The 288,358-nt window shown below is 39.2% G+C and overlaps 16 protein-coding genes across 25 annotated transcripts in view; 7 read left to right on the plus strand and 9 right to left on the minus strand.

The window, feature by feature from the left end:
* Window positions 1-320: 320 nt before the first annotated feature.
* Window positions 321-24,600, minus strand: LOC137274494 (testis-expressed protein 26-like). Of its 4 annotated transcripts, none has more exons than XM_067807708.1 (8): window positions 12,487-12,593; window positions 12,234-12,405; window positions 11,533-11,629; window positions 6,864-7,026; window positions 6,023-6,173; window positions 5,437-5,613; window positions 3,279-3,440; window positions 321-2,410 (listed from the first exon to the last, which is right to left on the minus strand). In XM_067807708.1, the coding sequence occupies exons 1-8, from the start codon at window positions 12,550-12,552 to the stop codon at window positions 2,223-2,225; spliced, it is 1,176 nt and encodes a 391-aa protein (XP_067663809.1). In that variant the 5' UTR covers window positions 12,553-12,593; the 3' UTR covers window positions 321-2,222. The 4 variants fall into 4 exon arrangements, with proteins under 4 accessions (XP_067663809.1, XP_067663811.1, XP_067663812.1 ...); XM_067807710.1 differs by having other exon boundaries at window positions 322-1,394; window positions 12,487-12,616; XM_067807711.1 differs by lacking the exon at window positions 12,487-12,593 and adding an exon at window positions 24,544-24,600 and having other exon boundaries at window positions 325-2,410.
* A 1,260-nt stretch (window positions 24,601-25,860) lies between these two features.
* Window positions 25,861-49,731, minus strand: LOC137274495 (PGAP2-interacting protein-like). Its single transcript, XM_067807712.1, has 15 exons — window positions 49,594-49,731; window positions 41,374-41,686; window positions 40,846-41,000; window positions 40,285-40,471; window positions 38,579-38,718; window positions 38,002-38,235; window positions 37,675-37,752; window positions 36,125-36,204; window positions 35,647-35,752; window positions 33,908-34,043; window positions 33,446-33,510; window positions 32,902-33,043; window positions 32,139-32,288; window positions 30,864-31,019; window positions 25,861-30,130 (listed from the first exon to the last, which is right to left on the minus strand). The coding sequence occupies exons 1-15, from the start codon at window positions 49,700-49,702 to the stop codon at window positions 30,049-30,051; spliced, it is 2,133 nt and encodes a 710-aa protein (XP_067663813.1). The 5' UTR covers window positions 49,703-49,731; the 3' UTR covers window positions 25,861-30,048.
* A 3,437-nt stretch (window positions 49,732-53,168) lies between these two features.
* On the plus strand, window positions 53,169-78,599 carry LOC137274500 (trafficking protein particle complex subunit 11-like). 2 transcript variants are annotated; one of them, XM_067807720.1, is made up of 31 exons: window positions 53,169-53,320; window positions 54,021-54,238; window positions 54,333-54,502; window positions 54,758-54,828; window positions 55,488-55,602; window positions 55,990-56,089; window positions 56,423-56,496; window positions 58,492-58,588; window positions 58,969-59,102; window positions 59,467-59,608; window positions 60,142-60,232; window positions 60,559-60,638; window positions 61,370-61,448; window positions 62,653-62,707; window positions 63,279-63,424; window positions 63,790-63,851; window positions 66,498-66,624; window positions 67,441-67,513; window positions 68,275-68,332; window positions 68,655-68,813; window positions 69,232-69,413; window positions 70,008-70,133; window positions 71,007-71,059; window positions 73,514-73,605; window positions 73,761-73,820; window positions 75,244-75,369; window positions 75,658-75,765; window positions 76,086-76,137; window positions 76,657-76,994; window positions 77,135-77,302; window positions 77,802-78,599. In XM_067807720.1, the coding sequence occupies exons 2-31, from the start codon at window positions 54,038-54,040 to the stop codon at window positions 77,832-77,834; spliced, it is 3,372 nt and encodes a 1,123-aa protein (XP_067663821.1). In that variant the 5' UTR covers window positions 53,169-53,320; window positions 54,021-54,037; the 3' UTR covers window positions 77,835-78,599. The 2 variants fall into 2 exon arrangements, with proteins under 2 accessions (XP_067663821.1, XP_067663820.1); XM_067807719.1 differs by having other exon boundaries at window positions 53,199-53,320; window positions 71,007-71,095.
* A 1-nt stretch (window position 78,600) lies between these two features.
* On the minus strand, window positions 78,601-88,570 carry LOC137272065 (uncharacterized). Its single transcript, XM_067804433.1, has 8 exons — window positions 88,565-88,570; window positions 87,858-88,098; window positions 86,341-86,507; window positions 85,738-85,833; window positions 85,095-85,293; window positions 84,495-84,504; window positions 83,587-84,077; window positions 78,601-80,663 (listed from the first exon to the last, which is right to left on the minus strand). The coding sequence occupies exons 1-8, from the start codon at window positions 88,568-88,570 to the stop codon at window positions 80,329-80,331; spliced, it is 1,545 nt and encodes a 514-aa protein (XP_067660534.1). The 3' UTR covers window positions 78,601-80,328.
* Window positions 88,571-99,012: 10,442 nt separating this feature from the next.
* LOC137272948 (neuromedin-U receptor 2-like) lies at window positions 99,013-101,044 on the minus strand. The gene has a single exon (XM_067805374.1). It carries the CDS (start codon window positions 100,542-100,544, stop codon window positions 99,483-99,485), a length of 1,062 nt encoding a protein of 353 aa, XP_067661475.1. The 5' UTR covers window positions 100,545-101,044; the 3' UTR covers window positions 99,013-99,482.
* A 5,232-nt stretch (window positions 101,045-106,276) lies between these two features.
* Window positions 106,277-126,643, plus strand: LOC137274497 (uncharacterized). The gene is made up of 15 exons (XM_067807713.1): window positions 106,277-106,428; window positions 108,326-108,413; window positions 110,383-110,505; window positions 113,114-113,370; window positions 114,478-116,495; window positions 117,310-117,546; window positions 118,194-118,696; window positions 119,062-119,153; window positions 119,746-119,867; window positions 120,170-120,306; window positions 120,966-121,139; window positions 122,019-122,211; window positions 122,660-122,779; window positions 123,735-124,868; window positions 125,162-126,643. Exons 2-15 carry the CDS (start codon window positions 108,391-108,393, stop codon window positions 125,255-125,257), a joined length of 5,229 nt encoding a protein of 1,742 aa, XP_067663814.1. The 5' UTR covers window positions 106,277-106,428; window positions 108,326-108,390; the 3' UTR covers window positions 125,258-126,643.
* A 3,300-nt stretch (window positions 126,644-129,943) lies between these two features.
* On the minus strand, window positions 129,944-141,385 carry LOC137274498 (GTP-binding protein 8-like). Of its 3 annotated transcripts, none has more exons than XM_067807714.1 (7): window positions 141,324-141,385; window positions 138,237-138,603; window positions 132,997-133,095; window positions 132,231-132,361; window positions 131,602-131,701; window positions 130,885-131,006; window positions 129,944-130,747 (listed from the first exon to the last, which is right to left on the minus strand). In XM_067807714.1, the coding sequence occupies exons 2-7, from the start codon at window positions 138,594-138,596 to the stop codon at window positions 130,666-130,668; spliced, it is 894 nt and encodes a 297-aa protein (XP_067663815.1). In that variant the 5' UTR covers window positions 138,597-138,603; window positions 141,324-141,385; the 3' UTR covers window positions 129,944-130,665. The 3 variants fall into 3 exon arrangements, with proteins under 3 accessions (XP_067663815.1, XP_067663816.1, XP_067663817.1); XM_067807715.1 differs by having other exon boundaries at window positions 141,328-141,372; XM_067807716.1 differs by having other exon boundaries at window positions 129,947-130,747; window positions 141,296-141,344.
* Window positions 141,386-143,108: 1,723 nt separating this feature from the next.
* On the minus strand, window positions 143,109-153,924 carry LOC137274499 (uncharacterized). Its single transcript, XM_067807718.1, has 4 exons — window positions 153,808-153,924; window positions 151,636-151,809; window positions 150,809-150,932; window positions 143,109-148,588 (listed from the first exon to the last, which is right to left on the minus strand). Exons 2-4 carry the CDS (start codon window positions 151,751-151,753, stop codon window positions 147,634-147,636), a joined length of 1,197 nt encoding a protein of 398 aa, XP_067663819.1. The 5' UTR covers window positions 151,754-151,809; window positions 153,808-153,924; the 3' UTR covers window positions 143,109-147,633.
* Window positions 153,925-164,327: 10,403 nt separating this feature from the next.
* LOC137272949 (uncharacterized) lies at window positions 164,328-167,595 on the plus strand. The gene has a single exon (XM_067805375.1). It carries the CDS (start codon window positions 164,328-164,330, stop codon window positions 165,051-165,053), a length of 726 nt encoding a protein of 241 aa, XP_067661476.1. The 3' UTR covers window positions 165,054-167,595.
* Window positions 167,596-172,458: 4,863 nt separating this feature from the next.
* Window positions 172,459-174,738, plus strand: LOC137272066 (mucin-21-like). The gene has a single exon (XM_067804434.1). The coding sequence runs from the start codon at window positions 172,459-172,461 to the stop codon at window positions 174,736-174,738; it is 2,280 nt and encodes a 759-aa protein (XP_067660535.1).
* A 7,476-nt stretch (window positions 174,739-182,214) lies between these two features.
* Window positions 182,215-194,617, plus strand: LOC137274501 (nucleoporin p54-like). The gene is made up of 11 exons (XM_067807721.1): window positions 182,215-182,570; window positions 184,969-185,016; window positions 185,634-185,816; window positions 186,059-186,276; window positions 187,648-187,835; window positions 188,602-188,801; window positions 189,354-189,502; window positions 190,881-190,988; window positions 191,717-191,836; window positions 192,375-192,485; window positions 193,344-194,617. The coding sequence occupies exons 1-11, from the start codon at window positions 182,291-182,293 to the stop codon at window positions 193,458-193,460; spliced, it is 1,722 nt and encodes a 573-aa protein (XP_067663822.1). The 5' UTR covers window positions 182,215-182,290; the 3' UTR covers window positions 193,461-194,617.
* Window positions 194,618-202,942: 8,325 nt separating this feature from the next.
* On the plus strand, window positions 202,943-208,664 carry LOC137272067 (neuronal acetylcholine receptor subunit beta-3-like). Its single transcript, XM_067804435.1, has 6 exons — window positions 202,943-203,009; window positions 204,713-204,852; window positions 205,064-205,108; window positions 205,731-205,840; window positions 206,462-207,006; window positions 208,024-208,664. The coding sequence occupies exons 1-6, from the start codon at window positions 202,943-202,945 to the stop codon at window positions 208,662-208,664; spliced, it is 1,548 nt and encodes a 515-aa protein (XP_067660536.1).
* A 772-nt stretch (window positions 208,665-209,436) lies between these two features.
* On the minus strand, window positions 209,437-210,884 carry LOC137274502 (uncharacterized). Its single transcript, XM_067807722.1, has one exon. The coding sequence runs from the start codon at window positions 210,800-210,802 to the stop codon at window positions 209,615-209,617; it is 1,188 nt and encodes a 395-aa protein (XP_067663823.1). The 5' UTR covers window positions 210,803-210,884; the 3' UTR covers window positions 209,437-209,614.
* Window positions 210,885-219,228: 8,344 nt separating this feature from the next.
* Window positions 219,229-227,017, minus strand: LOC137274503 (peptidyl-prolyl cis-trans isomerase D-like). Its single transcript, XM_067807723.1, has 11 exons — window positions 226,927-227,017; window positions 225,405-225,545; window positions 224,592-224,698; window positions 223,858-224,046; window positions 223,578-223,700; window positions 223,299-223,414; window positions 223,008-223,100; window positions 222,578-222,635; window positions 220,737-220,823; window positions 220,063-220,105; window positions 219,229-219,618 (listed from the first exon to the last, which is right to left on the minus strand). Exons 1-11 carry the CDS (start codon window positions 226,985-226,987, stop codon window positions 219,527-219,529), a joined length of 1,110 nt encoding a protein of 369 aa, XP_067663824.1. The 5' UTR covers window positions 226,988-227,017; the 3' UTR covers window positions 219,229-219,526.
* LOC137274504 (AN1-type zinc finger protein 2A-like) lies at window positions 226,999-240,191 on the plus strand. Of its 2 annotated transcripts, none has more exons than XM_067807724.1 (11): window positions 226,999-227,151; window positions 230,085-230,127; window positions 230,552-230,603; window positions 232,433-232,564; window positions 234,410-234,454; window positions 234,701-234,816; window positions 235,335-235,457; window positions 236,858-236,933; window positions 237,559-237,647; window positions 238,202-238,289; window positions 238,989-240,191. In XM_067807724.1, exons 1-11 carry the CDS (start codon window positions 227,097-227,099, stop codon window positions 239,028-239,030), a joined length of 861 nt encoding a protein of 286 aa, XP_067663825.1. In that variant the 5' UTR covers window positions 226,999-227,096; the 3' UTR covers window positions 239,031-240,191. The 2 variants fall into 2 exon arrangements, with proteins under 2 accessions (XP_067663825.1, XP_067663826.1); XM_067807725.1 differs by having other exon boundaries at window positions 227,008-227,151; window positions 238,913-240,191.
* Window positions 240,192-246,808: 6,617 nt separating this feature from the next.
* The window catches only part of LOC137274507 (TBC1 domain family member 1-like), a 153,095-nt gene continuing 111,545 nt past the window's right edge, over window positions 246,809-288,358 (minus strand). For 2 of the 3 annotated variants that reach the window (XM_067807728.1, XM_067807727.1), the window contains exons 4-18: window positions 287,750-287,918; window positions 287,402-287,493; window positions 286,894-287,019; window positions 284,271-284,369; window positions 275,375-275,458; window positions 265,869-266,122; window positions 265,151-265,323; window positions 264,120-264,248; window positions 256,478-256,639; window positions 255,146-255,307; window positions 254,277-254,428; window positions 253,778-253,870; window positions 252,689-252,848; window positions 251,798-251,967; window positions 246,810-250,903 (exon numbers count right to left, since the gene is read on the minus strand). In XM_067807728.1, coding sequence (XP_067663829.1) covers window positions 250,361-250,903; window positions 251,798-251,967; window positions 252,689-252,848; window positions 253,778-253,870; window positions 254,277-254,428; window positions 255,146-255,307; window positions 256,478-256,639; window positions 264,120-264,248; window positions 265,151-265,323; window positions 265,869-266,122; window positions 275,375-275,458; window positions 284,271-284,369; window positions 286,894-287,019; window positions 287,402-287,493; window positions 287,750-287,918 — 2,568 coding nt within the window. In that variant the 3' untranslated portion in view covers window positions 246,810-250,360. Of the gene's footprint in view, window positions 250,904-251,797; window positions 251,968-252,688; window positions 252,849-253,777; window positions 253,871-254,276; window positions 254,429-255,145; window positions 255,308-256,477; window positions 256,640-264,119; window positions 264,249-265,150; window positions 265,324-265,868; window positions 266,123-275,374; window positions 275,459-284,270; window positions 284,370-286,893; window positions 287,020-287,401; window positions 287,494-287,749; window positions 287,919-288,358 lie in introns of all 3 variants that reach the window. The other variant, XM_067807726.1, reaches the window with a different exon arrangement.

Raw genomic sequence — 288,358 nt, forward strand, 5'->3', positions numbered from 1 at the left:
TAGACGAACAACAGTCTGTATGTTTTGGAAGGAGAAGCTGGAAGGTGTTTAGCCTATCAAGGAAGGAGAATATTTAATCTGCCATACAGAGGATTCGTTGGGGTAGTCTAGTGGTTAGAGCGTTCGCTTGTCATGGGTTAGATACCCATGTTTGGTATCTATTGCCGTAATGAGGCTGGAATATTGCTAAAAGCAGTGAAAAACCATACTCACTTGCGCACTTTCCAGGAAAAGGCCTGTTAGGCCTTTATGGCCTACAAGTAGTGAACAAACAGGTCCATCCTTCACTGGTATATGTCGGTGAAAGAAGACAGTAGACACTAATTTCAATACTGGTTTATTAAGGCAGCGACAGTGGATCCCACCCCTATTAGCCAGGTTGAACTAACAGAGGATATAGCAAAATATACAATCTGTTTCAGCAGTGGAGGGGTTAACAAGATGCCATTAAATACAACCATATACACATATGTACACCAAGAACATGAATTATACAACATGAATAAGGCTTCTCTTTGTAAATATCGAAAATAAACCCACAGACTGCACATGTATACATGTTTCAGGGCCATGATGCTGATGCGGAAACTGTACGGATAATATTAACCCGATCAGATACAATTTGCATTGTGGGATTAATGCGAATGCAACGAAACTATAAAGAGAATACACAGTCAAATAAAACAGACAAAACTTCATAATTATAAGAAATTACAGATCGTTTGTAGCATTCCGTATCGTGATCATTTACCTCCCTCTCCGACACAGAGAATCCGAAGATGACTCAACCCTTGCGCCGCCCCATCTATCATTAATTGCTTCATGGATTTTAGACTCGAAATTGAAATAGAAATATTGGAAGTGAAATATCATTATAAAATTTGTTATTGTCTTCTTTTCGTGCCCCTCCAAATTGGCTTGCACTCATTAAATTAAAGTACAGCGTTAATTGTAATTAGGACTCATTTGTGAATATTATCATTAAATCTCGTGAGGGACTTTAATAATTGTAAACAGCATGTGTAGGTTTCAAGCTTCTGTCCGAAAAACATCTCCATGAACGTATAATATCCGTAGTAATGCCATATATTTCCTCTTTTAGTTAAGAAACGGTTGGTTGAAAACTAAAGGCTGACAATAATTCTCACAATTTATCACCCTAAGATTACAAATTGGCATGTGTCTGAAAACAGGTTAAAAATTTGCGTTGATCCGTATTACAACAGATTATACGCATGCCTAAATATTACGCATGCGCTAATGTCACCATGGAGACAGCGGTCCTGGCCAGTCGGATACTCTGGTGAGATCCGGTTTAGGGATAGTTTCAAGCGGGGACAACCTTCCTGACCGCATCGGCATGGCAGACATAGCTCTTCCGGTTTGCTGCAGCTCTGAACAAAATGCATAGTAATGAAAATAATTTTCTAACAAATTCTATTTTGCGTTGTATATGTTTAGGGAATAAAATCATTGGACACGAAACACATAATATTTTCGTAAATACATAACATTATTTTTAATATTAAAGGCCATTGAGTCCTGATGAAGTACTATGATACGAAAAAGAAATGGTGATGAAAACAATTGTTTTAAATAATTTTTGATTACATGATCATTTAACTTCTATAACCGCCCACTATATCCATTAACTGATAAATAAATCCATGTGCAGTAAAAATATCACATACATAATTCGCCTAAGACATATATATCTAAGGATAATAAAAGTTGTTCAAATGGCTTATGTAAGTTTCTATCTTTTGAGTTATACTATTTTGTTGTTTAGAACAAAGATATGAAAGTGTGAGTTTCCTGTTTAACTACTGCGCACTGACTGCCTGATAACTGCCGCTGATACTAATTCTGAGTAAAGTTCTTTGTTGAAACTTGAAACAAAGTTTCTTTCTCTCTCAACACGTTAATTCTTGTAATTTAGAAATTTGAAAAAAAACATGGTTATCAGTAATCACATTTAAAATATAGATCATACTGCCAACCCGGCCTTCTAGTTTTGTTACTTCACACACACTAACATAATTTAACTGTGAAACGATCAGATTCCATGATTCAACGAACACCCTGTAAGGTACATGAGCACCGGACAACAACAAACACATCAACAATGAGAGACACATCCATATAAGATGGTAACGTGTCTATAAACACAACAAAAGCATACAGATGCAACAATCAGAAACACGTGTAACACGGCCATGTGATTACGAAGACAACACGTGAGGCGCGGGTGCTCCCAGGGGTGGTGTTGGCATTGGTGCTGTGCAGAAATTTGTGACTGAAGTGCTGGCCGGAACGACTGGCCGTGAGCATGCGCGTGATGATGGTTTCGGTGGCCTGTGATTGGTTGGTTCCTGGTAGGCATCAATCAACCTACCAACCAGTTCCCTGTCTGAAATATAACCAGGTAGGAACATCGGCATCAGTCCTATTTTGACCCAAGTTTTTAACTGTAACCTCGCCATCTTGAGTTAACATTCATACAACGTTTGATTATTTGGTGTTTAATTCAGCACTCAACAATATTCCAGCTGTGAGTCGGCGGTCTGGACCAGACAATCCAATGGATCAACAGCATGAGTATCGAGCTACGATCTGAGGTAGCATGGCATGTGTCAACCGAGTCAGATAACCTGATCACCCGATCCCGCTAGTCGTCTCTTACGACAAGCACGGTTTGCTGACGATCAATTGTAAGCCGGAAAATTAATTCTTCGTGGACTTTCGCCTGTAACTGATTACCGGCATGTTTACAAAAGGTAACCTCCAGGAACATCGGTCCGTTCTGAAAGCACTTACATGATATAACCAAGTAAATGGATTGTGTGCACTCGAATCTCATTCTCAACTCCGGAGGATAGTATTTGCACATACATTTTATTGTAAAAATATTACATACCCAGATATCAAAGATCTTAAAACGTGTTATGAAACTGTTGCAATAATGTGTGAGATAAATGGGCACTAATTTAAGGGCCTAAGTTTTAAGAATCTCCATACTTTGTTCTTTGAATTTAAAATGTTCCCACCATCTTACTTCATTTTCAGTACATTCAAATCCGAATACAAAACATGTCTGTACATGATCTAGCAAATCATCAAGCCATAGCTAGTACTTTAAAGCTTACAACATCCAAAGTGCTGTAGACGTAAACGTGCTCAAGGCAAACTTCAATTTCACACAAAAATAAAGCACTGCAGTGAGGAGAGTGACCTCCCTTGGTGAAACAAAATACAACACGGTTATCTTCCTTACTCACCTTCACCTGAAGATCTCTCGTAATATTTTCGGAGCGTCTCTGCGCCCAACTTCTTGCCGATGTCTCGGATCTGGCGAACGACCGTACCGGCGTTCTCGTTGTAGTGGCGGTCGTACGTAGTTCTCGACTTGATGCTGTTCAAGTACTGGTTTGCTGTTGGAACTGAGGTCACACGGGTATGTGTCACAACATATGTTAGGAGTAAACACTGATCTAGGGTATGGGTTTGTTGTGGGAATATAGGAAATACACAACATGTAAGGGTATCTCTCGATGACAAAAAAAAATAGTCCCGTCAATAAACATGACACGTAGCTTTAGTAACCTCTGTGCTGCTCCCAGTATGCGGGTTTAGTTTCAAGTCTAATTCAAAAATGTTTTAAGGGAGGGGCAAAGAGACGCGCTAACCGTATCTACATTACACTACCTTCAGATAAAGATAAATGATATGCTTGTACAGCAAAGATGGAGTGTATTTGTGCACTTTAATTCATTAGAATTAAAGGAACTAAAGTTTTGAATTCAATGTTATAAACGAAAATACTGTGTTGCCTAACTAGTGCTAGGATAACTGCCCATCTTGAGTTGCCTTTTCTTAGTAGAAAACTCGCAAAATTGTATTTCGTTCACATGAGCCCTCTCTTGTCATTCATGTCGTACTGAAATGAATAATTGACTAAAGATATATGTATCATAAACAAATAATTAACTCAAATATACTCAGTCACACAGTTGTGGATTTCTGGTTCTTCTCACAGAACAGTATCACTTAAACATTTATGTTATAGCGTCAATTGCGGGTTTTTTTGGTGTTTTTTCTAAATAGTTCATAGCTTGATCCGATTTCTAGACTGGTACGAATATTTTCATACATGATAATTCTTAATACTTCCACAAAACGGCTCTTTAAAATAGAGTACGGTTTAATATTTACTGCCGCTTCGAACGATAACTTCCCCAACACTCCCTCCCTACACGAAAAAATGTCGGGGTCATTATGTCATTTATCATGACGTAATTCTGACAGAAACAGGACTGCACTGAGGACAAATCCGACATATCCTGGTGAAAGGCGATTTGCCATCGGCTTATTGAGGCATAATCAGAGAAGTATATGACGTCACAGCTATACGCAATTCAATCACGACATTGGAGCTGAATTCTTTACGACAGCGATACGAATCGGATTACGGCAGATTGAGAAAGTGGCAATACAAAAGAGGTAATCAAGTTAATAAATGCCGCGATTTAACTGCCATTGTATAGGAGATGTTTGGATTAGGATATCGATTCATGAAAGTCAGCTAATCTGATATGACCCCAAATCGGTCTTACGGGTCTCCGTGGCAAGGGCTGGGGTAATGCGCTGAGTCAGTTTAACAGGTGAGAGAGGCAGGCTTAAATAAAGGATAAACAGGTTACGACACAATGCTGCTAATGCACTGCAGACAATCCCTCGTCCAACGAGTTAAGTTATCTTGACTTACATGGCTTATTTCATGAAGTGTTATCTTCAAGATACGGATGTAGAAACGAAGTTGATGTTTCGCTTTACCAAGGGACTGTGATTTATGACAGGGGAGGGTGGCTGAGGGGTATTGAATGTATTATTATACTGAAAATACCACCACCACAACCACACACACCCATTCCCTTGATGCTTGCAAGCTTTTACAATTACCCCTTCCTGCAATGTCCTTCTACAGTCCGTGGTCGTTCCGAAGCATGAAAGTCTTATTTATAAACACCCAGACCAAGCGATTGCCATTTTATCAAACTACCGTCCCTTGATTCCTACAAAACATGGGCTGCTTAAGACCAGTTCTATCTCGAATCTTTGCGAGTGTCCGGTAATGAGTGAATGGTAACTTACACGTTTGTAGATCCATTGACAAGTATTGGTAGGAAACACGGTACATATGGCCAATATTTAAGGTAATCTTGACACAGGGTGATGAGTGATGTTTTCGGGACATATTCACTCACGAACACTGAATATGTCCCCTTTTTTCGTGGGATTGGAGAGGGAGGGAAAGTGGACACAAGCAACCAACCCGTTTACCCTTTTGTAGCATTAAACCATTGACGAATGAACACTTTGACCACTAAGCCTCCCAAAAGCGCGATTGGGGATTTTGACAAGCTAACAATCACTTACTCCCGCCGTTGGCTGCGAGCTGCTTCTTTTTGTTACTTCCGTATCTCGTTGTTGGAACTCGGAGCTCATTCTGCGGGGCAGCGCCTTGGTAGGAGTACCGCTGTACGGAGTCTAGTGTGTATGGTATATTTTCCCGCCAATCTCCCGGAAGGTTGTATGCGCTTCGTACCTGAAAACCTGTCGGATAACAGAAAGTAGATGAGCGTGGCAAAATTCCATCAATATCGATGGACATCAAGTAGTGTTCCAAGGTATCTTATCAACGTTGGGGAACACGTGTTTTCCGCTAGATCATAGAACGGCTCAGCGACTGCGCCATCCACCACCCACCTTACATAACATTTACGAAAATACCTTTTAAAACGTCCCTGCCGTTGTATTATTTTGAGTGAGGGGGTACCAGAAATGGGCATCACACATTGAAACCACGTGGGGTATTGAACCTATCGAACATTTCAGCCACTAGGGTATACCCCTATTATTTGGAAAGAGACAGGGTTTTTATATATTGAATATTCGCTTAGCAGCGGGAGTACGTTATACCCTACCTAAGGATCGCACAGATGGATATTATTGATCTCCCTACCTTGCGGTATACCGAGGTAGTCGGTCTGGTATGTGGAGGAACAAAGTCTCTTGTGAACCTGGTTCAGCTTCTCGTTCGTCACTTCCTCTGCCCATGGCGTCACATCCGGCACTGGATTTTTGTTAGAAGGGAACCTCCAGACCATGAACGCCTTCATAGAAAGTGTGATAAATCAAATATCAAGTCCTTTAAACTGTCATAAAAACGTATATGTTATAGCACTAACAATACATTTATCAGATTTCCCATGTGCAGAATGCGTCCATTTACATACCCAGTATTACGACACTGAACAAAGGGTGTTTAATTCAGTTATAAGGTAAAGTGATGGATGAGGGGTTGACACACACCACATCCCCCAACCAAAAGAACACATACCCTACTGTCAGTGAAATATTCGTGTATATTGTCGCTTGAACACACAAACGCATGTACACACATAATGTGATGGTTAAATGGTTTCACTTCCTGCTCTGTAGGAGTCTTTATCCCTGAACAAATGGTATGTCGAGAAGCTGATTTATAAACTGTCCTTATTTAAGAAAGGAGGCTATGTTCTGTTGACAACTTGTGTCAAACTGAGAGTGAAACATTTCTTTTCTCAACTGCTAGAAAACTAGGGTAAATTCTCAGTCTATGAGCACAGGAAGAGATTTCGACCAGGGAGTAGTCTCCCTTGAAATCCTAACACATAGAATTGCGACAGGCTACGCAATACCTGGAAGTTCTACAAGAAGACTTAGTTAAAACTCGATAATGTAACACCCGGCAATTTGAAGACTGTCTACCTTTGAATGGGTTTGTTCTAGGATTCGTGTTCAGAACCCAAGCACAAACTCACATTTGAAGGGTGTGGGTTGTTTTTCCGATTCCCGGAAGCCGACCCGCTTCTAACAGGCTCTTGCTGCTGCTCTGACTTGACGCTGTACTCCATGTGGTAGGTGGTGTTGCCCACGGGGCCGCTAAGGCTGTAGGCGTTGGTGTAAGCCTGGGACGTCATGGGTCTGTGGAGACGTTAGCATTAGTTGGTGGGTGTTTGAATAAGGGACATCCACACTATCAAATGTGAAGGTGCAGTGAGTGAGTGAGTGAGTGAGTGAGTGAGTGAGTGAGTGGACGTATGTCCTTCAAAGTGTGACCGAGTCTGTCCCAAACAAACCATGTAAGAAGGGATCGAATTATGATGGCACAATTACTCAGGCCGTGGATTAGATACAGATGTTATAGATCACTATCGTCTAATTGTTTATTCATATAAACGAGACAAGGTAGCACGGTGGTTAAGGCGGGGAACGAGTGCTCGAAGATGAGCCGACCCCGTGAAGGCCCGGGATAGAATAGAACAACCCATGCTTGCCATAAAAGGCTTGCCATAAAAGGCGACTCAGCTTGTCGTAAGAGGCGACTAACGGGTGGTCAGGCTCGCTGACTTGGTTGACACATGACATCGGTTTCCAGTTGCGCAGATCGATGCTCACGTTGTCGATCACTGGATTTTCCAGACTCGATTATTTACAGACCGCCGTCATATGGCTGGAATATTGCTGAGTGCGGCTTAAAACTCAACTCACTCACTCACTCGAAGATCAGCGTTTCGAAAAAATGGATCGAAATATAGCACGGTATTGTAAGACGATGAAGGTACAAAATAGGACTGAGTATTAGCAAAAAAAACTGTATGGCAATGTACTGCGACACAGGTACCCGTATTGGGAGCTACAATATTTGACAGTGAGTGACATTAAATGTACATGCAGAGCCTATTTTCTACATATTCAAACTCAAAAAATATCTGTTCTGTTCTGAAAACAGCAATGTTTTGAGTAATTAGGGATTCCCTATTCATGTGTATATAATTACGATATAAAAATTACAATTTACAATAACGACATTTACAAGCTTGAAAAGCTACACTTTTTTGAAGTGCAGTCTAGTTTTTGTTCATATTTGTATGCAACATGTATGTTTGTGTCTTTAAAACAATTCTCTGTTCCGGTACCTGTGATGTCCATACTCTATTGTCTCGCACTTTTCATGTTAAGTTGCCATTAATTTTATAAAATAGAGTGTAAATTCAAAATCATTTCACGACTTAAACGTTTTGCTCAGTGACCTTGACACTGGAACATACGACAATCGCGAGATTATCACTTGATACCGTATAGTTTGAATGCCGCCGTTTATGAGCGTATCATTTAGTACCTTAGTGTTATCTGAACGCCGGATCTTGTGTATTATTAGCACGTTATAGGGGTCTGAAGCCGATAATCGGTTGTCGTTCTGTAATTAACGCCTTCACATCCCGTACGTGACCTTGTTTTCACGATAAGGTGAGAATACTTTCACATACTTCTAAGTTTACGTTGGGTCGTTCTGTTCTACTTATCACTATGGTAACTAACAGTATTCTGGCATCGGTTCCTGCAGTGCGCAAACACTGATGATCAACGTTAAGGCATATTTGGAGAATTGGGATCTGGAATATTTCCGAAAAAAATCTGTCAGACTGAGGAAAAATATGCATTTTTTGTTTGTTTGTTTGTTTGTTTGTTTGTTAATGTTTATGTATGCATCAATTGTCACATGAAGAGATTCTCAAAACTGTCAGTATGGTAATTATCCATAAAATAATCGGATATAATTGATGTTATTTTTCAGTATTATTTCATAACTTTATATTGATTAAGAAAAATTGATTTCTCCATTTCCTACATCCTCGCCCCAAACCCTTCCGCAATACATACCTGTAGTTAATCATTCTCATTATGTTACGTTTTGACGTTCACATCCTCCGTCACCAATATTGAATGTTTAGATTAAAAACATCGTTGCCTCAATTAGATCATGTGCTAAGATTATCGTTCTTTGGACCTGCGTTTCGACAGCATCCACATGTATTCTATCATGAAATATTCATTCGAAAAAGCAATGAAGCGAGGGGCATATAATACCGTCTACCTTATCAGCATGTTGAAGCCATTTCAACATTCAGAGGAACCAGTTGTTTATTTCAGACGGAGCGTGAGTACGGTTACCAATGAGAGTTATGAGTCAATAGAGGTTATTGAACTGCTCGAGGGGCTATGATTTTTACATAGATCAATAGCTGATCTGATGACAGGCCAGACACGGATCGATACAGAGATCGATATATACAACTGCATTGACACGTTCTGCTCAACCACGGCACACACCACAACATGGCCTCACGAAGAGTCGGCAAGTAATATGGCTGTGTCAAAAGCTCCTTGCAGTTTTTGTTTGAAGTGGTCCCTGTACAATAATGGTTACAATGCAATTCATGTCAGTTTCCCAAGCAAATATCACACGGCGTATAGCGTAGCAATAAACACATTCATACTGACGAATTGTAACAATTTATCAAAATTCACAACATATTGTCTATACAGCCCCTAAACAATAGAGGTGGTACAACTACATGCACATATGTGTTGACGGTTTAGAATTTTTCTTTCTTTTCTTTTTCATTGTTTTATGAACAGTTTCATCGTAAAAAACAGCAAAACCCAATATTGAGGTGAGTGGAAAAGGACAATACTAGTACAAACAAATAAAGTATTAGATAGTACTGAAGACAAAAACCGCCTCTGTAAGTCGTATTACTGCCCATACCGCCCAGCCAACGGTAAGTTGTCAGTGCATTCAGCACCATACGCTGAGGTCGTTGCACAATGCACAACAGCATACCAGGGGCCCTGAGAGGGTTTTATGTTAGAGTAACTACTCCTGACAAGGGTTTATGAGCCAGTAGCGGGGGAACGGCTATATGTCAAGTGCGTCCAAGCAATAAACTCCAAATTATATCTTTCATAATCCAATTACTTGAAGTAGCTATGGACAATGAAAGTACATCGTGGAAATACCATCTCAAGTTCGTTCGTTCGTTCGGTTAGGTGCTTTTAAGGTCGCCTTCGCCGGTTGGCATGTCGGGGACCCGTCTTTGTAGATGATTGGCGAGAGAGAGGTCGTTGAACGTTTGTTTGTAATACAATCATTTCGTCATTTCATTGAAGAGTGTCATATAAATAAAAAGGTTGGTGAAAACTGAACTGTATTTAATACTCCTAATGAACATGTTTCAAAACTCCTAAGGAATACTCCTATAATACTTCAATACGCCTAAGGTACATGCATGCTACAATCCAAATGTGAACTTTCTTTGGCGACCTTATGACGTGAATGTAAACAAACCATCTGAAAAATATTTATATTGGTATAAAACGTAACTGGTTTTTTGTATTATTGTAAACCAAAAGTCACTGTGTTCTGTAATCTGATTGGTTGAAAACACGATCAAATGGGATTTGGTTCCCGGAAATTGCAAGACTATTCGCTGCGTATTGACACGTAGAAACATTGCAAATAATTGTTTTGTTGCGTCATCCACAGTGTATTCCCAGGCTTAAAATACTCAATAACACCCTGAAATTGGCCAACACATGATGTTTATCTCCTAAGAAACACACCTCAGACGATGTACTATAGGACCTTTAGCTTTATGAGTACCGTAAACAAACATATTGATTTAATGCTGACAATTTGAATACTGATTGTGACAAAAATTCCGATTTGTAAAGTTCACATTAATCATTTAGTTCAGTGTTATCTGTTAAGAGTTGGCTTCCATTTGTTCGTTGCCAATCACACATAAACACCAGTTAACCTTTGGCTTCCAGTGCTTGACCTGCATCGTATTCTTACTCGTACATATATATGTTCTCTGACTCATTTCATTCATTCACCCGATGAAGGAGTAATGATATACTCCGAAATGTTGTGTTCCTCATAATAAATAAGTTGATATCCAAAAAACTCTCCTCCTTTAGTGCATCACCCCTAAGTGCCATTCAAAGACCGTTCAGGTCAAAACCGGAAATGACAAACTGTAAAGCACATGCCCACACGCACAAATGCACGTTCAGTATTTACTTTAGATAACACGGCAATTAAAGCCATCAATAGTTTATGTTCACATTTATCGTTTTATTCAAAACCGGTAATAACAAACTAGCAATGTACATACACAGATATTTATCTTCAATAGCCTAACACAGGTCGATTATATACTTCATAATATATATATGTTTGGGTCCACTTGGGATTAAGTAAACAAACGATATACCGTTGCCAAGATCTGCGGCACAACATGCACGTTTAACAAACTATACTGAATTAGCAGGATTATAGTAAACGTAGCGAAAAATCAAAACTCAGAAACAAAAGCTAAATCGATTAAGTCCTTCCTCTGTTTGTCGTCACTTCAGAAAAGGTGGTCTAGTTCGATTCCACACTAACGTAATATTTTCACTGCTAATACTGATAATATATAACGCAATCGTTTTCTTCATATAGCTGGTGTGTATATTATCTTCTATTGCCCTGTGTATATTAAAAATATTAACGTTTGTGTCGCCCTACGGATTTAAAATGATGTATCTTAATAGATCGACGCGAATATTGTATCTATAGGGGACAGGTGAGTTACTCACCTGAGTGCTCGGACCTCCGGGTCCCTTCGTTTGATGTACTCCCGCTTGTAGGTAGTTTTGTAAGGACTTAGTATGTCCCCCATACCTTCGGGTCCCCCTGTATGGAAAAAGTGAGCATTTATTCAACAATGCATGTTTCAGCGTTCATTGATAATTTTGTTTTTAAAGAAAGAAACAAAATCATTTCATACCAAACAGTTTTCATTCTGCAACAGTCTGTCTCTAGTCGCATGTGTTTGATTTCCACCGAAAAAAATACTGAAAACATCAAAGTCGAGACAAAACTGTGTCCAAACCTTTTATTTATTTATTTATTTATTTATTTATTTATTTATTTATTTATTTATTTATTTATTTATTTATTTATTTATTTATTTATTTATTTATTTATTTATTTATTTATTTATTTATTTATTTATTTATTTATTTATTTGGTTAAACGGAATTTTAATGTATTTGAAAGGGACAGTCTGTATCGTTCCCGAAACAAACTAGAATGTCGGCTCAAACTAAATCTAAAAAATGGCATTCGACATTGGGTAGCATACGGAACAAATACCAATGTATATGTAACTATTTACATTTTTATAAAATTCATTACTTTGTGATTTTCAAAGTTTCTTATTACTCAAAGACGAATAATGCTTCTTTTAATTAAGAATATAACTTGTATATGTTTTTATGCATCATTTTATGTGTACCTAAAGCAGGCATTGCTGTTTTGGGTCGGCGAACTTGTGACCTCTTCACCTCTTCTCCAAGTTTGATAGAAGTGATCAGCTCTAAACACCTGGCTTTATCGGCGACAGGTGCCCGGTCGTAATAGTGTTCCAAGTGCTTGACAAACGCTGGTGACAGGGTCTCTTCTCCCAACTGAAACGGTATTTCAAAACATGTATTTTGAAACAAAACACACGCTTGACACAAATGTCTATCTAACCATGTGTAACTTACCCGAGTGTCGATGTTTACAAGTCCCGTGTAGGGACTTTGTAATCGAGACATAACGTCGGTCGCCATTTTACCCAACAGCTAAATCCTATTAAGCAGTAAGTGTGCTACTGCTATTTCCCTACAACTAGTTATATTCTGTACACGGCGTCGGGTGGCTATTGTTTTGCACAGCGGGTAAAATATTGATTTTGGTGATATCGAATTACTTTACTAGCCATAACTGATAAGATAGCTGATTAACATTTCATAAACGAAATGTGTGGATCAGCTCAGCATTTTCAGCAATCTTCAGTTATCACTCAGTTAAGCAATAGACACACATGGCATCATGACATTTTAATAATTGGGTCAATATTTCACACATCTCCCCTAAAGTATTGCAGGAAATAAATAGTCCGTTAGATATATTGAATTGACAATGAATTAACTTTTCTTTTGTTTTTTTTCCGGGGTTTTATTTTTGTTGTTGTTGTTTGGTTGGTTTGGTTTGGTTGTTGTTGTTTGTTTGTTTATTGTTTGTTTGTTGTTTTGTTTTTGTTTTGTATTTATTTTTGGTTTGTTTGTTTGTTGTGGTTTTTTTTTGTTTTTTGGGGGGTGGGGTGGGGTGGGGTGGAATTCTTTTGTTATTGTATTTGTAATTCAAACTCTATTAGCTCTATTAACTCAATTAAATGAATTGAGCTGAAATTCCTTTGTCTCTTTTTTGATAAAATAGCAGTTGATTGCCATAACCATACGTGTAATCGTGAGAGAAAAGGTACTGGCTCTGTATCCACTAAAACACCTACCCAACCCCAAATCAGCCCAAACCAAAAACAACACCCAACCCCCCATAACTGCTATGACCGTATTGTGAAAGGTGTATTTTATCAACACCTATGTACTTGCTTGGTATAAGCAACGCATATGCTAATTGCACAAATTATTATCATTTATACATTCTGCTGAGAGAAGACAACAAACACATAAATATTCCATTATCTCACTGGAAGTCATTTGTTGGCTTTGCACGTAATTGGCTGAACGACTTCAGAATGAGATGAACAAAAAGCAACGTTTAATCAAAGTGTTTCCAGTCAGTCGCTTCTCATGCAATATTTACACACACGAATATAATCAGATCACACTCTCACGGAAATATCATCAAAGATTGATAGTCGTAAAGCAAATAGCACGCATGTTTCACGCAATTGATCGCAGATTGGCTTGAGCGAGAGCCAATCTGTGACGTCACAATCGTGTTGTCACAGGACGCTTTCTTGTCGTTAGGGGGCGGAGCATCTGGTCGCGATCGGTGACAAAAAGTAAACACTTGTGATATTTGGTGACAGTTTCATTTCCTCTCGTCCACGTTAAGCCACCTACATGGACGGTAGATATAATATAAAATACAGCAATAACTTACGATGTGTAACTAGCTTAGATATCCACTAACTTTCATCACGATATGTTGATTTATATTATATAACCGCAGGATCACAGTGAATGTACAATGGGTATATATCGGCTGTGACAGATGTTTGTATGAAACTACAGGTATGTGCGTGTTTCTAAGCGTGGTACTGGGATACACAAAAGTAGCTCTCTTCATTTATACTATGAAACTTTCAATACACAGACTATCATTTACAACTTGTATACTTACCAAGATAACAACGAATCTAGAGATGAACGCTGTCAGTATAAATACATAAATGCACGCAGTGAGACCAGTAACTGTGTGGCCGTGCATTCATTATAAACCTTTCTACTATTAATGTGTCCATTATACTTTATTTACAATATTTTATCTATGTGTCGATGTATGATTATTAGCACTGCCTCACTATTTCAAACATTAACTGGTGGGGTAGTTTAGTGGTTAAATCGTTCGTTCGTCACGCCGAAGACACGAGTTTGATGCCTCACACGGGTACAGTGTGTTCACGCCATTTTTTGTGTCCCCCGCTGTGGTATTGCTGGAATACTGATAAAAGTGGCGTAAAACTAAACTCAGCCTCTCAAACTGTTGTAAATAATTCGTCTACATGGCGCTTAAAACAGCTATAGTTAAAACATGTTTCATGGGATCACACTCTTTGAATTGGCAGTTGATGCTGTGAACTCTTCATAATATAAAACGACAACACGTGTGGGCTTTTCAAATCTCCGCGTAAAGGGCAAAACAATTGAAGAACCCCTGATACCAAGAAACGTAATACTTTTGCGTCTGCATTTTTTATTTAAAATTATTCAATCTGAAACACATGTGATTAGAACTACATTACCAGAATCATATCAGTCATACCAGACACTATAAAGTCAAACAGGCCCTCAAACACCCCCTCACCTCATTGTAGATGTATTGAAGCTGAGCTGACGTCATGTTGTCGGCGTTTGTCTGTCCGACCGTCGTCCGTCAGGGCCCGTGTTATACAATCCCGTTATATTAAGCAATGTTCCACCAGTGATGTTTAAGATATGTAGGCAGGTTGATATTTGTACTATTTGAAACTACGTGTGTTGATACTCTACCAGGCAACAAGATGGAGCGCAGATTAAATACCGTAGTTAACCCACTGCACGTTAATACTAAAGACATCAATCGATATAGGAATGTAATGTCAACCATGAAACTATTACAGGAAATTGTTGAAAAAATATTGAAATAGAAACGGTAAATATTTGTATCACGATCCCAAGAGAAATACATTTGGCAAAAATGTGTGTATTCATTTTCTAAGGAAAATTATAGAAATATTATATTTTAAATGGAAATATATCTAGTAAGTGGTCCTCAGCCAGCTGAACGTTGCATATATCGTTATTAGCCCACCCTGGTTAAAGTATTCGATCCTCACACTGTAGGTCTGCGTTCGATTCCCCATGTTGATGTCTGACGTTCCTCTACGTGATTATCCTTAAGTACAACTAGGGATAATCTACAACCTGTATATAGTCTCCCTGGTACAACTGATCTGAGCTGCGTAGAACCTCATTCACACTGTCGTTATATTCTTGCACGTGTAGCAACAACTGCCGTAACCAACACTAACAGCAAGGCACCCCACACACAATGAATATGCCTGAATATAAATGTCGCGAACCTTAAGTCACGAACACTTGACAAACCCGGGTAATATAAATCTGCATAAGCAGAAAAAGACCCTTCATCTCGTGATTGTCTTGCTCCCGCAAACACCGGATACAAATAACGTCGCACTTAAGGCCCCAGGACCCCAAGAGACTAGTTTGTCCAAACACTAAAAAACGATGTCAATCAATGATTAATCAGGCGTTAACAACTAAATATTATGAATATTTCCATTTCCATAAATCGTAATTCAATTGAACACTTGCTGTTTCTAGATTCGTTGATCAACTACGGTATACTTCGTCATTTGATTTATCGACTGTAATCTCAATCTTTGCGGTGTGTTATTGTTTATTATTGACGCATACGATATCGATCGAAAAGCATATCCCAGCAGTGCTGTTTTCCTATCGACTAATCATGCCGATGAAAGGCACCGAGTAAAGGGCAGAGAGAAACATATTTGTCTCGAAGCCCGAGTAGAGCAAACCGTCTGGATACTTTCTTCATACGGTTGATCACGCGTCAGAACTGGTAAAAAAAGCGATCTTTCAATCAAGCCTTTTATAACATTACCGCCTTTAAATCAGACCACTACCAACATACCGCCTTTCAGTCAAACCACTGGCAACATCCCACTTTTCAGTCAAACCACTGGCAACATACCGCCTTTCAGTCAAACCACTGGCAACATACCGCCTTTCAGTCCAACCACTGGCAACATACCGGCTTTAAATCAGACCACTGGGAACACGCCGACTTTCAGTCAAACCACTGTCAACAAAATGTCTTTCAATCAAAGTACTCTCAACGTACTGCCTTTCAGTCAAACCAGTGGAAACATGCTGCCTTCCAAACAAACCACTGAGAACATACCGCTTTTCAGTCAAACCATTGGGAACATACCGCCTTTCAGTCAAGCCACTGGTAACATACCACCTTTCAGTCAAACCACTGTCAACAAAATGTCTTCCAGTCAAAGTACCGTCAACGTACTGCCTTTCAGTCAAACCACTGGTAACATACTTCTTTTCAGTCAAACCACTGGGAACATACCGCCTTTCAGTCAAACCATTGGGAACATACCGCTTTTCAGTCAAACCACTGGTAACGTACCGCCTTTCAGTCAAACCACTGGTAACATACTTCTTTAAAGTCAAACCACTGGGAACATACCGCCTTTCAGTCAAACCACTGGTAACGTACTGCGTTTCAGTCAAACCACTGGTAACATACTTCTTTCCAGTCAAACCACTGGCAACATACTACCTTTCAGTCAAACTACTGGTAACGTACTGCCTTTCAGTCAAACCACTGGGAACATACTTCTTTAAAGTCAAACCACTGGGAACATACCACCTTTCAGTCAAACCACTGGTAACATACTTCTTTCCAGTCAAACCACTGGTAACATACTTCTTTCCAGTCAAACCACTGGGAACATACTTCTTTCCAGTCAAACCACTGGGAACATACCACTGTGGAACAAACCAGTGATGAATCCATAGCCAGTCGCCGACATTATATACTGCTCAACATTTGACAGAGTTACTGCGAGAGTTCATATTATTGTAGGGGCCCAAGTGGCCAATTCATCTGAGAATTTATTTCGCAGATGTAGGTGCAGTATCATGTGTGTCCGAAAGGTATGGTCGTGGGTTCGAATCTTATTCGACAAGGTTATGTTTCTGTTTGTCACACCCTGCATCGATGTAGCTATACGTAAGTGAAATCATGTTTAACGCGACAAACTCCACCTCTCTAGTAATTCGAGGATGGTACAGACAAACCATGCAGCGACTAAGAGCATGACCATCGATCCGATACAATGATGGGTAACCAAGTCACCGAGTCAAACAACCGAAAAGAATGGCTTCGGATGATACTGAAGGGCAGTATATATTCAAATCGGACAACTTTAAATGAGCTGCAAATCGGATAACTTTAATTAAGCTTCAGTACTGCTGGTACGACATTAAACAACACTCTCTCAACGAACATTTACTAAAAACCTCAACCATCTCTCGACCACTCAGTCTCACTCACTCACTCAGGCAGATATGTGAAAATGACGAGGCCAAAGTCGACTCATATCATAACCCTCCTGTTTCCCTATATCATTATGTATGGTATGTACCATGGTAGCATATTTACACGGCACCATTCAACGTTGACGTTAATAGCATATAAATTAGCGAGAGTAAACATGTGTGATATAGTTCATTATCACATACCTTTCGGCCCCAGAGCACTGGTATAGCGCTGACAAGTCAATTATCAACAGTGGCATAATCGGAAACCAGAACATAATCGCTCCTGTTTCTCCAACTTTAATTGAAAAATACCCTGTACCGCATGTACTGTTCGGAACTAACGCCTGCCGTGCAGTGCTAGTCCAATAAGTTACTATGTATCAGTTTATTGTGGATATTCAACGGTTCATTGTCAGAGGAACCAAACACTGACTTTCCGTTTCCTGGTCAAACCTCTCCTTTAGGTCTGTCCACCCAAAGGCGTATATTGAACGCACCCTTTGGTCCGCCTTACCAGTGAGAGTTCCAAAAGGTGTTAGAAGCATGTGATTAAAATTAATTTATTACAAATGTTATTATAAATTTATTATCAATGTTTCGTTTGTCCGCACATCTGCTGATTAGGACGTTTTAATTGATAATAGCACCATTCGGACAAATGAGGTTTCACTATACTGTACATAGGGCGACAAATCTAATCACAAATGATTTTACACCACGGAACTCTACTTGTTAACCCCAACTTGGCATGCGCATATGCATTGATATTTGCAACTATGTAAGCAGTGTGAATATCAATAGCGTATGCACCCATTGTGTATCTTTCTCTCTCTCTACATTAAAATATTGATGTATCCAGTCTCACATAGAACGATCACAAACAACACGTCTTTGTCAGTTCACAGCACATCCACGCTGTCATCTTGTACAATGTTACAAGAATTGCTGAATGGTAATAATACAGCTGGCACGATCAATGCTGTTACCAAGGTGGCCAGATTTGAAAAAAAAAGCAATTTAGTAAACAGTATTGCTAGAAGCTTTACTATAAAAGATGTAAGGAATGCTGAATTTCGACATGTAGAAATGCGTCCCTTAATCCTACTAGACACTTCGTGGTCGTGGTTCCTATCCCAGATTGACATGACTAAGGTTGTAGGTTTGTCAGCATCATTCCTATGCTTCCGGGCTTCATGAGCGTAGTGGACGGCTGGTGCCGTAGCATTTCCTTCCCACTCTAAGTTTACATACCATAACAGAAAATGTATAAAGGTGACATTATTTACTTAAAGAAGTATTTTTAGCATTTTTAGTCTGATTCATGGACCCGGAACCCTCATCTTTTCTCTTTTTCCATGCCTTTAATGTACTCCTATAGAACAAAATCTCAATCGGGTTCCTTTTCAATTCAATTGGGATACTTTCTTTCAATCAGAAATACGTAGAAAGAATGATCGTTAGTGTACACTGTTTGCACCACATATGTAACCTGAAAACCCCGACACTTGACGGATATTCATGTCCAAGAAATAATAAGCTAACAGGAAGTGATAGTTAAAAGAAACTGTACGTGAGTGAGTCAGTGCTAGCCGTGGTGCAGTGAAGGTTGCCTGTAGCAGACGCCATGTCGCTACTACGACGATACATGACATTGTTAAAAACGACCTTCAAGAAGTGAATCTATAGGTTAACGATCGGGAGTCATGATAACTGAGTATAGCGTGTATCTCTCTGAACGTCCTTTTTTAGGAGCTAGTCCAGTCCTTCACCTCAAAAGACTTTGAGGTTTCAGAAGGACTCACTGTCAGAAAGGTTTGACGGATAACAAAGGGTTACAACACATAGAAGACAAATTTCCATTCCATAACAGACAGTCCTTTGGATCGGTCTGGTACATTTAGTTGTTGTCATTTGTCACTGTGTGCTTTACACACACTGACACCGCTGTCTTGGAGTGAGTGCATTTGATTTACGCCTACCGCCTCCGTGGTGTAGACGTTAGAGCGTCCGAAGGTTGCTGGTTCGATCCCCGGACGCGCATACCAAAAAAACCCCAACCCCCCCCCCCCCCCCTTTATAATATGGTACTTGTTGGTCCCTGTCTGGCATGAATGGGAACAACAAGGACTGGTCGTCACGAAGTCAGTATAATGTGTCTGAGTGGGGTATTCATGGTATCTCAGTGAACTAGCACTACAAAACCAGTTTTAGTCAGGGCTAGTACAAGCAGACACACACACGCACACACACGCACGCACGAGCGCGCGCATGTACGTCGTGATATGAGCGAAATGTTCTTAGGCAGGGCTTACATTACGTCCTTTTTTGAACGTATGCGCTATGCATTGCGTTTTTGCTCTTACACTATATGCGTTAATGTGCGTTTTGAACATGCGTTATAAGTAAAGATGGCGGCCATAGCTGTGATGAGTATGGTGTTGGAGGAAGAGGAGGAATTCGAAGAAGAGGAGGAATTAATCACAACAACAGCAGTTTTGTGTGAATAGTATTATATGGTATATTACTTAATATTTATGAAAGTCATATACAAACAGATTATGCATTCTGGAGTGATAAACCATCCAATTACGAGGATTGCATGTTACATTCGCCTGTTTCGTTCAAGAAATTACAAAAACAACTCACCGGAAGTACTCACATGTTGGCAAAATACCTTGTTAAAATGTCGTCATCAAGGGAATTCCCTTTGCGTTTCAATCTGCGTTGCGTCAAAAACACAGCAAGACCTATTTTCAACGCAACGCAGCGCAGCGCAACGCATCCAAAAAAACGGACGTAGTGTAAGGTATAAATGATAAAACTACTGACTTGCGTACTTTACGCACGACGCAACGCAAGAAAAAGCGGACGTAATGTAAGCCCTGCCTTACGTACGATGTCAATCCTGATTTCACCTCGTCTATTATAACAATATTCCAGCAGTTAAGCACTGGGCACCCGAAACTGGCATCGCGCATTGAACCCATGTTGTCAATCAAACCATCACCAGCGAATTCGTTAAAAATGGGTTACTCGCCTTGGTGACATTGCAGGAAGCTGGAACATATTTCTTGGCAAATGTTTCAGGTGATCGGGCGCAGCGCCAGACGTGGAACTGGTAATGGAACAATATTCTCTTTCTTAATGTCTGGCATTGTCGCTTTGCTGTAACAAAGTTATCCTTATTCTCTAACAATAAACAATCGAGTCTTCAACATCGACCCGGGGCTGATACCGGAAATATTGTCCCATTGAATGAGTTAACAAGTGGCAGTATACGGTTTCGCCTTGAAAAGTCGTCAAGATATGAAACAGTCATACAGGAATTAACTACATAAGCAACTCAAATAGATTCCAATAGATATTCCAGACACTCTTTGGTAATAGATTAATCCGGGATTATGGGTTCCGCGACCTAGGTCGTTGCGTGGCAGTGCCACGGACAGCGTGGGCGTCTTGTTTTGACTAAACTGACCTACAAAAGAAAGTTCACACCTTTTGTTAGTCAGTTTAGATACAGTTACATATGCATGTTCGTTTGAGCGCCAAACTCGGCCATATTTCGGCTACATGACGACGGTGTATACATAACCAATACTGGACCAGACAATGCAATGATTGGTGCAATAAGCATTGATCCAGGCACCTGGGATACAGTGACCTGCATCAAACAAGTCAGCCAGCATGATCACCCGATCCCGTTATCCCGACCACCTGATCCCGTTATCCCGACCACCCGATCCCGTTATCCCGACCACCTGATCCCGTTATCCCGACCACCCGATCCCGTTATCCCGACCACCCTATCCCGTTATCGCTTGTGATGACAAGTATTGATTCCTTAAAACCAGTTCTCGCGTCAACAATTGCGTAGCCGTGATGATGTGTTTTAGACTGTTACACTCTACCCGACATTCGAACATTCCCTGTCAACACTAAGTGACCGTAGCCCTAGTCTCGTGACTTGCACATTATTCAACACAGACTTGCGACTGCCGTAGGGTGAGTACGGGGATGCATCGTGTTGACAAACCTGTGACAGACTGCACGAGCTGTCAAAGTCGCGCTACTCCTTATTGTACTCATTCACTGGCTGGTTTTAGTAATTTATGAATAATTTGAACAGCACGCTGTTGAATTTGGTTTCCTGTTAGTTTGCTTTATTCGAACATGAAAAGTGACGAAGCTACTTGAAACTTCTACATTGATAATACACTGAGTTTATCTCACTCACTCACACATTCACTCAGTGATGGCAGTGTATCTGTTCTTACTGTCTCCCGTATAGTGTTCAACCTTACACACAACCAAACCCATAACTTTTCTCGTGCCAGCACCGATCTTTGTGCACAAGGCATACAGTAACCAAAACAGATGGAAACACCACACGCTTAGTTTTGAATCAGTACCGCTGCCGCCCATACTCCACAGGGAAATGGCCTCCATGGTCGACATATACCATATAAATAATGTATTGTAGGGTACCTTGAAGTATATTTTCACTTATTACATGGCGCATCAACTAATTGCACGGGCGTGCCAGGAGTATAGGATTTCGAATCAACGATCGGTGGGTCATTGTATTGCCAAGGGCGTAAGTCTGTAGCTTGCACTGCAGCTTCAAAGATAACTGTCCCTATCGGAGCAACATCCATGAATTGAAGCACATGTATATAAAATTACTTCACAGACAAAGTTCAGTTGATGGTACGTTCGCCGCTTTCATATACATATACAACTGCAAACAAGCACTAAGTTCGACTTAGAAGAAGTTAGAGTGAGTTGGGTTTTACGCCGCTTTTAGCAATATTCCAGCAATATCGCGGCGTGGAACACCAGAAATGGGCTTCACACATACTGCCCATGCAGGGAATCGAACCCGGGCCTTCGGAATGACGAGCAAACACTTTAACCACTAGGCTACCCCGCAGCCCAAGAAACAGTTAGAACTGACTTATATAAAGTCAAGAAAGTCTGTGTCGAGGATAGTGCATTATCATGCCAGGGAACACCAAACATAGGCACAGTGTACCCATATGACTAGCCTGTAAAGTGTGCTGTCATCGACCATTGTTCAGCGAATTCGGCACTGTCACTCAAAGCCGTTAGTACTCTATTTCGTAATATGACGAGATTCCTTACTAAACCCCTCCTAACTTATTAGGTGATTCGTGTTGTCTCTGTTGATATCATTTCTCTATAATTTGTTAGGAAATGCAATTTATCAAAGGTGCTGTTAAATCCACATCCATAAAATGAAATAGCACACATGTATACGCGTGTTCTGGGGTTAGGAAATCGAGTCACATCCTGTTTTCAAACGACATTCGCCATGTTGGTGAACCAGCGCCAGAAACATTGGGACAAATCAAGGATCAAGCATTGGTTGCTGCACCCCGGGTGTGAACGGGTCTAATGGCTTAACTGAAGTGATAAGCTGTCTATGCATGTGCATACCCATATAATGATCGTGACATATATGAACATACGATTTTATATCGTAATTACAAAATGTAAGTGATTATTACTGTAGGTCTGTAGATTCCTCGGAATGCATACTGCATTGAAAACGGAGGCCAGAATGGAGGAAATGTGTGAAGCGGCCATACACTACCCCAATCACATGATGACATAGGAACCAAGGATTCATTCAAACATTACTCAGTTCCGAAAATAAAGTCATATCGACTAATCTTTAATGTGTTTCCAATTCATGAACTTGATGAATTGTAAAATATGTTTAGACTGTAAATATACAAAAGACATTTAAGCATGTAAGCAGAACATGACTAAAGTGTGAAATTGCTTAGAATGTACGATTTTAGACTCTAAAGACCTTTAGCTGCTGAACATAATCCTTAACATGTTTAGATCCTAAACGCGTCAAAGCAAAACTGCGTTTTCTTGTGTGTCTAGGGTCTAAAGCAATCATTTACAGCGTATGTATCTAGCAAAGTTATTCAGATTTGAAAAGGGAAAATTAAACTGGTACCCTAAACATCCCTGTTGACTACCGAGTTGTTTGGTGATATATGAATATCTGAATTCTGGCCTATTCCAACGCTTGTTTGTCACAGAGGCCGCCACTGGTTTACGGCCACAGCCCAACACAGGGTTTATTTCAAGTATTGAACCTCAATGGATATAAAACATCCAGACCTTGATTTATTTCTTATGCGACGCCACTTGTGGATCACCATGCATGATTCTAAATGGAATGAAAATTGAACTCATGTTTAACTGCTAAGCGTTTTATAAGCCCGTTTGGGATTGGGACCCTTAGTTACCACATGGCCCATTTTACAAGAGGCATTTAACATATAGTATTCCACATAGCGTGTAACGACTAGGTCTTACACAAATACAGAGATAACACCGTAACATCCATCGACCGAAGAAAGGCACTTTTATACATGGCTCGACATACATGAGTGAGTATTGGGATCGATGAGGAATCGCGTAGCTTGGATACGACGGGAATACAGTCAACTATGTCACTGAATACTACAGTCAAATATTTGTCAGTCCACGCTGTATCAATAATCTAGTGGAATAGAATAAGAAAAGCTCATAACTACAGCTCGCATGAGAAACTGATTTTGTGACCGATACGATATAAGAAATGACATTTCCCTTTATCTTTTTATGGGGTTCCGGCGCGAAGATGTATGCATAAATATTGCTCATGATGAAATAAAAACGGAATATAATAGAATTTAAATTTGTAAATAGGTAAGTACACTCTTTGAGCAGAAAACGCTTTTTACATGGGAAAAAACTTTCTTAAAAACCCAAATTATGCCACTCGTGAGAAGATTTACCTCCCGAAACTAAACGTATGTACTTAAGATCCACCATTAGAACGAATCGCCCTTTCATACACAGCGTGTAAGGAGACTATTGACACAAAAGTACAATCAACAATCTAAAAATGTTTCTAAACACACCTACCTTTGCCTGTTCCGTTCTGTTAATGAACAGACACTACTTGGACGAAGATGCGTCTATGACGTCACAATTGCGGAACGTCCCGCCCTGCCATTGGTCGCGTGACTCGGCGCTCTGTTGGGGGTCTTCCGGATACTAAACGTTGTCATGGCAGTCGCGCAGCTTTGACTCGGAGCAAATAGAGCTAACTAACCTTTGTCTACATTGTTAATTATTGATTGTCAGATCGTGTAAGGGTGTATTGTCAGGCTCGGAAATCGTTGCATTGTCCACAGGTTTTGTCTCTTTAAGAAAGGAAATCGAAAGACCACACCAAGGTTAGCTAGCACCCGCGGGGAAGCTTGCTGCTGGACAAATGGTCAATAACTCCAAAATATTATTGTATCGAGGGTCGATGCCATGGGAAGGGTTGTAGGTATTAGGCTGCATAAAAATAATTAAATGTTTCTCTGACACATTTTTTCAAAAGTGACGAGGGCGGTAGGACTTTGTTTTTCAGTTTTTGATAGAAAGGAGGGAAGAGCACATGTTTATGTTTTTTTTCTCTATCAGAAATACAGCTTGGGAAGTTTTGCACGTGTTAATGAGTTGTAGATTCAGTGGCACTCGTTCTTACAGACACTCATTCATATAGTGCACAAATGAATGATCGGGACGCGGCAAAGTCAAAATTATTTTTTTAATAAAAATTGTTATGCTCACAATTAAAGTGATGCACCGATGCCCGAGAAACATTTCACATTTTTATTTAGCCTCAGTTACATCATTACTCTTTTGTGCATTCATGGATCAATTCCTAAACCGGGTTCTCTGCCAGTATTCTTCAATCTTATCTTCAACTTACTTGTCATCAAGTGCAGCAAGAATCGTCAGTCAAAATTTGCGCGTTTGTATAATACACTGTAGTATAATTGCCATGCGGTTGTATAGTCGTTCTCTGCATTCACGTATTCTCTCTGGATTTAGGTCAAGACAGTTCGTCGGTACCTACCAATATTTACTCAAGGTGCTTTTACTGAATTCCTATTTAGCATTTTCCTGAATCTCGAGGATTAACTGTGTTTTCAGTTTCATGCCGCACTAAGCAATATTCCAGCTACATGGCGTTTCGAGGATTAACTGCGTCAGCGAGCAAATGTAGTTCGCGACTTAGTATATATTCCAGCATGGTCATTGGATGGACTACTTACAATAGGTCTCACATATAGTAACAGGGAACAGAACCTGAACTCTCAGTTTGACAAGCAAACGCTTGAACAACTGGGCTACATTCTATATTCCAGATAGGTTTGAATACGAAAAGAAGAGAAAAAAATTCTCAGAAGCAACATGTTTATTTTACTGAATGTCACTCAGTGTACAATGTTACATGTGGTACATAAAGAGTAATAAATACCAACACCATTTAAAGCCGGAGGAAAGACATCCACCCGTACTCCATTCTTTTACGTAGTAAATCTGCTCTAGTGGTGAGTCCTTGATTGTTTTTCAAACCTGTTAAAGTTTCTTGAATGAAATTTAGGGTGAGGTATGCATGTCAGATTGTAATTTTGGTTTTGTTAGGGGGTAGGGTACAGACGGAAGTTTTACCAAGCTGGCATAATGAAGAGTGCGACGTTAACAAACACCTGACAAGGATCATTTCCACCAATCATTCTGACCACTACTGTCTATAAGTACACTGCACCATGAAGTGAATAATTCTCATAAATAAGTCACATGGCATCCTATAAGGCCTAAGCCTAAACCTTGAAACATATATTACAATCGTAACGTACAAATGTTTATCATGAATGGGCTGGACTCGACGACACAAAGTTGACCCAGGAAGGGGAAGGCTTGGAACCTTATGTCATTGATTAAGGATCAGGTCACAACTGTGACGTCATGTCGACTGCTACTCAGTGTGCATTCCAACATCATAACAGAGACCTACGGAACAGAACTAAAGCCCGAATACTTTGTCTAAGGCTACTGTCCGAGTGAATTGGTCTTCAGTAACCCATGCTTGAAAAGTGACCAAAAACAAGATCAGGTGGTCAGGCTCGCTGACTTCGTTGACACAGGCCATCGTCTCCAAATTGCGTAGATCGATGCTCTTACTGTTGGTTTCTGGATTGTTTGGTCCAGGCTCGTTTAGACAGCCGTCATATAGCAGGAGTGTAGCGGCTAAACAACAGACCAACAAGGCCCTTTACATAAAACATACTCTCAAAGAATAATACTTAACCCCAGTCTTTTCTCTTAGAAAATCAACAATATGTTCCGTCACGGTAGACTGGACATACACATAGAGTGTATTTAATGTACTACAGGGTTATCTGTGGATTTAACTGGCCTAATTTTACCCCCACATTGTGCCTTTGGTTCAAAATTCCACCCAAGGCAGCTGTACTGAGGTTTTATGTCCTGATTTTTCACATGAACCTAATGGCTAAGGTGCTCCTGTACAAGCACTGAAATATTTGAGTGGGGAAATATTTGCGTGGGCGGGTGAGTTTTATGCTCCTTTTATGATTATTCCAGTAATATCACAGCTGGGGACATCAGAAAATGGCATCTTACATTGTATACATGTGGGGATGTGAACCTAGGCTTCCAAGTGGCTACCACACCAGTATTGAAGTAAGTTAGAGGTTAGAAATAGAGGTACAAGGTACTGTAGCTCGATGCCTTTTAATGCTGTTTCAACATATCATGGTGACTAACATATAATCTGTGTTTTAGACAAATTGGTGTGATATAAGAAATGTGAAAACCATAAAGTCTAATTCAAGAGGCTGTGAAGAAACATGAATTTCTTTATTGTCAATACCATGAGGGACAGTGAGTTGGAAAAATGTCCATTCAACATTCACACATGTAACTAAGAATAACATGATGTACAATGCACCAGATTTACACACAATTTGGCTTTACATACATGTCTTTAAGAATGTTCATTATCAAATACCAAACATTTCATATGTCAATAACTGAATTGAAACGTTTTCATGAAATTACAACCAACAAGAAAACTATCATGACAATAAGTATATAAGTGATGTATTGAACAATGTCCTATTTCGCTCTCCTCAGCAAAAAACAATGAAAAATGAACAGCTCAAGAATTGCAGGGTGCATTATCAAGATTTATCTTATGTCTGGGAATAACACTGACTTCACACACAAGGGGCCCACACCTTCTGTTTCATTATATATTGTCAGTATATGCTTCAGTGTTTTCAGGACCCATGAAGATCTGAGACTGAGGTTGGCTCTTGGAACTGCTGCTTGTTGTGGTTGATGAAGACATCTTTGCTTTGTCAACTCCCTGACCGGTAAACATGTTTGGTTATCAGGACAAGGCATCTGGCCCTGGATCTGTAGGTACATGGTTGGTATTCCAGTACAGGACACAAAATTTAATGGCTTCTACAGGTCATTGTAACCAAATTGCTTGGATTGATGCTCATGATGTCAATCACCATTCTGTCCAGCCAGACTAGTAATAGTAATTTACCTGAAATACTGGTGAGTTCAGTGATTAACAACATACAAGCCACAGTGCTGAGACGGAGTATGATCAAACCTGTATCTTTGTTGTAACAGCTCACAGTTTCTCTTCAAAGCTCCATCTCAGTATTAAGAAGCTAACTTTCTCAAATGGCTCCATGTTCATCTCAACATTTGCCTTAACCTTACATTGAAGATGCCATACTGAACACAATGTTTATCATGTGAGAAAAGCAATCACGAGATCCAGTATATTACTGTCCAAGTAAATGAAGTACTCTAGTGCCAACCGCCGCCATATAGCTGGAGTATTGCTGAGTGCGGCGTAAAATTCAACTCACTCACTCACTCTAGTGCCAAACTCATTCGTAACTACTCGTCTCTTTCCGTGACCTACAAGAAGACTCGTACCCCTCGCCATCACTGCCAAGAATTGTGGCAAACCAATCAAATCGCGCTTAGCAAAATGCATTTCAAACCATGAAAATGGCGGTACCGTTGAACTTTGAAAGTTCGCTAACTATACCAAGCACAATTTAAACATAAACTTTGAGCTTAAGGATGAACAACACTAAAACATAAAATATATATGTAAAAGTAATGACCGTATTGCTGTTTTGTCCACGGGATGTTGGAAAGAGTTATCTTTCCTTGAAATAGTACTAGACAATTTTTATATCCTTGCCCGTTTGCGCTTAGACAGGACCCAGTCATAAACATGGCCACAAGAGGGGTACAAGATGCCATCCGGCTTGCCGGGATGACGCGAGTAGTCACGAATGGTGCCAAACTATGTCCAGATTTTGATTATCTTTCACAATGTAACAATGTTCAACAAAAACCTCTGTATAAACAAACAACAAAAGTTCTATATTTGTCTCCTTGAAACAGCAACAAATGAATTCTGACAATTTACATAATATGTGCACAGTTCCACAAATAATAGATTCATTAAAGTAAAGGAAACAGTTACCCTGGTTACAGGTAGTTTCACATATTCTGATTTTGCTGAAGTGACGGATATTACTTCACAACAAGAGAATGATTGTCTGTTGTTAGATAGCAGTATCAGGTGTCATGTCTGGGAGATACAAGGCAACATACATCTGTGCACCATCTGCTGGTGAATAATAGAGAAAAGAGATAGCGTAAGAAATCATCATTACATACTCCTCAACTTTTGATAAGAGATAGTGACTAACATGTCAGTGTGCTTGATGCAAACTACTCTGCTAGGAGATACATAGAGGATACTTAACAACCATCCATGTAATAAAACTATGTAATACTAAACGAGATGATGATTTGGTATAAAATGAGTGAAGGTGCGTTTGATACTAAACATTTCATGAGTTTGATAAAAATGGCATTTCATGGAAATGAGTTTAGTATTCTGTTTATTACACTCCCACAAAAATTGAGTGAAACTGCAGTGTCATGACTCTCAGCTTTCAGTGAGTCAAGCAAGGTCTGACGCCACTGTGAATGGGGTATCAGCATTTAGACATCATAACTGTAAATCATTATCATGTCTTGCGTGTAGTGGTATTACACTAGTGTAATGTTGCTGTAAAATATTAAACTGCAGTATCTTGCATGGACAAGTACTGATAACTAAGATTTTACTATGCATTATACTACCAGACTACCAGAGAACTAGTTCTAGGTGTAAAATCATCAGCTAAGAGATCCTATAGACAAATGACCATTACCTGTCTAAGACTCAGAAACTATTGATATCTGTTAAATCATCATCTAAGAGATACTCTCTTCCTAACAACTGTGCAGTAAATTTAAGATTAAAATACTATGGCTAGGTGTAAACTCATCACACAATAATACTTCACCCAATGGTTCACAACACTAATTAGTCATAATGCATGTGTTAGCAGTGAAACCCTTCTCAAAATATCCCTCCTACAATGTACTTCATAGTGGGCCATCCTATAGGGCATAACAAGAGTTCATGGTGGGCCATACTTCAAGATGGGCATAATTTAGGTGGGACATTATTCAAGGCAGGAAATACTTGGGAGTGCTCATGTGGAAACCATGTCCTTTGAAATAGCCATGACCAACATGATAAGAGCCAAACCTGGAACAGAAGAAATCACAAGGTGAGGTGAGGTGAGGTGAGGTGAGTAGTCGCCTCTTATGACAACCATGGGTTACTGAAAATCAGTTCTAACCAGGACATTCAAGGGTCAAATGAAGTGAAGGTGTAAACTGGCATTAAATAAAATATGTGAACAATATTGCAGCTTTAGGAGGCTGCCTGTTCAAAATCAAGTCTGAATCCCTAACACTAATGGTTGATAGTGAGAGGATAATGTCATAAAAAACTGGTTCAAGCCCCATGAAGATTCTGGCTAGAACTGATCTCGTGAACTATGCCTGTTTGAACAGATGACTCTAGGGATTCACTGGCCAGTGCCACTGTCATGGTCCATGCATGTCACTGTATACTGACTGTGATGAGTGGGTGAGTGAGTCGGATTTTACGCCACTTTTAGCAACAATCCCTTAGTATCACAATGGGGACACCAGAAATGAGCTTCACACATTGTACTAAGGTGGGAAATCCACCCATGTCTTTGGCATAACAACTGAACGTTTGAACAACTGGACTACAGTATTGATTAAAACCCCTGATTTTACTGCATTAAAGAATAATCACTGACAGTCGGACAGTAACTTAGGGTATTTAGGAATGATTCTCAGGATTCTCAATGAGGAATATTCCACTCTGCATATTGAAATCTTAATGATATGGCATATCACACAACTATGACTCATATTATCTTCCTGTAAAGTAGCCGAGTCCTTACTTGGAATTAAACCGTATCCTCTTGTCCACCTTACTACCATCGATGGATGTCTTGGAATGGTCTGAGTATTTTTCTGGGTCATCGGGGATGCGGAACCTTGCTACCTGTACCTCTGTATCACTGAGACCGCCATGTGTGATCCGAGCGTATCCCAGTCTACAATCATCAAATTATAAGTGATTCAGTCATTCAGATCATCAGTCCATATCAGCAATCTTACTAACCCCTTACATGTATTTTGATCATTGCTGATCAGCCACCTTATCTACCCTTTATACATGATGTACTTAGGATACCTGTCTGGTTCAGTTATCATATTAAACTTCATATGTGATGTGTTCACACCAACAGTCCAGATCAGCCATCTTACAATAACCTATCAACTCCTTCCAAAGGCCTCTAAAAGAAGTCACCACATGTACTCTGTATACATTTATATGAAGGATAAAACACAAGGTTATGGTTGGGAAAGTAAGACCCTAGACTGGAGCTATGCACTCTCGGTCATACTTCTCCCACCCTCCGGTCTGGGGTCTTACTTCTCCCACCCTCTGGTCTGGGGTCTTACTTTCTCAACCACTACTGAAGACTTCGTTGAGAGACATATAGAAGTTGAAGCAGTAAGTAAGGATGACAATATATGGATGGACAACTTCTTTGTTGCTATGAGAGCAACGTTTCGGTGTAGGTTCTAACACCGTTGTTTGATAACACCGAAACATCACTCCCATAGCAATAAAGAAATTATTGTTCATCCATATATTGTCATCCTTCCATAACTGAAGAGGAGAGCTATTTTTTATACGTATAAACCATCAGTGATGGACAATTAGATGATCATGTAATGAAGCTTCATATTAGTCACTGAAGCGCTAGTAAAATCATAGTAATGACCTTAGTCCTAACTATGAATAGATAACTCAACCCTGGAATCTTTGTTGGCCCAGTGACCTCGTTATAAAGTGTCCACTTAATAACCTGATAGATGTATTTCAATTCCTTCTAAGCAAAACATCTGCACATCTTAAAATGATCTCTGACAATATTTTTTAAATTCATTTCAAACACTCACATATCATCTGAATTTGAATGTTGATGTCAATATAGAGTGAGGTAAAAATAAAACCGGTGAAGAGGTCTCACTTACCAAAAGTAAAACCTGGGAGAAAACAAAAAACAAACGCGTCTTTTCAGGGAAAAGAAGCCATGTCTAATATAAAGTGAAGAGCACCCTTTGGGTTTATATGTCTTCACACCACAGCTCTGATCAATCACCTTATTAACCCTTTATACATAATGTATTCACACCACCGGTCTTGATCAGTCTCATCAATGTCCTTGACCTGTCCATGGTTGATGAACTGCATGTAATCTCGACTTCTAGGCTGAGACGTCACATATCCCAGGAACACGGCAGGATTCTCACTGGATAATAACACAGGATATTTTTTAAGCAGAAATCCGAGATGAACAAACTCACTTCGGTTCGTACAACAAAGTAGCTGTCGCTCCTCCTATGATTGACACTCGTATCGTAGTGCAATGTGGAACAGGAATTTAGTTATTGCGTTTTTGTACATTATCAGCAATACATCAGCAATACATCAGCAATACATCAGCAAGATTCAGTTGGCCATAGTCACTGGTGAATGTTTCTGAAATCGTACTGAAGAAAAAATCTCAATATGGCATAGGAAGTTAAGGAATGCATCTTATTGTTGGCTTCAGCAATATTCCTGCGATTTAATAGGGAATAGCAAGAATGTAGTTTGTTAGGAATTGAACAAGGATTTTCCCCACTTCATATACATAGCCACCCCATCAAACTTAGCCTCCAGGTAACATTGTATTACATTAGACACAGAAAATGAATTTACATCTACTTTTTAAAATCAAATGATTCCAAGTGATATTTTGTGTCCATATAGTTTTATGTAAATAGCATTTGACCAAGCAATTTGGAGTTTATTTCAAACTATGTGTAGTTTAGCGAACACTTCAAAACTATGTTTGCTGAACTGTACAACAGCATACATACGCATTCCGCAGTTCATCTGAAAGGAACTTTGCCTGAAGCTCTCTATCCAGCACATCGCGGTCGTTGCCCATGTGTGTTACAACAAAGTCAACAAGTTTACCAGTGTAGTTGACTGTGGCTGTGATGGCTGGAGCAAGCTCACCTGCACAAGTTACAATCCAAATGAAATGCTATTAAAATGAAAATATCTATCCATTGCATATCTGTTCAGATGGACTATGTTTGGGTGAATGTTTTTTTTTATGCCATAGTGCGAAGCATTACAACTAAACTACAGCAGCTTGTAATGAATGGTATGCCAGTCAATGGAAGCATTATTCTTAATCAACACACCAGGGAGACATCCTATTTCTCGTCATGTCAGGACGACTGTAATCGAAGCATACACACTGACAGTGTGGGTTCGAATCCTGGATGGGACTCAACCCAACAAAAGTACCAGAATCTGTACTTTGGAAAGGCAGTGTAATCCCAAATATAACATGTCACATTTAACCTCTTTATAAATGGTATTGTGTTCATAATATTTCCAGTCAATACTAACCATGCGGGGACGGAAGGAGATGATGGGTTGACTTTACAATAGGATACTTCGACAGAATCAAATTCCTGCAGAGCAGAAAAACAAACTTGGTTTACAAGACTACCAAAATCGATGAAACTACAAGCCTGTGGGTTGAATAATACATAACAACAACAAATACCTCATAAAACACTGAATCACTGATAGTCATTTTTTGTTGAACATTGGTCTAACTATATTTCAGTTATAATATGGGATGCTGCAGGAAAGCAAAAAACAGAAGAAGGTCCGAAGGATAACAACCTGGTGATAACTTACTGCATGAGCACAGTGCAAACTAACCACAAGATCCCATGATAAACTGTGCACAATGAATTAAATTTGCACAGACTCCCCTCTTCCATCTGACCTGAATAATGTATGGCGCTATTAAAAACTGAAATATATCTAATGACAACAGCACAAGAAAGTAAATGTTCTCACCCCCACGTGTGGTCTTTAGTGGACACTCCAAAGTCAACATACATTCCCAGCCTCTCTCCCAGCCACATCCCTAGGTCATTGTTGCCTAGGAATGGCTTAGATGCATCACTCTCCAGCAATGTGATGAAGTCTGCGTCTGAAACGTGTGGAATGTCACATATACAGTTGAACCCTGTTTATCCAGATGTTTTGGTTTCACTCAAAATCATCCTGACAGCAAGATTTCTGCTTGACTTGTTTGAGTGGCACTTTAGAAGTTGAGATGTACAAATAGGACAAATTGTTATGGATAACAACTTCTTTATTGTGTGAGTGCGACGTTTCAATACATCACTCCTGCTTGAAACCAGTACAAGAATCTGTATTGAAACGTCTCACTCACTCAATAAAGAAGTTGCTATCCATAACAATTTGTCCTATAAGATGTCTGGTTAACTGGATCAAACAAGCAAGACATAAAAATTCAGTGAAAGTATGTAGTGAAATTTAACTCATGTATGTATATCAATAAACAACAGTCAATCGTAATAACAGTGAATCATCATAACATATAAGTGTACCAACAATAGACTGAAGGCAGAACACAGGTTACAAGTTGTCAGGTTGCCTAGGATGTAATCATGTGGCGCTTGAAGCTTCAGGTGGTAAAAAAATGTAAATCCATGACAAACAGTCACTCTTTTCCCAACTGCATACTCATTTTTCATTCTAAAGATACATTTCTAGCCCTGAAAACATCTGACATTATGTTGAAGTTATGCCATCTTCAGAAAATAAACTTCCAGGAGGGATCACATGACTTATGATCATGTGGCAGGCTATTTTTAACTTGCAATGTGATAGATAGTAGATGTTGATTTATAAGTGTTATATACAGTATAATTACAGTGTAGTTTACCATAATCTTACTAAACATGTGTTTTTGTTCCAGATGAGATGTTCTCACACACCCCAAATCCGAATAACAACCTAATTAACACATGTCCCTAGTGTTGTGATGGGTAATTAATCAATTCATATCAAATGCCTTCGGTGTGCACTGATCTTTCCATCCTGATAACAGGATCATTTTTCAATGGAAATCAATGGCATATTTGCCGTCTGTCTGGGTCTGGAAGCGTGGGGTCTGGTTTAGCAAGTACAATTACTGAAGGTAAGTTTCATTTCTCATAAAAATCATCAAGAAGGTGGGATATCTGGTCCTAGGAAATGCAGTTCGACTGCCCTGACAAACAGGCATACATGAGACTGGTGCAGAGAATGTGTTTACAAGAAGTAGGCAGTGCACAGCAAGAACAAACCCATTTGGTTTGTGAAAGTGAGAGCAGATAAAGGCTAGTGCAGTGCATGACGATGAAATTGATTCTGCGCGTAGCTGAACACGTCTTGCTCATAAGACTCTCACATGATCACACTTGATTGAGGACAACCTGGGGCTCCTTCGTTCACTATGGCAAGTGCCAGTGGGCAGCACTCACTCATGCTAACGGGTCAACTGTCAGGTCTGTGATCAACTTATCCTTGTTTGCCAGTAGTTGCACAAGTGAAACTGATCGTAAAAGATCTGTCTACTATCTCATCCAGATCTGAATATTTTTGGTTTTGTTTGTTTGTTGTTTAATTAAAATCACTTCTTACTTTTGAGCATGAATTGAGAAATTTTGTAATTCTAGACTTGAGAATAATTGTCAGTCATTTGCTGTGATCTTGGGACCTAATATTGGCCTCTGAGGTGTTACCTGTATCACTGAGTAATTGGGCTCCTCTCTCCAGGCTGGGCCAGCCCTTGTTATCATACCCAAAGTGGTACGTCCAAATGGCAGCCGTAAATTCATGAGGGACAGTCTACAGCACACACAAGATTATGGATTAAAAAACACATGCAAATACCCTAATGTAATTAAAACCTTTATATATTCATATGAACAGGACTTGAGGTCAGTTAATTTTTGAGAAAATACTGACTAACCATCATCAAAACTGTCCTGAAAAACTTTCATGATTTGGTAATAGAATTCACAACATGTCCGATACAGATGACACCATGAAAATGTTTCATTGCCAATCAAGATGTTTCAAAATTTGAACAATACATTGATGTCCATCCACTGTTCAAATGGGTTTACAAGACCTGTATTTCAGGTGTCACAGCTCAACTGGAATCAGGCATCCAATAATACAAAGATCTGGAATTACCTCCCATCAAAGAATGCTCACCTTGGGTGCATGGTCGAACTGATGAGGGTTATATCTTGCACCAAAGCCTCCCAGGCCCGACAACACTAGAAGAATTATCACTGAAATATACAAAAACAAACAATTATGTAACAAGCATTGTCATTAAGGTGACATAATCCCACGCCGCAAATTATCCAATCAAAACTTCAAAATTAATGAAAGTGAAGGTCATAATTTAGGATGAAGTCAAAAGTCAACAAAAACATGACCAGTCAAACTCCCTTGATATCTTGCTCTGTAGTTGTTGAAATGCACAGATATATTCCAAAATCACCTTGACCTTGCCATAAATACCTTAGTGTATGAAAAATGTAAAAACAGGAATAAAGAAATCACTTATTGAACAACATTCAAAGGAAGTCTTGAAAGTCTGTGAAGAAATTCCAGTGAACTGTTCCTGAGATATTTTGCTGACAATATTAACACGCAGTCTTTACATGCTGGTTAACATTCTGAAATCTTGACTTTGAAACTTAGGTTAGGTCACTAAAATTGTGTGGGTCCTGGGCCTTCCCTAGATAAAGCTTGGTGTCGAATATGAAGAAAATCCAGTGAAGAGTTCTTGAGGTATCTCACAAACTAGAGTAAAACATTTAAGTCCACTTGTGATCTTGAAATAAAGATCAAGGTTACCAAACCTTACTGGGATCTTTCTTATACTGTGGTGAACCTAGGTACCAAATATCAAAAGAATCCAGTTTTGAGCCTGTAGCCAGTGACGTGAATTGATTGTGACATCATCTTAGCATACGACATCTCGACAATATGTCCTCATGAAGTATATTTGGAATGTTAATTTAGTGTATCAATGATAATACTAAGTCAGCATATGCATATTAAATCGGAGGTGTTTACCTCAACACTGATTCTCTCAAAGTTTGTATGCAAACATGAAGTATAAAGGAGGGATGGAAGGGAAACAACTCTGGACAAAAATATTTCAAGCAACCCACTATTTGAATAAGTGTCTCTTAGATTATTGATAACTATTGTTCTTACTGCTAACATTTGCACTAAGTAAACTAACATGGATCCAGGGCCTTAACTGCAAGAATGAATACAAAACTCTAATTCTTGACTACTTTCAGATAGTGACCAGGAACATCAACGTCAAAAGTTTCAATTCTTTGGCTAAAATAGTTTTTGAGAAAAACTGTCACCATTGAGAAGTAAAGGTACAGAAGCAGAGACAAGGCTGATGCATGAACTAGTTCCAGTATCTCCTGGCCATTTTGTGGTGGGGCATAATGATATGGATTACCATCTAAATTGTTCCTGAAAAGCGAGAAAGGCTTTTTATTTCATCATATTTTCTTTTTTTCAGAAAAGACCATGACGTCTAACGAAATCCAATCATGAAAAAAGCAGTCATAGAGATGGGCAACTAATAAAAAAACAGCAGATTTTAATTCGTGATAAGATCACTGCAACATCAAAATCACTTACAGTTTCATCATATAACTAAATATTTGGAAATAAATCCTTCTGCCAGATACTGAATCATGTATTATGTGTGAAAATGTCCTTACAGACACTGTGTGATGTAGATGGCATCTTTGTTTTGTTGATGGTGACAAAGGCAGCTCTGCTTTCCATTATTTTACCACCTGAAGGACAACACAAACATCATAACTTAACACAGGTGTCACAACCCTGGATTTACAGTGACTTCAAATGCTTAACACTGATTTCTTCGCTATGTACACAAATATAACTAATCATATAACTTCGGCACTGACAAAATCCAGTCACTGTTAAAAAGTTGTGTAACAAAACAGCAAGATGTATCACGACAACATGTTCACTATACAATAAGTTTATTTACAAACCTTCTTTCACAATGAATCAAGACGTACCTGAATGTAGTCCAAAGAGGATCATCACCATAACAAATCCAATCAGCCAATCAGTGTGCTCCCTGGTGTACACCCCCCCAGGTACAAAGTTGTAAGCCACAGTCCACACACCAAATAATACTTCAGCAACATAGACAATCATAGCAAGTGTGAGGCTCGCTGCGGGGCAGCCAGACATCTGGTCAAATATTTTTGGCCAGACAGACATTACATACATCGCCAAGACCAGGCCACCTGAAAATATGCACATGCACATATGGACATATACTGAGCAAAACAAATTAGGGATCATAAAAAGTGTTTTATACAATGAAAATATTTACAGAAACTCAACCTTAACTAGAGAAATATCTAACAAAATATTCATGACACCTTCCATATAAAGTGAGTGAGTGAGTTAGTGTTTATTAGCAATATTCCACCAGAAACAAGCTTCACACATTGTATCCATGTGGGGAATTGAACCCAGGTCTTTGGTGTTATGAGTAGACACATCCTCCCCGCCAATTTGGATGTCTCCACATTAAAGTACCTACAGATCAAGGTTGATCTTCAACAGTAAAGTTCACTTTCTCACCTCCAAAACCCATCCACCTGGGAAGGAAGTACATCGCAAAGGAGCTGAGGAGGCCACATGCCCACCACCAGGTGGCGTTGGAGACATGGTGACACTGTGACATGTAGGTGCCGAAGGCAAGACTCAGCAGTACAAGGCCCCTGAAAACAGACAAGAACAAAACCTAAACAAGGATATTTGTATGGGTAAGACATAGTCTGAAAAACTAACGTCGAACTAGTTTCTCCATTCCTTGGTGCCAAGTTCTCTCTATCTGCAAAATAGCACATACAGTTGTTTCCTCAATTGTCGAAAAACATACTTTTTCATCTAAAAGATCATGTTCAGAGTGGGAGTAAGTGGACCAGACAATCTGGTGATCAACAGCATGACCATCGATCTGTGCAATTGGGAACTGAAACATGAGTCAACCAAGTCAGCAAGCTTAACCACCTGATCCCATTAGTCACCTCTTACAAACATAGTCGTCTTTGTACTTAGGTTTACTTCCCTCAAAACAAAGCACCTGGGAGACCGGACCCAGTCAGTGCAGGTGGGTGTCCGCTCAAGTATAAGAAAGACTTATCATTGGTTGGTTGATCTGCTAATATGCTGAGGGCATATTGTGTGTATTTAGAGATGATGTGTTTGATAGGCATTTTAGAAGTATAATGAATAATAAGTAAGTAAGATTGATTATGGATAACAACTTCTTTTATTGTATATGATGCAAGGCTTCATACGGATTCATATACCGCTGTCAAGCAAGAGTGACAACGGTATAAGAATCTGTACCGAAACATCACATCATATACAAAAGAACAAGTGAGTGAGTGAGTGAGTGAGTGAGTGAGTTGACTTTTACGCCGCACTCAGCAATATTCCAGCTGTATGGCGGTGGTCTGTAAATAATCAAGTCTGGACCAGACAATCCAGTGATCAACAACATGAGCATCGATCTGCGTAATTGGGAACCGAAGACATGTGTCAACCAAGTCAGCGAGTCTCTTACGACAAACAGAGTCACCTTTTATGGCAAGCATGGTAAAAGAGCAAGTTGTTATCCATAAAGAATGTATATAGAGATGTTGGATTTTGTAAATACATGCTCTCTGCTCTTGTGTTCGATCCAATCAACAAATACTGAGATGGTGAACTACTGCATGGCTGGAAACAGTCGTACATCAAAGTACAAAGCAGAACTTGACACTGACAATGTGAGTTTGCACCAGTTTCCGCCTGATCCAGTCATTGAAGAATAACTGATGCAGTTTGTTTGTATCACACCTGCCTGTCTGTGTAATTACATAATGTGACAGAGACAGAACTCGTTTGCATGAGTTCAGTGTATTTTGTTAATGGTGTATAGCCTGATAGGTGTTAATGCATGTGGTCAATGACTGAAGTACACATAGGTGTCATCAAACAAACAATAATGTACAAAAACAATGAGATGCATACCATTAGAATCCTAAGAAAGCCCATGCATAAGTTCAGTGAATTCCACAAAGAGTATTTTGTGGAAAAGTGGATAGAGTACATTCCCTGTTTTTCGTATGCACTGACACAGAGGGTAACCTACATAATACTATATGATGGGGGTATAAAAATGCTGAGAAATGATATTATATAATATGTTTATATAAAATATATAATATAAAACAGTAAATCAAACAGTGTAACCCTGGCGACCATGGTTACCATTGTTACAGTTGCACAACACTCACCCCCATGGGTAAGGCATAGGACCAGGGTCAGGGTAGCCTTTGACCACCCATCTGAGTATCAGTGACACCTCCCCAAAACAGGCGTGTGTCACATACAACAGACTGCCAAAAGCAAGGGATGCTGGAATCCAATACGGCCGGTCAGCTCTGGATAAGCGTTTTGAGCCATTTTCGATTTTGTCATCACCTAAAAACAAGAATCCTATGGTTAAAGATCAGTCTGAGATGCCAACAATTTCCAGTCAAATATGGTATACACTGGTAAGTTGTTTATGCCTGGATTGAATACTTCTTGAGAAGCTGAGAATAAAACCACCAAGTGCAATTAACTGCATTAAAAATACCGTAGCATCACGGCCAATGTACTCTAGTGCATTATTACATTTTTATACTAAACATTTGTACATGCATAAATGAACTTATTACTATTGAAAACAACACCAGTTAAATGCTCTTGTACACTGTCCCTGCTGTATAGGTCAGCACCACATTGATGACCAATATTTATTTACTATTTTCTGCTTTTTATTCTTTGCAGGTGTTTTCATTTCTCACAATTACCCGACACAATCTGATCAAGTGCGGCAATAGCACCAAGAGAGATAACTGCCGTGTTTGTTGAATTTGACCACCAGGTTGGGACAAATGATGTCAGCCATATCCGACTGGATAGGAAGGCAAACATTCCTAACATCAAGCTCCAGTAGAACTGGGACCTGAAAAACACATACACAAAAAAAATCTTAGATAATGAGTTTGAGCACATGGACTACAAATTATCAATCTCATCAGATTAACTTTCGAAAAAACATCTGTAGTGTTTAATGAATTCTAAGCAGCAAATCACCCAAACAATTACTACAGGACGAGATAAATTTGATAACAAAGAGAAAAGGGTGATGGTTTATTGGTAATTATAAATTGTTGAGTCAACAAGGTTCAAAATTTGAGGATTACAGCTTAAGGAAAAAATGTTTTTGTAGCAAGCTAACTGAAACCTTCGTTAACCAATCACTGACCAGTGAAGTGATATCACACTTCATTTCCCCCATCTCCCATCGGGGATCTAGTGAATATCAGCTCATATACCTGATCCTTGTACTTGGGCTGAACAGCAGGGCTGCCATCACCAGTGTGGCTGTTCCTGATCCGACAGCTAGCACCACCAACCGCGACAGAGTTGTTGGCATCTGAAAGGATGCCAGGCATCCTACACACACAAGCCGCAGCAGACCAAGGACCCATCGGTTCTGTATCAGGCACAGGAAACCGGGAATGACGCAGAATATGGGACAGAACCACACGGCAGCGAAGGCTTCATATCCTGATATCTCCAGCTCATTAAGAGGGTAGAACCAGATCATAGGAGCTAGTCCCTGGAACAAGCTCCAGAACACAAAGCCTGGAAACAATAACAAACTATATTTAGTCTTTTAAGAAATACCGGTGTAACAAGTAGAGGCGAGAAAGAAACGAGGTGCCTTGTGTCACATGAATTTTGTGTTCTCATGTTTGAATTCTGGGACCATCTGTATCATAATTCTCACCATTGAGATCTAGTCTGTCTCATGGGTCCTGAACTTCCTTATTTTCCCTTCTGCCTAGCCCTCCCTAAAGTGACACAGTCCAAAATGAGGCAAATCTAGATATCCTCAGGTTCAGGACCCCCCTACTCACTATAGCTAGTTTTCTATTTGAAAGGGATTATTTGTTTCCATCCAAATTGTACATACATAAAGACTAAGCATTAGTCTACCTTATGATAATGACACTAGTTCAATTACATTACCCTAAAACTGCATGATTAATTTCATCCCTAGACAAAACTTAATCACTCAATAAATGTAATTTTGATAATAACAAATAAACCCATTTAAACTGAAAAGGATCCCCAGTGATATTGAAATCTAGGCTTGCTTATTTAAGCATGTGTTAAGTCTTTAGCATTGCAGGGAGGGCTAGGGAGCAATGAAAATAATGTAGTTCAGGGACTCTGAGCCAGACTATTTCACCCCATGAATAACTACATATCTGCTCATATGAAATAAGCATAGTTACCACAGTTACCATAATGAATATTCAATTGTTACACCTAAAAGTAGAAAATAAAACCAGTATTTTGTATTAGTGACAGGTAAATGGAATCATTTGAGCGAGCATGCCAACATTCAGTTTCAACAAGTATAGTTAGTATCAAGCTGAAGGTAGCTGAAGGTAGGAGATTCAACCATAACAAACCGCACATGACAAGTCTAGTAATATGATATGACATATCAGCAATTGTCTTGCGCCCCACTGCACCGAGTGCACGCCCTGACTGGGCAGACCTTAGTCTCACAGTCCCTGAGTTGTCACTTCCACTCAGCCAACTGACATTGCTTCAGCTCTGCATGAAGCAAGTCAGGATAAACAGAGTTTCTTTTCAAACAGGTGTTGCAAATTCTGTCAAAATTATGTTTGTCCTTGAAAAAGAATTTGACCAGAAAAACATGCATAGGATAGTGTGCAGTTTTCTTTACAGGGATTTGGAATGGATTTTAGAAAAAATAATTACTTTGTGCAAAGGCTATATTATTTCAACATTTTCTTAAATTTGTTGATAATTTAACATATTTAACATTGAATTCAGTTGAATAATTGTTGAATCTGTTTCCTATTCCACCAACGTCAAGATATTGTTGGAGAAATTTAAGTCTCTGAAAAGCAAAGACATGATTAATAACCTCTTGATCTGGGTGAAAAATTGTATCATCTGACTTGGGACTGTTTATGAGCATTTGCTATGGAATCAAATATCAGATATTAAGAACACTTTGATAATCACTGACAAATAAGAACCAGGGCAGGAATGTGCATACTCATCTATCTGAACTTTTGAAGTGTATACAGTCTAAGTAAACTTATCCTCAGTTCTTTTCGTTACACTCCACTACTGAGTCTAACTAAACCTTATGGGAGGTCGCGTCAGGTAACCTTTGAGACTGACCAATCAGAACACAGCTTACCAAATCGCGAAAGTGGACATTCGCACATACCTTCTGAACTTTTTCTCTCGAAACCCAAACGATTCTGAATGCTATTTAGCGTACGCTTGCTTCCAGGTGATGCACACGGCCTACGTACAACCTTGACAACAGAGAGTTAACAGTCGCTGAAAATAGTTTTTGGGCAATATTCAAGGATGTTATCTTGCGGAAATATTAGCTAATGGTAACCATGTCAACAGAAACCCCAACGCGTATATACTGCAGGTCAAATAACAGTGTTATATGTGGATTTTTGTTTGTGGAGAGATCTGTGTCAGTGGCCTGAATATTTTGAAAGTCCCTCCGATCCCTAAATAGTAGCCGTTGTCTGATTGGTTAAATCTATTTAACCGTCTCGCGTTTGGATGGCCATTTGTCGATCAAAGGCTACCTGACGCGACCTTCTACTAGGTTTTGTTAGACTCAGTGGTGGGATGTAACGAAATACACTGAGACTAAGTTTACTTAGACAGAAGTGTATAAAGTTTGTAATTGCCTACACAATAATGACAAAATGTTTAGGAGCATTAAGAATCTTACAAATAAATAAGTTTAGTCTGTTATACTTGAAAGAAACAACAAACGAGCCACTCAAACCGTCAGTTATAGTCCAAAGGACAAAAGATAAACTTTTTTCACTAGTTCTCATAGCTTGTATCTAATACTGTTTGGGGCAGACAAATATGTTTACTTTTTGACGCTTTTGGTTTTATGAAATTCCACTCCATATCAAAACTAAGAACAGGTTCACAAGCACATCCCCAAGCATGCTAAAATACTACATATCAATGAGGACTACCATTACTGGAGTATCACTTGTCCCTTGTACAAACTAGCTGTACAAGTTGGTAGGACTAGTGTTAATTTCAAAGGCTGGTTGGATGTAAAAACGACCATTGAGAATTTTACACTATTTCCAGCAAACAAATGTTTTAAACCTTTTCAATTATCTTTATTGATCTGGTGAATCACCAGCTAGATTGTTCAGTTTGTTCCGTATAATGTGTTTGAAACATACAACTTATAATAACACACACGTAAACTTTGGATGGCAATACAGGGGTGCAATACAGATGATGGGGTCAAATGCCGTATTGCATCCCAGATTCTGTATTGTATCCCTGCCGGTTCTACTTTCTTGAAAGCTCATTAAAACAGATAAGAGGGTATATAATAAATATAGAATGTCATACTTAGTTATTAGTGCATTTGGATATTTGGTACTGAACGAGAAGACGTCATGGGAGCAGAGAAACAACTTCTCCTTCAAACATCTTCTCGTTCAACACAACATCCAAATGCACTAGTATAACGTTCACAAGCAAATTCAAATGATACTCATTGGATAGTAGCCAATCTACAGTGGGGACTGTCCATACATTTGAGAAGTTATTTATTAAGTCAACAAGTCCTTGATTTGGCAAGTCTGTATTGCCACACCTGAAAACACAGTAATGTCCGGGACTTATTAGTCAACAGAGTGATGATACAGGTGGAGACATACATTTCCGAGATGCCAACACCAAAGTGTTGCAAATAGTAGTTTCAGCTTTCAAAATTAGTAGTTTGACCATAATATTAGAAGTTAACTAAATAAACAAAATCATGATGGATTCTGACAATAAAAATGAATGATATTATCAGCTTTGCTAACATTAAGCTTGCTACTTGCAATCATTCCATTCGAAATATGTCATTAAATAAGATGAATGGACAGTACGTAAGTCCGAAAATGCATTTCATCATTGAAAATATATGTTTTTGTCTATATATCCGAATTTTAATGCATTTTGTTCAAATTTCGTAGGATTTCTAGTGGAATCGTACTGGCGTAGTTTGAAGTTAAATTTCATAGTGACTACGATAAAATCATAGAGGTTGGCATCTCTGACATTTGTATTTCATCTTCAGCAAATAGCTGCACACAGCCTGCTGAGGTTATACTTGTTGAGTTTTGTCAGCTGAAGGCACCTAAAGCACTTCGTGTAAAGTCTGCCACAGATGAGACTCTTGCACCATAAGGTTTGGACTGCAGTAAAAAAATGTCACACAAGGCATCGTATATACTGGTGTAATGTAGATTGATTTAAGTGTTGGAGCCACGTAACAGAAATTATTGATATGAGTCAGCTTGCCTAGATCAAGCATGAAAAGCATCAATAAAAATGTTTCCAAGTGTGTCTGGAAACATTTTACATATGGAAATCACTCCATCTTGAAAAGGAACTAAGAATATTTGAAAAATATATACTGTAAATCAATAAAATAATGCAAGATACTTTTTATGCAAAAAAACCAGCTATATCTGACGTGCATTAATAAATCTCGCATATATATTGTCTCTTGCACTTGATATTGTCATTACTAGAACTAGTTTACATTGTTTGAACTCACTGGACCGCGTTTAGCAGACCTGACAACTGCCATCCCCGTAAGAATATGCAATGATTTCTTGCTTACTACCCAGCGAGAATGAACAGGTTTCATGAAGCTAATCATCAAATCAACGCTTTGTTATTATCGTCTTTTGAGTTTGAAATGTCACAAACTGAGCTCACAAACAAACATGGCACTTTTGCCCTGTTACTTGCGTGATGGTGTCTATTGACTGTTGAACAATCGTCTGTACATCCCAAAGTTTGAATGTTACATTTTGCCCGACAACATCCGATGAGATCGTCCTCTCTACTTTTAATTACTAGTACTAACAGTTGAAAGGTAAACCACCTTTGATCCAATCGCCCATGTGTTCATGGGAATTAAGATGTTTATACTAGAGTCGGATTAATCATATATCCCAAACTGGTGAGTGTAGTCTTTAGTGTAACATGTCATAATTGGGATTTCACTTTAAGGTACATATTCTAGTACCTTTTTGGTTGAGACCCATCCAGGATTAGAACCTGTACCCTCAGTGCCAGGCACCTAATCGCCAGCACACACAGTTAGCCACCGTGACTTCCACAACCCTTACCTTGTTTCCAATTTCCAGATTTGTTTTCAACATTATAGAATATGTTTGCCACCTTATTTTGTGATAACACAATGCCATTCAGAGAGTGGTCAAATGTAACATGCGTTGTACTTGGAATTACACTTTCTTATTAAAGTACAAATTCTAGCACTTTTTGGTTGAGTCCCATACAGCCACACACTTGGAAGTCACAGTGGCCGAGCGGGTTAGGCAGCTGCTTTTGTGTGCTGACGATTAGGTGCCTGACTCTGAGGGTGTGGGTTCAAATTCCATATGGGACTCAACCAAAAAAGTACCAGAATTTGTACTTTACTGAGAAAGCGTAATTCCTAATTATGACATGTTACCTTACTTTGTGACTGTTTTACCATGTTTACCGATAAACTTTTCCTCCAAAACTTAGGGTTTGGTTAGGTTTTTGGGGTAGAGTTTTAGAGTTAGGGTTAGGTTTGGGTTAGAGTATGGGTTTGGGTTAACCTGTCTTTCTTTTCCTGCCTGGGTGGTGAACATACCCTAAAGAGGGCTCCATATTGCTGGCTTAAAGGGTCACTGATGCAAGGCTAATAATGTTTCTTGCCAAAGGTCTAATTACGAAACCAAGCTGCAAATTGGTCAGCACCCGCTCCCTTGACCATGAAGGGCAAAGGGTACTGGGCTCCTGTCCAGATTGGCAGAATTTCTTCACCTTAAACAGTCAGGAGGTCGGATGCCCATCACATGCCAATATCTAAAAATATCCATGGTATTCCTTGCCTGATTATAACAAAATATCCCAGCAGTGTAGTTTTGTTTTCTGATATCTGGATGGTATAGTGACTGATCCAATTTGATCCTATTTCTGTGTTTTTACCTTGGTATCAAATCATGTCATGTGAAAGTATGATGTCTACAGGCACGTAGTAAGTCATTTGTTTCATATAAGTCCGAAAGAATGTAAAGCTTTATATTTAGATAGTTTTGAGGGTTGGCCCAGCTGTCATAGCAAAAATCATACGTAAATTTTGGTAGCTATGGTAGCTATCCTGGTTTATCATCCATGATAATAAAACCACACAGTTGATTTATTTGAATTCGTAAACTAAAAACTGCGACTTTGCCATTGGTAGAGACATCTGAAAATTTTCTTATGTAAAAGAACTGATTACACCTATTTACCCAAGTACACAGCAAATGCATGCATGTATTTCTTAAGTAACAATGAAGTTCCGCTAATATCCTCAAAAAAGTTTCCGCCCATAAGTGTTTTCAGACTGCATGAGACACACAGAGATTACATCTTCCTTGCTGTAACTAACATTTGATGGCATAAACCTACACATGTTATTTGTCATCATTCACTTGATGATCAGTTAATGAATTTATAACAGGATTAATTAGTGGTGACACCACTCAGGTTCCCTTTCAACAAAGGTTCCCATTTGGCATTTCACCTGTGTGGAGTAAATAATCAACATTATTAATTAAGGTCTGATGTGGCAAATGTATTACATGTTATGTAATATGTGCATGTAAGGGTCAAAGGATTAACCGATAACACACTGATTGATTAATTACTTTTATCTTCTACAGCAGATCTGTCAAAAGGCAGTGTGTGTAGATGTACTAATTAATACTGAATACACCCTGTCATAAAGTGCGAGTGTAAAAACAACATCCTCCCTTCAAAGAATTAACCACCATTGCGTTGATTGATTGATTGCTCATTATTGGTTAACTAAATTACTTAGAATGGCGGACATCATACAATTAGTTGCCAGTTGTGCTATCTTGGGTGACCAATGAGAGGATTATCAGGTTTTCAGCAAATTAGACTGTTGAAAGACACACGGCATAGAGCATGATTATTTACCAGGTGCAAATGAATGGAATACGATTTCCCTTATGTAGATATTGATGATACATTCCTGAACAAGGCACTAGCCTGACATTGTTGCTATAACATTGGCCTGTCTTAAATTCACTATTTGCATTTTGTTTTAATTTATTTGTTGTAGCATTCAGCAGAATCTATCTGACAGAAAACACACACTAGATCGCTCATAGGGCATGTGTGAAATAGGATCCACATTGGCAGTCTATACAATGTTTAAATGTTACAGTCATGTTAGAATTTTACTATGAGTATAAGCAAACCGTGTGTTCTTTTATTAATTTTCAAAATCATACAAATATGACAATAAACTAGTTAAGGCTATGAGACAAAATATAAAGAGGTACATTGGCTTCGTTATTTTTCCATCCTAATACTTTTTTACCATTTCTACCACTGGCAGATGATTAACCTTCAAAGTGTTTCATTTGTTTTCATAATAAATTTGTAATGAAGTAAAAATGACTTCACCTTAGTTGATCTGTCTATAATTAAACTCTCAATTATACATACGGGTGTACAACAGAGGTCACTAACCAGTCACAAATTCTGGGATATCATTCGGGTACTCACAGGAGAAAAACAATAGCAAAAGGAACAACCAGTCCATGGAAATTGCTCCGCATCAGTACCCCTTTAACTGTATTCATCTACCAAAGATAACTGTATCTGTGGAAAGAGTTCCTTTTGTTCACCCATATTCTTTCGTCCTCAGATTAAGAGAGGCAACACTACGTGGTTCAACAAGATATATATTGTACTTGATTTGTGGGCTTTCAGTTATTTGTTTTGAGTCCTCTAGTAATTGTTGTATTAGGTTTTGGAGGAACTCTTCCCCTATCAGTCACTGAAGTCATATTTGTTGATGTTGAACCAGAGACCTTATAGATGTTGAACCAGAGACCTTATAGATCTAATAGATAATCTATTATATGGTCTCTGCTTGAACAAATTCGATAATGCCTGAAATATTGACATTTCTGTAATGAACCGCTGGGTTGAAAACATAGGTTTCATCACTAAATATGTGTCTTCAGCTGGAAATGAACAATAGCTAGCTCGGCACTGCTGTAGATTTATCGTGTAGTGATCAACTACACGAGGTCACCAGCTACTTTCAATAGCTCGGAACAGCGGTTCTCAGCGGTTGACGGCACGACTCTGAATCCATCGCACCGGCTACTCGACCCTTTGTAACACCATCAATGCGATAACACCAGTTATATGACTGTCAGTCGGAATACCAAAATGCTAAAGACATAAAAGATACAATCCCCTGTCTGCTAAAGACTCCATCCCCCACTGACTGAAACAGCCACGAGCAGAGTTACCTGCCTTTGCCGTTCGTCCAACTTCCTCGTTTCAGTGATGTTTCATCTATTCGTGGCTCGTTTACGGAGGATGTCATTTAGAAATTATTCCTATTCCGAAAATCATACCGTTAATAGTGTCCCTTATAAGTGTCTTCGCACTTGTTGTCTGCAGATCCACCATTTTTGCACGTTCGTCTTTGCCGCTTGTCTTCTTTCGCGGAGCTCCCTCCGCCATGCTTGTCTCTATCGTTGTTCGATTTGCTTTGCAGAACCAGTCCAGCGACGCGAGGGGCCCTCTTTGGGTTGTCGGGACAATGAGTATTAAGATAAAAATAATTTGAGGTAATGGTTGATGACTAGCATTTTTCTTCAGGGAACAGGTCAAAATGGCCACACGACAAAATGGCCACACTAACCCTAGTCAAAATGGACATAACAAAAGGTCAAACTGGCCAGAAAAAAGGTCAAAATGGCCATACATTATTTTATTATATTTCAATACTCATGACATTTGTATTATTTGATATCAAAGTGTAAAAGTGAGAAAAGGAGTTATCAGTGTATCAGACAATACTCGATATTCATTGCACATACACAACTCATGTTAAAACAAATAACAAATATATATGTATGTTCTTTATTCGTGTACAAGCACCTATTCACTGTTTACTTTTACTGTTTATCAGTTACTTCAAGTCAGAATCTTGATCTTCTAATAGTCCAGTCAGCTGTTCCGTTTAGTCAAACATTTGATCATTCCAATAGTCCTCCTGAAGCTTGGCCATGGCTGCCTCCTTCGCCTGAAAAGTATAAGTACGATAACAAGTTACAAGTTAATTGTTCATCATATTGATTTTTCCGTAACATGTGTTTGTAAAGGCGCAATTATACCCTGAGAAACGGCCAGGATAAAGACAAATCCTATGTCTCTGAATCAGGGAGGCTTGATTATCCCTGATGAATCTATAATTTTGGTTTTTGTTTGTTTTTATGGTAACAAACAAACCCGTTTTAATTTGAAAAAGAGCAACAGGGAGATCAGAAATTCAGATCCAGCATTGCTTCATTTAGGGCTTTAGCATTGCAGAAAGAGTTTGGCAAAAGGGCAAATAATGTGGTTCAGGGACTGACGGTGAGACGGACTACCTAGGATGTGTTAATACTTGATGATGTTACGTCTGGATTAATTGGACACAGGAGTGAAAAGACTTGCACATTGTACATGATATAGTAAGTAAATCGATAGGCTTCTATCTCTTTCTCACTTTGAGTAAACACGTCCCGGCGGAATCAAATGGAAAAAAGTTCATTTCAACATGAGTGAAATGTTGTGGCACGTAAAGAAGAGTTGTTGTCGGGACAATGGTTTACTTTTTCCCCGGTGCACTCGATCATACAAACGCATTTCCAGTACACACTTGTAACACCCGTGCGTTTCTACAATTGTAGCGTACGTCTGTGGTGCCCTTACGTCTCCCCGGTATGTGCGATCAGCTTCCAGAAGCGGATCCTGCACAACCACTGACAATTCACTATGCCAGCAGTACCAAAGAAACATGTCTAATGCCAGTTTCATGCTACAGTCTATGTAGTGACTGTTTATACGATGTACACCTACTGAAAATGCACACTGTGGTGAGTGAGTGAGTTCATTTGTCCACTAAAAGAATGAGCGTCTGTAGGAATGAGTATGTCCACAACTCATTAACACGTGCTAAACTTCCCAAGCTGTATTTCTGAGAAAAACATGTGTTCCTCCCTCGCAATTTTTGTTTTTTAATCAAGTCCTGACGCCCTCGACACTGTTGATAAAAACGTGCCCGAGAAACATTTAATGTTTTTTGCAGCTTATGAATGTCAGCTTCTGCAGTGAGCGAGTTAAGTTTTATGCAGCCTTTAGCAATATTCCAGCTATATCGAGGCGGGGGACACCAGAAATGAGCTTCACACATTGTTCCCAAGTGAGGAATAGAACCCGGGTCTTCGGCGTGACGAGTGAACGCCATAACCACTGGGCTATCAAACCGCCCAGTATGACGAACACGACGTTTCAGAGTATATTCTTACCCCTTCACCAAGTCAGCTGAAACTCGGGAACAGATACCTACATACCTACACACCTACATACCTACAAATACACTTGAAAACAGTGATAACATTACAAAGGTGAACACTTGAAGTTAAGTCAGAAATTAAAACATTGTTATTGGCAGTACAGAAATGGAGGCCAAGAGTAAATCCAGACGTGAATAGTACTGACAGGTGTTGAAGTTTGTTTCTTGTTTTATGCTGTACTCAGCAATATTTCAGCAATATTTCATCGGTCTGTGAATAATCCAGTTTGAGTCAGATTATCCAGTGATCAACAGCATGAGCATCGATCTACGCAATTGGAATACGCTAACTTGTGTACACTATGTCAGCGATCGTGGCCCGCCGATCCCGTTGGTCGCCTCTGACGACAACCACGGGTTGATGAACACCAATTCTTACCCGAACCTTCACGGATGGATGGCTATTAAATGGGAACAGGTCAAAAAGGACAAAGGACAAAAGGGTCAAAACTGAAAAAGTGAAAGGTCCAAAGGAAAGTCCAAAATACCACGGACGTGAATAAAGGCAAACTAACATCTAGAAAAAAGTAAGGTTAGAAGAAAACCTCAGAGTGTGTTTGTAGCGGCCATAAAATTTCCGATTCTCCTGATGGGACTGGGACGACGAACCTTCTAACCCGAGGAAGGACGCCTTTTCCACGTGACCAAAGATGTATATGTCAGCATGCTGACAAGGTAAGGATGTCATCTGTGGGATGACTCCACGCCCTGCTACATATTTGTGATGTTTATTTAAATGAGTGAGTGACTGAGTTTAGTTTTACGCCACACTCAGCAATATTCCAGCTATATGGCGGCGGTCTGTAAATAATCGAGTCTGGACCAGACAGTCCAGTGATCAACAACATGAGCATCGATCTGCGCAATTGGGAACCGATGACATATGTCAAGCACGTTAACGAGTCTGACCACCCGATCCCGTTAGTCGCCTCTTACGACAAGCATTGTCGCCTTTTATGGCATGCATGGGTTGCTGAAGTCCTATTCTACCCCGGGACCTTCACGGGTCTATTCATCTAAAACATATGAGTGGTTAAGAGTTTATTTTATTATCTTATGAGTAGTCAACCATAAAACTGTTTATGTAATGATTACAATATTTTTAAACAGTCTTGATTGGTGTGTGGATAATGTCTTAGTGAACTTTAATGATACGTTTATTGTGAACATTTGAACTACTTATGAATATGTGATCACATATCAATACATGGATGAAAGATGATCACACCATGTACTTTTACTATTATTACTACACATCGATACAAATATAGAAAAACGTAAAATGATATATTAGTTTGTATGTTCTTTTTACATTTGATCTTTGGCCCTTTTGACTTTCCTTTGTCTATTTTGACTTTTCTCTGGACCAGTTTGGCCTTTTGGCTAAAAACCGCACTGATTGATAACTGACCAATAGGAGAATAAGGAAGAATATACAAGAAGTGTCTAACAAAACTATCAGCAAGACTGGGATGATTAAGCAAAATAAATCCTTTATCAAATCAAAATTGCTGTTGCCTCCGTATTGCTTAATGTTGTCATATTTCGTTTTACTACAATTCCTTCGTTTGACAAGAACTTCTACGCGCGGTGTACACTTCCGGTTATGTTAAACGCGAGTGAACAAAATGACGGATTCTCACGAATAATCATAAGAGAGGCGTCAAACAAAACATTTATCGGTAGAAGTATTTCAGTGAAACGCATGCGTTGGAATCTGTTTACTCCCAGCTAATAAGGTAACAATTTATATTGTGAATCCATGCACTGGGCTTTATATGAATTGTTAAATCGATGATATTTTGCTTGATACTTGTCCCTCCCCCAAAGTGTTATTATCAGGAGACGCTATTGTTGTCATAGCTGAGAACATACATTGTTGTCACTTAGATATTTATTTTGGCCAAAAAATAGTATAGGAGCAAACAAAATATGGTCTCTGGATTTCATATCTTTGTGAGCGGAAAATGGGTACTTGGCAACTATACTTGGTAGGAAGAATTGATGGTCAGTGATCGTTTAACTTGTGATTAGCACCTCATTTAGGTACACAAAGTAATATAATTCAGACATGTACATGTGCGGTAGTCACTTTGAGGTATGTTTAGTGTTATATTCCACTTTCAGCGTTATTCCGGCTGTATGCCAACAGTCTAGAATTAATTCTGTTCCGAACAGTGCAGTGATTGACATGACAAACATAAGCGTGATCAGTCTACCCAACAGGAATATGATGACATGTCAACCAAATCAGCAAGACTGACCACCTGATCCCATTAGTGAACTCTTGCAATAAGCATGGATTTTTTAAAACAAATTCTAGCCTGTATATTCATAGCTTACAAATGTTTTTTCCTGATTATGATTGATCATGTCTGTATTTTTAAACAGACTGCAAATGACCTATTTGATAAACAGGTTTTTTTTTCATTTTTTCAGTGAGGCATATCCAAGCAATGTCTTGGTCAAGTGAACTCCCGCAAGAGCTTCTTTGTCGACCAACTGGCTTGGTTGTTCTTACTGGACTTGATGTCACATACAATGCTGTTCATAAGCTCATCTGGGACTCTTTTTGTAACAACCGTCGTCCAGACAGGGTTCCCCTGCAATTCCGAGTCCGAGAAGGGGACTATGAGTATCCTAAGTGCAAATCTAAGGTGGGTTTAATATACACAGAGATCATTAGCCATGTGTACAGCCATATGACAAGCCTGGCATATCAGTTAAAAATGGCAAAATTATGTTTTACAGAGAACGTCATACGAGTGGTACATCCCAAAAGGTGTACTGAAAACGTCCTGGATGAACAAGCACCTGAATGAGGTGCCAGCTGTGGTGGTGATCTTCTTCGACCTGGACTGGGATGAGACCATGTGGAAAGAGAGACAAATGGAGTGTGCAACACGAGTTGAGATTGTCAGGTGGAGAGTAGTGTTAGGAGTCCATGAGGAATCATCAGTCATTTTCACAGCTTTAGCAAACTTGAAAAGGAATTGATATTAGCTCTGTTCAACATGTAAATGCTTGAAAACGTAGGATTACTTGAAAAAGTAGCACCCTTAATCAGAGTACCAGTCAGTCATACACATGCCACATGTCATCTAGAAGTAAATAAGCTATGCATTTGATGAGATTGATAAGCAGCTGAACTAAACATGTTTCTTGTTTGTTTGCAGGAATAGCCTGCATGGCCGGGGCACGAAGGTGGCAGTCGTCCTCATACAGAGAAATACACCTCTTCCACCAGGTGGGTCATGTGTACGCTCCATTGGTGCAAGACATGGATGTTTTAATATCAGTTCATAGGCAAACTGCCATGAGTGGGGAAGTATGTCTTGTGGTGATGTGGCTATTTCTCTTATCAAGTGGAGAGAAGTCAGTGGGTTGACTTCTTGAGTATGTGGTACCATGAGATGTTTAAAGATTTTGTTGACATCCTGTCTGTCACTGGAAAATAGACATGGCATACCATTAGATCTTAAAAAATAGTATTTATTGATATCCGGTCAGGCGATAAGACTACAAAAAGGCCAGACTGGTCGACTGGGTGTCTATATTATGTTTGTGAATATAATATCCATGTTAAACCATGGCATGGTATCTCATTATTTGGATAGCCCTATAAAATAAAGATAAGTTCAGACTAGTACAAACAGCCACACACACATGCATGCATGTCACAACATAGGGCCAATAATCTTGAATCACCAGTCACCACTATAAGGTGAATGGCACATCAATGATATGCCAGGTTGTACTACAAAAAATGTGGTACATTCTGTATGTGAGAACTGTAAATGTAGAAAGGCTGCTCTAACTGGTAACATTCTGTTATGAAAGATGCATCCCTGGAAGCAGTAGCAAGGTCTGTCCATCAGAAGTTTGTAACTGATGTGTGTGTTGCAGGAGAGGATGTTGTTGCAGCGGAGAGAGCTGCCTCTATATGCAGCATGTGTGACATATCAGCAAAGTCTTTGTATGTTCTGCCACATACTGACCATCTAATTGGCTACACCATCAGGTACTGTGGGTCATCGCTGTATGAATAATATGCGTCAGTACTCAGATGTTTACAGAAAAAGAACCATTTGGCAAAATATTGAACATTTATTCACTTGGACCTTTTATCAGGTGTACTAAGAGTTTAGTGTGTTCATGTTAATGTCAATTTGCATTATATCAGCCAAATGTGTGAATAAAGGCTGAAGTTAGACAGGTGTCTGACATTTACCACTTAGTGAAACCTACAAGTATGGTACTTGGAAAATGATCGGGGCAAACTTAAGGTTGGATCCATGATCATGTGATTCTGGCATGTCCAGAATGTTCTTATGTGTAAGATTAATGCAGTGATTAGAGCAGGACCATCTCAAATCTCAAATACACCTGGACTTTTGTGACCTTTCAGACTTGAGAATGCCTTCTATGAGTTGGCCCAAGGCTACTACCATACCGAGGCCAGGAAGGTGAAGTCTCATAAGGATTTCCTGAACAAGACCACTCACCAGGTGAGAGAAGGGACCAGTCATCTCTTCATGCTCTGATGTGTATTCACTGGGGCTTTAATTGTCTTAAGTGCTGTAATTAGGTACCAGTTCCACGGTGGTTATGTTACTAGTTTTGTGAACACCATACCTATTTTCTTTTATTGTTTTGTTTCATCAAAGTTGTTTCTCTCCGTGTGAAATGGGCATGCCATAATGAAACTCACTCACTCACTCACTCACTCACTCACTCACTCACTCACTCACTCACTCACTCACTCACTCACTCACTCACTCACTCACTCACTCACTCACTCACTCACTCACTCACTCACTCACATTTTCCTTATGTTTCAGTTGCTGTTTGTCCGTCACCAGTTCAAGATTGCCTTCTTCAATGAGCTGAAACAGGACACCCACACTGCCCTCAAGTATGTGATTTGTCAACAGCACCAAGTTCATTTTAAGACACAAACCTAATCAATCCTAATGTTGCCTTAACTTACTCTAAAACTTGGTTACCTTAAAATAGTTTTTCTCAAAAACATTTTTCTCTGAAAGATAACTCAAGCTCATAGCTACAAGTTACATGTAATTTATGAATGTCAACACTGGTATTCCGCATGTTTGTGTTCACCCTTATAGGCGGTGGGGTAGCCTGGTTGTTACAGTGTTTGCTCATTGGTGTAAAACTGAACTTACTCTTAAGTTATGATTTGTTTTGAAAGGATATCCTCCTTGGCGTAATTTTATGCGTGAACTTCGTACCTCAATTTTCATGCTGTCGTGATTGTGTCAAGACGCACGTATGGTTTCGTGAATAATCTTCCAAAATGACAAAGAAGCAAAAACTGTTTGTATGGTACTTTTCTTCTTTGCATGGGCGATAGGTTGAATTGTAATTTGTGTGTTGCTTTATTTCGTTTATAAATATGGAGCTACTTGCCGGCGTCATCTTCATCTTCATGCCATGTGGCTTGTAAATGGCAAGTCTTCTTAGCACTCATATATTTTCAGTGCTGTTATATAGCTGTTCTGTAGGGCCAGCTTTCTGTTATGGTACAGTAGATGGTACTTTCATCTTTCCATTATGGTGCCTCATGTCTTATTTTTTCATCGAATAGGTGAGTCATGTTTGTTGAATGATTAGCTCTAGTACACATGTTAGTGTTATTTATAGCTAGTGTTATACTTGGTATTCAAGCATTTGTTGTATTGTGGGACTTGTCAATCATTCTCACTTTTATGATCTAATGTCTCTTTCTCTCCAGCTCTTAAGTTGGAAGGCAGCTATTCTTGTGGCATTAATGTCTGGCAGGAGGGTCAGCTTTCACTTGCCAGACTCGTACTGTCTTGAGATTGCCTTTTCCTTTCACATAATGGTGCCTTTTGAACTGCCTGCTTTCCTTCTGCCTCCATCGCCTGGTACCTCTCTTCAATGTAGTCAGGTCTGAAATGTCGGTAAGACTCTAAAGACGTTTATAAAATGAACAGCGTCTATGCATAAGGATAAACAGCTGTTCTGCTGTTATGTCTTTGGCAAGGCTGGCCTTCTGACAAACATGCAGACCGTTTCTAGGTTACTTGTCTGTGCCATTTGCCATTGGGCTATGTTCATGAATTATTAACTCCCCAAAAAGGTTTGAAAGCTCACTCAGTTGGGGCAGTAGCCACATCTAAAGCTCAAGCGGTGACCCTGGCCAATGAGGACATCTGTTCAACAGCTATTTGGAGCTGTCTGAATACATTTGTTCATCATTACTAGTTTGATAATCACTCCAGCTTTTGTCCCTCACCCTAACCATGCCCTTGCCTGATTGACAGCATTGGTGAGGTGACAGGGTGTGTTTTTACACTCTCAACTGGGAAATTCCACTTCGCAGGGGTATTGTATATCAGAGAGAATACCACTTCCAACTCGGTGTCTGTGCCTGTCTGTCTTATGCTTTTAAGTACCCGAAGGAGGATATCTTTTGAAAAAGAACTGACCAAACCTGTAGAGAATTCTTAGTCTTTGAAAAGAGCTAATCTTGGGCTAGAACTGCCCATCTCCTCTCATTCTGTCTGTGTTAGTTCAGCTTAGAAAGTGAGGTATAAGGTTCATGCTTAGAGTTAGCTTCTCTTTGCTGTTGGGGCTCAAGGGTCCTGTAGGGGTGGTTTCACAAGACAAAAATGAGATTTTTGTTTTCTAGATATTTTATTGAAAAATGTTGTTACAACTGTGATAGGAATGTATATTGGGCATTTTTATACTTAAGTATCCCAAGGACTCTTCACAGATTCAGAAAGCTGTACAGGTTTATTCGAATTTAACTCAAAAGCATTTGTTCAAGGCATATTGTTACATGTTGTCTGCAGGTATTTACTGTGTTGTTGAAGGATTTTGACTGTAGACAGTAAACATGCACCGCCATGTTGTCTTGCAGACACTACAAACAAGCCTACGGTCATATACTTGACCTGCGCATGTATGACACCAACATGATGGAGATCAAGACCATTGCAGGATTTGTTAATTACAAGGTAAACAGGAAGAAACAAGACTCTCTTCCAGTGTGTGATATATGATAATATTATGGCTCAATGTTTTTGATGGATTTTAATTTTATAGACACAGTAAGGATTGTCTGACATGCGTGAGTGCAGTGGGTAAGGTGGACTGGGTTTAATTCTCTATGGACCTGTTATAGGTTTCATCTTCTGTGATATTACTAATGTTGCTTTAATAGTTGCTTAAAGCAATGTAAATCTATTCTCTCTGACTTTTCTCTTCAGTAATGTTAATCCAATGATTGTACAACAGACACTTCAGTTATTACAAGCACAGATGTGTAGCCTGATGTTAGTGATAGAGAGAAAGCTTGTCATTTAGGTTTTGTTTATTGTCACACATCTTCTTCCAGATCTGTCGGCTGTCATTCCAGCACAATGCTCCTCTTGATGCCATTGCTCAGTTTAGGAAACATATTGACTTCTTCAAGAGCAAACCAAGCACAGCAGAACTATCATTTGAACACAGTGCTTGGATGTCTAAACAGTGAGTCGCTAAAAATCCTGAATATTTGATGTTTGATGTTTTGAATATTACTGTAGTGTTCATCATAAGGTTTTCAAACACTTTCAGTCAACCTATTTTTTAATCACTTAACATGGATTACAGATGTGTAACCAAAAAGCATTACAGTAGAACTATTGTAGAGTCAATGTTTATGTCACTAGAAACAACTTCTTACTTTGAAACCAGAACTCAACATCCTCAAAATTCTTGCAGACATTTCTCCCACGTGAATTTACACAAGTGTAACCGAGTGACAGCTGTTCTGGGATTTCTTTACTGTCACTATAGTAGTGTCAGCAGTGTGTGCAATCAGATGCGTGATGTACTTGTGTGCAATGTGTAGATTCCAGGTGTTCGGAGACCTGTTTGATGAGGCAATCAAGTTGGGACTGACAGCCATCCAAACTCAGCACCCAGGATTCTACTACCAACAGGCTGCCAACCACGCCATTGCCCGGAAACACCTCTGTCAGGAACTGTGCAAGGTATGCATCATGTGTAGAATATGGGGATTCTTAAGTATAACTACAGTGTCCTTAGGAAATCATGGGCAGAATAGTTGTCATGATAGCATGACATGTCATGGTGGCTCACCATGAGTGCAAGTCAAATATGCAACTCTTGGTTTGTTGCTTGTTGTTTATGCCTTACTCAGCAAATTTCAAAGTGTGAGTGTTTAAATATTCATATCTGGACCAGACAATCCAATGACTTCATTGTCATAGGTCTGGTTGCTTGGGATTCAATGACGTGTCCACCTAGTTAGATGCCTAACACCCGAGTCCCAATAGTCACCTCTTGTGTCGTGGGTCATGGGCTGCTGGACACCAAGTCTCACATAGAACTTCACAGGAACTATGCATAAATAAGGAATCGTTCTCACATAGTTTTTAATGTGTGTGACCTTGCTGATTAGGTGTTGACGACCTTGAGCGGTGGCATGATACATGTTATGGCCTCAATCAATCAGTGATGAGTGGAACATGTTCTAGTGATACATTACCCTTATGTATTTCAGCCGAACAGTGAGACACCTCCAGCAGATCCTTTCCAGAATGTGGCACGGCTGGAATACTATGGCCAGCGACCCTGGAGACAAGGCCATCAGAGTAAGAACTGTTGTGTCACGTTGTGTTACATTTGTCATAAAACGGAAATTACAAAAGGCATTTTTATCTTAAGAATAAGACATCATCTACTTATTTACAGTGCTACTGCGATTCATCGTTTAAATTCAAGTGATCACTTCCCTATAAAAAACTGTATAATGTCTGAAAACAATATATGAAGGAAACAAGTTTGCAGGATAACAGCAAATCATTGGTCATACTTTGCTTGCATTTACTTCTTGCAAAACTGTGTAAGGAATTAGACTATTTACAACAGTACTGTGTGTGAAGTGTAACAGTATTGAGATGTGTGACTGACTTGTTAGGTATCGATCCCCCTGATGCTCAGAAGGAGAAGGAAGGGATTAGTGGCTTGCAGTATCTGGAGAACCAAGTTGACCACTCCGTGAGTACATTAAACATCTGAACACATGTTCACATACCCTTGCAATAGCAGACGTAAAGGAGTGCAAAAGTGACAGTACTATACAAAAGGGGAAGGGGATGGATCAGGTGGGTAGAATAGTAGTAAAAGTATCCACAAACCATGGGTACAAATCTGAATATCTCTAATGTCCCCAACATGATATTGTTGGAATATCCTGAAAGCACCACCAACCCAACTGACTCACCTATTCGTTGCTGATCTTGTGAGGAGTGGAATGTACAGAATCATATTTCCTGTAACTGCATGCATCTTTTTTCTTGTGGATTCCAATTTTGTTTTGACGATGTTAGGCCTTCAGCATCCCATGCATGCCATAAAAGGCGACTATGCTCGTCGTAAAAGGCGACTAACGGGATCGGATGGTCAGGCTCACTACTTGGTTGACACATGTCATTGGTTCCCAATTGTGCAGATCAATGCTCATGTTGTTGGTCACTGGATTGTCTGGTACAGACTCAATTATTTACAGACCGCCGCCATATGGCTGGAATACTGCCAAGTGCAGCGTAAAACTAAACTCAGTCACTTACTCACTTGACGATGTTGGAATCAAAAGAGGTCTTTTCTGATTCTGGTAGTGTAATACTGGATAAAATGAGCTGCACTGGGTACCAGGGTTTGTAACAGATCTGAGTTTGAGTTGTGTGAACTGACAGTTGTTTTACATTTAAACTAAATGAACATTTCAGTGGCTGATAATACCCCTCCTGAGCAGTGCTGTCAGTCAGTTCAAGAAGTACAAGTCTCCCAGGCTCAAGAGGAGTCTCAGTAAGTACATGAATCCTTTCTGACAGTATGCCTGTGTAGGAATCCACTCTGAATGCCAGTTTAGGAAGCCCCTCTGAATCCCAGTGTAGGAAGCCGCTCTGAGAACCAGTGTAGGAAGCCACTCTTAATGCTGTCGTAGGAAAGCACTCTGTATGCCAGCATTGGCAGCCATTCTGTATGTCTGTATAGGAAGCCTCTTTGAATGCAAGCATAAGAAGCCATTCTGAATGCCAGCGTTGGCACTCTTAACACTAGTGGAGGAAGCCTTTTTGAATGCCAGTGTAGGAAGCTGCTCTGAATGCCTTTGAAGGAAACCACTCTGAATGCCAGAGTAGGAAGCTGCTCTGTACCAGTGTTGGAGGCTGGTCTGATTGCCAGTGTTGAAATCCACTTTGCCACTTTGCAAGTGTATCAAGCCACTCTGAATGCCAGTGCTGGAAGCCACGCTGAATGCCTGTGTAGGAAGCTGCTATGAATGCATGTGTAGGAACCTGCTCTGAATGCCAGTGTTGCAGTGACTCTGCCACTTTGTCAGTGTGGGAAGCTACTCTCAATGCCAGTGTTGGAGTGACTCTGCCACTTTGTCAGTGTGGGAAGCTACTCTCAATGCCATTGTTGGAAGTGACTCTGCCACTTTGTCAGTGTGGATAGTTACTCTCAAAGCCAATGCAAGAAACCACTGAGTGCCTGCATAGGAAGCCACTCTATATGACAGTGTAGGAAGCCACTTTGAGTGCCAGTGTGGAAGCCACTCTTTATGACAGTGTAGGAAGCCACTTTGAGTGCCAGTGTAGGAAGTAATTCTGACTGAGTGTACGCATTAATTCTGAATGACAGCATAGGAAGTAATTTTTAATGTAGGAAGTAATTCTGAATGGCAGTGTCGGCAGTAATTCTGAATGGAAGTGTAGGAAGTAATTCTCAATGGCAGTGTCGGCAGTAATTCTGAATGGCAGTGCAGGCAGTAATTCTGAATGGCAGTGTAGGACAGGAAACCGCTCGGAGTAACAGTGTAGGAAGCTACATGTCTTTTAGATAGTTTATGGACTTGTTTTCATTCCTGGACCTAGATTCCTTCACAGTGGTTTCGTCTTTGTTTCATCTCACCAAAGACCTTGGATTAATTCTCCACAGTGGGAGAATATGTGAAGCCCAGCTATGGTATTTCTTTAGAAATGTGCTCATCATCACAATCATTTTCCAGTGGTCCAGATGGGAGAGGAGTATTTCCATGCTAAAGACTACAGTAAAGGACTGATGTGAGTATTTCCTAGATAACAACTATGCTCATATTTATTTAGGCATAAGCCCGGATGTAAGAACTGAGTTTATGGTGTGCTATCGGGTATAAGCCCAGGTGTGAGAACCAAGTTTGTGGTGTTCTGTCAGGTATAAGCCCAGGTGTCAGTAACTGAGTGTACGGTGTTTATCAGTGATGAGCCCATGTGTAAATACTGAGCATATGTTGTGTCAGGTATAAGCCCAGGTTTCAGCAACTGAGTGTATGGTCTTTATCAGTGATAGGGGCATGTGTAAGTACTGAGCATATGTTGTTGTGTCAGGTATAAGCCCAGGTTTCAGTAGTAATAAGCCCACGTATTGAGCATATGTGTCAGGTGTAAGGGTCAGTAACTGAGAGTGTGGTGTAGTATCAGCTATAAGCCCATCTGGAAGAACCAAGTGTAGGTTTCTGTATCAGGTATAAACCCAACTATAAAAACCATGTGAAGGGTGTTGTATCAGGTATAATCGCATAAGTCAGAACTAAGTGTCCTGTGCTTATTTGATTTGACATTCATCTGCTGTCTATACTGTGTGATGTGTATCCAGGCTGCTGAACAAGGTGATGTGGGACTACCGAGTTGAGCGATGGTGGATTCTGCTGACCTCCATCTTGTCGCTGTCTCTCAAGTGTGCCTACCTCACTGCAAGGCTCCAAGAATATGTCTCCAACTGTATCGAGCTCATTGGACAATGTATCCTTCCTACTGTGGCAAAAAATACATTTTCAGAATCAAAAGATAAATTTACAAAGCAGTCTTTGTGCTGAGGTCACTACAATTCCCAAAGCATAACATATGCTTACAACCAGTGTTAGCACTCAAGTTGTACATTAATAAATGCAAGTTGTAGGGATGTATCTGGACCAGCTTAGAGACTGATAATCACCCCCATGTCTGCCGACAATGTCTAATAATAATTCCCCTTACATTGTTTAGGATGATGATGGAAGATACAAATGTTTACTGAGCTAATGTTTGGACTAGAAGTTCAAGTAACAGACTCTTTCATTCTGTATAGCTTTGTTCAAGACTAATGCTGACATCTTTAACAAGGACAGATTGTCTGTGTAGTCCTGAGGAGAAAACTCGAATACAGATGAACCTGATCAGAGTCATGTCTGTAAGTCTTTGTTTTTTTTGTTTGATATGCCAGTGACGAGAGGTTAGCCTGGTGGTTACAGTGTTTGCTTGTCATGCCAAAAATAACAAAACTGTGTACAATGTTTGAAGCCCATTTCTTGTGTGGGTCATAGTGGTGGGTTGATGAAGGCCTTAATTCAAGTGGTATGCTGGATGCCTAGAGGTTATTTTTAATCATAATTCATTCCATAGGGATTGGACAATGGATTTCTTTTTCAGAAGAAGTCCTCCTTGGGGTACATATGAGCATTTTTATGTGCATTTTAAATCCCATGACAGTTGTATTACTTGTAACTAACTATACTTTGCAATTAGATATTTACAAAAAAAACCTTCATTTTGTCTTGTAAGACCACCTTACACAGCCCTGCTTGCCTTATTCCTTTTGTGCTATATCTGCTCTATATATTGTGTGCATTATATAAACACTGCTAGCTTGCTTTTTGCTCCACTTTGTACCTTGTACTTTGCTTAGCTTTTTATCAGCAGTTTTCCCCCGTGCGTTTTCTCTCTGCTATATGCTTCTGTTTCTGTATGCGTGTTGTGGTATGCGTGTCTGAGGATGTGACCAGTTAAGCAGGCTTTAGCTCAAATGTGGTCTCACTTGGAGAGTTATGAGACAATTATAATGACTCCAGAGTGGTTGATTCCTTACTTACGGTGGTGGACTGACACTGGGAATCTATCCCAGGCTTTTGGAGACCCTTTTGCCAATGCTCACAATTCAGACAGACGCTTCCCTTACAGGGTGGGGGTAGAGGGGAGACCTGACAGTTTCCCTGCCTTGGTCCACGAACGAGGTGTCTTTGCACATCTGTGTGCTGAAATTGAGAGCATTCTGGACGGTATTTAAACGCTTTGTGGACTAGGTTCGGAACCATGTGGTTCATCTAGAGATAGACAATCAAACATCAATGACCTACAGTCTGAAGCAGGGTGGCACGGTGTCTCCATCAGTCCTTCAGGAGGTGTGGCAGTTTCTACTATGGTGCGATCAGTTCAACAAACAGGTTTTACCTGTTTTTCTCCCAGGGGTAGACAACGTTCGTGCAGGCGCGTTCTCACGTCGTGTGCTTGCACCCCACGATTGATTACTCAACCAGGAGATATTTGGGGTTATCTACCAGTTGTACGGGTTGTTCCAGGTGGATCTATTTGCCTTTGGGGTAATGAATCAGATTCTAGTGTTTTGTTCATGGATCCTGGATACGAGAGCCATCGCCAGTGATGCCTTGCAGCTCTATTGGACGGAGAGGGTTCAGTGGGCGTTCACACCAATACTACTGATCTCCAGGGTCCTTTCACAGCTAGCCACCCAACCAGCATGGCTACTTGTGGTGCTAGCGCCTGTAGTCGTCTCAACCCTATTATCATCTCAGCGACCGAACCTGCTATCCCAGATCAGTCAGCCTCACCTGAATCCCAGGATTCAATGGGTGGCTTGGCCACTGTCCCTTTTCTTCAACTGTAGTCAAGGTATTAGAGTTTTTACAGTCTTGGTTAGAAGCTAGCCTAGCCTTGTCTTCTTCAGCTGTCTTCATTCCCATTGAGGGTGTTCTTGTAGCAGGCATGGACAGATTGTGTCATCCGTCATACGTGTCCTCAGTGGAACTTGTCACTTGTATTAGATTGGATGTCTAATCATCTTTTACGACTTGGCTAATTTGTCACTTCGAGTTGGAGGATGTCATTTTTGGTTGCGGTCACATCTGGTAGACGGGTTGGGGATATACGAGCTATGTCTGCGGTCCCGGAGCTTACCATTTTTCATGAAGATTGGGTCGGCATTCGCTGTCTGATTCCTATCATCGGAAGATTAGTCATGCATTTCACGTGACTTTGCCTATTATTCTCCCCGCCCTCAGGGTTCCTGCATCCGGTAGCCAGGTGCAGTACACACACTGGACATGTGTAGAACTCATAAAGCATATATTAAGAGGACTGTGAATATCAGTAAGTATAAACCACTGTTTTTGCTGTTATGGCAGGGGTAAGACTGGTCACCCGGCCAATACACAAACCGTCTCTTGTAGCTTGGTGTGTTTACGATTAGCCCCATCACAATTTACGCTTCACAGTATGGGTCTTCACCTTAGTCATGCCCAACGCCTTGATTGAAATCGGTCAGGTGACTTGGTAAGTGTCATTTTCTATCTCGGTAAGGTCGTAGATTGCCACTTTGAATGTTTCCTATGTCAGACAGAATACCACTCCTCGGCTTTCAAGTCTTTGGGAGTCTGTCTTATGCTTATATGCACCCCAAAGAGGACTTCTTCTGAAAAAGAATTATACAAACCTGTAGAGGTTATGAATTCTTTGAGGGAAGTCCTCCTTGGGATATGGCCACCCACCACTCCTCATTCTGTCTCATATGTTCAGCATGAAAAGTTGACGGCTAGAGTTACCTGCTCTTGGCTGCAGGGCTGTAAATATTTTGATTGCAAAATATAGTTATAGTGGGGGCAATTTTTAATGAACATAAAAATGCTTCTATGTACCCCAAGGAGGACTTCCTTCAAAGAATTCATAACCACTACAGGTTCGTAAATATTTTTGCAGAGAGAAATCACAAGACATACTTCCATTTTTTGTGTAATTTCTTTCCTTTTTATAAATTTTTATTTAGAATGACATTCCAGAGCCAGAATCAGTTGTAGAGAGTGAAGGGTTAGAGGCTGCCCACAAGGAGTGGACACAGGCCATGTCGGAGCCCACAGTCTTCACAGTGGAGATGCAGAGTCTCGTGCCATTCGGTCAGTTTACAGACCTATTCTAGTGTCACATGTTGTCAGTAGTAGAGTGCTGTATTAATGTCTTGTGATTCTTTGCTGAAAAGGCGCCCATGAGATATGGGTTAGATTTGATTTTCAGCAACCCAGGCTTGTTGTAAGAGGCGACTAGCCTCTCATTGTATCAGTTGCGTAGCTTGATGATAATGATGTTGATCTCTGGACTGTCTGTTCCAGTCATGATTGTTTACAGACTGTCGCAGTATAGCTGAAATATTGCTGAGTGTGGCATTAAAAAAAACTCAAACAAGCCAAATCTACTGATGTGTATATTTCACATCTATACTATGTATATACCATGTGCATACAGTGGAAGCTGTCTAAACTGGGACTGAAGACATAATCTGGCTTAGACTATGTGCCAGATTGTAGAGCTGGTAATAAACATACAAGACGCGGACAGGTCTTAGATTTTATGCCAGTGTTGACAACTTGCCACATTGGACACATGTTGGTTTTGACAGCTTCCACTGTATTTCACATCTATACTATGTGTATACCATGTGCCTATTTCACATCTATACTGTGTTTATACCATGTGTTTGTTTCACGTCTGTACTGTATCCATACCATGTGTATATTTCACATCTATACTATGTTTATACCATGTGTATATTTTGCACCAATACTGTGTTTATACCATGTGTATATTTCACGTCTGCACTGTATTTATACCATGTGTATATTTCACATCCATACTATGCTTATACCACATGTATATTTCGCACCAATACTGTGTTTATACCATGTATATATTTCATGTCAGTACTGTGTTTCTAGTGGAGTGCAAGGCCCGATTTCTTGGGGAGACAGTGTCTGCTGACAGTGAGATCATCCTGGAGGTCTGTCTCAGGTGAGGTGCCCTGATATTAGTATCATACTATGAGGTCAGGCCCAAATACAAACTGATATGCATATTCATAAATATGACATGCAAAATGCTATGAGATATTTGTCTCATACTATCATCTTCAAAGATATACATGAGGATTCAGACCAGTTTATTTCATTCCAAACTATATGTTGTGTTCAATCTCCTTTAAGATGGAATATATGTCCAAGTGTTTTAACTGAATTTATTATATATGTGACCTTTATTATGGAAAGAGACCTGTATCATATGCAAAACAGCTATCTGTTCTTCCAGAACATGTATACATAATCTGTAACTGCACATAATGATAGGAGCTGTGGGGAAGCCCAGTGGTTTGCTCATCATGCCATGAACCAAGGTTTAATTCCCCACACAGGTACAATGTGTGAAGCCCATTTTTGGTGCCCACCACCATGGTATTGCTGGAATATTGTTAAACGTAGTGAAAAATTGAACTCACTCACTCACTCACTCACTCACTCACTCACTCACTCACATAATGATCAAGAACAGTTGTACAGAACTGAGTTCAGTTAACAAATACAAGCGTATGATGTAAATGTACATGTTGTTAACATGCCTAGAGCCTGCACTGTGTGCTATCAATATACAACAGTATCAATATACGGTGATATTACAACGAAGAGTACTGTTACTGAATTAGGAATGTAGCTAGCCATATCTGAATGTGATATGTCAACAAAGTTTCGTAAATGGAAGTGATGTTGTTTGGTTTTCAGGGTCAGTTGTCCTTTCCCAGTTCGCTTCTCCAAACTGTCGATTCACTTCAACAACCAGGTAAGTACATCGACACTACTTCTTGTGTGTGTGTGTGTGTGTGAGGGGTTGGGTTTGTGGGGCAGTGTTGTTTAGGGCCCACATGGGTTGTTGCATTCGTTGGACATTGTGATTGTAATTGTTAATTCAACTCCCGGATTCACCTGAGGTATGATGTATCGTCCTTTATCAGAATGACACTTGTACATGTAGGAGACACCTGAGGTATGATGTATCGTCCTTTTTCAGGATGACACTTGTACATGTAGGAGACACCTGAGTTGTACATTTGATTTACCAGCAATACTGTTCAAAGTAACATTAGACCCATCTCTCTCTACAGGCATATAACGATCACTGTGAGATGACAGACAAACAGGGGATGAACACTGCAGCAGAGGGAGAGAGTGAAAGTGGTGATCTCTATCTGGTGCCAGGCAAACTCAGGGTCTACAGGTTCACCTTTCTGCCTTTGAAAGAAGATGTCGGGAACCAAGTCGAGGTAAACATCATGGCTGTTTATTGTGTTTCTGGTGTTGAGTAGCTTCTGATGATGCAATCTCTAAGACTTGCTGTCAGGTCCTCATGGACCTTCTAGGCTATTGCAGGAGCTAACTCAATATCATTAAAGTTAATCTCTTAAAATATACATAGGGATTGGATGACACCACTTGATGTGCAGACTCTAGAGTCAATCAGATGCCTGCTTTCACAGTAAATATGTCCCATATCTTTTCTGCCTTGAGACATGTATCACGGATATAACCTCCCATAGTACACTCATTTTGGTGTTGGTGCCTGAAATGGTGAGATATATAAAATATCCAAAACAGTGTCTTAGTAATTGATGCATTTGTATTTCCTTGAATTCAGAATTTCCCCTGTCTTCATTTTTGAAATTATTAAATTTTTTCCGGTAGATATCATCAGTTGCTGTGGAGATGGGATCAGAAAGAGGCTGCTGTGCGGTGTTACGGTGGCTAGGTGGAGGTGGTGATGTCATCTCTACTCCACTGTGTGCCCAGGCCAACATGTCCCGGCGCCAACACCCCGTCAGCGGCAAGGTCATGTGGGAGGACTTCTCCGTCAGTCATGTCATCAGGTGATCTCATCTGTTTTTACTTGTGTCTTGTTCTGTGTCACTCATAGCGTACACATTCATTTGAACTCAGATGTCCTAGACCAGTGAAGATAAGGGTTAGAGTTGGTCTTCATCAACCCATGCTTGTCATGAGAGGCAACTAACAGTACCAGATGGCCAGACTCAATGACTTGGTCCAAAGTTCATCATATAATCATCATATATCAATTGTGTAGATTGATGCTCATGCTCTTGATCACTGGATTGTCTGGTCCAGACCCGATTATTTGCAGAATGCCTCCATATAACAGGAAGATTGCTTAGTGTGGAGTAAAACGACAGTCACTCACTCACTCACCCACAGGAATCAGATAAGGAAAATTAAAGTTAATCAAGAAATCAGGCTGGAGAAAAATGTATTGAGAAACTGTTCAGTGTTTGGATGCTTAAATGTTTCTTATTTATTAGTATTAATAAATAAGTAATGTAACAACTTATTGGTATTGCAGATTCACTCAGGAAGATAGTTTGAACAATATTATGTAGCGTAATCTTGTCAATGCATGACGACTAACCATACTGTATATGTAACAATCTGCCATATGTCTCCCTCAGAGTGGTACCCAGAGAGGCCAAGCTGGATCTACAGGTGGAGCACAAGCCTCCAAGTCTCCTCAATGAGTTCTACGAGTTCAGTGTTACCATTACAAACAATGAAGCTGAGACTATCTCTGACGTCAGGTAATGTGATACTTAAATACTGTGTGTCTGTGTTGCAGTGTGTCTCTCAGACACGTGCAAGTTGATATAGTGTTATCTTCATTCCACTCAAAATGATTCTGAACTTGAACCATCTCAGTTTCTCATCTCATCTGAGACACAATATTTAGACATGACACAGAAACAGTAAAGACATCTTTATATTTTAACTGCTTTGTTTATATTATGTTTTAATTGACATTTATTATCAAACAGACCACATTTATCCTGATGTAAAAGGTTAAACCAAGAACAAAATAAAATGTCACAGGGGTAGGAATAGACTTGGCTGTTCCCATCCCTGGTAGATCTCCTGAATGCATTCATGTACATGTGACAGTGAGCCCAAAGCTAATTAAATATTCTGTGGCCTAAAATTAGTTAGGAATATGTATTAAGACAAGTGAGCATGGCTTTGTTCAAGGCCTACACATGGGTATGAACTAGCCAGGGAAATGTTTCAGCCTGTTGTACAGATTCTCAATGCACCTACAGATACTGAATGTGAACAGTTCCTTGATAACATGGTGTATCCTTGATAACATGATGTATCTATATAAAAAACAGTTGCATCATTGCAATAAAGATGTTGTCAATCCATAAAAAAATCTCTTCATCATACCAGCTTCTAAGTGCCGTTTAAAGAGATTATGTGAAATACCAGTTGAAATGTTAAAAAAAAAGTTCAACAGCTTCTGCTCTTCATCCCCTTGTTCATGTTGAAGGCCCTTCTCTGTGTCAGATTATCAACTTATAAATGCCACTTTCAGCAATTATTTAAAATACCAGTTGAAATTTCAAATATCAGTTCGGTCAGCTTCTACTCTTTATCACCTTGTTCATGTTCTTTTTCAGATTATCAGCAGGCGTGCATGAGGCACAAGAAAGTGCACAGCACGAGAAAACAAGTAAGCTTGAAACTAAACCCGAACTTCCAACAACAGGTATGGTTACTGTACGTGTGTAGCACAGTCTGCATGCCTGGCGTATCCTAGAGTAGCAGTTGTACATCTGTGTCGACAGCACCTCACTGTGGGGATATGGCATCCAGGCATAAGAGGAAGATGTGTGTTAGATACTGGGCTAGGAGAGATATAACAAGGTCTATGTGAGATACAGATGTATGTCTTTGAGCATGGGAAACAAACCAGGCTTCCTGTTACAAAGCAACCTTTACTAAGGTTAACCATAAGTCCCATTCTTTAACACCTTAGTGTTTTGTGAAAGGAGGCCCTGATCATTTGGTGATTTCTTTCATTCAGTATTGTGGTTCTTGTTCCACGAGTGTGTGTATGTGAGTATATGCCCACTCATTTGCTCACATGATCAACCTGAAGGAGTGCAATGTAAATTTAGCTGAAACATGCAGTTTGCAATATTTATGCTGCTTGTAATCATCATGAAAAGATGACGAAATCATTAGACTGTACATATAGTTTACTTTCTTTGTCTCATCACAAATAGAGTCTGTGACAGTATAGTTGTATTCTAACCTTAGGCTGACTATACAGTATATAGTTCCAATTCCAATTTATGAATTAACACCCACGCGCACGCCCACGCCCACGCCCACGCCCACGCCCACGCCCACGCCCACACCCTCCTATTTTCGGACATTGTTAATTGTACCATTTCTTTTGTTGTAATTTTGTTGTATGTCTGTTTAGATTTGTAACACCTGACTATTTTATCAAGAGATTTATAGTGAAGTTGTAGATTGTTATCTTTATGTTATCACATTACTTCTCTTGATTCCTAAATATACGCCAGTGAGCAACTAGACAGATGGATACCAGGCGCTATACAAGTGAATTAATATTACTCTGGAGACGTTCATAAATTTTCTTCATTCTTTTCATCACAGATTTTTGGTAGTGGTACATAGGGTAATAATGATTATAGGAACAACAAAAATAATAATAGTCATAATAATAGAAGAAAGTAAACGCATTGCCATGTTTTAATCATTGTCAATATGCTGATGAGGCAGAATTAACATAGCAGCTGGTCCTAACATGTATGTGTTTGGCTTACAAATCTGCTGACTTAGAAAATAAAAAAGATATAAAATCAGAAATGAAATCTTTATAGAATCACAATGTCTTATTTTTTTGAGCCAGGTAAAGGTAAAAATGATTTTGACTTTGAAAGTCATGTAGGGGATTTTAATGGGACTAAAACAAAATATTTTCCATCATCTGATGTCAGATTTTAGATTTATAATATTTATTAGGAACTGTGCCAAGCCATGATGTACTGGCATCATATACTGATGAAATCGAAATTTAATATGAACAAAAGAAATGTCCATTTTATTTTGTAATTTCTTTTTACCATCCCAATATATGTAACTGTCAAAATCTATAAACCAAATACAAAAGAATGTCTGGACAAATGTAAATGGCCAAATTCCTGTTGAGAGTATTATGAGAATGAATGAGAGTGAAAAGATACAGCTTGTTGTAGCATCAAAGACACATGTAATGCCTGCTGTGATGACATGCATACTATGTACTAACATGCACCTACGGATGGCAGTCACAGCTGACTGAAATCATGACTGACCAGATCACAAGCCTGCACATAGTGTAGATTCCATAGAGCTTTATGCACATTACTAAACCTTACTCTTCAAGGTTAAAGACTGATGTTACTTGCCATGTTGTTGATGTGTTGTTACATTGTCACCTTCTAACCCATGTTCCCAGGAAACACTAAAGGTAGTTGATTTGTTCAGGTCCTGATGGCTGGAGTGTAGATACATGTATATATAGTGGGAATATTATGATGAAACCCTGTAAACATCTCAAATGATGTGATACATCAGGTTGCTATGGTTACTGATATTTGAGTGAATGACGTAAGAGAGAATTAGTTTACAATGTTACTTAGTTCATGGGGATTCATATGACCCAGTCGCCAATAATAAGAAAAATTAGCTCTTCATAGTCATGCCCCTTAAGCACACAAGAATCCTATGATGATTGGTTAAAATATAAAAATTGCCCTGATTATGTTTCTAACTATTGTCAGCATACCTGTGTATATCAGTTCCACCTAAGCAGCTTATACTTGACACCTGCGTCACTTCAAAGATTCCTTCAGCATTAAACTTTATACCTGGAAGAGTTATCTAGAGTATGTCTAACGCATTCCCTAACTAACTACTTTATGTGTATTTTTATGTTGTAGTGCTGTTGCTCTACTGAATCTTGCCACAGCAAAATACTACTTTAAGATAGAAACTTTCATCTACATTCTACGGCAAATTCTGAAAGGATATTCATTGCTTCAACATAAATTAGAAAGAGGTTCAAAATGATTTTTAAAAGTATTGTAAGACAGCACCATGTTTCCTTCAGCTCACATCAGTTTTGATCAGCCAGAGTTTGATGGCCGAGTGATGTCGGAGAAGATGGACATCGACCTAGGGACTATGGAACCTGGACAACAGGTATGTGCATCACATGCAGACAAACAAGTTCACAAAACTGTATCTCAAAACAAAGCTGATTTTTTTTCTGCCCTGCAATGCCCTGCCCCGCCCTGCCTTGCCCTGCCCTGTCCTGCCCTGCCCTGAAATATTTCAGGTGTTGGTTCATGTTTCAGATTCTGAGGACATTCTACTTGAAAAGTTTGCAGTCAGGTAACAGGACAGTATTTACTAAGGTGAGATTTTTCTGCACTCCACTGTTTCTCACATTCACTTCAATGACGGTGTTTTGGATAATACACACAATCTGTACATGGCAAATACAGCCTGGATTTGAACTTTTGTCCAGCTGAATACTAGAGTGTCTGACTGAGCTACATGTTTCACTGTAGAGTCTGACAGACTGTATAACATCTGTGACTGAGTGTATTGTGTCTGTGACTGACTGTGTGATTGTAGTGTCTGTGACTGTGACTGTGGAGAGGCTATGACTGTGACTGTAGTGTCTGTTTCTGTGATTGTAGTGTCTGTGAATGTGACTCTAGTGTCTGTGACTGTGGTGTCTGTGACTATGTGACTAGTGTCTGTGACTGTGTGATTGTAGTGTCTGTGACTGTGACTTTAGTGTCTGTAACTATGTGACTGTCTTGTCTGACTGTATTGTCTGTAAACTATGCAACTCTAGTGTCTAACTTTGTGACTGTAGTGTCTGTGACTGTGTGACTGTAGTGTCTGTGCCTGTGTGACTGTAGTGTCTGTGACTGTGTGACTGTAGTGCCGGTGACTGTGTGAATCTAGTGTCTGTGACTGTGTGACTGTAGTGCCTGTGACTGTAGTGTCTGTGACTATGTGACTGTAGTGTCTGTAACTATGTGACTGTAGTGTCCGTAACTATGTGACTGTAGTGTCTGTGACTGTAGTGTCTGTGACTGTGTGACTGTAGTGTCTGTAGCTGTGTGACTGTAGTGTCTGACTATGTGACTGTAGCATCTGTGACTGTAGTGTCTGTAATTGTGTGACTGTAGTGTCTGTAACTGTGTGACTGTAGTGTCTGTGACTATGTGACTAGTCTCTGTGACTCTGACTCTATTGTTTGTGACTGTGACAGTAGTGTCTATGACAGTGTGACTGTAGTGTCTGTAACTATGTGACTGTAGTGTCTGTGACTGTAGTGTCTGTGACTGTAGTGTCTGTGACTGTGTTGCTGTAGTGTCTGTAACTATGCAACTCTAGTGTCTGTGACTGTGTGACTGTAGTGTCTGTGACTATGTGACTGTAATGTCTGTGACTGTGTTACTGTAGTGTCTGTAACTGTAGTGTAGTGTTTGTGACTGTGTGACTATGTGACTTTGGAGTCTGTGACAGTGTGACTAGTGTCTGTGACTATATAGTGTCTGTGACTGTGACTGCAGTGTCTGTGACTGTAGTATCTGTAACTATGTGACTAGTGTCTGTGTGACTGTTTTGTCTGTAACTATGTGACTACAGAGTGACCGTAGAGTGCCTGTGTTACTGTAGTGTCTGTAACTGTGTGACTGTAGTGTATGTGACTGTGACTATAGAGTGACCATAGAGTCTGTGACTACATGACTGTAGTGTCTGTGACTGTGTGCCTGTAGAATCTGTAACTTTGTCACTATAGAGTGACTTATGCTTCAGGTGAGGTACAACATCGAGGTGGAACACAAGAATGACAGAATCAGCTGTGTGTGTGACAAGGAGGAGACCATCACTCTGTCCATCATCTCACCCTTTGAAGTTTCTATCAAACTCGAGTCCATGAAGGTAAAGCAGAACATTGACTTAATACCACCATCAATGAAAGGAGTAAAGCATTCATGTTAATTCTGTTCAAAGATAAGAAATTGATGTAAATGACAGACCTAAATTACTGATTTTTAGTAATATTGTGTTAAGATTATGAAAACATGAAAAAGTACAATTAAAGTGATTAAATCAAGGTGAAATATGTAATAACCAGTATGACTAGTGCACGTAGCTGTTGTTTTACCAAAAGAAAATAATGTGAAAATTCCTCCTACATCTGTTATAGAGCATGATTCTTGATTCTAGTTTGAGCCAGTTGATGTGGTGCAAGCAGAGGAGCCGTTCCTGTTGATGCCTGAGATCCGATGTACGTCAGCATGGCCAATTGAGATACAGACCAGTGAAGTACAGTTGGTGAGTGTCGGCAAATGTCTTGTCATGTGATGTCTGAGATACTATGCACATTGGTGTGGCAGAGACAAGTAAAGTACAGCTAGTGAGTGTTGGTCATGTGTCATGTGATGCCCAAAGTACCACGTATGTCAGCATGGCCAATTGACCCAGTGAAGCAAAGATGTAGTTGTTGTGAATGGTTTCAGTGAGGACCTGTTTTCTTAATTTTTGTGACATCCAGGGCACCTATCAGGTAGATACTCAACACACGTCAGTATTCCAGCTACTGCAAGTATCTGCAGGATCCAGATGATACCTCAGTGAACATTTGTCCATTTCAGACTGAGTACATCAAGACAGCCAGTGACAAGTTTGTGTCACAGATTGAAGGAGGTGAGACGATTTTTACACTACCACAGGTGTTGCGTCCTTCTTACACTGATGCAAGTGTAAAGCCTTCTAAGAGGGGAGCACATATTTACATGGGTTCTTGAAAAGGGATGATTATGCGCAGGGTTTTTTATGCTTGAAGAGTGAAAAGCAGGTTTTTTGGTGTTCGTAATGCTTTTGTATGCCATATTTGAACTTGTGATTCCCTTATACATGTTTAATGTGTCAACAAGACCTGTAGAACTTCAATATTTCCTTCCTCATCAAACTTAAGGTTTAGAATTGACTAAAATGAAAAGCTGCGTTAGACCTCAGATCACCCACCTATTCACTTCTTCCAGGAAATGAGTGAGTGAATATGGTTTTGCTCGGCTTTTAGCAATATTCCATCAATTTTCCGGTGAGGAAGAAATGGGCTTCACACATTGTTCCTGTGAGTGAACATTTTAACCATTAGGCTACCTTCAAGAAAGTGTTAACTTCTAATGTTTTGAATTGAAAGACTAAAATACTGTGTTTCAGTTGGTTTAAAGAAGAATGAGTGTGCGGCGGAGTGTCTGTGCCTGCTAGCTGAAGCATCTGTCCATCTGTCTGTCACTCTTGGAACCTACACTGTCCACTGGCGGAGGAAGGCTGACGGAGACACTACCAACATCCCGTATGTCACCACCTCCTTCCCTCTGCCTACCGTCAACATCGAACACATCCCCATCTCCGTAAGGCTGCAGTTGCCGGCATTTGGCTGTGTGAAGACGCTGCTGCCACTCTGCTACATCATCAAGAATCGGACGCCATACCTTCAGGAGATGGAAGTCTCCATGGATGCTAGTGACAGCTTCATGTTTGCTGGGAATAAACTGGTAAAGATGTCAGAGATATGTTCAATATTTTCACATTTTAGTCCAGTCAAATGGAAGCTTAGCATTCGATGTTAACCATATTTCCTCTGTCTGTATGTTGGTGACAGCTGACATTCAGTTATATCCCCTTCTTGTTCCAGATTCATTTCCGTGTCCTTCCCCACAGTGAGTACCACCTCATGTACAACCTCTTCCCGCTCATCGCTGGTCACGTGACCCTTCCCAAGCTTCATGTCAACATGCTGCGATATCCAGGCACCATGGATGAGATCGTGCAGAAAATGCTGCCTACGTCCATTTTTATCAAGGTATGTGCATCATGGTAAATCAGCTCCTTTATCAGACTCAGTCCTGAGGAAGTGTTGTCTGCCAAAGGTGTGTTTGTTTCAACATGACTTGTTTACAGGTATAAAAGATGTAGTATCTCAACTCTAAAGCTCCTCAGGCATACAAACCTATCATGGCTGGGAGACTGGTGTGATGAAAGTGTGATATTACTGATACAGCACGGACATAAATGTGATATTGCTGTTATTCTAATATGACTGATGTTGCCATTGTATTGTGATGTGGTCAGTATTTGATCGTGATGTTATATTGTCGTTATATAATTGTGGTTTGACTATTGTTATATATTTGTGATGTGACTATTGCTGTTATATAATTGATATGAAAAATATTCCTGTTACGTATAATTGGGGTATAACATCAATATTGCTTTAATTAATAAGTGATATAACTGATATTGTTGAGAGTGGAGTAACAAAGATGGTTGAATCTAAAATCCTATATTTACTGTTGTTGCAGCCAACAGGGAAATCCTTGGTGATGCCTGCATGAAGTCATTGTTGGAGTGGCTATCCTTAAACTGTCAGCTTACCCATGAGTTTCTGTTCATTAATTTGTGACATCAAACATTATATTAATATATATAGATATGTATGTATTGCATCTTTGAAAGCACTTAAAAAAGGGCTTTGTTGCAACCGTTTATAGGACAACTGTGACCTGTGATTATTGCATCATGTATATCTTGTATAGAATTATATTTATTCTATTCTATTCACTTTGGCGAATTGCATAAATCAGTCTTGAGTGGGACATGAAGATATGCATCTTGACTGACAAATTCATGTGAAATATGAATTCACTGTGGTTGAATGCACTGAGTAGTGTGGTTGGATGGATAGAGTAATGGATGGGTTATGGTCCGATAGCTTGGTTTCTGATTGGTTATCAAGTTAACCAATCAGATGTGCTGTGTGTGACTGAACATTTTGAGTGTATGAATCTTATACATGTATTAATATCGCTAAATTTGTGTTTCTTGTGTTGGAGAGTTTGTAACTCAAGAGGTGTATACATCAGCTTGTTCATGTCTGTACATATTCTCTGAGATGCACATTAAATGTTACTGTTTGTCTATTTTAATGTAAGGCCTCTTATACACCTTTCAGTCAGCAAAGTGTCCCAACATACATAAACACTGCTTTGTAACAATGCATCAACTTACAGTTTCTAAAGGCCACCTGGCAACACCATTCCTCTAGTCAATGTAAGAGACTCGTCAGCCTATGTATAGAGTACATTAAACTAAGAATAACAGTGTTGCATTTTTATTTGTTCATATTTTATTGATGAGCAGTAAATGCCATGGAATAACAGAGTACCTGATTATGATTAGCTGTGTGGGTATATCCATGGTATAAAAGAGATAACAAAGATGATATTCCAAAGATGATGATTTGTGATACTTTATATACAAGTATATAAGTATAAGGACTCTGTATAGGTACCACCCAATCATGTTTGAAGTTTTTCCTGTTGATTCAGCAGGACAAGAATCAAGGACCTGGACTGTTAACAGTGGGAAACCGTTTCAGCTGCAGCTTTTCTCTGCTCGACAAAGATATTCTTTCTTCAGTATGTGCTAGAGCTCACACAATGGTCACTGCTATTAATCCTAACATACAGAGAGATAATGTGTTCTGCCTAAACACACTGGCACTAACTCGGATGTTATTTTCTGTGTAGCAAATACAGGACCTATCTGATTTCATGAATTGGTAGGTGCTGCCACATTCTGGCTGCTTATACATTATCAACTCGAGTCAACACAATCAAGTGAGTGAGTTTAGTTTTACGCAACACCCAGCAATATTCCAGCTGTATAGCATTTGTGTGTAAATAATTGAGTCTGGACCAGACAATCCAGTGATCAACAACATGAGCACCAACATATGTAGTTGGGCACTGATGACACATGTCAACCAAGTCAGCAAACCTGACCATCTGATCATGCTAGTCACCTCTTACGACAAACATGGATTACTGATGATCAGTTCTAACCTGGATGTTCATGAGTTGACAATCATGTGATCTGACATCATTTGCACCATTTCAAACAATAGGATACAATAACATGCTTCAACCAAGTCAGCCTGTTTTTCCTATCAAGTTAGCTTCCTCACAAGACAAGTAAAGGTTGCTGAAGACCTAAGGTATCAGTTCTGGTTGCAATCAAATACACTATAATACATATATATACAATACACATATAATATACACTGTAACATTTCATGTATTATTGAATTTAGATATAACATAAATATTTAACAATAACATTACGATGAGCGTGAGCAAATAAACAGATATGCAATATGCACATCATGGAGATTTGAAATCCCTGGGAGTTGTCTGGTACTGCTACCTGAGTGCTGCTCAAAAGAAACGTTTGGTTTCTTCATCTAAACCTTTGTAAAATCCTGAATCAAAACCCTTTCTGTGTTGCTGATCCTGTTATTCAGTGAAATACAGGTTAACTGTAAATAGCTGAAACCTTTCATATTTTCGAACTAATTTCACAATATTTACTGTTGGGACTCCTTACTGTCTCTCGCTGTCCATTTGTGGGAAAATCCTAACTTCTGAGAATGTCTTGATAATGTAACTTATGTGCATAGTTGTTGAAGCTGACTTTTAGAAGAACCAATTCATGTATTGTGACATATTATTAGTTACTGTTGGTTTACCATCTGAAAACAATTAAATATCAGAAATTATAACTGCTTATATAATTACCAACAAAATTCCTGTAATATATTATTAGGAATATGATATTTTGAAAACAACTCACAATGGTTGTATGAAAAGTTGTAAAATACATGAAAAATTCTTAATTCTAACCAAAATACTAATCCAGTAACTTTCAGTATGTTTCTAGCAGTCATACTTCAATGATCTATGCGTTTGCAGCTGTATAGTTCTGTATTATCATGATTATGCCTAGAAACTGAAAGTTCTGAGTGTCCCATACACAGATGTCCAAAGTAAACTATAACAAACACAGTTCAGGTTTGGTGGCAGAGGTTCGACAGTACAGATGTTCTGTAGGAGAACTTTCTCCAAACTCATTGCTGGCTGTCACTGATATCTTGTACCTTGTTTCAGGGTCAAGGTCGTGGAGCGTGGCACGACCAACACTTTGACCAAAGTCTGTCACCACAACACTTGTCCTGTCACTACATAGGCCATGGGTGAATATTGCAGTCTCGTAATACACTGTGAAGTACCCTATGTTATCACTAGGGTCGTACATCCATGTGAGAGACACGGACTGCTGGTCCACCGCACACTCTTGGGACAGGAGCTTGGGAGAGCAGGGCTTGCCTGTGTCAACAGAAGATACAACAGAATCTTGTAGGTTAAAACTACATTTTATGAACAACTTCCAGACCTATAGGAAGCATAAATTATTTATTCCAATATTGAATGATTACTGACAATGTGGTGAGAGAGTGAGGGTAGTATTACACTTCCAAAGCGACATTCCAGGAACATTAAGCACAGGACAACAATACTGGGTTTCCCACATTGTTTTCATTTGGTGAATCGAATCCAAGCCTTTGCTATGAGGAGCAAACCCTTATCCACTTAATACCCAACTGCCTTCATTGAGCATAGTTTCACTGTACATTTAGAATGACATCGATTACAAACAAGTCAACACACTCTTCCCACTCTGTCCCCTTATTGGGAATCGAAGGTGTGATGTGAACTTCTGTATGACACACAAATCACTGGTCCACCCCACCCCCAACAAAGACTACTGAAGTCGGCACTGTGAAACAAGACAGAGGAAAACACCACTTTAATTGCCAGAATAGCATATATTACAAATGACAATTTGGGTTATATATTCAGCTCATCAGCACCAAATGCTCGGTCCCAGATTGCACTGAGACGTTGCCTCAATGTCTGAATGCTACCTGGGGTGTTTCCCAAGATCACATTTAACCTCAGTGTGTGTGGAACGATTATAAGATAGCTACACAATGTATCAGATCCGTTGACCCCTCACTCGTCCCGCCAGCGGCTCGGCTAAAATGTGTATTCATCAGCGGTCATTTTTACCAGCATACGGACTGGAGAAGTCGACATCACACACGTTACAATGGACAAGAGAATCTCCTCCCTTTGAAGCAGCAAGACACGGCCAGATCTCATGGTATGAATCCTTGAAAGGTTGTGTTGATTTAATATTCAGTTTTAACAGTTTAGTCTTAGTTGACATTGGCTGATCAATGTTATCAGCCTTCCGCTTGGCCATTTCCAAGGTCTGCTGTCAATACATCGCTACAGGTATTTCCGGGTTTATTCACAAAACGGTCCCTATTGAAAAAACAGCACCGTACAAAATGTCACTTAGCGGAAACAGCATTAATAATAGACGAAAACGGAAGATCGTTGAGCCAAAACGGCCACAGAGAGCATAGTGCACACACGTACATGCCCCTCCAGCGACCATATAAAGTCTGTGGTCGCTTTAATAGTTCCATGAAGCTTGTTCTTGTGTGATATATCAATCTTAAAAAGAAATGAAGTTGAAGTCTATGATAGTGTGTTGTTGTTTTTTCCCTCGCGGTCATAAATACGCGATCTGCGTCAGAGAAATTATTTGTTATATGACGAGAGTATATAAATTATATTCCTTATTAGGTCCTTTTATGGATATTTTACGGGGACTCAAATAAAGGTAACACAACGACGCTTGATTAGCAAGTTAGGTACATAGTATAGATTCTCATTATTCCATTTCAATGGAATCTAACATTATATTTGGTGATATTTACACGAGCCAACAGACGATTAATCATTGTCTCAACGACAATTAGTGTTATTTTGTTCAAGACTCATAATTTAGCTACTGTCTCAGTGATAATTAGTTTTATTTTTGTCTAGAAATAGTTTTTGTGTTATGTGGAAAATGACGACGTCATGAGATGTATAGACAAAAAAATGATGGCGGTCGGAAATAAAGGGACGATGATCGAGATCTGTTTTTATTCTGAGGAGGAGGTAGCTATACAACGATTCCAGTACCCACGCACGCAGTGTCTGTAATTCCTTATATGTTATTAAGAGGAGTCAGAAGAAAATGCAGAAAATTTGTTCCCTTCCTTTCCTATACGATTTGGATCTTCATCAAAAAAGCTACATCGGAAGTAGTTCATATGAATAAACTCGTCTAGTTATATGCTGGACTACATCGGAAGCTGTCATCTAGTACGTCACGGAGGAGGAGTTAGTCTGTAGCTATCAAGTTCTTTGGAGTCCTTAATAGATGTATTTCCGACAGGACCTCCATTTTGTCTCGGTGCAGGCATTACACCAGGGAGTCGTTGTACAGGGTGATCGTGGCGCTAATGTGACTGTAACCCCCATGCCTTAAAATAGACTTACGTTAGTCCTTGCGCTAAGTTTTATTTGTACAACGGCACACAGGACTTCCCAACTCCAGCCAAGATTCAAAGCCATAGATATACCATCACTTCGTCAAAGGAATGTTCAGGCCACGTTCGCTAAGCTCAGGAACCACAGAGGGCAGTCTTGCAGGACGCTGTTGTTACTCTATGCCAGGACTAACTCAACAGGACCAAGCCATTCAAAACAAACACGAGAACGCGATACCAGAAGGGAATGGAACATTACGACAGAAGCAGATGTAACGGATCTTGCTCTTCACCACAAGTAGTTATACAGTTTCACAACTGATGTGAATGTTTTGGGGGTAGTATTGTAAGATTTAGTGTCATGGATAATTTGCCATCAGTCCCAATTTTGGAAATGTATTTGTGAAAGGTTAAATGTGCATCTTCACGCCGGAATGAAGTATTTCGCTCCACATTAGAAGTTATGTTAATTTATCATTTAAGAACTTGAAACTTTTCTTTCTATATTATTTCATATTCGAGCGCAGGCCGTGTTTGTTTATCAGTTCTAAATGACTAGAAACTCACGAAGAAATGTAGAAGCAGTTAAACAGATTTGAGTATGGATGTCATTGTTCAGAAATATACTTTGTTATACTCTGGACTTCATTTGCAGAAGGATCGTAACTCTAAGTCTAAGAAGGATTGTCAAGGAGCTGTGATTGTTTTGTAGGGTCTGTTTCCTGAATACGAATTCATGAGGGCAACGAAAAAAAGTTAGTCCAAATTTGGTGATAATCTTTCCAGATTATTTATTGGGCATTAAAAAATATACTTGTTCCAGAAATGTCCCCCAAACAAAAAAATGATAAGAAACTGACCTTGCAGAGGCAAGAAGCACTTGGTGACATCTCCTGCCACCTGTGCCAATTCGGTGTTCTGGTGATTGATGTCAACGATGGGCTGGTCCATGGTGGGGGGAGGACCGTCGAGCGGACACAAGATGGGAGGATGGGTATTCGGTTGATCCATGATGGAAGGAGGGGTGTTCGATTGATCAATGATGATAGGAGGAGTGTCGAGTGGGTTCAAGATGGGAGGGGTATTGTATGCATCCATGATCGGTGGAGGGGTGTTGGGTGGGTATAAGATGGGAGGAGGGGTGTTAAGTACATCCATGATGGGTGGTGGGGAATCATCTTGATCCGCGATGGGAGTTGGGGAATCGAGGGGATCCAAAACAGGAGGGGAATCAGCTGGGTCTGTGATGGGAGGAGGGGAATCGGGTGGATCCACGATCGGAGGAGGGGCGTCTGGTGGGTCCATGAAAAGAGGATGGGGATCCGGTAAATGGTCCAGGCTCTCAAGGAGGCTGTACATGGAACAAGTTGAGAATATATGTGCATCAGTACAAGATATAGAACGGGGTCTAGATTTTCGCAGGTCTCTTAGTCGTAAGTGCCATTTATTATGATTAACTTACGACTATCATAGCGTCAAGAGAGCTTAAAAATGTAGGCCCAGAATAGATGTGCGTTAGTGCAAGATACCACAACATACATGTCGTGCCCATGTTGGTGACTGGGGGCACAGTGGATCAGACAGCTATGTTCGAAGTTTTACTGTTTGCAGTTATTCGGTTTTATCATAGAATTCGTCTCCAAATATGTGGATTATTCCTGTGTACGGCCCTAAACAAACAAATCATAGGCAAACTTGGGAACTCTTTTCATTTATATTGAAAATGGAGTATTACCACAAAGGTCTTCGTTATACACTCAGAACTTACTGGCGGAATTCTGAAACGAACCATAAATGTAATCTTTATGAACAATTATATATACTTACTCATATGTAATCCGTAGTCGAGCGAATTTCTAGTTAACCTTGGACTAGCAAACGTACGTTTATTTATATGAAACACAAGGGTAGAACAATGGTGGAATGAACGGTTGGACTTCCGGTTCCAGGTAAAGTGCTGAATCACCGCTGACCTTGTGACTGGTTACTTAGAACGTGGGACACTAGTATGACTGGTTCTCGCGTTTCCCGTCGGTTACAAAATATGGTATTGCCAAACTGACTTTATCCATCTAGTTCTCATAAGACTGTAACACTTAATCGTCTTCTCGATCCCTATGTCCGATCTAAGTTTTGCCTTTGTAGTGAACCCGGAACGAGTGAGTTAAGTGTCCTTATTGCTGCTTTGAGAAGTATTATATTGAAAAGTTATATCATTTTAGGTCAGTTGATCATTTTGGTAAAACCAAAATCAAATCTAATGTAATTTCCTTGTGGTGATTTAAGTTTTATTCTACATATTTTACGCGAATAGCAGCTAATCTGTAGCTCTGAATATGACATAGACAAATTCCTACCGCCCACAAACTGCCTCCTTCCGATGATGATGTTGTCATTTCCTGACATCGGCGCAGCAGACGATCGTACTGAATGAGTCGGTCAGTGACTTGGTGGGACTGATCTCCAATACCTCTAAAGTGACCACAGCAGCCCCCGAGCGGCGATCTGCTTGCTTGAGAACCTTGCGGATGGTTTCTGGTTGTCTCTGTGTTTGTTTCTTCCTCATTCTGTAATCAAGCGTGAAGCTAAGGCGCCAAGCCAAGGAATGACACTCCTTGTGCTAAAGCTTTGGAAAATTCTCAGAAGCGCCATGTTGATGAAGCGAAGTAAGTTAGGTGTGTGGTATTTTTCTAAGTATTCAAGCCGTGTTTCGATATTGCTGGAATGTTAAACTTAGTAAACCCCAACGCTCTTACTAACTCCAGCAACGCTTCGGCTGCATGTCAAAAGGTAACACCCCTAGTTCCCTCGTGTTGAATCAAACCCAGCCCTCGGCAATGCGAGTCAACGCTTAAGTCACAAGGCTGCTACGGAAAATACAGATTCATGTATGTGCGAAAGCAAGCATGCAGATATTGAACAACAGTCCGGGTGTCATGGACTGCTCACCGAGTACAAGAACTAAAATATTAACTCAACGTGAATAAAGAAGCTGTGTTATTTCTTCTCACCTGTAATTTCTCTTCCGCTGCTATCAGTTTCTCGAGGTAATTATATTCCTCCGTCCTCCGTGACGTCAGATACCCCTCCGCCACCGACAGCAGCCCCTACAACACAATAGGTTACCCACTGGCTTCCACAGATTAGATAATTTGGTTTTGCTTGTTGTCGCGCTCACCATTATTCCATATACATGTCGACCATCTGTAGTTAGTCGAATCAAGAAAAGACAAACCTGTGGATGATATTACGAGCAAAGATTCAGGCTCTTTGAGAGAAGATGACCAATATTTGTCCGCTGAACAAAAATCTGAGGCCACGTCAGAAAGACATTTGGCGAATGTGAACCGACAAGTGCATTGACCAACAGAACAAAATCGGTATTAGCCAATACGAATACAACTTTCTCGAGTTTAAGTAACCAGTGTATAAATTCATATACTTCTATTCCTGGCTTGGCTTTGAAAAACATCGATTTCAAAAACTGAATGAGAAGACTGATTGCATGACAGTACTTTTAGGTCTCTTCTCTCTTCCGTTTTATGTTTGTTCCTATGATTTGGCTGGAATGCCTGACTCTTGCTGGGGACCTATTCTTCTGACCGATCACCGACCTGTATGTAATCCGTCGTCTGATCTAGAGGGATGACTTGATGTTCCCTGTGTCTCGCATCACGACCACGATCTCGTCTGCTGAGGCAACATTTGACGCACACCGGGACATAGCACTGGGTACAGAACAGATTCACTCTCTCGTCCAGGTGGTCGGGGCACAGCGGGTCTACAGCACAGATTCATAAGCATCATGAGACTCGCGGGTTGCTATTACTATATTACATGTATAACGAAAAGAAGCAAATGCCAAATGAAGGTGCACCAGACAGACTCGTCGCAAGCCTTTTGTTTAGATAGTATTGGGGGCGTTTTGGGCAACCTGTATGTGTAAGCCCGGGCTTCTTTTATAATGGTAACTACGCCAATGCAAGACCCGAAGAAGATGTAACTGTCCATACTTTGTGCATGTGAAGAGTGGAGCAGATGGTCGTAACTGGATACAGGGCACTGAGAGCCTCTGTCAGACAGCGACAAGTAACTGAATTTGTGACCAACATGGAGCTTCCATCTTCTTTAATTCTTCAAAGGCATTTAGAAGATGGCATAGTAATACAGGACAAATTTTATGGACAATGAGGGGTCTAGGATAAGCCCCGAAACGTCGTGAAAATAAACTCAGGAAGTTGCTATCCATCACATTTGTCTTGTATTCCATCTTCTTTACCAAGCATTTATTCAAATACACAAAAACACCTTGACATATCTCACGATTAATGAGCCGCGATCTTTAGGACAGGATTTTTCGTCTCTTGCAACAAAGGTATCCTCCAGTACAGAATCTGCCGAGCTGGAAGCTGCTTTACACTACTGATATAGTAGACTGGCCCTTCAGAGGGTCAGGAGGTTGGCATGTTGAGGCGAGTGACCGCTGTCATACCTCCACAAGGAGGTTACACTCAAGATTGGCCTTGAATCGTGTAAGACTCGCAAAATGACATTTTGAAAATTCAGATTCACTAATAAATTCAAACATTCCAGGGCCATGCTTGTACACACATGATTTCATATGACAATCAGTTGGTTTTATTTGTAAATGAGTAATCATCATCATAAACTCAACATGGATTCCAATCATTTTGTCGGGTTTTTTTTATGAGTCAAAGAATCATACGGGTCAGAAAAAGTCGTGCTTTTCCATCGTGGTCACCATGAGAAGTTTTATGGACGTATTGAAAACCTGTCACTGCCAAAATACAGGTGGGGTTTAGTTAAGTTCTTTGTGTATATTAAAGTGATCATGGGAGCACACGGTACAGCAACGTTTACCGGAGGTAGCCATATACAAGAGGTAATGTAGAACGATGGCTTTACCATCAAACAACTCCGCCAATGCTCTCATCATATATCTGACTGAAAGCACCTTGCACGACCAGGCGGGGCTCAGGTTCAGAACATGAACTGTTTGTGTGAAGAGTGTCAACGGCTTCTTATCATTGATTCTTGCCTACTCTTGAAGATGGAGTATCTGAAGATCCATCGTATGTTCAGACATTAGTATGACCCCCCTCTTTCTCACCTGAGTTAGGACTGTCATCAATCACCTCCTCCAGAGCATAGTTCTTGGGTAGACCTTTCACCCCTCCTGGCGCCAAATGAACCTTTCTGCACGTGGGGCATGTGATCCGGCCCTTCCTGACGAGTCCCTTGGTGCAAGTGGTCCGACAGAAGCTGTGGCCGCATGGGAGGACCACGGGGTCATTGAAAGGATCTAGACATATGGGGCAGCTCATGACACGGTGTCTCGTGTCTAGGCTTGCCTGAAAAACAAGCATGGTATACATATTTCAATTAGGCTCTGAGGTTGAGGCTTTCAGCTTCCTGTACTTGAAAATAGATCTGGAAGACCTTGCACAAATCTGCGTTTTTCATGTTTAAGACTAGTCTATGTATGCTATGCAATAGCTGCTATTTGCCTATTTGTTTTTTTCCAAATACAGCGTTAATACGGAAGTCAATGGAGAAAAAACAAACAAACAAAAAAACAAAAAAAACAACAAAACAAACAACCCAAACAAAAAACAAAACAACCCAACCCCCCCCCCCCCCCCCCCCCCCCCCCCCAAAAAAAAAAAAAAAAAAAAAAAACCATTTGTTTTAGTTAACCCAACGTCCTCGGTCAGTCCCATGGGGCAAGACGGACGCTCCGGTCGGCGATAGACCTAAGACAAGGTGTCAAGGTGATCGTACCTCCCATACTTTAACATTGGATTAACATAGACTTACAGCCATCGTAGCGCTTTGATCATTTTGTGGAAGCGGCCATGCTTGGTCCCCAGCAAACTATGCATGTCGTCAGAGACGACTAATGGAATCGGGTCCTAAACCTGGCTGATGCATGTCATCATATCCAGAGTTGGTAGATCGATACTCATGATGTAAATCATTGGATAGTGTCGATTATTTGTAAACCGCCGTCATATTGTCGGACAATTGCTGTTTTGAGCGTTAAAAAACAACAACAACAACAACAGCAGCAACAACAAAGACGTTAGATAATGCCACACCCACGCTCATTATATCGGAGAAATCATAATAGTTCACGTCTGTTAGCTGTCGAAACATCAGTGTCAGCAGAGAGCATGTGGTGTATGGTCAAGAATACAGAGCACCTGTCAGGTCGGCTGATAGTCAGTTGTTCGGTCCGGCTTCATCGTTAAGAAAGGTACTTCTGATTATTCTGTGTGGCGCTCGGGATAAAAAATCCCAGAACTGGACTGGAATCGATATGGCAGGTCTGAGAGTGGTACCCTGTGTTGAGTGCATGCATAGTATCTAACTGGATATAACATCGGCATTCGGCATTAAGTACAGAAGCAGTGAGAAAGTGTGGTGTTATGCGGCTTTTCACAATACTCAAGCAAAATCACAGCTAGGGACAACAGAAATGGGTTTCACACATTGTACCCATGCTGGTAATACAGCCGGGGTATTTAACCACTAGGCTACCCAACTGCCCCCGAATAGACGCAGTCACACGCGCTCAAAGTGAGACGCTGGCCACATACCTATAAACACGGGCATACAAGCATAGAAACATTACCACGACACACAGGTGATTCGAGCCTACAGGTTCCTGGTAAACCCACGAGACCTAACCCTGCTCGGCCAATTACGACGTCATCCGCGTCGTCTTTCATGTTGTGGGTGTTATCCATGACAGCTGCGCGTTGATGCAGTGCGACATATCGAGCCCTGTGTGTACAGGCATCAAGTTGCAAATATATAGACAATGGCTTCAAACGGTGCTGCAATTAATGTTTTGTTTAACATTAAATACAAGCAAGGGTGTAATGTGTGTAATAGCCATCCGCATCAGATTTCTAATTAATGTGAAAAATAGATTCACTTCCGGACTCGCTGTAGAACGGCTTGCTCTATACCATCACTCAACACTGCTGTAAACACCATTTCAAGTGTACGTGTAAGTGGAGCCAACAGCCAAATATATTTTTGAAAAATAAAGTTTTGGACTTTCTTTGTAATTAAGTATGTTTTAACTGGTAACAACCCATGGAACATGGTGTAGAGAAATCAAGAATAGTGAACACTCCCTTGGTCCGTCTTGTGACAATACAGGCATCTTTTTTGTTTTGTAATCTATTTGATTTCTGTGGCAAATAGAATAACACAGATTAAGGAAACATGAATGTAATTACAGTAATATTGATATTCCATTTTAAGAAGTACAAAATCTCTCTCCATCAAAATCAATGACATTTGGTGGAATACATTTGATGGAATCTGAAAGAGGTAACGCTGAAAACTGAAATCATGCAACCTACGTTACCACCACATGTAATCTACCTTACTATTACGTTTCAATGATTTTAATGTTACGTGAAACAAATTTGGAATAAAATTTTGCCTTGTACAAAATTTCATCCACTATTAACCAGAAATCAATGTAATATCCTTGCTTGGAAAGGGCATCAGATGAGGAAACTGAAGACCTACGAAAAAACCCTCACTGTATGTTAGCTCTGTAGCCATGGATGCCATGGAAAAGTAACGAAGTATAGCAGTATTAGAGGGTGTCCGATAATGTTAAGAATGGTCACTTTAGTGTAATTATGTTACCAAGCTCAAATGTTTTAGAAACAACCTAGCAAATGCATTGATGTAACATTAGCTGGATTTTGTATAGTAAGTCTTGTATTGTTAATAGGTGTTATCACGTATATTACATCACAGAGATTACATTTACGTGTACTGAGTATCACAGATTGTCTCTGTACTTCATCTGTGACATATTACTGCAATTTGCTGCATCTCATTGAAGCACTTGCCTCGCTATTATCGGTTATTTCCAGCATTTATGTTGTACATTGATATATGTAGGTCACGTAGATAACATCCCTAAAAAGCCCAAAACGATATAAACTCTAATTATGCTTTTAAAGGCATCTGGAGTAATCGGCTGTTTAGCTTTATCACATGTTCTTAATTACTTCTTCACCCTTTTCATATCATTTTAACTTAGATTACGCATATACTGGAGACAATATGAAAATGATCATCTAGGATATGTGTGTGTGTGTGTGTGTGTGTGTGTGTGTGTGTGTGTGTGTGTGTGTGTGTGCGCGCGCGTGTATAGACACACATACATATATATATATATATTTAAACGCTATTTTTCATTTTCTCTTGAACGAACAACATTATAGAATGTTTATTAATGCTTTTTCAAAAACGTTTTCAGGATTCTCTGTCGTGGGTTACATTGTACAGATATCCCGTCTGGAGACAAGAGTTTTTGTAATAAAATCAATCATCTGTGGATAGTCAGATAAGCATGAAGGTGTGCCATTTAACTTTGTTTGCGATGCCTCTGGGTTGATATTTAATAGCAAACATATTTTCAAAAACACATCCTGAGGCTACGTTTTAAGTGCGACAGCAACATTAATAAAATGACCCAACTTTACCGAGAATTGGTGAACATACAATCAATTTTGGTAGACCTCGTTATACCATTGATCGACACTGCTGTAAAAATATTCTTTGGTTCATCCCCCGTTTTACCGTCAGACAACACACCTGCTGATCCCCGTTGTACCATCAGTCAACACTGAATGGAGATAAAGCGTTCTCCAACTCGGCTTACAACGTGGGTCAAACCGCCACTTTGGCTAAGTGATTCGAGCGTTTGCCCGGCGATTCGAAGGTTGGTGGTTCGATATCTTTGCCGCGACACATCGAAAAAGATGCCAGTGGTTGCTCTGTCTAGCGCTCGACCAAAGGGGATACGCCTGGGACTAGTAGGCTGGTGACAATCTAATGTGTCCGGGGAGGGTGATATGTTACATTATAATAGGCTATCCCATATGGATAGCACTTTAAAACCGATTTACGTCCGAACAAATACAAGCAGCCACGCACGCACAGGAAGGTGCACGTTCGCTGTGTATGTGAAATATATACTACTTTAAGCAACGTTAAACCCCAACAACCTGACCTTAAACCATTATTAGCGCTTGTAGTTGTTGTCTGAGAATATCTGCGTCTTGTAATGGTAACATTCGTGAAGCTATAACTCGTATTTATTCCACCGCCAGCATGCAATACGCCATGACAAGAAATACGTATAGTTGCAAAGTCTTTAAAATCCGACCCTCAAGATCAAACATCCCCTCCCTACTACATGTAACATGTATGTAATATGTATGGTATTGTGTTCATTTAGGTTTACACTCACCTTGTGCAGAAAAGATTGCCTTTGTGTGTGTCTTCTCTGTCCCTCCGAGGTTTGTAATCTGTGTTAGTGTAGCTGTCGAGGTTTAACATTTCAGTACCACATGGCTATGTTCAATAAATGTTCATTGCAGGAAAATCAACAAGGGAGATATACATCTGTTGCCACGAGAACAGTGCGAATCGTTGGTGTGACTGACAGAACATTTCCTGGTCGATATACAGATTATAGTACGTTTGTGCACACTTTGCATGATAGGTGCGTGTTAATGAAAATGCCGTAATGGAGATTTTCATACAAGTCAACAGTAACAATTACTGTATCGATAGTACATCCGGAGAAACATTCAGGAATGTTTTCAGACTATATCATCCACACTGGAGACAGCTGAGTCTTTACACATCTCTGGCCATCCGCGGTGTAGCATTTCTCTAAGGTGTACATATCGATGCATAAATATCTGCCCCCTCATGAATGAACGTTTACATGCTGGTTTGCCAAAAAGAAAGCATGGTCAGCATATTATGTTCTCAAATGGTTGAGTTGTTGCTTACTCATATCAATCAATGTCAGTCAATGATTGTCGGTCAGATTAATGCCTGAATGCATGTTTGATGCACGTGCATCCCGATTTCAATGTTGTTTTGTGCAAACTCTTCCCTTTTCATAAACAAAACCATTTTTAATCTCATGCTATACTTTATTGAGCAAAACAGGCCATACGGTCACGATTCATGTTTTCCTTAAACCTCACTTCCAGTGTATGTTTGAAGAACAAATACAGTGGAAGCTGTCAAAACCGGCACCTGACCAATCTGGCAAGTTGTCAACACCGGTATATAATCTCAGCCCCATTCTTGGCTTGTACATTTACCATCAGCTCTACAATCCAACACTTTGTCTAAACCGGATTTTTCTTCAGTCCCAGTGAGAGCCGGTTTAGACAACTTCCACTGTAGGTTCAAATTCGCCGTAGATTATTAAATATCATTTCCAATATTACGACGTTTCTTTTGCCTTTCAGTGCAAATGAGTTGTCAGTTAGCAATATCTAGCAGAATTGACACAGCATACCAAAACTTTCTGTTGTGCATAATTTCCACTTAATCATGTTGATCATGTTAACGGAAACCTTCTGATGCCGTCTCCATAATGCATATACTACAATTACTGATTACTTGGTTTGATCCGTGAAGATTAGAATAGAATAGTCTTCAGCAACCCATGCTTGCCACAATAGGCGACTATGCTTGTCGTAAGAGGCGACTAACGGGATCGGGTGGTCCGACTCGCTGACGTGTCATCGGTTCCCAGTTGCGCAGATCACAGGCAAAGTGTAGCGCAAAATGGGTTGCGCAGCAGAACGAAACTGACCAGTCTTCGTATATGCGAGCGAAGCGAGCAAAGGTTGGCATCAAACTTCCCTCGCTTCGGTCCGAAAAATATTTTTCATGTCAAAATAAAATATCGCCACCATCAAATATAGACACGCATTTACTCAGCAATATGGCAGTTTTTTGTAAATAATCGAGTCTGGACCAAGCAATCCAGTGATCAATATCATGAGCATCGATCTGCGCACAGGCAAAGTGTAGCGCAAAATGGGTTGCGCAGCAGAACGAAACTGACCAGTCTTCGTATATGCGAGCGAAGCGAGCAAAGGTTGGCAACAAACTTCCCTCGCTTCGGTCCGAAAAATATTTTTCATGTCAAAATAAAATATCGCCACCATCAAATATAGACACACATTTACTCACAGGGTGGTGCTCTCAGATTTCCAACCTCATACTTAACGATTACTCAGGTGAAATATATTTTAATCAACGTTTTAAGCGCCGCTGGTGCTCTCACAGAGCGTTCTTCGCCTCCATTACCCCTGCCAGCTTCCGGTTCAGCGGAATGAAGGAACAGGTTAGGTAACTCTGAAAACACTTGTCGAGTCGCATGTCCTCCGCAAAGTTCGCAGATGACAGTCGTCGTGCATATTAACCATGAATGAGGAGCAAAGGAACTGCATTGCTGTTGCTGAGGCAGGCCACAATCTCCTTATAACAGGACAATGCGGGACAGGAAAGACATTTACTTTGAGGTATGGATGTTTTGTTTTTAAATTTCAAGTCATCAAGTGGATTTGTCGTGAGGTGTCACGGTTTTCGTTTACAGTGAAAACGATCTTTTGCTTTGTAATAGAACTATTTTGTATTGATAAGAATTGATCAAGAAATGAAAAGAATAGCTTTTCGTCAAATCGGTACTTAGATCACATGGAACACTTTTTCTTAACAAGAAAAGAAATAAGTTTAATTTTACTTCATATTACGTACCAGCTGACGGCATCTGTCCCAGCGTATGGTCACATTTTACTGTGTTTGTATTTCCCTCAAAAATAACTACTTGCGCAATTACCTCCCTTGCATTCATCCACTCGCTACGTCAGGAGTGAGCCTTTTTAGAATAACTGTTACTAAAATTCTAACAATAACCACAATATATCAGATAAATAATCTGGAACAGTTTAATGAGAAATTTGGGCAATATGACGTGTCCTCTTAATTTCTGCTTATTCTTGTTCCTTCATTCCGCTGAACCGGAAGCTGGCAGGGGTAATGGAGGCGAAGAACGCTCTGTGAGAGCACCAGCGGCGCTTAAAACGTTGATTAAAATATATTTCACGTGAGTAATTGTTAAGTATGAGGTTGGAAATCTGAGAGCACCACCCTGTGAGTAAATGTGTGTCTATATTTGATGGTGGCGATATTTTATTTTGACATGAAAAATATTTTTCGGACCGAAGCGAGGGAAGTTTGTTGCCAACCTTTGCTCGCTTCGCTCGCATATACGAAGACTGGTCAGTTTCGTTCTGCTGCGCAACCCATTTTGCGCTACACTTTGCCTGTGCGCAGATCGATGCTCATGATATTGATCACTGGATTGCCTGGTCCAGACTCGATTATTTAAAAAAAACTGCCATATTGCTGGAACATTGCTGTGTGCGACCTATACTAAACTCACTATTACTTGGTTTGATGATACTAATCAGAAGAGAGGTTGTCGGCTTGCAATAATCTGATATTGGAAGATGTGGAGAACCTGGAGGAACAAGAGAGACGATCGACAGGATTACAGGAAGGAATGGAGAACACGGGGATGATAAACTGAACCCCAGTCTAACGTTGGTATTAAGTCTGTGTTTAGAGACCTTTACAAACATGTGATTATATGCTGTCATCCCCAATCATGTCATGAAACTGAATGATAACAATTACAGAAACATCTTCAGTTTGGGATACCATACTCTAAACCAGACGTTTATAGTTTGGTCAAAGCATACATCTTCAGTTTTCATGACATACAAACACACTCAGGCGAATCAAACTGCTATAAACGGAGGCTTGTTTCTCAAAACAGTCGTAGCGCGAAGTTGATTGTTACTCCGAGTATACTTCAGTATAGACAGTCATAGCACTACGATCGCTTAGAGAACGGCACTTGGGTATTCGATTGTACGACAAAAATGTCCTCGAAAAAATAGCTATCGTTTTAAAAGTACCGGAAAAGGTCCTGTCGTAATATACACCTGTTGAATCATCAACTTTGAGGTCAAAGATTTTAGAAAAACATTGATAACTCACGCGTAAGGGTCATTAAATGGATTAAACTATCTTCCATCTTTTAATGAGACTAGGATAAACATGAAGTACTCACATACTCAGTTTATTAAAACTTACTAAATGTTTAGATCTTTTAAACGACATTTAGAAACATGAAGTACACACATTTGTGTGTTTTCAAATGCATGAGTTGTAAATTTGTCTTCCATTTACTGCCATTGCCCAAGACGCATCAGCCAATGCGGATATGAGCCGGGAAACCAAGAGCAAATGACTAGCGACTAGTTATCGCCACGTACCTGTTATCTCCAACACCTGCCTGTAGCCCTTGCACAGACAGCTTGATTTTAACTCTCGCAGCCAATCGTTTTTGTGATGTGTCAGTGTGTGAAATACTTTGGTAGTACAAGTCAAGCTGTCTGGGCAGTTTTGCATTCGCTACAGTCAGGTGTTGGCGATAACAGGTACGTGGCGATAACTGGTCGCTTGAGAGTATATATGTCCGGATGCAGAAACGTGGCGGCAGGAAGGAAATCAATCCCCGAGTCCCTGCATGGTGAACAGTAGAATGTGTAAGTCTCAACAGACGTTCCAGACCCATGTAGTATACGAGAAGGAATACGACCCAGTATACATAATTATTCATCAATATTTGCCTCTGTGATGCATACAGGATCTGTTCATTTTTGTCTGTTACATTTTTGTTTAACTATGCCTATAAACGTTATGAAAAATATGACATGTGTTTTTATTCTTTTGTGAAACATCTCCTTTTTCAAAATAGGACTTATTTCTGGAGGACCTTTTTCTTAGGTAAATTTAGTGCTTTCGTCCGGTACATTTTCCGCACACTGGGTCCTCAAAGAAAGGTTCATGGATTGTAAACTGAAATCATTGTTCATTGTTACAAATGATTTGACCCGTGAAAGTCCGGGCTAAAATAAGCCTTCAGCAACTCATGCTTGCCATAACAGGCTACTATGCTTGTCGTAAGAGGCGACTAACGGGATCGGGTGGTCAGGCTCGCTGACTTGGTTGACACATGTCATCGGTTCCCATTTGTGCAGATTGATGCTCATGCTGTTAATCACTGGATTGCCTGGTCCAGATTCAATTATTTACAGACCATATAGCTGGTATGTTGCTGAGCACGGCGTAAAATTAATGTCACTCCCTCACTCCCTCACTACATGTCATTTGATTCATTCAGAATGCTGGACACCTAACCATACAGTAATTGGTGGCTTCTGAACAGGAACTTCAAATGTAACACTGTGGCGATTACGGTTGTACCAAACTGATGAAAATATGCATTAATATGTCATTAACTTTAATTTATCAAGGTTATGATATATTTATCTGATTTACATTTTTGTAGAACAAATTACATTTGACAAGAACAAGGCATTTTGATGACTTTTCAGATGCATTCCCATCTTCACCATCAGTCTGTTCAGTCCTTTGGTGAAATCTCATCGAGCGTCCAGTATCCCTGTAACATCTGGTCTGACAAACAAATAAGCTAAGCGTTTGAGATATGTCATCTGCAAACAGAACGTGAGCCACTAAGAAAGTCACAACGACATTCATTGGTTGAATTATCTCGAGCATCGTTTAGCGCTTAGTGCAACAGCCCGCTTGATGATTCTCAACCCAGAACATCTGACCTCAAATACAAGCACAAAGGTCCTATCATAAGGGCTATTCCTTGACTCAAGCACGGCAACACATTCCAAGTATAGAACCCAACTGCCCTTCCTGTACCTGCCATTCACAAACAGCTCCTCTACATTCCCCAAATATCTGCAGAATTACATTCCATCCAGATCTCTCCGTGCAGGTCCCAGCACCTGGTTGTTTTTTTCCCCAAAATGACACATTGTACCCATGGACACATTTGCCTCTCCTTCGCTGTGACAAGCCAACGGAACGGTCTTCCTTTCTAACTCGGAACTTCTAAACCAACCTGTTCGGCCTTAATTGCTTTTATGACCGGTCTCTTCCATCAAGCTGTGGAGTGAACTATTCTGCTCTGGCACATAGAAAATCGACCCCTAAAACTGTCTATTACCATCACCGATAATGTGTACTACACCCTTAACACGAAGAAACTATATATATATATATATATATATATATGTATATATATGTATATGTATATGACACAAATTCCAAGCATGTCTCTGTGTGATACTGATGATACTAGTTCAGTTCAAACAATACCTTATACGATTGTCGCACGTATCAGTAAACACAAATAGTTCGGCTTGAAACTGATAAATCTCTACTGGACAGCATTCACTCAGCCTTTATTAACTTGTCGTGTTGTTCACAACAAGCAGGGCGTGTATATTCCCCATTCGACTGCATTGTTTTCCTGACACAGACGTCACACGTGTTCCATTACCTACACGTTGCCAGTTAAACGACGACATTATCATTCTCTATTTGTCTGCTATGTACAATGTATTGCATTACAGAAGAGCAAAACGACCAGAGGACAATCACCACCTGCCTAGGCCTTGAGAGGATGTGTCAGTGGACATTTTATTAAATGTCGGCTGGGTTTATTACAGCTTTTTGAAAATGAAGGAGAAAAACTTTCCGAAACGAATTTCTCAATAACGTGATATCAAAACAGAAAATGAATTGTCCATTTCAATCTGTCCATTTCATAATGACGCCCGAAAGAAAAATATTAAAGATCATTGGATAGTGACGCCGTCATTGAAAGCTTCCGTATATATTTTAATGACTAAGTCCGAATCTCATATATTAAACCATTCACTATATATTAAACATTCAGTAGTCGAAGAAATAAAGTGTTTAAAAAAACGTGATGCTTCCTGTTTGAAACAGTATCACATGTTCATACTCTCTTGTATACGAGGCAGATGCCTTTCGCATAATACACCTTTTGACTTGACTTTGATGTGAGATGTTCATTCAACGGACTGTTGTTTTGGTCGGCTGAGTCCGGATTATAAAGCACCGTTCTCATAGCAAGTGGATTGTTGAGAGAGTCCGGATTATAAAGCACCGTTCTCATAGCAAGTGGATTGTCGAGAGAGTCCGGATTATAAAGCACCGTTCTCATAGCAAGTGGATTGTTGAGAGAGTCCGGATTTTAAAGCACCGTTCTCATAGCAAGTAGGTTGTTGAGAGAGTCCGGATTAAAAAGAAGGTTTTAATGATAAATTAAGAACAAGTTTACCGGAAGTCAACGAGTAGTCCGAATTATAGAGAAAATCGGATCACACAGTGTCCGGACGTGACATAGGTTTAGCCGTAGAAGTAAACCACATGTCCCTGAAGTTCTGCAAATCTACTGCGAGTGGAACAGTCATAACCTTACGTATATGAGACGGGAGAACACACCTGAATTTGCAGTTTTTAGATATATTTCATACGCATTGCACCTGAGGGTTGTTAGAAGATATGTGACAGATAATACTCACTCAATGAAATCATCCAAGCTGACCAAGCTATTGAAGAAACCGTTATGATGCATGCGACAACTCCATCGGCAACGTATTACATGTAGGGGCTTAAAATCAAAACAGATCACGAACAAAGATGATCATTTGCCATAGTTACATTCTTTCTAAGACATTGGGGCGAAAAGCAATATGGCCGGACTATGCATCCAGTCCACAGACACTGAGTCGTCATCGGCTTATCACACATCTCATTGCCTCACCGTCACATTACCACAGTATAACGTCCAATGATAGTCCACAGAAGGGTGAGGGTATGATAATACGGTTAATATCAATTGCAGTCCAAGAGACTCGACTTCCAACGCCATATTCCAAGTGCCACTCGCGTACGTCAATCCTTAGTGCAGAGATGAGTCGGCGGAAGTGCTCTTTGTCGTCATAGTGTAAATTGTGGGTCTAGGAACAATGGCTTTCTTACAGAACATCCCCTTGAGCTCATGTCGAAATCTAGAGCCCGTCACCGAGTACATGATGAAGTTAATGGTGTTGTTAAGGTACTGAAGCATGTTGACGAGCGACCATAACAGACTTCTCGTAGCTTTTGTCTCGAGAGACAAACCCTCTGAGTGGATGTTTGAGTAGATGGCGTATACACAAAACGGGGTTGTGCAAATTACGTACGCCGCACTAACCGCAACCAGAGTCATCGTCATTGATGACGTCTTGTTTTTCCTTGCCGTGACGTTTCCACAGTAGCCTTTCACGTCGTTGGCCTTCGTGTCGCTGCTGTAGACGGTTCTGATGATGCAGAAGTTGGAGATGATGAGGATGGATGACGGAAGGAATGAGTAGAAACAGAAGTCCACCCAAGGCCATATCGTCGTCTCGAAGCGGTAGTAGTCATCTGTAATGCCGTCGCAAGGAATAAGCAGCGTCTCATTTCCCTCTTGGTAGTAATAATCGCCAATACCATAGAGGTAGTGGGCGTTCAGTAGCAGAAAGAAAACTAGGATGCTTCCAATGATAGCATATGCTGCCTTCCTGGTACATTTCATCTTAACTGTGTGTGGAAACATCACCGACAGCACCCGTTCCAACGTCACGCCCACGAGGAGCCAAGCCGATGAATGTACAACCGCATAAACGATCCAAGTGTGAATTTTGCATCCTGGCTCAGTCATCCGGCGGATATCTAGGTTCAGAAGATACCTTAGCCATTGCCGTAATAACCCAGTATACAACACGACGATGTCAACAACAGCAAGGACGCGGAGGTACAGCGACGTCGTCGAGAACTTCATTGACGTCTTCGACAACACAAGGATGCATAAAATATTACCTATTGAGCCCATGACAATGAGTATTGGTGGAATGTATGTCCATATTGCCACGGCCACCTTATGCTGAGTGAAATCCTCCAGCTCGGGGACACCGCCTGTCTCGATCGTGCTGTTATTCATCCTGGATGGTCAGACTTTGAGCATGGGGCGGTTGACCTGTTTGTCAGTTCAAACAATACCTTATACAATTATCACACGTATCAGTAAACACAAGTTATTTCGGCTTGAAACTGTTAAAATCTCTACTGGGCTGCATTCACTCAGCCTTAACTTGTCGTGTTGTTCACAACAAGCAGGGCGTATATATTCCCCATTCGGCTGCACTGTTTTCCTGACACAGACGTCACACGTGTTCCATCACCTTCACCTCGCCCGTCTAAAGAGGTAATTACCCCTATCTGTCTGCTCTGTACTGTGTACTGTACTGTACAGGGTATTGTACTCTGTACGGGATATTGTACATAGAGAAGCAGAACGACCAGAGGACAATCACCAAATGCTAGGGCCCTGAAAGGATGTGTCCCAAGGTGTTGTGTCACACCGTTATTGCCAGACTTATGTTCTTGTAGTGCCCTGTTTTCTTCTGTGACCTACTGTGATAATCTGTCGCTTTTTCTGAACATCTCTCTCTTTAAACATCTTCTGTTTTCACTGTAAATCTGTTGTTCAGTCTGAAACGATAGTACAATGGCGTATGTGATTCTCGGGTGTACGTGGCTTACAAACATGAGTGGAATCGCGTAAAAAGGTATTCACATTTCTTGCCATATATACGTGAACAAAATTGATGTACATAAAGATTTACAAGCATAAAGGTATAATTTACAGTAAAATCACCATCAAAATTAAAGAATAGCGTCTGACACAGGCGGTTAAGTAATGTTATACAATAGGAATGTTATACAGTAGAGTCATGTAATGGGTTATCCGTCCTTTGTGACGGTGTAGATCAAGATTGTTGACCGATGACCTACGGTACATGAACTGGACTTGTACTGGACATGTCGAGAGTTGCACCGATCTTTTAAGTGAAGTTATTGTCAGTCAGTGAAATCAAGTTCCATGTTTTGATTATCAGGGTTCCAGTCAGTAATGTTGCAGCTCTTAGCCGACAGTTTTGACACCATTGCCATGTCTAACGTTGTTCTTGCACATGTATATGAATACATGATGGCAGTTGACTGATTAAGGCTGGAGACTCCCGACCCCCATCATACTACGTTGTCGGTGCCAAAGAGTGTCAACGGAGCTTTATCATCAGTACAACGGTTACACGATGTTTGATCAGTGTGTGTCAGTGCCACCACCGCTGTACGATTACCTACATGTCAGTGGGTGTAGTTAGAAAGGTCTCGCCAAACCCTGTAATGAACCGTATCAAATAATTTAAAACACATTTATGATGTCAGAACACCAGCGGGATAAACTCTTTCCATACATCATTGTCTTCTAAACAGAGGCATGCAGTGTATTTACTTGTACTATACATATAAACAAGCAGAAATGCTAATTCACACTTCGTGATAATTTAATGAGTTTCATGTCTCAATTTTTTTTAGAGATCTCACTGAAAAAAATTCGTTATATACGCCTTACCTCAAAACCTGCCTGCGCGGTTGTCAACAAGTGCCGCCGCGCTGTTGTCAACAAGTGCCGCCCCAGCGGTCCTGAATACTCACTCTGTCACATTCTCCCACCGGCTAAAGTACTGACGCTCGACAACTGACCAATCAGAAATGCTCTTTCGCGACTCCCAACAGGTAGCTATTACACTGCCAAATGACTGTATCAAAAACATACCGCACTTTACCCATTTGCAATTCAACCCACGCGTCAATTTATTTGTTATCTCATTCCGCCTGACTTCCGGCAATAGTAAATGAACATATCATTTTATCAGTTTACCGATCTGTATTGAAACTATTGATTGTTTTAAGTACATTTAGCAATAAAACAAACCAGAAACCATTATCTTGTCCATGATACTATATCCATTAAAAGATAATCGCGACGAAAGCTGATATTTGTACTGATGGAACATCCGTATTTAGTGATACAGTGGTATAAATACCCTCGCATATAAACCTCTACCAAAACGCATGGCACACATATGTGCGCACAACGTACGTATATGCATAAACAAGAACTACTACACCACAGAACTGTACACTTATAAACCGACTGACGGCACAACAAACCAGAGAACATATGTAAACGCTATAACAAGTGAAGAATGTACACTTGACAAAGGTAAGGGTAAGAGTAAGGGGTTGGTGGTTGGGGTATAATTAGAGGCCACAATGTGAAATTGATCAGTCATAATGGCAGGGGCAGGTAACTCTTATGATTATGTAACCTGAAAGAACGTAAAATCTCCCTGTGAAATAAATATGTGCCCTGGAAATTAAGTGCCTCACCTTTTATTGCAAATGGAGGACAAAGCTTGGAGCGCTTTTTCAGCTTTGGAACACTGACTCATTTTCTGATTGAGTTTTGATAAAAAAATCATTCTTATGAAATAATATTTTACACTTGTTATTCCTGGTTTATTGTATAAATGTTATGATCTGAGGATAACTATATATTGTGACGAGATCCAGATTGATCTGAGATGCAGAGAGTGCATCTTCCCAGATAAATTACAGTATACAGTACGTCATTGAACGTTTTGTAACATATGTTGCGTGTTAATCAAAATACCGACGTAATGGAGATTTTTATAAGAGTCGAGAGTAAAGTCAGTTATTTTGAGAACTCTCTCCATTTTTTTCATCCCCAACGCGTCTGTTAACTCATTGCAGTAACGACAACCTCAAAGCAGGTAACTATTTTCTCAAATTATTCAGAAACTACCAAGACGCCTTTGTAACTCTTACAGATACATAAATACGTTTATATGATGTTGAGTGAGTGAGTGGGTCTAATTTTATGTCGCACTCAGCAATATTCCAGCTAAATGACGGCGGGGATCTGTAAATAATCGGGTCTGGACCAGACAATCCAGTCATCAACCGCATGAAGGTCGATCTGAGCGATAAGGAACCGATCACATGTGCCAACCATGTCAGCGAGCCAGACCCGTTAGTCGCCTCTTACGATAAGCATGGTTTATCGAAGATCAAATCTAACCCGGATGTTCATGGGTCGCGTATGGTCTTGAGGTTGCACATGTATTCAGAGGACCTTCACAATATATAGCTAAAATAAAATATATATTTCAGAAAGACTGTTACACAAATGCAATTCCCATTATGTGCGAAAATAGATGTACGAAGATGCTATAGGTGTACATAGGTGTTGACACGGTATTAGCATAATATATTACTATTTCATAATGGCTCTGTATACATAGTCAAATAAAATACAATCAAGACATGAAAAGCGGTTCTCAAACCGTCCAGAGTGAAAAGGCACATTCAGGCTACATGACGTTTATGCAATAATGTATATAGCTACAGTTAATCCACCAGGTGTACAGATGCTCTGGTATTCGTTTTCTTCTGGGATGTAAACTGACATACAAAAGAAAGTACACATGTACAACTTTATCATTACTTAAATATAAAAGCACAAGGTATATATGTTCAAAAGCCTTTTGATTGTCACTCCCAAGCACTAGGCGTGTACTTTCCTGTGTACCTCATTTTATATACTGTGCACTAACGGTCCTCTGGTGAGTCACTTTTAGAATACGTGCTAAGCTGCCTGTACGCTTGTAGGAAGACGGGGCGTAAATGATCCAATGTTCAGTCAGACCCGTGGAGATCCGGGTTAAAACTGGCCTTCAGCAATCCATGCCTGACGTAAGAGACTAACCGGATCGTGTGGTCACACTCTCTGGCCTGGCTATGCATGTCATCATATCCCTACAGAGTAGATTGATAGAGCCATGCTTGTCGGAAGGATCGGCTTATGGAATCGGGTGGTGAAGCTCGCTGACTTGGTTGACACATATCATCAAAGGTCATGCTCTTGAGCACCGGACTCGATTATTTACCGACAGACGTAATATTGCTGAATGCGACGTTTATCAACAAACCAACCAACCGACTAAATAACCACATGCCAACGACTAATCTTTGTTAGAGTTGTAATGCTGAATTACAAGATGTTTTATATGAAAGAGAAATACATGTGGAGTGGGCCATACTGTGTCACGCTACGCAAATGTAAATTTCTGGTCACATTTACTCGGTGGGGTGCAGTATCATACTTTTCATATTACTGTAGGTGTAGCACTGCACCCTTATCAGCGTCGTCTTGACGCTATGACACAGAACGATGTCTCATGGTCTATAAGAGTTGATCGGCGGTGGCTCCATCACAAGAGTACATGGGGTTAATACCGGGTTAGCACTGGTCCGGAATATCTTATACTTGATGTACGTGTCTCCTGAATTCATTTGAAGTCAAGACCGATGACTTGGTCGACTGTGTTACTGTACCTCGACTTGAGTAGTTGCTCATAATATCAATCATTGGTTTATCTGATCCAGATTTGATTTCTCTGGCCGCTGTAATACACCTCGAATGGCGCCATGTGCCGTGTACAACGGTCAGACAGAGCTGCTGCGCTGATATAAGATGGACTGTCATAATCAGGATACAAACACAATACAAGCATTTACATTTGTGCTTTGGTCCTTACATTGGTACTGTTTCGGTGGCTGCTTTCACCCTAGAAAAGGTTTTTGAGAACATATAAAGTTTTGGGTTCAAATCTAATCTTCAGGTGTATACTTTCTTTGCCCGCCAGCTCAGACTGAGCATTTCTGATGCATGCATTGATGCAATAATTCTAATGCTATAACAATCTTTTACTTTAGTATATTTTTCTATTGAGAACTGGGTCGGTGGGATAGCCTAGCGGTTTAACCTTCTCTCGTTGCACCGAAGGCCCGGGTTCGATTCCTCACATAGATACAATATGTGAAGCCTATTTCTCGTTATCCCTCCCCGTGATATTGCTAAAAGTGGCATGAAACTAAACTCACTCACTCCAATCAGTACCTTTCCCACAATATATGATGTACGAATGTGCAGACAACGCCGTTGCCTTCCCCACCCACTACGCACCGAACACCCACACCCCGAACTCCCCATCTGACACACCACTGTTTCCACAGCGGCAGTCCAATGAATCTGCCCCAACTTAGTCGGCAGGAGAAATCAATGGAAAGCTGGATTGTCTCTTTGCATTAATTATAAGTAACATTTGAAACAAGGCGCTTTGGTGTTAATCAGTTCGAGCAGTGTGGCAGATGCTGCGAGATACTGCAGGTGATTACAGGTGGGGTACAGGTGATAATGCACAGGTGTGTCAGGTTTACAGTGAAATAGCAAAAATGTAGCTTAGGGGCGTTAAGATAAACGTGGCATGTCTTGAGTTGTTGTTTTAGGCTGATTTGTATCTAGTCTTCATGTCAGAAAAATGCTCGCTCAATATCCAAGTAATTGTTGGTTTTCACCGTTGTTTGTTTGCGTGTATAAATGAATAGACATGCAGTGGTTAACTGCAACATGTGTAAAATATTTAAAATATGACTCTACTTAAATCATATTCCTTCGGTCTGAGTCGCATTAGTGCAGCTTTGACGAATGTTCTTTTTGTTACGTATTCAGAACCATTCAAAGAGATCCCGTTACAGGTTGGCCTGCTTGTGAAATGGTGTTCATTGCCTCTTCAGAAATAGTTTTAACGATTCAGATATTTTGATTTCATTCCAATATTTGTATATAGATACATCGGAAATTACCATCATTTTTTAATTTTAAGATGGGATGAGAAATTGCAGAAATTCTGCTTGTAAGATTTGTTTAGTGGTGTGCTACAGACACGTTATTGGGTTACGTCCCTTTCAATATACCTGTTGTGTACATTGGAAACATTCTTCGGATGCGAAATAACGGGAGCATCTAGTTTGACATCATTGCCTCAATATTAGGTTCACGTAAAGTGTGGTTGAAGGGACATACTGTGTGTTCGTTGGTAAATATCAACAAGGTAGGTGAAATAGCACCATGGAGTGATATGTGTGGACTGAACATAGCGAGACGTCAAGTCAATACTTGTCAACGACTGAACCAGTCCGACTTGGCAGTTGAGGCTGATAACCTTTCACACATTGTTGTACTATTGCAAGCTTTTATGCCATGTGCAAGAAATTATGGAAAATATATACAGCTGCTGCTAATATGTATGACATAGTTTACGTATGAATTATATGCCATGCCCGTTATTAGACGTTAAGCGTGTACTGTCAGTGAAGCTTTGTTTCCTCAGATACATACATACCGATAGAGCATGATGTATAAATAATATTAGGTATATATGGTATTTCTTGTCTAAATAGTTTAATCTGTGACTAGGAAATATATATCTCACATATTTTGATCCTATTTGATCCCAAAATATGCCAATTTTCAAAGTTTAATGTTGATTTTAATAATGTTAAGCACGGGATATTGATTTTGGCTGAAGATAGTTGATACTTGACAGGAGTTATCAGATTACAGAGGAAATGAGACTCATGCTGCTGATCACCAATGTCAGGCTATGTTCTTCCCATGAAAAATGCCCCACATGTTGGTGCATACTGGTGCAGGAGTCCAGTATGATGTTTATCAGTTGTTTCGTTGCCTTGGTTGACACATGTTGTTGTACCCAAAAGTGTGGAGTCCCTAAATATTTTTGTTTTTGTAATATCTGTAATTGACATGGTTATAAAATTATATTATACTAACAGATGTTCCTTTTGCATAGCATGGTTAGCTTGAGGTAAACATGTTCCCGAGCAGTTATATAGCAAGCAGGTGAACCGAACACATACCAAGAAGCCTTTCTCCTTACACCTGTATCATGTCGTTATTATGAAGAACCCAACTATCTTGTTTCCGGCTGTATGGTAGAGGTGTGTAAATTCTGGCGTACGGAACCTTGCCCACAGGAACTCTGCCTATCACAGGGATAGAATTTTGTCCACAGTATTAATATTTTGTCCACCACCCTAATTCAACATTATATGAAAAAGTATACATTATTAAATATGTAGGCCAAAATTTATATTGTGGGCAAAAGCCCTCCCGTGTGAAAACTGTGGTTGGCAGTTCATAGTGGGCTGAGTTCCCGGATTTGTAAAAAGTTATGAAGGGACAAACACAACCATTAGTTCATTAGTCTAAGACATACCTATCTTTTTCTCCCTTATTCTAATTGTTTTCCTAAAATATTTATCTGAAAAAAGCCACAGACTAGTTGGATAGTTGACAAGCAGTGCCTAACACAGTAATAGACGCTGGATCAGACAAGTGAGTGATTGACATTGAGCATTAATCCCTGTAATTGAGGTATTACCACCCAACTCACTGATTCTGAACACCCAAACCAATACTTCAAGGGACCTTTCTTCTTACCCAGTGCCCTTGAAGATCCGGATTAGAACTGGCCTTCAGCTACCCTTGCTTGTATCAAGAGGCAACTAATGAGATTAGATGGTCAGGCTTGCTGACTTGGTTGACACGTCATTGTACCCAATTGTGTGGATTGATACTCATGCTGTTGATCACTGGAATGTCTGGTCCAGATTCAGTTATTTATGAGGATTTACAGACCACCACCATATAGCTGGATTATTGCTGAGAAAACAATTTTCTTAACCAGGTCTTTAGCACCTTTAGTAGTAATGCTGTACGAAGTACTGGTTACACAGTTACCTACACTATTGGTTCATGCACAAGATGTTTCCTCTCACACTGAGTGGATATTTCTGTGATATAACTGTAGTACTGCCCTCAGCAGCATTAAGCCAACTAACTCATTCACTGTGTTCTGCAGACTGATCTATTTTATAATTCTGTTGCAGAAACTAAGTGACATCCAATTACATATTTTTCATTCACAGATCACCAGTGGTTAAACATATTTGAATATAACCATGGCAACCAACCTGTCCTGATGTAAGGAACAATGTCTAAGAAGACTGATAAGAGGTAATTATTTTCTTAGCATGAAAAAACGTTCACAATGCTCAGTACTTATCAGTACTTGATTATAACTTTTCAAATAAAGTTAAGAAGACTCAACTTATCTTTTCTTCATATCACAAAGCGACAAAATATTGATAATTCTGGGTTTCGATCGGTTAATATAAGTCCTTCAGGGGTATATAATCACATTATATACCTCTAATTGTCCAACACAGTGTGGATTGTTTAAAAATCTTAACAATGCGGTTATGGTAGAATAGAACATGGTTTTGGTAGAATGGAGGCAAACATACTGGTATGTGTATGTGATCAATCTAGAGCTATTATAATGTTGTTATGTACCTCTGATTTTCCTACACAGGATGTTTTTCTTTTAAATATGAGTCCATTGTTGGGTTAAATTTCATTAAAATTACATGGTTTACTCTGATTCCATACCTCTCTGCATGAAGATACTGCAAATTCTCCAAGTGAGGCAATATTGCAGAAATATACTTAGGGAGAAAAATAAGTTATCACATGAAAGCACAAGTGTTCCCTTAGCTTTGTATCACATAGCTTGTGAAGAAATCTGGAAAAAAGTGATCCCTTATTTTTTACCTCAGTATATACTACCGACAAGAAATAAGGGAACTAATGAAATAATAGCGAATTTGAAACTGCTTTAAATATCCACGAAATCAATTTTAGGCGTCAAGTTCAATATCTGGTGTGTCCACCATGTTGGGCAACACATTCACGGCACCTTGATGGCATGCTGTTAATCAATTTCCGGATGGTTGCCCGTGGTATTGCCCGCCATTCCTCTTGGAGAGCTGCACCAAGCTAGGCCAGGTTGTTCAATTTGGGACAGGTCTGGAGACTTAGAGGGCCAGTCCAATGTCTGGATACCTTCTTGTCGGAGATAAGCGGAGACAATTTGGGCCCGATGTGGTCTGGCATTATCATCTTGGAATACAAAATTTCGGCCGATAACGCTAGCCAATGGAGCCACAACAGGACGCAATATTTGGTCAACGTATCGCTGACCAGTCATGGCTCCGTTAATGATGACCAAATCTGATCGTCTGTCATGTGTAATCCCACCCCACACCATGACACTCGTATCACCACCCATATCGATCATGGTCAAGAATTGCTGCTCTGGCATATTGCTCCCCGCTCCGACGTCAACAATGTTTTCTGCCATCTGTGAATCGTAGGCAAAACCTTGACTCATCAGAGAACATGGTGTAACGCCAGTGGCGCATAGCTCATCCCTGATGCTGCCTAGCCCATGCCAATCTTTGGCGCTTATGGTGAGCTGAAAAGGTGACACCCTTAAAAGGCTGTCTTGCTTTCAGACGAGCTTGATAGAGTCGGTTTTTAATGGTTGAGGTTGAAATGCGTCTTCCAGTGAGTGTGTGGAATTCTCTATTGATGGCAGGGGCCGATTTAAACCTATCGCGTAGAGCAATTAACGTAATGAGACGATCCTGTCGTGGTGTCGTTGATTTTGGTCTACCACGCCCAGGTCTCGTTGTAACCCCACCCGTTTGACGGTACTTATCCCACAGGCGTGAAATTACACTTTTTGATTTACCCATCTACAGGGCAACTTCACATAATGATGTCCCCCCCCTCTATTATCCCCACAATTCTCCATTTTGTTTCTTCACTGAGGCATTTCTGTCAGTAAGTGTCAATCTCTATTGCATTAGTGATTGCGACTTCTCCAGTACATTTACAGGAGTTAACTTCTGTATGCACGTGTAGCACATGCTGGGCATGCATTATGCGAAATTCCATTGTCATTGGATGTTGTGTTTGGGAGATACGCCATGATAACGGACCCTGTCACAGTCAAAGTCATCTACATTCAATTTCTTGGTTCCCTTATTTTCTGTCGGTAGTATATTACAAAACTGTCATAAGGCCTATGTGATACGCACTGGAACTCACTGTTGCCATGTGATGCAACTTCTGTCCACAGACGAACTGGCCTCCAATGTGAGAACAAGAAGCTGGAGCGCGAGATTGAGGAGCTGGAAGATGCGCTGCTCCTACACAAACACATCCATAACTCGGACCAGGCCAGTCTCCGGACCACCCTCAGGTGGGTTCACTGAACATGTCTGTTTAGATCTCCAACATGATGCTTAAAAACAGTTTAACATCCTTAGGTTCCTGGGGTCGACAGATGTGGAGGTTTTCTAGAGTCAATAAATAGAGGCTGTAATTACATTATGTCTGAATATTAATATTTTAAGTATCATATGCGATGTGGGAAACATTATCAGGTTCATGTCAGTTCAGTCATATTTTGGGATGTACTGGTGTTAATGCTGCTTCACGTCTTCATTAGTAAAACATTATTTGACAATATTCAGTAATGACAATATCTGACCACAAGTTTGTAGCAGTTGTTTTCACGTTGGAATGTAACACTAATTTTATACAATACAGTAATGATCAAAGGTAAGCTGTACCTATTACTACAATAGTTGTCTTTTGACAAAGTTAGGAGAATCATTTTGGATGAGTCTTACCCTCACAGCATTTGATAGCAAATATGTTTCCACAGTTGCCAATAAAAAACCCCATGGCAAGATGGAAGTTTTAACCCCTCCCAACTCGTTTATCCGTTTATAGGAACACTTGTGTTTTTATTGAAATTGTCCGAATAAGCAAATTTTCGGATATCTGAACCACGGGCCATATGTACAAAGAAATGAACATAGTAGGCATCAGACTTCATCTTTATTGATTACACATAAACAAATATCAGTGCGTACATAAAATGTCTCATACCTGTTCATGCAGTTATAGTGACCCACAAATTGACACGCCTCAAAATTAACTCAGTGTCACCTTGCTACTCAGAGGTAGTTCATCTTCTCATGCCGACTTCTTTCATGTTATGGCACGTGAGGTCCTCGGTAATCGCGTGTGTAAACATACATGTGCTCAGCCATCCAGATATACAAGACAAAAATGCACATAATTTAGTGTTTTGTATGTGAAAATCACTATAAGGTTACGGAAACCGTATTTCCGGATAGGTGACTAACATTGTGAATTCGTTTTAAGGAATTTTCGTTTGGAAGGTGAGTTGACCGGATATCTGAGGTTCGGATAAGTGGAGCATGACTGTATTTGATATCAGGAGACTCACTTGTGAGATTCTCCATATAAACCTGAAGTGTGCTTCTCACTATATATAAGGTTATCTCTAGTTTTCCCAGAATAACTGCATATGAGGTTTTTGTTTTGTAGGGACAGGTTTTTGCTTTCCACTAGTAAGACCTGTTCCCAGGTTTTACTTTTCGTTAGAAAGACTTCTTCCCAGGTTTTACTTAAATTCGTTGATAAGATCTCTTCCCAGGTTTTACTTTTTGTTAGTAAGACCTCTACCCAGGTTTTGCTTTTCGTTAGTAAGACGTCTTCTTGGAACATATGTCATATTTGGGATTTCACTTTCTTAGTAAAGTACAAATTCTAGTACTTTTTTCGGTTGAGTCCCATCCGGGATTTGAACCCGCACCCTCAGAGTCAGGCACCTAATCGCCAGCACACAAAGTCAGCCGCCTAGCCCGCTCAGCCACCGCGACTTCCACGACATATGACATATGTTGCATTTGACCACTTTCTAAATGGCATCGTGTAATCACGTCTTCTTGGGTTGTACTTTCTGCAATCATCTTTTCCTAACTATATGAACATCAACATTCAAATGATATATATGTGATTGAAATCAATTGAAAAATATTCTTCAAGATTAAGCTCAAAGTGCAAATGTTTTCCTTAGCAACACTGGAACTGCAACTCTCAGTTTTGTAAGCACATGCTCTACCCCATGTCCACCTGGTTGTCGAAGGAGGTGGGGTTGAATTATCTATTCATAGTTACTGTCATTAAATTGATTTTATGTGCGCTTCAGTTATTGTTATGTAGCTTCATTAAATGATCATCAACATTGTAATTATCCATTATGGAGGGTATATACTAGTGTCTTAGAGATAATGTATATACTAGTGTCTTAGAGATAATGTATATACTAGTGTCTTAGAGATAATGTATATACTAGTGTCTTAGAGATAATGTATATACTAGTGTCTTAGAGATAATGTATATACTAGTGTCTTAGAGATAATGTATATACTAGTGTCTTAGAGATAATGTATATACTAGTGTCTTAGAGATAATGTATATACTAGTGTCTTAGAGATAATGTATATACTAGTGTCTTAGAGACAATGTATATACTAGTGTCTTAGAGACAATGTATATACTAGTGTCTTAGAGATAATGTATATACTAGTGTCTTAGAGACAATGTATATACTAGTGTCTTAGAGACAATGTATATACTAGTGTCTTAGAGACAATGTATATACTAGTGTCTTAGAGATAATGTATATACTAGTGTCTTAGAGATAATGTATATACTAGTGTCTTAGAGATAATGTATATACTAGTGTCTTAGAGATAATGTATATACTAGTGTCTTAGAGATAATGTATATACTAGTGTCTTAGAGATAAAACTTCTCCTCGTTTTTGGTAGACAATGTAAAATCATCGGGGTTGGGAAATCCCTCTTATTCCGGTTTTACATTGTCTACCAAAACCTTGGAGCCATGTTTTCTCTTTTACATATCAACTGTAGGCGATATGTTTGATATCCAATAACTCTGGGATGATATTCTCTACATTGTCCCTACAGGAAGGAGGTGGGTGGGTCAAGGTGGGAGCATGGTGGACAGGGCAGGCTGAGGACTTATAAGTCCAGCAAAGACCTGGAGGAGAGGTACAGTCTGGAGGATGTGTCAGTGGTGCAAGGGGATGTGTCATTTGGGGGAGTTGGCAGGCAAGGAACTCCAGGTAAACATGAGGAAAAGGATCCACAGTTGGTTAAAGTTGGAAGTGTTCATCAAATAAGGTCATCAGCCAGACTAAAGAGGAATAACCGAAGACAGAAGGGTAAGTCATGAGACAGGAAGCAAACTATATCCAAAAATAAACTATTCAAATGAAACTAAGGCCCAGTTGATTCTTTCATATTACCATATTTAACCAGTTATGTCTGACAGATCATTTATTGTTATATGAGAGGAATGGATGGACTGCTTTACTTGTTTTGAACATTATGCTTGTAATTTAAAAACAAATTTGAAAATGTCTGAGTAATACTGGCTAGCACACAGTCATCACCATATTTTAGTATTATTTACAACATTGCTCAGCCTTTTTTTTTAAATTAATGAAACAAACTTAATTATGATACTTAATTAGCTATTCACCGATGTGTCCAGCTTTTTCACTGCTGCCGATCTTGTTTTAATATAATGTGGGAAGGAAATCATGGCAGTATAAATAAATGTTTTCTCACAACTATAGTCTGTTTGGCTCAAAAGCAGACCAGTGAATTGCAGTCTAGCTTGAAAACTAATAAACATAACACATTCAGTGAAATGCTGATCATAATCAAAACATCCTAGCAAGTCTGTGAGGTTTTTGCAGAATATTTGTCAAAAAAAAGTTATTTAACAAACTATCATTTAAATCTTCACACAGTTCACTGTTTGTTAAGGGGGAGGAGTGCAGAAAAAGGGGCAGCTAGGTGTTCAAGAAGCATGTGCACAGGTGCCGAGAAAGTTATTTATTCTCTAACCTGTGCAGTGCCATCTCCATCCTTCCTCATAGATAAAACATAGAAGGCACATTAACCGATGAGGCCAGTGAACAACATATTTATCTTACCGAACACCTCAACGTTAATTTTGAATTGTTTGAGGCATGAGTATAAAACTTTTTCTAGTCTTTGATATATATTACAGATGACAAAAAAAAACAGATTTAGAGTTATCACCCTTCTATTGATTTGCAGTCACAAAACGTTGGTAATTCCTGTACATCCGACATGATTCAGTGTTATTCATGATAAGGAATTACTACAATGAAGTACCAGATGTTACATCGAAAATATTAGAGCAGTGATCAGCCAATCAGAAAGGGACATATATCTGTGAGGTAAGATAAGACATATTGGCACTTTGTAATATTCAGATATATCCATCCTACTTTCAGAGCAACAAAAGACTTCTTTGAGACCTGTATCAGGGAAAATGTCATCTAGTCATCTGCCAGCCAGGGGAAACTCTTCAAAAGAGTCTGTCTCTTCTGTTGATACAAAACAGCCCACCATGTCCAGAGCAAAGGATACTATCTTGGAAGGGAAGCTGACTCAGGAAGGTTCTGCAAATGTAGAGGGTGAACTGTTTCCTACTGATCCTCTGAAGATCGACAGTCTCAAACATAAAGTTCTTCAGAAAGTCAGTGCTAGTGTCATCCACAGGCCTCCCCCTCCAGACCCTCATGATGATGTCATGGTAGAGCAGGTGCTTGTTGACCACCTGTCGTCTCAGACCCCTTGTAAACAGGAGATGATGACTGGATCTAAAGCTCATGCATCCGAAAAAAGTGTGGTGAATCCTTCAGGACAGGCCAGTAGACGTGCTAGAGATTCCAGACAGGCTGCTCAAGCTCCTTTGGAGGATTATATCAATATGGTTGCAGGCAGTAATTCAAAGACTTATGAGACCCCTGTTAAGAAGACGAAAAGTGCACAGGATAGAAATAATACAGACCACAAAGAGATGAAGAAGAACAAACAAAACTTAAAGTATGGTGTGGGTGGTAAAACAGAAGAGGCAAAAGGAACAAAGGATGTGAATAAGTCTAAATGTGATGAAGTAAAGCTTACTGTAAATGAAGTGGAGAGGGTGAATATGAAGGATACTTCTGTGTCCACCAATCCAAAATCAAGGGACGTCCTGACAAGTGATTACAGTTCAGATCTTGAGACCACTCCCGACCGATGGGATGATTTTCAGTTTGGGGGAGCATGTTTTGAGAGGGACACATGGTTGGCCTCACTTCACAATGCAGGTGATGCTGGAGGAGGACCTCACTGTCCTTTACCATCAGACGACATCTCAGACACTCCTGTTCTAGGAGGAATGATGGACTTGAAGAATAGAGGCATAAGTGTTTCTTTTAACGCACCAAATGGATCTATAGACTCTTCAACAGGGAACAAGATAGTATGTGACCAGGATGTTATGGCCTGGATACAAGATCTGGGACTCAGGGAGTGTAGTCGGTACATCAAGGTTTTTGCTGAGAATGAGATTGATATGGAGACACTGAAGGATTTAACAGCTGAACAGTTGAACCAGATGGGTATCACAGCTGTTGGACCTGTTAACAAGATCCTTCGAGCTGTGTCAGCCCTCAAGTCATCTCCTCCTTCAGCTAACATGACAGTGGATGAATTGCTAGCGGCTGTAGGGTTGAGCCTGAAACAGAACCCCACAGAGATGATTGATGAAAGAAGAGGGAGATTACAGAAGAAGGTGGGAAAGGATGAATTTGATTTTTCTGTATTTGCTGGGGAGGAAGGAAAGGATGAGATAAAGAAAAAACTCAGGGAACAGAATGTGAAGATTTTGTCTATGGAACAGTCAGAAAGGGAAGTATTCATAGCATCAGAAAAGAAAAGAACTGATCCTGTTGTTGAGAAACATGACTTGGACAGGAAACCACCAGTGGACAGAAAAAATTATCTTGAGTCACAGAAAGAAACAAAACTGTCATCAGTAAATGAATCAAAAGGAGTGACTCGTAAACAAAGGATGCCACTTCAGAGAAGCTCTTCTGCGTCGCGTGTACAGTATGACAGGGAAAGGAGTTTAAGTAGTGATGGTTCAACCAGGGGTAGACAACTCATACGCCAAAAGTCTGTGCAGTCTGTGCCTAAGAAGTTACCTAGTGGTAAGCAGACGACTGCTGGAGAGGACAGTACGGATGGCAGAGCGAAAGTCAGCAGGGCAAAGTCTAGTAAGGGAAGACCTTTAGATGTTTTAAAGAAACAAGCAGAAGCAGGGATTTCTGCTGCAGCTCAGAAGCGGGAAGACATTCAGACCAAAACAAAGAAGGAAACATTGCAGCAACAGCGATTGGAAGAGAGCAGACGTAAGAGGAGAGACAAGATGGCCGCCAAGCACACTGGGAGAGGAAAACTGGACAGCAAGGGATCGATGCAGGTGAATATCCAGTTAATCCTGTATTCAAATGGAAGAAAGATTAAGATACATAAATGTATTCTCATTCCATGAAATAGTACTCACAAAGTTGATTTGAGAACAGAAGATGTTGTGGTAAAGTTTCACTTTGTATTGAATAACGAAGTGATTATCATGACCTGTGTTAAAGTAGGATATATCAGAAATATTAAATGTCTTCAGAAATCATTTGCAACAGTGTAATGTATAAGCTTGTGTTAGTGAGTGAGTATTGTTTTATGCTGCCTTTAGCAATATTCCAGCAGTATCCCAGTGTGACACACTAGAAATGGGCTTGAGATAGGCATGGTGATGCATCTTGATTACCTGTATTAGTACACAGTAACCAGGTAGCATGGTCTTCAACAATCCATGCTTTTTGTAAGAAGGGGATTGGGAGTTTAGTTGATAAACATCATAAAGATTTAGTCATTTGATGCTGATGATGTCACTCACTGGATTGTCTTGTCTACACATGATTTTGCTTTTAATTTTGGTATTTTTCATGATTTCGTTTAATTACAGCTTTCATTAATTTACATGCATGAATCTTATGATGACCATGTAATTTTGGCATCTATTAAAACTATTCTCATTCAGACACAGTTTGATGCCATACATTACATAATATACGACTACCATGATATACATCTGAAATATTGCATTAAACAGTACACAAACTGGGACCAATCATCTTAATCATGTCACCTGTTCCGTTTTAGCCTTGTTTATTATTGTGCCCGGGCCCAGTAATCAAGTGTGTATTATATTGTGTCAAATACCTTTCCAATTCCAGTTATCAACCAGGCGTCTGGAAGCAGACCAGGACCCCCTTGAGTTCTTCTCCTTGCCGCCTGATCCAGGCAAGAAGGAGACCAATCAAATCTCACCCCATGACACCATCAACGATAACTTCCCAATCAGAGTGGAAGCAAGACCAATTCCTACTTCGGTTTCTCCCAGGAAGGGAGACAACTCTACACCTGAAACGCCTCTTAGTGCTAGAGAGAAAATTAGAAACGTCGACTTAATGGTGAGGAGTGTAATCATCTCACATTCAATCCTCTTGTTCTATTATTGATAAAAATGTGTACGCACACTTCATGATGTTCGTAATGCTGATGCTGGTTCATCCATAAGCAAATTTGACATTGTTTTGGATGATCAGTTTAGTTGTCATGAGCTTCTGTCAGTGTTGGCATCATCTGTCATCTGTACTTCGCTGCTGTTCGTACTGGATGATGAAATTTTGGATGACATGTCCAGGCCCCACCATTGATGCTGCTATGATTCTGTGCCATTTTGTATTCACTGTATGAAACTGCAACTCTGGGGCTCCTTTCATGAAGCAACATTTATAGGTTAACCTTCACTCCCATTCTTTAGCATTGCACTGGGGCTAGCTTAGTGACTTACGATCACCATAGTGCTATGTGTAAAGAGCTCCTGGACAGCTTTTGAAAGACCTTTTGTAGTGACAAATTGGTTACAAAACAGTGGTCATAATATCAACATTCCAATACTAATAATGTTTTTTTAATACCGTTAAGAAAATATTTGTTTTTCAGAGACAAGATAGCAGGTTGTGTTAGTCATGATAATGGATAGATGGGTCTTTCTGGTGCTTGATTATATCCTTGAACTTGTCAATTTTTTATTTGATGTATTTGTTTCTTTCAGATAAGGGATCTGCAAAGAAAATCTGTGGATAAACAAAAACTTACCCTTGACATTGTACGTGACCTTCAAAAGCAGTTGGAGGAGATTGAAAAGGGTTTAGCTTCCCGAACTAATGATGAGTTGCAGCAGGTTCCGGAAGAGGTTTCTAGTCCAAAATCTGACACTGAATCACATAGACTTGTAACACTGCCAGAACGATCTAGTCCCAGAGACAATCCTGCTTCAGACAGAAGTGCCAAACAAATGAAAACGACTTCGGTAAAGAAGTCTGCAGTAATAGAACCTTCTGGTGATGCCTTACATGACCTTGTGAAAGACCTAGTGCCTGTAAAATGTAAAGGGAAAGAAGATCCTGTGCATGTATCGACAAGTGCTAGTGTCAGTAAGCAAGGTCAGAGTTCAAGGTCAAAAGTGCCATCTGGAGTTGCATCCTTGTCAATGAGCAAGAGGGAGTTGTTAGATGAGATCAGGAAAGAAAAGGATGATCACAGGAAGCAGATTAGGTGAGATGTGGACAGATATCGAACAGTCATAGTATACTGCCAGTAAAAAATAAGAGTTTTGCAGTTATTCACTACATAGACCGCTCCAGTATGGAATAATGTGTGTCACTACACTCTTGTCACCTAGTGTGTCTCACAGTCCCTGAAACATATTATTTTCCCTACTGCCAAACCTTCTTCACAATGCTGAAGCCTTAAATGAAGCAACTGGAGATTTCCTCAGGTTCTGAATCTCTGGTCTGCCTGGGTCTCCTTCTCAGTTTATACGTGTAGTTTGTTAGTAACAAAATTATATATATTCTGTGACTAGGCTTTAATCTATCCTGTCATCCATCCGTTTATGCTGTTGCTATTTCTCCACCTAGGCACCTCCAGTCAGAACTGACCCGTCTGCAGCACAATGACCCCGTCCGAAAGTCGGAACTGGACTACAAAGACCTTCAGTACCAGGAAGAAGGTAAGAGAAGACTTGTTGCCATTGTTTTCCTTGATTAGGGGAAATAAGTTATTCAGCCCCAGCCTTGGCCCAATTGCATTCGGTAGGCAAGGAAATTAATAAGTTATGGAAATCAAGTTTCAACCCTTGATGGTTAACTAGATTGGAGTTCCTAAGTTACACTGTGGCTGGCCCAGTGAGTCTGTACATTGCCTACCTAAACAATTGAGTATTTTGCAGACTAAGATCACTTGCGGGATTAGCAAAACATGCATACTTAAGCATGGATAGATATTTTCCATATGTTTATATATTTTTAATGAAGGTGCTTATGTGATCTGATGCACCTCACTAGGTAGGGCGTGTAATAAATAGACGGGTCTTGTGACTGGGTGCACCAGTTTGTTTGAAGCAAATGCAATTGATATGAGAGGTGGGATCTAATTGGACAGTCATAGAAGGTACATTAAATTTGTAATGGCAGCTGGCCTTACTTAACTTGAGCCTTTAAACTCTAGTTGAGCAAGACAAGGGGAACCTGGACATGCATTATTACCTGCCTCGTCTCAGGAAGATGTGACCCAATTGATCTTAATGAAATTTGTTTTCCCAGATCTGATAGGTGAAGGAACATTCTCCCGAGTCTACCGAGCCCGTTATCAGGGAGCTGACGTGGCAGTCAAACGTCTTAGAGTGCCACTGTCATCTCAAGACAAGAACTATTTTGCTGCAGAGGTAACATGACATTTGAAAATGTCCCTTATATGAGGTGTCTACATACCATGATTAAAGTAGGTGGCTACTTCAAGCTGCTCTTTTTTTATGTTAGTGATTGACCACTTCTGTTTTCAAATTCAACACATAACTAGAGATATCTGTTAAGTGATAGAGAAAATCTTCTGAGTGAGCTGTCAGCAATAGCCCAGCTATAGGGCAGTAACCTGAAATGAATCAAACAGGCAAAAAACAGTGACTTAAATAACCTGAGCTACAATCAGCACTTCACAAATATTTTGACTTATGGGGTTTATTTTAAGGTGAGCCTACTGCGTGATCTTCGACATCCACGGGTCGTCATGCTGATCGGGGTGTCTACGTCACGACGCCTGCCAATCATGGTACTGGAGTACATGTCTAAAGGAAACCTCTTTGCTTTGTTGCACAATCCTAACAGGTACATACTGCTCTGTCTCAGTATATGACAGACTGATTCACATAGCGTTCAAATTCTTCAAGGGGTCTTTTTCTTGCCTTTGCAATATCCTCTTAACCTCTATATTGTATCCTTTAGATAGCTGTGTGTGGCCAAACTGTATGTTGTCTTCTCAACATTGATATATCTGTACAGATGTACATTTGTCAACTTGACAATGTCACTTCCTCACAAAATCTACAGTTTGACCTTTTGAAGTTGCACTTTCTGCCAGATCATGTGATCTTAACCTTCTTGTATCCTGCCAAATTCGATATAGTTACCATGAAATTCTCACAGTTTGTGACCTTAACATTGCCATAAACACCTTGAAATTACAATGTCTTTTATATCTGTTAGCATTAAACTTCTAAATGAATGTTAGACCTTGCCACAATCTTAAATGCATCTGTCTACAAGTCTCTTACAGTATACATTGGTTTAATCCTTATATTCTCCTTTGTTTGTGTGTTTAAGGTGATGGTGTTTCTTGCTTAAATGTTTTTAGACCATGCTGCATGCCTCACTGTTCCAAGAAGAATTCCATTGTCAGACAAAAATAAAGTATTATTAAAAATTATTAAATTCATCATTAATATGTCTAACCAGTTAGGTCCTGTGACCTTGACCTCCATTTTCAGAGAGTCTCTGGATCACGCTGAGTACTATCAGATAGCCCGAGACATCGCAGCAGGCATGGTGTATCTTCACAACCATCGCCCCTCAGTGCTCCACCTTGATCTCAAGTCCATGAACGTCCTCATTGGGACTGGAGACCGAGCCAAGATTGCTGATTTTGGCTTCTCAAAGCTCAAGTATGTTATCTTCTTCATAAGCAAAATATGTTCTTAAACTCTTTTCAAAGATGACTCAACTTTTATATTCCCTTACAAAACTTTTAAATTTCATAACTGCTTTGAAATCTGCTATCATCCAGCCTCATGGGGAATTCATCTGAGAGGTGTGACTAGACTTGGTAATTAGGTGCATGCCTCACTATGAGCATCCTCAGTATCTCCAGGATATACTTTCTGATAAATCTACAGTCTATAAACTGGATGCATCTGTGGCTGCCTTTGGCTGGCTCCATGGTCTCACAGTAGCCAATCAGCTAAGCCGCCATTTACAACTGACCTCGGCAGTGTCAACAAAGATAGCAGTCACAGCTGTGAAGGTTTGTTTGCAGTGCGAGTCAGATTTGGGGTAAATCATGGAGACAAACTGTCAGGTCCGAAACTTATATGCAGCAACTCCATTTACCGCACCTCAGAGTTATGTCTACATGATTTGTTTGGGCAGTGGGATAATTTAAAAAGCAAAAGTGAGTTATGATTGGGATGCTCAACTCCCCAGCATCTGATTGGATAAAAAGCAAGCCAAGGGAGGTAACAAAATTATTGAGCTGAGCCATAGATACATCCAGAGTACAGTGGAGATTTACTGGAATGTCAATACCCAGGAGATATAGGGGATGCACTATGAGGGATTGGTGTGGAATCTGTAGTAGCATCTATGTCTTACTGAGAAAGTGTAATCAGAAATATGAACACTGTTGGGGCAAATTAACAACAACAGCATGGAGTGGGTAACAGACTGCAGTGAAACACACTGATCTTAGGTGAAGGTGCCATGGTGGAGAAACAATGCTCAACAGCACTCTCCTACTCACGCACTCACTCTCTGTACTTACTCAGACATGAAGCTGATCAGAATGCTGCCAAGGCCAGCAAGATGAAAGAGCAGATTCAAGGGTCACCAGCTTGGATGGCCCCAGAACTACTGCAGGCAGGGGAGGTAACTCCCAAAGCAGATGTGTACAGTTTTGGGATCATTCTTTGGGAGATGCTGACCAGGGAGATTCCCTATGATGGGAGCTCCATGTTCCAGGTGGGTTCCATGCAGTGCTGCAGACAGTATGCCAAGTGAATCAATTACAGATATTCATCTACATATTTCTGGAATCTGATACATTTGTCTGTCAGAGCATCTTGGGACAATTTATCTAGCAACAGATTCACATACGTAGTCATCAAATAAAGTATAGTGGAAACACATGGTGATTTCTTTAGGAACAGGTACTTGGTGTAAAAACATCTACTGATTGTAGCTGGTCATTATGTGAAAGGACTTAACTGGTTTAGCCCAGTGGTTGAAAGGTTAACTTAACACACCAAGCAACAGGTTTTGTTCCATGCAGGTACAATTTTCATAACTTTTGGTGCTCCTTCCTGGTGTCTGCTGTTGTAATGCTTCTGAAATACTGAATAAACCAGGATTATATACCTATGATGAAATAGGTAGCAGGATGATTTAACTTTGGATTATTTATTGGTAGATTTTGGAGAAAGTGAGACTGAACAAACGTCCAGATATTCCAGCAGAATGTCCTGTGGAGCTAGCAGGGTTCATAGCCAGGTGCTGGGACAACAACCCAGCCCGAAGGCCAGTCTTCAAGGTTGGTGGGCACTTGGGGTACTGTTTGTGATGCCAATTAGAAATCATCCAAGAAAAGACTATTTGGCATGATCAGACATTGTGATATAAATGTTAACTACTTAACACCTGTAAATTTGTTGTTTTGGATAGGACAACAACAAACAAGTGTGACTGACCACAGAATAAATGGTGATGAATTGATCTTAAAGAGGAAAGCTCTCCTGCTCAAACGGATCATGAAAAGGAACGTTTTGTCAAATATAGTATACAAGTATACATAAAGACAAGTCAAAGTATAATATACACAATACTTGAAAGTTTATGAATATGTAGTAGTGTGTTGCCTGAGAATGAAAAAAATGAATAATGATTAAGGTGAAATCAAGACATAATCATGCACCAGGTTTAACTATAGATTTTCCAGTTAGTTTGAATCAGTTGAACAGCTTGTAACAATCCTGAAATTTCAAAATCAGTTACTGTGTCTTAATTAAACCACATCAACCCATATGCTATCTTAGGGACCGTTCATAATTTATCACTAGGAGGCTGCGATGAGGATTTTTATATTTTTTCTGTACAAATCTGGTAGCCCTCCTTTCAATACTTGGGACAAAACAAGTACACCCACCCCCCACCCCCCCACCCCACTGTGAATCAAGGGTGATATCAACAGCTTTTGTCCATGTGCAAAATAGCTGACCCCCCCCCCCCCCTAAAATATCTGTACAAAACAGCTGACCCCCCCTATATTCTGTGGACAAAATGAATGACTCCCCCTGAAAAATTTCATCGCCCTCCCTAGTGATAAATTATGTATGGTCCCTCAAAACATACCAAATCGGTTATCATATTAACATGAATGTTGTTCAGTTGTGTGTCATGTATCCTTTGTTCATTCTTGCTTTTTTACAGGTCACTATATTACAGTGTCTCTCTGAAAAGTTAATAATATATTGTTCTTGTTGTTCCAGGAGGTGTTGTCAACACTGGAGAGCCTTTCCTTCCCCCCTGACTGGAGAGCTCTGTTCCAGCAAGCAGGGGTTCCCCAGGAAGCCCTAGAAGACGTTCAGTCAACACGCAACATCATCTCCCTTGTGACATCAACTCTGGAGTCAACCAAGCTAGCCAGCCTCTTGGATGTTACAACTCAAGCCCAAGGTCAAGGAGAATTGAGTGATGTATCAGAATCTGAATCATCCGAGATTGAGGAAGACCTTGATGAGTCGTCTGATATGAGTGATGATAGTTTGGAGAGTGAAGAGAAAGACAACTCAGATGATAACACACCTGTGTGTTCCCGGGTGACATCTGCTCGTTCCAACCAGGAGCACAAACGGGATATATTGTTGTCTGGTCAAGATGTGGCTTCTTTCTCAAGTTCTAGTTTGACAAAGAAAATTGAGAAACTCAGTTTAGAAAGTGTTGAAGATGAAACTGATGTGAAAGATAGTGATCATGATAAGACACCAGTTTCACCCCAGGTTAAGCCTTGCCAGATTGATATAAAAACAGCTTTGTTGCAAGAAATATCTAAGACATCAACAACAGATTCCCCAAGGCAGAGAAGAAGAGTCAAAGATCAGGTTGGGTCAAGGAGAAAGAGACAATCATCCTCCCCAGAAAGTGCTGTGTCCAAATTTTCTGAGTTACCCACCCCTAGGAAGAGTCGAGAGGCATGGAGTTTCGAGAACATTCCAGCATCTCCTACTTCTCCAGACTTCCCCCATGACCACATCCCCCCTCCGCCTGCACCTCCACCTCCGCCACCCCTCCCACCTCCATCAAATCCAGTCAAGATCAAATCAAGAAAGGAAGATCAACAGCGTAACAAACTTCAAAATGTTGTTCTTACTCCTCAAATACTGGAAGCTCGAACTCAAAAACTTAAACCTTTAAAGAGAGAGAGGGATCAAAAGAAGGGGTCAGTCAGACCTAGAATCACCCCAAAGCCTGTGAGGAGTGCTATGTTTGTTGTGGGTGCATCAGATCTACAGAAACAAAGAGGCAGACTCAAGTCAACACAACAGCCCCACCCGAACCAGCTGGAGGATCTGGCCCAAGTCAATGGCAAGACCCTGTCCTCCATAGCCGAGATACTCAGAGATGTAAGTGCACTTAACGTCTTTGTTTGTAAACATGGATTTGTCCCTCCTGAACATTCCAGGGTCCTGATCATCAAAGCAATAGTAGCACAACAACAGTCATAAGTCTGAGTTACATTCATCTTAGTGCTATGATCACTTTGTGCAGGTTACATGGCCAAAGGTATTACATCTCCTTTAAAATTTGATAAATTCCCAGGTTCCATCATCCACTGGAAGATATGTTGACATTCTTACAAAGATCATGGGTAAATTGTTTAGTTTGTTAACTCAGTTATTCTTTTTTATGATTGCAGGCCATGTCAGAACGAAGGTTTGCAATGGGGGAGGATCTCTCAGCAAGTTGTGACCATGCCCATTCTGACTTAAGCTGGTCCACTCAAGATGATTGAGGTAACCAGAGCAACACACCACCTCGAATCCTTGGACTATTGTCATAATGTGCCATTAATACAAGTGTCAGCACCAATCAGCACACATCACAACCGGACAAGCCTTGCCTTATCAGTGTATCAACTGCATCAGCAGCTGTAGAAATAAAGCTGGCAGTGTTGTTTTTTTTCTATTCCATATTCACTGAATGCAAGCACAAAGCTATGTCATTTCTGTATAACTCTCCACTATACTACAACGCTGAATCAGTGCACTACTGTTCCGGATTCACAATGTGAAGATGATTCATACAAGTTGAAACATAATGGATGTTTAGTTGGACCATGGATAGCTTTGTCACACGCCATATCCAAAACCATGTGTGATTCCTAATCCCATCCTTGTCTATTAAACAAAAGCCTAAACATGACAACTTGCAAACGGGATGCACAGTTGTTGAAAGCATGAAAAATCATGAGACCAACACTGCACTCATGATTCAGTTGGCTAACCCTGTTCCACATAATACGGTTTGGTTACATATGAAACAACCAATTCTTGTGTTTTAGTTACTACACAGAACACCAGTTATTGTACTCCTAATTAATTATCACAGGACTGGTTCTACTGGTACACTTTTGGATACGTATTGTTACCATGGGTACTAGCTGGTGCATAATTTATCCTGCCTTAACTCGGGGATGTTTCTATGGCCACATGATTTTGTATCATATTTTATCTGATTTGAGCTATACTAGGCCATGATCACATTTCTCACAGTGACTTGAAAGAATCTCCAGTGTGACTTATGTTGTAAGAATCTGTTGGTGGCTAGATGGTTTATGAAGCGCTTTTCTTGCCAGAATTGCATTGCTTTTCACAAGGGATTAAGTCTCATGATTCTGTTATAAGAAGATGCAAATCTGTGTGAAATTGTTGTTACTTCTTTGGACCATATTTATGTCATTGCTTATAGCTCATAACTGATTAGTACACAAATTCTTGCTGATAAACTACACACAAACATTGAATAAGAAATTTGTGTTGCATTATACATATCAGCCATGAGAATTTAACTACAGTTATGTGAAAACTGATCAGGTGTTCATTGACTTTGTTATGTATGCTGTAAATGAGTAGCTACTCACTTCCTGTTGAGGTTGACGTAAAACTGTTTCAATATTTACATTCACTTTGGAAAACTCAAATTGTTCATGTGGTTGTTTCCTTAATTAGAGCCCAAGTCTTCCATCATGACTGTCATCGATTCGGTATTGTGAATAGTGTGTGTGAAGTTTACACCAGATTTAGGTTGATAATATTTGTATTCATCGAATTGAAAATAGTATTCTCTTTTGAATGTTATATAAAGTTATGTCGCTTGTTAGATAAAAACTTTTATTATATAATAATGGCCTATATTTTCTATGTTGTACACGTCTTGAACATCAGTGTCCAGATATAAAGTCCCAAACCATCGAGTATGTACTTTCATTCTGTCACTGACAGTGGGTAGTGATAAGTTTCTGCAAGTGTATACTACTAGTATACAGCAAGTATTCAATATACCTTAGCCCTCATTGGTTCCTCTCTTTGATTATGTCCACTGATGAGTGCAGTGTTTTGTATTTCAAGTAATATCTGTTTATAATATTTGCTAAGTTATCAATCCCTTGAGTCACATGACCTTACAGGAGTGATATGGCCGATAACTAACAAATAATGGGGAATGACAGATTTTCTGATCCAAGTTTGTAAGTCTCAAGCCTTTGTGAGTTTTGTAATATCTATATTCCCCACTCATCAAATATCAACAAATGGGGCTGAAAAAATTGTTACACTCACCATAATATACAATAGGTGAGAGGTTGCACACCTTTCACTGAAGTGAACTTCACATATGTACATGAAGCCTGCTTTCAGTCAGATTGTGTAATTATTTCACAAATAGCTTACCAGATTTACCACATCCTCTAGATGCATTTTTGTACTACGCAAATTATTGGGTTTGTAGCGATAAAGGGTGTGTAGATTATGCAAATAGTTAGCTTATCTGGAGCTTTAGAACATTCTGAAAAGCAAAATAGGCATGAATTGTCCTGAATATTTAAGAATGTGTATTCTTTTTCTAATGAAGACTGATCAGACATTTAGTAAAAACATCCACAGAAATATTCATGATCCTATCCAGTTTAGGTTGTTATATCAGATGGGAGATGAAACTGAATATTTCCTCATTGGAATCCCCAGTTTATCATATGCATTTTATATTTGTTGTGTGGTCTTCTGTTTAGACTGTTGTAACTGTATTTATTAGGTTGTTTTAACCAAACTCTAGTCTTATACTATTTATATTTTATAGTTAATCAGTATACAGAATCACTTGTTAACTCTTTGACAGTGCACAATTGTGCTTGTTTAGTCTATCATTCAGTGTCCTTGGTGCCTCCAGTTTTGGATGTTTCTGCATCATGAACTTGCATGTTTTCAATGTGTACTTTTTAGTTCCTTTTAAAAAAATATGTTTTAAAATTTAAAATAGTTTCAGTGGCTCTTTGTGATGCAACATACATGTATTCTGAAACACACAAAACGCAAAACAAGTTTTAACTCCTGATCAGAAAAAGGTGTTGTTTTGTATCAAGTTCATGCCATTCCAATGTTGCTGGAATCCCAGTTTGTTTGGAAATGAACTTGATCAAAAAACACCTGTTATGATCAGGGCTAAAAATTGTTTGCATTTTCATTTTGTTTCAATATGTTTATAGTATTTATTGCCCAGTTTCTTTCAGATGTTTTTATGGCCAACATTTATGTATTTTAAAACAATTCATCTAATCGGAAATGGTAGCATGTCATGTCGGTGTACTTCAGTTAGTCATAGGTCTTTCCATACTAAATACCATGTGGATGATTCTTCTGTAGATCTGGTGACATCAGGTGACATCAGGTGACTTCTACATCTGAGATTCAGTCTCACCTTAGGATAAATAGTTGATAGCAATTAAACAGGTTAAAGGCACCAAATCAGACTTCCCATATTTGTCATAATACATACCCCAGACTAATGAGAGCAATAGGAGAGCAAAATTGAGAGCAATAGGTACTTATTGAACTGATACCCATGCATTTAATTTTGTACTCTGAGTTTGAGTAATTCACAGTGTTTTCCATGTGTCAAAAACCAAAATCCTTTTACCAACAGTTCCCAGATGATCATACACTCCTGCACACACGATCTCCACAATATGGGTAATATTCACAAGTCGAAGTGGATGGTCAAGTTACTTGTGGTATTGTGCAAGGGGCACTTAGAAAGATTACTATGGGTTTTCAAATTGAAGTAGCCTGTTTATTTTTTAAGATTTTTAAATATTGCATATGCTTTATTCCTTGTTAAACGCAGTTATTGCTGCATACCACTGATTGGACATGACATCCCTGTAAAGACAGAAAAGCTTTTAACTCATCTATACTGCTCTGTAATAATTCTCTTTCAAATTCTTTTTTCAAGAATCTCCAGAGTTTTCTGGTGATGTTGCTGAAATCTTCCAAACAGCAACAAAAAAACACTCACTCAAAGCCTGTTGAGAGTAAATGGCATGACGACACATAAGCAAGTTCTCATACTAATGGCAAATATATCACCATATTCCGTCCCATGTTTTATATTCAAGATGTTAAATGGCATTTTACTATGTTAACTTTATTGTGACCATAAATATACACAGCTTCTGTATTAATTACTCAAGCATTCATCAGACACATTGTTCAAAATCCTTTCTCGATTGCTGAAACTGTCTCTCTCAGAGCGTGCCTGTTGAAAGCTGAGAGTCTGAAAGCTTAACATTATGTATAAAAAATGTGTATTTATTTGAACTGCTCTGTGGGATAAACACAACAGGATATACACTGGCATCAATCTAGTTTTGTTTTACAGATGTCAGAGTGAACTCACCTGTGTAAAACCAATGCTTACCCACTTATCTTCAATATCTGTCAAAAGACATACAGCTTCTTGTCATGTCTCAAAGTTTTAATGAACAAAAAAACAGTGAAGTACATTGTTGTTGTGTTTGCTATTTGAATTTTTTTAACGCCAAATAACAAAAACAGAAACTGAACGCCTCAGATCACTGTTATCATGGTTACAACAGTAAACAATGATCTTGATCATTCAAGATGGATGGCACGGTTACCTGTGTTTGTCGTTTTTTAGTCATATTCAGAGCTTTGGTTCCTCCTCAATAATGAAGCATGTTACATGTTGTGTCACTCTATGTGATGTCTTGAAATTATGCTTCTGAGCCGAATGGTAATATAACTGTTAACACGCTGACTGCCTCACAAGAGTATACTCGTATCAATTCTTGCCAATTTTGACAGGAGTTATCTCGAAGCTGCATCAGTGACATTTTAAAACAAGTTTCAGATGCTGGCAGACTGGCACAAGAAACATGTGTCTCCTGGTGTTCTTTGTTTCCACCAGGAGATGACTTTTTCTTGTGCCGTTTTGCCAACATGTGAAACTTGTTTTAAGATAAAGCTGATGAAGCTACGAAATAATACTCAGTGGCAAACTGGGCCAGACTTTGACACTATGAGTATTCTTGTGGTGGCAGTCACATTGTTAACTTTCTGGCACCTTAATTGCAGGTCAGATTGTTTATGTTCCTCATAGTTCAGACTGAAAATACTGACTGCCATTGACCACGGTGAAATATTTATTGTGCAAGTTTTATCATGTCATTTTACATTTATATTATTTATTTGTATGCCCAAATGCAGTTTTATCATGTTATTTTATATTTATATTATTTATTTGTATGCCCAATTGCAGCTCACATTGCATAACACACTCAAAATGGCCATACTGTAGCCATGGGAAGACCATGACATGGACAAACGGTGTATCGTCTCTAAGTCACTTACATAATGTCTTGTCTCCATGCAAATGTTGCAGCAATAACCAGAGAGGGAATGACTTTTCATAATATTTGGTTTGGATGTTATCCAATGTCTGTGGTCACATTGTGAGTGTCCATACATTAGCACAGTAGTATCCATCAGCAGGAGTATCAGTTATTCATCACAAGCCCACAACATGGATATTTCCTTTGGACATTATTTTCATCATATCATGTCATCAGCACATTTGGTATACATGTACATCTTTTGGGGAACCAGGTACATATCACAAGCCGTGGACATGTTTTTTCATTCTTTGATGCTATTTGTAGTGAATGTATGCACGGCATCTTTGTCCACACATCAGGATTGAAGCATACATCTGCGAGGGAACTAGTTTCACATCACAAGCCCTAAATGTGGATTTGTATCCTTGATGCCACATTTAGTGACTGTACACACAATGTCTGGTCCTCACACCATCACTGCAGTATACATCTGCAGGGGAAACAAGTACACATCACAAGCCCTCAACATGGATACAGCCTGTGATATATGCTATAAATGTTTGTAGAATGGCAAGACCTTCTCCGCTCTTGGAACTGAAACAGACAATGAAGAGACATAGCACCAACAAAACATGAAATGAAACACCCACATTATTGTACTTATCATAAAGACTTGACGTCATGGAGTCTTGATCAATGTATGATGGAAACTTTCCAGAACTTTCCGTTACCTTACAAGAAATGGCTGTGGGAAGCAGCAGTGACCAGTACTGTTTTTTCTGACTTCAAGGAAGGAGAGCAAGTTTGACACTAAAGTGTGACGTCCAGCCTTGTCAATTTTTGTCATCACCACCTGGAATGTGAGAGAATCAATGTCATGCCTATCAGGACATACAGAGCCTTGAACTTTTCAACTTGAAATAACGATACATTGATAACATCTAGAGTCCTCCTACCACATGCTACTGACATTATAGTACCTCCTACCTGTCACTGACACCTATAGCACTTCCCTCCTGCTTTTTACATTTACACCACTACAATGAGACCAACACACATATATATTATTTTGATAGAAACAAACAATTCCTTTTATATAGAAAAACATCCCTGGTGAAATGGGAGACTATGAACCTGAGGAAATATAAACATGCTTCATTTTGGGCTGTAACATTGCCGGAAAGGCTAGTCTGAAGGGAAAATAATGTAGTTTATGGACTGTGAGACATACTATTGTGCATCATGCATAGCACCATCAAATGTTACCACACCTACTTGTCATAGGATGTAGCTACAAACACTTTTTGTCAATATATGTGGCCCAACCCAAACTAGCATCAAATAGGCCACACCCACATGTTAACAGATATGGCCACACCTATCAGTCAATAGATATGGGTCAACACACCCACTGGTGATGAGGTTAGGTCACAGTGTCCAGAACTCACCACATATGGAATCTTGAATTCTTCCATCATCTTCAGCCCCACTTCATCAGCTTTAGTCAGGCCCACCTGACCATCAATCAGGATAAATGTACGACACAATCTAAAACAACATAAAATAGCATATATCAAAACTATTATTATTATCTTCATGCTTCTCGACTGAGATGATAAACAGAGATTATCAGACTGTCTGCTTGTTTGTTTGTTGTTCATGTATCTCTCAGCAGTACTGAACAATCAAGTCAGCATCCAGTGAGTGACAACATGAGCATCAGTCTGTGCTACTGAGATTTAAATGAATGCTCCAACATAGTCACTGAGCCTCAGCGTACGATCCAGTTACTGTGTTAGCTGCCTTCTAAAACAAGTAGGGGTTGTAGATGGCCATTTCTATCACTGATATTCATGAGAGAATAACTGAAGATCAAGTAAGTAGATGAAGGAGTGAATATTATTTAAACAACTGAACTTGCCCATGCAAACCAGTGACTGATTCCATGAGCAACGATCCACTGTTGGGTGATGATGATATTCACCTGCCAAGCCAAAGATCATGAGACATAAAACAGAAGTTCCTAATGATCAAACCTGACCCGAAATTCTCACAGATGAGAGGTAACAGTATATACCTGCGTCTGGTTTGAAGATATTTCTCCACTGACTCCTGGAAGTGTTCAGGCATGTTGAAGCCATAACCTGGCATATCCACCAAAGAAAAAGACTTCCCGACTTGGAAGAAGTTCAGTGTTTTAGTGTGTCCCTGTAGGAAGTATATCATAATGTCAATATATTGTGTTGTCACTGTCACTGACACCTGTAGCACTTCACAATATATATTTTGTAAAGGACGTCATGATATGCATTTCTGCATTTGGTTTCATTTGATGGTTATTCCAGCTACACAACTGCAACCTGTCAAAAGAATCTAGCCAGGAAAACATAACTCTGTAATGAATATGACCAGAAGCATGCCTCCACACAACTGGGATACGATAACATGCCATACACCAGATCAGCAAGTATGTCCACTGATGACAAGCACTTGTTAGCTGTATCTAAAAAACTAATCTTTTTAAATAATTGTAGAGTAACCATTGTTTTCATATATCTAGCCCTTCATGAACCAGGAATTTGTTGGCTATATAGAAGAATGAAATAGCAATAGTGAGAATGAAATCTTGTGAGAATTGTTTACACATTTTTTTTAAAAAATACTTTTTGATAAACTATGGCACCATGATCCACCAACACGAACAGAGCTGAGGTAAATCATTCAAGGGCCAATGTTGGTCATGTCTGATTGATCCGATATCTTTCACAGATTAACCTTCGTGTAATAGTGGTTTCAGAGTGACAATATGAAGGAATGTCATTCAAATCATTATGCAGACTTACTGGTTTCCTTGACACCCTGACTTCAACATTTGGTACTTCTGAAAACATTGCTTGTATGAGAGAGCTCTTGCCTACGTTACTTCTCCCGAGAAATGCAACCTGTACAAACAATATCTGCTTGATAGTATCATTCATGAAAAGGAAAACAATCAGTAAAAAGTGAGTGACGACTCAATACAAAAGCTTTACTTTGTTCAAATTTAGCATTCGAAAATATAGTTGGCATTAAAGAGTTATCCCCTTGAGTGATTCTTCATCACTCAAGTTATCATTGTCTAGAGCCTCAAAAGAATATCAGTGAGTGAGTGAGTGAGTTTAGTTTTACGTCGCACTTAGCAATATTCCAGCTATATGGCGACGGTCTGTAAATAATCGAGTCTGGACCAGACAATCCAGTGATCAACAACATGAGCATCGATCTGCGCAATGGGGAACCGATGACATGTGTCAACCAAGTCAGCTAGTCTGACCACCCGATCCCGTTAGTCGCTCAAAAGAATATCAAATGAAAGTATAAATACAGTATCAGGATATGAATTATATCACACCTGTAGTAGTGAGATATGAATTATATTGTGATCACAATATATGGTTGCACATCTAAGTCAATGCAACATTCAAGCAACAATTTCACACTGTTTCACAGTGAAGAAATTTAGGTGACAAAGCAGTGACTTCTTTGAATGGCATTATACAACTTGGAAAGTACATGGACAACCTTTATTTAGTGCTACATTTTGGTAGACACTCTTGAACCATTCCAAGCAAGAATCCTTGCTTTGCAACAGTACAAGATTCTGTTCCAACATCACAGTCATGTAATACAACAGTACAAGATTCTGTACCAACATCACACTCATGTAATACAACAGTACAAGATTCTGTACAAACATCACACTCATGTAATACAACAGTACAAGATTCTGTTCCAACATCACACTCATGTAATACAACAGTACAAGATTCTGTACCAACATCACAGTCATGTAATACAACAGTACAAGATTCTGTTCCAACATCACACTCATGTAATACAACAGTACAAGATTCTGTTCCAACATCACACTCATGTAATACAACAGTACAAGATTCTGTACCAACATCACACTCATGTAATACAACAGTACAAGATTCTGTACCAACATCACACTCATGTAATACAACAGTACAAGATTCTGTTCCAACATCACACTCATGTAATACAACAGTACAAGATTCTGTACCAACATCACAGTCATGTAATACAACATAAGAATGAAGATTTTTATGGATATCAACTTCTTTATGAGAGAACACAACGTTTCGGAGTTAATGCTTACTCCTTCATCAGGTGATTGAGAAAGGGATACAGAGGTGTATTTATATGTACAGGTAAAACAATAACAAAGTAACAAGTGGAATGAGTTAACGAAAGCTAGTATAAACAAGCACTGATAGGAAGCCGATAGTTAAGATAACAATGATGGAAGCCAATGGTAATGCATTACAGTTGATTGGATATGTTTACATAACATGGTTGGGGATAAGGATGGAAGCCAATGGTGATACATTACGCATGATAGGATGATGTACATAACACACGATAGGGGGTGAGCATGTTTACATGAGGGTTGGTGATGTACAAACACAAGTATGTACTCGGGTAGATAGGCTATACATGAATTACATAGATAGAATGTACACAGGTAGATGAGATTAATTTATCAATAAGTCCCAGGCACTTGGTAGGTACACTCCTTGGTCGCGGTTGATGGCTGGTTTCTGTCTCCGGATCTCGATGGCCTCTTGCAGTTTCCTTTGGCGCCGGTTGTTGTTGTTGGTAGATAGTATCCTAGTGTCCTCCCATCGAATTGAGTGTTCAGGGTTCTTGAGAATGTGTTCAGAGATGGCCGATTTCTGGTCGAGTTTCCTGACTGAGGTCTGATGTTCCTTCATTCTGGTGTTGATTGGTCTCAGCGTTTCTCCAATGTATAGGTCGCCACAGTTGCAAGGGATCTGGTAGATGCATCCTCTCGGGTTAGGGTGTTCACAGCTGGGTCCTTTACCGTTGGCTTTTAGGTAGGTTTTGATGGTCTTGCCACCGGAGAAGGTGACATCGATGCTGGCTTTGGTCTTGATGAGGCGTGATATTTGATGACTGATGGGGCCAAGGTAGGGTATGGTTACTCTGATGGGTGATGGAGAAGGTTTGGGGCGGGGTTCTCGGTCCTTAAGGGTCTTGTTGATGGTGGCTGTGACGAGCTGGGGAGGGTAACCGTTGAGTGTGGTGAATGTCTTTCTGAGGTGGTCCAGTTCATTGTTTAGGGCATCGGGGTGGCAGAGGGCTTTGGCACGTCTGGTAAGGGTGGCGATGATAGCTTGCTTGATCTGAGGGTGGTGGCAGGAGTTACCAGACGTGCCAAAGCCCTCTGCCACCCCGATGCCCTAAACAATGAACTGGACCACCTCAGAAAGACATTCACCACACTCAACGGTTACCCTCCCCAGCTCGTCACAGCCACCATCAACAAGACCCTTAAGGACCGAGAACCCCGCCCCAAACCTTCTCCATCACCCATCAGAGTAACCATACCCTACCTTGGCCCCATCAGTCATCAAATATCACGCCTCATCAAGACCAAAGCCAGCATCGATGTCACCTTCTCCGGTGGCAAGACCATCAAGACCTACCTAAAAGCCAACGGTAAAGGACCCAGCTGTGAACACCCTAACCCGAGAGGATGCATCTACCAGATCCCTTGCAACTGTGGCGACCTATACATTGGAGAAACGCTGAGACCAATCAACACCAGAATGAAGGAACATCAGACCTCAGTCAGGAAACTCGACCAGAAATCAGCCATCTCTGAACACATTCTCAAGAACCCTGAACACTCAATTCGATGGGAGGACACTAGGATACTATCTACCAACAACAACAACCGGCGCCAAAGGAAACTGCAAGAGGCCATCGAGATCCGGAGACAGAAACCAGCCATCAACCGCGACCAAGGAGTGTACCTACCAAGTGCCTGGGACTTATTGATAAATTAATCTCATCTACCTGTGTACATTCTATCTATGTAATTCATGTATAGCCTATCTACCCGAGTACATACTTGTGTTTGTACATCACCAACCCTCATGTAAACATGCTCACCCCCTATCGTGTGTTATGTACATCATCCTATCATGCGTAATGTATCACCATTGGCTTCCATCCTTATCCCCAATCATGTTATGTAAACATATCCAATCAACTGTAATGCATTACCATTGGCTTCCATCATTGTTATCTTAACTATCGGCTTCCTATCAGTGCTTGTTTATACTAGCTTTCGTTAACTCATTCCACTTGTTACTTTGTTATTGTTTTACCTGTACATATAAATACACCTCTGTATCCCTTTCTCAATCACCTGATGAAGGAGTAAGCATTAACTCCGAAACGTTGTGTTCTCTCATAAAGAAGTTGATATCCATAAAAATCTTCATTCTTATGTATTTTCACTTCTAAATGACATTCAAAGACTTGATGTAATACAACAGTACAAGATTCTGTTCCAACATCACACTCATGTAATACAACAGTACAAGATTCTGTACCAACATCACACTCATGTAATACAACAGTACAAGATTCTGTACCAACATCACACTCATGTAATACAACAGTACAAGATTCTGTACCAACATCACACTCATGTAATACAACAGTACAAGATTCTGTACCAACATCACAGTCATGTAATACAACAGTACAAGATTCTGTACCAACATCACAGTCATGTAATACAACAGTACAAGATTCTGTACCAACATCACAGTCATGTAATACAACAGTACAAGATTCTGTTCCAACATCACAGTCATGTAATACAACAGTACAAGATTCTGTTCCAACATCACACTCATGTAATACAACAGTACAAGATTCTGTACCAACATCACAATCATGTAATACAACAGTACAAGATTCTGTTCCAACATCACACTCATGTAATACAACAGTACAAGATTCTGTTCCAACATCACACTCATGTAATACAACAGTACAAGATTCTGTACCAACATCACACTCATGTAATACAACAGTACAAGATTCTGTTCCAACATCACAGTCATGTAATACAACAGTACAAGATTCTGTACCAACATCACAGTCATGTAATACAACAGTACAAGATTCTGTTCCAACATCACAGTCATGTAATACAACAGTACAAGATTCTGTACCAACATCACACTCATGTAATACAACAGTACAAGATTCTGTACCAACATCACAGTCATGTAATACAACAGTACAAGATTCTGTTCCAACATCACAGTCATGTAATACAACAGTACAAGATTCTGTTCCAACATCACACTCATGTAATACAACAGTACAAGATTCTGTACCAACATCACACTCATGTAATACAACAGTACAAGATTCTGTTCCAACATCACAGTCATGTAATACAACAGTACAAGATTCTGTACCAACATCACAGTCATGTAATACAACAGTACAAGATTCTGTTCCAACATCACACTCATGTAATACAACAGTACAAGATTCTGTACCAACATCACACTCATGTAATACAACAGTACAAGATTCTGTACCAACATCACAGTCATGTAATACAACAGTACAAGATTCTGTTCCAACATCACACTCATGTAATACAACAGTACAAGATTCTGTTCCAACATCACAGTCATGTAATACAACAGTACAAGATTCTGTTCCAACATCACACTCATGTAATACAACAGTACAAGATTCTGTACCAACATCACAGTCATGTAATACAACAGTACAAGATTCTGTACCAACATCACAGTCATGTAATACAACAGTACAAGATTCTGTTCCAACATCACGCTCATCTAATACAACAGTACAAGATTCTGTACCAACATCACACTCATGTAATACAACAGTACAAGATTCTGTACCAACATCACACTCATGTAATACAACAGTACAAGATTCTGTACCAACATCACACTCATGTAATACAACAGTACAAGATTCTGTACCAACATCACACTCATGTAATACAACAGTACAAGATTCTAATCCAACATCACACTCATGTAACACAACAGTACAAGATTCTGTACCAACATCACACTCATGTAATGATAGAAGTTGTTACCCATAATTTTATCTACATTGACAAATCAGTAGTTCAGTACTTTCTCCCCCTCTAGCAGTTCCTCTAGCACTACTTTGATTGACTCACTGTAAGCAGTCTGTAACTTACCTCTGGCATCTGGAAATCCTCCAGTGTGGTTGCCCTCACTACAGCTGTGTGAAACTTGATCTCATGCTTTGTTTTCAAGTCACTTCTAAACAAGCACCTGCCCTTTTCTAACTCTGTTTGTGTGGGTGAAAATATCTCATCCTCCTCCGACAATATTGGTATTTGTAAATAAGGCTGCAGCTTTGAGAGAGGATTCCTGAACAAATCTTGTTTCTTAACTACATTTTTGGCATGTTTGAAGCCAGATTGCAGGGATCTTCTAGTGGATGATTTCAATGTTTGGTTCCTCATATACATGACACTTCCCGGTATTTGATTCCTGAGGTGGTGTAAGTGACAGAAAGTCAATGGCGTCTTCATGCTGAATCTGTCAAATGAATCAGATCCCAATGACAATTTTGAAACCTTTCAGCACAAGCAAATAGGCTTACTGAGTATGGTTTTGTTTTTTACGCCTCATGTATCAATATTTAGGCAATATCAGAGCAGGGGACACAAGAGTCTACACGACACACTGTATCCAAGTTGGGCTTTAGTTGTGGCAAGTAAGCACCAATGAGCAAATAAAAGTTTTAACAGTTCCAATGCTTCATTGGAATGGTCACTTTGTGCTTTATACTGGTACTTAAGTACTGTACAAATAAATAGGGCTACTCTGTAACCCTAAAATTTACACAACTGCAAATAGAGTATGTTGAAATTCCTCACAGTGGCCTAACTGGGCATTCAGTGGGATGCGTAAGAGATTATCAAGAAGAGCATGTTTACTCATAAAATCAGGCAAAATTGAAAACAATAGATCAACCTACAGATGGCAGTTTAGGTCACCCAGCCAGGTATGATGACGGACTGTCGACTCACCTTGCATGAAAAGCATGTGCTGACTACTGGCACCATGGGGGTATCTCACAGATATTTTTTGCTTTGTCATGTGTATTGAATATGTCTCATCTATTGAGTAACACTTTACATTTCTTTCATAAACTTTATGTTGAGAAATGTAAAAGAGTACGATTCCTGATACCCAACAGAAAAGCATAAGATTAAATGTCTCAAAATATTTAGGTAGCATGTCTACCTGAAGATTGACAGGACTGAATATTATTTGTAAATTTTAATGACATGCCGTGTACTTCCAGAGTTTAATTCCCCTAAGGGATTGTCATATATATCAGCTTAGATCTCTATCAACAGGCCCGACCCCAACCACTGTTTACCACACTCATCCTGGTTTTGCCACTGAGACGACCCTTCCGCCAACCTGTTTCTTTTTATAGTGATAGTGAGACTCCAAGGTAGCTACATCCTTAATAGTTTCAGCATGAAAATTATCATTTTTTTACGTCAACTATCATTCACAATGATGCCATGTCTAATTTCAAAATGGGCATTTAAATAGTGTCCTCTGTAATGCAATAATATCACACAGTAATTTGCATAAAGTCATTGCCTGTTGGATTTTGGATAAAATCTGCATTGCTCATTTCTGCACCAATCTCTCCTCAGTAAAGTCCTTTATTTATGTTTCCTGTGTCCCTGCCACTGGAACTGTAGTTAAGCTGACCTCAGTTTAACAGACATTTCTCACTTTCACATATCAACTGCATACATTGTTCGTAAGAGGCGACTAACGGGATCGGGTGGTCAGGCTCGCTGACTTGGTTGACGCGTGTCATCGGTTCCCAATTGCGCAGATCGATGCTCATGTTGTTGATCACTGGATTGTCTGGTCCAGACTCGATTATTTACAGACCGCCGCCATATAGCTGTAATATTGCTGAGTGCGGCGTAAAACTAAACTCACTCACTCACTCATACATTGTAGAAGACAAATGTGTAAAAAACCCAGATTTTTCCTATTTCCAACAGTACTTTATTCTTTATGGATCTAAAAATGTGACCTCAATCATCAATGTTCATGGTCATTCATCATCTATTCAGTCAGACTGATCTAGAACAGTCCTGTAGGAAAAAAAAAAGAAGAAAAACAGTTCAATCTTCAGCGACTTCTACTCATTGCACTAGCAGTTACTACACGTACATGGGATTTGTTCCTTTATACTGCATGTACAAGGCTTCAGTATCATCCAGAAGAAAATCTATAAGGACAAGCTCTATGGATTAACAACTTATTTATTCAGATTTATTTTGATACAAATTATTGTATCGTTGAAGACATTTAATTAATAATTACTTCATTTATTCATAACTGAAGAGTCATACTAACTGTGTGAAAATTGTGATGATTACTTTTGATCATGGTGCTGTAGTACAATTCGATCTTAACGCTAATGTTGCTAGTTATACTAAGCCCTGGTATGGCAGACCACTAGTGATGGAAGGTATCAGTTCATATAAATATACTCATATTCCATCCAAGGCCTAGCTTGGTATAGATCTAGTGCAAAGTCGTCTAGTTAAAAGTTAAAGATTTAACATGTACTGGGTACAACATACGTATCAGAATTCAGATAAATTGCTAGGGTTTTAAGCAGTGGGTAAATAGTCTTCCGGCCCCCTAGTCCAGCATATAACTAGACGACTTCGCACTATACCAAGGTGTGCTCGATGTAGGCATTGGCTGGAATACGAGTTTATTCATATGAACTACCGGCCCCCCTTCCGTACCCCCACCCTAAACAAAAACCATATTTACCAACTGACATGCATACCTCAGGGTAAATATACATTCAATAAACTAGAAGTAGAACACGTGTAAAACAATCAATGAACTAATGTCATTGCTGGAATATTACAGAGTGGAAGGAGCAAATGCACTATGTCAAAAAGAGGTGGGTACGGTCGGAACTCATTCCAATGCTAAATTCAGTTTAGTGTTTAAAAATCCACACAAAGATACGGTACTGGAATGAGTTGATTATCACACTTTAAGTTTAACTCCTCTCCAACTTGTATGTTTGTTATTTGTACGAAAGAGTTATTGATTAAATACGCCCTTAAATCCTCACGGGTAAAAAATAAATATTTGGTCCAAATATCTGAGTAATCAGTCATATCACTGCGGTATAACAAGCTTTGAGTATGTCTTTGGTAAACACCTCAAAACTGTGCAACGGTTGTTTGTACCTGCCTGATCTCCCACTAAAAGTCAAGCGTGTTTCGTATGCAGCTCAAAGGGCGGTAACTCTAATCTGTTGACAGTCTGGTATTTCTGTTTCATCGGTAGACAAGCTGAAGGTGTTCCCGAAATGAAATATCAGCTCCTTTTCTGGAACATTATTGGCACTGACAATGTCCGTGGTTTCATTGAAACTTTATATAAATGTGAAGTTGATTTTCAATAAATAAAGATTTCAATGTAACAACTAATGTCATTAGATGTGCTGCGATATTGCTGAGGGAGAGGGGAGAGAAAAAGAGAGATATAGTTGACACCTCATCTGTTAGTCCGTCTGTTATCATTTTACAATTTACAGTTTTTGTCATTTATATTTATATTTTTCTTAGTTTCCTAAGAGGGGTGACCTTCATTTCTGGGACTCAAAAAACCTTCAATATCCCTCTTCAAGACTTGGTAGATATTGCAAACATAGCAAAAGTACTGGCTTTTGCTATTCGTAGTTTTTGGACATACTGTTTCGGTTTCTATATAAAAAATAAGATGTTGTTGGTTCCAAATGTATTCCCATGAAATGTCAACACATGAGGTTTATCTCCTAATTAAAGACACAAACACGGATATTAGCAAAAAAAAATGTTTTATTGAAATATTCTATATTTCATAAATACAGGAACTCCTGAACAGCATTAAATGCCACAAAAATTTGTAAAATGTTCAAATACATTCTGCCTTTACATAGTGATATTTATTTTTATGAATAAATAAACACAGATAAACCTTGTAATCTCAATCATGGAAATGCATGTCTTTTACAAAGGTGAATTATCCATGAAGGATATTCTGCTGCTCTTAAATGAGTAATAAAAGTTCATTATTGCAGTACTAAGAAACAAAGAAAATCATCTCAGTAAAACATATTTTGATGGCACACAGAATGTGTTGACCATTCAAGTCATCACAGTGACTTTCAAAAATAATTCATAATACAGAGGAAATCACATCTTACAGATATGCAACAAAATCATCTTTTTTTGATCATTATTGTTTGATTGGCATTTTCACTGGCTGTGTTCGTGTTAACACAGAAGCCTGTTTTTTTCACTCAAAAAATTGCAAAAATTATTTTGTGTGCGTGTTATGAACATATGAACACATATATTCTAATCTACAGCCACATATAAAAGAAGAAAAGTTCGAAATGATTCAGGTTTGTAATGAAATTTTCACACACAAAAGATTTGACTACATATTTATATTCTATTTCTGCACATATCCTTACAAAAAAGAACACTGACTATTGATCAGGTCTGAGAGTGTTAATATATCAGTACTGTACATGTGGCTCTATCCAGTTGTGTCTGTGCTAATCACCTAGGGTGGCTAATGTTTCTTATTTCCATTTTATCACTGCATACCACATACATGTATATAGCTGTCAAAACTATGTTGGAAGCCTGCCTGATACCAGCCTGATACCAGTGTAGGAATCCACATTAAAACATCAATAAATACAAAGAAACAGAATTTTGTTATCCATTACTTTTGTTTTCTTATTTTTGTATCCTGGCAAAAGGTTTAACACAGCAGAATTAACGAGGACCAACCTGCCCTGATAGAGTGTATATCCTCAATTGTTCCAGCAAATTGTTTTCTAATTATTTTCACCACTGATATCATAAGAGTAATGTTCCTTTTTATCATTTCAGTGATGCATTACTGCACTTAGTTAATGTATATAAGGAAATCAGAGCAGGCCAATATGACATGGAAAGTAAAGTTTGACTTCAACATTTTTTTTATATTTTATTATTTTAGTTAACATTCTACAATTTCCCACAAATGCATTTTTCAATTTAACTTTATAATACTCACTTTTGTTCTGAAAAACAGCACTATGGTGTCAGGAAATTATGCACTGACCATCTAATAACAAGAATGAGATTCAAATAATTAAAGTTATCATAATGCAGAATGGTAATTCTTCCAATAATGAATACTTCAAACATTTAAAAACAAAATACAATGTATCTTTGGCACAAAGTTATAGGACATCAATAAAGAAATATTTCAATAACATAATTCTCAAGCCATTTATGTCACAAGAGAACATATCACTCAACCTATATCAAAACACATTTTGAGCACAACACAATCAGCATATCATCACATAATCAATATGGCTGTTGATGACTAGAAAATAATTTATACCACAAACATACTACCATTTTGCATAAATACATCACCATGAAATCCCTTACATGCAACAGCTTCAGTTCAGTAGTGAGTGATTTCAGTTTTAAGCCACTTTCAGCAATGTTCCAGCAATATCCCAGAGAGGGACACCATAAATTAGGTTCACTAGGAACATCTCATTTGCTATGAATCAAACCAGATATTGCTCAATGAATACTGAAAAAAAAAAAAAAAGATTAAATGTCTGTCATTTTCTAAAACATTCCATTCCTGTATGTCCCTCCGTACAAGCACATTTTATAAACAGTTTTACATGATTTTTGAGTATACTAAAAGTAACACACCCTGATTATGAATATTTCAGTAACCGTCACCATTTTATTTTTATGTCAGTATTTCCCAAATTGATATCTGCATATCTCCTTACATAATTATTTCACTGACCTTAAAATGGTATTTTTTAATTTATGCCCAAAACAGTTACTCTCACATTTCTTCTCCCAAAATTTTTTTAAACTATTTTTTTTAAGTGACCAAACTACATTCTTACATAATCCTATATCTTGATAATGCCTTAACTGTTTCATGATGAATGAAAATTTGATGTTAGCTCCATACACATTTTGAATAACTGGTGATCATGATATTAAACATAACAATGTCTGCAAATGCATCATAAATATGGCACTGAAAAATAACCAGCAATGAACTGAATGCTTTCCACTAACATCATTATGAAAATAATTAAGGCTTATTTATCATTCGGTTGAAAATTTCACAGATCTCTAATAACAAGCTGTATAAAAATACTGGTATAACATTACATTGAACATGTTGTCATAAAAGAAATCTTCACACTTTGTCAAGTGCCAACTTTGAGATGGAAGTTCATTCCACTCAATATCTACCACCCACCAGCTACACATGTATATGTATCTGATCATTCAGGACATTTGTATTGATTCCCTGCCATACAATACTCCGTAAACCAGGAAATACACAGGCTTTATGAAAACATCAAAAGACAACATTCAAAACACAACGATCACTAGGACTACCATACATCCATACATGCAAAATAGGGCAAGCACATGTATAATGTTTCAGAATCATCTACACAAATACAATTGACTGAGAGAGTGAGTATAATCTAATGCCACTTGTATTATATCCTAGCAATATCACAGCTGGGGACACTAACATTGGGCTTCACGCACTGTACCCATGTGTGGAATCAAACTCATCCCATCGGTGTGACAAGCGAACACTCTTAATTTGGCCTCTCATTAGGTTAAAATACACTTGAAAATACTGTAAGCATAGAGTCCTTCAACAACTAATACAGACCCTATGCTGTATCAAATGCTGTTAGAAACAATGGATACCCTCCACAGGCACTTGGTTATGTGTATAAACCCCATCTTTCAACAACTGGCTTCTTAATGTACTGAAACACCCAGTCCAAGACTAATGTTTGCTTGAACAAGTTACACTGACTTTGTTGAAGACGGCAAATATTTTGAACCCTTTGTATCACACCTTTAAAAACACATCATGACATATAATACATTGATGAAATGCTATTCCACAGTATAATTCATTTCAATTTACTTCACCTTGGAAAATCTATTCAGTGTTATTGATCAATTTTCACAATCCTTGCTTATCTTAATACAAGGTCATACAAAGGGATATTATTCTACTCAGTCTGAATCAGTCTGATGCAGCATTAATAACAAATGCCTGCTACGAATATTCTACACAATGATTTTAATTAATCATCATTAATTTTTTTTGTAAAAAATGAAACATTTAACACTGAAATGTGAACATTTAATTTAACGTTTTCAAAGTCGGATCCAATTTTTTGCGCCAGACACAATGGAAGCCTGCTAATCATGTCTATTTGATGCTGTCAAAAAATAACCATGTGACAACACTTATATTTGAAAATCAGCTGGACAAAACTAAAAAAAGCAGTCAAAAACAGCCCCATGCAATTGCATATGTCAGTACAAACGTCTAAGTCAATTACCTGCAATGAACTGTTTAAAAGACAAACAATGCATAAAAGAAGGCAACTCCGGTGACTCAAATATGCATAAGGACCTTGAAAGTAGATTTGGTAAACCTGATAATATGCTAAATTGCCATGGAGAAACATCTCAATGCACTTATCTAATGCCATTATTGATTTTAACAATAGTAATGAAGAACAGGAATGCATGATACATGTTTGTTAGATCTTGTTTGTGTTGCATAGTTTGTAAAAGTAATTTTGTGCTATAACCAAGGGTGGCAACAGGAAAATCTATTTTTTGGTGAAAACTTTACAATTACTTCAGAGCTTTCCTTTTCATACTTGTACAACCTGTTAGCTATAACCACTAAAAACTCACATCATAATATTGTTCTTATCAACACATACATTGACCTGACAAAACTCATTATCTAAGCATTTCATGATACTATTGTGGTTCAATCAACAGGATCATCTAATATTTAGTGGGAGGTACGTACATCCTTGATAATTCTGTGTTATATCGTCGGATAGAATACTTATTTACTGTCATGATTGAAATGGATTAATTATTTAGAATACTTCAATTGAAACCTGCTGAAAATTCATTTCAAAAACTGAAATGAATGTTTACACTGAAGTCTACAACACCCACCATCCCTTTCCCCACAACCCCACCACGAAAGGTCAAATAGTGACTGGATAATTGGATAGGAGATGGTTCACATGAAGATGCTGACAGTGACAACAGCCACTTTGACTGCTGTTGGTCTTGCCACAGTGTTCTTCCACATCATCATGTGGTAATGCATTGCCGTAGTATAAAATCTTTGATGCTCTGGATGTAGAGGAAGCAGACTAAACTATCTGTCTCTCTTACAGGCAAACAGAATAGTGAAAGAAACTACTATTAATGAACATGTTCCACCTGTTATAATAATAACAACAATAATATATAGCACTGACTTCCACCACACAGAGGCAATGTTCAAAGCGCTGACAAGTCACAGTTCATATGCACAAGATAAACCATGGATTTACGAAACATATTTTTGAAAGAGGTCTGTTTTTGAGTCTCTTTTTGAAGAGTGGCAGAGTTGGCACTAGTTTTAGCTAAAGGGGCAGAGTGTTAGCTATAAAGGTACTGGCAGTACTGGATTAATGAGCACATAAAATTTATTTCTGCACATTTAGGAATTAACCAACAATACTAAGCACTGGCCATGCCGACTAGAGGAATTATGACTGTCACTGGTTATACTTATTTTCTTTGGTTTATTCATGGCAGTTAGTTATTTGGAATGAATTTATGGCTTATACAAATTACACAGTTGACATTTTGGATAATGCATAAAATATTCCTTCCTGAAAGAAAGACTCTATTCTAAAACATGAGTAAATATAAATGAATTTCATCTGGCTTTGGTGTCCATAAGTCAACTTAACCTCATCAACATTTAACATGTAAACAGAACATTTATATACGAACTTAATTTGGGTTAATGTCTTTAGTGAACTTAATCTATAACAACTATAAGATTGATGAGTGAACTTTATCTGGCTTAAAAGTACTTAATCTGTGTTTACTTATGTGCTCAGTGCAACAAACTTTAATGTTTCAGACACCAGGAATTTTTTCTGTATCTGATACAACTGGTGCTGCCAACAAGGCATCCTCTATGACAACATTTTGTCTTCTTTCCGTCACGATGAAACTCTGGACTCATTCACTATCATTGCTTTGTCTTGAACTGGATGTACTACATACACTGCATTCCTATTCAGTTACTCCAGTGATAGAGGAATTCTTTTTGTTTTTCCTTTTTCTTCACCAAGTCAGTTTTAGTTGAAATTGTGATGTCACTTCCAAAACAAACTTGTGGTGAATTGGTCCAGGGAATTTATCCCAAAATATTAAAGAAAATATATTACTAACAAACAAATTTTTCACATTACTATATTTAACCTGTCCTGCCATAACCATTAATTATTGGCATAATTTATTTTCATCAGAGAGAATTGAGAGATGCTGAACATTTTTGGAGAACCGAACTGAGAAAATTCAGGATTAAAATCTTGTAACCCAGGTTTATCCTCACACACTAAAACTGTGGTTTAAACATTAGATAGCCCATGATCCTGTTGGGCAGAGGAAGAGCCCGAACATCTGCTTCCCTCTGTAGACTGTTGAGGATGACAATCCGACACTGACTCTGCAGGCTGATGATACGAGGAAGCTGGTAGATCTGTACGGTCACACCCTGGTCTTCAGTGTTGGGCTTGTGGTCAAGGATCCTCATGTAACTGCCGCACTTCGAGAAGACTGGCTCGTAATTCACGCGACAAATGTTGAACAGCCCAGGCAGAGAGGACGTAATGTATTTGAACAGACGCATGTGATCTGAATTGAAGATGTAGATGTCTGAATATGATGTCACACCAAATCGGTCTTCCGTGAGTTTTTGAAGAATGAGTAATGTGCCATCCTTGCTGTACAGCAGATTATATCGGCTGCTGCCAAACAAAGTTGGCAGGGACAGTCTACTTCTTTGGAGAGTCTTACACTCATCTAGGGAAAATACAACAAGTTCATGAGTAATACCTTCTTTCTTACACTCATAATTAGCCACTGCAATACGTGACCAGTTGTACCTGGGATCGAAGGCAATGTACGGCTGCACTTCATGGTTCAATGTGACATATTTTATAATTTCAGTTGTTTCATTTGAATAGATGTACAGATCATAACAGAATCTCATCTCTCCAGAACACGAATAAAACAAGATGGCAGTCTGTTTAAGGTCAGGAGTGAAATCACAATGGATAATTGTCATGTTCTTGCGAGGGGCTGCAAGAATACCTATGACCCTTTTGGTATGAAGATTGACCAATGGGAATGCAGAAATGACGACTAGATCCTTGACATGGTGGAGCACTAACAGCACCAAGTGATCCTGGTATGCAGCAGCCACCTGGTTGAGTTCATGTCCGGCCGAGATCAGTCGCTGGAACTCAAAGCAGTGGTCTACAGGAATCTGTATTCCAGGCTGCTTGAACCTGAAATATCAATAGTAGGTTGTCATATATTGCATGGAATACGTACCATGAGGAATGTAAGGCCAGTTAGGCTTATCTTAGCAAAACAGAGTGAGTTAGTGAGTGAGTGCCAAATGTGGTGTAGAATATGTACCATGAGATATGTAAGGTCAATATAGGTTTACACTAGCAAAACAGAGCGAGTGAGTGAGTGCCATTAATGGTGTACAATATGTACCATTAGGTATGTATGGTTAATATAGGATTATATTAGCAAAACAGAGTGAGTGAGTGAGTGAGTGAGTGAGTGAGTGAGTGAGTGAGTGAGTGAGTGAGTGAGTGAGTGAGTGAGTGAGTGAGTGAGTGAGTGAGTGTAGAATATGTACCATGAGGTATGTAGGGTTAATACTAGTATAAATTTATATTAGCAACACAGAATGAGTTAGTGAGAGAGTGCTATTAATGGTGCAGGAATATACATCGTGAGGTATGTCTAGCCAATTAGGCTTATCGTAGCAGAGTGAGTTAGTGAGTGCCATTAATGTATCATGAGGTACATAAGGTCAATATGGGTTAAATTAGCAACACAGAGTGAGTCCACTTAATGGTGCAGGAATATGTATCATGACATATGACGGGCCAATTAGGCTTATCTTCGCAACACAGAGTCAGCTAGTGTCATCAATGGTGCAGAATATGTATCCTATCATGGTGGAAAATCCAAAACAAGAGACATCACAAGATGACATATCCCCCGGACCCCACATATTTGAAAGGACAAATCATCTCACAGTTACTTATTGTTTTTTTAGGCTATGTTTGAATTGTTTGTATGGAATTCATGAAAATTATAAATGCCATATATCTGTAATCAGCAAAGTCACACTTTCAAGATCTGTCTCATATATCAGCCAAGATCTGTTGAAAGATATGACATGGTTTTCGAGTTGTGCTCTGGGAACAAAGCCCATCCCTTCATTGTGAGACTAAGTCCGAAACGTTTCCATGGAAACTAAGAAAATAATACATCACAAAAACCTTTAAAAATCAAAAGGCGCCACTTTGGGGTCTGCCACACATATCTGCCAAGTTTTACAGACAGATATTGAGAAGTTTTTGAGTTCTGCCCTGGAAACGAAACACACCTCTCACTTTTCAGACTAGGTCCAAAACGTTTCCATGGAAACTGAGAAAATAATAAATCACTAAAACCTGGAAATAGCAAAAGGCACCACTTCAGGTTTTGATTGATATATCTACCAAGTTTTGCACAAAAATATTGAACGCTTTTTCAGTTCTGCTCCGGAAACAAAGCCCATCCCATCATTAGACTAACACCAAAATGTTCCATGGAAAAACTAAAAAAATAAACATGCCCAAACTTTGTAAATAGCAAAAGGCACAACTATAGGCTGAGATTATTATGTCCATCAAGTTTGGTCTAAAAATATTAAACAGTTTCTGAGTTCTGCTCCGGAAACAAAATGATTACAGATGGACAGGCAGACTGACAAGGCATCGACATTACATGCCGGGGGGATAAAAATGCAGGTCATGGATGTCAATAAAACATATAAGAAATGGAATGCTTACAAGCAAGTTTCTGTTAAAATCAAGGGATGCAACTCTACACAATGAATTGTTGCCCCTTACACAACTGGGACCTCAAACATTCACAGTCCTTCCCCCAACTTTTTGCATCTGTTAACTACTTCAATATAGTCTAACGTTAAATTAATATCTTTTAACTACTTCAGTATAGTCTAATGATAAATAAATATCTTTTAACTACTTCAATACAGTCTAATGTTAAATTAATATCTTAAGAAATTTCTGTACATCCCAAAACATAATTCAGAACGTGTCATGAAATGTATGTGGACTCAAAAACTACATAACAAATCAGCAACAAAAATGTCAATACTGTAGACTTTAGTGAGTGAGTGAGTCACACCAGAGTCTCCAGCGTGAAAAGCGGAGGCTTTAACCATTAGACAAACTCACCACCCCTGTAGACTTAGAATTCAAAAGAATTATTCTTTGCTCTTTCGATAAACTTCAATCACCTGTCCATGAATGCAAAAAAAATCCATACAAGGCAAATTCAAACATTACAGGTCAGGTTCATTTGTTGTTATGAGAGTTAACAAAATCCTTTGACAATAAAAGAGGACAGACTGTTTTGATACTATTAGGCAAAATATCACTGCACTGGTATAATCACGAACATTCAGTGCCCACCTTTCAATATCCACATATTTCCTGTTCTTGTTGTAGACAGCTCGAATGTACTGGAGACACACAGATTCCCTGTCACAGTCACTTTCACGACAGCCATAACCATACTTGTCAAATCCATAGCGACCTAAAGCATAAAAATCATAAATAAATTAATTCAAACTAACAATTTTAAATCTGATGTCAAAACCACATCTCAGACTTGGATCCAGATAATTTTTCAACATCAGGAGTATATACTCCTCATTTTTTCAATATAGGAGTACTAGAAAAACTAAAAGAGTACATTTAGAGTACTGAATGGAATTCAATGGCATATCAGTAATCTTGTGTTTTATCTTATATATGAACCACAACATTGCTACTCTTGTGTAAGCAAGTCAATAAACAATAAAACATTCCTTTTTCAGATAAATCCAACTGTAAATGATTCCAAGACTGCGCACTATTGCTGTGGAGTATATTTGCTATGGTCTCTAATCTTTTCCCCATGGTATCATGTGTATTTTTGATCTGTACATACCTTGATACAGCCTTAACTAGAGTCCTGCTAAAGATGCACATGATTCAAGCAAGCAATACCTTGTGGTATGTTTCTGTATTATGCAACATTAACATATTGTAAATACTACTCTGCACTGTAATAGCTATTGCTGTTCTAGTTAACACTGCCTTTATGCACTCGACTTTGTCGCATTAAATGTAAATGTTGGGTTGCAAATGGAATTGAAATGAACATTTTAATGATACCACTCTGACTGGTTACAATTAATCTAAGAAACTTTTATTCTTACAAAGTCCAAAACCTGGAATTAAATGTATGAATTCACCTGCAACTGGCGACCATAACTGAACATCTCCAGAATACAGCAAGTCCCAAGCTCGAGTGAAGTGCGGTAATGTAACACTGTAGGCCCCTGCCTTGTGGCTGCTCTTACGATTACCCATGATTAAGATGGGGACTTACACAGCTGCAACATACTTTACAGTTACAGCGGCACGAACTGAAACATATCAAACATTGATAATCTTAATCTTCAAAAGCAACCGTTTGCACAAAAAATAACATCACAATAAATACATTGTATATTATTGATTACAAATTTTCATGGTACAGCCCCTGGTGTATATTAGGGCTCCAACGAATACACTATGTGATGAATATCATATGCATCACGAATACTGGGTAACGTATATGACTAATTATTCATGAATATAACATTGTAGTTAAGTGATTGATGCACAATACGTAACCCCCATGTTGATTGTTAATTTGCCATAGTTATAACTACTGATCTGACATGATACTCAAATTTGTTACGCAATAGACTAATAGTTACAGTCCACAGTACCATGTGCAGCGATTGAAAACAAACAAGTCAACCATGACCAAGGAAGACCATGTCAGCTCTGTCTGCAGAAGATGCTATTTTCATAAACACAATATTGGAAAAATCAGATACCTCATGACTTTGGACACCATCAAACTTATTGTGCAAACACTTATCATTAGCCGCCTTGACTACTGTAGCTCTCTTCTTGTCAACCTCCCTAATAAGATTCTATCACGTCTACAAAGAGTACAAAATTCTGCCACGAGATTGATTACACGTAAACGACGCACTAACCACATCACTCCAGTTCTGGAATCCTCCATTGGTTGCCTGTCCAACAGCGAATCTCCTATAAAATCCTGTTACTAACTCACTGAACCTCTACAGAAATACCTCAATACCTCAAAGAGCTCATCAACATTTACAAGCCATCTAGAAGTCTATGCTCTTCTGAACAGTTCCTCTTGTCACAACCAGTATCCACAAGCAAAATGGGTGGTAGAGCCTTCTCCACTGTTGCACCTCAATTATGGAATACTTTGCCATCAGAACTGAAAGCCACCAACTGTGAATCCACTTTCAAAAGTCTGATTAAAACCCTTCTGTTCAGAACTGCTTACAATATTTAATCATTTTCCCATTCACTCTATTGAATCAATCTCAATTCACTTTAGCTTTCTGTTTCTTTATTTTGAGAACAGAGAAATATACATCCATAAATGAACAAAACTTCTTGTTGCCAAAAAATATTTAAGTTCATGGGTGAGTGAGTATGGTTTTACATCGCTTCTAGCAACATTTCAGGTATACGACAGCATGAGACACCAAAATTGGGTTTCATACATTGTACCCATGTGGGAAATCGAACCCGGATATTGCACATGACAAGCGAATACTTTAAAGACAAGACTACCCTACTGCCCCACTCATGACATCACACTCAAGTAGAGAAGGTGAGCAGCTGGAGCTACACTTCTAATTCACAAACCCAAATTAGTGTGTAACATAGATTCATATTTACTTCTTTGCTAACAATAATATAATTACAAAGCATAATACATCACAAACTCAAATGTACATTGCATTTTAGATAAGAATGTGCAGATTGAAATTAGGAATACAGATACTGGACTAAGTCATGTGGCAGATGACAAATTGATAAAATCATTTCTTATTAATCTTATTTGATAAGATAATTCAATAACTTGATAAAGTAATTCACTAGATAGACAAACGTTAAATATAAATCTATAATCAGTGGGAAAGATCTGCTTTGACTTGTTGGATTGATGCCCTCATGCTACATTATAATGGAAATCTACTCAAACTTTTAGAGTAGGGCACGTGCCCTGGCAGCTGATCAAAGGGTTCATCAATGTTTTCTGAATTAAGGAGCTGAAGTAATTAGTAACTTTGACAAACCATGCGAGATCACTAGAGCGGAATCCAGAAAGATGTACAACAGCTCCAAATCTGCAATCATGTAGATTCCACAATGAGTCAATATTGTAAGAGTATGTCATTCTGACGTAAGTGTGAACATCAACATGTTCACAATGCTAAATTGTTGTTTGTTCAGTCGTGAGATTTGGAAGTACTATGTAAAAGTCGCGTGTTTTGTTCCAATGCATACTTTAATCTAATCTACAAAATGCATCAATATTGTACCAAAGGGATCTGTTAAATCTGCAACCTTGACCAAACACACCATAACTTCTCGCCGTGCTTTTCGCTTTGACGTTTGAGCGGAAGTTTCTGAAGCAGCGCCATCTGAGCCTCTACGCTACATGAGAGTTATCTACCTTTATCTTGCTCTCTTAATTGTTTTGATTACTCTTGTAAGGGTGGGATCAATTTAAAGCCGCTTTGACCAGTCCTTCTCTCCCTTCATGGCATTACGTCTGATTAGGGATAGAAGCTTAGAGCAACGAATTTGGCATCATCGAGATTAGAATCAAAGCACGTCAAGGACTAGGCAAAGTTAATTCAGTTCATCAAAACGGGAATAACGTATAACCTATCTTAGTCAAGGAATAGTTGATGCCACTCTGACTACTCGCTTAAAATTCACTGAAATTCCGTTCAGATTAAACCAAAAATACCCCGACATATTTTTCTTGTAGACAATATTCATGACTGCCAATTAAGTATCACAGCCCAGTTAATTTGGAAGTGAGATGTCAACTAATTCGCGTTCATTACAATTCTTCTTTGAAAGGGACATGCATGCAAGTGTGCGTGCACGTACATGTATGTATGTGTAATATTTACAATTGGAAGCAGTGGCAGCCCACTTACATACAACGCTGCAGTATAACACCGATACCTAGCTAATTCACCTTCGATTACAGACTCCAAACACACCATTCAATGTATTAACATTTAACGCCGAGCGCCAGGCAGGGTGTCAACAAGTACCGCCTTTTACGTATACGTCTGTATAACATGGAGCGGGGATGAACTTGCGACCCTCGGTTTGCTGACACTCAACCCACTCCATTACGCAGGTGATCCACATGACATGGAAAACAAACGGGAAGCAGATAGAACCGTGTGATTGGACGTTCTATTTTCGAACTAAACGCGGAACTTGTGACAAACACATCATGTAGAAGATAAAGTAAGAGCACTTTATGGACAGACTTTAACGGTGTCAGTGAGGGTCTAATGATGCCATGCCCTATATAATGTATGAAGCAGGATGTCTATACGGGCCATATATTGATTACAAGTACTAGTACTAATAAAAACCGCATCATATCATCAAATGTGACTTATAACCGCATAATGAGAAAACCAAACCAAATTTCAAAGTTTTACAAGAAATATATAGATATTACCAGGCAACAAAATTTACAGCATTCTCAAAATGTAGACAAGCAGGTTTTCATGTCTTTGGTCATTTTTTCTTATACTTTTCGGAACACTGTGCAGCTATCATTATGACATCTAAAATGGTCACAATCATGTAAACAACTGTGACGTCCTTGGTCGTCTTTCTAGATATATTTATCTCCACACCCGCTTGTAGAAGGTCTGTGTAAAGTCTTTGACATGAATGACAGTCCTGCGCACATCTATAGCGTTGTTCTGTACATATGCTCCCTCTCCCTCCCTCCCTCCTCTCTCTCTCTCTCTCTCTCTCTCTCTCTCTCTGTGTGTGTGTGTGTGTGTGTGTGTGTGTGTGTGTGTGTGTGTGTTTGTGACATATAACCAGGCATAATGAACAATATGTATCAATGGAAACACTCATATTCCCATACACACCCTTTACTCTCATAAGTACTGTTAGCTTACGTACGTGTTACATGTAAATATAGACTGCATTCAAGAATTTAATAATGCGTGTAAATAGGTACATACATGGTTACTCGAACATGTTATAGATTATCCCTGGTATCTGTGGTAAGTAAATGGGTATATCAACAACGACTGAAAAGGTCCGATGGATTAGCATAGTGGTTAAGCGTTCGCTTGTCACGCTAAAGACCTGACTTCGATTCCCCACATGGGCACAATGTGTGAAAAGCCATTTCTGGTGTCCCCTCTGTGATATTGCTGGAATACTGCTTAAAAGCCATGTTAAACAAACACCCCCACTCCCTTTTCACATGATGGAATGTTGATTGAATCTGTACAGTTTATAATTACTTGAATGCCAGAGGAAACACAGTCAGTCCTCCTCAAAACGTCCCCAGAAAAGTTATCAAGTCAGTACAAAACAGTTATATTCAGTATGTTGAACTGTTGCCAATTTCATTGCCAATATTTTTTACATATCATTCTCTGGCTTGTGTGTGTGTGTGTGTGCGCGCGCGTGCGTGCGAGTATGTGTGTGTGTATGTATGTATATATCAGTCCTATATATACACACATACATGAGTAAAGGGGTCCATATATACACAGACATGAGTAAATACGTGTGTATATGTAGACATGTGTAAACGGGTGTATATATATATATATATATATACAGACATAAGTAAGCGGGTGTATATATACAGACATGAATAAACGGGTGTATTTATACAGACATGTGTAAAAGCGTTCGCGTAACAAGAAAACTGACGGGGAGGCGAGGTAGCTTAATGGTTAACGCGTTTGCTCTTCGCACCGAAGACCTTGTTTCATTGCCTACATGGGTGCACTGTGTGAAGCCAATTTCTTGTGTCCCACGGCGTGATAGTGCCAAGAGCGGCATAAAACTATGCTCAATCGGGACACCCAGATATCTATATTAATACAATATACACAGTATAGAAGTGCATGTGTTAGGCAACCTTCACGTGCACCTGTTTGCCCACTAATGTATAAATGCACACACGACCAAATTTTACAGACTTGTGTATGTACGCATTTACTCCAGTACATGTATGTAAATACACACTTGGGCAAATTTACATGTGGTCAGGGCTTAGCACCAGATGCAAAAGTATATTTACACGTGCAAATTTGCAATGTGATTATATTGTGTCGTTTCATCTTTTTTAGGGAAGAGTTACATATTCTGGAAGCAAAACATCACATATTATCTAACAAAATTCATGAATGTATTTATAAACAGTGGACTTCCCAACACACAGTCCCCACAGTTCTTCCTACACTCTGAAGATGAAGTCATCTTGTATATTGCAATTGCAACTTTCATTCGTACATCCGCATTGTGAGGGCCAATTCAAAGACGGCCGACGGTGCAGAGGGATTAATGGGCGAGACCGGGGTGGATAGGTTATGTACAGACATGGTGGATCTAAAAGAGGAAGAGGGCCACAACCCTCTAGAGACACCTTAAATGGTACCAACTCATGCTGTCAATTCATGACCAGGGCCCTTATTCTCGAAACGTTCGTAGCTCTAAGAATTCTTAACTTTGATCGTAGCCAACATGTTAAGAATGGGCTTAAGAAGGTCGTAGGGCTAAGAACGTTTCGAGAATAGCTAGCCTGGGTACTGTGGGCACCCTCCTTTTGTACAGTCCTCGAACTACGTCTTGACATACTGTTCACAGATAAAGAAGATTTGCTCAAATCGAATTTGCAACACGGCGTATACAACTCAAAAGACAATGACATGGTTGATTTTCTTTGCGTTAAAGAATTTGAGTGAATAAATGAAATACATATTTTAACTTGTATGTACATAGGAATTACCTGCTTGAAAGCTTACGTGATTTGCAGAGATGTGTTAATAAGTAACACGTCCGAAAAGATATAGCCAACTCTATTATTTACAGACCGCAGACCCCCGCATAGCGGGCATGTTGCTGAGTGCGGCCTTACACAACAAACAAACAAACACACAAACAAACTAACGAAATACCAATGCAAATAAACTACTAATTAAGAAATACAGTTCGCTCTACCACCATGTATAATGTAATAAAGCACACTTTCGCCCTGAACTAGTGTATATAAAATTCGAGGACGCTTGCTTCTGTTACGCCTGCTGCAACTACTATTACCAGAGACCCTATGATATATTATATGATCTCTGCTATTACCGACTGCAATGTACAAGTATGCAAAAGCTGCAGTCTGCCAATCTCGCGACACTCTATTGCGCGTTCAATGTGGGTTAATGCTGACGGGAGAGTTTGAGGTTATCGGGTATATAACCGAGGTTCATTAAGTTTAGACAGGATCTTCCTGGTTACACAGGAAGGTGAGGATCCGGGATTCTGAGAACAGCTGTTCCCACAAGATACCCGAGTCAGAACTGATTTGATCAAGTGCACATTTGTCATGACTCTACGCTGTTAAAATACTCTGATATCCATTATAATTCCAAATCAGTCAGAACTCACACGTACATTTACGATTCTCTACATTATTGTGGTATAAACCAACAGACAAACACAGACAAAACGGAGTGATTTGTCCGAAACGACTATTGTCCGGCGGGCTTTGTCTGTGGGGCTTCTGTCCTATGGAGCTTTTGTCCAACAAAATATATACCGATACCAACATACCAATACTAACCAATACTAACATGTATAGTTAAGCCTAGCGATATACAAATGTGGGTCCACCCACTTCGGTCATTGTATAAACAACCAGGCGAGAGAAAGTACACGCCCGTGATGGGCGGTGGCTAAAATGAAACAAACAAGAAATGGTGGCATATTTCATACGGATATCATAGGGGATAAACCATGTCAATATGACCTGGTAATAAGTAAATGTGGTCCAGCTTGTTTCGCCCACGACATCTTCGTACTAAACCAACTTAGGGTAGTCCCAGCTGTGAATGGGAACATCGTAGGTTGAGAAAGTATGGGACGTACCCATGAGGGGAATCGAACCGGGGTCTTCGGCCTCACGAGAGAACAGTTTAACCACCAGGCTACCTCCCCTCTCCCCGAGACTGCTAACATGGGGAATAATACCGAGCCGTCCAGATTTAACACAAATGACCAGTCTTCTTACATGAGAGCGAAGCGCTTCGCTAGCGTATAACAGGACTTGTCATATTCTCTATGCTGCGCAATCTCATTTGCGCTACAGTTTATCTGTGCTTCTATGCCAACTTGTTCGATATCTTCAAGGAGAAAGCGCAACAGGGCGCATTTGATGCTATTGCAACTGGGGGAAAGGCGTTGCACGATGTACACTGTAGTCGGAAATTGTCTCCTTCTTTGGGAGTCGTTGTCATTACTTTGGTGCAAATAGTTTTGAAACAGCCGAAGTAGGCTACCAGAGTGCCAGTGTTGGCATCATCAGTGCTTTCTGTTGTGAGCATGTCCTCAAGCTTCTTCAGAGGGGTTCGATGTGTTCCAGATCCTGGTGTTCGGCCGTTTTCGGTAAATAGAAAATACAGTAAAAATGTGAGAGACTGAAAATAACGCACATCCTGCCGATGTACTTAGATATGTGCAATGTTCGTAACACATTAGGTTAGGTTAATTATATACAAATGTATATTTTAGGAATCAGTATAAACACCTCAAGCCTCCTATAGATTGTATTCTAATCGTTACGAGATCGCCAACTTCAAGCATACCTACTACGTTTCCCTATAATGTTAGTTTCGGTCGCAACCAGCAAGTCAGTCATATCTCTCAACTTAACCCAGACAGCCTAACCATTCTGTCAACTGACCCCAAAGGTCAAACTCTGGAGAGAGCTGGGACATCAGCTTCCCTCATGTGTCTGAAATGCCAGTAGTATAGCCACGGTATTAGTTGACATACATCTTATACAATAAAATACATTCATACAATTCATTCTGTGCGTATGAAACTGGATAACAATATTCACATTTCTTCTGTCTTACATGCATGTCATTTTGAATAATATTAATTTCTTAGTACACTTAAGATATGTGAACACGCTATAATGTCCAGTAAATTGCATGTTTTTAGCAATTATTTACATTTGGAATGGCGAAAATCATTTGAAATATCTAGAGGTCACGTGTTATCTGCTGATTTTAAGGAATGGTTTACACATTAAATGTGCTCACACTTTGCAAGTAAGAGAGGTATGGAGGTGCCTACAACTATAATTCTTAAATTAAGTTTCAGAAACTTTTAAGAACCACTGAGCTGTATAAGATGAAAGGAAGGCGCTGTACAAATCAATTATTATTATTGAGATACCAAAGAACTGACAGCGAACAGCATGCCCTTGCTTTGAAACACATCCGAATTTACGTTTAACTTTAGTAGTCGTTTAGTATCGTGTTTAAACATGTTTGCGCTTATCGCCCAGAGCCCTTCTAAATTGTGTGTCCTGTTTCTTCGCCTGAAGTCTTGCGGGCGGTTAGGTAGCCCAATGGTTTAAGTACCCGCTCATCACACTGAAGACCCGGGTTCGATTCCCACATGAATATAATGGGTGAAGCCCATATCTGGTGTCCCTCGCCGTGATATTGCTGGAATATTGCTAAAAGCGGCACAAAATCATACTCACTTACCCACCGGAGTCTTGCCGGACTCGTGCGCAAGCTCTCTATATGGTTCTATGGAATTCTCATGGTCAGTTTTGCCCAAATCGTACGTAAGCGTTCTATAATGATTTGTGTGCATGCCTTAGCTGCCTTTTGAGTATGCGGGGCTAGGTCATTTGTGATCCTTATACTTCGATAAATGTCCACAAAAATATGAGAAACAAGCCTGATAAAAATACGACTTGCTCACAGGCGAAATGCAATTGTGACACCCCACCAAGAATATTGTTCACAGAAACTGTACTGTTGACACAGAGGTGCTTATCAGTTTAGTTTTGTCACATTCTTTGTTCAAGATTGGTGTGTTAACGGAGCAGCTGTATGGGCACGACTACTCTAAGAATAATAACGTTAACAATTTATGGCTATAGACTTATAGCACGTTTGCAGTGAAAACATACCGATGAGTTACTTTCAGCCAACATGTAATGCAAATAATGTGAAATTGAGATTGCGAATCCTTACACTTGTTCTTAGCCAGTTGAAATTTTAAATGTCAGAATTATGTTTAGTTGTTGAATAAACGATCAGAGTTTCAAATCGCTACAAATGATTTGTATTACAAGAGGGTATGCACATTAGACGAAACACCGAAAATTAAAGGAGGTTTGGTCTAAGTTAACACTCATCACGTACTGCACGTGCATATTTGTTTGACGGTTCCATCTTCTGCACTTACCCCCTTGTAATACAAACCAATAATATGTGAGTGAAGATCAGGTATAGAATATTGTCTTCAGCAATCCATGCTTGCCATAAAAGGCGATAATGCTTGTCGTAAGAGGCGACTAACGGGATCGGGTGGTCAGACTCGCTGACTTGGTTGACACATGTAAACTGCGCAAATCGAAGCTCATGTTGTTGATCACTGAATTGTCTGGTTCAGACGTGATTATTTACATGCTACCGTCATATAGCTAGAATACTGGTGAGTGTGGCGTAAAGCCAAACTCATTCTGTTACCCCAAACCAGTAATATCTAATATCGTTTCTTATATAACTTTTATCCTAAGCTGAAAATAATTCTCTGATTTAATGTTGATTAGGAAGGTAAAATAATGAGGACTGGCTATCACTTTTCGGTTTAAATAAAGTGAAATTCATCGGTACATTATCATTGCAAACAGACTATAGGGGTTTGTGTGTGTGTGTGTGTGTGAGAGAGAGAGAGAGAAAGAGAGAGAGAGAGAGAGAGAGTGTGTGTGTGTGTGTGTGTGTGTGTGTATGTATGTGCCGGTGTGTGTGTGCCGGTGTGTGTGTGTGCCGGTGTGTGTGTACCGGTGTGTGTGTGTGTGTACCGGTGTGTGTGTGTGTGTACCGGTGTGTGTGTGTGTGTACCGGTGTGTGTGTGTGTGTGTGTGTGTGTGTGTGTGTGTGTGTGTGTGTGTGTGTGTGTGTGTGTGTGTGTGTGTGTGTGTGTGTGTAAGGATTTTTATAAAGTAGCTCGTAGCCTACATTATGACTGAATCATTGAATCAACATGTATTATAAAGTAAATAGCCTCTACACTCCATCCCCGGTATACCATGTGCAAAATCACTTACTCCCCTCCTTTCCCATAAATATTTCCATTGCTAAATTGCTTACACCCCGACCTCTAGTATACATGTTCAAAAATTTGGACACAGATACAACAGACGTTCAGATCCAAAACATGATTACGAATGCATTTAAATTAATGAAAAGAACATGCTAGGAATTTAAAGGTATTTAAAATTATTCAAGTTCTAAAATGTTACGACACATTTTAACGGGATTCGCTAATAACAATAGGTTTCCACAAGCATTCGTCGGTACTTATGTGCTAATCTGTCTCTCAGACCTTGAGACTGAATTCATTATACCAAAACACATCTAGAATGATTTGGCAAGTGTAGACTGCCTCAGCTGCGGAAACTAAGGTCAGGGCTCCATGTGGATTATGAAATAAATTTTGTTTTATTTTGTAGAAATATATTTATATGTGATAACCATATCGTATGTCAGTCTAATTAGAGGCGAACATGAATGATCCACACTGATCCAAACTCGACAGCATCTATCGCTAGAATATCGCTGACAGCCCATTAAACTGCAAACAAACGTGATGTATGATGAAGTATAAATATACTAGACAGAGACAGAACGTGTAGAGTCACGAACTGACGTTTTCCGAGTAGAGAGGAGAGATTACGAGTGACGATAACGCAGTGACGTTTCATGTTCCTGGTTGAACAGCGGGTCACTGCTATCTGATAATAAGACTTGCACCCGCTGTGTAAACTGCAATCTTGGCTGCCATATTTGTTCCTACAATCAAGCTGTATACAACGACCTCATATAGGGCCATATAGCTTCGTAAAATGAGCCACAACCTGACAAATGACTTCAATATGCATATATGGGAACGTCCTCCAGAACACCCCATTTGAAACAAGAGGGAAACAGGATGTCGTCTAAATATTGAAAAGAAAATTTCCTTGTGTGAATCGTGTTTTGACTGTTATATCATACTATTGCAAGGCTACTTTTTGAAATAACCTCTGCTTTGGTTGTAAATGTCTTTTCCCTGTAAATGATAACATTGTAGGTTGAGAATGAACAGTTTGCCCATGCTTCCCTAACTTGGACATGTTAATCTAACTGAAATCTGCAAACATTCAAAAATTGACTCGTGTCGTGATAGTGTCTTGCTGAACTAAGTCGGTCTACGAGACACGTGCTAAACAGTAGCGGTATTGATTTCACACTACGGCCAGCATGTATTGCACGTGCTTAATCGCCAATCTACCTGTAAAAGCCAAGTGTATTCGTCCAGATTACTTGCCCCACCTGCTTGTCACAAACGCGTTCACTGCTCTGGCTCATCTAATACTTGTCAAGCAGTACATTCTTGCAGCCTTAGGGAATGGGTTCGAGACTGGTCTTACGGCTGGAGAACCGCAGCCTCTGACACGACGCGGCAACGCATGCATCTACGTATTTGAGAAAAATGTGAAAAGGGAGTGAGGGTGTTTGTTTAACACGGCTTTTAAGCAATATTCCAGCAATATCACGGCGGAGAACACCAGAAATGGGCTTCACACATTGTGCCCACGTGGGGAATCGAACCCGGGTCTTTGGCGGGAAGAGCGAACGCTTTACACTCTGAGCTTCCCCCTCGTCCCTGCTCAAATTAAAAAGTGTGTTTGCTGTGGTGATGAAAATGGATGGATTGTTTTTTGGGAAAAAAAACGTGAAATGCCATTTTATTTATGTAAAATTGATAAAATTCTTCAGTATTTAAACTGAAGTATAAAAGATAAAGTAATTAGATGTGTACTTTCTTTTACAAGTCATTTTAGTTGGTTGGATACAACCGGAGAGAAGGACTGACAGCTCGTCTTAAATAACCAACCTCCCATACTTCCTTTTCTTGCCCTCGTCATACGACATACCTATAACATGTATATAACCAAATAAAATATGAGGAAGGGTGTGTTGCGACTACACTTCTGTCACTACCCTCAGTGGCTTCAGTGGTGTAGTGGTGTAGTGGTTACATTGTCCCCCCGGAGACTGGAAAGTCACAAGTTCGATCCCCGGCCCCGTCATACCAAATGACGTTAACATATAGTACTTGCTGTTCCCTATCTGGCGCTTGATATTAATTGGTACGACAAGGGTTGGTAAGCTCGGGGTTAATATAAGCCACTTACAGCCACACACATGCGCACGTACGCGCGTTCTTAAGTACGGCATGAAACCCCATTTCACTTTACCTCACTACCTCCTTATCAATAGTTCTGAAGAGAACGTGCACATTTTGATAAGACGATTTTTTCAGCTGTTAATCTCAAGTTGGCAACAAGTGTTCTTGGATAGATAACAGTGAACTTTGCTCAATATGAGACATGACGAGACTTGGTGTGACGACAAGTCTCCACTTCCCCGTCCACAGTGGTGACAGAGAGAGACAGAAAAAGAGAGAAAAGAGACAGGTGGGACGTAAATCACACATTGTGCGTCTTCACTAACGCAATACCAGTGTGTATATAATGTTGACATGATAAGAGTGTACGAGGAGAACTGATCATAGCGCAGTACATTCTGGATGGACGTACCTTGTCACTGTGATAGCACTATTTGGATACTGTGTGTTGTTAGATGAGTGTGGTACAGTTTCCTGAACTGGATTTTACTGAAGACTGTAGACTTCCATTACTGTGTGTGTTGTAAATTGGGCTTATCGTTTGTATGTATATTTACACGACTTGGTAGAAATGGCGATCTCGGCGACTGTCTTGGTGATAGGTGTTATCCACCTCCTGCTGTTGTCTGATAGTGGGTTGATAAATGCAAAATCATCGACGTCGACACCTACAACAACGTTGCCAACAAACCCAAGTCCTACAAATTCACATGGCTCAAACTCAACGTCAACAAAGTCAACATCACATCCAAGCACAGTTACACAGCAGACAACTAACTCTAGCGGTAACAGTTCAAATGGTTTAACCTCAACAAGTTCGTCACCAGTACAGCCGTCAATATCACCTTCACGTACAGGGACAATGCCAAAACCTACAGCAGCATTATCGAGCACTCCTACAACCACAAGTCAGACCGTGTCTGGACCAAGCACGGTAATTAGCACCAGCACAGTGTCCTCTCCTGCAACATCTGCGTTTAACACCAGCTCAGTTACATCTTCTTCAACAGCCAGCTCTAGCATATCCCCACCAACGACTACAACCTCATCCGCGGCGCCAGCAGCACCGACTGCCATTGCCCAATCTGAAAAGGAGAAACAACTCGGATATTCCATTGTAGCTGTAATGGCAGCTTCTGGGGTTATTATAGGACTAGTTGCCGGGCTCACTGTGGGGTTAAATAATCGTAGGATTGCTAAAGCCAAAGATGTGAAGTCTAATGACATTGAAGAAGTAGACCCAGGATTTGTGAACCAGGGATATGACCACGGTAACGAAGAGGAAACCGCGGACTAAAAACACTTTCACCGTTGTTAGCGTTCCATGAAACTCTTTTAATTCTGATGCTCTTCCTTTGACAAAATCAGAGGAACCTCGGATACCTGGGGAACACAGTGAACAGTATAACTAGTGTCTGTACTAGCGAATCATGGTATGCATGGTATAGCCCCATGCAGACGTTGTGACAAACTGGGATTAAATGGCTGTAAGCTAACAGTGTCACTATATTTTCACCAGACTGATATATGTATATCAGTCGGATCAGTTATCCCTACATTTGAGACGCCGTTGGCTATAAAATTCCGTTTATCTTCCGAAAATGTTCTAACAATCCTTACAGATTGTAAACAGTATTGACTATAGTCTCCAGGGTAACAGGGACACCTAATCATGTTCCATGAAGTAAGTGACGTCATTTGCTTATGCTGTCATGGTAACTGTTTTTGTCGTAATAGCGCACCTAATGTGATGCAATGCCATTGAAACGATGTCTCCAAAGACGGTTGGATTGTTTTATCGCTACATCTATCTCAGGTAAACCATTAAATATGGTGAACTGCGATCCGCTAAGCGTTAAGATTGCTTTATGCAAATCTGCCCTTTGTCAGAATGAAAAATAACTGATGACTGGTGTTTCGCCTGCCTCTCAGTCTGAGGCTGTACTTCATATATGTGAAGCAAAAAATATTATGACTTTTCTCTTTTTTTTTCATTTATTCTATCACGTTTAAGAACCTATTTTTCCTGCAAGTTTACAAAATGCCTGTCACTATTTAGGTATAGGCTAGAGTTACTCGCCCCTGTCTTATATACCGTTTGGAACTGAGTGTTGCATATAATAATTATGTATATCTTCCTGTACGTACTGTACATATCGCCCTGTATGGATGACCGGCTGTGCCAACAATGCTTTAGCTGATAACTGTTTGTTGGATCTAATATGACTGGCTTTGTTATTGTGATCTGCAAAAATCATAATGTGTGAAAGGTCTCTGTATATAAGTACGTGCGATCTCTTAGGAAAACAAAGGGATATTAACTGCTCAGGTTGTTATTGTAGGACAGTTTGGTATTTGATTCCGATTTGCAATATGGCCTTTGCGCAGTCATTCATTTGCTCAAAATATACTCTCATAAAAAGTAACACTAAGACAGATATTGTTTGACCTTTCGCACGTGCATACAATGCCTTTGCGCATGCCACTCCAAAGGACAGCATTTGCCTCCATTTTAGATTTTTCACTATTACACATGATTGCAAAGTCATCAATTTCCAAATGATTCCACACATCTAGATTTATAAAGAAGTCTTCACTTTCGCGTTACTTTTAAGCGTATATATATTTTTCTTATGTATATACGCAAGTTGTACTTTGGCGTAAGACTTGTATTTAGTTTTTTAGATCCTTTTACACCTATGTTCCAGAATTCTGTTAAAATACAGTTTTCTCTCCCAGAGCCCTCGAACAGCTGCTGATGCGGCGTTAAGCAACATTCACTCACTTACTCCAGGAGGCACCAACGAAGGTGAAACGTGTTATTTCCGACCAATGATTACTTTACAAAATGTCCAAAAGGTTGGCTCTGACTTCAAATATGGCCGTCAGGTAGAGATGTCCAAAAGTGCTCTTTGTGGCCACTGCGTGGTCTCTTCTGCTCCAGCTATGCTTCCATAACACACCCTTGAATCTGTGAATGTATTCTCTGAAATTACGGACTTTGCCGTCTATGTTTCCCCCTTTTCATATTTGATTTTTTACAGTTTTAGCATGTTCTAGCGTGACAAAGTCAAAATAAGGCCATTTGTCCTGGGTGTTTAACATATCGATGATCTGATATCCTCCAAATAACCAACGGTTTCCATGAATTTATCCATCAGAACTAGAAGTATACCAGACCAGTGGTGTTGCTGTTTTATTCTATTTATTCTATTTAAATGGGTGAACATGGGCGGTGATTTTAACTTTCAAGAAGTCCATCTTTCATATATGTCAATCAGTATTCCAGCTGCTTCTCTAGTACTTAGGTCCTCAGCGTCTGTATTTTATTTCACACCATTTTAGGTACTATCGAACATCGAACGTCCTTTACGTTAAAGCGCCAAACGACCCTTGCACAAAAGTGACATTCAATGCCTCTGTAACGTAAAAAAAAGCAAAAAAAAGCGAAGGACATGTCGTTAATTGAAGCATCGGTGACAAACGTTTTGTTCTGTGCTCTTCCCAGTATTGACTTCTACTATGTGATCTTCCCGTGTTATGTATGTGGTTAAATGAATTGCCTTCGCATGTATTTGGACGGCCGGATGGTGCATTGTGGAACACCGTTGTTTGACACTGATTCATAAACTCAACTTGATGATGCAGCAGGAACCTAGCCGTCAAGATTTCTCGTGAATGAGTAAGAATGTGTTTTTGTGTTTCATACTTTACGGACGAGAATGCATATGGTATTAGATAAATATTCTCGTTAGAATGTACACATGTATTTGAGGGCTCACGATTTTCTACACTACTTTGTTGTTGAAGGTGTATAAATATTATGAAAATTGCAAAAATTGTCTCTTATTTGTGAATACTGTGTCGTCCGTATTTTAATATAATAATTGAATGGTTCAATGGGTATTTGAATAACACCAGTTGATGTCTCTGTAGGATATGTTGACTTCCTCGTACAGAGAAGCTGCTGGAGTGATGTATTATTTTGAAATGAAATAAGTATACTCATGGCACCGGGGTCACAATCACTGTTTGGGCAATAATATTTAGAAATAAAAATCTAGACTTAGGTAATTGTATATTTCAAATTTGAACGAAATCGTTGATATATACGACTTTTAAAAACTTATTGCCCAAGCAGTGAATCAAATCCGGTCACTGCAACTCACAGTATACTTATCTCTACAAACAGCCATGGATCGTTCAATTCGTGTGCTGAATATTATCATTTTTCTAAAGCCTCTTGAAGGAAGGCAATAAAATGTACAAACTTGAAAAAATATTTATGCTCGGTTCCCCAAGGATGACGTCATAAAGGGCAATGTTTTATCGTGAAATGTACCACGCGTCGTTCTTCATTGCTATCTGTGATTTATTAACGCTCATGTGGCTGTTTTTGGTGACCTCATCAAAGCTTTGTTTCGTTTTCCGAGCAAGGTGGGGCCAATATTATTTACACATGTAGTGTCAGCGCATTAGTGTCTGCTCAGAGCGGGAGCTATTGCCCATATGTCTTTTAAAGGTTGAGTACATGATTTCTGGCCTGGCTCGTATATAACGGGTCTCAAGACTCAAGTGTGTGTCTCGCAGAAACGAAGAGGACTCACATTTCCTTTGTTTTGTCATAAGGTGTGACAAATGAATGGCTTTGTTGAATGTTTTTCAAGACGTTTGTATCGTAAAGATTATTTGATCAGTTGCAGATATATATATTACAACATTTTATTGTAAACAAATATAAAATTGTTCAGTGAAAGCCTCACATTGCCATGGCATTTTAACATTCAATTAGTACATAATGTTTCCACCACCAATGTGAAAACACTCGACTTTGGATTACTTTGAAAACTATGAATTAAAATCTATGAAAGGCATTTAGCGTGGGTGAGTTTAGTTTTACGCCACACTCGGCAAGATTCTAGCTATAAGGTGAAACGCCAATTAGAAGTGATGCACTTAAATGAGGATAAACATTCATAGACGTTAACTTCTGTATAGTAAGGGACACTTTGTGAGAATATTCTCTCTCTTCTCACTGTTAGTACTGACTCAATGTTGTATATGCTGGGCATAATGGTAGGTATATTCCAGTAGTTTCATGGAGACTGTTCCCAGTGATGATTCCAGTTAGTATTGGCCTTTAGCAACCCATTCAGTAACAAGTGTCTAACAGAATCAGGGTGCCCATGTACAAGTGAGTGAGTGAGTCACATAACTTTGCTGAAGACATGGAATAAATATTGGTCTCTGAGCAAGATAAATCTCTAAAGTAAGCATGGTAACCCAAACACCCAGGTAAGAGTGCATTAAACATCATTACTGGGTTGAAGGAATGAATTCATTTACCAACGTAACATAGATATAGCACATACAATGTGATATAGACAATGGAAGAGTAAGGGTCTACATTAATTTAAATGAACAAATTTGTCCTGATAAATATTTATTAAACATATAATGATCAGTCTGGCACCAAGTGACACCAAAGGTACTGATGTAGAGTGATTATGTTTCGAAATTCTAAATATTCATTATGATTCATACATAATAAAAAAAACTCTGTAAATGTGCAATGCCTGTCATTATTAAGGAGTGAATGAGTGAGTGAGTTCAGCTTAACGCCACACTCAGCAATATTCCAGCTATATGGCAGCAGTCTGGAAATAATCGAGTCTGGACCAGACAATCCAGTGATCAACAACACGAGCATCGATCTGCGCAACTGGGATACGATGACATGTGTCAACCAAGTCAGCGAGCCTGACCACCCGATCCCGTTAGTTGCCTCCTACGACAAGCCTTTTATGACAAGCATGGGTTGCTGAAGTCCTGTTCTACCCCAGGGCCTTCACGGGTCGCCCTTGTACAAAGCCTTCTTAGCTGTCTATGATGAACATGGCAAGAATAAAGGAAAAAGGGCTGCATACATTGTGGCCGTGAAATGAGCTTCTCGCACTGTACCCATGTGGGGGAATCGAACCCGGATCTTCAGCGTAACGAGATGACTCTTCAACCATTAGACTATACCACCTCCCCTACATCGGGTATGAAGGTGTGGAGCGCTGCTACATTTCCCCCGATAAAACGAACTGGAGATATTTCTTCCTGAAAGCACGAAGTTAAGTGCACTACGTCGAGGGCTCAAATATATCTTTGATGACGGCAGCTCAAATGGGGGCTGTCGCGGATTGTCAGGTGTGTTTCGATGAGCAGTAGGGAGTGGCAATTTCAAGACTGGCACAGAACTAGCTACACAATGGTTTATCTGTAACACATAATGTGCTTATCACGTTTGTGTCACATGCTCCACTTATCTTGGCTGACACCCTTGTTACACACGCATACGTCAGATTCATAGTATTTAGATAAATAGTCCCAATGTCAATTCCTTACCTTGTATAAGAAAGTATCTTGTTGACTAACTACGTTTTTTACGTCAAATGTTATCTGTTATCACGCTATCTGTTAAGATCGTATCGCTCAAAGTACACAAAATCACTGGACCCAGAACCGTAATGTATCGACTGGTTTGTTTGTGTGGGGAGATAGTGGGTATGTTTTTTCTTGCGTCGCTTTCAGCCATATTCATGACATAGGACACAGAGAAATGGGCGTCATACCTGATACCAGTCTCGAGACTCGAACCATGTGTCGAGCATGAAGGGGGTAACCACTAGGCTACCGTGCTGTATGAGGTGGTCCTTTTATAAACGTATGTCATCACAGTGATGGAAAAAAATTGAACGGTTTTAAAGACATGCCTGTAACATGTACCTCGAGATTAAACCGGCCTTACTTAGAGAGTGAGTGAGCATGACTTTACGCAGCTTTTAGTATAAGCAAACGGACTTTACACCTGGACTCCATGCAGGGAAATGAACCCTAGTCTTTAGCGTGACGCGCGAACACTTTAACAACTAGGCTACCCCAACTCCGACGTCACAGGAGACACATGGCGCAGGTTTCTATATGAGGGACAGTGTGGTGGGCTTGTGGTTAATCACTTAACTAAAGTACGCGAAATGTCATATTTATTGTATGATCTTACGTGTTCATGTACTACCAAATACTTAATCTAAAAGTAGCTGGATAAGTGCATTCCCCTGTTATGTAGGTTGATAGGCATCATGGCGAGGACTGGTGACATTAGCAACCTATGTGTCTATTCACAGCGTTAACTGACAGGTCTAGCACTCGATATCTTTCATGTCCTGACCATGCAGTGCTGTAGGCGAAAAAAACCCTGGAATAAATACAGCTAATGTCACAGTATCTGAATCATATCATTCAGTCCTGTCTGTAATGCAAAAGTAATAAATGAAGCAAGTCTATATTCCCTTCAGGATTAGATGACAAATACATGTATGCTGCTGTTATTTTAGTCATTGTCTCTTGAGACAGTCATTATGTTCGTTACCGGACATGCATGCAAGATTCAACTTGAAAGGTGTTCACTTAGAACATTATATGAATATTCCAGACGTTTTGAGTCATTCAGAGCGCACCATAGGTCAAAAGAACATACATTTCGGGATTTTAGCGATTATTTTCAATTCTTTATTCAGTTTATTTATTTTTTTTTTGGTTCCTGTTCAACATGCATTTGATACACTTTTGCTAAATGGAGCATGAGAATGACTAGGAAACGTCCATTACAGGGCTGTGTGTATCACTCAGCAAAACACCTACCGTAATACCTCAAATGAATGCAAAAAGCGAATGCTCCGCTGCCGGTTAGGTCTGTAAGAGATCTCAAAACTGCCAGATTTGTGGATAACTACGACTTGAAATGACACTAAGTACCGGTAATGTGTCCTTACCAGTCACCCGTATATCAATAATGGTATACATTTAATGAATGCATTCCCTTGTGCTGTATTGTCCAGGCACCATATAAGTCGACTGAGCAGCATATATTCAAAGAGGTTTCAAGGCGCCGAATTAAAGACGGTGACATTTAAATATTGGTAGCATATATACTAGCAAGACTATATATTTTACAACTGCAAACGATCTGTTTTATATGTTCCTGGGCATATTTTGGAAGAGGCAGCCTGCTCATATATATTCCAGTACCAATTTGAATCCATAGCGAAGAACTGACTATCGAATATCGATCGATCATGGATAAACATCGGAGAAGTAAATTTGAATAAAAGAAAAACATGTCCAAAAGAACATACATCACAAAAACAGCGTCGTGAACACACTTCAGACTTTGACAAAGTATGTATCATCTGTATGTATGTAAATTAAAAGCATATTTCAACCCGAGAGTTTTAGTTAGATATCATCGATGAAACAATTTTAATCTCGATAATCTTTGATAGTTCTGTTCATCGACGATATTCCGATATTTCACATTTCCAGTGACTGATCTTTTAGCAGGCCCTACTATGGTCGGTAGAATTATTCTGCTTCGTGAGTGACTGGCTATATGGAGAAGTAGTCAAGGTATAAAATTACATACTGTCATTGTCAACTAACACGCAACTTAGCTTCTTTACCGGTTGAACGTTGACTAATCATTAGATAGGTCGACATGCCCGATTGGACTTCCAGCCTGGAGTCGGCAAGACCACACTGCAAACAAGGGAATTACACCGAGGAACATGTCTTAGTCGCCAAGTGGCGGTATGTCAACAAAGAGATAGGGTTGAAATTGGAAGTTTCAGAGGAATTCTTCAACAGAAATATTAAGTATGGCGCCAAGTGGGTTCATGCTGATGGTTTGGTGTGTGTTTATGTGGACGGGAGTGCTACAATCCATGACCTTCTCCCCATCGTCCAGCACCGAGGCAACGACCAGGAACATAACTGGTGACCAAACATCGGCCACGAATATGACCACAATGTTTTCGTCTGGAATTGAAACATCGGCCACGTATACGACTGCTGCGTCTTCCTCCTCAATTGAAACATCGAGCATTGATATGACCACAATGTTTTCGTCTGGAATTGAAACATCGGCCACGTATACGACTGCTGTGTCTTCTTCCGAAATTGAAACATCGAGCATTGATATGACCACAATGTTTTCGTCTGGAATTGAAACCTCGGCCACGTATACGACTGCTGTGTCTTTTTCCGAAATTGAAACATCGAGCATTGATATGACCACAATGTTTTCGTCTGGAATTGAAACCTCGGCCACGTATACGACTGCTGTGTCTTCTTCCGAAATTGAAACATCGAGCATTGATATGACCACAATGTTTTCGTCTGGAATTGAAACATCGGCCACGTATACGACTGCTGTGTCTTCTTCCGAAATTGAAACATCGAGCATTGATATGACCACAATGTTTTCGTCTGGAATTGAAACATCGGCCACGTATACGACTGCTGTGTCTTCTTCCGAAATTGAAACATCGAGCATTGATATGACCACAATGTTTTCGTCTGGAATTGAAACATCGGCCACGTATACGACTGATGTGTCTTCTTCTGGAATTGAAACATCGGCCACGTATACGACTGATGTGTCTTCTTCTGGAATTGAAACATCGAGCATTGAAATGACCACAATGTCTTCGTCTGGAATTGAAACATCGGCCACGTATACGACTGATGTGTTTTCTTCCGAAATTGAAACATCGGCCACGGATATGACTGTTGTGTCTTCTTCTGGAATTGAAACATCGGCCACGGATATGACTGGTGTGCCTTCTTCTGGAATTGAAACATCGGGCATTGATATGACCACAATGTCTTCGTCTGGAATTGAAACATCGGCCACGGATATGACAGATGTGTCTTCTTCTGGAATTGAAACATCGGACATTGATATGACTGTTGTGATTTCTTCTGGAATTGAAACATCGGACATTGATATGACTATTGTGACTTCTTCCGAAATTGAAACATCGGCCACGGATATGACTGTTGTGTCTTCTTCTGGAATTGAAACATCGGCCACGGATATGACTGGTGTGCCTTCTTCTGGAATTGAAACATCGAGCATTGATATGACCACAATGTCTTCGTCTGGAATTGAAACATCGGCCACGGATATGACAGATGTGTCTTCTTCTGGAATTGAAACATCGGACATTGATATGACTGTTGTGATTTCTTCTGGAATTGAAACATCGGCCACGGATATGACTATTGTGACTTCTTCTGGAATTGAAACATCGGGCATTGATATGACCACAATGTTTTCGTCTGGAATTGAAATATCGGCCACGTATACGACTGCTGTATCTTCTTCCGAAATTGAAACATCGGCCATTGATATGACTGCTCTGCCATCTTCCGCAATTCAAACATCGGCCACGGATATGATAGCTGACTCTTCTTCCGGACATCCATTTACAAAACTTACAGATACTTACCAAGTGTCGTCTGCACTGTCAGAATGGGACATGACTCTTGTGCAGACAGTTCTGGACACAGATGTAAGTGTATTTTCAAATATAAATTCAGCATCTGGAACCACAACTGAGATTGCCTCAACCGTGCCTTCCCTTACCTCGGATGCTGTTCGTCGATCCATCTCTGTCAGTCAGTCACCTGAACTCACATCCACCCATAATGCAACAATTGCTCCTACTCTGTATGCGCACTCATCAGCATCCCTCGACCCGAGCATGACTTTCCCTGTAGACATGAACGTCAATGGAAGCACCAGTCCTCTGACTTCATCGATCACGAACACGGAAATGGCGAATTTCACAGCTTTGAACTACACTGTGGATGTTTCAACCGTTACCTTACTTGCAACGTCAACGACATCTACAACACGGCCCTCAGTGAGTTTAACAGCAAAGCAGCAACGCCTTGCCATCTCTGTATCCATCTTTGCTGGCGGATCTATCATCCTCATAGCAATCGTTGCAGGGATACAGTATTGTCTTTTTAAGGCACGTTTGAAATCTGCTCCTGCTAGACCCAAAGGTCAACTGAGTAAAGACAGCTGGACTGAATTCGAAGACTTTCCAACTACGTCTATGTCTTATAACAAGCCACTAGGATATTAATAATAGAACATATCAAACTCAACATTTGATACTTGTGTCTTTTTTACTCGAATTACTACTTAGCATTGCTTCCATACAACCCTGTGAAAGGTGAAGGTAAGCATCGAGCGGTCACTGAGCTCTGGTAAATTTCAAATTAATCTTACATAATTTCACTAGCGTTCTTTCCAGTTTGTCTGTGATGCAGTGGTAGACACGATGCTGTTGTTGTGTTCAAAAATAGAATGCTATTGTAACGTATTAAAGTCACATGATACTGCAGGTCTTACAGCCGTTTAACATCGCTTGATGGCGTCCATCGGACCGCAGCCACCCAATGTACACTACAGTCATTCCTGCATTGTGTATGGCCATACGTTGTCAGACTCTAGCAGCGCTTTTGAGCAGCTGTGCTCAGCTGGTAAAAGAGCTATATAAATCTATAATTATGTTTTACAGATTAAGACAGATATGCAGCAGAGGGGGATCAGAGGTGATCCTGGCACAGTCAGGCCGGTAAGGCTCATCATCAAGTCAGTGCCCTCGCCCCCTTTACACGCAGTCCAGACAGCAAATGGGACTTCTCCCAGGAAACACTACCTAGTCGAACCCACCAAGAATTTTCCGGAGAATACGAAGGCTCCCCAACACTGCAGCCCTCTGCATTACCCAGATTGTCAGAAGGGCTGTGCTCTCGGTGGAGAACCCGGGCACTCTCCTGATCTGCGCCAAGAGATCAGGAAGTACCAAACCAAGGGCCTGACGACAGTGTACATGGGATGCAAGTGAGACATTTCAAAGGCGAGGTCATTATTATTATTACTATTTTTATATGTTCCCGAAAGAAACGTGTTTGCCCTGTCGATCATGAGGCTAACATTTATGGTTAGCATGAACTCGTCCTTTGTCAGGTTCTACCTCAATGACGTATCGATATGACAGTTAACATACTTATTCAATATTACATACGTTCAATGTTTGTCTAGTTGTATGGAATATACTGTTGATATGGGGTGCAGTGGATTAAGTGTTCGCTCTTTGTGCCAAGTCGAGGACCGAGTTCGATTACCCTTTTGTGTTAGGTTTGAAGTAGTCATACTCCTCGAATATTGTTAATATCTCACCAACTCTCTCAATCAGTTGTTATAATGGGGACAAACACGACTGTAAACATCTAGTTGCCTTACGCGTGAGAGAATTTGTCAAGCAAGTAATACACGGACTATATGTGTGAGTATATACCCTGGCTAGTATATTGTAGCAAGTAGAGTAGAACTTAACTAATAAAGAACAAATGAAAGCCTTAGCGTCCAACAGTTGTAATGAGAGTGTGAGGTTCGTTTCACGCCACCGTATTCCAGCAATATCACGGCGGGGGACACCACAAATGGGCCTCACATATTGTAACCACGTGGGGAATCGAACCCGGGTCTTCGACGTGACGAGAAAACCCTTTAACCACTAGACTACCCCACCACCCTTGATGTATTTAAGGCATGGTTTCCTGTTTTGTGTGAGTTCACATGAGTATATATGAACTGTATGAACCCAGTTGTCTTGTTTTCATCCTTCTCTTCGTATACACATGTATTCCACTCTTTTAGTGTCACCATCGATATGTGCTCTTTTACCCAGTCGTCCCACTTATATGAAAGACTTACTATAGAATTGATACACGTCACGACGGCGCATAGGTGTACGCTTGTCGGAATTATGGTATGCGTGATTTTGTGTGGTTGGTGACAGCGGAGGATCCAAAGTAACGTTAGACCTCTAATGTGTCAGGCCGTTGCCTGAACAATGCCAGGCATTCGTGATCAACCCGTGAACTATGGCGGCCGAGAAAGGACATGGAATTAATATCTCACCACAACACAATTGTTAAATCGTGGATTGTTACTTGTTTTAAACCCATAGGTAGAACATGTTTCCCTTAACTGCAAATTGTTTTATTCATGCCCTGTATGTTGCATGATCCAATACATGTCTTATTACAAAAGTGATTTTGTACTCGTTTAATCAATTCTTTGTGTAACATTTTTGATGATCTGAAGTAAAATAAATTCCTTTATAGTCCTTAAAGCTTTATTTATCTTATCCTACCTCTTCATGGCCATGCGTAGCAATATGTTCGCCAAGAAATGATCCGAGTCATGGTTACAAGGCAGAATATTTTGTCGTACATCAACCTGTCTGTGAATAAGCGAGTAACTTCATACCTACCAAATTTGAGGCTGCATATGATCGGGTACTTGTACTACTATGCAGGTAACATAGTTTAGAATGTTAGGAAGGTTTTTTCATCAAAACAAAACACAATTCTGGACAAAAAGAACTTGAACATGACAGCATATGCGCCACTGTTCCTGAAGGTTGAATCAACGTTTACTGGGTGCCAAGGGCGGGTTTAGTCTCTGAAACAAATACATGTTTAGTCTATAAATAGACTGGTGCTCAATATCTCATAAGATATAATCTTGATAGTAACAAACAAATCTGTCATAAATTGAAAACCGGCCCTAGGGAGACCAGAGGTTCAGACCCTGCATGGGAAAATCTGGACTTGCTTCATTGAGTGTTTCAGCATTGCAAGGTGGGCTAGGCTGTAGGGAAAATAATGTGGTTCGGGCACCGTGAAACAGTCTAAGACTACTCAATATACCTCCTGCAATTCTATGATATGTGAAAAGTCTTAGATTACCGGTTTCAAGTGAACAAAGTTTTATGGGATCCGTTTTGTCGTATTTTATGAATATTATTTAGTGTGATCAAGTGGGGTGGTTTCTACTAACATATCACGCAAGAGAGTAACCAGTTCATTGTAGTGTTCTGTAGGTTCTGTATAATGAAATACATAGAGCAGCCTCACAGTTTGCGCCCCCCCCCCCTTTTTTTTTTCTCTCTCTCTCTTTGTCTTAAACTCTCTCGCTCGCACCCTCTCTCTTATCAGCTGATCTTTCACTCTGGAGCCATGCTGGGGAGACACTTGTCCTGGGTGCCTTAAGCTAGCCCCAGACCGCGCAAGCTTTATTTCCAAACCCATGTGTCTTAAAGGAATCTCCCCATTACCTTAAGTATTTAGGAAAAGATCAACCTGTCACATGAGGAACGTTCTTTTATGTAGTAAATGTTCATTTCAGAGGTTACGTTGTATGTTGTTAGGCCATTTATTAAATGTTGTTATAACAGTCGACCCAAAATTTCGGCCAAACCCTCAGTTTTTCAACATTAGAGAAAATGCAACTTTAACTCTCAAAATGTACCTAAATGTTTTACCCTTCTATCTTTTAAATTTCTCTAGGAGAAAAGGTGTACATTTTCACAGAACTCAAGTACATAAAATTCAATAAAATATAAATATGTATTTTATTTGAAAAGGGGATGAGAAACAAGAATATTTTATTATGTGGCCTTACCCGGGTAGCTGCCAATTTGGAATGATTAACGTCGAAGAGGTGTTAGGTCATTGCTGGGGTGGTGTTCCTCTACAGTTACCCGGAAGTGGCTCACTACGATCTTATCAAGACAAACATACGAACATGTGCGTGTACTGTTAAAGATAATGCACTGAATGCCTTTGAAACTGACGTATGATTCATGTCCAGTTAAACGAGTTGATTTCAAATTAAAAACACACGCACATTGTTAAATCCGGATGACCACACAATAACATACTGGCACACACACTAACTGCACACGCAGTCAAACTGTGAAATGCAGACGCAAACGAACACGCCCAGAGTGTAAAACGCTTAACCTCTAAATACATATAAACTGACGGGCAAAAGAAACTATACCAAATGTCGGATTCCAATATTTTAACTGAATTTTGTTTCTAGATTACATAAACATATCACAAGAACACAACACATAACAATTTGAGCACAAGTGAAAATGCACTGGTTCCTGCGAAAATCAGTTTTAATGATGAAAAATGTAATGCACGAGCACCGCATGATTGAAATGGTAATAGGTATAAAAGCCCTGAAATCAGCATTCCAAGACCATAAACAAGAAGATTACTTCAGCTGACATGCCGAGATTAACTGCAGAACAGCGCGAGAGGGCGATTGGTATGCTCAAACTAGGGGGCCAGGCATGCTCATGTTTCAAGAATTTTTGGTTGCATTCGAACAACAATAACAAGGCTGCAGACAAGACTGAGGCAAACAGGTACCACTGCTAACAGGCCAATGAACGGCAGGCCACGAGTTATCACCGATAATGAAGACAGCTACCTCAGGCCCCCCTAAGTAATTGAAGGAATTACAGCAAATTTGAAGGAATTGCATCGCAAATGTAAACAAACGCAGCCCACTCGCGAAACAATTGCAGCGATATCGGTAATTTAGCGGTAATAACAGAAACACATCGGCCCTATCGGAAGCAATGTGGGTAATACTGGAAACACGCTCGGCCATCTTCGGAGATTTTCCGGTCGCGAGCGGAAACTCACGCAGCAAAACATGGTGTCGTTGGAAGAAGCACCCGTCTCGATCGGTGAGTTTTGTTTTTAGTTGCTACTATTACATTTTTATACTTATCCATCTTTGACCACCCGTGTTGAATGCGTTTAGGTATGAGGTGTTGTCTTACGAACCCGCGCTAGATATAACATCATTTTTTTTTGTAAAATGTGTTTAAACTTGTCAATTGCACTTCATAGCAAGAAAAATTAAACTCTTAAATCTTAAACTTCTTCATGGCGCACGTTCATGATGTTCGTAATCATCGGCACGACTTCGATGTTCAGATGTAACCAATCTCCAGGGGCATGACTTGTGACGCTCTCCTAGAGTGACTATCTTTTCCTAAAAACATAAGCTATTGCCCCGACAACACCTCATACCTAAACGCATTCAACACGGGTGGTCAAAGATGGATAAGTATAAAAATGTAATAGTAGCAACTAAAAACAAAACTCACCGAGACGGGTGCAATTCCTTCAAATTTGCTGTAATTCCTTCAATTACTTAGGGGGGGGCTGTACCTGCGTTTATTGCATCTTCGTATTCGCTTCATCACTGCGACGTCATCAGCAGCAACATTGTTGGATCATGTGGTCAGTCGAAGAACAGTTATCAGACGACTGAAACATTATGGTATTCCTGCTTATCGACCATTCCGTTGGGTGACCTTGACCCCTCGTCATAGACATGACAGACTGAGGTGGGTCCGCACTGTGCAGCATATTAATTGTCAGAACCCGAATTCTGTTTACTGATGAAAGACGTTATTCCGTGCAGATAGTCAGGTTCGAGTCTACCGTCGTAGAGGTGATGAGAGAACAGCACCCTGCTGAATTCAAGAGACGATTCCTTTAGGTGAAGGGAATGTTATGGTCTTGGGAGAAGGATGTAGAGAATTGACGACACAGCTGGTAGTTGTCGATGCAAACTTAAGAGCCCAGTGTTACATGGATTCAGTTTTGCGTCCTGTTGTGCTGCTATTCGTACAGCAACATCGGCGAGTCATGTTTCAGCAAGATGACACCGGGGCCCGTGTTGCCAGGATTGTACAGAACTTTCTCCAGCATAATAACGTAAATGTTCTGCCATGGTCAGTTCGACCTCCAGACCTCTCGCCGATTGAACACTTGTGGGATACCCTACACAGACAAATTCCTTCACGTAACCCACCATCTGCAAATCGTCAAGACTTGGTAAATGCATTGATAGTGGAGTGGCAGGCCATTGGAAACAACGTTATGTGGCGATTGATTAACTCTGTTAGACGTCGTGTTCAAGCATGCATCGATACATATGGAGGACATACCCGTTGCTGACATCGAATTGTGTCTGATAATAACTCCTCTGATCATTTCAACAACCTCCAATAATTTCATTAACAAACAGTAAATTTAGAAATCACACCTTCTCCATTTAAACTACTGTACATATCTAATGTCAACCCCAAATGCTGTAAATGTTATGAATATCCATTGACAAATGATTGGTTGAACAATGAATTGCATAACGTTTGACATTTCTTCTTGTTATATTTTCCCAGAGACAAATTTGTTTTGGCATACTTTCTTTTCCCCGTCAGTTTATATTTTTATGGGTTAAAAAATGAACTCCCTTAAACCGAAAAGGAACCCCGGTGTGATTGGTGATTCAGAACTTGAATCTAGACTTGCTTGCTTTAGAACTGCTGGAGGGTATATTAGTAAGGAAATTAAAGTGGTTCTGGGACCGTGAAACAGACTATGGTGGTGGTGGTGGTGGTGGTGGTGGGGGTCCCTTCACAGGCCGAAACACACGCATGCCGTCAGCTGATTTGCTGAAGCATTGGCATTCATGTACTGGGTTAATGTAAAACTGACAAAAGAAGTTATGTCACACAAAACTAGGTGTTTATTATTGATTCTTATACTTCTCAGATGAAGGAAGCAGCCATGACCAATCTTCAGGATGGCTATTGGAATGATCAAGTTTTTGACTAGACGTAACAGCTGACTGGACCATTAGAAGATCAAGATTCTGACTTGAAGTAACTGATAAACAGTAAAAATAAACAGAGAAAAGGTGCTTGTACACGAATAAAGAGCTTACACATATATTTGTTATTTGTTTAAAATTATCTGTGTATGTGTAATGAACATCAGGTTTTGTCTGATACACTGATAACTTCTTTTCTCACTTTTACACTTTGATATCAAATAATACAAATGTCATGAGTATTGAAAAATAATAAAATAATGTATGGCCATTTTGACTTTTTGGTATGTCCATTTTAACTAGGGGTTTGTGGCCATTTTGACTTTTCTGTCGTCATTTTGACTGGAAAGTTTTGTGGCCATTCTGACTAGGACCACTGGGTTTCACGTATTACGAGAAACTGATTTAAACAGTTTCAAGACAAGTCACACAATATGACACAACCATCCACACTGTCCTTTGTATCCAGTCCCCCAATAAGTGTATTGGGCATGGAGGATGTATTCTTAAAAAACGGATTTTCTGTATATGCGATCCAGGGATGTGTGTGTTTGTGTCTGCGTGCGTGCGTGCGTGTGTGTGTATTTGTATGTGAGTGCTGGGGTGCGCACCCTCTTTTGTTAAATGACTATTGAAACTCGAGTGAAAATGAATTCTCCATGGTAGTTATCTCAGTTCTGGTCGCTATGTATGTGTGTGTGTGTGTGTGTGTGTGTGTGTGTGTGTGTGTGTGTGTGTGTGTGTGTGTGTGTGTGTGTGTGTGTGTGTGTGTGTGTGTGTGTGTTTGTTTGTGTGTGTGTGTGCGCGTGCGCGCGTGCGTGCGTGTGTGTGTGTGTGTGAGAGAGAGAGAGAGAGAGAGAGAGAGGAGCCACTGGAGAAGATGGTCGTGGAAGTGTTTGTGCGGTGGGGGTGATTACAGGGGGGTTCACATATTTTGTTCTGTAATGTTAAATAGGGGTTGGGTGAGAATTGGAAACATAAAATCTATATGTTTGCGTTAGAAAAATAAATATATATATACAGCCATGTTCGTTTGTACCTTGCGCACACTTTTATCAATAATACAAGGGCATATAACTCTAGTGACAGGAAGTTGAAATCCGTCATCAAGCGCGCACTGTTAATCTTCAAATATGTCGTTGTTTTCCAATCCCACACAAGCATTCGGCACTAATCCCGCAACAACTGCTACCACGGGTTTTTCATTTGGTGGAGCGGTGACGACATCGGCTCCAGCATTTGGTGGTTTCGGCAGTACTGCTACAACAGCAGCATCCACGGGCTTTTCAGGTTTCGGGACAGGCACTCAAGCAACCCTGGGGCAAACCACAGGGTTTTTCGGGGGTGCAGCAACGACTACAGCAACGACAGGTTTCAGTGGTTTCGGAACTAACCCTGGAACATCCACCACAGGTACCAATGATGCAACAATATCATACTGTAGCTAACACCTGTCTAAAATCCGTCGTAGTATCTGATTGAGAGTGTCCTCGTGTTTCGGGTTTTCGGATCCTGGCATAATGTAAACTCGGGAGAGGGTTACCTAAGTTGGATAACTTGTTCCTAATCCCTTTCTTCACTGAATAAAATATGTTTAAAACAAAAAAAAATGTAAACTCTGTCATTTTCCGGATTTACGCGGTTGCCACACATAAAAGTGTGACGTAAGATTTCGTGTTTGTAAACAAGAAGTCGTCTACTTCTTCCTGCTGTCACGATTCGGAAATAACAAACTTCAGGGTTTTTATCCAAAGTTTTCCAGCAAACGTATATTTACTCATCTGCACTAATGCAAAAGCATCAAGACGAAATTACACCCTAGCAAATAGTTTTCATTCATGACATCACCGATCTGCCGTGTATTTGTACATGGCCCCAGAAGGCGGGGTGTTGTCTGGGAAAAATAACCTTGGAAGCCAATTTCAGATTCAGTTCTCATAACCTTACAACAAATTTTCATGAAAAGTTACTAAGTAAAAACAGAATGACTTTATGATAAAATCAAATGGTTTTAATTAATGAATAATGAATATATGGCTTGCAGTGAATTCATAGGCCAGACTGGTTCGTAGACGTGGAAATCCGGTGGATTCGTAGACGAATTGAGCAGTGGATTGGTAGACGTTAGTAAATGATGTTAGTAAATGTTAGTTTGGTATTATTATTAATTCTGACATTAGTGCAAACGAAAAGTGTTTGAGTTTGGTGAAATAAAACAATATATTAGGTAATTATGATCGGTGTTAAAAAAAACATGATGAGAGGCGCGCAAATAGTATAATAATCTCTGAGTTTTCTGAAATAAATACCAAACCACACAATAGGTACCTATGATCAACATTCAACTACGGAAACAAGTAGCAGTGGAGAAGAAGGATAGAGTGTGATGGTCACCGACAAATAATTAACAACACACCTGAGTATACACACACTATTTCACAATCAAAACAACTCACTACTTCCTATTCCCACAGAACTGATCAACATTCAACGACTAAGACACAAGCCCAGAAGTAGCACTGGAGAAGGTGGGTGGGTCACTGCCAAAGTAATTAACAAAACGCAATCAAAACAACTCACTAGTTCCTAATTAACATTCACAACAACTAAGTGCAACCGAATGGCTTTAATGAGTAAACAGCGAAAACTGTTTAACTATTTCATTGTTTTCTTATTTGCGGATAACAAAACTAAAGCATATTCACAATATATAAGCCTAGTGGTTTATCAAAATTAATATGCTTGCAGAATAATATTATTCAATTATTTGTACACGTTTACGAAATCACCGTCTACGAAACAGTCTGGGTTATGAAATCACCGCGTCTACGAACTGGTTCAGTCTATGAAAACACCGTCTCCCGAACATACGCTTTTGTTTATTCAGTAAATGTCTCCAAAGGCTTGTAGAATATTATTTTAATTTTCATTCACGATTACTGGAACTTTAACTTGTTTAAATGAATCTGTTTAATGGAAAGAGACAAAAGTAGACAAATTCTGAACATTTCCCTGACTAAAACCTTCTTATAAGCATTATGAGACATGAACTTCAATACTACATCAGTATCAGCTTTTGGTGTAAACTATTCACCATACTGTTTGTCCGGATTTTAGCTATCACAAATATTGGTGTCTTTGTGCGCAACTGACTTTGATACTGTCTTGTGGATGGCAGCTTTGTCTGGCTATGATAGCGATTTGTCAAATGCTGAAATGTACGTTTTTATGAACATTTTATGTTGATGAAGGTTTGTATAGTTGTTGATTTTCATGTGCCTTGTTAATTCCACATACCATGCCTAAATGTGTTAGGTGCGCGAATATTGATTACGCCAGGTGACTCTCTAGAGCATCTGTTTGCTTGATTATCACACGAACACGTTGAAAATTATGTCACTAATGTATGAAACTTATTAAAGACAACTCTAAGTAAAACACAAGCCAACATCAGTATATTTGAAATGCCTGTCATTATGGCAAGAGTAACATTGGTCATAATTGCACAATGAAGATTCAGATAAATGCCAGTCATAAAATGCTTCCTGTCCAGGAAAAGATGACTTCCGCCTGTATCTTCTTAAATTTCAGTCAAGTCAAATCATCACCTGAATATATAGATGCTCCTCAACTGATAACAATGAGTTTTTAACATGTTTCTTTAATTTTATTGTAACATATTGAAACACATATCCATCTTATAAAAACGGCACTCTATGAGCGCTATTCTCAATGTTTAAACTTAGGGGGAATATGGGTGGAAGTCTTTCCCAAAACTTTTGCATAATCATTATAAAAAAAAACGTTTCAGGTTTTTCTGGATTTGGGGGAACGGCAACAACAACTACTACTGCTTCAGGTAAGGTTGAAAGTAATAGATTTCTAGATATGCTTAGGACCACAGTAATCGTGTGATGTGTATAACACTCTAAGTTAAAAGTTATAACAGCAAAGTTATGTGAAAATAGTTCAGTGAACTGTGAATGCAGCAGAGGCTTTTCACATATCATTTCTTTATCTCTATTTTATATGAAAACATTCTCATACTTTTTGTGCTACAGAAAAATAGAGCAATGTCTTTTGATGAAGTGACAGTGTCCTAGAGTGTGGGCTTATGTCTGAACCTTAATAACTAATCTATTGGAGGATCTGAACCTCTTCATCTATACCTTCTACACACAAAAACAAAACCATAGTGATGGTATTCAGACCATTGACGATCCAGGGTAGAATAGGTATTCAGCAACCCATGCTTGTCACAAGAGGCGTCTAACTTGATTGGGTGGTCAGGCTCGCTGTTCTGGTTCGCACGTCATCAGGTCCCAATTGCGCATATTGATGGTCGTGCTGTTGATCACTGGATTGTCTATAGATGGAATATTGCTGAGTGTAGTGTAAAACTAAACTCCCCCACCCCTTACTAGTGATGGCATTCGCCTTGGCTACAGGATTTTTCATGAGCATTGACTTTGACAGGCTTTACAGGATTTGGTGGATTTGGAACCACGTCAGGCTTTGGTGCTGGAACAGGAACCACTGCTGGCTTTGGAGCACCAACAGGAACAACAGGGACCTCCACAGGATTTGGGGGGTTTGGCACCACAGGATTTGGTGGTGCCACAACTGGACAAACTGGCTTTGGAGCAGGATTGTTTGCAGGTGCAGTGTCAGATTTATTCAAAGTCCTTGAGGGGAGGTGGTGGAAAATGGGAAGTGGTGTGTGTCAAAAGGGTTAGTGTCCATGTTGAACAGTGGCATAATAATTAACATATCCGTGGATACCAGCTTTAGTGAGGACTAAAGCAGGCAGCAGGACACACATGCATGCACATTGTTGTTTTGCTGTAATCATTGTCATACGCTTGTACCCGATGCTGACTCTGTTTCATTGATCCTTCCAGGGGGACAGCAACCTCAGCAGCAACAGCAACAACCTGGTGCAGCTGACCTCACCAACATGGCCATGGCAGTGTCTCTACCTCAGATCTATGGCGATGAGAGAGATGCCATTATTGCCAAATGGAACCAGCTACAGGCCTGCTGGGGAAATGGGAAGGGTTACTACAGTCAGAATGGCATGGTGGAGTTCAAGGCAGATAATCCCTTCTGTAGATTCAAGGTACAGTTTTATGAATTCATAAAAAATGTATCCATATCTTTTGGATGTGTTAATATCGTTTATCATCCAAAACTCTGTTCCACAAGAGATATTGCTTGTGTCACAATGTGTGAGATGAAACAATATCCACGAGGAGATATCATTTTGACAGTAGATTTTATACAGTTCCTTGACAATGCTATGACGCCATGAACGTGATGGTGTCACAATGCCATGAAATTGCTGCACTGCAAGCCTAGTGGTAGAACTGTGTTCAGAGATGTACATTTTTCATTGGAAACTAATGAAGAGTGAATTTTGATGACAAACTTAATCTCACCATGTCTGCTGATATGAAATATATCAGAACTTGTCGAAAGTAAAAATGTCCTCGACAAGTCTCAGATATTTGTAACTTTATCAACTTGTGTTGATATAATTGATTGACACTCGGATGAGAATCTCTATATGTCACAGCTTGATTGATTGATGGAATAATCAGTCAATCAGTTGATCTCATTGCATCAGTGATTATCAAAGATCTCTGGCTGGAGAATTTTCAGTATTCTTAGATAAAGAATGTCAAATCAAACTTTGGAAAGCATGTTCCTTAATGTTATGTTTCTTAGATCAGTTAATACAATGAAATAATTAATACAATTAATACAGTTCCTAGAGTATAAAACTGCAATGTAATCAACATCTGATACAGCAAGTATCCTTTGTGTAATGTGATGATTGTGTCCAGTTATGGCCCACATGAGTTTTGTGATGGTGTTTTACTGTTCATGATTACAGTTAATTATTGTTTTATTACTTTGCTCCAGTTATTGATATGCATATTATGAGAAATAACCTGCACTGGAGATTTTCATGATTGGATCAACAAAATGATTGATCATTGATTAATGATTGTTCATTATGTTAGCCCAGGCAATATGATACAAGACTCTTACTGGTCATATGCAGACACGTGAGCCAATCAGGGAGCTCCTTGAGCTCTATGCTTATGTGCTTGCCTTTATTACAAGATGTGGACTTACATGGCCTGAGATGAATACACGTGTGTGATATATGTGTTGCAAGAGTGAAATTCACATTGAAAACATTATAAATACTTACTGGCTTACAAATTACAGATATGAAGATATATATTAACCAGTCATGATCGATCAGAGGTATTATGATGAATTCCTTGATAACTATTTTCTACCGATCAATCATCAAACAAACTGATTATTCGGAACACCACTACTGTATATGCCTGCTGAAATAAATGATGGAAAAATTGGATTTGTTTCACACTTTGCAGAGATTGTTACAAGTTTGAAATTTCACCTTTAACGTCCTCTCACATACCTTGCTATATACTGCATATGTTTGGTTTCCAAGGCGATAGGTTACCATGTGATACCAAGTGGAAGGAACGAGGATGGGTTGGTGGCGCTCATGTTGAAGAAGAAGCAGACTGAGGTGACAGCAGCTCAACAACAAATTGTTGACACCCTGCACAAGATGTTAGGCAGTAAACCCACACTTTCTGTTTGTGTGGAAGGCATCAGACCACTCCCAGAGGACAGGTCAGGCCATGTTTTGTTTACAGCACCTCCTTTTGCAGCTTTTTGCTAAATTCAGTTCTGAAAATACTTCATATATTTCTGAAGTAGGTAACCATGGCAATCCTCTCCTATATATAATTTTCCCCAAGCGGTAATTCTTAATCATGGCCGAAAATACATAGCGATGTTTGCTTCATATTTTTAATTAGACCACCTGCAGATCATTTTTGTCAGCCCCTTACTTTGAAGAAGAGAGCCATAATAACATATCTTCACCAGTGCCAACTCAGTGTTCATGAATGTCGTTTCAAAGTAACAGGACGTTGTGTCCTGAAAGTTTCAGGTGGTTGTCTGACCAACTGACATAGAATACAATTATACACACATTTCTTATAATTGGCATTGAAATTATCAACAAACATCAGATTTATAAACAGTAAACATGTTTAATGTGTTACATATAACAACTTCAGTCAAAGTCATTGTGAAATGTACAGACATGTTGCAGACTTCCATTGGACCTTCGGTCTATCGGGTTGTAAACTTCCACTGGAGCATCGGTGAATCTGTCTGAGGGTCCGATGCTATTCATAAACGCTGCCAACTATATCTATTTCCCTCTCTAAAGCTTTGCTGCCATACTGTACAGTCAGCCATGGACAGATATTGTAATATAATAATTCCCTGTCAGTGATGTATATGGTTCAATATCATTCAGGCCAGGAGCAGTGATCATATAGGTTCAATATCATTCAGGCCACCTGTTCATACCAATCTTCCCTTGCAGGACAGAGTTGGTGATTTATGTACTGGAGCGTCCGCCCACAGGGCCTGCTAGACGGGTAGGGGCATCTGACCTATTCACATTCATGAATCAGGCAGGTTCCAAGAACACACTGGTCACCCAGCTGACTGTTGAGAACATTGTGCCCAAGATGGGCTGGTCGAGTGAACAGTTGAAGGAGTACCTTGATAAACCTCCAGCTGGTAAGTGGACTTTATTCCTACTCTGGTTTGGGGCATGTAGATGGGGGCTGGGGTGATGCTGTAAGAAGTAGGGCACTTCCTCTCTGACTTAACCGTCTTGATGATATGGACAATATGTACTCCCCTTGATGCAACACTTACCTATACACGTGGTTGTTTTATGAGGCTTAAGACATGGTTATATTGTGTATGTCTAGTAATGTTTATCTTGAAGTTATTTTGTCATTGATTGAAGCCAGGGAATGACCAGTAAAGATACAGCCAAGGTTGATCTTCAGTAACCCTTGCTCGTCATAAAAGGTGACTAACGGGATCGGGTGGTCAGGCTTGTCTATTTGGTTGATATGTCATTCCAGTTGCGTAGATTGATGCTCATACTGTTGATCAGTGTCTTGTTTAGTCCAGACTATTTACAGACCCCCACCACATAGCTAAAATATTGCTGAGTGTGACGTTACACAAACAAACCAACTAGTCCTCCCACCTCAAACATTCCATGATGTGACTCGAATTCCATTCTAACTCTCTCACTTAGCTGTGTGATTCCTTCAGGTATTGACCCTGTACTGTGGCAACAGGCCAAGTTGGACAACCCAGATCCAACCAGACTCATCCCTGTCCCCATGATTGGCTTCAAGGAGGTCCAGCGCCGACTACAACACCAGCAGGAACAGACACGTCTACATCAACAACGTCTCGATGTGAGTACAGCTGTGTCATGTATACATGGTATAAATTAATATCAGCTCTTGGTGGTCACTAGCATTACATAAAGATCACAGAACATCTTTTTTTTACATCAATCAGAATGTCTTGTATCAGATTACAAAAGGGATTCCTAAAGTGTTATCTAATAGCTAATTGCTAGCTATGGTCATTCTGTAGAATGTTGATGGGCTGTATAGCTGAAAGCTGAGCTAAATATCCCTTATTTTTCTTATCCTGACTCATGCCTATTATGATTGTCTCCTTCTTTTATGAGAAGATAGTGGAACATTTGAATCCCTTGCAGTTCTCTTTGAAGAGGAGGTTAAAAGTACACACACTTGCATATTTTCCTGACAAAACAGTCACACGACCAACCCTGTACTATTTTCTACTGATCAAGCATCGATCAAACTCATTAATCTGAACACCACTAGTATGAGTGCCTGCTGAAATAAATGGGGGAAATCTCTGATTTCTTTCACACGTGGCAGAGATTGGTGCAAGTTTGAAAGTTACTTATCCCTTGCAGTTCCCTTTGAGGAAGAGGTTAAAAGTACACGCACCCATGAGTTGCCTGCCTTGCATATTTTCCCCGGCAAGACAGTCACATGACCAACCATGTGCCCTATTTCTCACTTACATAGGCTAAAAGTTTGAAACTGAAGAGAAATTCCATATCTGGAGGGATGCTCTTGTTTACAATAATGGCCATGGAGAATTTAGTACTTTTCACATTTTCTTTCAAGGACATTATGACTCTAATTTCAAAGTATTGGCTGTAATGGAAATCATCAGTTTGGAACTAGAACTGTAAAGCTTAAAAAATCTACTTACTGATTTAAGTATGAAGATCCGCGGTAGAACAGGTCCTCAGCAACCCATGTTAGCCATAAAAGGTGACAATGCATGTTATAACAGGTGACTGTCAGGATCAAGTGGTCAGGCGCTCAGTTGGTTGCCATGCCATTGGTTCCCAATTGCGCAGATCGATGCTCATGTTGTTGATCACTGGATTGTCTGGTCCAGACTCAATTATTTACAGACTGCTGCCATATAGCTAGAATATTGCTGAGTGTGGCGTAAAACTAAACTCACTCTCTCTCTCACCCAGTTATTGGTCACCAAAGTCCATGATATTTCATTCTCCCATTACCATAATATGATGTGCCCAATATCATTGTAGTGGTAGCAGAGATCTGAATTATATGTGACTGTTTGGGGGATTGTATGTCCTCCTTTCTGTTCATTACTTAGACAATGAAGTGAAAATTAGAAGTGGAGTAACGGACTTATACCATATGATTTTTCTGAGAAGCTATACCCTATGGATAGAAGACAAACAATGTGTGTTTTGTTGTCCTGTTGCTTCAGGTGATGTCTGGTGATTTGACGGACCTGCAGAACAAACACAGCAACATGCTAGCTCGGCAGGAGGAGTACAAGAGAAAACACTTGGAGCTGGGTCACCGACTATTACAGGTGGGCAGTGAGGGATGAGGGTGTACCTGTATGGCAGGGTGTGATGTAGGGGTTAGGAAACAAACCTACTGCTTGACAACTATTAGATGAGCCACTACCTAACAAATGACCCCAGTTTGCATACATTGGAACGTCCTCCAGAACATTCCATTTGAAACAAGAGTGAAACAGGTTGTCTAAATATTGAAACATATTCAGTTTCCTTGTGCGAACTGGACGTGTGTTAAAGAGAAGCGGCATTGAGTTCACACCACGGTCAGCGAGTATTGCATGTGCTTAATCCGCGGTCTACCTCATGTACCTGTAGCAATCAAGTGTATTTGCCTACATTGCCTGCCGAGCCTACTTGTCACAAATGTGTTTACTGCGCAGACTCACTTAGTACGTGTCAAGCAGTAAGTGGTGGTGATTTGGTGTACGTGGATTTTAGAGTATGATCACAATTTTTGCAGTGGCTGTTTGTTTGAGGTTGTTTGTGTCAGAGCAGGTGCTCTTTACAGGCTTGTGTCATAACCTCTCTACAGGCTTCTGTCACAGGGAATGTTTGTTCCAGTTGTGAGTGTCATGGATGGTGATTGTTACAGGCTTGTGCCACTTAGGGTATTGTTGTTACAGGCTTGCATCATACACAGTGATTGCTACAGGTTTGTGTGTGTATGGAGGGTGATCGTTACAGGTTTGTGTGTGTTTGGAGGGTGATTGTTACAGGTTTCTTCGTGTCGTGACAGGTGATAGTAAAGCAGGAGATCTACCGGAAGATGGGGTATGCCATCCAGGCTGAAGAAGAGCATCTCAAGGTACAGCTTGACGTCTTGCAAACTGAGCTCAACCACCCAACACAGTTTAAGGTCAGTATACATTAGGACTAAGTGCACATCCTATCACAGATGTCTGGACTTACCTCACATATCAACAAAACATGCTTCAGTTGCAATGCTGGTTAAAGCATTCACTCATCATGCCAAAGACCCCGGTTTGTTTCCACTCATGGGTCCATGTGAAGCCCATTCCTAGTGACATTCCACCGTGGTGCGGTTAGAATATTGCTAAAAACGGTGTAAAATTATGCTTGTTCATTTCTTCAAGTGCTTGAGTGGCATTGGTGGCTCAGTTCTTGAATGCAGTTGGCTGTGCAGTGTTGTCTCCCTTTGCTATGTTGGAATTCGTGATAGTTTATTTGAAGTCAAGGTTCCCCTGTATTGCTGGAACCAAACTTGCACTCTAGCGTGTGATCCAAGTGGTAAACATCAAACTTGCATTGCTAAAGTTAAGCTTTGGGCTTTCATTCCTCAACAACTGAATAGACTGACCTGTGTTGTCTTGAATGTGCGGCTTTGCCACAAAACCGCGGAGAGCTTGACAGTAATGTTTCCCTGTTATCTCCAGGGTCGACTCAATGAACTGATGTCACAGATCCGGATGCAGAACCACGTGTCATCTCAGCGACAGGAGTCATCATTTCAGATGGACACAGACCTACAGTCAGAGATCAAACAGGTACTGCACATCATGAACCAGTGTATGAAATAGCGTCTGCCCTGTGGCCTGCTGCTTGCTAGTTACATGGCGGGTGTACAACTTTATTTCATAGCTGGCAGTGTGCACCAGAACATTTTCCAAAAGTATATATTTGACCATGTCATTGACTACTGGAAATTTTTCGAAAATAATTTACAATTGTGGTATCTAGATCATGTCTGTATAATTCATGATCAATCAAACTTTAACTTCCACAGATCAACCTACCCATTACTACTAAATGTGACTGGTCTAGAGAATGCTTTCAGCCGATTAATATTGTCATTCTTTTCATGGGTTTAATAAATTTGCTTTTGCACCTGTATAAGTTTACCTCACTACAAGTATAATTCAGTAATTACTTTCTTTTAACACTGTATCTCAATTTCCTATATTTATTACTGGGCTGGTTACATGTTAACAGGGCCGGCGACATTTTAGTTATCAGCCCTGTGGGCTCCCTGTCTTTCTGAAGGAGTTTCATACAGTGCAGGAACTGTTTATTGTTTGTTATTTTCAAGGAGATAGGCAAAATTTGTATTAATTGTGATGTTGGAGAACTGTTATTAACCTAGGAAGTGTTTGGCACTTATATTCATTTTTGCTTTTTGTTTCGTTGTGAAAATTGTGCCCTGCTAAATGGTGATGTAGGCTTTAGGTGGCCTGCTTCGTTGGAACCATGTCTTTTTTAGACTTGTCAACAAAATGTCAACATGGTCATCTGTTAAATGTACTAACACAAAGTCAAGTGGAAGAATGATTAGTTTTAACGTTTTTTGTAAAATATTGGTACCTGTGTCAATAGTCTGAAACATTACTTTATGTTGTTTGTTCCAGCTATTGAAGCAACAACAAGATGGCCTCAATCATCTGATTCAAATCTTGAAAGATGATGCCTCCGACCTTCACCTTATAGAATCATCACTGGCAGATACCATACAGACACGGAGGTGATGTCACATCTCAGTCACACCAATAGGAGGACATATATGTTGCTGTTTGTGGTGTCTCTGCAGATGCTGCACAATTTGATTCACAGATGGGAGAAAAACATTGTCCTCATCATATCCTTCATGACTCGCATGCTGTAACTTGTCCAGGAGAAGAGTATTTGTTTGATCTGCAACAAAACAACGTTCATGACACTACAGGATCAGTTCACACTGCTCTGAGTGTGAGGTGCAATGATCAGTATTATATATCTTGCATGTTGGGGTGTGGTTGTTGCCACTGTGGTAAACTCCTGAGACTTCTGTTTAGGATTTCCTCCTTCATGATGACATGCCATAGTGTTACTGAAATACTGTTTAAGTCAGGTCATCAAAACTCACTCATGTGCAGCATCGTGCTGTATGAACCATTGTCAACATCCAACAGCTTTCTTGTTTTCCTGTAAATGTGGGGCGTTGGGGTAGTCAAGTGCTTATAGCAGTCAAAGACCCGGGTTTGATTCCCCAGAATGGCTACAATGTGGTAGGCCCATTTTTGGGGTTCCCTGTTGTGATAATGCTGAAAACAGCAGCATAAAACCATGCTCAGTCACTCCCATAAACAAATAGTTCAAGACAACTGGTGCTGAAAGCTCTCTTGCACAAGTCAACCAAACTTTATCAGATTGTTCGTGGAATACCACTGTCTGAACTTATTGATACTTAATGGCAGGAAAATACAGTAAAGCTTAACATGATTAAATCAGAGGAAAGAAATGATGATACTTCATGTGTCTGTGGGTAACCAAACTGTCATACCACTGGCTTGTCACAATGGAAACCATGGCTCACTGACAGTGTGTGAAACATATACCTGCTGCACTCTCACCTTTGATATTGCTAGAATATACTGGAGACCCAGTCAATATAACTTCCATTGTTCACAGAGGATTACTTCAAAGAAATTACTTTCTCCTAACATAACAATATCATGCCAGCAGGAATTATTCATAAGAGGCCAATTATTGATGCACATTATGGTTATATAAAAGACTGTCAAATAGTTTGCATCCATGGGCAAGTAACACTTGGTGTTGTTACAGTTCCATGTTTTGGAATCAAAATGTCCATAAATATGTATGTGTATAACTGTAAGCTGTAAATAAAGTCATCCTTTGTAAACTTGTTTGGTTTCATTATCTGAACTGGATTGTAATTGTGATAGACCATTGGTTGGTAACCACACTGGTGGTAACAGGTGACTGAAGGATGGATCTTGATAAGGCTTGCTGACCTTTGGTGCATGTCATGATATCCCAGTTCTGTAGATTGATGCTCATGATGTCTTTCACTTGATTGTCTGGTCCAAACTTCATTATTCACATATGGTAAGATATTTGAATACTGAAGATTGGGATTAAACAGTTCTACCATGACTTTAGTAAGTACTGGATTGTGATTGGTTAATTAAAGTCGCGTTATATAATCACCTTTTCTACCTCTGATCTCAGTATTTTTATTAAAAAACCCATTAGTATGATAATGGTAGCGTGGAGATAAACATGGTGTGTTGGTAAATCAGTGGTATATAACAAAATAAACATAGCTCTAATTTGTGTATTTAAAACCTCTCTCAAGGCATTCGATTTTGAAGCGATTATAATTTAGTTTTAAACCTATGATTTTCCAACACAATATATTTATCTCCTATACAGAACTTGCCCAAATGGACACAGGTCACTACTTCACTGTATAACAGCACGCTGTATTCAGGGATGATGGAGATTCACAGCGTATACAATTGTTTGTTTAAGCACAGGCAAACTGTAGCGCAAGTGAGGTTGCGCAGCGTAGAGAATATGACCAGTTTTCATATATGCGCGCGAAGCGAGCAAAGGTTGGCAACACACTTCCCTCGCTTCGGTTCAAAAAGTATTTTTCGTCTCAAAATAAAATATCGCCACCATCAAAGGTACACTCTAAATTCCTGACTAGGTTGTGATCTCCTATTTCCAACGTCATACTTAACAATTACTCACGTGAAATATGTATTAATCAACATTTTAAGGGCCACTCGTGGAACATCCGACCGTTCTTCGCCTCCATCACCCCTGCCAGCTTCCGGTTCAAAGCAGTAAAGGAACATTAAAGGTCACATATACTCTAATAGTGTACAAATGCAAAATCACTTGCTGACATCGTTATAAATGAAACTCCGCCATTAAAACTGCTCGTTTCGATCTTTAATTACCTTAAATCGACCTTTTTGTCAACAGTGCACAATTCTCAGCCGCAAACGAAATTTCAAGCAATCAGAGCGGCGCGTCTTCGTGACGTAATAGTAGGTATAGAAATGGGGCTCTGTGTCGTATTCATCTACATTTCAGGGGTTAAACTATTTCGTTTACAGGTTTGTACAAACCTGAAATCGCGAAAGCTGTTGAGAAAAATGAAAGCTATATGTTCTCACAATCTACTATCATTTAGTTTTGTTTCCTGCTTTGCCTAGTTTTCGAGTTACAACCCTTGTTTTCGTTGACGATTTTGTCAAAATCACTTGGTGTCGCTAGGTTGTAATCCCAGGCCCCCCTAAGTAATTGAAGGAATTACAGCAAATTTGAAGGAATTGCATCTCAAATGTAAACAAACGCAGCCCACTCGCGAAACAATTGCAGCGATATCGGTAGTTTAACGGTAATAACAGAAACACATCGGCCCTATCGGAAGCAATGTCGGTAATACTGGAAACACGATCGGCCATCTTCGGAGATTTTTCGGTCGCGAGCGGAAACTCACGCAGCAAAACATGGCGTCGTTGGAAGAAGCACCCGTCTCGGTGAGATTTGTTTTTAGTTCCTACTATTACATTTTCATACTTATCCATCTTTGACCACCCGTGTTGAATGCGTTTAGGTATGAGGTGTTGTCGGGGCAATAGCTTATGTTTTTAGGAAAAGATTGTCACTGCAGAAGAGTGTCACAAGTCATGCCCCTGGAGATTGTTTACATCTGAACATCGAAGTCGTGCCGATGATTACGAACATCATGAACGTGCGCCATGAAGAAGTTTAAGATTTAAGAGTTTAATTTTTCTTGCTACGAGGTGCAATTGACAAATTTAAACACATTTTACAAAAAAAAAATGATGTTATATCTGGCGCACTTTCGTAATCATCGGCACGACTTCGATGTTCAGATGTAAACAAACTACAGGGGCATGACTTGTGACGCTCTCCTAGAGTGACTATCTTTTCCTAAAAACATAAGCTATTGCCCCGACAACACCTCATACCTAAACGCATTCAACACGGGTGGTCAAAGATGGATAAGTATAAAAATGTAATAGTAGAAACTAAAAACAAATCTCACCGAGACGGGTGCTTTTTCCAACGACGCCATGTTTTGCTGCGTGAGTTTCCGCTCGCGACCGAAAAATCTCCGAAGATGGCCGATCGTGTTTCCAGTATTACCGACATTGCTTCCGATAGGGCCGATGTATTTCTGTTATTACCGCTAAATTACCGATATCGCTGCGTTTGTTTACATTTGAGATGCAATTCCTTCAAATTTGCTGTAATTCCTTCAATTACTTAGGGGGGCCTGAATCCGTGTTAGGTGGTATAAACCTACACGTTATTTGTCATCATTCACTTGATGCTCAGTTAATGAATTTATAACAGGTATAATCAGTGGTAACGCCATTTAGATTACCCGACAAAGGCCCCCATTTGACATTTCTTTTGTCTGGATCGATCAAAGGATTAACCAATAACACGCCGATTGATTAACTAGTTTTATGGGGATTTAAATGGGGGATTTGTCAAAAGGTAGTGTTTATGTATGTACATTTACTAATCTATACTGAATACACTCTGTCATGTCTGTGTCTATGTAAAACAACACCCTTCTTTCAAAGGATTAATCGCCAATACATTGATTGATTGCTCATTATTGGCTAACTAAATAACTTTTTAAAAAGAATGACGCACATTATGCAGTTAGTTGCCAGGTGGGCTATCCTGGGTAACCAATGAAACTATACAGCAATGTGAAAAACCTGAAACGATACATCACGTTTTCATATATTAGACTGTTAATAGTCACATCACTTGGGAAATCTGCAGATGAATTATATATATATAACTTGTTTTTGTGGATATTGATGGATATTGAAGGTAATAGCCTGACATTGCGCCTATAACTTTAATTTTAATACATTGTATTGGCATTTTTGTTTTTAATAAGTTGTAGCTTTCAACAGAATCATTGTTTGCGTCGTGAAGTGTAATGATGCAGACGACATACACTAGGGCGTGCGTGCGAATTATGATTCATATAGGCAAACTATGAAATGTCTACATATTACATTCCTGTTATATACATTCGCAGATCGCTTCTTTTTGTTAAGTTTCAAAATGCACACAAATATGATTATAAAGTAATTAGGATTATGAGACCAAGTATAAAGACGTATATTGACAAGTGTCTACATACTGGTGAGTGAACGTTACAAACCAAGTAAATTTAGCAAGTGAAGAAATTTATCGCGCAGTATTTTAACTTCGAACCCGAACTCGCTTAGGTTATGTTACAGGTTGTGTCATGCAAACTCCTTTTGGTAATGATTCAAATACATATTTATGTAGTTTTGATTTTCTCACTTGATGAGAACAAACCATAATCTCATTAATTCAAATGGATTTGACTTCACGATTTTCAAAAATGGCGGCGCCCTGTCTGAGGATGAATGCTATTTAAGTTTGTTTTCACCGACTTACAAAATCAAAATTACTTTCTACTGGTAGTAAAATATGTATTTTATTGATGGACAATAGGATTTTGCATGACACTGCTTATAACATAACAATTTCACTCTTGGAAGCGGTCAATATAAGGGGTCAATATAATATTACTTACGATAATATTGCAACTTCGACCAAAACCTCGTTTCCGAGGAAGAAAGCGTTATATCCATGCAAAATCCTTTTGGACAGCAATGTGTAGTAAGCAATCTTGATTTTATAAACTCGATGAAACTTGAACTCCATTTTCTATCCTGGAAGTGTGGTTGGGGGCGATTTAGTATATACCACAGGCTTCCACAACGCTCACTTCGCTCACACTAACAACCAATTCAAGCACAAACTACGGAGTCTGGTGGAAATCTGTGCATTGTGCACCATCACCCGACCCCAAGGAACAATTGACGGCAACACAACAATTCGGCATGTCTTTGGTGACGTCGAGAAATCAGCAAAATGGCGAGTTTCCTGCACATTTTTTGTACATTAAACTGGAAATCGTTCCTTCAATGACGTCACTGTAGGGCTCTGACGACAGAGTTATGTAACCTGTCTGCGGTTTCGTTTGCGGGCGAGAGGGAAGCAGACGGCTTTTTAGCAACTTTTGAGCGCTTTGTATTAATTAACCACAAGTTATTTTTTTTAAAAAATGGTTTTTAGTTTATGACTAACCAGAAGTCTTTCATGTGCAATGATAAAAAGAGTACCAACAAATTGAGTTTAGTGGTCCTTTAAGAGTTACCTCCCATGCTTGGGAGTGTGTTTATTGTAGAATAAATGTTACAAAAGATCTAACAACAACATCGACACTTAAGACAAATACATTCCAACAGAACCATGATAAAATTAGGCAATATGGTATATCTTTATAATTTCTACTTAATCTTGTTCCTTCACTCCGCTGAGTCGGAAGCTGGCAGGGGTGGCGAAGAACGAACCGAATACCACGATTGGCCCTTAAAATGTTGAATAAAACATATTTCACGTGAGCAGTTATTAAGTATGGGGTTGGAAATCGGAGAGCACAACCTAGTGAGGAAATGGGAGTGTACCTTTGATGGTGGCGATATTTTATTTTGAGACGAAAAATACTTTTTGAACCGAAGCGAGGGAAGTGTGTTGCCAACCTTTCCTCGCTTCGCTCGCATATAAGAAGACTGGTCATTTTCTCTACGCTGCGCAACCCCACTTGCGCTACAGTTTGCCTGTGGTTTAAGGTAGCATTCTTCAATATGGTGGCAGTCAGTAAATAATCAGGGCCTAGATTTTCGAAACTCTTAGCGCTAAGATAGTCGTACGTTAATGTTAATGTATGGCACTTACGGCTGTCTTAGCTATAAGAGAGCCTCGAAAATCTAGGCTCAGGACCAGACAATGCACTGAGCCTCTGACTGAAATTATGTGCAATCACATGCAAACAGTCAAGTCAACCCAACTCATCACCCGTAAGTCACCCCGTAGGAAAAGCATGAAACGCTGAAAACCAGTTTTAGCCGGATCTCCAGGAGTCCATTGTGTTTACAACCAGGGCCCCGTTCGTCAAAGCGATCGTAGCACTACGATAGTCGTAACTCCCATACTTTACATATACTTACGTAGCACTACGACAGTCGTAACTCCCATACTTTACATATACTTACGTAGCACTACGACAGTCGTAACTCCCATACTTTACATATACTTACGTAGCACTACGGCAGTCGTAACTCCCATACTTTAACATGGTTTTAAGTAGCACTACGACAGTCGTAACTCCCATACTTTAACATGGTTTTAAGTAGCACTACGACAGTCGTAACTCCCATACTTTACATATACGTACGTAGCACTACGACAGTCGTAACTCCCATACTTTAACATGGTTTCAAGTAGCACTACGACAGTCGTAACTCCCATACTTTACATATACTTACGTAGCACTACGACAGTCGTAACTCCCATACTTTAACATAGACTTACGTAGCACTACGACAGTCGTAACTCCCATACTTTAACATAGTTTTACGTAGCACTACGACAGTCGTAACTCCCATACTTTAACATAGTTTTAAGTAGCACTACGACAGTCGTAACTCCCATACTTTAACATAGACTTACGTAGCACTACGACAGTCGTAACTCCCATACTTTAACATAGTTTTAAGTAGCACTACGACAGTCGTAACTCCCATACTTTAACATAGACTTGATACTGTCGTGGAGCGACCATCGGCTTGAGGAACGGGGTACTGGCAAACTAAAATTACAAATGCCACACGACACACGCATGTGGTTTCCGTGCATCTCTGTCAGCGGTACAACTGTAACAGTCTCCAGGGACACTCTAAGGTCCAAGTTCAAGGTTAATTCTATACTTTGTAGACTGCATAATTGGAAAAATACTTTGTGCTTCTTCGGTAAACTGATTTATTTAAAGTGAATAGATATGAAGTAAGTGTGCGGTGTTTAAAAATGTAATCCATAAATATGACTTAATGATCTGTTTACACACATCTTACATGATCAGTTTTATAGACAAAAAGGCTGAAATTGGAAATGATATGTATCCAAAGAGATAATTTGTTTCCGAAAACCAACACACTGTCACATAATAGCATAGGTACGCATGTTCGGTGTGGTTTTCTTGGTTTATATTTATCTCAAATTAGCCAAACGTATAAAAAAGTAATAATTTTAAAGTTTCCAAGTATTTCGTTGAACGTCTTAACTTTGATATACAGTACAGGTCTCATCTAGTACAGACGAAAATCTAACCTAACGTGTGTCGAACGACATATAGCAGTATCTCTTTTTCAAACTACTGCAGTGTCTATATATGGAAACGCCGAAGTATTTGCACTTACGTTTACACCATCGGGTAGGAAAGTTAATATTCTACATGTCTCTGTAATTTTCGAGTTGTAGGTTGGACCAGTGTCGCGTGAACGTTCACCTTTAGGTCCTGTAAAAATGTGCGTCAGATTAAAAGCCTTGGCATCCAGGGGTTAGATTGAGTTAGTTCAGTTTTACGCCGCATTCAGCAATATTCCAGTAATATGGTGGCAGTTTGTAAATAATCGAGTCTGGACCAAACAATGCAGTGATCAACAGCAGGAACATCGATTTTCGCAATTGGGAACCGATGACGTGTCAACCAAGTCAGCGAGCTTGACCACCCGATCCCGTTTACAACAAGTGTAATCGCCTGTTATGGCGAGCATGGGCTGCTGAAAGCCTATTCTACCCCGGACCTTCAAGGCTCCAGGGGGTTAGAAGAAATCGTTACCAGATCACAAACTCACTGGAACATGAATCGGTCTACCCGGCAACATGTACGACTAATTTCATCAGCTTTTCTGTAGTTGTAACAGTAAAAGTAATCCCAATCTGTTACAATAATGTCACAGTTACAAAGTAAACAGATCGCGCAAGTGTAGTATGTGTACACTGTATATGGTGTTTTCTCGCCGATCAAAGATAATTCTTACGGACTGATCAGGGGCGGTACTACTGCCATTTATCAGAGCTGTGCAGGTCTACGAAACAGTGACGTTACAAGTGTTTTCGCAGTTGCGTTTACTGTGTGTAACAGTTACTGTCGGGAACTCTACATCTAAACCATGCCCCTTGCCTTATGGCATCCCCGAGTCGGTGCTGGGTTCACTGCTCCTCACCATGTACAGTAGTCATGTTAATTAAATGTTGCAAGATTAGTTTTCATAAATTCAGTAGAAGTAAATTTTTTCATATATTTTGCAAACATCTTGGAAATCCTCTTCAGCTACATGTACATATTTTTCTTTCATCCTTCCGTTGACTAGTTATCAAATGACGCCTGATTAAGTACCATACGTAAGTACAGTTTTAATCTAGTCCATAGACAGATGTCTTAAACCTGATTGGTGTGTCTAATATATGTTGTTTGAATAGTTGCTGTTTTCTTAATAATCATCGGAAAATTGTTTGGAAATAATGTATGCAGGTATGTAGCTGAGATGACTTCCCAGCTTGTAGGTATAATTATTGAAAGCAATTCGACCGAAACTGAATTTATGAAAATTATTCTTGAAGAGTTAATTAACAGGCACGTCTGTCTGAATTTAACTGATGATGAGTCACTTTTGGCCAACTGCTGTACATCATTCCTCTTGGTGATGTCTTCAGAAGTAATAGAATACCTCTCCAAGGCTACTCAGATGACACACCGAACCTTATTCCTGCCTGACCAAACCGCATTAGGGACTGAACTTGACAGACTAGAAATATGCTTTGATAAAGCTTGCAACTGGATGACAATTAACTTTCCTAAATTGGAAATGAACCCTGATTTTCCGTACTCACCACCAACCGCAGCAGAAAAATGTATTGGTGTCATTACGATTGCAGATTGCATGTGTAAAAATCAGTATTATAGAAACAATCTTTCATGTGCAAAAGGTTCCCAAAATACAGTATGATGAAAGGAAGACCACACAAGTACCGCCACTACATGCTATGTTGATTTGGTTTTAAATATCGCAACGCTGACGATTTACATGTTCGCCATGGACATCAACTCCAGAGGCAGTTGGGTTTACGTTACGCTGGTTCTCGGCTCCCTTTGCGCGCGCTACCTTGCGATATGTAGACGATGCCCAGCTTAGGATTACGTTTCTACGTGACGTTGGTTGCTATGACGTCATACACTGAATGACGTCACAAATTATGTCGCCGGTATAATGACGTGATGATATTGGGAAAATGGCTGTTTCTACTGAACTTGCTTCCCTGTCTGAATGCAGCTGCTACGCAAGGTAGGTCTTCAAATATTCACGATGGAGGGAAAAAGAGACTTTGACACCAGTTTATATACACCATACGCTTGATTAGAAAAAGTTTCAATTATTTCCTGACCTCAACACAAATGCAAATATGTAAATAGATGTGTACACCAACAGAGCACCGGATATCTACCAGCCATATTGTAGGGTGTCACGTCACCGTAGCACTAACACTAACCCTAAACCTTACCCTAAACCTAACCCTAAACCTTACCCTTAACAAAAGTAAACTCACTTGCTTTCAAAGATAGCGGAAGGTATCCGGCATTCTATGGTCGTATCGTACATATTTATTGCTGTTGTATATATCTTCTTTTGATAGAATCCAAGTGTGCGACATTTACACGGATGTATAAACTGAGTGACTATAATAATCCTGTGGAGGGTCGACGTGTGTGTTTTCCCACACTAAAAATCGTCGAAAGGTTTCTTATATGACACTTTTCAATTAATTCGTTCCAAACACTTTACTGGATTTTTTTTTAAATTCAGTGACGGCAGATTTGAGCACAGTAGTAAACAAGGTTAAATTAAGAAACTACATATGCATTTAATGTGATAAATATTTTGCCTACATGCATTACTAATGAGATTTGGTTAACGTAAATACTTTCTGTTTCAATTAAACTAATGATTCATAAGGACGGAGATCTATATATCCTGCCGGTAGTGCAGCTGTGTGTTGTGTGTATAGGTCCTTGGTTTCCAACAATGCAACTGGTTCGGATGCTTAGGCACGTTGGCTGATGTACGATTCCCGAGAGTAAGTTTATTGTGCTGGCAAGCAAAGAAACATGAAATGGTTAAAATTGGGATTCAGACCCAGATTCTAACGTCTACCGCACGCTCAAAGAACGCAACTAACCATAGCAAATCGACACACCTTTGACAAGTCGATAACCCGTCCACATTGGAAGATACAAGACGTATTTTTAGATTTAAATACTACAAGGGGTGTCCCACAAGTGGTCAATTAATCCAAATCTTTGAATGGTGATTATGACATGACGTCATCCATACTATACTGAGCATATATCATATCATATTGTCTGAGCGCATACCATCATCCAAGAGGTACCAAAAGAAAGATTGTTTTTCACTTTCTGCAATGTTTAAAGAAATATTACACCTCGATGTGTCGTGATGACAAATATCTCGTTAACCACGTTAACTACATGTGTGAAATTCTGGACATGTCTTTGTTAATGATTCCTTCAAAATAAAAAGGAAGCTATCCTAACATTGGACGTTGAGAATATAATGAGACAGACCGCTTTTGGGATACCCCTCGTGTCCCGAGGATACTCCCTGATTCGTAACTCCCAGTCCAGCTCCGATTCTGATATATTTGGCTTAATGTGTTTTTCTTATACAGTTCTTTTAACGGCTAAAAATATTACGACAGGTGACAGAGAATGCATTATGAAAACAAAATACATGGCAATAAAGGAAAAGAATCCAACTGTAACCTGCCCCACAGTCCCTGAACGTCATTACTTTCCCTTTACTGCCTAGTCCTCCCTGCCATGCTAAAGCCCTAAGTGAAGCAAGTCTAGATTACCTCAGGTTCTGAGTCTCCCAAATCACTGAGGTCCCTTTTCAAATTAAATGGGTTCACTTGTTACTACCTCTGCATACCCAGAGACTGTTAGTCTATTCCAACTGTTGTATTACAGTAACAAGCAACCTGACCACAGAGTCCCGACTCGTGGCCAAACTGACCAGCAACTATGACCCAAGGGTCAGGCCACGGGTCAATGCCTCGGAGGCGGTGGATGTGTCTTTGGCCTTCTACATGACAAGGGTGGACGTATTGGTTAGTTACTCTACGACTGTATTCGATATTTTGATATCGCGCTTTCCTCCTTGGGTTGGTATGTATAAAATACTTTGACTAATTCGCCTGAGCACCATGACATAGTAAAACACCAAGATGTGTAATTTCCTTTTATACCGTCAAATATTTGACTGAATCAGAACACAATTTAATACCTGTCCAGGTATCAGCGTCCTGTTCACACTTTCAGAGCATGCGGAGCGAGATGCTGTCGGTCACAGGTTGGATCGTAGTGGTAAGTAAACTGGGAATCAATCCATAAGCGTATTGTCATACTTCGTCCTGGATTCAAGGCGTTCCGTTTCTATGGGAACACTACAAGGTGAAGGTCATCCGTGATGGTCATCGTCGTCCTGGGCGTGGTGTGTGAACCATGGCGTACTGCAATGTAGTATAGTAATATAATATTGTGATAAGAAATGGTCGGGACCATAGAAACACTTTGTTATCTCAGTCGGTTCGTTTTCAGTGTGTTCTTTATAAACATGATCATAATAAATGTTACCATTATAGTCAGTCTGTATTGACATGGACCCGTGAAGGTCCCGGGGTAGAATATGCCTTCAGCTACCCATGCTTGCCATAAAAGGCGACTATGCTTGTCGTAAGAGACGACTAACGGGATCGGGTGGTCAGGCACGCTGACTTGGTTGACACATGTCATCGGTTCCCAAATGCGCAGATAGATGCTCATGTTGTTGGTAACTGGATTGTCTGGTTCAGACTCGATTATTCACAGACCGCCGCCACATAGCTGGGAGCGGCGTAAAACTAAACTCACTCACTCACTGTATTGACATGGGTAGCATGCACACAACAACGGGTAGAATATGTCCACAGTCAAGTGTCTGTTGTAGAGGTGGTATGACGACATCATACGATGGGATCCTGCTCAGCATGACAATATCACAAAGCTGCTGCTACCCACGTCCTCGGTGTGGCTGCCAATCATTGCCCTGGACAACAGGTGAGCCTCAGTGAGTAACTCATTAGTTTACGATTACCAACACTTGAGTGCTTGGTGTTTCCATTATAACGTGTTCAACAGGTCCTTATAAACTGTTCTTGGGTTATACCACTTGCTTGACACGACATTAGAATCCTTGTGGAAACGTCGCCTATACACAATGCTGAAGTTATATCCATTAAATTGGCCACATTCTTGTGTCGGAAGCCGAGTGCTAGGTGCTTTACAAGTAATTACATGTAGTATTGGAAACAATGACTGATATTATACCCTGAATGTACGTTTCTTGTACCTTGTAAACGTTTTCGGAGAAAACCGGGCACTTCATGCGAGGGTACGCCTTGTGTCTGTACGCAACCGGGACGAAAATAGACTCTCCCTCTCGGGTAGGGCCAAAGCGAAGCTATGATACCAGCATCAGATACAGTGCCATCAACTGACTATTTTTTGTTGGTTTAATTATTAGATACTATCAAACATGGACGTAAACTTTCTTTTGCCTGGCAGTTGAGCTGGAATACAGTAGTTATGCCAACAACAAAACTACAAACAATACACAAATCGGCCTTAACTTATTATATCGAGTGCGTTCCTTTTGATGAAAACAGTTTCTGCTTTCAGCGTCAACAACATAATCGAGAAGAGTTTCCGTGACAACTTCTACGTGCTCGTCTCCCATACCGGGCGGATGTCGTGGGAGCCGGCTGGGGTGTTCAGGACGTCGTGCGAGATGGACATCACACTGTACCCGTTTGACCGTCAGACATGCACGATGTACTTCTCCACGTGGGACTACACCGTCGATCTCGTGAACCTCACGTACGCTTCACCGGAAGTGAACCGGGACGCCTACATTGAGAACGGGGAGTGGGAGATCCTAAGCTCTAAAGTCGCGGAGGACAGATTCGCTTACCTCACCAGTCCGGAAGAGGTGTACCCGGAAGTTGCTGTCACCATACATATACGACGAAAGTCCACATACTACTTCATCAACATTCTGATACCTTGCTTGATGATGTCGTGCATGGTGCTGATGGTGTTCTACCTGCCGCCAGACTCTGGGGAGAAGGTCTCGCTCGGCGTAACTGTCCTCCTCGCCTTCTCAGTGTTCCAGCTAATGATAGCCGAGGACATGCCCACATCATCCAGCGCCATGCCCATATTAGGTAAGGATCATGAATCCCCCGTCAAGGTCTCCGGTAACGGACCCTTGTCGTAAATGGTAACTGACAGGATTTGTTTTGTCCTGATGCACTTACCGCTTTGACCGTCTACACAAAGAAATAAGGAGTCATCTGATTATAAGCCAAAACATGTGCTCTTAGCGTGAAAAGTACGGTGGGGTATTCTGATGATTAAAGGGTCCGCTCGTTACGTTTGATTGCCCACAAAGGTACAGTGTTTGAAGCTCACTCTTGCTGTATCCCGCCATAATATTTCTGGAACACTGCTAATAGCGGCTTGCAATCAAACGCACTCACTTTAGCATGAAATCACTAGACTATAACAGGTTTCTGTAAAACCTTACATACAGGAAGCACCGCCACTCACGTAATTTTGAGTAAAAAGCAAATACATAGTATGCATGCGTGATTACAATAAAGAATTTATCATGTCAAAACGTTGATTACAGAGCAGTCTCGTTGCCTGTTTACTGAGTTCCATCATATTGCGCAACTTAGTGCAATAACCAGTCCAGAAGTTTCAGGCGATGTCATTTAACTGAATGCATATATACTTATCAGTATGATCTGAAAAGTCTAAGCACTTGAATATTGCAATACTACCTATTTCTAATCCTTGAAAACACGTCGTACGCCGAGCTCTGACAGACGGAAACCTGTAAATCGTGGAAATCTCAAAACGAGCCTCTGCCACTAGAAAACTTTGGCGGCCTGGTATGGAACTGATTTAACATCAAACCCATTGTGCTTTACAGAACTACGCTGAGTAAGCGCCCAAAAAAAAAAAAAAGCCCAACACACAGCAGGTTTAACCATGCAGTGAGCCAATTGCATTGTGAATCATTTTACTTTTGTTTCGGTATGAAATTTAAATTGTAAACTTTGTTCGTAAAAAACCCAAACAAACAAACATAAAACCCAACAACAACAACGACAACAAATTATGGTCATGCTATAGGCAACAATCGCTACCTAACTGACATGTTACGTGTTTTGCAGAGGTGTACTTGCTGTGCTTCATGTCAGCATCAACGTTCTCCGTCATCATCTCGGTCCTGGTTCTGAACCTCCATCACCGGACCGAGTATACCCAGCCTCCTGTCTGGCTCCGTCGCCTCGTCCTCGACTTCCTCGGCCACTGGCTCTGTATGGGCACCAGGAGACAAACCACCGACGTCCACCCCATTGACCATGACGACCATTCCGAGCAAGTGGAAGCGAAGATCGACATCGACCCAGTCCCTGAGCCGACTACAAGCAGCAGTTACCCGAAGATCGTCCTGCCTGGTTCGCCCGTCGAATCCACTCATACCATCCACCCAACGGGCGGATTGCTTGGGGCGTCGTGCCAGAACTTGAGGTCGGGGGCGGCAATATCGGCGGTGAGACTGATTCGCAGCATCGCCAACATTGATAAGACGCCGAGCACGCAGTCCAAGTCAGCGTTCTTGTCCGCTGTTCGCGACGTGTACCAGGAATTGTACCAGACCCGGATGGCCGGCGAGGTGGAAGCGGCTTTGGAGAATCAGTGGAAGCAGATCGCGCGTGTAGTCGACAGGTTCTTCTTCTGGCTAACTCTGTTTATACTCATCGTGTCCACCGCCATTATATTTGATGCTGCGAGTCACAAACAAACATAACAACCATTGATGTCAGGGAATTCAGCTGATGTTCTGTACAGTGGCGTCTGTGGTCGTGATCGAATCTGGCACAAGGAGCTGAACACTCTTTGGCGTAACGATATGGTCCTTGGAAACCGGCTGGAGTTCAAGAAACTCTCGGTCTTGAATAGGTGTTATGCTAAAGGGATTCCTTTGTACCTATAATATCCGTCGGGTAGGGCGGTGGGGTAGCCTAGTGGTTACGTAGTCATGCTGAAGATCCGGGTTCAATCCCCCGCATGGGCATAATGTGTGACGCCCATTTCCAGCTGTGATATTGCTGGAATATAGCTAAAAGCGGCGTAAAATCATACTCACTCACCATTCTGTCAGGTAAATTCACTTGTTGCTCAAGTTACATTTGAAGAAGAGTGGGCGCTAAAAAGAGAAGAAATATGCCTAGTCAAAAAACACCTCATCATTAAGTCCATTGTCCATTGTCAAGGCTTGCAAGCTCGTGTTCAACGTTGCTGTGTATAGAGTAGTGTACCAGTAACTATTTGTTCGAATCCCAAAAACCTCTGCCTCCATGTCTCTGGAAATAAGCAGTGTAGCGCTTGTCGATAGTTTGCATTACGTTCGATGCCGATTTGGACAGGCAGTTCATTAGGTTAACAGAATGGGACATCACGCAGCTCGATCTGTATCACCACAAATAAAAGTACAATACGTTTCTTATTGGGCCGTCATACTGACCTCTGCTTTGGTGATAACGGGATTGTCAATGACGACAACAACAAACATATTTGGGTGTTTTTTTCCCTTAATAACCAAAGCCTGATTTATTCACAATGGAAAAATGCGTATTTACAAGAATATCATAGATATCTGATATGTCAACTTCACAAACAAATATGAGACAAACAAATATGAAATCACAATTACCGCATAACCTTGTGTACATTCATGTTTGGCATCACTTTGGTGTATCACAGTTCATCTTTGTTTAAGTTTGGACCTTGGTAATCTAACCCATATTCCCTCCTCAAGCCGACCAACACTTTAAAGGGGCGGCTTGTGAAATAGCTCTGCATGGTTCGTATGATATCCTTTCTGGGAACGTCAAAGTCGTTGTGCGTGACTGCACCCTCATAGAAGTCCACCGTCTCCAGCACCGCCTCCTCCCAGGGGGTGGGATCCCAGCCCAGGACGTCTACCGCCTTGGAGATATCAACCGGACCCTGTTGCACGGAGGGGAACAGATACATTGCGTCCTCCCCGGTGTGGGTCTTTATCGTTAGATCCGACATGTTCAGCGCCATTTTTATGTCCGTCAGAACGTCAAGTAAAGATTGCGTCTCTCTGAAAGCCAGGTTGTAGGCCTGATTTAACCATTCCGGATTAGCTTGCAACAACAATCCAATAAACCGAGCGACGTCTTGTGAATAGACCAAGCTGATGGGCTTGTTAAGAAATCTTGCGGGGACGGATACTGGTTTTTCAAGATATTTTGACAATTTTATCCACATTTGATAAATCCACCAGCGGTAGGTATTGTCGCGCGGTCCTATGACGTCGGGGAGACGTAATGCAACATATGGGAATCCTCCATTTTGGCGCTGCTTTTCGAGTTCTTCCTCGCACTGCAACTTCCGATGTCCATAATCATCTTTTTCCGCCAGCGCATTCCGCACTTCTTCGGAATTCGGTCTCACGGCGTCAGTCTCACGAGAAGGTTCAGAATGATTCTTTTCACAAACTTCATACACAGAATCAGAACTAATGTAAATATACAAGCTTAAATTATCTTTCAGCAAATCCACAGCCTCTGTTACAGCAAACGGGTGATATCCACTGAAATCCACCACGACATCAAATGATTTCTTCCCAACCAGTTCAACAAGGTCGTCGCATTTACGTAGGGTTACCCCTCGGTCACAAGATATATGTTGTACACGAGGCTTGATGGTGACGACGGAATCCCAGTACCAGTTACCCCTGTTTACTATAGTAATCACGTGGTCAGCCTCCAACAAAGTCTCCACCGTGGCAGAGCCCAAGAAACCATTCCCGCCGAACACAAGAATATTCTTAGGACTCACATAATCTATGTTGGGTTTCGCATGCACGGCACACAGGGAAAATAGAACAGCCTGCACGTAGATGAGACACGACATTTTACCGAGAGCTGTCAAACTTGGTCAAGTCAGCGTCCCACACAAACTCGCTCCTCCATCCCTCGCGCCATCTTGAAATTCGACACTCGGTCGTCTGCTCTTGTGTTTCCGGACGTGCGAGGCCCACTATGGGTTCTGACATAGTGCGTGTAGGAACGTAGTGAATGAAAGTCAGAAGACGCCAGAAGATGGTGTGAGATTTGAAAAGGATACGTGTGAATCATATTTTGTAGATTGATAACACTGCATCAGGAAATCATCAATGTGAAACAGTTCATCTGTCTCACCTTTTCACTGAAATACAAGCAGTATATGCAAATGATTGAAAACGGTTTAAATCTAAATCGTAAACCAGAAGTCACTGTCTTCTGTAACCTGATTATTTGAAATGATCAAATGATTTGATTCCCGAAACCTGCAAGACTATTCGCTGCGTACTGACACGTAGAAACATCGCAAACAATGGTGATCTTTTTTAATGTATCTTCCCGTTACATTACTAACCCTCTAGGTGCGCTGATCCGGACGGTCCAACCTTAAACTGACAGCGCATGTCCTGTGCGTGTAACTATCACACATATCACTGGGAACGTTCACGCTGGTGGTGGTGTCGTTTTGTTGACGTTTTGCAGTTGGTAATTTACGTCTGGCACTAGATGTCTCAGTATTACACATTTAAAACTGCAGTGTATTTTCATTGTATATGTACTCAAATCGTCTTAGTAGTACGGTCGATATAGCTGCATTCATGGAATTCACTAAGGTGGGGGAGCTGATGCGATGCGGGAAATGTGAAACACAAAGTCTTGTTATGTAAATTCATTGGGTCATTCATGATGGGATTGAGATTTCTGACAATACAGATACTTAGCAGGTACAGAGGAAGGTGGGAAACAATGGTGAAGTAATTGTAAAATAACAGCAACGGGTGAATTATGGCAGTTATCGCCTACATGTAGCCAACTTTCAAATGAGATAAATTGGGCTTAACTAAAATCCCTAATGTAGTTTTTCATGTCTGTAACAGTTTGTGATGCATGAAATATTATTTCACTGTATAGATAAATAATAAATAAAAATATTGCAAATTTCTCCAATGACTGATTTTACGTATCCTCAATTGAGTGTATAAATTAAAACGTTTTAACGAAGGAAATAATATTAAAATATTGATTTATTAAATATACTAAGCAAAACTACCATTAGGTTAAGTACATATTCAAGGGCACTTTCCAGATGTTATTTTTCATTACACACCTAAACAATACACATATTCATATTGATAATAAATTTCAATCTCTAATATGATAAATGGTACTGTTAAATGCTGTCAGCATCGAATGGTTTACATTTTCCTGCAGTGTCTACATACATCTTGTCTTCACAATGATCAGATTATTATAATAGTCATGAAAGAGCTCATATTTTATTTTTTAGACCAGGCTCTTTTATGTTTTGTTGCACTATATTGATTTTTCAAATTTTAACACAAATATATCATTAAAGTCAATATCTTTTCCCACTTTACATTGTATTTGCACTGTACAATGTTGTAAATCTATCTGATTCTTTGTATGCTGGTGCATGTATACTTTAATATTACATTACACATGCATGACTTTATTCAGTCATTGTACATTGTACTGTTATTTGTTATAACATAAAGAAATGCATTAACATATCTTCATGTAATAATTGTGGGGTTAAATGGAAATTTATATCATGTAAAACATATATTTGATAATAAACACATTTTCTGTGTTTATTCCTAACAAACAGACATAACCTAAAGTTTTCTTTTAGAACTGTTTCTGAAAATCAGAAAGTTAGATAGTTAAAGTAAGATAGCAAATATTTCGTCAATTTAGTGTTACCATAACAAGAAACATATGAAATGCCATTTTATGATTCACATCCTCTTGTGTGGTCAGAATTATATGCAGTTCGTTGTGAGAAATCTCTGTAAATATGTTAAGAGCTTTAAGTTGTGTTAAACTTTTGTAAGAAATGAATCATAAAATTCACATATATAACAGGACTCACAACACTGACTGGTGGACATATATTACGAGGGGTAAATATTCAGATTTTCTTTTACGTTGAGATCAGTGGTAGTATAGGAACTATTTGTAAGATTTTAATGTGGAAATAGTTATTACTGTTGGGAATAACACAGGGTTGATAACGTATAAAAAAGAATTTTCATTATTTCACAGATGCTACTAAACCCGAGACTTGATCTGTCTCGTGTTCTGTCGTAGGAAATGCCGCGACAATATAGCAACTTTTCATGGCGTTTTCCCTGATATCTTCTATCGTGTCAATTCGTACTGTATTTGGAAACGATGCCTTTCTAAACTAAAAATCAAAGCAAAACATGTGTCAGTTAATGGCTTTTCGTCGTAAACGATCGTTTTTCTCAATGAAGGTGACCGCGGCAACGCGTTTGCTGGGTCCTGTCTTTACATGTAGCAAGTTGTCGCAACGCACTTTGAGTAGGGAACCAGAACGGAAGCAAGACGTTTGACCGTCGCTTATGTCATTTCAAAAGGAGAGTTATCTCCCCTCGCAACATACAGATCGCCCATTTTTTTGTTGTGTCATCAACAGTGGTGATGTCATTCAAATCACACTGTGATGTAAAGTTAGAATGAAGTCACACATGAGCAACTAGAGATGCTGCCACGGGAACCCACTCAAACGGCCAGCTGATGACACTTCACTGCTGTACTCGTACTCGATGTAAACGAGTGCAGACTGTAACCCCCTTTGGTTTACCTTTTTGTTTACAATGTCGATAAACATCATGTGCTGGCCACTTTCCAGGTGTTATTGAGTATTTGAAGCCCGGGAATATTTCATTTGAAACCTCCGGCTGACGCTGTCGGTTCCAAATGTATTCCAACATATGATGTTTATCTCCTAATTAAAAGGTAATACCTAAACGATAATGTGTACATAGAGAATGTTACCCAAGTGTCTACTGATATCACATTATACACGAGAAACAATTTTTCCTTTATCAGCGAGTGTTGACATAACTGTTATCAGCAGACGTGAGGGTGAGATTATGTTTATCATTCAAAATCTTCATTAGTTTTCATTGAAAAATGTAACATCTCTGAGCACAGCACTGTCATTAGATCTGCAGTGCAACGATGTCATAGCATTGTGACGTCAAGTTCATAACGTCATAGTATTGTGAGGGCATTGTGCAAAATCTACTGTCAAAGCGATATCTCCAAGGAGATATCGTCTGTTCTCACACAAGCGATATCTACTGTGGAATACAGTTTTGGATGATAAATAGAGCTCTACGCGTTCGGTTTTAAATCAAATTTAGATCTGTTATAATTTCGTTATATACCTCTGATTTTCCAACACAGTATGTTTATCTCCTATTTCTGCACTCACCGGAACTATCTTAAAGTGTGGTTAAATAAAAATTTACTTATTTTTCCTGAAAGGCATGTCCGTGGAAAACACGTTGGGTAATCTGATATTAACAAATATGTGTCAACTATATACTGAGTTAATTTTAATGTTTATGTTATGGTAAGAGGCATGATCCTGGACAAAATACGTTTGAATAATCTGATGACTATTCGTTACAGCACAAATTTCAATAGGGACACATGTCGTCAGTCTGAGGTCTCAGGAGCCGCAGCTGTTTAAGTCACGGCATGCAGGACTAATATTTGCATAAATGGGACCGCCTCTGTGGTGTAGTGATATTCACAGTCCGCCCCTAAAGCTGAAGGTCGTGGTCCTCGTGGTATTTGCTGGTCCCTGTCTGGCGCTCTGCATTAATGGGTACAAGAAGGACTGGTCGGCTCGGAATCGGTACAATGTGTCTGGTTTGGGTATTCAGCCACACATCCACACACATGTACGATAAAATATTCTAAAGTACGATGTTAAACTTATTTCACCTCGCAGATATATGTTTGGGTACGTAGCTGGTCGGCAATGCAGTGGCAACTCGAGGTCTGTTTGTACGGGGACGGTCATTTGTTATACACCTGTTAGGTTGCAACGAGCTGCAAGCCATGATATCTTGCTCAGACTAACATTCAGACAGAAGAATGCATGAAATTTCCTGCATGCATTCTTTCAATGGCGATGTGCCGTGTGTCGCAGTCAATTGCAAGACGTGACGTTGTGATTTAACATTGACACCCCTTTCAAAACGAATGCCATTTTCTGAAAGTAACCTGGATCTTTACTGCCAGACAGTGAATGCTCTTTATGTGGAAAGTTACAGCAGGAAGGTATTTTCTGTTGCGTTGCGGCAGTGCCGTTAATCCTTGTTAAAAATCTCATTAAAAAATCAACATTTTCAGGTTAAATAGATTTTGTACTTGTGTAAAATCATGTTATCAACACTTTTGATACATATTCTGACGATTGTTGAACACAATAGGTAATTAATGGATTTCTTAAAATACAAATCGCCCATGCGTTTCCATTTCGGGATAGTATATTTAGTTTGAGTTGTTTGTATCAGATGTTTGTCGTGTATTTTGAGACATTGTCAGTCTGCCCTAATCCCTTGTAGAAATGTAAATAAGAGTATTTACTGATAAAGGGCCTCATTGGAGGATTTGCAGAAAAAGATGGTAAATCATTATACCAGTAGCAAACTGTCTCAAATCTTTAAATCAATTTATACGATGCCTCATCAAATACTTGCAGATATCAGTAAATGTGACCATGTCCCTTTTACAAAATTAATTGTTTGATAGTACATCAATATCAAATCAAATCACGAGAATCGTACTGTGATTATCTGGGATAGAATTGATCAACAACCTATTCTCGTGTCCATCTCGTGAAGATCCGGATTAGAACTTGTCTTTAGAAACCCATGTTTGTCTCTCCCTCGTGAAGATCCGGATTAGAACTGGTCTTTAGAAACCCATGATTGTCTCTCCCTCGTGAAGATCCGGATTAGAACTGGTCTTTAGCAACCCATGATTGTGTCTCCAGCGTGAAAGTCCGGATAAGAACTGGTCTTTAGCAACCCATGATTGTGTCTCCAGCGTGAAAGTCCGGATAAGAACTGGTCTTTAGCAACCCATGATTGTGTCTCAAGCGTGAAAGTCCGGAGAAGAACTGGTCTTTAGCAACCCATGATTGTGTCTCCAGCGTGAAAGTCCGGATAAGAACTGGTCTTTAGCAACCCATGATTGTGTCTCCAGCGTGAAAGTCCGGAGAAGAACTGGTCTTTAGCAACCCATGATTGTGTCTCCAGCGTGAAAGTCCGGATAAGAACTGGTCTTTAGCAACCCATGATTGTGTCTCCAGCGTGAAAGTCCGGATAAGAACTGGTCTTTAGCAACCCATGATTGTGTCTCCAGCGTGAAAGTCCGGATAAGAACTGGTCTTTAGCAACCCATGATTGTGTCTCAAGCGTGAAAGTCCGGATAAGAACTGGTCTTTAGCAACCCATGATTGTGTCTCCAGCGTGAAAGTCCGGATAAGAACTGGTCTTTAGCAACCCATGATTGTGTCTCCAGCGTGAAAGTCCGGATAAGAACTGGTCTTCAGCAACCCATGATTGTGTCTCCAGCGTGAAAGTCCGGATTAGAATTGGTCTGAACTCTGAACATCCTTCCTGACACTGGGAATGTTCTCATACCAAATTGTTGAGTTAAAGAGGGTGACATCGATAAATCTTGCTTTTCTCCGATGTTAAATGTACAAATGTACAAAAACAAACTGCACTCACTACGAACATCTTACATCAGGAGACAGTATAGCGTGATACATTGTTTCAGGTCAAACAACTCTTCATTTACAAAATGAGAATATGTTTGTTTTACTGATAAATTAGTTTTCAAGATGGTTAATGTATTGTCAAGAATATAATTATGTTCAGACTGTAAGAACGAATATAATAATCTCATTCAGGACAACTTGCCTATTTCCGTAAGTCCTAATTTTCTTACATGACATGAGTGGACAGGAATGTGGGAGGGAGTGGCTTTGGAAGTGTGTGGGTCTCTCTCGTAACTGCCGTGAGTTGAAGACGTATCCATGACTCGCCTGTGTTTACATGTGTTAAACGAAATATTTTTTTTGAAAACACAAATGCACGCATTATACTTGCGCATTTACCTTCTGTCGGGCATTTTACGTGTTTGATACCAACCATGGTAAAACTATGTTCCAGTCGCTCTGACTCACGCAGAGCTTGTGACAGTGACCTCGCACTATTCACTGGCTACTAATGACCCCCTTACCGGTGATTAATTAGATGATATTATTTCAGTACACGTGAGAAATCGTCAGATCTAGAAGTTGGGGAGTCAGTACAACTTTATGGATGACAGTCTCTGATTATTACATACATGTTTCGATGTAGATTTTAACATCGTTATCAAGCTAAAAGCGACAACGTTGTAAGAATTAACATCGAAACGTTGCTCTGTGCAACATCCTCAAGTTGCCATCCATAAAGTTGTATGCTTCATCCTTCATTGAGAGAGATTACTTTCAGTTGAAGAATGTTTTTAACAGTACATTAATTGTATGAGTATTGCCGGCTGCAACTGGATGGTTGGTTGTGTCGTATAACGCCGCACAATGTAAAAATGTTTCATCTCAAAATGTGACTACATTGACAAGGGTTCCAACGCCGTCAAAACAAAAACACCCTAAAACGTCACTCTGTGACGTGGAGCATTGTTATCCCTATTCACACAAAGGCACAAGGGTTTCCACTTTTCTTCATCGGTTCTCCAAACATAACCTTTCCTATCGTTTCCTACAACAACTTGAGTCTCATCTGTAAATATTACCCTGGATCAGTCACTTTTCACATTCCATCGCAAATACGTTCTGACAAAGGCTCTTCTCGTGAACCTGTTTTGACAGGATATGGTGGTTTTCTTCTTCACAACTCTTCTACGAAAAACATTTTCATGAAGATGCCTTTGTATTGTGATATTCTTACTTGAGACATCTGGTGCGAAAGTGAAGATATATCCTGAAGAGACTTCCTCCTGTTACATTTAACAATCTTCAATAAAGCCCTAGTAACTCTGTCAGTTAATTTTCTTCTCCTGCAACTTCTCTGATGATTTTCTGTATTTTCTCCTTGAGAACACCTCTTCAGGAATTTACAGACAGTAAACCTATTGCTTCCAGTTATTTTACCTATTCCACTCTAGTCTTCTGAATTTTAAACTTAATATGAGCTTTTTCTGATAGGCTGTAAGGTCTTTCCCTCTAGGTGCCCTGACGCTTGGAGCAGACGTCATACTAAGTACTTGAGAGTTATCCCCCTTTTGTTTACACAATGTTACACAGATGTTAAGTCAAATTTATACCCCTTAAAATTTGAAACCCTATAACTGTTGCCAAGATGAAATAAATTTTCATTTAAAAGAACCAGCTGGTAAAGAATCACAGTGGCCATTTTGTGAACTTTAATATGGCACATGAGTGTATATGGCGGCTGGAAGTGGAAGTGAGGCACATAGATCTACTTCAGCAGGTCCTACCCCTATTCCAAATCATAGGTTGTCTGTTGATAGAGCAGCAGGGGCGAATACAGGTTTTTGAGAAAGGATTGTTGGGGTGCACAATTCATTTTCACAGTTTCGATGGTCATTTAATAAAGTACCATGACAAAAAATGGAGCGTGCACCATTTGAAACCCCACCCTTGGATCTGCCTATGAATAGTTTGTGGGTGAGAATGGTGTTATGCTGTTTTAACACTCCAGCAATAACCCTGCAAGAACTCTTACCAAAGAATGGCATAACCACCTGGTCACTCCACAGCCTGCTGACAAACCAAGATTCATGGTAAGGGGATATCTTGTATTTGGGATTTGGATTCTGGCATATGCATCACAGCTACTCTCAGCTATATGTATTTTATCACCTTACCCGGTCACTAGGGATAGGATGAATACACATTCTTTAACAAACTATATGACATCTGCCTGTATATACAAATGACTAGACTAACTAAGACCAAGAACAATGACACACTTAAGGTAATCATTGAGTCTTACCGCATGATTTGATGTCGATCAGTGTATGTGCTTCAAGACCCATTCTAAGCCAGAACCTCAAGACCATACACTGCATGAACAAAATATTGGTATACACAGTGAATGAAATAAGGCCCAACCGTGCGACCGCCTGAGACAAGTTACATTTCTGAACCTTCTATATTTACAGCTAGCAAGCCCAATGGTCTGGTCCAAATTTTAAATAACATGTTCCATACAACAGAGTAAAAAACGAGTTACATTCTTGAACTGCTTGGCCTGGTGAAATCTATTACCAGTTACCAGCCCTCATGTCTGGCTGGGTTTTTGGCTACTTACATACACGGGTGCACATTGCTGATGTAGCATGACACTTCATGATTTCATAAAAAAACCCATTAAAATTCAATAAAAACATAAAAACAATACATAGTTTCAATTTATTCATGAAGTCTAGACAAAATTGCATATCATAGATGACAATGTCTCATCTGACAAATTGTAGGCTTGTCTATCCATCTTTGGTTGCCCATTCCAGTGTTTCATAATATAACGTTTTTCTATCAAATCTGGAAGATTGCGATAATGTCTATTCAACAAATGTTCATGAATGTTGCCTTAAAATTGTAAATATCGTTTTCATAACCAAACTGGACTTCAGTTATTTTGCTGAGGCCATTAATATTGTATCGTATATATACATACACATGTCACAGACTTCAGGAAGCAAACATCTTGGAATATGCTTTCTTTTGTTGATTCTTGTAATCCTCTTTCATCTTTCTTGTTTTCTGAAGCTCTCTCATTATGCCTAATAAACATCAGAATAACAATTGAAAAAATCAAGGTCAACATAGTGACCCCCACTGATTGTGTGATCATCATAAATCAGAGAGTTGTCAACACTGAAGCAAGATATTTTAATATTCTTAAATATAAAAAAAGATCAAAATGCTTCAAAATGCACTCATGAAGATAATGCATTGTTGCTGTTTTGTATGCATGTTTCACATGGTAGTCAAAATGCGCATGACTAACTACAATTGTAACAAAACATAATTTGTTGTCCCATTAAGCACACCGTAACAGTTGCTTACTGCACAAGGTTTTTCTTGCAAACAACTGAATAAGCTCCAATAGTTTCTGACCCAAATTAACTTGGATGTAAATAACTTAGTAATTTGCATATGACAGAGCTGAAATTCTGTCCTCCATGTTCATAGATGCTATCATTATTTATAGATTGTATTCTTACCTTTATCATCAGGTTGAGATTTTAACGCCGCTTCAAGGTCAATCTGAAACACAACATACAGTCACGTGATATTTCTTTATAACTTCCTATGCCAATGCAAGCAGCCTTTCATCAAGAAAACATCACTTAACTAAATGAGGTGACCACCTGTCCTAATTTGCTACAACCACAAGCATGGAGTTAATAAAAGATAATACATGTAATTGGATTATCTATTCTTATGCAAGAGTCATATCCAGTGACACACATTGGATACAGAGAGGATATTACACGACTATCTGTGTAATAACATTTCTAACTAAAATTAATAAATGATTTGGTATCGCGAGTTTGATACTAAAACTTCCAAAATTTTAAAAGTTTGACAAAAAAGGTATTTCACTAAGAGAGTTTAGTATTCTGTTTATTAGTCTCCAGCATAAATTGACAGAAACTGCGGTGAAATTGCCTACATTGTGATGATTCTCAGCTTTCCACAAGTCAAGCAAAGGTCTGGTACCACTGCGGCAGTGGCATTAGTCATAACTGTGAACCATTGTGACTTCATATGCCTCGGGGTAATACACTAGTGTAATATAGTAAAAATATTACACAGCAGTATGTTCCATGGGTGGGTCATAAAGTGTCATCTTGCTCTAAGGCAATCAATTTCCTCTCTCTGATGTAGTACTTACTACAGCATCATCCCAGTTCTTTAGTGCATTTTGGGCCTGAGCTCTTCTGAATAAAGCTTTTGCATTTGTAGGCTCTTTCTCCAATACCTGAAAAAAAATAAACAGGAAATAAATGACACAAGCGCCAATTTCAAAATTAGTAAACCCCAAAATGTGAGAAAGGCTCACTAATGCAATCCTTTAAATGATTGTAAAGTTATTTCACAGATTTCATGTGTGTCTTCCTGAGTTCAAAAGATGTAATTTGTGATCATTATCAACAGATAAAAAATATCAAAATGTAACTACTTTTCAATGCACCTACTCCATACATACATTTTTGGTAATCCACAAATTTAAAAAGAATCCATTCAAATGTGCTCATACTTTTTATGTCAGGGGTATGGCAAAATCAGGACTTCCAACCACTGACCACTCCAACAGCCTGTAAAGTTCTTGAGAATACAAGTTTTTACATTCAAGTCTTGTCAAACATCTGATGAAACTCAAAGCCTGATCCAGTAGCTTTCTTCACTTAACTCCCATAAGGGGTACTGGGGTAGTCCAGTGGTTAAAGTGCCAACTTGTCATGCTGAAGATCTAGGTCTGATTCCCCACATGGGTACAATGTGTGAAGCCTATTTCTGGTGTCCCCAACCGGGACATTGCTAAATCACTAATTCCCATAAATAAAACATAGGATATATGTTAGCATAAATATAATTCTGAGCTAAGTTCTTAGAACAGCCAAGACTTATGGCAACAGAGCATTCCAAAAGGTCAGACTTGTTCTGTGGAACACATTTTCAAATCAGTAACACAGGTGCATAAAACCCATGATCAAAAGTTGAAGGCATGTCAAAGGGAGGTAACTCTACAAAGACTATTGCTGTGAATTTGATGACGCCGACACCTGTGTCTGATTTCCAGGGTTCAAGAGAAGTGAAAGCTTGAATACTTTAAGAAAACAGTTCAGAATTCATCTATTTCTGACCACTTATGTCCAGCAGCACTTCAAAACAGAACTAGATCTAAAACAGATTTTGTAATCAATAAAACGGGAAGTGTAAACCATAATATCATGGAAGTTTTAAAATTACTTAAAATACAGACTCATTTTTCTTACAACAAATGTATAACTCGCACTATAAGTGCTGAAATGTTATGCCGTTATAAAACAGGCTACAGTTGCCGCCCTTTGACAGCACGTAATTGGTGCCAGCTCGTTTAGACTAGTCTCCCGTATAGTCCCAAAGCCTAAAGATGTAAATACTGACATATTATGCTGTATAGTTTATAGAGCAATGTACAAGACGTAGACTGCCTTCACATTCACCAATGGCAAGCTTAATGTAGTGCATGTACGTTTGAGTTTCGGTGAAAGAAGTTACTGTTGGTTGGAAAGACGGACGACTCAGGTTGAATGTTATACCATCTGGTCATGTGGTAACACTTTTTGTACAATGTAACAGCATTCAACCAAGCCAGCTGACGGCCAGGCAACAGGTGGATTACAACAGTAGCCTGCTCATTGAGACACAAGAACCACACCTATACTTGCACCACGTGAAATGGGTCTAACAAGGAGTAACAATGTCATCCATGTATCATTTGGGCACCAATGACGTCATTTCCAAGGGACATAAGCCATGGTGTATTTATTCAGGACATAGAACTCTCTGTAATATGAAAACTTGGAATCGATATAATGCAAAAGATAAATTAGTTACTTCGGATATGTGTTTTGTTTTGGCTATAAAACTACTTGACAAACATTTCTCTTGATGAAAAAGTGGAAGACAAAAAGGTGATTTTTCGTGTAAACTTGCCCTTTAAAAGACATCAAGGTTTCAGGAACTTACTTCATGACAATTTTCAAATGCCTCTTCATATTCACTTAATTTCAAATTACATGCTGCTCTGAAAATAGAGATAAAGGGAAAATGTATTAAATAACCCCAAAATGACTGTACGACTGTGTAATAAGTTTGATTACTTTACTTGAGTACAGTATTCATAAATCTATATAAGTGTGAGATTGTCCATGTCTTGTCAGTCCAACATTAAGTAATATAACTTTGAGACTGTATGTAAACTTTCAGAGCCATTGAAAATCTGCTGAACAGAACTACACATCATTTATTCTCATATCAAGTACCTTCATGTCACATTGTCATATATATCAGCAACTCCATCCACAATTAATTTATGACAGATATAAAAGAAAAATATCTCATTGGAACAACTGGCACAATGCAATTTCCATTGATAGCTTGCTATGGTGTTACTTACAGATTAAGGAAGAATGGTAGAATATGTGTGCGTCCAATGTCTTCTTCCTCTTGTTCAGGTAGAGACATCTGATTACTCATTGTGTGTAGATACCTCCAATCACAAAATACATACAGGGCTTAGAAACGAATCTGAGGAGCAGGAAAGAGATTTACTCTGAATCGTAAATATTTGCTCCTGTGAGGAAAATTGCAAAACTGTGCAATGTATCAGACTAAGCAACTCTTCTCAGGTGAATAACTGGACGTATCATTTACCAGAGGTAACTAAGATTGGTAGCCTGTTCCTCACCTTAAAGCTTTCCTGTACTTCCTCTTGGCCTTAGCAAACTTTTGTTCTTTAAACAATGTATTTCCAATCTTCTTGATATCAAGAGCAATTTCTATTATTTTCTCCTTGTTGTCTTTCTGTAACATGAAGAAAAATCAATTTCAGCATAAAACATAGCCCTGAAACTAGCACCAGACATAGGAATTCCCATGGTCACGACAAGCGATTACATGGTGAAATTTCATTGGTCAAAGCTAGTGATTTTAAGTCATCATTTTCATGGTCAGGGATTTTTCCTACCAAGGAGAAGTCTAGGCCAGCATCTATAGGGAAGTCAGCATAAGTGTCTCCTGTCCCATCATCTTTGGTTTTCTGGAAGTCCTCACCTGGCTGGAGCTCCCCACATTCGGAAATTACACATTCCTGAAAAGCAGAGACAGTCTGAATCAACTGATAATCGATGAAGTTGCTGAGTTAACAAACAGTACTTGACACAACACATAATATTTGTATAAAAACAAATAAGCATGTGAAGAAATATATGCAGAGTACTTTACATGAATCTATATCATGAACCAACCTGGACAGGTTTCTCTCCATTTTTCTCCACATTCTCCAACTCACTCACGATGCCCATTCCACTGATGACTTTACCAAACACGACATGTTTGCCATCAAGGTGTGGCGTGGGCACTGTAGTAATGAAGAACTGAGACCCATTGGTGTTGGGTCCACTGTTGGCCATGCTAAGTAGACCCGGAACATCATGCTGCAGAAACAATAATTACACCGGTCAAAGATCTGTCGTTACAGTCCAATAATAAACCTACTGACTGCAGCAAGTTACAGTATAAATACACAACCTGAAATACAAAGATTCAAAGTTGAACTAACAATGTGCTACCTCCTAAGAATTTATTAACAGAACATTATGCAATCACAGGTTGAACAATATGATGACTCTGTTTCAATTTTGCTAAGGTACTTCATTTCAAATCTAAGATAAATCTTGTACATAAAATATTCCTGATATTTGACACCATAAGTAAACTGTCAAGTTATTAACTTCAGGTTATGAACAATTAAAAAATGTGAACATGCCAATAGCAAATTACTGACCACATCAAAATATCCCATACAGATTCAGAACCTTTTATCATCAACATAATCATTCCTTGATGACCAAACACAAATACTTTGATGTCAGGAATACATTAGTGAATCAAACATTTGATATCTAAAGTGAGGGAAAAAGGGGACCTGGTAATTTCTTCTGGACTGTTTTAGAATTTCAGCCATATGTTCTGTCAGTACCTTGTATGGAAATCCTTCATCATCAAACTTAGCTCCATAGATACTTTCTCCACCAGTGCCATTATGGTTTGAGAAATCTCCTCCTTGGATCATAAAATCCTTGATGACTGAAAACAGACATGAAATTATCTAAAACCAAGACCAATCCTTTCATTCTAGATGTCACAAATAGATGACATGTTGAAGGTATATGATGGAAAACGTGGACTTAAAGAATTTGGTGGCCATGCTTGGGAAGATAGTTGCGCATCAGTGTCCCTTGAAGGTGTGGATCATTGTACATAATATCAATCACTAATCAGCTATTAATGATTTGATTAAATACAGGTCATATGGCTAGAATATTGCTGAGATTAGTGATAAACAGCAAAATTTACTTAGAACATGCCTTTGTCACTTGTATTATAAAAGCCATCAATCTTTCAAAACATCCAAAAGACATTCAACAAATCCAGCAGGCATTCAATACATCTTAAAGTTCAACTTAATTATTTAAAGCAGCAACATTCAAAGGTTACAGCAGAAAACACCGACCACACCACTGACTAAGCAAGTTAACATAGTAAATACAGCAAGTACATGTATTCTCAAGGCAGGCAAAAGTGAACAGAATAAATGACATTTGTGGTGCTACTTTGCTTCTCAAGCATCCCCATTATAATATTATATCTTTACAAAATATTCTGATATGAATGACACCAGGCTCATTATTTAAAAGAGTCAACATAATTAGATCAAATCTGACAGAGATAGGTATCAGGTCAGAGCTGTGATCTGATTTCAATGTCAGTGCAAAAAAACAGCAGGACGTACTTCTGTGAAATGGGCATCCTTTGTAGTGTAGAGGCTTTCCTGTTGTTGGTCCTACTCCTTTTTCACCTGTACATAAGGCACGGAAGTTCTCAGCCGTTTTAGGTAATTTGTCCTTGAACAGTTCAAACACCACCTTGCCAACTGAAACATAATATTTACAAATAATTCATATGCATTTTCATATGAAACATGATGCACTTTCTTGATCATTATTCAGTCCTGGTATGTGTTAAACCTCAAATTCCGAGCTGAGGATGGATCCACTTTAATTACCTGACATTTACTGGTTACAAATATACTCTTCAATAAAAGCAGGGGAACCTGAACTTTTGAAGTCTGGTAGAAAGAAAACCCATTGAGGAATGTTACAATGACATTCATCTTGTGTATGCAGCATCATTTCACATTATCACCACAAGCAAACACAATGCATGGGAAGCATGTGCACATGGAAGCCTCCTACACGTGCATTGGGTGTCATTATGAATCTGATGTTTTAAAGGCAGGTCAATAAGTCACTGTAGGCCATTTATTCCAATAATTTTCTTGCATCTGTGCATGGTCAGGGTTTTCAGGGTCAAATCACACACTACTGCATGAAAATTGTAAACCTGTCATATTCCAGTCACCTAACAAGGGGGATAACTGGACAGCTTTGCTTTGAATGAAATCCATGTGGTGTTGCATTCTCAAAACAACCATCATTATTGTATACACACTGATCCAATCCCAAATATCTCCCAGTTTCAACAATTGTACATTGAAAGTACAGTTCCCCTACTTTTTTGGCAGAGTATACATATTGTTCCAGATTTTTCAAGATGTTTTCTCATAAAGTAATGGTGTCTTTTCATAAACCATTTAGGACACTCTGTTAATTTCATTGTAATGAATAATAATTCTTGGTATATTAAGGTTATAACTGATTATTATGATTCTTCGGAAAGTGTCAAATTCGAATTTGAACAGTTTGTACAGCTACATATTCAAATGGCCACGTTCAAATATTTAGCATTTTGTCCCAAACTTTTATATTAAATAATCACTTTAATAACTATGATGATTAATACAAAAGTATAGTATACATATATCTACAAAACATTCTTATGCGTTGATTTCGCCATCTCTGTGTATAAGCAGAGACCATATAATTATTATATTACTATTATATGGTCTCTGGTATAAGGAAATTACAAAATGATCTAGTCGTTGTATTTGTATGAAAATTTAGAAATAGGCTATTAATAGCTTAAAACATTCACGTAATTGTCATAGTCAGGTACAAACATCTGTTACGTGAGACATTGTGCTAGTCATACAGCCTAGATTCCTCTAGCATGTTCCAAAATTCCAAGGGCTATTTTTAGCCTGTGATGACCCGGGACCAACCAGTCGTGTTGGTTGGTGAAATATCCACGTTAATGTGGTTATATATAAATTGTGATTGTCAGCTTAATAGCACAATGTACTCTATTCGTGCAGCAAAAATACACACGAAGCATCATATGACAACAACACTCACTGGAATCACCATCGACTGCGATGTCAAAGAAAACTCGGGGATTCCCATCTTCCGACGCCATGCTGCCGCAGAATCAAACCGAGGCAATGTTACGGAAGTGACGTAGGGTTGTATATAAAAGCTGGCAGATCTCGGGAAGTGCAGAGTCATATTTTCAGACTTAGCTTGAGATGGAGTTTCCCAGTTTAGGAAAGAATTGCTTCGAATCGAGCTGTAAACAACTAGGTAAGTATGTGTTCGGTCCATTTAGAATCCTAAACTCTTCGTGAATATTTCATTAATATTGCCATGTGCCTAAATAAAAACAGAATGAACCTGTCAACAACCCTAGAAATTTGTATTTCCCAGAGTTGTCAGTCGTCAAGTATTCAAGTAACTTCCCAAGATTAAATGGGAATTAGATGTCTGAACGCTTACACTACATGGTCTGTGTCATTAGATTAATATATAATAGTTGTTTTCTTTGAGTTAGTAAATTAACTGGTAATTACGTAATTAATATGATGATAATATAGTCTCTTAACAATGAGTGCACAGCTGTATAATTGGACTTTTGGGCAAGAATGCAGTTTACAGGCCGTTTATCCTTAGGGTTAAGGGTTAGGCACCTTTTACGATCCTTAGGGTTAGGGCTTGGGGTTAGGGTCATGCACCCTTTCCGATCTTTATGGAGCCGCTAATGAATCTGAAAAAGTGCTCTCAGTAAGGATTGTCTGGAAAATGTTTCAGTGAATGAAAGTGACAAATGAAGTGTGACAAAAATCACATCCAATGTGGATGATGCTAGTGAATGTTTCTATTTGACACAAAATATCATGACAGTTGCGACTGAAAATAGATAAGTAAAGATATACTGTAAAATCATTATTATTCGCGGGGGTTTAATTTTCGTGCTTTTCGCGTAAAAACATGGCCGAGCGCGTCACGGGTCGAAGTCACATATGGGTCTATGATTTCTTCCACAAATCTCAACATGGATTCTTCAGTGCTCCATTGCATGTCTCAACGTAGCGGAAGGCCCATGTTTCCCCAACTAATTAGGCAGGTGACAGGACGACAGCTAGGGTCAGTGTTTTCTTTACAGTTTACAGTTTCCTGTGTTATACTCTTGTGATTTCTCTACTTTGATGATGCACGAATTAGTCAATTTTTCTCTTTCCGCAAAAATTAAGCCACGTGAAAATAAATGATTTTACAGTATTTCACCCCAGACACCCTAGTATATAGAGAATATATGTGACCAAAGTAACTAAGGCTTTTATGCCATCCATGCATCGTAAATTGATGCACAAATAAGGTGTAATTTACAATTTTGGTAACTGAGCGTGTCAACCATATTGGTTTTGAAGTTTGCGGCACAAGTCAGGACTGGCCAGCAGTTCAATAGGTTTCTTAGCCAAAGATAATGTAAAATCCACTGAAACAAGAAGCCAACCTCGCATTCACTACGAATTTTAACTTCAAATTATGCCAATATGATTCCACTAGAAATCCTACGAAATTTTAATAAAATGCATTAAGGTTCAGTTATTTAGACAAAAACACATATTTTCAACGATGAAATACATTTTCTGACTTCACATACCTTCCATTCATCATATTTAATGACATATTTGAACTGGAATGATTGCAAGTAACAAACGTAATTTTAGCGAAGCTGATTTAAACACCTCTGCGATTTGACACGTTTTAATCCGGCGAACGTAAAGTAACCACGTGACTGTAATATAATTCATTTTTTTTCTCAGAATCCATCATGACTTTGTTTAATTAGCTGACTACTAATTTTATGGTCAAACTACTAATTTTGAACATTGAAACGACTATTTGCAACACTTTGAGGTCGGCATCTGTGCAAGATGCTGGTGGCTTTTGTATGTATTCTAAGTAACGAGTATTCTTACCTTTGATCCATGACTTGCCACCTAAATGCTGCATGAATCCTTAAGAATTACGCACATGATGCTCTCCCTCAGGCAGCCAGTTTTTACCCGTGATGCATAGGGCAAAGCTACCCCTTGCGGGTCCCACATCAAAGCGAGACTGTCAGTAGGGGCTTCCAATCCTGTGACTATACGTCTTTAATGAGTTTTATCATGGTTTTGTCCACTTTCCATCGATTGACATCGAGACAGTTTTCTGTAGTTTTCAAACATATGGTCAAAATCATATGAACAAGACTGTCATTATACTGTTATTCTGCCAAAATGTCATCACAAGACCAAATTAATGTACTACAGTCATTTGGGGTAATCAATTCAAATTTACTTGACCTGATTTAGAAGTATGAGACTGTTGGTTAATTTAACTTGTTTATTTGACACTTTTCTAGTGAGCTGTTTTCATCAACAAACCTTGTAACATGAACAGTGCATATAATAACATATGTCATTAGTTTGATTGTAAAATAGACCCATAGCGAAGTTCAAAATTTCATTGAAGGATAAAAAAGTTTTATTTGTTAAGTCTTGAGACATGTCCAAAACCTCCCAAGGGAAACTTATTCCTGAAAATGTTGAATTCCTTGTCATACTTGCAGATGCTCAAAAACATTGTCATAAGAGTGACAGCCATATTAGGACCATTCCATGCATTTCAATATGACATATATACTGTGCACAAAGTATTTTAACAAGGATTGACAAATGAGTATAGAAAGGTTCACGGTAAAGGATATAACTGGAAATATGATAAGTTGTTTTGTCTCTGATGGAACGCTTGCAGTAGCATTGGTCTTCAGCAACCCATGCATGTCGTAAGACTAAGAGGCAATCAACATGATCAAGTGGTTAGGCTCACTGACATGGTTGAAATATGTCATTCTATCCCAGTTGCATAAATTGATGCTCATGCAGTTGATCACTGGATTGTCTGTCTTAGACTCAATTATTTACACACCACTGCCATATAGTTTTAATATTGCTGACTGCAGTGTTATACAGCATCCAACTCATGACACAAGCTGTTTACCCTTTGTGATCATTCTAGCAACTTAAGGAAGTGTCACAATTTAGTACAAGGCATTAACATGACTACTTTTTACTTGAAATGTCTATGGTGTTGTTTTGTGGATAGTTAGATGTCCATTTTTCTTAACCATGTTGATATGAAGAATACCTATTGCGCTAACTTATTCTAACATACTCTTTTTTCTGCAGATTTCCTTCCTATGAAATGTGATGCCTGTTCAAACATCTTTTGGTAAGCGACTATAATCACAGTATTATCTTGTACCTTCTTCAGGAATACATTAGTCAATTTAGTGGTCAAAATGTTTAGTCCACTAGTCCTTATAATAATGGTAATTATCATAATTATAATATATAGCAGCAAAACCCTTAAAACAACGGTTTTCTAGTGGCGTTTGTCACTGCTTATGGTCTCATGGTTTGGCAAGAACTATAGGACTTGAGCCAGTTTGCATCACTGTATGTATAAATCCTGACCAGTGACTATCAACAAATATAATTTGTTATATTAAACACGTTATGCTAATTACTGAACCTCATAAAAGTGATAATGGTATCCAACTTTCATGTATTCAAGTTTTCAGAAATATCTCATTTTTGTTCTCTCTGACAATTGTACAAATTCATCATAATCACAAATCTGTTTTTTTTTTCAGTCGGAACCATATCAAGTATGATACCCACCATTGCACTGAATCCTACAAAAAGGTATGTCCTTTAACTTGGGTCATGTTTTACGAATGAAGGATCGCCTAGGGGTAAAAGCTTTGTTAACCTGGTTGTAATGTGGGTTTATTTCACCACCTGGGTACAATGTGAGATAAAATCTGGATAAAGGGGGTCCTTTTTGTGATATTTTTAATAGATATGTTTGTGATGAAAAGTAAGATATCAGAATATTTATGGTTTTGTTAATGTTTTGTACATGGTACATAGTATACTAGGCACATAAATAAACTGTGCATACAAAAATATAAAATCTAAATTTATCAAACCTGTGTAGACACATAAGGATTTAAACTCAGAGATAAGTGACATGTATCCAACATGCATTCACATGCCACCTACTATGTAGTCAGTGGTTTCGTCCTAGAGACGTGCAATACGCTATTGCACATGCATTCCAGGAAAGAGAAATGGAGCAAATCACACAATATTTTCACTTTGGAAAGCTCAACCCCTGCCTTTGCGATCGTTGAAAAATATTAAACCCCTGCCTTTGCAATCGTTGAAAAATATTAAACCCCTGCCTTTGCGATCGTTGAAAAATATTAAACCCCTGCCTTTGTGATCGTTGAAAAATATTAAACGGCTGTTGAAACGCATAGCATGCCAAGGCTAACATCTGCACAGCGTCATTAGGCCATTGGGATGGTTTGTGGGGGAATGTTTCAATGACAAGTGGCTTCACATTTCTACTGCCACTGGAGCACCATTGAGATCATAGATAGGCCACGTTCTGGATGTCCACATGTAACAACGGCAAGACAGGACAGATGGATAAGGGTTACCCATCTTAGCCACAAGTTTCAGACTGCAGTGATGATTGCTGTATTCACTTCAACACAGTTCAACAACGTTTACATCATCACGGGATCAGACCATGATGTCCTGCCATATGACCTATCCTGACACAATGTCATTGACAAGCTCATCGAACGTGGTGCCGAAATCATGTCTGCAGACCCTTGTTTTGGTGGAGAAATGGTTTTTTTGCAGATGAGTCCAGGTTTAACATTTCCCGTAGTGATGGACGTCAGCGTGCCGTAGACATGTGGGAGAACGTTATGCACAGTCCTGTGTCTTGGAGAGGAATCACTTTGGTGGTGGTGGTGGTTCCGTGATGATTTGGGGTGGAATAACAGCACGCCCTAAAACCTCCTTTGCTGATTGTTCGGGGCAACTTAACTGGTGTGGGCTACAGGGATCAGATTCCTCGACCTGTGGCAATTCCTTTTCTGCAACGTCATGGCCCTTGGCATTCCAATAGGACAATGCCTGCCCTCATACAGAAAGGGTTGCTATGGATTTCTTGCAACACCACAGTGTTGACTTACTGCCTAGGTCTGCAGATTCACCGGATCTGTCCTCGATAGAGCATGTTTGGGACAAGTTGGATTGATGTTTATGCCGTCTTCCTCATCCGCCAGATAACGTCCTTGTCCTTACAACAGAACTTGAGAGAATCTGGAGTGACTTCCCACAAGCCTTCCTTGCACGTTTGATTGGCTGTATGCATCATAGATGCTCTGCTGTTGAGGTTGTGACGTCGTTTGACCCCTGGCCTGCTTGTGGACTCATGACATCATTGTGATTGACTTTTCAATTGAAATTGTCCCAACTTATGGTCTCATGATCCCTCCATTAAAGTTTATTTGTACGTTTAACATTGTTGTCGTACTGATCAACTGGGATAATATCTTGACAATGCACAGTTTCCTTATGTGGCTAGGATATGTTATAAAAGTAAATATTCAAAGTTTTATATGAGATATTCAACACAGTTTTTGTGATTTTCATATACTTCTTTGTATCAGGACAATCAAGTTCCTGTGTGTCCACTTTGCAATGAGGCAATATCAGTGAAAAAAGGGGACCTCCCTGATGCTGTTGTCAGTCGCCACATAGACAACGACTGCTCATCAGATCTTGCCAAACAGAGAAGAAAGGTAAATATCACTGAGTCATTCTTCTTAAGTGTTCATTTCATTGCTCAGCCTTCAGGGATTGATGATTGGAACAGATCCGTTGCATACTAAGTCAAAAAGGTGAAATATGGAACTGGGCCTCATTCAACAAAACAGCCTTAAGCTAAGGGGAACAGAAATTCAGTGATTTCAGCCTTAAGCTTCAATTGGTACAGTGTTCCATGACACAGTGTAACTGAGGTTAACATGTACACTTGTGTAGTTGTGATGAAACTCAAATGTTGATCTGAGCCAGGTAAATATAGTTGAAGTTATGTATTATTCAATGTATATTTTTTTAAATAATGAGCTTTATATACAAAAGTATTTATTTATTATAAACTTGTATTTCCACCCATATAAGTTTCGTTAATATACCAGTTGAACACAATTAAATTGATTCTGTCAATGAATTTTTCTTATCTAATAACATGCTTATCTCCCTGAGTGAAGTTAGGAAATAAAGTTTGCTCTACCCCAATGTATTTTGTAATGAAGTATAGTTTTGCCATGAACTATGACAATCAAAGCATGAGGACGGTAGTCCGAGTACTTTGATGTCAGTATTGTTGTAATAGTTCAGGGCCAAACTAAACTTTATTTTAATTACATCTGGGATTAATGTAAACCATATGGGGCAATATGAACATCAAATTTCAAAACCAGCGTAAGTTTAGATCAGTACATACAGATGAAGGTGACTAGTCCGGCGACATGCCACGATTGCATGTTGGAATGTAAACATTGTAAACATTACTGTGTCGCTGGAAAACTGTGAGTCAAACTATGAGACGTTTTATGTGTTGGAAAATGTAAACGTAACGTTTCCACCAGTGATGTTAGCTGAGTGACGCAACTGCAAACCAAGAAACGAGATGCAATGGATGCAGTGTAGGTGGCTGTAGAATGGCAACTGACAGGTACCATGAGGTCTGTTTCATTGTGACGTGTGTTTGATTACAAGGGGCAGACTAGACTAGACACAGTGATGTCAAGGCATTTTGACGCAATGCGAAAAGCTAATTATCGTCTGATAAAGTACCCTGGGCACCTTTGATCTTTCACCGACACATCTTAGAATGACAAATAGCATGTTTTTATGACTTCCAAATTCATTTGTTAAACTATTCATGAAACCAAGTTTATGTATAACTGAATGTGATTTTCATATGAACGACTGATGCATGGTTACTTAGAAACTAACACTATTATAAGCCTAACAAATTATCACCTGATTAAAATCTAGGATGATCATCAATTTATGAAGCTTTTCTCTGTTTCATTTTTGTCCTGAGGTTTATGCATTACTGTATTTATGTTTCTGTTGTGCAACAAAATATTCAAGCGTAACTGCTCTTACACTTAAAAGGAGCCTTGGGGAGATGGTAGATTCAGAACTTGAGAAAATCCAGACTTTCTTCATTAAGGGCTTTATCATTGCATTAAGGGCTGGGCAGTAGGAAAATAATGTGTTTCAGGGACCGAGAGACTAATTTACAGGTTTACATAATGTTTATAGACTTGTTATGATATTAATAATGTTTGAAATAATATAATTGGTGTGATGTTACATGGTATGATATGGTGAAATGGTTTATTCTGTGTCATCAGTATATCTTTAGGAGGCATGGATTGTTGCTCTTACTATCAGTCACTGGATTGTCTGTTCAGGATTAAATTATGTACTCACCTTTGTCATAGCGCTTGAATATCACAGACTCCAGATTACACTGATTATCAAGATAATGAAAACATCCACTCTTCATATCTACTTTTTGTGAGAATCTCTGGCTTGTTTATTGCTTTTTTTGTTTCTGAAAATTTCAGATCTATACCAATAAATGTACTTTCAAAGGCTGCAAGCAGAAAGAGGTATGTGTTCATCATATTAAGTATGTTAACATGTATTATGGAAAATCTCAACAATGTGATAACTTAAGTGATATTTTATGCACATGCATAATATTTTGCTGCTATTTCTCAAACATGTTAAGCATGTAAACATGGTTGATGCAGACATTTACCTAAACGCTGCTAAAAACCCTTATGAAGGAATTATTTATGAATGAATGTGTGTATGTTTTCCTGTATGTGTATATATAAATACTTGTTTTGTAGCTGGTGCCAGTTAAGTGTGACAAGTGCCATCTAAACTTCTGTTTTCGCCATCGCCATGAAACTGATCACAAATGTCAGGGATTTGAAAATTCTGGTCAGGGAATGTCAAATGCAGGGTGAGTGCCCCCAGTGAACCTGGAAAATAACATTAAAAGTGTGTGTTCAACATTTCTGGAGGAGGTTATACCCCAGTACCCTGCAAGATGAAGCGTGTAATGAAGAAATAAGCAATGATGAAACATAATTGAATTAACCCTAAGATGGGGGCAGAATGGTGGCCTCGTGATTAAAGTGTTAGCTTCACACCCAATACACACGTTTGATTCCCATATGTGTTAAAGGCGTGACTCCCATTTCTGGTGTCCGCTGCCATGATTTAGATTGAATATTGCTACAGGCAGTGTAGAACTAAACTCGGTCACTCATTAAGCATAAGATGTGCAGGAGTCTTGAAGTCAAGACTCTAAGTTGTGGTCTGAATTTGATTGTGTATATCAAGGATGTAGTCTAGATAAGGTTGTCATTGTCAGATGCTAGTGGCTTAATGGTGGGGTCTGTTCACAAAACCTTGTCATGGATATGTTGTATACAGTTGTGATAATGTACATCATGGATCGTCCTTTAACCTTTGCAGTGTTGCAGCACTCTTACGGAGGAAAACTAGTGCAGGTTCTTCAACTGGTAGCTCCACATCTAAAAAATTGAACAAACAACCACAACAGACAACAATGACCTCCTTTGGTAGAGATCTAGACAGGTAACTCATATTATGTTGTTGAGTGGGACATTGCCACCAGCTGTAATTACATGACATGTCTAGGTTAGCACTGCAGCTAATGCTAGAGTTTGAAATATGAACACAGAACCGTTGCTGAGATATGGCATCCCATAGATTGTATTGTATAGTGAGAAAGTAGTAAAATTTGCACATCATTAGCTCTGTATCATGTTTGTATGACCTTGAAGTTTGTACAGCAATATATTGCAATACTTAGCTCTCATGTTCATGATGTCACGTTGTTACAGTTTTTTTTAGAATTTGCTGTGACAACAATGTAAGAAATTCACTTGTGAACCAGCAAAACAGAACAAAGACAAGTTTAAAATATTCAGATATTATTATTATACAAGGAGAGCAAGGTATACAAAGTCACAAGTCAATATAACAATGCAGATTTCAGGTACAATTCAAGAGACAAAATCTAAGTCAATGGGTCACAAAATACAATATAGCAAACTCACCAAAGTCTTGGTGTGAGAGAGAATCAAGTATGGCAGAATGTCAACACAGTGATCTGTGCGACAACAGATAATGTAGGTCTGGCGTTGACGGGGTTTGATTATCAAGCGTAGCAGTGATGTAAATGAGTGGGAGTGTCCCCCTCAACACGGCAACCAGCCTTAATATATATTTACTAAGTCATTCCCGAAAGTTCGGGCACAAATGAACATCGTCAACACTGTAGAATGCCCCAGAATAAGTCTCCTGGAAGTAAACACGAAAACTAGGAGCAGACAAATTCCGGAAAACCAGAATGCTAAAAGTGTTGACCATCTATTAAAACGAAATGTGACCCATCATATTTAGTATTCAAAACACTAAATGTTGTGACCCAACAATAATTATTACTGAATTAATAACGTAATATACAGAAAATACTCACTCGTAACAACGTCACCATGACATATTGATATTTTGGCCTAGGGCATATGAAAAATATGAATATAAATAGAGGATGTTATACGTGTGCCCATGTCATACTACGTTTATGAGACGAGTGCCTAAATGTTGGTATTTCTCGAGCGATAGCAAGTATGAACATAGTAAACATTGCATGATATGGGCATGAATATAATATTCTGTTTATTAACAAAGGCATCAAATTGAGGAAAATGAACCCAAATCTACTTTCAAACACAGACTGGCTACCCGCCGTTGCTGCATGTAGAATGCAACGTCACAGAAGAAACGTGACATCATAGCATTCAGGTACAAAATGTTTTATTCACATCATGTATATGTTAAGAGTGTTCTCAGTTGGCAAGTCCTCGGCAAGTTTGGGCTCAGACTCTTGAGTGACAGGCCACAAGGTTACATAAACAGAGGCAGATTATTCATTTGACTAAATATATCATACCAGATATTTATTTTACCAGGCAGCGTAGAGAGAGGCAGCAAAGACAAGCAGCACCAACAGTACCAACGGCAGCATCAACATTGCCGACTAGCATGGTATGTACTTGCCAATGGTTAGAGAGGTTGTGGTAAAAAGTAGTATGCAGATGTCTCTGTCTTAGTAGTGTGGTTTATCAAATTTATCAGTAAATTATTATTGTCCCCGCGGCATGTGATGTGGGGGGATATAGTTGATGCCTCGTCAGTTTGTCTGTAATTGTTTTGTTTCCAGAACTCCCAAAATGTTCAGTATTTTTCTAAACAAAGTTGGTAGATATCTCAGCCAGAACCTATAGTGGTGGCTTTTGCAGTTTACAGATTTTTGTCATTTTTACTTTACTTGGTTTCCATGGAAACGATTTGAACTTAGTCTCCAAAGGAAGGGGTGACAGTTTTCAGAGCAAACTCGAAAACCGTTCAATATCTTTCAACAGGACTTAGTAGATATATGAAACAGAAGCTGAAGTGCTGCCTTTTCTATCTACAGATTATTGGCATTTTTATTTTTCTTGGTTTCCATGGAAACTATTTTGATTTAGTCTAAAAATATCATCTACCTGTCAGATGATTTGTGCTTTCAAATATTTGGGAGTCTTGGGGATATGTCATCTTCTGATGACTGTTTCATTTGTCAAGACCATTAGTATTATTGACAGCCTCTAAGTGATTCCTTTGATTTCAGACTGAGGATGAAGCTCTGGCTCATGCAATACAGTTGTCTATGGCAGAAGCTCAGTCACAACAGCAACCAGCTCAGACAAAAAAACAGGGGTAAGTGTCCTTGACTCATCACTTGTCACATAGATACAATTTGATCAGATGTATTGTGCTTGTCTGTGTTGGTTGTATGCTTGTTCTAAGCATTTTACTTTCACTTGATATACTTGTTCATCATATTATGAGTAATTGGCAAGGTGAAACAGCTGAGAGAAATGTGCCAACAAAGTATATCTGAACTGTGATAAAGCAATGTAAATGCACTGTCATAATCATGAATATTCCAAACTGAAGGCTATGTAATGGTTTGTGGTTATGGAAAAGTGAGGTTAAATGATTTCCATTCTTGACTGTCCTTGCACTGTCTTTACAATCCCAGTGTCATTGCTGCCACCAGTTTGCAAGTTGCCATGTTCCCGCTAACCATACTTTCCACAAAGGTATTGATGTGTATGTTTTTGCCTGTATCTTTTGAAATAAGAAATAAGCTTGCAGTAAGGAATTGACAAGTTTCCAAATTTGTTCAGTAAGATTGGGTTGCGATTATGGAATGCTGAAAAATATTTTCATCTCACTCGCTCACTCATTTACTCATTCACTCCTTCCAGACTAACAGCCCAGGAACAGGAGGACCAACTGTTAGCTCAGGCCCTAGCAGCCAGTGAGGAGGAAGCATTGAGGGATCAGAGGAGGAGGGTAGGTGCAGCTGTATAGGCACTGGGCTCTTCAGGCAGAATATGATAATACAGGAAAGATATTGGATAAAAAACGGTCTTAAGAATCTTGTTTTATATTCTGAGAAATTAACATTGTATGTTTTAATCATGGATTTCTTAAAAATTATCCACCAGGAATAGGTATACCGTGGAAGCTGTCTAAACCGGCACTCATTGGGACTGGAGAAATAATGCGGTTTAGACACAATGTGCTGGATTGTAGAGCTGGTAATAAATGTACAAATCATAGATGGGACTGACATTTTATGCTGGTGTTCGTTCACAATTTGCCGGATGGGACAGATGCCGGTTTTGACAGCTTTCAATGTATACGGATTTGTCTGTCCTGAAACCTTTATTAGAACATGAACCAGTTTGATTTCTGGAATGTTCTGAATTCTTTTGTCGAGTATCAAATTGTCTGAGATTTCAATGGGCCAGGGACCAATATTGCTTAGAAATAGGTCATTATTTATGCAAATTAATCAGTGTCCTTGTTAATTCCTCTAACAGTTTTTGTTGTTTTAGGGGGCATTTCAAGATATACTGGTTACAATACAGAGATAATCTTTTTCATCCCCTGTGTCAACTTGTAATTTTTAGGCAGTGAAAGTATCGGCGTGAGTGTATGCCCCTGATTGTGTGACAGCTGCATCATGGGAGTTTCCGTCTATTGCAGCAGCATCAACAGCAAGAAAAATCAACATGTGAAGTTTCCTGAAACAGATGATGATGGTATAGCTTGGCATTCAACCTATCCTACCTTAGTGGCCTGAATGGTATTATCCACATAAAGACATGGAAAGTACCATATTTTCTTCCAGGGTGGATTACGTGTATTGGAATGGGAATACTTTCAAAGATTGTGTGCAATGATTGTTTTGATGCATTCACTTCAGTTCCATTTTGTCTTGTTTATATATTGTTAACTTCTATACAGAAGGTTTCACTTATCATTCATCTCAACAGTGACGGTCACAGTCAGACTTGCAATAGTCCAACTTCTTATCTTGAAATCATCCAAAATAATACTGTTATGATGGCTGTAACGTCTTCAGAATTGCATGTCAGTTTTTGTCATGGGGAAAATGTAAGAATCCATGCTTCTAAAAAGGAGTTAAGGCCACCTGATCTATTTCTTATTACTATGGTTAATCATCATGTTATCACAGATCAACTACAATAATATGAAAGCATCAGGTTCTCCTTAATTTCTTTTGAGTGATATTATTAGCTATCCATTCAAAGCTTAGATTGTGGTGCTTTCTGTAGGCTGTAACCATTTTGTATTCTGTTGACCAGAGACATGATGATAGAATATTCCTCTACATTTGTCAAAGACTAATAATGGCCACAAGGAGCAAGATTGAGAGAGAGTTTAAGTTTGAAGTTTTGTCGGCAATATTTTAGCCGTATCATGACTAGCCTTGCACTAGTTGCAGTGAATCTCAAGTTAAGATATCCATATGCCTTCTTGATTTTGACTCACTTTCAGCATGCTGAGCACACTTGTCTTGTTCCAATCGCAAATTTTGTTTTATATATTCCATAGCTCACGCTGAACACTTTTTAACTATTTTGTGTGCTTTGTTTCTCCCATCATTTTATGAAGAACATTGTGGGAATCTTATGAATGTTTATTTTTATAAACTTAATTTTGATCAATTGTCAGTACCTTATTCTAGTGTAGAATACTTATGTACTAAATCATGGAAATTTATATTAAGTGAATATGTTTAAAATTGAGTGTTTCTAATTCAAGGAGAATTTACTAAAGTTAGTGTAAGGCAAATTCAACAGTTTTGTTATGTTATATTTCATGATATACATCGTTATTTGAATGTTTTATGTCTGTGATATCAATAAAGTGTATATATATATATTTGACATGTTGAAATTTAATGTTTGTATTTCACAAGGAATGGATTTACGTCATCTGCGTCGATAGCAGCTGGCTTTGTCTCCTTTGTGTGATACCTGTAATTCGCAGCTGAATGCAGTGCACAAGGATGGTGGTCTGATCCTTGCAACTTACCAAGGATGTTTTAGGATGGCTTGTGTATTGCTACCTGACATTTCTCAGGCATTGGTACATCACTTTGACCTCCTGGATGCCATAGGGACATATATGTCCTCCCTCTTCAACCGTCACTTTTAAATCCAATAAAATTCTAAATATATCAGGCACATATATACACTTCAGAATTTTTAATTCTGCAAAGAAATCCCTGTTTCTTAATTCCATCCACTGTTGTCTCAGACCAGGCTAAAGTGCTTAGAGGTCACATGCAACGTAAAGCACAACTTTCCAGATTCTGATATGTTTCAGTGTACACTTACGGAAACAAATCATCGAAACTGCCAATTTGACCTATCAAGTTGAAGAAAAAAAGCCAGAGAAATCGGAGTTCAAAGGATTCACTAGATTTCCCCCTGAGCAGGGGGAAAAGTGGTATCAAGAGATCTGCTATGCTGCGCCCATAATGCATGCGCAGTGAATAGGTTCACAGAGCTTGAAACAGTATGCATGTCCAGAGTATGAGGTTGTGAGAAGTAGTCTAATCTTGGTTGTGTACACAAACAAGTAAATAATCTACTAGGTACATAAAAAAATTGTTGATTGTGGTAAGAAGCTTCTGTCGCAGAGAAAGCTCAGTGTCTGGTTTATTGACACCTATATGTCTGCCTGCTTGTCTGCTAAGGACAATATGCAATACACAGCTTCAATCATTGAATTTGCAATTTGAACTTAACACTAGTACTATCAGGCTATACGCCATAAACAAAATAAACTGACTTGTGCACCCGTGTCCTGTCTCTGCCACATTAAATAATTAGGCAGGTGTGATACTTGTACACATGACATGTTATGTCTGTAGGTTGCAAACAAACTACATCCATTTTTCTCCGATGAGTGGATCTGACGGAAACTGGTGCAAACTCTTGTCAGTTTCAAGTCCTGCTTTGTACTTGAATGAATGACAGTTTCCACCCACGCAGTAGGTCATCTCTACAGAGATGATTTTTGATTGGATTGAATGCAAATTCAGAGAACATGTGTTTTCAAAACCCAACATCAAATACATTCTTTATGGATAACAACTTCTTCTAGTATATATGATTTTGTTTGACAACAGTATATGAATCCATACTGAAACGACACATCAAGTACAATAAAAGAAGTTGTTATTCATACTGAATCTTACCTTCTTGTGACTTGCCATACTTCTAAAATGCCCATCAAACAGATCATCTTTCTGTACACACAATGAGCCCTCGGCGTATCAGCAACTGAACCAGACAATCGGAAGCTACCATTATACTGAGTGGACACCCAACTGCTCTGACTGGGTTCGGTCTCCCAAGGGGTTCGTTTTGAGGGAAGTAAACCTAAGTAACAAATATTGCACTTCTGAATCGCGATTGAACGCTTATAATTATGTTTGTTTTTTACAAGCAGCAATGTATGTTATATGTCATGAATAAGTGATAATTGTGTTTTGTTATGTTTGATATTTTGGTTGCATGTGACCTTTAAGATTGCCTTTCAAAACAGGCTTTATCATAAATGTTGCCACTTTTTACACTATACAAAATTGTGATTCATAGCATTATTTGCTGTTGTTTTGAAATGTGAAAATTTGATAAATACTGTGAGTATTGAATTTAATAAAATAGCATATTTATGTCACTGATCACCAGAAATGATAATTCTGAAATGTTGCTGATGAACCCAGAATCAGTTGGGATGTTTTCGAAACTACATTTACATGATTGCCGAAGTGCACTTTCCGCCATTTTGGACAGTGTTTACAGAATCACGTTTTGAGAAGGCTGGTATTGAGATGCCAATTACAGATCTTTCAGCGTACATGCAGCGTCCCTCTGGAACTCGCTACCTCTTCATGTCTAGATAAAGCCTTCCATCTCCGTCTTTGAATCAAGACTTCCTGTATATAGTGTACATATTTAGTGTTACGCGAAGAGCATACCCTTCAGGACGGGGAGGTGTATAGAGGTATGGTTTGGTGGTGGTGTGAACATGTTCGTTCGTGAAAGACTGAGACATTAAACACAGCCAGGTTTATATCACTGTGGTCATACCATCCCAGTTGTGTTGATGGATGCTCATGCTGTTGATCAGTGGATTGTCTGCTTGAGGCTTTAATTACTGACAACCAAGAAATATTCAGGTCTGGACCAGTTTCATGACTGAAATAGTAACAAAAATTAACAAACCAGAAAGGCAGTGTTTTATATTTTATTGCTGCTTCTGACAGCAGATCAGTTCATACAGCTTTGGCTATGATATATTTGTGACACAAGCCATGGGCCTGGCAGACATCCAACTAACTGTACAAGACATAGTTCTGTACTTCAGCATAACAATTACCGTGTACCAGTGTACTCCAAACCTGTGTAACTGAGGTAATGCTAATATCACTGCATCTTGAGTAATTGTGGTGAAACTACATACACACAATACTAGCTCTCTCTGGCTTAAAGAAAATATGCAGGTAACCTTATATTTATCATGTGTAATGTGCTACCTGGATGTGTGTGCGTTTTCAATTTCAGCCTTCAGACATGGTCCCATGTATAAATCGTTGCAAAATGAAAGTTCAAGTGAATGACATCATGAGCATCGACCTACACCATCAGTGATCAAGTCTGACCGCCTGATCCCATTAGTCGATTCTTACAAGGATAGGTTGCTCAGAGCAGTTCTTGCCTTAATCTTCCAAGAGGTTCAAGAATATTGTAAGGTTTATGTCAAGAGTGAGAGTTACAAGTCTTGGTTCTACAATCACTTTGCAGAATGTAGAGGTGTGTTTCATGCCTCATTCAACAGTGCAAATGACAAAGTGTAGGATAAACCATGTTATGAGGGTCTACACTTTACTTTACTAAAAAATATATGATTTAGAAATAGAAAAAATCCAAAATGGGCAATGTTTTCTGTACATCACAACAAGCCTCAACAAATCATCTGTTAATACCATAAGTAAATGTACACTTTGCTACAGAATACATTAAAAACCTATATGCATGGGTTTCCATGATAACTTCAAATGAATATTACTAAACTGAACAAGATATGCTGGTCCTTTTCAAATATGTCAATGTGCCATATTGCCTCTAATAAATGCCTAATATTATGAAACTTAGTCATACCTCGATGTCATGTACTCTTAAACTGTCGATGGAACTGTGTCTGCTCACAGATATACAAACATCTCCCTTCTATCAGTGACTTAAGTCACAGAGTCACAATTATGACTATACAGATAGGACATTGAATGAGTCGTAAATGTACAATGACATTTAGTAGTTATTAGAGAAAAGCATGTATATACATCACATAAAAAACTACAAAGCATTACATTCTTACCTGAGATTACAACTTGTTTCACATACAAGTTACACTATTATCCCTAAAGCTGTTTAACAAACACCAAAACGTTGGAATGATATAAAATCTTTACATTCCACCCTTAACTATAGACCTATATTATTTACTCATTTGGTCTGTGTTATTCGATTTAATAGTACACCTGATGATGGAGCAAGCATACGCTCCGAAACGTGTTTTCCACAATAAAGAAGTTGACATTCATAAATCTTGCTTTTCTAAATAAAATCTACATTTGAAAATGGTTGTGGTAATATTATCAGATGTATCTACTGTCGTATATCTATTAATACTTTCAAGTTGATCTGATACTGTCTTCCTGAAACAAACTCCCAGTAGATCAGACTCCATTGTTCCGAAGACTTTTCAACAGTAACAGGAACGGTAATCATGACAAGTCTCAAGTACAAGATGTCTGACAGCTGCAACTTAGAGGTATGCCAGGCAAGTATCTTACTGAATTCACATACAGCTGTTTAAGCCTCACATTACTGTTACTTGGTTAACTGATTTAACAACCCTGAAAATAAAAAAAATCAGAAAATATAATATATAACTGGAATGACAAAGGTTTTTATCCATACTTTAAATACCAATGTATTATGCATACTTAGGTTGTCTCGTAGGAAACCTTTCAGAAAAACAACTATCATTTATAGTATATTTATTTAGAACTTTTAGGTTAAAAACAAAATCATTATTCCTCCAAAAGATTACCTTCTTTTGAAAAGTGAAGTCTAAGTTAAATAGTGTTGTATAATTATGACATGTATAGTTACATCAAAAGTCAGTGCCATCATATCTTTAACAATAATTGTGATATCAATAAATTAGTTACTGGACAAACTTTCTCTAAATATGCATTGGTCTTCCCAATTATTTTAGCCAAAGATTTCCAAAGCCACTCATCCAAGTTTGGAAATAAGCTGGTGCTAAACATTTTATTCTTAGTATACATTTCATTAATGGGATGAAACAATACATTTCCTAGTAGATCATCTGTCACCTACCATTTGAAATCAACTGCAATCAAAATCATCCTGTAGATGCAAATCAATTCATTAATCATATTTTTTAACTACTTACTGTTTCACTAATGTATACTATAATTAGTAACATCCCCTACCCCTTCCCTAAAACGAAAAGATGAACATCAACAATATGATAGATGCCCTAAACATACAAAACTCCTTTGGCACAATTAACACAAAGCAAAGCACATTGTTTGAAAATACCTGTTACAGTTCAGTCCTTTCTTCTGACTGCAGGATGAGAATACATAACAACAAATTCATCAGACCACAGGTAATGCACACGATGTCAGTCTAAACACATAATAATGCTGATTAATTCATAGCTTGAAATGTTGTATGGACTTTAGTTCATACTAACAGAATTTGTACTAACTTCTCGTTAATGCCACATTACTCCAGCCACATGACTGCGTCTAGCAATAATCGAGGCCGAATCACACAAACCAGTGAGTAATATTATGAGCACAGATCTATGTGGACATAACATCTAACCAATTCTTTCCAAATGTTGACATGGTACCATAGTGAGAGTAAGAATGAAGTTCCCATGTATATTATGTTACATGCAGTATTCACTGCCTCAAATCTTTGAACCAGCTATATTTCCATGTAGCTGATAACAGGACAAGCTATAGTATATACAACGTGTTATCACATGGCCGTGATGGATGAGCAACTATGCACAGTGCAATATCATGCCAATATCACATGAGATGGACAGACCTTATGGAAGCAGTGCAACACTGTCCAAAAGACAACCACACAGTATTTCATGGTTTTCTCTAACACTAAATACTAAGAAGATTCAAGACAGAAAAATAAGAAAGAAAATAAATGAGGTTCATAAAAAGCTTTCTTGAGTATCTTTGAAACAGGTACACTTACTATTTAATTGGTTCTGCTGACAACAGTTTGCAGGATACAAATGCAGATGCTGTGTTATGTTATTTGTTACAAGTGTAACCGTCAACAGATGTGGCAGGATTCTACTTGAGCAGTTCTATGTATAAAGTATTATAATCATGTTTAATTAAATCCAGCTACCTGACTGGCTACTAGCTATCTTGTATAAACCAATACAAATTGTCTGGCTGTATATGATGTTTATATAACAGTTTGTCATGCCATACCTGACTTTGAGCACATTATAAGTTACTGATCTGGCTGTGAGTCAGCAGGTTGATCTGTCTTATCTAACAAACATATTTGACCAAAAATAAATTTGTGTCTTTCAGACTTTGTTACATGTGACAGTTGCAGGGTGTATTTGATTTGATTAGCTGAATCAGTACCCTCTGACAAGTGTAAATTGGCAAGGCACACAACAGCCAAAAAAACATGAATAAGAAATGAAAGATGCATATTCATGCTTTCAACTTTGGTTACATGGTGTACAAACCTATTCACTTTGTAAAATTAAGCACATCCTGCTACTGAGATATGTAACACATTGTCCAAGATAATGTACCATACACGGTACAATGTCAGGGCAGTTTCACCAAGACCCCAGGTCTCCGACTGGCATTTCAAGTCATGACTTCCACTTCTACATACTCTTACAGACAAGTTTTCAACAAAACAAATCTTTTAATAGATTTGTTTTTTTAATGTTTTCATATTTCACACATATTTGGCATGTCATGGCACTTTGTATTTGTTTCGTTGGAAATAATACAAATCACTAGCTAACAACATTTTGAATAAATAGTAATATACATATAATGTCCTTGGTGAATTTTCCATAACAACACCCATGAGATCCTGAATTGCATCATACAGCATTGACACATATACTACTCACCAGAAGTTAAAGATAATTCATATATATGTAAGCTATATGTGATGGCATGCAAAGTGAAGACCATCATCACAAGTCTTTGAATGTCATTTAGAAGTGTAAATACATAAGAATGAAGATTTTATGGATATCAACTTCTTTATGAGAGAACACAACGTTTCGGAGTTAATGCTTACTCCTTCATCAGGTGATGAAGGAGTAAGCATTAACTCCGAAACGTTGTGTTCTCTCATAAAGAAGTTGATATCCATAAAATCTTCATTCTCATCATCACAAGGTTAGCAAGATAGCAATGTTTTCCATACATCCATATATTTTCTGTATTCAAACTCTGGTCCAAATCCACAAAACCTCTGTGATGTTAAGACCTGTCGTAAGTCTATAATTTACCATAGGTATACGAATATTGTACTGTTTTGTGGATTGAGACAGAAAGTGAGTTGAGTATTATGTTGCTTTCTGCAATTTTTTCATATCAATGTAACATGTACTGTAGCTATGACACATTGTCTATAGCAATACAAACAATCACAAGGTGCTTAACTTCTTTTGAATGGTATATGTTTTGAGAGACTTCAGCAGCATGAGGAAGACTGACTTAAGTACATAACTGCACATGTTCAGTGGTAAAAAACACCTCAGTACAACATGTCAGCATCTATTAAGGGCACCTGCGTCTAGGGATTACTCTCAAGGATGCACCTGGCCACTAGTCTACTTGTCTTACACCAGTCCAAAGTTGTTGTTACTTTTCACAAAGCAGCAATGGAAATTAATTATAACTATCTATTTTCAATAGAAATTATAGGTCAAGACACACCTGATTGGCCCGTGGTTTCTCCTAATGTAAGTATTGACAAGAGATCACAAGCTAAGTAACTGGTTATTAACTGGTTTTGTATGAAACAATGCCTAAAGTCAGGCCAATATCTAACAAACTTCCAAACATATTTCACATAACATTTTTGGAAGTATTTGGTTGAAAATAATGTAATTATTCTGCCAGGATTACTGGTTCAAAATCTCAAGCAAAGATTTCTCTAGATATGACCAAAATTCCATACTGTCCCATGGTAAGTACTCACTCTCTAGTCGACAGAGATGAAGAAAAGACGTAGAAAATAGGCATGCTGTCTTAATTCTAAGATCTGTATGGGTTCACTCTACTGTGGCACATTACATTAGAACTCCATTGATCTTTCCAGCATTTCAAGGACTGAAATTTTGCTCAACATATTTCAATATTATGACTGAAAGTATGGAGTAATGTCCCTTTATTCAGATATTCACAGTTTGACTTGGTTGGGGATCTGTATTCATAATGTTTAGATGCACCATATATACTGGACATCGCTGATGTCTACAGGAAATCTGAACACAAATGGCATATTCAGGATTTAGAACACAAGCTGTGATAAATATTTCTGAAACACCATGGAAAATATCATGTCACTTATTTCTGTGAAAGGAATGACTATTGCCTGTGCAATATTCAACCACAATGGCTACACATCTCATCTAGAACAAGGCTATATTCAAACATATTCTTTATACATGTCATACATATGTTCCATGTACATACTTCAAATATGAACCTGTAACCCGAATGGTATAATACATGTCCTTGGTGAGGGCAGCTTTTTTTAATACTATTTAGCCCTTACCAAGGATATGTATCATCTCAAGCTGTGCTGTGGTAGTATATATGCATACTTAACACATATTTTTACTGGACTATATTCTGTCCAGGGTGACTGAGGCCCATTGGTAAGGAAAAGGTTTAGGGGCTACATGACAAAAATCTGCTACTCAATTTACTTCTGAAACATGACCCTTTACATTCATTTTCTCGGGAGTTGTGACTATCTCCTCACTGACATCACTTAGGGCAGCATTTTTATTTATATTTTTCTCATTTCCCGTCTGACCTTTCTAATCTAAATGGTTCTAAAATGTTTTAATTAGTTGCTGCCACCAGTCCAAAAATGAGAGATATTAAGATTTAAAATAAATGAGAATCAAGCACATTATTCAGATAATTTTGTCTTTACTAGGATTTTTTCTTAAAGTAAACTCCCCCATGGTTGACCAACCCATGTTCAGAATTTGGTGAATACGTGAAATACACAAAATAACATAATGCCCTTACAGGTATCTAATATCTAATATCCCAGCCCAACCATTGCTTATGTTCAAGGTCCTAATCCACAAAATGTTCATAGTATTACAAGCAATCGTAAACAATTAGTTCATGATAAGTTTATGAACATGCTTTGTAGATTGGTCCCTGTCACATAGAGTGGAGTGGAATAGCTGTGGCATGCCCAGTGCTAACAGTGCTGTGTGGAACAGGTTCCTTGAGCCCTAAACTCAGCTACTGACCACGAGCTGAAACTAATATATTTGGTAAGGTTCCTGACATATTGTTGTCATGACAACCACACAAAAGAAAATATATACAAGAGAATATGATTACAGTATTGCACAGATATACAACTGTGGTTGGACGAGGCAAATAAGACAAATCATCACAACATGAGTAAGACAACAATGTTGTCCTTATTTACATCCTTATATTTTCCACATTCAGCCTTCTTTGTGAAGAACTATATACAACGTCCACATTCATGTAATTCTTGTATTCTTACTATGCATCATTAGCAGTGTACAGTCTCGCAGACCAAGTGAGCTGAATCAAATGTTGCTTTCAGGGATACTGTTGTATGTTTAACGCGTTGAGCATGGCGGAAAACCAATTACCTTAACCATTGGGGTATCCATTTGCCAAGAGGAACCAAAACATGCTGTCGGAAGTTGACAGTGACAGACACTGTACAAGTATTCATTAGTACAGACTTCAGACTCCTTGTGAATGACTACATGTGGTTTCTGCTGAGTGATTTGGGTTTTGTGCTTTTCCTATCACTTATCCAACAATATGGTGCTGGACCCAAGGTGAAGCTGAAGTGGTGTCACAAGAGAATGCTATAACCACAAAGCAACCCCATAGCCAGGATATTGCTCACACCTGATAAACCTTCACTTTTCTAACCTCTGATGATTCTTGTCAGTCCTTCCAAATTACCCAAAATGCAATCAGATGACTCCAGAACCAGATGAAATGTTGAACTAAATTCTCCTGAAAAAGTCATTTGAAGTTTATCCTCTTACAACCTTCTCTCAGTATGACCTGATCATATCTGCTTCTCAACATAACGCAAATGAGGTCATGGTCAAACAGGTCCACAGAGACGTAGGACTGTCTTTGAGTCAGTCTGGAGTTAGGTTTGGGAATGGAACCAATCCTTGTGTTTCCGAGTAATGTCTTACACGGACAGTCAACAGGCTAATTCAAATGACAAACAAATCAGCTCTAACACTATACCCAATCAAGGAAACAAACTTGATTCTTGTGACATTGGCTGCTGCTCTAGCTACTGGTCCAACCTGCGGCAGAGATCATAGTAGAAGTAATTTGCGCACTACAATGTTCAAGCAAATAAATTTTCAACAGATTTCTGAAAAATAACATATTTTGTTCTTGAGCATATGTTCTATAGCTGACACTGGACTCTCTAATTGTTCTTAGCTCCCAAGCGAAGACTTGAGCAAACGTATTGCACTGATATGAGATTCAGCATAAAAATATTCTCTTAATATCTTCAGATCAATCCACTATGAACACAGCTGAGAAATAACAAGAAATATCAATAAGTTCATGTTACCTCATGTCAAAGTATGTTACATCAGCATTTAAACTGACAAACCAAATCTACCTCCGTCCAACCATCACACCACAATACAAGCTAATGTGAGCTATGCTTTGTAAGTGCCGCATGTCTGGGCTTTTGGTCCTGTTTCGTACTGTCTGTGTGTCGTGATGTTTTTCCACCATGCTCATCAGCCAACGGCTGATTGGCTGATTTGGACAAAGGAAGTCTATGGTTAATGAATCCATGAACAGGACTAACTGGCAATGAAGGTGAAAAAGTCGGGAGAGTGAGATCCAGCTTTTCATACTCCTCTGCTGAAACATGTTGACGCAGTTTGGTGACAGCATTCAACAGAGCAAATCTCTCCAGTTCTAGTGTACGAATATGTGACTTCAATTTGGCCTCTCCAACTTGGTAGTTGTGCACAGTGATCTCTAGGCTGTGTGTCTGTCCATGAGCCTGCTGCAGCTTCTCTAGAAGCTCCATGTTCTGTTGCCGTAGGTTACGGTTAATACCCTCTAGTTTGATGACTAGGTCGGACTCGCCCCGTTGTGGGGAGTACATCATCTCCTCCCGAAGCACGTGATACTCCACCTCGTAGGATCGCAGCTGAGCCGTGATGTCCAGCTCAAAGGCCTGTGTATCAGAAATGGTAAATTTCTTATAGCTACCAGATGGTAATAAAAGTGTGAAAATCAACAGTGATTATGTTGTTAATGTCATTACCTAACCGTAATAAATTAAATTTACGCCCAAAGAATCTGAAGTCTCTGAACTTCACTTGGCTATATTTGGGAAATTATTGTATGAGTGAGTGAGTGAGTTTAGTTTTATGCTGCACTCAGCCATATTCCAGAAATATGGCGGCGGTCTGTAAAGAATCGAGTCTATACCAGACAATCCAGTGATCAACAAAACAACATGAGCATCCATCTGCGCAATTGGGAACCAATGATGTGTCAGCCAAGTCAACAAGCCTGACCACCCGATCCCATTAGTTGCCTCTTACGACAAGCACAGTCGCCTTTATTGCATCACATCTCGATATATATAAATATCTGTAACTGGTGCAAAACTTTCAACATATACTAGTACTTTTGGAATATCAACAAATTGGCAACAATTTTGAGACTGAATGGCCTTGTTTTCCTAATTTACCTACATTAAATATAACTACTTGTAAAACTTTGCCTGGATTTGTTGTCAGCAATATTCCAGTCTGTAAGTAATCAAGTCTGGATCAAAGAATCCAATGACTGACATCATGAGTCCCTTTTGGGATACAATGCCATGTGCCAACAAAGTCAGCAAGCCTGACGAGTCTAACCCTAAAGTCATCTACGACCAGCATGGGTTGATTAGGCCAGTTATAACACAGATCTTCATGGCCAGGACTATGCTGACATGTTGCTCTCACCAGTTCTTTCACCAACAATGAGCCACATTTGGGGACCTGAAAGATAAGTCAACGCTTTGGCTCCAGTGCTACATCACACCTCTTCTAAAACATTCCACACCTGTGTGTCTCACCTGGTTAACAACTCTCTCCATCTGAACATGCACCATGTCAGGCAGGGTTGTTTTCAAGAATTCAACCACAGTCTCAAATGAGTCACACTGCATTATTAGCTCGCGGTGGTTGCCTAGCAATACAAGTGCCACCTTGAACAGGGCATCGGTGCCCTGAATGAAGATCATATCTGAAGAAGAAAGAAACACTACCTGTTGTTTGTGTTCAACAAGGAAACTTTCGAATAATTATGCCTTAATTCAACAAGAGATAAATGAATATTGTTTTATGCCACACTCAGTACTGTTCCACACCCATTCCCACAAAGCTACGTTAGTTGGAATATTATACTTTACAGGAGTTAAAATCACCTTGGCGCTATGATCAATTTCAGGAATGGATCACTGGTTCAAAATAGCAGCCTGTCAATAATTTAGAGTTTATTTGTTTTTGTTTAATGCCATTCCCAACTATTTCACAGATAGAAGACAGTGACCTAAAACTGCTCAGATTTCGAACAGACAAACCAGTGCTTGATATCGTGAGCAAAATCACACAAAGTTGGTTATGATGACACTCAATCAAAGATGTGTCATAGGTTGGTTAGTTGGTTTGTTGTTTAAACCCGCACTCAGTGTGTCTGGAAACAATCAAGTCTGAACAGAACAATCCATTGTTCAACAACATCTGTCTATGTCACTGGGATACAATGATATGTGTCAATGAAGTCAGTGAACCTGACTACCCTATCCACTTAGTTGCCTCTTATGACAAGCACCCAGTCCCGTTAGCTGCCTCTCACCACAAGCATAGTTGCCTTTTATAGCAGGCATGGGTTGGAGAGGACATATTCTACCCAGAGAAATAGTAGTGTCAGTAAATGAGGCTTGATTGTATAAAGGTTGGCTCACCAAACACCCTGGCCACGAAGCCAAGTGGGAACTGTGAGGCAAAAAGGGTGAGGAACCATGGGGCAGCATACAGAGTAGGGGCGATCTCGTGGGTCTCGAAGTGGTTGTACAGATCCTTGTGGTGGTCATGCAGGAGACGTGTCAGCTGATACAGTTTGATCTGAACATGAAGAAAACAGTTAAAGTATGGGCTTCAAAGGACATGGGAATTGTGTGTTGTAAAATTAATGATGACTAGATACTAATAATTCAATAATAATAATAAATAATAAACAGTGTGATGTTCCAAGGTTTTGCCATTGACTCATGGACTTTGTGTCATAGATATTACTCTCATTGTCTGTATATATCAATTTCTCTTAAATAATTAGAGCAAAAATACATCATAGTGAGATGGAAACAGAAAGATATTTCTAGAAAACTGTGCTAGAAAATGTACCAAAAACCAAAAACATCACTCTACAAAATCCCTCAAGCACCAGGCTACAAGATCGCACAAGTTCACATCTACAGCATACCACTAGTTACATTGTCCAACATGGCCCTAGTTACAGCATCCCACAAGGCCCTGGCTACAACATTCCACATAGCCCTGGCTACAGCATCCCACAAGAGCCTGGTAACAACATCCCACTAGGCCTTGGCTAGAGCATCCCACATGGCCCTGGCTACAGCATTCCACAAGAACCTGGTAACAACATCCCACTAGGCCTTGGCTAGAGCATCCCACATAGCCCTGGCTACAGCATCCCACAAGAGCCTGGTAACAACATCCCACTAGGCCTTGGCTAGAGCATCCCACATGGCCCTGGCTACAGCATTCCACAAGAACCTGGTTACAACATCCCGCAAGGCCCTGGCTACAGCATCCCATGAGGCGATGGCTACAACATCCCACAAGGCCCTGGCTACAGCATCCCACAAGGCCCAGGCTACAGCATCCCACAAGGCTCTGGCTACAACATCCCGCAAGGTCTAGGCTACAAGATACCACTAGACTGACGCTTCAACATCCCAAGGACCCAGGCTACAACATCCCCAAAGGCATCCAGACACAATTTGTGGGAGTCTACTTTTAATATAAATCACCTGTAGTGCCATCATATTGGGTCGGTACTGCTGTCGAAGGCCCAACTCAAACATTAGGAACTTCAGTACCTCAAAGGCCTGACATTCTTCAAGCTGAAACAAACATGGTTTAATGTGCCATTATCCAGAAAAGGATCACTGGACTTAAACTTCCTCATCTTCCTGCATGTGTCTAATTTTAAGAGGAATTAGTATTTCTAAGAATAATGTCCAATATTCCAAACAGCTTCACATGGTTCATTACTACATGGTTCAATGGTACATACTGCACCTTTCATATGTAAGTACTGTAAATAGTTCACAGCTAATATATATATAGTATGTGGTCTATAGCTCTGTATTGTGCATGGTCCAAAAATAATTACTTTACATGGTCCATTGGAAATTAGTTGGGGACAAGATTTCCCAGCAGCATATTCAATGCAAACATCTTTCCACAATCTGCAGTCTTTCCTATGCCCAGTCACCTAGTGGTCTAGCAGGTGCTTGCTCTACTCACATGCATGATGAGGATTCCGGCCACAAAGCTGAGGCCCTGACAGTACCCCACGTCCTGGTCCATCAAGCTGTAGGCCTTGAGGATGTTGAACAGTTCTAGTTGACCCGGTCCCAGTTGGGTAGCAAAGTATGGGTGACTCGGGAATGTACGACCTGGTGATAGCAAACATTTTAGCTTATATTCGTCATAACTGAAATGATTCATTTGTCAAGACAGATGACTGACTGGTGACATATCAACGTGTCAGCACAAACTGGTTTTACAAATGACATTGTTATCGCCCTCTAATCACCTACATCAGTGTTACCACTCCTAAGCAAGGTTGAGAGCAAAGGCTGCCTCCATTTTCTAGCTATAAGGGACACACTTGTTAATTATTTAGTTTCATGCATTTAGTGTGAGCTTGAGTTCCAAGACACAGAGTAACCTGCCTTGATTGAAAGATAAAGTAACTACCATTGATGGGAGGATAATATAAATGTCTTGATTAATGGATCAAGTAACCTCCCTTGAATAAAGGATCAAAAACCTTCCTGAACATTTGAGATGAGTGAGTGAGAGTGATTTGGGTTAGTACCGTTTTGAACAGTATTCCAGTTGTCTACTCAATGTGGGAATAAATCTGGAATTGATGCATCTTGATCACATACAGCTTTAAGGAGACTGAATGAGAGGCATCAAACCTAAGAACAAAATTGGATCTTTCCAGGATTCCAACGCATAATCAGAGGTTCAACACATGCCCAAAGCACATTAGCGACTGGTTCTATTCAGTACCTTGGGGATTTTTCTGACTACTTCTTGTTAGATGGGACTATAAAATCAAAGTGTTATGAGAGCGAAACTGACAATCAGACTGCAAATCTCACCGAGATCTATGAGGATGGCATGCTGATGAGTGGTCAGCTGCTTCAAGAGATCGCAGTAGGCCAGATGGTGACGAGGAAGTTGCATGAGGCGGCTGGCATTGTGGAGACGTTGCTGTTCACCCAGCAGATTCCAGATCTCCCCCCGAAGACTTCGTGGTACTCCTACAGCCAATGAAAGAAGGTATTTCAAATAGTATACCAGTCTCTTCTGTGGAGGAGGCGTCATATGCCACTCAATAAACATAAATAACCATCCAATCCTTTCATAACACTAAAGTTGCATGGTTTTCAGTAGCATATGAGCAAACTACAAGTTTATTTTGAATACATCACTTCTATATGCGGGTCAAAGATGTTTTGTGTTTGTTGTTAGTAGTCATCTTCACCTGACTAACTAAGCTACTATGCCTGATTATTTCTTGTTATTGCTGCAATCAAAATGGTTGCATGGTGAGTCAGTGAGTGAGTTTAGGTTCATGCCACACTCAGCAGTATTCCAGCTACATGTCAGTGGTTTGTAATTAATCGAGTCTGAACCAGACAATCCACTGATCAGTAGCATGAACATCAATCTGCACCAATGGGAACAGATCACGTGTCAACCAAGTCAGCTAGCCAGACCACCCGATCTGTTAGTCGCCTCTTACGACAAACATAGTCACCTTTTATGGCAAGCATGGGTTGCTGAAGACCTATTCTACCCTGGACCTACACTAGTCTAATTGCATGGTTAATGTTGAAAACCACACTCGCAATATTCCAGTTATTTGGCGGTGGTCTGTAAATCATCGAGTTGGGACCTGACAGTGAAATTATCTGCATCAATCAGCACTGATCTACACAACTGTGATAAGATGACATATGTCAACCAAGTCAGTTGTCCTGACACCCGATCCTGTAAGTCACATCTAACAAGCATGGGTTGTTGAAGACCAGTTCTAACCCAGATCTTCATGTGGCCAATATGACTGTGCACATACACACATCTTGACAACACAACTGAGTGATTGAAATAAAGAGCAACGATCCATGCCTTCATGAATACGTGCAAGCGCAGTGAGTAAGAGAGTTCACTTTTATGCCACCTGAAGCAATATTCTAGCAATGCCATGGTGGGGGACACCAGAAATGGGCTTCACACATTACGCACATGTGGTGAACTGAATCTGGGTGTTGAGCATGATGAGTGAGTGCTTTAACCACTAGGCTACCCCACCATCCTGTCATGAAAACCAAGCTGCCATTTGACAACCCAATCTATTTCTTCTACTCCGATTCAAACCTAGAATTCCCATCAAGTTGGATTGCGGAACTGTACAGAAGTGCACCTACCCTTCTTGACACAGTCCAATAGTTTGTCTTGAGCTATCTTGGTTGAATTCCTGTGTTCGGTGCCAAGGAGTTCCTCCCACACCTTGGTGACATCCTTCAAACATGGTGTCACTTCCTGGTAGTCCAGCTTCTGCCGTTTTTGGTCCATTTCATCTTGGCGAGCTGCAGAAGTAACCCCAGTCATATAATGTTTGAATGCTTAACTGAATCCATTAACTTCACTGTGTAGTGTCATACCATGTGATCATCTGTATTTCCCATTATCTTGAAAACCTAAAATTACCAAGAATTATCTGCCAATCTACTTAATATCTTTTTAAGCTATTCATGCAAAATGGCAATTTCATGTTTATATGTAGTAAGAACTAATGTTCTGGTATGTAGAGGTGACTTGTATTGAAAAAAAAAAGATATAGGAGAAGACTTTAAAGTTTTGTTTTGCAACAGAGTATTAAATGTAAAGTCAAATGACCTCTGAATCTCTGAATTGAAGAAATTATGAACTTTGAACAAGGAAAACTCAAAATGAAACTGAGACTGGTCTCAAATAACGGAGTCACACAGACATCTACATTGCACCCTGGAGTTTTCCATAAAAAGTATTACAGTTTGATAAGCAGAGTTATCCATCATACATTATCATATGTAAGTATAATCTGATACATTAACCATTGATGCATGCAATACTCAGTGTCAGAATGTACTCGAATCACAGACTTGACTTCATTACATACTGGATAAAGTCATAACAAACTGTCATTTCATTCATGTGTAGCTATTTATGAACAATAAAACTACCTTAATTAACACATATAGTTTTATCTGAATGTGATTATTTTCTTCAAAATAAGTACCATATGTAAACAGGGTCTGATTCTGAAAAATATTTTCATCAAGACAATTACTGTTAATTTTTAGCATTCTACATGCTATTCCCCTAAGGGTTAAGCAGTTGTTTAGTTGGGTTTGCAATACATTCAGTGACAGTGTATTTCATCACTGTGAGATCAGGCAAAGTTATTTGTGCTTTGTTTGTGATTACAACATAGAATTTACCTTTCAAAAGCTGCATATCAAAATATCCACAATGTTGCGCTATTTATACATACATAAAGACACACATGATACATGGTGAGAATGTCTGTACTCATGAATGTTTTATTAATATTCCTGCTTGCAGATACAGAGAAAATGAAAATATGTTGTCTTTGCTTATGAATATTCAGTAACATTCATTACACTGCACCAGTGATGATCATTTTTTCAATCTTACCCATGTTTCTTTTACCTGTAACTATGGTTACAAGGGTGATGCGATACATATAGTCACGTAAAGCACTTGATACAACACATAACAAAAAGTGAATACCTAAGGCTCTCCATGGTTGTGTTACATTTTAACCATATTATATTTTTAATACATGGAATCTGAGGTAACCAAGAACACCAGATTTTACACTATAGTCTGTTTCAAAATAACACTATATAGAATGTGCCAAGTTGTAGGATGACAATGTGTTTATATACTGAAGGAATTAAAAAAGGAAACATGGGACTTTTTCGACATGTTACCATTGTGTGCCAAAAATAGTCACTTGGAAGTTTTAAAAACATGAATCCAAGGATATCAGGTACCATATTTTTCAGGGTTAAGAAGTATCTGGGTAAAGATATTTCTGTGCTGATCCTTACTCAAGAGCTACAGAGTTTCCCTAATAAATCTCAATCCAAATTTGAATCACACTTTACATGCTTCAGCAAAGTCTTTTCATTGTGAGGAGTCAGGTGAGTACCTGTGCTAACACTGTTTTAGCAATATTCCAACACTATCCCTGCAAGGAACACCAGAAATGGCTTCACGCATTGTGCCCATGTGGGGAATCAAAGTCAGGTGTTTGGCATGATGAGCAAACACATTAACAGCTTGACTACACCACTACCCCTACATTCATTACAACATGCCTAACTTTTTCAGACAGTCAGCTTCAAGTATGAGTAGTTATACTTGAGATTAGGAGTGACATACGTACTGAACTGGAAACTGAACCATTCAAAAACTTTTATATCTGTCAATGCACTTGTGTGAGACCACCCCCTTTCTGATTCAAGTAAAGTTTAAAATCCATACACAGAAAATTAAAATCGTTTGCCACCCCAGACCAAGAGTAACCCTGGATGTTTTTGAACATAATAACAAATTTGTTACATGTAAAGTATTCAAAGTGTTCATACTCCTAAATACTTCACAACTGGCCTCTTGATAACTTCTGATTTATCTTTTCATATGAAGCATGTTTAACAACCTAGGAGGTGACTACTCTTCAGCTGCATCACAATGTGTTCCTTTTTTCCCATTAGTTAACCATAAAAACACATGAAGTAATAACCCTCTAGAGTTGACATCAACAGTTTAAGACAAATACACACTCCGGAGATATAACCTATCAGTGCTTTTTCTGAAATGAGTACAAGTACACGTAAGTGAGCATTTACCATGGTGGTCACCTAAGTATTATTTAATTCAGAAAAAGTAAACTGATGAAATACAATACAAAGACAAGAAACTATAAGATTTAAGAAAATAGTCCTTTGTTCATATATACACTGGTTGAATGGTAGATATAGGTTATCAAGAAACAGACTATATCCAATCTTTTGTTATCTCGCCCCTGACTGCTCAAAGGTGTAGGGTGAGATAATACTGATATATACACACCTAATCTGTGTACACAGACTTACAACTGCCCTGTCAGGTATAATCATTTGAATAGATTATATGCATTAATCTAACTAGGATTAACATTTTTCAAGTAAGACTGAATTTTCATGGCAGGTACCTTCCAGGCACTTTAATCACCTTATCAATATTGACAGGACAGGGCTAAAGCTAGAAACAGGATTTAATCTTTAGCTAGCTTAGATCAGCAATGGATTCAACAATTGGTTGTTAGTTGTGGTTAACATCACAAGCTCATTCTGATCAGGACATAGTGTACTTCCGCCTGAACAGACACAACAAATGGATCTTACAGCCACAAGGCTTTATTGATCTGGAGATTTTCAAAGGTTATTGCAGGCTTCTTGTCAACAGCAGGGCCTTGAAACACAGAACTCTCCAATGTCCTTTCTGATCATCTTTTCACACCAAAGCTTAGAAGGACTATCAATATAAGATTTTATATCCCAAGCAGGAATTATCCATGCAGCTGTGCTGTAAGCCTGTTTAACACTGATACAATGGTTTCCATGGTTTTAAGAATCTGATGCAGGAGCTAGAATTTGCATGTCTTATTTCATCCAAAAGCAGCAACTATCAGTTGGTGGAAATAAGTTTTGACAGAATTAATCACTACTGCCAGTGGTTATTTGCCATTGCTACGCCTTACCATAAAGTGTTATCAAAATATCACATCTTTTAATGGTCTTGGAATTGGTTCAATAAGTAGACTCCAGACATAAACACATATTTAGTAAATTGTTGCAGTGACAGATATACCAGTTATTATTATATGTTGACTGAATTTATAATTGTTTGCATAAAACTTTGGGAACTGCAAGCAAACGTAATGGAAGAAGACTGAAATTATGACACAGACTTATCTCATCATGGGTTAAAAATACAGTTGTGAAGGTCCAAAAATTAGATAAAAATGGTAATTATATACTCTCTAAAAACAACAACATATAATTACATAATAAGAAATAAATCCTCCTTGCTGCTTGGATGATCCTCATAAAAACTAGAGCAGCCACTTCACTTCATTCAGGAATACATGTATGCATTGAAATCTCAAGGTATCAATAACAAAAACATATACTGAACACATTCACAAATTTTAAACTTTCTCAGGAGAAATATTTCGCAAATGTTGACAGTGTAGACTATGTATAAAGAACGCCCTCCATGTTAAGCCACCAAGCCACAGCAATATCTCACCATGAGCAGCATGGGTATATGAATGTTATGTCATGGCAGGTAATATTACATTTTTATCACACCTTTACAAATGATGAACACAAACAGTGGATGATGATAAGAGCATTAACCCATGCCAGGCTGTAAATCAATTAAGACAGTTATGTCACAAACCAGTTAAATATTGGCAGTCATTAATGAATGAAATCAGCATCAGCCCAATCTGGTGCTGATAGTGTGAGCAATACTCCTTTTAACTGTTCTACAATGTTCTCATCCTAGTTATGTTTATCATGAGGTTTTCCTTTGCCTTAAAATTCCAAAGTGACTTTGAAGGCAGTGTTCCATCAAAGCATTATCACACTGTAAAGTAGAGGTGTGACGATACAGAAAAGTATCGTGACATCTTAGGACGATACAATTCGTTTTGGTGCACATCACAATACGGTATCTTCAGTGATTTTCTTAACATATTTTTTTATATCAAGTAACAGTGCAAATTTTGACACAAGGTCAAAGATCATAACAGAAAAAATAGTATTAATATATTTATCGCCCGCTAAAGTATCATGATTATCAATACTACAATATATCATCACAGCTCTACTGCTAAGATGTCAGTTTGTGAGTTTTCTTCTATGCTGCTATTAACAATATTCCACCAATATCACAGTGGGACACATTGTGACCCTGTAGGATATAAAGCCTGGTCACCAGCATGATGAGTGAACGCCATAGCCAATAGGCTTCCCTACTTCCCCTATCACTTTGGTGAAACCCAAGAGGACAGGCATTGAGCTGACAAAGTTAACCTGCATTCTAACCCAACCACAGGTTTGTGGCTTGCCAAAGGGACACCATAGCATACTGTGATGTTGTAGAAGGCTACCCATTCACCCAACACCCACATAAATATCCTCTAACATCATGCATGGATCAGCATGACAACTTTCAGCCTTGAATCCCAAAAGAAATTTGATCTGACGAGGAATGCATTTAACCATAAGTATTTTGCTTACATTTATAAAGGTGTTGAATCTTAAGTAACACACAAAAACATATATCAATAATCATATTCTACAACTGAAACATATTTCACAGAAAATTGAAATTTAATTCTAAATGACTAAATTTGTAGCTATGTGCATAACATATTATCAACCAAACAAAAAAAAGAATTCTCTAGATTATATAAACACTCAAACTGCTATATCTAAATGGATTCTCCGAAACAGGAATCATTCTGCATGACATGATGTTTGAAGGAAGATAAAACAAAGCAGGCTTGAACAAACACAAATCTGTTCTAGGTGATTCATCTAAAACAGATTTTGTTGGGAATTGCTTTAAACAAACCAGGCTTATGTTGGTGAATACAACAAGGCTATTCCGGGAACTAAAACAAAACGTCAACAAATCGCCATGAATCCTTACCTTTGAACACCACTACTGACCGTGAGCCATACAGTATGAAATAGCCTACGAGGGCGGACAGAAGAAAATAGTTGGTTAAATAAACTGTCACACTGGTCATGCAGTGTTGAAGATGGAGCCACACCAAAATTACATGTAGCACCGACATGGAGCCCTTCACTAGGCACCTTTTAACAGCAGCATGTCAGATCGATGTGGAGTCCAACATGTAACGCATACATTGGTTGTATTTTCTTTTTGATCAATTCTTTTTAAGCTGTCAAGTGTTCAAAATTATTCTTCTAAAGCTAAGGATCTGTAGCTCACCTGATGTTCAAGTGGATCATTGCAGCTTTTGGTGATGTTTTTAATCATATTATTTGGGATCACTCTGAGGAATGTCTGTGACTGCTGGAAATTTGTACATATTAAGTGTTCCCACAAAACATTTATGTCAATAGAGGACTTTTCCAAAAATAAAAGTAAAATCTCATATTAGATTTTACTAATGTGAATGTGAAGACTTTATAATTATAGCTGCTGTATCACAGTTGGTAGAACACTCAGAAGAAACTGACACATCGCCTCAAAACAATTTGTTGTATTTTCCTACACTCACATTTAAAACCTGAATAACCAATTCAGCTATGGCTGCTGAGGCTCCCAGTCTAAGTAAATTTAGTCTCAGTGTATTTCGTCACACTCCACCACTGAGTCTAACAAAACCTAGTAGAAGGTCGCGTCAGGTAACCTTTGAGATACCAATCACCATCCAGTCAAACGCAAGATGGTTAAATAGTATTAACCAATCAGACAACGACTATTTTTTACGGATCGGAGGGACTTTCAAAATATTCAGGTCACTGACACAGATCTCTCCACAAACAAAAATCTGCATATGACACAGTTATTTGACCTGAAGTATATAAGCTGGGGGTTTCTGTTGAGATGGTTACCATTAGCTAATATTTCTGCAAGCTAACATCCTTGAATATTGCCCAAAACACTATTTTCAGTGTCTGTTTATTGTCATGGTTGTGCGTATGCCATGTGCATCACTAGGAAGCGAGCGTATGCTAAATAGCATTCAAAATCGCTCGGGTACGAACCTTTTCGAGACAAAGAGTTCAAAAGGTATATGCGTATGTTCACTTTCGCGATTTGGTAAGCTGTATTCTGATTGGTCAATCTGAAAGGTTACAGGACGCGATCTCCCATAACGTATTGTTAGACTCAGTAGTGGAGCGTAACTAAAAGTACTGAGGATAAGTTTACTTGGACTGCTGAGGCTACCATGTTAAAACTGAATGGGAACCTAACACTATATAGCATATATTTACAACATACCAGCATTATCACTTCAATGTGATAAATATTAGCATCATTAAAAGATTTTTTACATCCAGTGGGAACTTTGACTTGTTTCCTTGAAACTTTGACAAAATATTTTTCAAAACTTCTCACACAAAGCCAGAGATAGTGCTTTCTGATTGACACTGGTCAACTCCCTGTTAGTAATTTCATGGGGAAAAGGTCTCCTGACATGACCAGAAACTGTGTCATCAAAACTTTGTCTTCAGGTTATTTGGTCTAAGATATGATTTTAATTACATTAGAATTTTAACCCGCATTAAGAGCTTCAGTAATAGATAATTAGTTATGTACCTTGTGCTATTCATTCACCATGACATTTCCATCACCACTTCACATGGCTATAAATATACATATATCTATACATGGAGTTGCATATATATATGGCCAGTACCACACATACATTCTCAAATGAACAAAAAACCTCATGAGCAATTTTTTTGTAGTAAAACAAGGAAGTTAGGAACAAAATAATATCTATGTTAGTGTTGCACCCAGTCAATTTAGTTCATTCCACACTCAGAGAGATACCTTTATTGTGGCTGCTGATGGCTGAAATATTGAGAAGATAATTTGAAAACTTGAAAAAAAACACCAGTGTGTTTCTATCTATACACTTGTTTTGAAACCATTTGGGTATTTTGTATGGAAAGGTGAAATCAAATCCTAGATTACCACTCATCATACATCTTCTTAAGCATTTCAGTGACAAAGTTTGTTATTATCCTGCTTATCCTGTAAAAGCAATTAAGTGAACTGAAGCCAATATGGTAGAAAACTTAGTTACAGTCTGAAATGCAACAATATGCAGTTTGAAAGATCAATGAAACAATGACTAAAGCAACAAGAATAACTGTATAGTGTTTCCTTGAATCACAACTTGGCTATTCTTCTCAATCATTTTTACAGACAAAATCTGACAAAACCCAAACAGGGCCTCACCTCTCAAAGACTGGTTTTCCTTCTCCATGCGTATGAGAAGCAATGTTTCCAGGATGGCCTTTTTCCAAAGACATCTGATCTTAGTGGGTGTCAGTGTCCGTGGAGGGTCGTAGTCACCATCTGTCTCATCTGGGGCAATAGAAGGATGTCATCACAACTAATTTCAATAAATCCTCATCAGTTAGTTTCAAATATGTTGGAAATGTTTCTAGATGTTTGCCACCAAAATGCTTGTTGATAACGTACGAAATGCATCTTTTATTATTTTATTCATACATGATGACAGAAAATCAGAATATGTTGATTGGTTTGTGATTTGGTGGCAACTGCTGTCTCTCAGCTGATTTTGGCTAGAATTACACAAAGGATACTGGTTCATGTGACTTATGATGATGGTTTACGTGGCATGTGCATGATTGCTGTTACACGTTTATGTACTTCAATTACAGACAACACAGATATGTCTGGAGAATTCTGTGATATACTGTATTACTGTATAGTGGGAAAACAATATTCTCTGTAAGAATCCTGATTGTTTGGGAAAGGGACAATGCAGGCTCTTATCAAAATCCTTCACAACCCACAATTGGTTTTCAACGGTTGAGCTGTGTTGTGATCAAACTTATTATCATATCAATGAAACATGAAAGTTTTGGAAAATAGTTACTAAGTGATTAATAAAAGAATTATTAAATAAGCCTACAATACACACAAGAAAATATGGACCTTCACGTTAAAGTACTAGAGAAGACTTTTGATTAACTACAGTAGCTGGTCAGGAGATACTCAATAGATCAATCCAACAATACATAAAATATCAATGCCACTGAAACTGTGTCAAAGGAGCCAATGGAAAGTCCTTAAGCCATGGAATAACAGTTATATACAATACTTGAAAAATAGCAATAATACCTGATTTTTCATGTAACAAAAGTAATCTGTCATGGCCAAAGCAATAGTAATATGAAAGAACTTGGTAGTTATTGGTTTCTTTTAAGTAGTTTATTTCCATCACCCCTGACTGAACTGACCAGAGAAAGTTGGAGATTCTGGGACCTGGACAGGTGTAACAACTCTGTTAAATATCGCTTGTCTCCAAGAACTTCGTTTACGATATGGTGTGAACTCATCTGGCAGTGTTGTTGACAGTGATGAGGAGGTAGTTTCTGCACACCCAGGGCTTGGACTGCCAGCCAACAAAAACCTGCAACAACATTATCAACTGTTATCAACCTCTGATATTGCATGGTATTGGTTTGGGTGTCCAATGTGAGCTTATCAAACAACACAAATATCCTTGATAATCAGTCTTAATATGGCACACCCCAAACCCTACTCCAATAATAGAAAACTAGTAGAATTGCAATTACACTGCAACAATATTTGAATAGGGTTTTTGTCTTGTCACAATGCTATTTACCTTTCAACTTCACATATTAAATAGTACAAAGTAATTACATCATCAACTGCTTCTGCACTGCAACAGTACTAACTATCACAATCCTAATTCCATGGCACAAATTGCCAGTCTTTTTGGGTCTTTATACAGTTACTCATGCCTTGTTGTAAGAGGCAACTGATGCGATGGGGTAAGATATATATATGCTCATGTTGATCACTGGATTGTCTGGTCCAGACAGATTATTTACAGACCTCCACCACACAGCTGGAATACTAGAGAATGTGGCATCAACCAACCAACTGACCAACCCACCCACCCTGCAAGCACATTTAAGATGTCATACTCACATGTTCTTCATGGGACTGATGCTGGTGTTTTGCCGATTTTGGGAGTGAGAGTTGTGGTTCACATCCCGCCTCCTCTTCTGGACCATGTTTCGTCTGCTGGCTGAGATGGCAGGATCGGGTATAGCACCAACTGTTGAGCTTCGTCGCCGCGGCGTCTCAGGGGAAGCTGGGGGGCTGGGGAAATGGTGGTGGCCATCTTTACTGATGGGTGATGGGAGTGGGGATGCATCAGGAGTAGAGGCGGTGGACGAGTCCTGAAATGAAGGCAACAATTTTCAATCTGTAACAGAGAGTGAAGTCAGGTTACCAAACTCTGATCAACAAGTTTCATGATAACATAATACAGAACACACTTTTTACATCATGAAAAGGGTTGTAATTTCTGTATTTGCATGACATGTAGAGCCTGTTTCTGGTTTCCCATCAAACAAAATTGTAGGTGTAAGACAATACTAGTGGTTAAGTCTCACCTTTCCCCTCACATATGTGAGTTAGATGATGCATGGGTACATATTAGGAAAACCTGTTCTGATTTCCTTACCATCATATGGCTCTTTCATCCCCAAAAGTAATTTTGAAAAACTAAAAAGTAACTTTGAAGTTCCATAACAAGTGAATGAGTGAACTTTATGATATACTTCACCTATATTTTAGCAATATCAAAGACAACACATGTGAAAAACCAAACATTTGTCGTGTCTGTAACAAATCCTTAATATGTGTGTGTGCATGTGTGCGTGTAGGGATGCGCATCCCCCTTTGTCCTGAAAGTTTATTAATGACCATTGAAACTCTCCTGGAAATAAAGTGTGCATCCCTCCCTTTCTCAAGAGTGTGCATCCCTCGTTTCAAATGAGGCTACCCATTGTCCAGAAGTAAATTAAACAAGTGTTTGCCACTAAAATGGCAATGTCTACCACTGCTAAGGAAGAATGGAATATTTATAACATATTCACCACTTTTTATTTTTGGTCACATATAAAATGCCTGAAATCAATGGTGTCCGCATAATCACCAATGTAGGCTGTCAACAAACTTGAAGACATTGGGTGCAATGTTTTATGATATATCAGGTTAACATAACTTGGGTCAAAAAAGGGGTCAAAATGTCATGGTCCCCTTGAAAATAAGGTCAAGATCTCCCAAATCAACTGATGTCTGTGTAACCCATCATTGTAGGCTGTCACCAAATTCGAAGACCTTGGGCACAAGAGTTCACGCGATATCACGTTAACAAGAGTGTGAAGTGTTCAAAAAGTCATGGTGACCTTGAAAATAAGGTCAAGGTCACGCAAATAGACTGGAGTCTGAACAATCAGCCAATATAGGCAGTCACCAAATTTAAAAACATTGGGCACAACAGTTCATGAGATAAGAATCACTGTAACAAATGTGTCAAGACAGATGTGCGATCATTTGGACATCACCATGTTGCTGTTTTGAAAGTGAATGAGCTATAATTTAATGCCACACTGACATTATTAGTGAATGGAATATGTTACACTGGAAACCATCTTGGGAAGCTTACAGCATGATCACAATAATCCCAACAATGCATGCAGAATGTCTTACATCCACAAAAGTGTGTGCATAACCATAACATACAGTAGGACACTTGAAATCATTAGAACAAGTATGTACATATGGATGTATAATGGATCCACGTGGATAATAACTTATCACGAAGCATATAAAACTTATTCATCAGCTAGTGAATGACATATATACATGAAAAATCAATACTAATGAATAATTGATGCACACATATATGTACTGTATCAATGACATATTTACACATTACGTCCAGGAACATTCAGTATGTAAACTCATCAAAGCAACATGTCCTTGCCTTGTATACACTGAAAATACCACTTCAGATGGATATTCTACTCATGTGATAATAGGGCTACTAACTGTTATTCCAATAAAATAACTGTGGCATATCTGTATTCAGATTCATATAATCCATTCTATGTGAGAAAAACTGGTAGATTCAGATAGATCTATCTTTCAAAAAAAAAAAGACAATGTAAAAACTGGAGGGGGTACTTCCCAAGCCTGATGGTTTTACAAAAAAAAAACAAGAGTCATCAGAAGATGACATATCCCCCCGGCCCCCAGATGTTTGAAAGGACAAATAATCTGAGAGTTACTCATTGTCTTTTTTTTACTAAGTTTCAGTTGTTTCCATGGAATTCATGAAAATTATAAATGCCATATATCTGTAACCAGCAAAGTCACAATTTCAAGATCTGTCTCATATATCTGCCAACATCTGTTGAAAGATATGAAATGGTTTTCGAGCTCTGAGATCGAAGCCCATCCCTCCATTCTGAGACTAAGAAAGTCAGCAAAGTCAAAGTCAGCAACATGTTCATAGAACCGAGAAAAAAATACATCATAAAAACCTGTAAATACCAAAAGGCACCACTTTGGGGTCTGTCACACATATCTACCAAGTAACACTGACAGATATTCAGAAGATTTTGAGTTCTGCTCCGGAAACGAAACAGACCTCTCACTTTTCAGACTAAGTCAAAAACGCTTCTATGGAAACCGAGAAACTGAGAAATCACAAAAGCCTGTAAGTAGCAAAAGGCACCACTTTAGGTTCCGATTGATATATCTACCAAGTTCTGCTGAAATATATATTGAATGTTTTTTAAGTTCTGCTCCGGAAACGAAGCCCATCGAAACTGAGAAAATAATAAATCACAAAAACCTGTAAATACCAAAAGGCACCACTCTGAGGTCTGCCACACATATCTAACAAGTTACACTGACAGATATTAAGATGTTTTTGAGTTCTGCTCTGGAAACGAAACACACCTCTCACTTTTGAGACAAAGTCTGAATTGCTTCCATGGAAACCAAGAAACTAAGAAATCACAAAAACGTGTAAGTAGCAAAAGGCACTATTGCAGCTTCTGATTAGTATATCTACCAAGTTTGGCAGAAAAATGAACGGATTTTGAGTTATACTCCAGAACCGAAGCACATCCCTTCATTTTGAGACTAAGTCCAAAACATTTCCATGGAAACCGAGAATATAGTAAATCACAAAAACCTGTAAATACCAAAAGGCACCACTTTAGGTCCTGCTACACATATTTTCCAAGTTTTGCAGAAAAATATTGAACGGTTTTTTAGTTCTGCTCCGGAAATGAAGCCCGCCCCACCATTAGACTAACACCAAAATGTTCCATGGAAAAACAAAAAAAATATAAATGCCAAAACTCTGTAAATAGCAAAAGACACAACTATAGGTTGAGATCATTATATCTATCAAGTTTGGTCTAAAAATATTGAACGGTTTCTGAGTTATGCTCCGGAAACAAAATGATTACGGATGGACGGACAAACGAGGCGTCGACTAATTCCCCCCGCATTACATGCCAGGGGGATAAAAAAAAAGAATAAAATAAAATAATTAACATGATATATTCTAGGTTTTGTCAATAACACCATTACAACAAATTTTGTACTTAATTATTTTGAGTTCAATGAAGATGAATATGGTGTAAAATTGTACACAAAGAAATCTATAGCATTTTGATGTGATTGATGTCACTTTGACTTTTCAGCCCCCTTTTAGTTTATAACATTTTTGAAAAAAATAATAAAAATACTGTTGCATTTCAAATTTATTTAATGTAATGTGAGACAATATCTACATTTATTACCCACATGGTGAAACATGACCAATGTCATAAATGCCATATGTGCACTTGCACAAAGCACTTTTTCCAACAATTGTTTCCGCGTTTTGTTGTCTGTGACGTCATTTAACAACTGAGCATCATCTAACATCAATGAAGTGAGTCATCACACTTGCTTACCGTGATTTACTGCACAACTGTAAATGACTAAAATGGCATGTAATTGTATATGTATAGGAGAAAACATGCCTCATGGTTTTGGTAGACAATGTAAAAACTGGAGGGGGAGGTATTTCCCGAGCCTGATGGTTTTACAAAAAAAAACAAGAGTTATCAGAAGATGACATATCCCCCTGGCCCCCACATGATTGAAAGGACAAATCATCTCACAGTTACTCAATGTTTTTCTCATACTAAGTTTGAATTGTTTCCATGGAATTCACCAAACTTATAAATGCCATATATCTGTAATCAGCAAAGTCACAATTTCAAGATCTGTCCCATATAGCTGCCAAGATCTGTTGAATGATATGAAATGATTTTCGAGTTGTGCCCTGGAAACGAAGCCCATCCCTACATTTTGAGACTAAGTCTGAAACATTTTCCGAAACCAAGAAAATAATACATCACAAAAACCTGTCCTGTACATAGCAAAAGGCACCACTTTTCCGTCTGCCACACATATCTGCCAAGTTTTACCAACAGATATTAAGAAGTTTTTGAGTTCTGCCCCTAACTCCATTTTGAGACTAAGTCAGAAACATTTCCATGGAAACCAAGAAAATGATAAATCACAAAAACCTGTACTTAGCAAAAGGCACCACTTTGGCGTCTGCCACACATATCTACCAGGTTTTACTGACAGATATTAAGATGTTTTTTAGTTCTGCTCCGGAAACGAAACACACCTCTCACTTTTGAGAGTAAGTCAAAAACGTTTCCATGGAAACCGAGAAATTAATATATCACAAAAAACCTGTACATAGCAAAAGGCACCACTTTGGCGTCTGCCACACATATCTGGCAAGTTTTACCGACAGATATTAAGAAGTTTTTGAGTTCTGCTCCGGAAACGAAACACACCTCTCACTTTTGAGAGTAAGTCAAAAACGTTTCCATGGAAACAGAGAAAACCTGGAAATAGCAAAAGGTACCACTTTAGGGTCCGATTGATATATCTACCAAGTTTTGCTGAAAAAAATTGAATGTTTTTTGAGTTGTGCTCTGGAAACAAAGCCCATCCCTCCATTTTGAGAAGTTTTTGAGTTCTGCCCCTAACTCCATTTTGAGACTAAGTCCGAAATGTTTCCATGGAAATGGAGAAAATTATAAATCACAAAAACCTGTAAATACCAAAAGGCACCACTTTGGGGTCTGCCACACATATCTAGCACGTAACACTGACAGATATTTAGAAGGTTTTGAGTTCTGCTCCGGAAACGAAACACACCTCTCACTTTTAAGACAAAGTCTGAATTGTTTCCATGGAAACCAAGAAACTAAGAAATCACAAAACCTGTAAGTAGCAAAAGGCACTATTGCAGCTTCTGATTGGTATATCTACTAAGTTTGGCAGAAAAATATTGAACAGATTTTGAGTTATGCTCTGGAAACAAAGCACATCCCTTCATTTTGTCCAAAACATTTCCATGGAAACCGAGAAAATAACAAATCACCAAATACCAAAAGGCACCACTTTAGGACCTGCTACACATATCTTCCAAGTTTTGCAGAAAAATATTGAATGATCTTTGAGTTCTGCTCTGGAAACGAAGCCTGCTCCATCACTAGACTAACACCAAAATGTTCCATGGAAAAACAAAAACAAAAATAAAAATGTCATAACTCTGTAAATAGCAAAAGGCACAACTACAGGTTGAGATCATTATATCTATCAAGTCTGGTCTAAAAATACTGAATAGTTTCTGAGTTATGCTCTGATTATGGACGGACGGACAGATGAGGCGTCGACTATACATGCCGGGGGGATAAAAACATAAATGCCAAAAATCTGTAAATAGCAAAAGGCACAACCATAGGCTGAGTTTACTATATCTATCAAGTTTGGTCTAAAAATATTGAACGGTTTCTGAGTTATGCTCCGGAAACAAACTGACTATGGACGGACGGACAGACGAGGCGTCGACTATATCCCATGTAATGTAGTGTCTAGCAAAACTGAGGAGAAGTGTTTTCTCTAACATATACACCGTCAGTGATGGATAACTGCAGTGTAGATGATCATTTAACGAAGCTACAGAACAATAACTGAAGTGCAAATAAAATCAATTTTATGACGCTAACTATAAACAGATAAATCAACACTTCTTCTGTTGACCCTGTGTCTGTGTGGCAGAGCAATTGCCTACAGTCTATATGGCGGTGGTCTGTAAATAATCGAGTCTGGACCAGACAATCCAGTGATCAACAACATGAGCATCAATCTGCACAATTGGGAACCGATGACATGTGCCATATCTAGAAAGTTGCTAACAAAACAAAAACCTCAAATGCGATTATTCTGGGAAAACAAGAGATGACCTGATATATAGTGAGAAGCAAACTTCAGGTTTATATTTTCAGGAAAAGCCCACTATATTACATGTCCTGACATCTGTAAGGAGTTTGATTCAGTACTTCGTTACAGCAACCCATGTTTGCCGTTTAACAATTGAATGGTTGCAGTTAACTAGTTTACTGTGACTTTTTGTTTTGTCTGTTGTGTCCTGTGGCACTCAGTAATTTTCTACTCTACGTGACAGCAGCTTGTAAAGTATAAAGTCTAGACCAGACAGCCTAGACCAGACAATCTGGTACCAACCTGGATCTGATTTATAATCATAGGGTGATGAAGACCCATTCTAAGCCGGATCTTCATAGGTCATAACCCATACCAATATCACCTAGTAGTCTATGAGACAAGGGTTTAATAATTGCAATTTTGCTGATGCAGCAATAAGCATAATAACCCACACACTCATATATATCCCATGGTGAAATAACAGGATAGTTTATCATAGAGAACCATAAACAAAAATATCAAAGTTATGTCAAACAAGTCCACAAGTCGACAATACTGATAAGTAAGATGGCGACAAAACAATATCCTGACACAGAGGTAGTGATACAGTAAAGTATTTCCATATCCCCTATTCTTGGCCAATAAGGATTTGAATCCTTCCTGGTCATTTGTGTCAATTTTATAACAGGCCAGCAATAATATGACCATATTATCTGAGAGATGGAATCCTTAGAAGAGTTGAACAAGAGTCATCAGAAGACGACATATCCCCCCTGCCCCCACATGTTTGAAAGGACAATGAGAGTTACTCACTGTTTTTTTCAAAACTAAGTTTGAATTGTTTTCATGCAATTCATCAAAATTATAAATCCCATATATCTGTCACCAGCAAAGTCACAATGTCATATATATGCCAAGATCTGTTGAAAGATATGAAACGGTTTTCAAGTTGTGCTCTGGGAACAAAGCCCACCCCTCCACTTTGAGACTAAGTCCGAAACGTTTCCATGGAAACCAAGGAAATAATACATCACAAAATCCTTTAAAAACCAAAAGGCACCACTTTGGGGTCTGTCACACATATCTAGAAAGTTTTACCAACAGATATTAAGAAGTTTTTGAGTTCTGTTCTGGAAAAGAAACACACCTCTCACTTTTCAGACTAGGTCCAAAATGTTACCATGGAAACCAAGAAAATAATAACTTACAAAATCCTGTACATAGCAAAAGGCACCACTTCAGCTTCTGGCTGATATATCTACCACCAGAAAAATATTGAACAGTATTTTGAGTTCTGCTCCGGAAATGAAGCCCGCCCCACCATAAGACTAACACCAAAATGTTCCATGGAAAAACAAAAAAAATATAAATGCCAAAAATCTGTAAGTACCAAAAGGGACAACCATAGGCTGAGATTACTATATCTATCAAGTTTGATCTAAACATATTGAACAATTTCTGAGTTATAGTTTGGAAACAAACTGACTACGCATTACATGTCGGGTGGATAAAAATTACCAATGTACAAAATACATACATGTAAAATCGTCTTAATCTGAAAAATATCAAATGAAAGCACCATCTTCACTGCAACTTAATGTATAATATTTCATGAATAAGACCCGTATTTGCTGTTAGTGTGCTTTAACTGGAAAATGTCTACCCTAACACTTGCAACTAATACGCAAAGAAATATAAAAAAAAACCAACCAAACTCATTCATGCTAAGTTGAACTGATCACTATAAATCTGAACTATCAGAAAATCTTTCAAACACAAATGTTTCAGAGTAACTAAAAATAATAATGCTCTTGTGAAGAAGGTTCATCATACCTACTTGAAATATACGAATCTTTCGAAAACTGAATATCCTCATGTTAACATCCAGCTGTGGTATACGACTGTATTCCAGCTAGTGTGAGCAATATCTCCTCTATTACCTAGTCACTGTTACCCATCTGCTTTATGCCCTGGGTGATAGATAAGTTGCATAATTCCCTGGGAATTATCTGACAATCTGATGGTGATCTACAAGCCTCAGGAGCTAATTCTGGGCCGTGATGTGATCCATTACACTCTAGCCATGACTGTTTAAATAAAGTCAATCTCAGTAAGGAGAGAGAACAAAGGTACTGATTTATACAGGTAGAAATGAAAGTATACTGAAAGATAAAGCTTCATATCCAGACTTTCACTGTGAGACTAAAATATACACATGACCTTGATAAAGCTTAAGCACAACTTTAGTGGAATCTCTTCTTCTCTGTACACATTTCAAATGTATTAGCTTATCGATCCACAACCTTCTATTCACAGATGTGACAGATTTACATAGAGATGTAGTTTAATTAGTGATCCGAGGATTGTCTGGTCCAGACTTGATTATTTACAGACTGTCACCATACAGGTTGAATACTTCTGAGAGCTGCATTAAACAACAAATCCACCAACCTCTCAATCACAGACCTAAGGATTATCTACCACATACAAAAAGACCCATGAAGACTGTGGTCCATATACTTTAGACCCATAGAGATCTATAGATTGGGCCATCTACCACATACCTACATATCAACAGGTCTGATCAATGTACTACAGGTATCAAGCCTGATCTATGTCCTACAAACAAACCAGGACTATCTGCCAGACCTGGACTATATCCAACAGACCTATGATATATCGGAACCATATACAGACCTATGATAGACCTGGACCTGATCTAGAACATACCAACCAATATTGTTACGTATATCCACCATACTTTGGTATACAGTAAAATCCACCTGCAAACATTAATATTGTGACTGAAAACCATTAATGAAATCTGAATTGTATCTGCACTCTCTTCAGTACATGGATAAAAATGATTTGAATTGAGATGTGACAGACCTACAGACCTAAATCATCTCCAAACCTATGACATACCTGGTTGCTTCGCGAAAGGAGTCTCTGGTCCATATTCCACAGCCAAACAACAACACTTGTCCATGTCCTACAGACGGTGATCATAAGTCACTAAAGTAACCTTAGTGCAATGTTAAAAATATGGGAGTTTAGGTTAAGCTTAGTAATGGTCGCTCTGTCTAATACAGACTTATTACAGACCTTGTCTGTCTCCTACAGACCTATAATATACATATTTCGTCTCCTTCAGACCTATGCCAGACCTAGTCCATTTCCTACAAACCAATGACAGACCTGGTCCGTCTGTTACAGATCATTGACAGACCTGGTCCGTCTCCTACAGATATTTGACAGACCTGGTCCATCTCATAATGACCTATGACAGACCTGGACTGTCCCCTACAGATCTATGGAAGACCTACCATAGACCTTGTCCAGCTGCTCTCACTGTCACTTGTCCCACTCCGATGGCGGAATGCTTCCTTTGCATCTTCACGTTTCCGACCCTGGAAGAAACAAGATTACTTTGATCACTTTCTCTACAGAATGGGCAATAATGCATTCACTCTCAGTTTGGGAGATAAAGGTAAGTTCCCATTAACTTACCTCATGATGGATAGTAAGAATGATCTAAAATCATACTGAAACACCAAAAGACACCATTATGAAGGTAATATGGAGAACTGTCACAAGTGATTTGTATTCTCAGCTCCCTGAGATGTATACAACCCAAGCTGCCTTGTCAGGGTCACTGTCACAATACCATCTCACCAAGTTCAGTTTTTTTTGGTATAAAGTGAATATTAGAGCATTGTTTCACACCACTCTAGTAACATTCCAATAGTTTTACACATTCTAAACATGTTGATAACAGAACCCTTACATTCGTTGTGACAAGAAAACACATCAAACACTAGACTATCACTTTACCTCATGAACAAAGTCACTTGCCAACAGAATTTCTAAAACCAAACTCACTCACTCACTCACTTGGCTGAGTTGCCACCACATCTGTTACACTTACTTCACACAAGTATGAATATGGAATGAATTTGGTCACTTTAATCTTCAAGTCACTGTCACTTTGAATGGGCTTGTAGTGTCTCTCTTCAGAGAAAGTTTCATTATGCATTAGTTGTTAATTTCTTTTCACTTCTGACATTCAAAGCTGAGAACCAGGCATTTAACAATTTTCATGCTGTCTCTCCTGTGAAAGTAAAAGCTTGTAAATGTTCCTATAGTTGCCATGAGTCTCATGATGGTGTTACACATACTCCTCAAGTTTAACTCTATGGCCGCCTGTGTATGTCCAAAGCTTGTATTTCGATAAAAGACTGTAATCTTGCATCCGTTCCCACGGTTCTTGTTATCTTAAAATACCCACACATTTTTTCATTGTCCCTTCAAAGACCATTCAAACAGTGAGATAAGAAGAAAGGAAATAGTAACAGCGGCAGACATGAACACATCGTATCCATCAAAAAGCTTTTTAAAGGCTTTCTTTAGTCAGTCAGTCTGTTTTCCAATCTGGTATCTTGCAAATTCTTGTAACCAATGGGAATGGTTCCCATATTGTTGATATTGCCAATCATGATTGAGATTGGTTTGAAACTTGTATTCTGATTGGTTTCTTAACTGAGTGGGTTCACAAATCCAACCAGTAAATGTGGTTGAGTAATATGAGACTGTGGGAACTAAGGAATTACATGTATGAGTTAGTGGTGTTCAGAGCTGTGGAGACAGAGAAAGGGTAATAACTGTTGGGAGAAGATAGTGGTGAAGCTGGGCACAGTAAAACATAAGGGCCTTTTATCCTATGTTGGCTAATGGTCAGTTTACCAATTCTTCCCGGCAAGACTTGAAGGGTAAAAAGTCAAGATCACCAAACCTGACAGGGACCTTTCGCATAGTGTGATGAACCTAGGGTAACAAGTATGGAAAGAATCTTATCCATGGTTCACAAGATATTCCAATTCCTATGTACTGATTGAGACTACTACTATATCCTCTGCTTTATGCTATACACCCAGCAGGGGATAACAAGCTAAATAATGAATATCTGCCACAGTGTTTGCCCTCAACCCTGAAAAGCTTCAGGCCCTAAGCACCAGAGCCATAAAATATTTTTACCTACAATGTAAGTAACTTCCTGCAAACAAAAAAATGTGACAACTGAAAATCTGAGTTAAAGAGATTAATTTAGAAAACTAAAAATTACTGAATGATATTTTGTCAAAAATAATACTCTTGCTCTGTCGGCCATATGGACCTGAAGGAAAAAAACACCTGTGCGTCTAAGTGGTTTTCTGTAGGCTTTGGGCCTAAGGAACAAAGTTAATACTGACCCATCATTTATTTTCTGAGAACCTTGTCTAATCATCAGGGATCAACTTTGTGGAAAAAGGACGAGTATCATAGATGATGTGGTCTTTGTATTTTTTAAAGCAGTTTTTAAGGGCATTCCTACATCTAACCAAAATATACTCTCTAATCTGATCCTGAGGAAATCATTGGGAAAAAATTAAATTGTGAAGTAGGTCCGAGTCAGCAATATTTTGACCCATATTACAGAAGCAGTGAGAAGCATTTGGTACCCCTGTATGTGGTGGTAAGTTCTATTTTACATTGCTTTTAGCAATATTCCAGCAATATCACACTGGGGACACCAGAAATGGGCTCCAAACATTGTACCCATGTAAGGAAACGACCCAGGTCTTCAGTGAAATGAGTGAAAGCCTTAACCACTAAGCTACCCCACTGTAGTTTGTGTGAGCAATATCATGGCCAGAACACCAGAAATAGCCTTCATGCATTCTATGGGGAGGAGGGCAGCCTAGTGTTTAAAGCATTTGCTCATCAAGCTGTAGACCTGGGTTTGATTCCCTACATGGGAGCAACCCTCTGGGTTCTTGGTGGATGCTCTGCCCCTTTACATATGTACATGGAAAACTAATTTATGTTTTAGTATTAATGTTTCACTGATTTAGATTCTTCTTAAGCAGAATATTTTAACCACAAGATCACTGTGCTTCTCAAAACTCAGGACATACTACTCAATGTTTCAGAAGGGTATTGATGTTATTGAAAACGAAGCTGAACTGCTTTGGTTTAGTGGCAATATTGAAAACATGAGTTGGTAATTTTGCTTTCGATACATTATATGTTAAACAGAGATATTCCAGCTATATAACATCAACCTATAAATGATTAAATCTGGACTACGCATTCAAGTGATTGACGACATGAGCATTAATCAATATAAATGGGATATCATGACAAACATCAACTAGTCCATGTCCGACATCAGAGTTACGCTAATACAATGGTATTGTTGACATATCTAATACTGATCATGATGGTGACAGTTGCGTAGTAATATGTGAGGGGGATTAGTTTTACACCCTATTTAGCAATAATCCAATAATATCCTCATAGAGGACACCAGAACTGGGCATTACACATTGTACGCATATTGGGAATCAAACCTGGGCCTTTGTCATAAAGGGCAAACGCTTTAAGCACTAGGCTTCTTTCCACCCAGTATAGCAATATATCTTAAGTAATTAGTACAGACTCTGCAACAGTACCAGTACCCCTCAACTCCGTACACCGGTAGAGTGTTCCCACAATGCTGACCTACTAGCTGAGAACTTAGACAGCTGTAGCATGTTTATCAATCAATTGTGATCACACAAGTGGCACGAAATTGTCCTATTGTTAAGTACATATTGATTCAAATGCATGTAACACTGCTCACACCCACATCAACCTCATATTCCTTTACTTTTCATAATTGCTCCATATACAATGTTGTACGTCAATGCTATTCATACCAGTGTATAAATGTCATAACAAACGCTTCATTACATAGAACAGGTATTGAACAAATGGGTGAAATAATGCTGTTACATCATAGGTTTGAAAACTCATAATGATTTCCTAATTAAGAACTACTCTGCTGTGTACTGTTATTGCCAAACGTACCATTACACAAATATTATGATGTATTAATTTTCCCCATAGTCTTCATCTGCGTCATAAGTTTTTGATGATATATTGTACATGAAGAAAACTTAAAAATCCCAACAAAAACAAAAACCTGAAAGAGGAGGTATACATGATACTCAACAATGTATTTAACAGAAGACAATAGGACATACTATGTTTAAATTACATGATTGTAAGAACTACTTTGATGAGTGATGAAAATATATGAAATACAAGAAAAAATTAACACAGAAATATTCTAGTGAGAAAGGACACTGCATGACCTGAGTTATTTCAACAACAAGAATGGGTTTCACACATTATACAACCTCGGTCTTTATCATTGCCTGTAAATGTCTTAAAAACTACACATTGAAAATAATCATTTGAAGACAAAGGTCCTTATAAATTAACAATTGGGGTCTCCATTTATTACTTGTACAGAGAGAAACCTCAATAAAACAACACCTCCTTCTACAAAATATGACAGGCTACTTGACTCTCGCTGAATGATTGTATACTGTATATTATAGCATTAAAAGTGAGTGAGTGAATGAGTGAGTGAGTGAGTGAGTGAGTGAGTCCCGTCCAGTCAAGTTTAGTTTAGTTTTACAACGCTTTCAGCAACATTCCAGCAATATCAATACAGGGGAAACCAGAAATGGGCTTCATACACTGTATCAATCTGGGGAATCAAACTCGGGTCTTTGGTGTGACAAGTGGACGTTTGAACCACTAGGCTACTCCATCGCCCTATAACATTAGAACATTAATGTGAGTGATGACCTTATTTCTAAGATGTATCATCAAATTAATGCGACAAAACTAGCCTATAAACCTTTATCAAATCAGACTGTAGTGAGTGAGCACTTTAAAATACATAATCACATCAGCAATATTTCAACTGTATCATGATTAAACCAAATCATTCATTGATAATAAAGTTATATGATAAAATCTCTCGACAAGGGATAGAAAAATAACTTGATTATCACAGATAGAGATGAAAAACTAGCTTGTAACCATAAACTTATACAATACATAACCAGGCTATGGATAGCGAACAACTGCAGGTAGATCACCATGCCAGCAGACATTAATGGTTTATACTTTGTTTTCACATCATAACCATGTTACAAAAGTTAGTTACCTGAGATTTTAAGTATGTGAGTGAGCACTGTTTAGATATTTAATCTGTAATTACAGATTGTTTGACAAAGTTCCTCACAACATAGATTCCATCAAACATGGCTAGGAAATGTCATAACTGCTTGATCAACTTGTTTAAACAAATTGACAACACATAGACTTAACCATTATGTTAATTAGAGGCCTCAGCAGTCATCATCTATGAATAAGCCAGTGATTGAGTATGGTTTTATGTTGCTTTTAGCAATATTCAGGCAATATTGGGTTGGGGACACCAGAAATGGGCTTCACACATTGTACCCATGGGGGGAATCGAACACAGGTTTGGTGTGATGAGCCAATGATTGAACCACTCGGCTATGCTACTGCCCGACACATATAAAGTATGCATAATGTCACATGATCAATGCTAAGTTGGTACAATCACGTTTGTTATTACTTTCATAATTGAAAACATTTAAAACATACCTGAGTTTGGGTTCGTAAGAAATTAACAAATGCATCAAATGTAGACTCATCATCTTCGCTACCACTTCCAATATTCAGTGTTTCTCGTACTTTATCCCACAATGCACCAATCATACGACTTCCTTCATCTGCAAGGCTCATGTTGTTGTATTACCCCAAGTTGGTACTGGCTCCATATTGAACATTACATGGCATAATGAAATCTTCAATAATACACGATAATCCTTCCTCAAAAATTTTCTGAAGATGAATTTTCACAATTAACACAGATCCTTTATGTGAACATGTTCCAAGTATCTATATCCTGTACACACTATGGAATAACAACAGCCTCGGCATCAATCTGGTAATATCTACCAGTATTCCATGAATAAACCTTCACTTATCACATGAAGATTAACAAAATATTCCAAGGAATTATCATGTGATAATATCCACAAAAATCCTCATACAATAACAATTGTTAATGACGAATGTTAATGAAACAGTTTGTTCTGTGCCATTCAACACTTTAAGTTTGCAAGTCTGACAATTATTCTGTACTGAATGTCCCATCATAAAGTACATAAATAACACTCACGCCTACATAAAACTAGCCACATAATAAGTAATGGAACAATCCTAATGCCATCTAGGTCCACAGGACGATGACAGCCTACAGTCATTAATCCATAGAATGAGTCCATTACTCCACTTAAGTCATACTACAGGTGACAAGCAACAGGTTCCATTACAGTTGCTTGTACCTAACCACAGGTAAAGTTGATCCGAACTTGCCACGACTCTACCTAACAACCCAGGAGGCTAACTTCTCACCTCAGTGGGTTCACCAATTACCTCCGTCAACAAGTTCCTACCCACTGACCTGTGACTGCAATAATGAAGCGATTGCTGTCACTGCCACCTCCGTAAACATCTGTGTGGCAGGTATGCAGAGACGAACAATGACACTACCTCACAGTGACGAGCATGCTCACAGTCACGAAGGATCGCATGGGTATTATACACAGTATGAAAGGACAATAGAGCAGGCTAAGCTTGTAAGGTAAACAATGCTCATCTGATAGTAAATGTGTATTTTGGTCATAAATACATTCAATCTTTATTATATCATGTAAGTGTGCAATTTTTTTCCAGTAGCTTATTGAGTTTGGTAGTTTAGTGTGGTCATCCTTCATTCAATATGTTTAAACATGTCCTGCAAGTATGCAACTTTTTGCTGTAGTTCATTGAACTGGGTAATGTAATTTCCATCTCACTTACCTATATTTTTTTAAATTCATTCTGAAATCTCTTTTGAGCATCACGTTTTCAGCATATAAAGGTAATGAAAGTGTCAAACTTGCTTAGATTTTAGTTGACATATCAGTTGTGTTTTGACAATGACAAAAAATATATTCAACATAATGTCATTCAGTTATCATAAAAATATCTCAAAAGAGACATTACCAAAGAAAAACAGAATGCATCATGAAAATATGTTAAGTAATTTTCTTTAGAAACAAGCAATATTTCCTTATGTACCAGAGGCAATATAAGTTTCTCATAAAGCATGTGGGGACGTAGTCTGTCGTACAGACCCTGAAGCAAATTTATCCAAGAAAGTCCATGCAAGTCTAGAATATGTGGCAAGTGTAAATTCCCTAGCTTCAGGAAATGAAGAAAGTCTCAGGGTGTTCTGGAGTTCCAACTCACTCATAAAGTTTGGGATACCTTGTATTAGAGTACATTTAAGTTATATCATATGACAATAAAAAATATGTTTATTTGCACATTTAAACTTATTTGTTTGTTCAGCTTGCTCCCCTTAGCAAAACGGCAGAAGCCTGTACATATTTGAGTCTGGATCTGACCATCCAGTGATCAACAGCACAAACATCAGCCTACACAACTGGGATGTTATGACCTGCCAGTCTACCTAGACCACCAAATTCTGTTGCTCGCACATCGCATGGGCTACTGAAGGCCAGTTCTGACCTGAATCATATCCGGTTGCAGTTAATCTTGACTGAAAACAGTATGATTAAAACATGTATCGTGGTATAATAAGTGTCAACTAATCATTTCAAGTGAATGAAAAGGTAGGGATCAGCCTTCAAAATTATAACCAGTTATCTTCCAGGTATTGTTTCATGGTGTACCAGTAGTTCCTTTCTTGTCACACCTGGGGCAGTAGGGGTAGGCAAGTGGTGAAAGCATTCACTAATCATGCTGTAGGACTGGGTTTGATTCCCGACATGTGAACATGGACCCAATTCTGGTGTCATCCTGCCATGATTTTGCTGGAATATTGCTATAAGGGGCAGAAAACTAAACTCACTCACTCACTCTGGTACCAAAGTGGTATAAAAGTAAACTCACTTGTCACACATTGTAGAAACATCTGACAAGCGCATAAAATGAAATAAATTTCTATCCCTGTATTACTGAACATAAAGAATACATAACAGAAGGAAAATGGCATTAACAGGTACAGAAAATCAATGGGCATACTCACTGCATATACTGTGACATCACATTCAGACAAAATGTGGATGATTTACTACGACTGCATGAACTTGATAAGGGGCTATTAACCAATCTAGGGCAGACACACAATATCTTTCATACACCTTTGTAATTGTGGAATCAATTATTCCAACAATTGTGCACTGATAAATTGGCCATCGTCTATTTGAGTTACTGGCCTAGCTTCATGGTAACAGGATTGGTCGCTTGACTAAAAAGTTGATATGATATATATAGCCTCCCAAATGGGGGAAAACGGTAAATTAAACACTTGACATAGGATACCTAGCCATCCTTTATAATGGAAGGGCATGTATAGATATAATGCATCCCAACATATCTTTATAAGAAATCCTGCAAAGCCATTAGAGTGAAATAGGTACCATATATATCTGTATACAAAACATGTTTTAATACTTACAGAGACAATAATTAGGACTTTTAGTTGCTCTATTCACGTAACCACTGACAACCATACTAAAAATGGCACAGTCATATTTTGCATCTGTGCTATTTCCTTGTTGCTTGAGGCCAGACTGTAAAATTTCAGCTGTATGAGAGTGGCCTGAAAGTGATCTAGTTTGCACCAGAAAAATGACTGGCATCACAAGCATTGACCTGACAAACATCGACCAAGTCTTCTTTGAATGGCATTTAGTGGCTTGTATGATGAAAAGGAACATTTTCAATGGATGAGACATCTAGCTATAGATGCTAACACCATCATCACTTGATTGTGTTGGTGTTAGCATCTACACTGGAACATTGTGTCCACTGTAGTAAAGAAGATGTCTATCCATAAAAACCATTCCTGCTCATTCACTAGGTCATCAACCAAACCAGGGTCTCTGATCCTGATAGTCTCCTATCAAGACACACAGGTTGCTGAAGACAGCTAGATGCTTAACTTGGTTCTCCATAGATTGTATACTCGCTTCAAAATGCTTATTTGCACTGATTTCACCATTGCTTGGGAAAATATTCAGAGAACAATTGTATCATATAGTAGCATCCTCCCCAGGGGGTTGAAATGAATACATTCACATCATAAAACCCCATAATGATGTGTTTGCGTAATTAGCATAAGCACTGCCAATTCTGGACTGGCAGATGCACTTGGAACATGAGTTTGTTGGTTAAAGATGTCTTCAAAGACACTCAACAAATAACGATCACAGACAAAACAAAAGTAAGTGTTCTACTCACCCTCAACAAACTCTCAAATGAATTGGCCAAACTTTTCTTGGCTTTATTCTTGAATGTATCAAACTTCACAAGCACACTCTTGTCGTCAAGGATGTTGAACTGAAATAGATACATTTGATAGTACACTACAAAATGTTTAAAGTATTTATTCTTTTCGTTGGTGTTATTACCAAGGGGCAGAGGGGTAGCCTAGTGGTTAAATCAGTTGCTCATCACAATAGAGATCTTTCTTCGATTTCCTACATGGGTACAAAATGTAAAACCACACTAAAGATGTACATGTATAAATGTTCAATAAGGGCACTGCTTTCCTGCGAGTAAACATGACTGTTTAAGATAAAAAAGGATACAAGTTCTGTGGTTCTCCATTGTTCATGCCTGTATTCTGACACATCCGGTCATATTTCAGTGGACTGGAAAGGGCCGAGACAGTATGCTCTGGTATTAGCAGTAGTATTTGAAGCCTTCTACTCGGTATACCGTAATCCCCAAAATCGGTATTTTCAACTTTTGTAAAGTAATTTTATTTACCTTTTAAAACCTTTTCTAAAGTGACTAGAAATCAAATAATTTTGTTTTGTAATCTTTGTTTCTTTTCTTTCTCCATTAAGATCATATCTTGTACCGCAACATGTTTTTTTTGGACCATGGTAAGTGCATACTGTTTCATGATTTAATGCATGGAACAACTTGCCAGTATAATCCAGATGTATCTTAACCAGCTGAGACATTGATCTTTGGCAAGAGGACATGGCCAGTGTCAAAAAAATTTACCTGATTTGAGTTATGATGTCTCCCATTCATGGTAAATTACTGCAAAATGATTTGAAGTAGTGATCACTTATAACCTGATTTTTGTTAAAAGGAAACTGTTAAAGTACTTCTTAAAACATTCCTGCTATGTGCATTTCGTTCAGAATCCTTCATAAATCTCTTCATGTCTAGGTAACTATGGTAATGACAGGCTGTGAATGATAGCATGAGCAATGAATCACACAGCAAGGTCACATGACCAACATTTAATCAGGTGACACACTACATCCAGTTGACCTCAGTAAGTATAAAGAAGATTCTGCGCTAGAACAAGTTCTAGCAGCAAATGCTAGTATAACTGAGTGAGTGAGTGAGTGAGTGAGTGAGTGAGTGAGTGAGTGAGAGTGATCAATTGATTCTGGGCCATTGGCCTAATGAACAGACACTTCAACCATAAAGCTATGCAACTTCCCTTTGTGCTAGTATTATGAGAAAACTAAACGGACTGGGTGATCAGGTTTTTGGTTTGGAGAGCATGTAATCACTACGTAACATATGTTACATTGTTCATATTTAAAATCACAGGTTTATCTGGTTCAAAGTCTTAATTTACATGCTGAATGATAAAGCCGAGATACTGATAAAGAGACAGACAAACCATTTTGTCACTATGGGTACTGAGGACTTATTCTGAACCAGACTCCCCTTGAGGTTATTCTTCGATGTGACTCATGGCTGACTGCATGCAACATCAAGCCAGTCGGCAATTTTCAAGGATGCAACTACTTGTCAATAATTGAGTCTAGACATGACAGACAAATAGCTACACTACAGGGGAATAACATCAGAACCTGCTGGAGGAAGGAACTGTCCTTCCACTAACATGCAGTGGACACACAGGGAAATGACAGTTACATTTCTCACGCCCCAATGTCATGACATATTTGGCTGGTGCTTATTAACGCTTAACTCAACAATATTGCAGCATTGACAGCAATGAATGCCACATTTAGAACACCTCTTTCTCAGAATAATGTTTTCATTATATGACAGCAGCATGGACTAAACAATCTGGTGACAAATACTATGAGCAACAATGTATAATGTCTAGGTTAGTTTAGTTGGTTGTGTTTAATGTGAAACTCAGTAATATTCCCGCCATATGGTGGAAGTAACAGTCTGAACCAGACAATCCAGTGATCAACAGCATGAACATTGATATATGCAACTGGGACATGATGACATATGTTAACCAAGCCAATAATGTTGATCGCCCCTTATGACAAGCCAAGCATGTGTTCCTGAAGACTACCTCTAACCCGGATCTTCAAGGGTATGTCTTGGTAAAATCAGAATCTATCTGCAAATTACCCCAACCAACCATCCACAATATTGAGTTGCACAATAACCATTGGCCCATCCCTATAATGAGGCATATGGATCATGTATTTTTTTATTTTTTCATACCATAAACATTAATTCTTGTGTTACTGAGAGAATAGTCGTCAAAAAGAAAGTGCAATGCTGCACATTTTTAACCACTAACATCACTGCCACAAGGTGACTTTTGAAAACTGATGTATTTCACGTTACATATTGAGGTACTTGTTGCAGTGTATTCCAAATCAAAACTTAAATGTTTTCATGTCTAGTAGGCTAACTTGAGACAGCACAACCTAAAAGACATTTGTAGCATTACAACAGATGTAATTCGATGTGACAGCTATGAAAATAACATCATCTAACAATCATCTTATAAAGACAGTGTTCAGTTCTCCAAAACAGGTAGTGTTCTGTATGACTGTTCATGTGAAGTTGCTGTCAACCCATGCAGATATAGAATGTATACAATGTAGGGGAGACAACTCACATCGTTCTTGCACTGCTTGGCTCCATCTGAGATGTGCACATGCTCCTTCTGTTTTTTCTCACACAACTTCCTCAACTCTATCATGAGGATCTCAACCATCTCATCATAACCCTTTGGATTCTCCACCTATGGATAGTAAACACACAACAATATATTTGAAAATCCAAGCCAAATTAAACTGGAATTCACTTGAATCATGGTTACTGAATCAAATTAATTGCACAATTATCTTACACAATATAGACATATAAGATAGTATGTCAACAAGTCTGAGGCAACATCATAATATCTGGCAAATTTGAGAATATTAATGATAAAAAAATCTTAGATCTCCACTTTACCAAAGATAATTTCTCTAGGCTCAGCATACAATTCATAATAAAATTACAGCAAACAAATGTTTTTACCAAAAAAGAATGACTGAAACATAATTAGTAATTGCTAAAAGTCAATCAGTTTTGAAAGTTCTAGTGTCACGTTCACTCAGTGCACACAAGAGTTATCTGACCTTGAGTGTGTTAGAAATGGCTGCAATTTCATTCTCTGTGAGGTTCTGTACTCTCTTCACAAGCAGGTCATAGGCAGCATGGGGACTCAAACCTAGGGAGGAAAAGCAACAACTTATCTTCATAATATCTAAGAGTGAACTATCTAACTAATTTTGCTTTTAAACTTTAATTGTTAATAGTAAATGCTTGAATTCCAGGAGCTTTTTATTACTTGACAATAATTGGCATACTGACACAACATATTATTTCTGGATCGACTCTACACGTTTATAAATGTGCACTGGACACACGTTTGTGTTGCGTAAAACTCTCTGCAGCTTCTTCCTTGATTCTCTAAGTATACTGACCATTTATTTCCTGACAGAGTTTCTCCAGTTGATGTAGTGGGCATCGAATACAGATCTGATTGTGAGACGCTGAACGCTGGGAGGAGCTGTTGCTACAAGACTTGGATGCGATGCTGTCTTTGTGGGCTGTTGCAAATGCAGTCTGTAGGGCACACATTATTTCCGATACCTATAAACAATGATGAGCTTTGAAATGTTTTGTTTTGCACTGTGTGTGTTTAGGGTCAGGTTCCAATGATGGAAGAATCAGGCGACCATGACACAACAAAACAAATGTGGGTATGGTAAGTAAACAAGTAGTTAAAGCTTTCCACTGTTCATCCCATCCTATATATATGGATCAGTAACATGTACATCTTAATTGTAATTCAGCAATTCACAGAAAGAAGCTTTGTGAAGATATATCAAATATATCCACCCAGTGGGAATTCTAGACAAGAATATTGCTCCAGAACAACCTAATCTTGTCATAATGATAGTCTGGTCATATTCTGTGACTTGTTGGGGTGGTAGTATAGCTTAGTGACTAAAGGATTTGCTCGTCACACCAAAGGCACTGGTTTACTTCCCCACATGGATGCAATGTGTAAAGCCCAGTTCTGGTGTCCT

This window comes from Haliotis asinina, chromosome 2 (assembly GCF_037392515.1).
Source record: "Haliotis asinina isolate JCU_RB_2024 chromosome 2, JCU_Hal_asi_v2, whole genome shotgun sequence".
Classification (NCBI taxonomy): Eukaryota; Metazoa; Mollusca; class Gastropoda; order Lepetellida; family Haliotidae; genus Haliotis; species Haliotis asinina.

Excerpts from the sequence above, each read along its gene's own strand:
- LOC137274501 (XM_067807721.1), top strand. The coding sequence starts at position 182,291 with ATGTCGTTGTTTTCCAATCCCACACAAGCATTCGGCACTAATCCCGCA. Across the intron at positions 182,571-184,968 it reads CCCTGGAACATCCACCACAG|GTTTTTCTGGATTTGGGGGA; the intron begins GTACCAATGATG and ends AAAACGTTTCAG. Across the intron at positions 188,802-189,353 it reads CCTTGATAAACCTCCAGCTG|GTATTGACCCTGTACTGTGG; the intron begins GTAAGTGGACTT and ends TGATTCCTTCAG.
- LOC137272949 (XM_067805375.1), top strand. The coding sequence starts at position 164,328 with ATGGCGATCTCGGCGACTGTCTTGGTGATAGGTGTTATCCACCTCCTG.
- LOC137274500 (XM_067807719.1), top strand. The coding sequence starts at position 54,038 with ATGTCTTGGTCAAGTGAACTCCCGCAAGAGCTTCTTTGTCGACCAACT. Across the intron at positions 56,497-58,491 it reads GACACCCACACTGCCCTCAA|ACACTACAAACAAGCCTACG; the intron begins GTATGTGATTTG and ends GTTGTCTTGCAG. Across the intron at positions 73,821-75,243 it reads ACAGGACAGTATTTACTAAG|GTGAGGTACAACATCGAGGT; the intron begins GTGAGATTTTTC and ends CTTATGCTTCAG.
- LOC137274495 (XM_067807712.1), bottom strand. The coding sequence starts at position 49,702 with ATGGCGGAGGGAGCTCCGCGAAAGAAGACAAGCGGCAAAGACGAACGT. Across the intron at positions 41,001-41,373 it reads AGCCCAAGTACAAGGATCAG|GTCCCAGTTCTACTGGAGCT; the intron begins GTATATGAGCTG and ends TGTGTTTTTCAG. Across the intron at positions 33,044-33,445 it reads TCTCCTTCCGTCCCCGCATG|GTGAGCTTGCTCCAGCCATC; the intron begins GTTAGTATTGAC and ends TAACTTGTGCAG.
- LOC137274499 (XM_067807718.1), bottom strand. The coding sequence starts at position 151,753 with ATGGGTAATCGTAAGAGCAGCCACAAGGCAGGGGCCTACAGTGTTACA. Across the intron at positions 150,933-151,635 it reads GTTATGGTCGCCAGTTGCAG|GTCGCTATGGATTTGACAAG; the intron begins GTGAATTCATAC and ends TTTATGCTTTAG. Across the intron at positions 148,589-150,808 it reads AAATATGTGGATATTGAAAG|GTTCAAGCAGCCTGGAATAC; the intron begins GTGGGCACTGAA and ends TTGATATTTCAG.
- LOC137274494 (XM_067807708.1), bottom strand. The coding sequence starts at position 12,552 with ATGGCGACCGACGTTATGTCTCGATTACAAAGTCCCTACACGGGACTT. Across the intron at positions 11,630-12,233 it reads AACAGCAATGCCTGCTTTAG|GGGGACCCGAAGGTATGGGG; the intron begins GTACACATAAAA and ends TTTTCCATACAG. Across the intron at positions 3,441-5,436 it reads GCTCGCAGCCAACGGCGGGA|TTCCAACAGCAAACCAGTAC; the intron begins GTAAGTGATTGT and ends GTGTGACCTCAG.
- LOC137274502 (XM_067807722.1), bottom strand. The coding sequence starts at position 210,802 with ATGTCGTGTCTCATCTACGTGCAGGCTGTTCTATTTTCCCTGTGTGCC.
- LOC137274497 (XM_067807713.1), top strand. The coding sequence starts at position 108,391 with ATGTCTAAGAAGACTGATAAGAG. Across the intron at positions 117,547-118,193 it reads TTAGAAACGTCGACTTAATG|ATAAGGGATCTGCAAAGAAA; the intron begins GTGAGGAGTGTA and ends TGTTTCTTTCAG. Across the intron at positions 122,212-122,659 it reads ATGGGAGCTCCATGTTCCAG|ATTTTGGAGAAAGTGAGACT; the intron begins GTGGGTTCCATG and ends ATTTATTGGTAG.
- LOC137274503 (XM_067807723.1), bottom strand. The coding sequence starts at position 226,987 with ATGGCGTCGGAAGATGGGAATCCCCGAGTTTTCTTTGACATCGCAGTC. Across the intron at positions 223,101-223,298 it reads AAGTACAGGAAAGCTTTAAG|GTATCTACACACAATGAGTA; the intron begins GTGAGGAACAGG and ends TTGTGATTGGAG. Across the intron at positions 219,619-220,062 it reads ATCTCAACCTGATGATAAAG|GCATAATGAGAGAGCTTCAG; the intron begins GTAAGAATACAA and ends GATGTTTATTAG.
- LOC137272066 (XM_067804434.1), top strand. The coding sequence starts at position 172,459 with ATGGCGCCAAGTGGGTTCATGCTGATGGTTTGGTGTGTGTTTATGTGG.
- LOC137272065 (XM_067804433.1), bottom strand. Across the intron at positions 86,508-87,857 it reads TGATGACAGTCCTAACTCAG|ACCCGCTGTGCCCCGACCAC; the intron begins GTGAGAAAGAGG and ends TCTGTGCTGTAG. Across the intron at positions 85,294-85,737 it reads CAGCGGAAGAGAAATTACAG|AATGAGGAAGAAACAAACAC; the intron begins GTGAGAAGAAAT and ends GCTTGATTACAG.
- LOC137274498 (XM_067807714.1), bottom strand. The coding sequence starts at position 138,596 with ATGAAGACGCCATTGACTTTCTGTCACTTACACCACCTCAGGAATCAA. Across the intron at positions 131,702-132,230 it reads TATCTTCAAACCAGACGCAG|ATTGTGTCGTACATTTATCC; the intron begins GTATATACTGTT and ends ATGTTGTTTTAG. Across the intron at positions 130,748-130,884 it reads CCACAGCCATTTCTTGTAAG|TTCCAAGAGCGGAGAAGGTC; the intron begins GTAACGGAAAGT and ends TGTCTGTTTCAG.
- LOC137274504 (XM_067807724.1), top strand. The coding sequence starts at position 227,097 with ATGGAGTTTCCCAGTTTAGGAAAGAATTGCTTCGAATCGAGCTGTAAA. Across the intron at positions 230,604-232,432 it reads GCACTGAATCCTACAAAAAG|GACAATCAAGTTCCTGTGTG; the intron begins GTATGTCCTTTA and ends TCTTTGTATCAG. Across the intron at positions 236,934-237,558 it reads CAACATTGCCGACTAGCATG|ACTGAGGATGAAGCTCTGGC; the intron begins GTATGTACTTGC and ends CTTTGATTTCAG.
- LOC137272948 (XM_067805374.1), bottom strand. The coding sequence starts at position 100,544 with ATGAATAACAGCACGATCGAGACAGGCGGTGTCCCCGAGCTGGAGGAT.
- LOC137272067 (XM_067804435.1), top strand. The coding sequence starts at position 202,943 with ATGATATTGGGAAAATGGCTGTTTCTACTGAACTTGCTTCCCTGTCTG. Across the intron at positions 204,853-205,063 it reads TGACAAGGGTGGACGTATTG|AGCATGCGGAGCGAGATGCT; the intron begins GTTAGTTACTCT and ends TCACACTTTCAG. Across the intron at positions 207,007-208,023 it reads CAGCGCCATGCCCATATTAG|AGGTGTACTTGCTGTGCTTC; the intron begins GTAAGGATCATG and ends CGTGTTTTGCAG.